The 288,358-nt window shown below is 39.3% G+C and overlaps 1 protein-coding gene and 1 pseudogene across 2 annotated transcripts; one reads left to right on the forward strand and one right to left on the reverse strand.

Annotated features, from left to right (window-relative positions):
- Positions 1-11,865: 11,865 nt before the first annotated feature.
- ADAM7 (ADAM metallopeptidase domain 7) lies at positions 11,866-170,006 on the forward strand (the record flags this gene model as incomplete). Its single annotated transcript, XM_081269674.1, has 21 exons — positions 11,866-12,000; positions 15,932-16,008; positions 18,132-18,210; positions 19,400-19,476; positions 20,877-21,066; positions 22,186-22,239; positions 23,738-23,809; positions 30,617-30,786; positions 33,320-33,404; positions 35,212-35,342; positions 36,843-37,017; positions 38,411-38,500; positions 39,383-39,578; positions 39,981-40,083; positions 40,993-41,179; positions 46,237-46,317; positions 47,591-47,669; positions 48,180-48,285; positions 48,653-48,752; positions 52,825-52,890; positions 169,866-170,006. 21 exons carry the CDS (start codon positions 11,866-11,868, stop codon positions 170,004-170,006), a joined length of 2,394 nt encoding a protein of 797 aa, XP_081125800.1.
- A 21,803-nt stretch (positions 170,007-191,809) lies between these two features.
- On the reverse strand, positions 191,810-196,812 carry LOC308635330 (thyroid receptor-interacting protein 11-like; annotated as a pseudogene). The gene has a single exon. The product of its transcript is annotated as a thyroid receptor-interacting protein 11-like (transcript).
- Between the last annotated feature and the right edge of the window lie 91,546 nt (positions 196,813-288,358).

Genomic DNA, 288,358 nt, shown 5'->3' on the forward strand with positions numbered 1-288,358 from the left:
ATAAAAAAACTTCTTGTTGCATTTATTACATGAGATTTACTGTGCAGGCTAATTAATAAATTCATGATATTCCATTTGCAAAATGGAGACTATGATAGTGATAAAATGCCCTTGATTTTTCATAATCATATTTTATCTTTTATTTTTTTCAAGTGAAAGTTTTTGCTTATAATAGAGAAAGTCTAAGTAAAGGAGGTGGGGAGGAAGTAAAAACATGGAACCGAACACCTTAATATTAAAAAAGACTTTAGACATCAAACATGACAACAATCCCAACCTATAAATAAGGCATCGGGGCCCAAAGAAATCAGTAACTTGCCAAAGGAAGCTGAATTACTTACAGGAGAACACAGAGCTCCTGGTTTTGAATGTGGTGTTCTTTTCAGTGCACTTAAAATGTAATTAGTAGGCTGAGATTGACTTCTGAACCTACCAAGAGAATTACAGGTTGACCTCAACTAATGTGGCTTTGAACTACTGTAGAATATTTCTTTAAAGTCAGACAGAAATATCTAATTTTTAACCCCATGTTAGATGTGCACTTTGCAAATATTTCCTCCATCCTGCAGCTTCTCTCTCCACTCTGGTGATTACTTCCTTCGCTGTACAGAGTTTTTAGATTGACACCATCCCATTAGTCTCTCTTTGCTTCTGTTTTAGGGTCTTATCTAAAAAGACCTAAACATTCTGGAATATTCCCCATTTTCTTCTAGTAGTTTCAGGTCTTACAAATTATGTCTTTTTTTTTAGTTGATTTTATTTTTAATCTGGTGAGAGGGTCTAGTTTCATTCTCTACATACAGATGTGCATCTGCACAGAGGTACAGGCATTCACTTCCTGGCTTTCTGTTCTGTTGCCTTGGTCCACCTACTTAAAATGGTCCACCTATTTTATGCCAATGCTAGGCTGTTACCATTGCTGTAGCTTTCTGGTATATTTTGAAGTCAGGTAGTGCAATGCCTCCAGCTTGCTTGCTTGTTTGCTTTCTTTCTTTCTTTCTTTTATGATTGCTTTGGCTATTCTTTTTTTTGTTTCCATATGAATTTTTGAATTTTTTATTCTAGTTCTGTGAACACTATCTTGAGTGTTTTGATAGGGAACACACTGAATCCCTAGGTCCATTTGGGCAATGTGGACCTTTTCTCGTGATTGATTCTTCCTAACATAAATACGGGAGGTCTTTCTACTTCTAAAAAATCTCTCTTTAACTTCTTTTAACAATGCTTGTAGTTTTCACTATAGAACTCTTTCACGTCTTTGGTCAAATTCATTCCCAGGTATTATTTTGAGAGCTATTATAAATAAAATTGCCTTCTTGACTTTTATTCTAGTATTTCTGTGGGAAGACTTCACCATTACTGTTAGAATTTGCATAAGGTATTTTTCCTTCATTTGTTTCCCTCTCTTCATTCACTTAAACACATTGCAGCTCTTCTTCATGTTTCTCTACAAAGGTGGTTGGTACGAAGATAGCTTTTTGGGTCTATGAAGTGGGCTGCTTTGCATTAGAACACATTCTTTGTCTCTTGTTCTTCCTGAACCTCCACCACTGTGAACCCATCCTTTGACTCATTAATAAGCCTGCAAGAAATATGTGCAAACACTTTGGAAAGCAGTATGGAGATTCTTCTAAAAACTAGGAATGGAACCATGATATGACCCAGCTACTCGACTCCTCAGTGCATACCCAAAGGGCTTAAAATGTGATGCAGCCACATCAATGTTTACAGCAGCACAATTCACAATAGCTAAGCTATGGAGTCAACCAAGGTGCCCTCAACAGGTGAATGGATAAAGAAAATGTGGCATATGTAGACACAATGGAGTGTTACTCAACCATAAAGAAGAATGCTTCATGGCATTTGCTGGTAAATGGATGAATCTGGAGACTATCATGCTAAGTGAAATAAGTCAATTCTCAAAAGTCAAAGGTTGAATGTTTTCTCTGATTTGCAGAAGCTAATCCAAAATAAGGGTGCTGATTTTTTTTTTAAAAAAAGGATAAAATTAAGATTAGATGAGTCAACAAAGGGGAAGGAAAGGAAGAGAGGAGGAATGAGACAGGGAAAGACAGTGGAATGACTCTGACCTGTGTACATATATGAATGTACCACAGTGAATCTCAACATCATGTACAGCCCAAGACACTAATTTGTAAAAAGTAACCATAAGTAAATAACAGAAAGATCAGTACAGTAGAGAGAAGGGGAACAGGGGGTGGGAGGAAGGGAGGAGAAGGGGAAATACTGGGAACTGAGTTAGAACAAATTCTATTCCATACTTTTATAATTATGCCATACTCTATTCTATTGTCACGCAGAACTAAGAAGAATGAATAAAAAAGGGAAAGAAAAGAAGGTTTCAAGAGCTTGTTCTTCAAGTTGCCAGCTAGGAGAGTGGAGTGGGGTGAGGAACAGAGAGGAGAAAGCTGAGGAGGGCAGGCCTGAAGAGGTATCTGGGTGGTGAGAGAGCGAGGAAGAAAGAGGGCAGAATCTGGGCACAGCAGAAAGCCTCCCAGACACGTGCTGTTGAGGATTCTGTAAAGGGTTCACACCAATGGCAATGAGGATCTGCACAAATCAAAGTCTCCCTCCTGGTGGACACCAGGATAGGAGGCCACTGAGCACCTTCTGGGAGAGGTTGCTTTACTAATTCACAGCAGGGGGGTGGAGTGGGGCTGAGTGGATGGGAAGGGAACAAAACACTCTCATAGTTGCTTAATCTTCTCTGAAATCTGCTTTTGTCTGACATTTAGACTCCAGGGAGTTCCTTTGATATGGAAATCTGTTTCAGGGTTCATTGTTTTATTTAAAAAGCTTTGTATGCTTTAGGGGGCCCATTAATTTAAATACAGAAAGCAGGGACCTGAGAATGAGAATAAATTATAGACTTTTATAAAATGTTTTCCACCATCCCAGGGCAATGACCCAGTGGAGTTCAGAATTGAGGGATAATGTTTTTTCAAAAGATTGATCACGCAGCGATTGCGAGAAGGAAGAGTTCTCGTTCAATAAAGAGATGTTCTGATATGTAACTTAAAAGAATATGGAGCTAGGCAGAACTTTTCTGATTCTCACTTATTATGTGGCTCAAATAAGTTATAGAACTTTTTGTGAATTCTGTTAAAGTTACGATTCGCTAAAAAGTTGACCATAACTTGCTCAATGATGTCAGACAAATGGCTGAAAGCCATATCTTTTAACATGAACTATGAATAATTAAGATGCCATGGCCAGTATTCTAAAAATTGATTTATTCTGTTTTCCACGGTTTGAGTGTAATAAGGGAGAACTCAAATGTATTTCCCATCACACAAATTAAAATGTTCAACTGTCACTGTGCATGAAGTTGCTAATTTCCAAGGAGGTTTGTTTAGTGGAGGGACAAATACCTGGGTAGACCCATTGGCCTTCAACTATCTCTTCAACTGAGTTGAAAGATGGTCAAAAATTCTGCTGGTAGAAATGATCATTGGGTTAAAGTGGTTTCATTGGTATATTCTAAACTTCTGGGAAGAGGGGATATAATCAGATAATAATCATGATGCAAATTGGTTTAGTAATCCTTTTTGTTAATTCATAGCAAGTGTCTAGATGCAAGACCCTGATAGCTTCCTGGTGGTGCAATACCAAACACAAGGGTTTCCTGGAGCTTGGATTTCCTAGAGTAGACAAATGCTCAAATAATTGGACAAATCAGTGGTTTACAACCAACTCAACCTTTCAGAAGGAAAAGTATCTTGTTTCACAAAGAAATATGGCTGTAGACTTGGGGGTTAGGGAGGACTTTCTTGAGATAGTGACCCTAGAACTGAGAACTGAAGGATGGGGAGTTAATTTGGCTACAAGGAGGAGAGGAAAAGGCTACAGGTAGAGAGACAACTGTGTCTCGTGTCCCTTTAATGGGGAAAGGGTTGAATTTTAGAGTAAAGAAGACATCCAGGGAGGCTGGAGCTCAGACAGAGAAAGAAAGAATAATAACAGTTGAAGACAGGAAAGTACCCACGCTGAAGATTCATATTTAAATACTCCTTAAAATATTCAACTTTAATCGACTTTTAATATGCAGGAGGCATTGCTTTTAAGTGATGCACATAAATTACTTCATTTATTCTTTACAACCGCTACAAATTAGATACTATTGTTTTCCTCATTTTGGGAAGAAAAAAAAATCTTAGGTGCAGAAAAATAGGATATTGTCTAAAATCTAGAGGTAGGAAGGTTAAGTGCTGGGAATTGAATCCAGGTGAAGGGGCTCTGAGTGGCTATTTTTATCTACTTTATAATCTCCTCATAATAAAATAATAATAGTTTATTTTGATTAAGTGCTTTCTCCATACCAGATATCTTTCCAAGTTTGAAAATGTATTAATGTGGGGCTGGGGATGTGGCTCAAGCGGTAGCGCGCTCGCCTGGCATGCGTGCGACCCGGGTTCGAACCTCAGCACCACATACCAACAAAGATGTTGTGTCCACCGAGAACTAAAATAAATAAATAAATTCTCTCTCTCTCTCTCTCTCTCTCTCTCCCTTTCCTCTCTCTTTAAAAAAAAAAAAAAAAGAAAATGTATTAATGTCTTTACTGAATAAAAATCTATTGGCAACCTGTTGTTCCAGGCACTGATGATATGGTTGTAAACAAAACACAAAACAGACACCATGTTGTCCTCGCAGCGCTTATAAAGAGTGGAGGGGTTTGGGGAGGAAGGGGGAAAGTGCTGGGGAGTGATATTGTGTAACATATCATTAAGTGTCTAACAATAAGTTCCATCAGTATGTGCAACTATAGGGCACCAATAAAAATGTGGGAAGAAAAACAATAAAATAATACAAAAAAAGTAAAAATAAATAAAAAATAAGTAAATGTACATTTCCGATGGTGACTAACGCCAAGCAACAAAGGGCCCACCAGTGCCAGCACAGACATGGAAAGGTCTATTGGGCACAATGTGCTTGGAGTAGACCTCAGTTATGAGTTGATGTTTGTGCAGAGACCTGAAAGGAGAGAGGAAGCAAGCACGTGACTATCTTCAAGGACAGCATCCCTGGCAGAAGGTACAGCAAGCCAAGACCCTTGAAGCGGAATGTGCCTGGCATGCTCCATAAATACGCATGGGCACACAGTAACTGGCTCTGAGTGGAGAGGGAGGGGGATGGTAAGATGTGAAGCCAGGGAGCATCAAGATAAACCATGTAGGTCCTTGGAGGCTATCACAGGACCCTGGCTAGCACTCGGAGAGGGGAAGCCATTGAAAGGGTCAGGACAGAAGAATCACATAAGTGGTGCCTCTGGAAGAGGCACAGAGAACACATGGCGAGGGACCAAGAGTAAAACTGTGAGATAAGTGAAGAGGTGATTTCAATAAACTAGGGTAGAGATGATGGTGTCTTGGATCAGCACAGTAGAAGTTAAGTGTGGGAGGTGGTGAGAACCTTGATGTCATTTCAGGATAGAAGCTACTAGATTTGCTGACGAGGGTGCTGCCAACTGTCAGGAAAAGAAGAGATCAAGGATGATTCCTGAATAACCAAGTATGGAGTTGCCATATCCCAGATAAGAAAGTCTGTGAAAATATCAGGTTTGGAGGATGAGAGCAGGATTCAGACTTCGTGCTTGTGTTTGAGATCTCGACTAGACCTTCAAGTGGAGAGGTTCTGAGTCTGAAATTCAGAGACCAGGTTAGATGGAGAATTTGGAGGTCATCATTTTATACATGAATGTCTAAAGCCAAAAGATGGCAAGAGAACCACCTCCTTTGGTGAGAGAGAAAAGTTTCAAGACTTGAGCCCTGGGAATCTGGAGCATTTAGACACTGTCATGAGGAGGCGAGTCAAAGAAAGAAGACTAAGAAGAGGCAGGAAATAGCATGGAAGAGATGCACTGCCTACAAGGAGCTAAGCTCTTTCCAAAAGATGGAAATGAGCTAGGAGATGTGGTGCTCACCTGTAATCTCAGCTAATTAGGAGGCTGAGGTAGGAGAATCACAAATTCCAGGCCAGCCAAGGAGAATCAGTGAGATATAAAATAAAATAAAGTAAAGTAAAATAAAATAAAATAAAGGGCTGGGTACACAGTTCAATGGCAGAGCACTTGCCTCAAGCCCCAGAACCTCAAACACAAACAAAAAAAGATACAAATATCAGTTCTATCAAATCCTGCTAAAAGGTAAAGTGAGTGAGTATTGAGAATGGGCCACCAAATTTTGCATGGCTCAGATCACTGGTAACATCCACAAGATCTGATTTGTTGAGTAAGATAAACTGTTTGACAGGGACTGGAGACCAACTGTGGGCTCATTCATTGAGAAGTTTAATAATTGTTAAAAGAAGCCAAGAATGGATAGTAGCTGGGTAAAAGGGAGAGTGACATTAAAAATAAATAATTTTATTAAAGGATAGAAAAATGTTCACAGTGATGTATGCATATATTAATTGAAATACAGATGAGTCAGGGAATAACCATTGATTTGGGGCTGGAAGAAGGAATAGAAGTGAATACTTAAGTGGTGCATAAACTTTCCAATAAGGGATGGCACATCCATAGAAAAGAGGAGGCACACAGACCATCAGGGCACAGGTATTGATTGACAGCAAGGTAGGGGGTGGTAATGGAGAAAGTGAGAGCTCTTCTTTTTTTTTTTTTATTTACACAGTTAACACATTTTTTTATTGGTTGTTCAAAACATTACAAAGCTCTTGACATATCATATTTCATACATTAGATTCAAGTGGGTTATGAACTCCCATTTTTACCCCAAATACAGATTGCAGAATCACATCGGTTACACATCCACAATTTTACATAATACCCTATTAGTAACTGTTGTATTCTGCTACCTTTCCTATCCTCTACTATCCCCCCTCCCCTCCCCTCCCATCTTCTCTCTCTACCCCATCTACTGTAATTCATTTCTCTCCTTGTTTATTTTCCCATTCCCCTCACAACCTCTTATATGTAATTTTGTATAGCAATGAGGGTCTCCCTCCATTTCCATGCAATTTCCCTTTTCTCTCCCTTTCCCTCCCACCTCATGTCTCTGTTTAATGTTAATCTTTTCTTCCTGCTCTTCCTCCTTGCTCTGTTCTTAGTTGCTCTCATTATATCAAAGAAGACATTTGGTATTTGTTTTTTAGGGATTGGCTAGCTTCACTAAGCATAATCTGCTCTAGTGCCATACATTTCCCTGCAAATTCCATGATTTTGTCATTTTTTAGTGCTGCATAATAATCCATGGTGTATAAATGCCACATTTTTTTATCCATTCATCTATTGAAGGGCATCTGGGTTGGTTCCACAGTCTAGCTATTGTGAATTGTGCTGCTATGAACATCGATGTGGCAGTATCCCTGTAGCATGCTCTTTTAAGGTCTTCAGGGAATAGTCCGAGAAGGGCAATAGCTGGGTCAAATGGTGGTTCCATTCCCAGATTTCCCAGGAATCTCCATACTGCTTTCCATATTGGCCATACCAATTTGCAGTCCCACCAGCAATATACAAGAGTACCCTTTTCTCCACATCCTCACCAGCACTTGTTGTTGTCTGACTTCATAATGGCTGCCAATCTTACTGGAGTGAGATGGTATCTTAGGGTGGTTTTGATTTGCATTTCCTTGACTGCTAGAGATGGTGAGCATTTTTTCATGTACTTGTTGATTGATTGTATGTCCTCCTCTGAGAAGTGTCTGTTCAGGTCCTTGGCCCATTTGTTGATTGGGTTATTTGTTATCTTATTGTCTAATTTTTTGAGTTCTTTGTTTACTCTGGATATTAGGGCTCTATCTGAAGTGTGAGGAGTAAAAATTTGTTCCCATGATGTAGGGTCCCTGTTTACCTCTCTTATTGTTTCTCTTGCTGAGAAAAAACTTTTTAGTTTAAGTAAGTCCCATTTGTTGATTCTTGTTATTAACTCTTGTGCTATGGGTGTCCTATTAAGGAATTTGGAACCCGACCCCACAATATGTAGATCGGAGCCAACTTTTTCTTCTATCAGACGCAGAGTCTCTGATTTGATATCAAGCTCCTTGATCCATTTTGAGTTAACTTTTGTGCATGGCGAGAGGAGGGGATTCAGTTTCATTTTGTTGCATATGGATTTCCAGTTTTCCCAACACCATTTGTTGAAGATGCTATCCTTCCTCCATTGCATGCTTTTAGCCCCTTTATCAAATATAAGATAGTTGTAACTTTGTGGATTAATCTCTGTGTCCTCTATTCTGTACCATTGGTCCACCCGCCTGTTTTGGTACCAGTACCATGCTGTTTTTGTTACTATTGCTCTGTAATATAGTTTGAAATCTGGTGTCGCTATGCCTCCTGATTCACACTTCCTGCTTAGAATTGCTTTTGCTATTCTGGGTCTTTTATTTTTCCATATGAATTTCATGATTGCTTTATCTCTTTCTACAAGAAATGCCATTGGGATTTTGATTGGCATTGCATTAAACCTGTAAAGAACTTTTGGTAATATCGCCATTTTGTTGATGTTAGTTCTGCCTATCCATGAACAGGGTATATTTTTCCATCTTCTAAGATCTTCTTCTACTTCTCTCTTTAGGGTTCTGTAGTTTTCATTGTATAAATCTTTCACGTCTTTTGTTAGGTTGATTCCCAAGTATTTTTTTTTTTTTTTGAGAATATTGTGAATGGAGTGGTTGTCCTCATTTCTGTTTCAGAAGTTTTGTCGCTGATATACAGAAATGCCTTTGATTTATGCGTGTGAGAGCTCTTCTGATGGCTTGTTTCTCAGTGAACGAGCAAGGCAACTAAATAAGAGCAAAGAAGAGAAGATTTAGAGATTTGAGGACAGAAGAAAGAGTGTAAAATAGCCAACTGAAAGAGTGGACAGTGAATGAACCAGGAAATAGAAGATTGCTTGTCCCACAGATTAATTTACTTCTCACATCAGCCCCATGAGGTAAACATTATTATGCCCATTTTATAAAGGAGAGAACAGAAGTATAGAAATATTTCACGTCTTGCCTGAAACCACAAACTTAGTGACATACAATACAGCTTTGGGAACTTTAAAGTCTACTGGGTCTTTCTGCTAGCATCAATGCAAAACTATTGAAGCATTTTTTAACAGGGACTTGACATAATCAAGTTGGTCATTTGAGAAGATCTCACTTGCTAGACTTTGTCTTAGTCTAAGACAAAGACAGAAAAGATAGAGAGAAGGAGATGGGATTTTTTTTTGTAGGTCAAATAAACAGTCTTAGTGATGGAAGGATTGTGAGAGGTACAAAGATGGTAATGACTTTGAGAATTGTCATGCTAAATGGAGGGGGATCAGTAGCTGAGACAGAGATCCAGTGGTGGGGGTGGGGGGGTAGAACTTTAAGTCCTGCTCATGTGGAGCTTGTGTCTCCCAAATAAGAAAGTTGAATAGAAAGTTGGCTGTAAAAGTTTGTTGTTTAGATGGCTAGAAACATAAAATCTGAGGCATAGAGCAGAAAGATAACCAAACCATATCTGAACATGAGATGGTTTTGGAATGAGCATAATTAGAGGAAAAGAGGGTATAGGATAATCCTGGAGGAACTCCAAACTTAAAGGCTAGATAGAATGGGTATGTTTACCAGTTGCCAGAAAACTAGGAAAAAGGTAAGAAGTCTGTTATGTCAAAGGAGCTAAATATAATATTTTTATATAAAGGGTAGTATAAGGACAAGTAAGATGAGGAACTAAAATGCCCACTGGATATAGACACAATGAAACCACTAGAGACATTAAGCCACTCATTCAGATAATAATAAAGGTAGATGCCATCCTGAAATGTAGCAGCAGGAGTTGGATATAAGAAAAGTGCCTCAAGTCGGGCGCGGTGGTGCAAACCTGTAAACCCAGCAGCTTGGCAGGCTGAGGCAGGAGGATCATGAGTTGAAGCCAGCCTCCACAAAAGTGAGGTGCTAAGCTACTCAGTGAGACTCTGTGTGTAAATAAAATATAAAATAGGGCTGGGGATGTGGCTCAGTGGTCGAGTGCCCTGGAGTTCAATTCCCAGTACTACCTTCACCAAAAAAAAAAAAAAAAAAAAAAAAAAAAAGGTGACTCAGAAAGTCCTGGTAAGACATAATAGCAGGATTGAGAATTAAGGACAGGATTTTTCCAAAAGGGGAGTTTCAAGCTTGTTTAAATCTCAAAAGAACACTTGCAGTTGGCATGGATTGCTTCAGTTGGTGGGAATACTGGGGAGACATTTTGAGTTGCAGGAGGGACAGAATCCTAAATGCAGACCAAGGGCTGGTACTGGCAGGGAAAGATATCCTCTAACACCTCAGGGAAGCCAGACCTTATAAAGAGCTTCACCCCAGTCCTTTGTACACTTGGCTATCTGTATTTTCTTTTTTGTATTAATTTGAAACTACGCTATATTGAAAGGCAATTCACACCTTTTGTTATATATTTTGCATACACATCTGGAGTTTCTGTCTTTTATGTGATTTATGACATATATAATTTTCAATGTTTTTATCTTATTTAGTAAATGTCCCCTTATGGCTTTTACCTGTGGTCATCAACATGGCCGGGCTTCACCTTCTTCAACCAAACTAGATATCATCCTTCAATATGTTTTTTTTTTTTTTCCTAAAACATTCCTGATCTTTTCTCTTTTGAAGTTTTAGTAGATCTAGAATCATATTCTGTTAGGCATGAAGTAGGAATTTATGCCAAGCCACCTCCACCACCACCTCAGGGGTTCTTTAATTAGCACACGCTGTCCAGCCCTCAGGTTTTGGCCTCAAGCATTCTAGCAACTTGTGCAACTTGGTCAGGAACACTTCCTTATGCCAGATCAAAACTGCCCATCTAGCTGTTAGGCTCTGCATCCTTGCGGTAGACCAAGGACGAGGAGCAGGGCACGGCTCTTCTCAGGTGCTGGTGCCCCTCTTCCACCTGGACCGTTCAGAATGCTCCCCAGGTCTATATTTTTGATGATTTTACTCATTTCTCAGGTCAAAGGTATGTCTTACTCTTTTTGTCAGGGTTTTCTGGTTGTACTATGAGGCAATATCTCTTTAGCCACAAAGTTTAAATTGTAAAGAATAAGAACATTAGCTATGCACAGGTGATTTTGCTGAGAACCGTTAGTGTAGAACTTGGACTAGGTTATGGCTAATCCTGAGGTTTGATGATTCTATGAAATTCCATATCACTCTTAAGCACTCTGACCCATAGTGGACATTCACTAAATACCTACAATAACGCGGGACTGTGCTAGCCATTAGTCACATTGTACATTAGAATGTTTCAATTCAATAATATCATTTCCACTTTACAGATAAGGGACATGTGAGTAGTGTTTACAAATCAGAGAGCTACTCATGATCACACAGCTGTTAAACTGGTGAAAACTTGATTTGAATCAGAGCATGTTCCAAAATGTGCATGCCCTCTCCTCTTTATAGCTTTTTAAGGTCCCAGATCACCTCACAGGTGAATATCAAAGTGATAGGACCTGAGTAGAGAAGATTGTATTTATCCTGACATGGGGCTACCTACAGTTCACTAGCAAGTGAAAGCCTTACCCTTCACTATGGGAGTTAAGACCTCAAGTGTAAATGTTCCTCAAAGACAAAATTTGGTAATTTACATAGCAACAGGACCGTCCAGTTCAGACTTTGATAAGAGGCAGAACCAGAGACAGGTCTGAGGAGACTATCGTGACAAAGATGGCCAGTTCAGAACAGGGTGAAACTGTTTAAGAAGACAAGGGACATTTATGTCTTAGACCCTTTTCCAATTTTACTTATATTTTCCTAGTTTGTAAATATCCATCTCAATGTTGTTGTGTATAAAATGAGAAAAATGCACATTCAGACTCTGTGTGGATGAATGTTGATATCAGCTGGATTTCCCCCCTCATGGTTTTTGTTTTGGTTTTTTTTCCTGAAAAAGTGATCCTTGGAGCAGATCTGTACCAACTGGTCCATGTGAAACGGCTTTCTCTGATGCAGAAGCGAGACCTTGACTATGCCCATGATCACCATGACGTGCCGGTATGAGTGTCGTTCAGTAAACACAGTTTATTGCTTTCACAGGAATGTGGAAAGCTTCCTCTGGGTCCAGCCAGAAGCAAATAGAAAGAGAGGAGTCTCAGTTCTTGGGAGGACTCCCATTCAGGTTACAGCCTGCGCTCAGGGGTGCACAACCCCTCAATGGGTTAGGAAACAAACATCAGGTTTTAGGGGGCGCCATTAAACGGGGTGTTCCAGCCACACTTCTCCAAGTTGGTCTAGAGCCACCTCACTTGTTCTGAGCGGGTGCCCATGGAATGTCATCCTGAGAATTTATTTTGTTTTCCCTGAGAACTAGCATGCAGGTTTATTTGCCTTACAGCCAATATATTCTGAAGCAGAATTGGACAATTTTCTTAGGAACAAAAAGTCCTTCTTGCCCTGTACTTAGAAGGATGTTTGTGCAAGTCTTGAACTTTAAAAATATTTAAAATATTATTGTCAAAAGAAATGAATATTTATCATGGAAAATGGATAATAGAAGGGAGCAAGATTCACAATTAGTTTCTTTTCGATCCCACGGTTATGAAAGGTCTTAGATGAATGTTCTTGATGTGTATCATTAAACACTTGCAGTTTGCATTTTAGGTTTTAAATTTGGTGCATGGAAAATATGGACAGGCATTTCACTCCCACAACTGTCCCAAGGCATTGAATTGTTTCTCTCCACCACTGCAGCAGCCTGTTTCCCAGGCTCTCACTTATTAGGTTTCTCAGTCAAAGGAAGATAATTTTCAACTTTCCAAACTGTCCCATTGATACCTCTGTCTCAGGGCTTGAGACAAAAAGTAACTCTCCCTCCAATCTCATTTGGTAATGATGTCTATTTTTCTCCAATAATTATCTTTATAAATAATTTTTCTCTTGATTTCCAACTCCTTTTTCACCTTCCCGTCATTTGTACTGGTCAAAGGCTGGTATCCAATCAAGGATGCACAACCAGTTTTCTACCACAGTGAGCTCTCCTGGAAACTATTGTCTTAAGCCTTCAATATTAATATTAAAATTTCCATTAGGAATATATAGCCTGAATACAGTGGGAAAGATTCAAGATGAGCCTGGTGCATTTTGTAGTATAGAAAGTGCCCAAACAAATGAACAACTCTCTTTCTTCCCCCCCCCCAAAAAAAAAAACACACAAAGCTCCAAACTCACATTGATGAACTCAGGAAATCACTTAAAAAACTCTCAAGGGCCAAAGCTAGGATAATTTGAACAAATAAATAATATGGCTTTGTACTATAACCTGAAGAATAGACTAAGATCCCTGAGCCCATACAGACATAAATAAATCAAGGTGGAAGAATAGGCAAATCTCTCATCTAGAAGAATTAAATAATTTGTGTAGACATTTCTGTTTCCAGGAGGTGGAACATGAGTCCCCACCCCTTAAGTATGGGCTGTGCATTATGGTTTCCTTACAAAGAGTACAGTATGGAGGGAAAGAAAAGAGTCACTTCACAGAGGGGAGAGGTAGCAAACGCCACCTCAGGCCGGTGATGAAGGCCAACCTCATGAATGCAAAGTCCTCCTCATAGCAAGGACTCTGGATGTGACAAAATGGCATTTTCTCTTGTGGCTTTCACCCTCATATCCATAACTACTGTCTAACCATAAGGGAAAAAAACATCAAAAAATTGAGAGGCATTCTACAAAGTACCTGTTGAGTATACCTCAGAACTGTCAGTCATTGAAAATTAGGAAAATCCGAGGGTTGAGGAGGCTGAGGAGACACGACAAATAAACAATGCGGTGCCTGGAAAGGGATTCTGGAAGAGCAAAATGTCATTATGTAAAAACTAAGAGAATAAGTTTGGATTTTAAAATAATGAAAACATATCACTCCTGGTTCATCAGTTGCGACAGAAATACCACAGTAATGTAGGATGTTAACAGTAGGGAAGCCCTTAATGCAGAATGTATCTAAGTATGAGGTAATGTCTTCCCAAGTACTTACAAGTCTCAAAAAAAAAACCCCTAAAATGAAAATCTCATTAATTTCTTAATTAATAAAATTTCACATTCAAATATTCAAATAATACAAAAATCCCCATTGTCCAGTTGTTATGCTCACACACGCGCACATATGTTGAAATATGTGACTCAACCGTTCTGGATGGAGCACATTGCTTCTTGCCTGCCCGCCTGTGAATTCCGTCGTGTCTTTATTATAAGTCCTTTTTTTTTTTTTTTTTTTTCTGGTTAAACTTGCAATCAAAAAAGCCTGAACTGTGCACACCTCACGTCCAACAATTACAAAACTAAGGCCCCCCACCCCTCATCAGATCCTCATCTGGTCATGACAGAGTTAAACAGAATACCCCAAACCCTGGGCTCATTCCTGACCCCTCTAGTTTGCCTACCCTGACAATCAATGACTGGTGCATCCTGAGTCTAGCAGGTGCATATATTTGAGGTTACCTACTCCTCTTTACTCCCCAGCCAAGGTACCTGCTCTGCACCAGCCGCCTTCCAGGGGCTTCCCCCTCCTCAGTGCTGATTTCTCAGACCCAATGTTTGAAATTCCATGCTGGCCTCCCCTTAAACCCTTTGCTTGTCTGCTCTTAGGAGAAGTCTCAGGCCTTCACCTCTGCAGGCTGTTCTTGCTAATCTCCTTCCTCTACCTCTCCCTCCCACTTGTGCTAAAACATGTCCTTGATTCTCTAGCAATCTTGAACTTCTCCTCCATGTTCCTCCAGCCAGCCGGGTTCCTTCCTACCTCAGGACCTTCACAGATGCTGTTTCTTGCCTGTGATGCTAGAATACTTCTTGTGGTTCTCCTGTTACGATGCTTATCACACCTGATTCTGTGGCTATCTGGTCACCTTCTTTGCCAATCTAGAGCTTCTGTGAGGCCAGCGGCCTCCATCTTGTTCACCACTCTGTCTTCATTATCATCACTGTACTTGAAGCTGCAGCTGTCAAATAAATGGACATTGAGCTCAAAGAAATTTGTACAATGAAGACCAACAACTTAAATTATGAAAAAATTATTATCAGTCATAAGAAAATAAAATACTACCAAAGAGAATGGTAAATGGTCTTGAAGCAGAAATTCATATTTTTTAAAAAAACTACAAATAATGAAACACACAAAAGAAAATTACCAATGCCAGTGGCTATCAAACAGAACATCACAACAAGTTATATTGTTTAAAAAAATTTATTAGTAGTAATATCTATGACTGGAACGTTGCCTACCATCTGTTACTGGTAAGCAGTCAACATACCAGTAATAGATATGACTGCTGCAAATAATCACATGAAACCAGTATTAATTTTTGGTGAAGTTCTACATTTAGATTTCCTTTCTTTGGGATATTTATCAGTATTTATCAAAAGCCCTACATTTTTTTCCAAGTTGTCAACATTGCAACTCTAAGTACAGTGAACATCCCAAAGCAAATTTCTGATAATTGATTCAGATTAAATAAATGATGCATGATGTTTCACTCACATTTTGGGGAGGGGCAGCCTTAAAACACATTCTTGCAAGAGAACATTTGTAAGGGAATGGTCATGATTTCTTAACTGAAAATGGAAACTATAAAACAGCATATACAAAACTGCTAAAAGCAAAACCAGAAAACAGAAGATCTATGTGTTTTGGAGGCACTCTGTGTGGACATACAGGAATTTGTGTATGGCTGGATGAGGGGAGAATATTTATTGTATTTTATTATTGTTTCATTTCTAGAGAAAAATGTCCTTTGAAAATTTTAATTAAGAATAACTTGGGTGAAATCTTCCTTCTAATACTAGCTCTCTTTAAGTCAAGCACGCCCAGTGTTTGCTCCCTGTAAGGATGGGTAGGAGCTGGGGATAGGTGACCATTCCTGCCCCACACCATCCACTAGCAGCAGGCTCCTGACCAGCATGTGTGGAAGTCACATGACAGATCTTTTCTTTTCAGGAAGCCTATGAAGAAGAATTGTTGTATGAAATAAAACTCAATAGAAAAACCTTAATCCTTCACCTTCTAAGATCAAGGTAAGTTCTAGTGTGATTCCATCACTTATAGATTTAGTCATCTCTGATATCCCAGTTTTCCTAAAACTGCCAGTAAAGTTAATTCTTCAAGTCACTGTTACCTCTGTATTATGTGAATTCTCCCTCTTCAGATATAAAGTCATTGCCTTTCAACAACTTAGAGACGGCTATGGACACTCTTCTGTGGTTTCTAAATAACTCTTTGTTTGGGGCACTTGGAGTTCCTGAGCTTCATAGAGACACTTTAGAAAAAGAGTTGACACATTAGTGCTTTTTGAATCAGTAGAGCAAAAGAATTTTGAAACCCATGGTTTTGAAATTGACTTTTAAGTTGTTTAAAATAGATAGAGAACCAAGTGTTTTGGAGAGTAAGCTAAGAACTGGGAAGAATTTGAAATCTCTTCTTGAGTCCTTCCCTTTGCTGTTAATTTTCACAGTTTTTCTCTGAACCCTTCCTACTTGGGATAGCTGCATCTCAGAGACCTAAATTATAAAAGCCCAGGTTGTTGTCAATTGTCAGTCACTCAGAATGGTGCCACTATTAGAGAATGGAGACTCAGGTCTGTTAGCTAAAACAAACAAACAAAAAATACAGAAAAACGTCCTTCCCATCCTAAATCTCCCACTAGACAAACATGCAGAAAATTCAAGCCTAATAGCATGATTATATTGATAATATTTTCAGATTGCATATTCTCCACATGAAGGAAGCTAATATTTATTAAGTGATTTCTGTTTATTTTTTATTAAAGTTATTTCTTGAGTCTTACAATATCTATATGAAGTAAGTACATTAAAACAATAGCTTATCATATATAGCATTGAATCCCACTATTAGGTATTATTATAACACACCAATAAAAATATGGAAAAATAATAGCTTACCCAGGGTCACAATGAAGGGGGCTTTATGTTTCTGATTAAAATTTAGAGTCACATTATCAGTTGACTGAAGGTCATTCAGATTCTCTATTTCCCTTTGTGTCAGTTTTGAACTAAAACTTTCATGGAAATATGGGTTTTGCCTAAGTTGCCACACTTGAGGCATAATGTTTCATAATGTCCTCTTGCTCTTTTTTAATGTCTACAGTACCTTCAGTGATAATCTTCTTTTAAATTCTGATATCAGTAGTTTGAGTGTTTTTTCCCCCTAAGAGAGTGTATCAATTATTGAAATTGTTAAATATTAAGTAATGAACATGACATTACTTTATAGATATGCCATTGATGCTATTAAGAAGTTTGTTCCAAGTGTTTTGTTTGCATTCATCTAAACATCAATACTGGGATTTACACTGATTGATTGTACCTGTTAAACTATGCTTGCATTCCTGAGATAAAATTTTATTTGCCTATTATTCATTATTTTAAATTATATTGTGGTATTCAACTTACAACTTGTTTATGGTGTTTGAAATGTGTTGAAGTTGACATTAGATGACATTGGTCATATAAAATTAGTAGGAACCCAGCACTGTGGAGCTTGCCTGTAATTCCAATGGCTGGGTGGGTTGAATCAGAAGAATCCCAGATCTGATGTCAAATCTGGGCAAATTAGGATACCCTTTCCCCCCCCCCAAAAAAAAATGTTTTTAAATGAGAGCTGGGGATGTGGCTTTTACCAGTAAAGAACCCCAGGGTTTAATCCACAGTTTACTCTATTCGTTTTAATAAATAAAATGAGTTGGGTAGTGTTTTCTTATCTTACACTTTCTAAAGATATTATTCTTTTAAAATATTTGATAGTACTCACAAGTTTTTCACATAATATTTGTTACCTGATATTATGTGTAGACTTCCTATGTTTATTATTTACATAATACACTATTTTTCATTCACATTTCGCTATGCTTTTGTCTTTACATTTAAAATGTGCATTTTGTAAGATGGCAGTTAGTCGTCGGCTCTTGATATTTAATGAATTCTGTCAAAAACCTCTGATTTTTAATTGGGATGTTTAGTCTATTCATGATGCACGTTGTCATCGGTAGGGTTGGATTTTAAGTTTTGTTTGTTTGGCTAATATTTGATCGTGGTCTGGAGGCCGCTCATCACATGGTTGCCTTTATCATTTAGGGTTTTAGAGTGAATCATCCTCAATTCCTTTCTGCTCTCATTTTTAGGGAGTTCCTGTCCTCAAATTACAGTGAGACCTTCTACACCTTGAAAAAAAAAATGCTCGTCCATCATCCTTTAATCACGGTAGCTTACAGAACCTTTCCATGTCACTTTTCTGAAACTAATATTTCCTGATGTGATTTCGAAACTCAATTCAAGACTTACCAATTGTCCAAAAGGCGCCATGTCAACACCAAACCCTGAATTGATTCATCTCAACGAATGAGGCCCGAATAGAAACAGGCACCTTTCTCTAACAAATGATCCCCATAATGTGTCTCTCTTTAATAAACTGACTTTTCTAGAGTCAATATTGTGCTAAGCCTGGAGGAAGGGCAAAGCAGGACCCCAAAGAAGGCTAGAGCATCCTAGTGGGATCTACTTAAGCTAGTGATGGTGGTCTCTTCTTATTTTCCAAATGAAACTTTTTTTTAATCACTATTATTCTAGTGGATATAGATTATATTTTTTACTTCACTCTCCTTCCAGAACATACTGTCTGCCACCCTCTAGCCAAGAACAATATAAATCCTTCTTACCAAAAATATGCTTTAAAAAACTTATTTCCTCTATTTAAAACAAATGCCAACCTCTGGGAGATCTCAGTCATCATATCATCTTAAGACACAGAACCAGAGAAAAACTGGGTGACGTTCTTTTTTGCAGGGGCTGATGGTCATCCTGTGAGGGTGTGAGGTCCCCAGAAGGCTATGCACGTTATCCACAGGCAGGAGCTGAACAGGTGGAAATGGTGGGAAGAGTAGCACCGGACAGGCTCCCCATGAGCAAAACACCATGAGGAGTTGGGGGTTGCCAACAGGATTGAAGCAGAGAGGCCGGAAAGAAGGGCATGAGGGGGACTGGGAGGAAGGCAGGGTCTTATTATAGGAAGCATCAAGAGCTTGGCTTGATTTCATAGGCAGCTGGGGAAATTGTGATATTCACACAAGAGGGTCAGCATGGCAAAGATTTTAGGATGAATTAAGAGGATAATATTTATATAGAAAAGGGTTGCATATCTGAAAGTGGTGTCATTACCTAGCAGACTATTAAATGTGTGAGGAAAGAATCCATACTTGGTTTTACACAAAGTAATGATGTAATTAAGGTACAAGATTTCTAAAGCAGACTCAAATGTTTCCAAGAAAAAGAGCATAATTCAGAATGCACAACCTAGGAATGAAATACTAAGTGTCTGAAAGGAAAATGATGAGATGGTATGTTTACACGATGTTGATATTCATACTTACATTAATACACTCTTCTACGTTAGGAACACTGCTTTTACCAAGGATCCATTATACATGAATTTGATTCTGCAGCCAGCATTAGCACGTGTAAAGGTCTAAGGTAAGAGTATCTTCCTCTTCCTTTCTTTATCTCTTTTTCTTTTTCTTTTCTTTTTTTTTTTTTTTTTTTTGGGTTCTAGGAATTTAACCTAGCAGTGCTCTATCCCTGAGCTACACCCCCAACCCTTTTTATTTTTTATTTTGAGACTGGGTCTCATTAAGTTGCTATGGGGCTCACTAAGTTGCTCAGGCTGGACTCAAACTTGTGATCCTCCTGCCTCAGCTTCCCAAGTCACTACAGGCATGCACCACCCCTCACAGCTTCCTATTTCTTTTATAACTTTTCCTATAAATGTTTAAAGACATCTTTTTTACTTGTTTCTTTTTACTAACTCTCTAAATAGAAAACATAATGGATAAAGGGCTATAGTATATTTTTAGCAGTGAGTGTGAGCTCCTGTGATTTATGTTCGTTTTGACAAAAAGATGTCTAACACACAACCTTCGCAAGAAGAGATTTGCAACATATGACCAGAGGATTCAGAGCTGGGGGTGGCCCTGGAAATCTTTTAGTTTGTGCTCTTATGTTAGAGAACAGGACACTACATCAGAGACTTGCTCCTGAACATTTGCTAGCCGTAGAACTGAATCCAAAGTCCAATTCTCTTGCATGCTAGTTCTGAGTTCCCACTATACCATGGCACTTTAGTGAGTTAGCATTTACTCAACTGTGTTTACGATCTCTAAAGGGTTGGGGGGGTGGGTATTGGGAATTGGGAACTCGACCACTGAGCCACATCCCAGCCCTATTTTGTATTTTATTTAGAGACAGGGTCTCACTGAGCTGCTTAGCACCTCACTTTTGCTGAGGCTGGTTTTGAACTCTTGATCCTTCTGCCTCAGCCTCCCAAGTCTCTGGGATTACAGGTGGGCGCCACCACGCCCAGCTGTCTATGATCTCTAAAGAGTAAAATGTCAGAGGTAATTCTCTATAGATCTTGGACTCAAGGACAAAGAAAGGCTCAAGGAAAAGAAGGAAGATGAGGGGACATAGAGGGTAGAACAAGGAGCTTTTCCTTGAGTCGACCCCCATGTTCCAGCCTTTTTAATAAGGAGAACCCCTTTAGTGACAAAATTTCCCCAAAGTAGTTCTGTATCTTCATATATTTATTCTGTACTTAATGCACAGACAAAAGAATGAACAAAATTTCTGCAAAACTCGAAGCCACCAGGGTGGGAATTAGAAATTGGATTGTCAAACTTCTGAAAATCCATGTCAACTGACTTTTAGAAATTCTACCAAAGCCCACATGCTATCTTGCTTCTTTACCACCAGAAAACCTGGTTTCCTGTTCATGAAGTCTTGACTTTGTAATTTCTCATTTTTCAAAAGATGAAGTCAATAAAATAGAATAGGATAGTAATGGATCTTGAATGCATGTGGTGTTCCAATTCCCACAGGGGATTCTTCAGGGTTCGTGATCAAAGGTACCTCATTGAACCAGTGAAATACTCAGATGAGGGGGAGCATTTGGTGTTCAAATACAATGCCAAGGGGCCATATGCTACCAATTTTACGTGTGCGGAGCTCAATTTTACCAAGAACGCTGCTCCAACGGACACCTCACACAAGGGAAACTACAAGATGGAAGTGAGTGCTGTGTTTAAGTCCTCTTACCCCAGGGGAAACACACCCATCCCCCACGTTTCCTGGTTTCCTGTAGGCTCTGGAGATTATGAGTCAAGCCAATGAGCACATTGCAATTTGTTTCATCAGTGTCAAGAAAGGGGATGTCTACAGCCCTCTATATCGAAGACGGAAATTTTCAGTGTCTTGAAACCTGTCTTAGACAATGTCTCTCTCCTTGCCTCCCCTGCCACCTGGGGACTGTCAATGACAAGCCCTATTCTCCCTTCCTTCAGGCCAGATGTCCTGATGGTGAAGGATAACTAAGAACAATAACAGGTCTGTTTCTGATGGGATGGTGGCAGAGTCCTTGGGTTTTAGACTTATATATAACTAGTTGTGTAGAAAACTAGTTCTTATCCCAAAAGAACCAGTTGATATGAACTTGAAAGCTCCATGTTTGTTTATCATCTTCTCAGGTCCAAGGTCCAGTGTCTGAAACTTACTGGATGACTAACAAGAGTCTCCTGATAGAATCACTCAGGGAAGAGACAATTCCTTAGCTCATGAAAGAATGACTGACTTAAATCTCTGAACAAGTCCCTTTCATTTGTCCTCAGAGAACATGCCCACTCCTCATTTATGCTGAAATCATAGAAGAACTTCCTGGTATTGGTGTTTTCTAGAAATAAGAGACCTAGATTTAGCAATATTCATCTGTTTCCTTGGAATTGAGACCACTGCCAATTAGGAGTTTGGGAGGCAGGAAAAAATTAGGAGGGACATGGTCATTTCTGTCATTCAGTCTGGTTGGAGCTCTCACTATATATATATTCATGGGTGCTTCCTACATGAACTTGCTTATGAACCATTTAATCTGTACATGAAAGAAAAAGAAAAGGAACCTTAAGTATTAAACATGGGATTCATGATTATATTATAACTCTTGTCTAACCTTAAAGACTAAACAAAGGGTAGTCAAATATGGAATGTTGCTTCAGGATTATTAGATATACTCATTTAATTCACCTTCCAGTGTCAGCAAGATTAATTTTCTTATCTTAAAAATGTTAGCTTTTCAGAAATTCACTGTTAAGGTTAAAAATGTTAGCATACTTCATTGAATTGTTCATCAATTTCCAGAGCATCCATGAACAAAAGTATATGGAGCTGTTCGTTGTTGCTGATGATTTCGTGGTAAGTTTCCAGAGGAACGTTTTCGCTTTTCATTCATCCTCATGAAACCGCAGATGTGATGGAGCCCAGAGTAGTGGTGCTCTAATCAGAGTGCTATTCTGGTCTCAAACTTCTGTTTTTAACTTCTTCAAAATACATGCATATAAGAGATGATTTAGGTCTTTTGATATTGCAGGGGACTAATCCAAACTAGAACCCTCCTCCCCACTGTGAACATATGGAGATGCTGAGCAGCATATGAAAAGTTGCAGACTTGGCAACACTCTGTTGTTGATCTCAAAAGAAAACATTGAACATTTCCAGATAATAAAAATTAAGAAGAAATTCTCCATCAGAAAAGGAACTCAAACCCAAAGCCTTGGTGACCCGTGACATAGAGAATACAGTTGTGATGAGTGAGGAATTAACCTCCTTACAAGCAAAAGTCTGGCCTTTGGAAAAGAATCCTCCACATAATTCTCAGAGCTAGAAAGGGCTGCCCCATCCCTGAAAACGAAAAAGCTCCACTGAAACCGTAAAAGATAAAGGAAGTCTGGTTTGCCCATAAGCATGGGAAGGGAAAATATCACCCAAGAGAAACCAGAAATTCTAAGCCTGCACCATGCACAGAGAGGGAGCATGGTGGTTGGTGATTTTGTTTTGTTTTGTTTTTCTTCAGCTGCAGACATACCACACAAAGCTTTCAGCATAAAAACTAACTAGATATCTATCTGGTAAACAACTTGAGCTGAAGTAAAAAATGTCCTATAAAGACACTTTAATAATCCAAGACGAAATGAATCCCATGAGGAAGGGTCAGCCAACATAGTGAAGAGGAGACTAAGACTACCAAGAACTATCAGTTATCCAGTGATACCTTCAAATCATTCTTCATCACGAAAGTATAGGTTTACAGTTATCAGAGAATAAAGAAAGTGAATAGAATAGAAATTACAAAACAAGAATTAGATGAGATGGTAAAAAATGGCCAGCTTCCTAGCAAAATGATTCCACATTGATAAAAGGAAAATGCATATATCCTTGAATGAATGAAACAGCAGATTAGACACAGGTGAAGAGAGAATCAGTACACTGGAGGATGGAGGTGACAGGGAAACAACCACTTATGGAGCACAGATAAGTACAGTTGAAAACTATGAGAAAATAGGAGACATTAATGCAGAATAAAAGATTGCAAAGACTGAGTGTGGGTTTCTGGATGACAGACACTCTTTGAGAGGCAATTCTTGAAAATGTTCCAGAAATAAATAGGGCTAAATAAACTAGTTAACAATGTAGAAAAATTACAGAATAGTGAATATGAGGGGGGAACTGTAACAAAATAAACACTTAAATATTAACTAGAACAAAGAGAGGGATTTGCACACTATTTAAGCAAAAAAAGAAGACTTAAGTTTTTTTTTTCTTTATAACAGCTCATGATAGATGAAGCACTTTTACTGAGCTTTTATGAAACTCCTACCAAGAAAGCATGTTGATATGATGTTTTTATTTCCAGTATCGCAGGAATGGTCAACCTCACAATAAACTAAGGAACCGAATTTGGGGAATGGTCAATTTTGTCAACATGGTAAGTTTTGCTGTAGTTTGAGTCAAGCTGAACATACAAAGAACATTCTGGGGTCTGTCTCCATTGGATTCTTATAGTAACCTTGATACAGTGGGAGTTCATATCACAAAAATTCATCAAGTAAAATGACTGACAAAAATCTATTGAAAAAATTGTAGCAACCAATGACAGCTCTGAGATTTTGGTTTTCTACATCAATAAAATTTAATATTCAAATAAGTGTTAATATTTATCTCTAACAAAATTGTGAAGCAATATACAGAAAGTTTGAAATCCAATCACATATAAACTGAGTCTCACGTGTTGTATGACCTTGTATGAAAAAATGTCTCTTCAAGCTAAAACTTATTGCCCAAGATTTGGCACAGAAATTAGGGTAACTATTTCAATAAAATATATTAAGATGACTGCTTTTGGTAGATTTTAATGAATTATAACTTTTAAACAAATTGTGAATTTTATACATCTCTCTTTGCTGCCTCCTCAGACACCCCAGCTCTATTACTAGGATAGAGAGGAACTGTGGGAAGATGCTGGAAGGAATAGCTAGAGGCTGTTCATTCATCAGTTGAGGAAACCTTAACTTAGTTATAGTTTTTGACTGCTATGAAAACAACTGCTCCAAACATTTGAATGCATCAGTGTGGGTGAACATAGAACTTCATTTATTTTATGCAGATAACTAAGAGGTGGGAATGCTGGATTATATGTCATGTGTATGCTTCCTTAATTGTTTCCCATGGGTTTATATTTTATTTTTAATTTTCATTCAGTTGAAAATGTTTGATGTTCTTTATGGATTCTTTTTGTTTCAGTGCTTATAGCCAGGATGTTGCTTCATTTGCCAATATTTGGGGACGTTTATGGTTTTTGTTACTGATCTAATTTTCATTCCATTATAATTAGAGACTGTTTTGTCAATTTCAATTCTTTTACATTTGTTGAGTTGTTTGTTTTTTCTTGACCCAGAATCTGATTGTGTTAGTCAGATATTTTTTTTTTTACCACTCTGACCAAAATACCTGAAAAGAATAACTTATAGAAGGAAAGATTTATTTGGCTCAGGATTCAAGTTTATACTGCTTGAATACTGCTTGAATTCTCTGAGCTTCTTGGATCTATGATTCAGTGTTCTCTTCAAATACTTCTGCTTTATTCTCTCTCAGCTGGCTCCATGTTGGGGGGCCTGAGGTGAGGCAGAACATCATGGCAGAAGAGTATAGTGTAGAAAGCTGCTCGGCTCATGGTAGCAAGAAGGAGAGAGAGAAAAAAATTATGAGAAAGCACTCACAAGGGGCCAAGGACTTTGAGGGTTCATCCCCAGAGACCTACTGCTTCCAACTAGGTTCCATCCCCCAGTAGAGTTCATTCAGCTATCAATGAAATAATCCCCTTGATGGCTTCATCAGAATGGATTAACCCACTGATTAAATGTATTAATCTACTGATGAAGTCGGAGTCTTCATGATCCAGATCCTTCCCAGAGACCTGCCTCTGGACATTGCTGCACTGGGGACAACGTCTTCAGCATGAGATTTTGGGGAACATTCCAGATCTAAACCATAACATTGGGTCTAGCATAGTTAAAGTTCAAGAGTACTTGAAAAAAAAATATTCTGCCGTTGGTGGTTAGAGTTCTCTATAAACACTAGTTATGTCAAGTTGATTGACAGTGTTTGTCAAGTTCTCTCATTTCTCACCACCACACTCTTGTCTCTGGAAGAAAGTTATCATGCACAGTTCACACTTCAGGAGAGGGGAGCCATGTTCCCTTTCCTTCAGAGCAGAGAATCTACATCAATTATTGGAAATTCCACCCAAGAGGTATTCCCTTTCAACCCATGAAGTTATTTCTTCAATTGTTGTTGTATATCAATAAGGGCCACGGGGCAATGCGCTAGTTGATCTGTGTGTCCCTTTGGCATGGCACTATCAAAGTGTGTGAGTATGTGTGTGTGTATGTGTGTGTGTATGTGTGTGTGTATGTGTGTGTGTATGTGTGTGTGTGTGTGTGAGAGAGAGAGAGAGACAGAGACAGAGAGACAGAGAGAGAGAGATGAGGGAACGTGTTAGTTTATACTGTTTGAATACTGCTTGAGTTCTCTGAGCTTCTTGGATCTATGACTCAGGGTTTCCTATTATTTTTGAAAGTTTTTGACCATGTTCTTCTTCTGGTATTTCAGTTATTTATATATTAGAACCTGTGATTTTTCTCTTCTGTTTGCTTCACTTCTTGTCTTTCAATTTGGGTCATTCCTATAGAGTCAATAGAATTCTTTCCTTAATTGTGTCTTGCCTTTTCAAGTGCTTATCAAAGGTATTCTTTATCTTCACTACTATAACTTTTCTATCATTTCTGTTCATTCTTTCTTATAATTTCCACCTCTGTGCTGAAATTCAAATCTGTTCAAGAATGCTTTTCACTTGTTTTTTTTTCAATTTCTGAATAACAAATTACTACAAATTTAGTATCATAAAACAACATCCATTTCTTATCTCAGCTTTATTTTAGGCCAGTCTAGGTACAACATAACTTGGTTCTCTGCTCACATCTCATAATGCTCAAATCAGGGTGGGGAATGGGGGTTCAGCTCATGTATGTTGTTGGCAGAGTTTAACTTGCTTAGTTGTAGAATTGAAGTCCCCCATCTCATGCAAGTGTCACCTGGGCTGTACTTGTTTCTAGAGACCCTCGTCATTCCTTGCTACCCAGTGCTTCCATGGACCATTTCACAGTGTGGCAGCTTCTTTAAGCCAGTGAGGGAATCTCTGCTGCTTCAAGTCGGTGGTCTTTTATAAAGGATTAAGTCAGGTACACCCACAGAAACCCTTTTTGGTTTAATTGCCCTGATTTGGGAATTCAAACTACATCTGCAAAATCCTTTTACCTTTGTCATGTTATAGCCTGATCATAGTAGTGAAACATTCACAGTCCCATTGACATTGAAGGTACTGGGGTGTTTGTATCAGAAGACAGGAGTCCTTGGGGCCCTCTTAAGATTCTGAAACTTCTTTTCCACTAGATCCTTTACATATTCCTGGTGATAAATTTAAATTCCTGTCCATTTCAATATGCAGGTCATCTGTGCGTCCAGTTCTGTCAATGCTTTGCTCTTGAACAGTGGGTGGGATTTCCTCACCTTCGGGTGTATTCTTCAGTGTTCCATTGGATAGTGGCACTATGTGAAGATGGGTAAAAATAAGGAAATGGTCTTTACACCTATTCATGATGCACTTCTTCTTCACTAGGTCCTTCACTGTTCAGTGGAATCCTTCTTGTTAGAAATCCTTTTGTTGCTAGTCTTAATTGCAGTGCACCAACATTTCAAATCCCACTGGCTCACCTCGTGCTTAGCCTGGGGCCGGGGTTGTTGGAAGGTGTTAGTCCATGTTCTTGCTCCAAGTTCACTTTGCACATTGATGGCCAGTACCCAGGTCACTCCTCAGGCTCCCTTCTGTTCTTCGGTGGTGATCTGTTGATGGATACTTGATGCTGCAAGCCTGGGTGTGGCCTCAGAGCATTCCCTTATCCTGTTCTTTTTCACCCTTAGAAAAGCACTGTGCAAGGGTCACTGGGTGGGCAGTTCTAATGACCATTCTCCTCCTCACAGACGGGAGACCTCAGCTGGACTCAGGACATTTCCTGCCTCTTCTCCAAGGGCAGAAGGTTTTTCTATTTACCCTTTCTTCAGTTACATCAGCCTTCGTCCTTCGTTCTAGGCATAAAAAAAAAAATTGCTGTGGTTCCCTCGAAGCTTAAGGCTTTTGCTCCTTGGGAGAAAGAGTCTGATAGATTTGGTTAAATTTTGCAAAGTAGCAGCTGCTGGTACCCTTCAGGCCTCTTCCTCTGAGGGTGTCTCCATTCTCCCTCCTGGCCCTCTCTCTTTTAAAAAACAATTTAAATTAACTAATTAATCAATTTTAATTAGGTACATATAACAGCAGAATGTATTTTGGCTCATTGTACATAATTGCAGCACAACTTTTCATTTCTCTGGTTGTACCTGATGTAGCGTATGTGTAGTCACACATGTACCTAGGGTAATGATGTCCATCTCATTGCACCATCTTTCCTGCCCCCATGGCCCCTCCCCAACTCCTCCTCCTCTTTGCCCCATCAAAGTTCCTCAGTTTTTTCCCATGTCCCTCCCCATTCTGAATCAGCATCCACTTATCAGAGAGAACATTCAGCCTTTGGTTTGTGGGGATTGGCTTACTTCACTTTGCATGATATTCTCCAACCCCATCCATTTACCTGTAAATGCCATAATTTTATCCTCTTTTAATGCTGAGTAATATTCCATTGTGTATCTATACCACAGTTTCTTGATCCATTCATCTATCGAAGGGCATCTAGGTTGGTTCTATAGTTTAGCTATTGTGAATTGAGCTGCTATAAACATTGATGTGGCTGTGTCCCTGTAGTATGCTGATTTTAAGTTCTTTGGGTATAGACCAAGGAGTGGGATAGCTGGGTCAAATGGTGACTCCCTTCCAAGTTTCCTAAGGAATCTCCATACTGCTTTGCAGATTGGTTACACCAATTCACAGTCCCACCAGCAGTGTATGAGTGTGACTCCTGTGAACACCCAGGGGGCCTGTGGAGAGTCTGTTCATGGATGTGGACTCCCTTGCATCTGTGTCCATATTCTGTCCCCTGCTGGTACCTTAGCAGTTCCATAAAAACCTTGTGAATTACTCTTACCTGCTCATAAGGTACTCAGCCTCTTTTTCCCTCATATTCTGCCATCTGTCCTTGAAGGAGACTGTCTTGCCCTGGATTCCAGCCTAGATGTAGGCCCTGTTACCTCAGCTCTGTGATGATTTCAAGAAAAATGTACAATTGGTAAGTTCTCGGGGTAGAAGCAACATTCTTTCCGGTGTTGTACTTCTCAGGCAGGAGAACTCCTTCCACATCTTAACTGTGGCTATCAATTGAGAATCCTCCCCATTACTTTTTATAATTGGTAGGAATTATCATGGCTCTGGCATTGACCCCAATTCAAGACTTTAATTCTCTCCTTGGTTTTCGACCTTACAAGTAAGCATACACACAGAATTATTGCTGAATTCTTACTAAAGTTTTACATTTTATATATGAGGCGGGGGTAGGGGTCACATATTATGTTACAAATAAAGCCAGGAGTCTTAAAAGCCCTTGAGCTTTCCTATCATATCACTTCTTTTTTTGGGGGGGAGGGTGTACCAGGGATTGAACTCAGGGGCAATTAACCACTGAGCCACATCCCCAGCCCTTTTTATTTTTTATTTTGTGACAGGATCTTGCTAAGTTGCTTAGGGACTCACTAAATTACTGAGGCTGGCTTTGAACTTGGGATCCTCTTGCTTCAGCCTCCTGAGCCACTGGGGTTACAGGAGGTTACTGGGGTTACATCACCCCGCCCAGCTTCCATCATTTCACTTCTGATAATTACATTATCTCATAGGATCTCTCTCATTTTATCTTTCTTCATGCCTTCACCTCTTTTATCTCAGAAGTTCCAAGGTTCTTTCTAGATCATGAAGAGAAATTCAACTTTCTAGAACCTTCCAGATATTATTTCAAACCCACCCAAACATCTAAGAGAGAAAACAGGCTTTTGTTGTGTAGGTTCTGTCCTCACCCAACAGGATGCACCTTGGAAGACGAGTGTTTTCCACCGGCCCTTGCATGCGGTTTTATGACGTTAAGCACCCCTGGGAAGGGAAACCTTCCACAAAGCTCAGATTAGAAGATTCCCCCTCTGCAGGACCCAGGTCAAAACATTCATCCCACAGTAAAGAGGAAAATTTGGGTCTCAGGCACGAGTGTCAATTTGAGGTCCTGACTAGATGTCTAAGCTCATGTGAGTTTGAAAGAAGCCTCGTTCCCATGGTTATTATAGGTCATCATGGAGACATGAAATTCAGCATATTCATATCCTACAGGTTAAGAAAAGCAGAAAATCACGCACGGTCATTGTCACCGTCATGATATGACTCTGAAGTGTTTTAATGACTAGTTCCAGTAACACTGCATGAGTGACCTTTCTATTTCGGTTTTTTATTTACTGTTCCTCCTTCATCTTTCATTCTCTCCTTCAACTGGTGCTGTGAACTGGCGGTCCTGGAAGATCAGGCTGATAGAACACTTGTTCCTTTTTCTGAAAAATCTCCATAATAATTGCCTCTCTGTGTCGACTTTTGTACTGCCAGGAGACATCTGTCAGCTAGGTGTTTACAAAGCAGTTTGGAAGAGGAGCGGGAGGACTCCGGGTCTGTGACTGTTTCTGCATGCTTTGAGAAATCCCCAATAAGGTTTCTCAGACAAAAAAAGAGGTAGTTATAAAAATCAAGCATGAAGATCAAGCATATCCCAGCTAAGTTTCTGAATACCAATACGGACATTCAGACCTGCTGCAGAGCCAATCCTGGGCCTAAAGTACAGAGAGAAACAAAGAGTGCTCATACCGCCCTGTGCCACTTGTACTGACCATACATTTTCAGGGGATGTATACCTTAGAACTTTAATAACCTCTTTCTTCTAGATGCATTTTGAGAATGGTGCCTGTGAGGCTTATGATAGTTTAAGGAAAATCAGACCTTGTTGGTCAAGATTCTTTGTTGAGAATGGAAATTTCCCCAGTATCTTGAACAATCAAATATTCATTCTGTTTCAATATATCAATTTGTAAAATAAGAGTTGTCTTATTTTCTTAGGTATCTGACAAGTTTACATTGCTTTTTTTTAAAGTATAAAGGAATACAGTTGATGAAGGATTCTTGTAGCAATTTGAATATGTGAAAAATGATTTCTTCTTTGAACAGATTTATAAAACCTTGAATATTCATGTAACGTTGGCTGGCATTGAAATGTGGACAGCTGGAGACAAAATAGAAATAGATTCAAACATTGAAACTACCTTAATGCGTTTTTCCATTTGGCAAGAAAAAGTCCTTAGAAAAAGGGAGAATTTTGATCATGTTCTGTTACTAAGGTATGTGACCCTTCTTTTCCTACCTACCTTAGGTAGATCATTTAAGAAAAAATAATCAACAAAGAAATCTTTTAGATTAATTGACTTTGGGTAAGATGAAGGGAAAAATACCATTTCTTGCTATATAGAAAATTTCTAAGCAGATTCTTTAATAATCCTTATTTTTTATATTGATCAATACTACAGAAGAAAAATCTGGTATATTTCCTGGAAAGAGTTGAAAATATCATTAGGTGAGCAAATTGCTTTGAGAATCTGTGTATATTATTTACAAAAATCCAGCACCAACTGCTTCACCCTCTCATGCTTTGAAAACCCAGTATTACATCAAAACGTATCGTTCTGGAAAACTCCTTGTTCTCTGGACACTTCTCATCAAAGGGTGGGCATCCAGCCAGTGGCCATTCTGCAAGACCATCTTCTATACTATATAAATTGACAGACAAATAATCTGATACGTTAAACCAGCCACAGCTTCAATATTTCTAAGTAGAAGTTTGAATTCCTCTAGACTACTCAGTCATAAATTCCCTTTATGACGGAGGCACATTTTATCATTACTATTATTCAAAATACCTAGTATGATACTTATTCCAGAGGGAAATGATAAGGAGTTATGAAATAGAACTTAATGCAACCTTATGTTTAGCATAGTGCTGATATACTAAGAAATGTTAAATTGTGAGAAAAATGATTTGAAGTGATGGCATCTTTCAGCACATCTTCGTATGGCCCTACAGTTACAATGTTCGAACAATACCCATTTTACCTTACTTTATCTAACTGTAAAGTCAGTATTTCTCTAAAGTTCTGCAAACAGCCTGCTGATCTTCTTTCTGGTGTTATTCAGATATTAGCTTGCAGGCTGAATTCAGAAACACAAAGCTTCTAGAGCCTACAAGGAGGGGTCAGGTCTAGTTCTTTGGTAGATTGATGGGCATGAGTCAGACCTCCAAGGTAATATCATGGTCGGTTTTCATTCTTGGATGGTCCATAGCATATAGATCCAGGGGCATAGCTGTGCCTGGCTTGGGCTCGAATATTCATGCACTATTGTGCTCCAAATTATGAAAGTTGAAGAATAGTAAAATATCACCATAAACTGCATAGTGGGCAAGAGAAGTCCCTTAGCTCCCTGTTTGTACATGTATTTAAAAATAATTAATAAATAAGTCCAGAAATATTTAAATGGCGATAAGTAAGTAAACTTTTACTTTCACAGAATTTCTTGTTTCTCCAGTAGCTTCTCATATCAACAGGAAGTGTGTAGAAGGGGGACTTAGCATGTTGAGTTTCTCGTGTGTCTTCCCTTCTACCTTCGCATAGATTTAGAGGTGGCCAGACAGCCTGTGTGGCATTGTCACAGTGTCACTGTTCTCTCAGGGACCATGAGAGAGGTCAGTCTCTATAGGTCTTCTCTGGTGCTTCATCTCCATTCATGGAATTCTCCCAAGATCTCCAGAGTTCAGGAAGGCCAGAATTCTAAGGTCCTCCAAGATGCCCAAGTACTGATACTTGGAATGGAGGTGCAGAAGCATTTCATTAGTACAGAAAGAAACGGTGCATCTACTTGACCAAAAAAAATTAAAGTCCCCAGGGGGTCACCTCAACTGGCCACATTCCTTGGATTTGATTCTGTGATAGTCTGAGTGTTGTCTTCCAACCCATGGTAGCTCTCTTTAAAATTTTCCCACTTTAAAAACTGTTCCTAAATAAAATTGAGGCAGAATTCATATAATATACACATCTGACATTATTTATTAAGCAATTCAGGAATAGAACACTTTTTGCGGGGGGTGGGGGGTGACAGGGATAACCAGGGATTAAACTCAGGGACACTCAGCCACTGAGCCACCTCTTCATTTCTATTTTGTATTTTATTTAGAGACAGGGTTTCCATGAGTTGCTTAGCACCTTGCTGTGGCTGAGGCTGGCTTTGAACTCTTGATCCTCCTGCCTCAGCCTCCCAAGCTGCTGGGATTACAGGCATGCGCCACTGTGCCCAGCTAGGAATAGACCTCTTTTTACATGACTGCTCTTCTAAATGTTTGATTATATCTACCAAATCCTTTCTGAGTTTCATGGTTGATTGAAAGTTTTAAGATTTTTCAATCACAGCTAATTGTCCAAGGTGCTACGTGAGTTCACCACATTACATTTCTCTCCGTGAACTGTTTTAAATTTAACTCATTAATTTATTTTTATGTTTTGTAATTTAAGTGGTTTTGTCCATAACTGAATGCACAGTAGACTAGAATCAAGAAAGACTCTGACCTTATTGTCTTTTTTATTGAAAATAACCTATTTTTTTAAAATAACAATTTCAACCTAAAATTGGCTTTTTCAATGCCTCTCATATACCTTATGCTTCAAATGAGCTCAGTATCAACTAAGGTCAATCTCAATGCCAGAACTACAGAAATAAGAGGGCTCATTCATGTGTAAAGGCCTGGACATTGTGCTGGTTCAGTGCAGTTTGCTCTGTTTTAATTACAAATTTAGATTGAAGAATGTCTTTGTCTTCTGTTTGCAGTGGGAAGTGGCTCTATGCACACGAGCAAGGAATTTCTTATCCAGAGGGCATGTGCCAGCCCTACTATTCCTGCAGTATCGTGAAGGTGGGCTGTGTTTTATCTGTTATGTTACCTAATCAAAATGTTCATATTACATTTCTGTAATGTTCTGTGTCCCCTTGAAAGAGACCACATGTGCATTTGTCATATATTCCCACCAAGACTTGACATGATGAGACTCATACTTCTTTATTAAATGAGGAAAGAAATGTTTTATTAAAAGAAAAAACCTATTAATGAATGATAAGGGTAATAATGAAGTGAAGTTCGGAGTTCAAAGGACCATCATGTGCAGGTTAACATACAGGGATTAGTAAAGCTTGTCCGCATGTTAAATACCATTATTTACAAAGACAGGAAACGTTCACAAAACTGGATGGCTGATTCAGCAAGTGAGGATAGTTGATGGAGCACTTAATGTCATACGATGACAGTCTTGCCTTGCATGTTCAGCAGGCACAAGACCTCTGAACGGTGTCTCCCTCATTTGTCTGATCTTTTCCCAAGTCTCAAAGAGTCTAGTTAGTGCTGTTCACGTGACTTTTCTTCTGAGAGATTATCAGAAACATGAGGTTTTGTTTTATTTCCTGCATTCCTTTACCTCCTTATTGCTGTGCCCATGATGGTCTTTAGACCTCAAACTTTGAAGCTAGTACTTATTAAAAAGACTATATGATGGATTTATATTGTAATTCGTAACTACATAGTTAATTGTGATGCCTGTAGATTTGCCTTTGGTATTTCATTCCTGTGAGTATTACATGAGGCTCTGATGGAGAATGTTACTCTTTCAACTACATTTTTACAAATCCGGGAACATTTAAAATTCCATATGAATAAAATGAGCAAATTTAAGGTGCTCCATTAGCTTTATCATAAAATGATAGCCTAGCTCTCTTGGGAAGTTATTTTTTTTCACTAATACAGGGATTAAAACATGAACTAGAACTATGAGCCTAGGTGACGGACAATTCTGCCACGTGGAGTCTATATTTCTGACCTTCAGGTTTTCCTTGTAACACAATCTCCATCTGCAATGTTGCATAGCAATTATTGAACAATGAAAGACTATCGATTAAAAACAAGAACATCACATTTGTTTTTATTTGTATCCTTTTAAAAAATCTGGTATAGAGCAGATGAGCAGTAACATTTAGTTTATTGTATAGGACACTTGTCGTAGTCCATGCAGGCCGCTGGAGATGGCAAACCCCACAAACAGGCTGGCTAATAAACATGGAAATGTATTTCTCACGTTTCTGGAAGATGAGACACCCAAGATCAAGGCACCAGCAGATATGGTATCCAGTGAGGGTCCACTTTCTGCCTCAGAATTGGCGCTTTCTCTCTGTGTTGTCACATGGTGGAAAGGACAAGAGGACTCTCCTGAGCCTCTTTTATAAGGGCACTGATCTCATTCTCGAGGGCTCTGCTGCATGACCTAGTCACCTCCAACCTCTGGGGTGCGGTCTTTTTAAAGTATGGATTTTGGAGGGACACAAGCATTAGGCCATAATGTCAATAGTTTCTAGCTCTTTGTCAGAATAGCGGTGTGTAAATCCATTAGTGAATATTATTGTGCCTCCCCCCACACACATATAAAAAAAAAGAATGCCAAAATTTAGAGCTAGAGATACTTAAAAACTCATTTTCCCAACTTTTTTTTCATATAATTAAAGAAACTGGGGCAGAGGGGAGGGAAGTAATTAAGTCCAAGATCTCTCAAAGACATGCTCATTAACTAGTAGCTAGAAATCAGGTTTTTCCAACAACCATTTCAAAGTGCTATGAACTATTCAGGGTGCTTTCTGTTGGAAATTTCTAATGAACGTTTTTTTTTTTTTCCCGTCAGGATCTCTTACCTGACATAAACACAATTGCCAGCAGAATAGCCCATCAGTTGGGGCATAACCTTGGCTTGCAACATGATGAGTTCCCGTGCACCTGTTCCTTGGGAAAATGTGTGATGGATACTAGCGGAAGGTGAGGCTCAAATAATGTAGAGAACACATTTAAATATTTTGAGAGTAGTTTGGGGTTAATTCCATCACTTTAGGAATATATATGTCTTTTCGGCGTAATTGTCTGGGAGATCTTTCAAAATAATGCACAGGGAAGAATTTCCCTTTTGGAGTTAAATCTAATCAACTGAGACTCTTTCTGGTGATACACCAGAAAAAAAAATGTGACACTTTATTGCACATTGCAAACATATGTCATGGTCAACTAGTACCAATCTCTACCAAGGTCTTAGTGGAGAAATAGTTCCACACACCTTGGTTTGCTTTCCCTGCTAAAAACCAGAGTTTCCTCCTTTACATCTTTCCTCAGGTGTCATTCTCAGCAAAGCCCTTCCTGGCCAACTGCTTCAACTTTTAGTCCTTCTCCATCACATTCATGGTCTGGCATTTACACCCTCTTCCTTATTGTTTTATTTAGTTTTTTCCTTGGTACTTACCACTGTCTAAGGCATTCTACCCCTTGCATATTTAGCTCATTTTCTAGGTTACTCCTGAACTAAATCCAAACTCTGTGAAGTCAGAGGTTTTGACTGGTTTGGTCACTGTTTCATTACTGTTGTCTAGAGAAGTCCCACACACATGTTAAGATCACCTTAAATAGTCACAGAAAGAATGTCCAGCATCCCCTCATTATTCTTGAATCACTTTGTGGTTAGGTGTTCTAGAGCCCCTTCATAGTAATGCACGGTGTACAATAAAAAAGCATTAAAATGATCAGCCACTCCATGCATTGGTTAAATGATGTGAAATGGCTAAAGCACCCAAGCACAGTGGCAGGCATGGTGCAAGAATTCAGTAACTGAGCATCTAATTTTACATAATTATCTGGACATTTAGCAATATTTGCAGGGTCCTGACATCCCCATCTCATGTAATCAAGATTCTAGAAATCCTTCTGTGTTCAATCATTGTGTCAATATTACTGTCAAGGAAATCAGAAAAAAGGAAGATAGAATGGAGGTGAATTTCAGTTTTGAAGAGAGTGTGTTAGACTCCAAAGGATGTGTATGATATTTTTAAATAGTTTGTTTCAACAAACATTTAGAGGAAACTACTCTGCACCAGTCTCTGTATTAACTAATGCTTATTTTCTTTTTAATGAATGTGATGTAGCCTTGAGAAGTTTCTAATCTTTCAGGGATGTTAACATGAATATACAGTTATTATAAGATTGTTTCAAGGACACATTAGAGGGACTATGGTAGCATCACATACAACCAGTCCAAACGGTGGCTTCAGGTAGGATTTGCTTTGGAGGGAATATATAGCCAAGTACTTTCTTGAAATAACATGTGTTAGCAATGTTTCAAGAAGGCATTTTTGGTAATAATGATCCCAATTCCTGCTCTGCTCTCAAACTTAACATTTATATGGATTTGTTCTAAATTCTTTGTAAAACTTTCACAGGTGCTGTACCACAATGATTTGACAAATCTTTATTTTTACCCTACCCTATTTCTAGCATTCCTGCACTAAAATTCAGTAAATGCAACCAGAACGAGTATCAGCAATTCCTGAAGGATCGTAACCCAACGTGCATGCTCAATATTCCATTTCCTGGCCCGTCAAATGATTTTCCATCTTGTGGAAACAAGAAGGTGGATGAGGGAGAAGAGTGTGATTGTGGCCCTTTTGAGGTAATTGGCAATTGATGATGAGCTGAAATTACCAAGTTTATGCTCAGCTAGAATCTAGATAGGGGTGTAGCCCAATCACATCAACCATCATCTTCCTTGTCCAGCTCTGGACTCTGCCTTTTCCGTTTTTCATTTAGATACAAGATGTTGGGGTGCCTCATTTCAAGGGTACTTGGCAGATCATGCATCGTGCATAGTGGTCTTGCTGGAGTACACAGCATTACACTTGTCTGCTTTATGTGTTAATTGGCTTGTCTGTGAGAAGGACCTAAAGGTGTATCATCAGGTCTGACCTCGCATGCACAGTAGGACATAACGTCCTACAAGATCTCACAGAGTCAATCGGGTTTTATTCAGGGCCTTGGGAGATTCATCTGTATCACAGCTGGACAGCTCCCCTTATTAGGACACTTTCTTAATAGAGCAGAAAACTTCAAACATTTCATGTTTTATTTCAGTCTGGAGCATTTAGAAAAAGCCTTTGAGCAAATTTTAAAGTAATTCTTAATCTGCTTTTTCCCAAGATAGAAACTATTTTCTTCAGAAGCACATCCAATAAGTGCATGTCCTAGACTCAAATTATCAAGTGCATATAAACCACTGCGGGGTGTTGTTAAGGTGTGGAGTCTGGTTTAGCAGGTGTGCAGAGGGGCTGAGCTCTGCAAACTTACTGAGCTGCAAGCTTCTGCCCTTGAGCTGGTCTGAGGACTACTTTTACACTGTCTATGCTCAAGGACCGCAGCCAACAGACCCCTTAATCAGAGTGGAGATGGTGACCTGTCTAGAGACATGAACTAATCTTATAATGGCGCATATTAAAGGTGAAGAAGCTCTTAATTTTGGAAATGGATCCTCTTGCCCATGCACATTCTTTGGATGGGTCTTCAGCTTCACCCTACACATGAAGCACTTCACCTGATTAGATGCAGACAATTTCCTTTGCATTTGGTCTGATCAGACAGGTCCAGGTGATCGTCCTGCTGTTGTTACATAGTGATGTGTTTAAAAAAAAAAGGAAGGAAGGAAGGAAGGAAGGTAGGTCAGCCTGAACTGAAATACTTGGCACCTTGAGAAAAAGATCAGAGCTTTAGAAATTATACTACTCACATCAAACTCTAGCATGAGGCAATGGTCGGACCCTTTGAGGAAGAAGGTCCCTGGGAGAATGGCAGGTCACAGACTTGGGACTCTGAGAGTTCATAACAGCTAGGAGGAAAGGAGATGTGATGAAGTCCAAGCAGCAGCTCCAAACCTTTCTTCATGTGCCACACGTGACTAAGGATTACACATCTGGGCGGTGCACACAGAGTCACACAGAAGCACAACCAATGCTCTCTTCACCCAGGAACCGGATCACAACCAGCCTCTGACGTTTCAATTTGGTTTTTGCCAGGAATGCACTAATCCTTGCTGTGATGCACACAAGTGTATACTGAAGCCAGGATTCACGTGTTCAGAAGGATCCTGCTGTGAATCCTGTCAGGTAAGATCCTGTGCTGGGAGAGACAGGGTTTGTTTCTGTTTTCACTTTAAGTCTATGTAGGACCAAAGAGCTCTCCAGCCAGGGATGACTGTCCCCATCACCAGTTTGTACACTGGGCCTTGCTAATTCCCCCCCCCCCCCAGGGCTTGTTCAGGAAGGCTCAGATGAGCATCGTGGAGTGCTAGGGTCTGGGGAGGGACAAGCGAGTAAGCAGACACGGGTGTTTTAGGAGTGAAGTCACTTGCCCAACCCTGTTCTTACTCCTCTGTAAATCATTGTCAAGCTCTTTAACCTCAGCTGGGAGGGAAACTGGTATTCCAACAGCAGGGAACTATAAAAGGAAGGGATTATCCTTGGATTGCAAAGCTGTAGTGGCTAGTGGTTAGAAAAAGTCTTAGGGAAGAGGACCAGAAATCCACATGGTTCTGCCTAAGGATTTATTGACACTTTTTCAACTCCATTGAAAAGAAATTTGTCACAATGAAAAGAAAATTGCCTTTCTCCCACCTGCAAGGGGCTTCAGAATCAGGGCAAATAAATGCAGATTGAACAGCTGAATGAGAGAATCGGGATGTGCTGTCCTCCAGCTGCGAGAGCCAGCCTATTCCAATTCATATGCAGGGGTCTGAGTTGGTCTACTGGAGCAAGAGAGGAAGAAATGACAAGAGAACTCCTGCCAGTTTCTCTATTTTATGTCCATTCCAATTGTACCCAGGGGGAGTCTAACATCAGATTTCAAAATCACTATTTCGTGATGCTTAAAATTACATAAAAATCGAGGCCTTTATAAATTACAATAATGCTCTGTGGGATGAAGAGGGAAGTTAGGTTCCACGCTTAAAGGCATTTTTGCACTTGAGAGTCTCTGTTTTTCTTCAACAGATAAAAAAGGCGGGGTCCACATGCAGACCGGCAAAAGATGAATGTGATTACCCAGAAGTATGTACTGGTCACTCACCCGAGTGTCCGAAGGACCAATTCCAAGTCAATGGTTTTCCTTGCAAGAATTCCGAAGGCTACTGCTTCATGGGGGAATGTCCCACTCGCAACAATCAGTGCTTGGAATTGTTCAGTGATGGTAAGAGACAGTCACGGTGAATGAAGGCTGACAAGGAGAATAGCCTTGTCACCTCCCTGTTACTATCCTGAAGGTCTTGGGGGCAAGCTTAGAGATAATACCGCCTAGCATCTCTTTAGCTATTACCTCCATTATTAGCTGACCTTAACTCCAGTATTAATGGACCTGCTCAGTATTGAGCTGGTGCACGTTTGTTACTGTTTGTATCTCTGTCCTCTTCCTAGAATATTCTCCTGACTCAGTAGAACAGGTTTTGAATGACTTATTTATTTCATTCTCCTGCACCATGACACTATAGGACATGATACAGAAAGTGCAGTTGCATTAGAAAATAAAGTTTTATGATTCACTAATATTCATGCCTTTGTAATTTTACTTTCATCCTATCGTTTTGTATCCCAGGAGCAAAAGAAAGCCACAGTATCTGCTACAAGATGAATAAGAAAGGAAATAAATTTGGTTATTGCAAAAGCAAGGACAACACATTTGTTCCCTGTAAAGAGAAGTAAGTGTCCTGTGGTGGTGGTGGTGGTGGGAGCAGCAGTGTTTCATAACAGTGTTTTGAAAACTCAGGAAGGCTGCTGTTCTGACAGCTGTCAATCTCCTGTGCTCAGAAATCAGGAAGAGAGCGGGCAGAAGAGAGAGTGTGCACTGTTGCTGGTGTGGGCTGGTATTCACATACCCTGTCTACTGCCTGACAGTCATGGATTACACAGAGGAAAGACAAACAGGAGCCAGAGGGAGATTAAGAAGGAAAGGGAACCAAAGCATGCTGCCCCAGAAAGGGAATGGGACAAACTGGACAAGAGAGGGCATAATTCAAAAAAAGGCGGGGAGGAGGAAGGAAGTGAAGGCCAGGAGGAGGAAGTTGAAATTAGGAGAGTGGGAGAATTTGGAATGATTTATTTATTTCATCCTCCTGCATCACGACACTATAAGACATGATACTGAAAGCGCAGTTGCATTAGAAAATAAGGTTTTACGATTCACCAATAGTCATGCCTTTGTAATTTTACTTTTATGTGGACAGACCTGCCCCCTTTCCCTTCCCCTCCCTTGCAGTCTCATGGCTGATGTGTTCAATGCAAGAAAGAATAAGAAGGAAACCTCTTTCTGCTCCTTAGAGTCATGCTAATTCAAATCACAACTAAGGAATAGTCTTCTGTAAACTTGAACGAGTGCTGATTTCTGAGGATCGCAGAGGAATGTTAAAAATGCTTTTTGACACACTGTATCTACTCGTTTCAGTTCCCAGGGTCAGGGCTTAGCTGTCTAAGGGTTTTCTCAGCCTGTCTCGGTCCCTTTGCCCTGCTGGTGCGCCTACAGTGACCAGGCCACTTGGCTGACAGCCTAATCTCTGAAGCTCTGTTTTTGCTCCCAAGTTTGAGAATAACCCCTCACCCCTTCTCTTCAGAGATGTCAGATGTGGGAAGATATACTGTACTGGGGGACAGAAGTCATCTCTTCTTGGAGAAGACAAGATCTATCACATTAAGGCTGCAAAGCAGAACACTACTGTCAAGTGTAAAGCCATCTTTCTATACCACAATTCTGAGGATATTGGCCTGGTGAATACAGGAACAAAATGTGGAGATGGGATGGTAAGATTAAAACCCTTTGTTTATGAAAGCATCTTTGATCAACTGCTCAAAAACATCACTGGGACCTGTAATTGGTTCCGGAGGGCCTTATATATGGGAAAGCAGGCAATTTGTCTTTATTATTGAGGAACAGAATAGCAATAATACAGTCATACTCTTTTATTTAATTTTAGTTATACTAAATGGTATGACATCGTTATAAATATGCTTAATTAGTATATTTCAGCAGACATCTAATGAAATTAGACATAAGATTTTTCTAATTAACGTAACCATAAATAGGCATACATTCATTTCCTTGATCTGTCTAACCACGCTTACGGGTGAAGCCTAGGTTGTCAGTAACTATGCAGGACACAGATGGTTTAAAGATGAGTGTATTTGAAAATTTTATACATTCACTGAAACAGATCATTTCGATTTAACAAAAGTGCTTTCCTAGTGTTGGGATCAGCAGTATGTACTTGGATCTAAAAAGAAGTAGCTGGTTGCTCATAGAATACATGTGGCATCTTGAATTTCAGCTTTGGCTTGATGAACACTTAAAAGAATTTTTTTTAATTTATTCTTTTTAGTTACACATGAGAGTAGAATGTATTTTGACATATTATACATATATGGAGTATAATTTCCTATTCTTGTGGTTGTACATGATGTGGAGTTTGACTGGTGGTGTATTCATATATGAACATAGGAAAGTGATGTCCAGTTCATGCTAATGTCTTTCCTATTCCCATCCTCCCTCCATTCCCTCCATTTCCCTTTGTCTAATCCAATGAACTTCTATTCTTCCTTCCCCCAACCTTATTTGTGTGTTAGCATTAGCCTTTGGTTTGGGGGATATTGGCTCATTTCACTTAGCATGATAGTCTCCAGTTCCATCCATTGACCAGCAAATGCCATAATTTCATTTTTCTTTATGGTTGAGTAGTATTTAATTGTGTGTGTGTGTGTGTGTGTGTGTGTGTATACACACACACACACACACACACACAATGTCTCACATTTTCTTTATCCATTCATGTGTTGAATAGGTTGGGATGAACATTTTTTAACTCAGAGAAAATGGGACATTTTATTTATTTATTTATTATGTATTTATTATTTATCGTTTCACCTTTGACATTATTTTGAATTGATACTAAATAATTGTACATGTCTGTTGGATGCAACATCACATTTTGATACATGGGTTCAACATGTGATGACCAAATGTAGTTTGTTATCTGTCACTTCAAATGTGATTTCTTTGTGTTAGAGACATTCAAAATCTTTGTTCTGTTTTGAAATATAGAGTAAATTGCTGTGAACTGTTGTCACCATACTGTACCATAGAACACAAGAACTGTACCCATCAGCCAAATTCTTCCGGTCCCCTTCCTCTTCCCTCCCTCCCCAGCCTGTGGTGACCACAGTTCTTCTTGTTACTTTCATAAGTAACATTTTTAAAATGAGATCAACATTTTTTGTCTTCCACATATGAATTAGAACATGCAGAATTTAATCTCTTTCTCTACCCTGCCTGTTTCATTTAATATAATATCTCCCAGTTTATCTGTACTGACATAGATGACAGGATTTCATTCTTTCTTATGGCCAAGTAATATTCCATTGGTGTATATATAAAACATTTTTTTATCCATTTATCTGTTGATGGACACTTAGCTCGAGTCCATATCTTGGTGTCATGCAGGGGCTCTGACCCAGAAAAGAGATTCAGGGTGTGGCAGGTACAAGAAGATGCAAGACATAGTTAGGATAGTAGATATGCTTTATTCATTGGTGGCTACAGCCTCCAGCCTCCAGCCTCCAGCCTCAGCTTCAGCCCCCAGCCAGTTCCATTTTAGTCCCATTAGCCTATTTACCCTGGAGTCTTTCCCGTCGGCCTCTTTTCTATGCAGGTCAAATGAAGAAGGCACACTGCCAACAGGTTACATAAGGGGCTGCATGCTCTCAGGTTAATAATGTTCATGACCTTGAGTCTACACACTGAATCAATGTTTCTGGCCTCAACTAAACATAACATGGCTGGTTCTCAGCCCTGGCTACACACAAAAAAACATAACATAGCCCAGTGGAAGTCTTGGTGAGGGAGCCTTACTACAGCCATTTGAGGCCTGCCACAACCCTTGGCTATTATAAATAGTTCTGTAATAAACATGGGGATGCAGAAAAGTCTTTAGGAAGAAATGCCCACATAATATGCAAAGGTGAAGGTACACAGCATATTCAGATAATTGATCATTTCAACGTGGCTTGAGCTTCAGGTACAATGGCCAAAGAAACAGCTGAACAAATAAAATGAGGCCAAATTGGAAAGAGTTTATCATACCACGGTGAAAATGCTAGAATCTGTGCTGTAAACAATAGCCAGCTCATCCAGAATATGTAGAAAGCACAGAATACTTTTTTATAAAAAAAAAATCAACTATTTGAAATTAAATAGTTTCTCTCAGGGCCTTCTTCCTGTCCCTCTTGACACCATTGCCCACAAATGTACAGTGGAATTTGCAAAAGGTAAAGGAGAAATAAAAATTGGACAGCAAAAATTCAAGATGGAAAGAAATAGAGTACAAAAATGTAATGATTTAATGGTGACTGACCCAGTCCACGTGTTTTAGCTGTCCTGTTTCCTGCTAAAGCAATTCAATAAATATCAAAATGGTGAAAATTAAGGTAGGTGTATCAAACCCCAAAACCAGAAAAGTTAAGAAATTCAATGAGATAAAGTGCATAAGAAGCATCAAGTCAAAGAAAATGCCAATTTTCAGTTCACTTCAGATTTGCAAAATCCGCTGAGGTGTGAAGCCAATATCTGGCATCCCTTTTACCAAGGGCAGCAGGGACTGAGATAGGGACACTCAATCCTGCAAGTGCACTGTGTCCATGCCACCAGAGTCCTGTCCCTTCATGAGAAGTTGAGGACAAATCACCAGTCCCGCTCTTGATAGTTCTTCACCAGCTCATGATGGCAGATTCATTGCCCAACAAATGCCAGTCTATGGTGACATCCCAGTGACATCAAAGAGCTTTTCCTATTATTCCCCCCCCCCTAACACTGGAATACAGCTTTTAAGCCCAGTGAACTTCAAATGCAGAAAAAACCTTTGCATTCTCTTTGTATTTGTTTTTAGTGGCAAATTTTAATTTGGTGCAGGAAGATGGGGAAAACATAGCATGTTTCCAGGGTCTTTTCCTTCATTACAGGACAGTACCAGGAACATAGAAAAGGAAACAAAAAGAAAAGAGGGAAGAGAGAGAGAAAAAAAAAAAAGAAGGAACTTAAGTGGTCCATTCTCTGGCACAGATGAGCTAAGGCAAAACTGTCTTCAGAGTCGTCTCCGTATTAGACCCACAGAAAGGACAAAATCAAAACAGCACAGATCTCAGTATCTTCAGTTGGGCTTGAAGTACTTAAGAAAGCTCTGCCTGTGTTTTAAGCACTCGGTCCCCAGGCTACGTGATGCAGGTAGACAGACAGGCCACGAGAACAAGTGGCGGGAGACACAGAAGAATTCCAAAGCTTGGACAGAGGAAGCCCATCTGAGAAGGCACAGATGATAGCTGCCCCCCCCACCACCCCCCACTGTGAAAGGGCTATACGTTGAAAAGAAGTTCTTAAAAAGCTAAATGTTCATAGTTTCGTTTTATAAAAGTTTTATGCTAATAGTCGAAATAAGCAAGGGGTCCAGAGATTGCCCTTCTCCCACCAGAGAGGTACATTTGTTACAAGTGAGAAATCCAGATCAACACACAATTATCACCCTGTATCCTTACTAGAGTTCACTCTAATGAAGGTGAAAATGCTGTACATTCTATAGATTTCAGTGAATTAGTGACGACACGTAACCTCCATTATGGTCTCATACAGTAGTAGTTTTGCTGTCCTAAAAAAAATCCCCTGTGCTCTGCCTTTTCACAATTCCCTCTCTCCCTGCATCTGGAAACCCCAGATCTCTTTTCTTGTTCCCACGGGTTTTGTCTTTCCATAATGCCACACCGCTGGTATCATGCAGTATGTAGCCCCTTCTCCCACTTAGTAATAATCAGTCAAGTTTCCTCCGTGTCCTCTCATGGTTCTGTCTTTTCCCTTAGCTTACCAGGCCCACATAACACACCTCTGTTTGGAAGTCCCACAGTCTACTCATTGACCCCTGCTCAAGAACACCCTGGCTCTCCCCAGGTCTGGGCCCTTAGGAGCAAAGCTGCTGTGACTGTCCATGCACAGATCTCTGCATGGTGCAGGCCTTCACGTCTCCAGGGTAAACACCAAGGAGAGCAACTGTGGGGTCATATGGCAAGAACTGTGCAGTCTGGCTAGAGAATACCAAGTGGCCAACCAAGAGGCTGCGTGACTGCATTCCTAGCAGAAGGAGAGGCACCCTCATGAGTAAGAAAACATAGATATACAGACATCATTGATGTTTCTGAGGGGAAAAAAAGGAAACTATTTTAGCCAGCTGGGAAATAAATTTAAATTAAACAGTTAAAAATAGGGAAATAGGATATTTAAAAATTAGTTACAAGCAAAAAAGTCTATTCAATTGAGAAAATCCTAGTTATTTATACTTAACATATTTAGTATGAGTTAAAATATGCAGTCCATATAATTATTTTTAGAAATCTAGAATCTCAATTTATTCGAACTATTCAACATATGATTAACTAAGACTGATAAAATGCTCCACCAATAAACATGGTTTAACAAGTTTAGATCCTTACAGAAGAAACTCAATGGAAATATAAGAAATCCTAGTAAGTATAATTGTGGTATTTTTGGCAAATTAACATTCAAAGAATAAGGATGTAAACATTTTAATAATTAATGAGCTCATATATAACAATACTTGCACATCTAATGCTTTTATCAATCATTGATACAGGATTGTTCCATCCACCAAAGATTCTACATGTGGAATTTCACAATAGAAAACAATCATACCAATTGCAACTAAATCACAAATAGTGGGATGTATAATCTCCCATGTGATCATGGAGGTTCCAATGTCACATATATTATAAGTCATTCTAATTTGTGTTTGCTACTTCACGTCCAGGTTTGCAGCAACGGAGAATGTGTGAACACTGAAAAGGCCTACAATTCAACCAACTGCCCCTCTCAATGCGAAGAAAATTCGGTAAGAGCGGATTGTTTCTTACGCTAATGTCTTATCAACCAGTTATCTACATAAGCCTTGTTCTTGAGCTTGTGTGTGAGTGTGCTGTGTTTTTTTTTTTTTTAAATCAAATACATATTTGGGATCCATTTTTTAATGGATTATAATTAATACAAAGAGCCAAACCAGGTATTATTACATACAGATATTGCTAGTATTATGAGTAAATGCATTATTATCAGATGGGTAATCTAGAAATCCAGTAACTTATATACATATGAAGTTTAAACCTGAGGTTTAAAATCTGACCTATCACAATGTCACATAATTAAATGACTCCATTGTCAGGATTAACCTAAAGCTTTTGAGAAAAACAACCAAAAATTATTTTAAAATTCAACTCTGTTTAATTCTAGCACGTTATGTGACACTGCTTTCCTAAACCCAGTTAATCAAAACACTTATTAACATTTATTTGAATATGCATCCATACTTTCAAGTATTATATATTTTATGTGGATGGATATATATATATATATATATATATATATATATATATATATATATATATACATACACACACACATACATATATATGAACTGTCATAAGCCACTTGGTAGGCAGTTTGGTATTCTCTAACCAGGCTGAACATGTTCTGCCATATGACTAGCAGTTGCTCCTCTTCGTGTGTTGGGTGTGTGTGTAAGTGTATACACATGTATATCCACTTAAATGTTTAATAATATTTAAATAAACTTAGGACATGAGTAGTATTCCTATGCCCTTTGTTGTAGGTGGAACTAGGCACACTGATGTGTTTTAGGGAAAGCTGGAAAGCCTAGATTTAACTCCGAATGTGTGACTCCTGGGTCTCTTTTACCATTACATGGTGCTCTTTAATGGACTTAACCTTCTGCTACCATTTTTTCCCCATGTCAGTATGATCTCATTATTTCTAAGTTTAGTATCTGGTCTTTGACCACAATGGGTCTAACTCTAGCAGAGACTATTTTTTAAAGATATGAATGCTTTCTGGAAAGACATGGCATGCTGTCCTGTTCACCTGTCTGAATATGTTGATATAATTCTTTTGTGCAAAGATGTTCTACAAAGGTGTTTGCTAGTTGTATTATATTTGCTTACTTTTGTGCAACATTGATTTTGGTATTCAGTTTAATTCATAAATCAATAAGTGTGTGTGCATGAGTGTGTTTGGTGCAGAATTAGTATGAACCAAAATGAGGTTCAAAACATAACTTATGCCAGTCATTTGGTAAAATTATGATTTTCCAGGTGGATAGCAATGAACTTGAGTGCCAGTGTGAGGAAGGACAGATTCTCACCGACTGGGAAGAAACCTTAAACATTACCAGTGAGCATCCTAGAATATAATCTCTTACATATACCAAAAGCTGCGTAGTGAAAAAGCCGTTTCCTTATTTTCTATATTTGCTATATATTTATTATCTTCTACTGGATTTGTATGTTTTTTATGTTTTATGTTTGGGAACTCAAATGGAATTTATTACAGTTACCCTTTAGAATTAATAAGTCCTCTTCTAGCTAATCTGACTCAGTTCTTGTGAAAACCCCAACACAACAAAGCCTTTTCTGTAGTCAGTTAATAACCAAAGACCAAAACTCTTCTTACCATTGTGGTTCTCTTAAATGTGGTGGAATCTTAGGTGAGTGTCAATTGGCAATACAGATGATAATCTGTGTAATGTTTTGGCTTCTTATTCTGTATAAAGTACCTGGGGAAGGGGAATTATAAAGTACCTCAGGAAGGAAGAAGTTGGGTTTCTAACTGCTCCATTAAATGTTAATACTTCCTCGACCTTGGCGACGCCCTGATCAAAACCCATGTTTCTTGACGTTGCAGATATCACGATCATGGTCATTGTGCTTGTCCTGGTGATTATTGGTGCTGGAATTGTCATGTTATTTATTCGTTACCAAAAATGTATCAAGTCGAAGCAAGTTCAGAGGTACATCTACAATTTTTGTGAGAAAGGAACCGTTAACAAGAATATATAAGCCTTGTGGTCTCATGAGATACTCAGTGGAGGAAACTGTCTCTTACTGAAAGCATGTAAGATTCGTAGGAAATCAGACTTTTACATGCTATCTCATGTCCATATGTTTATCCCAGTGGTCCCCAAGCTTTGCTGCACACTGAAATCATCTAGGGGGCTTGGAAAAATTACAGATGTTGATTCCTTCCCAATATATTGTGATTTAATTGTTTTACAGGGCAATCCGAGCATAGCATTTAAAATTCTTTTTCTAGATGATTTAATATTTACAGCAGTCTTTTCCCATGGCTGTGCCAATGTTCAATTTCCCTCCTGACAGCCCGCCTGGAGATACTCGGGGAGTGGAGAACAAAGGATACTTCGGTGATGAGCAGCAGATAAGGACCGAGTCGGTCTTGCCGGACATCCACCCCCTGCACGTAAGGCACTTTCACCTGCCGTAGTTAATGAACTGAGAAGCGGAGCTGACCCTAAGCTAAGTGAGGCGAGGCAGGCAAGGAAGGCATGTAACAAGGTCCCATACAGTGAGGCTGTCTGTCTGTCTGTCTGCATGTGCAGACAGCAGTAACCAAGCCACCATTTCCAAGCAGAATAAGCAGACTAAATATAATGTTTATTTTGTGTTCTAATCATGAACATAAACTATATTCTAAGTCATAAAACAAATCTCAATAAACTTAGAAGAATCAAAGTCATGCAAATGATGTCCTCAAAATAAAACATTAGAAATCACTTACAGGAAGATATTGAAAAAATTCCTAATTAGAAATTAGATAAGAAACCCTAAAGAGGTCATGCATCAACCAAAAGATAATTAGAAAATATATTAAATTAGATGAATATTAAACACATATCAAAATATGTGGGGAATACTTAAATTAGTCATTAGAAGAAAATTTATAGCTCTAAAGGCTTATGTTATAAAAGAAGAAAGATGTCAGATTAATGACCTAAGCCTTTATTTTAAGAAACTGGAAATAGGAAAGCAAATAAGCCTATCAAATGAAGAGAACAAGAGACTTCAGATAAGTCACCAATAAAATAGAAAACAGAAAAATAACAAAGAAAATCAATAAAACCAAGAGTTTTTTAAAAATGTTTTTTCAGTTGTAGATGAGAACAATACCTTTATTTTATTTATTTTTATGTGGTGCTGAGGATAGAACCCAGTGCCTCACATGTGGTAGGCAAGCGCTTTGCCACTGAGCCACAACCCCAGCCCCCTAAGAGTTGTTTTTGGGAAGATTAATAATTTTATAAACCTCCAGCCACACTGTTTAAAAAAAAAGAAAAGTCAGCACCGATTATCAATATCAGGAATCAGAATCAGGAGATTCTATATGTATTAAATTAATAATTATAAAAGATGATGAAAAAGCATTATTTTAGTATATTTACAGATGTAATGAAACTTTAAAATGTTCTAAAAGATACAAATTATCAAACCTTATGAAGAAAGAGATAATCTAAATATTCTTATATCTAATAAAGAAAATTGAATCTGCAGTAAAATAGAAGACATGGTCCTCTACAGAAAAATTTTGTGGAATCTCAATAACAGTGAATTTAGTAAGATTTCAAGATCCACAATTAGTGTACAAAAAATTATTGTGATTCCATAGATGAGCAAGATACAATTCCAAAAACAAAGTGAAATAACAAAATAGCATAAAAATACAAAAAACTACGGTTAAAATGAACAAATTATGTGCAAGAGAAGCTATAAAATATTAACAAAAAAAAATTTAGTGCCAAAATAAACAGAAATACATGATCATGGATCAGAACACTCACTGTTGTTGGGCTGTCAGTTGTCCCATATTGATCTATAGTTTGAAAACAGCCCAATAAAAATATCAACAGCATATTTTTGTAAAACTAATTAATGAATTAACAGAATAACAGTATATGAAAATCAGTAAACATAGCCTGAGATCCAGTAATTTCTGACATGAATTCACCCAACAGAAATTTATACCTCAGAGAGTATTTACAGCAATCTTCCAACAGCATAGTTTGCAAAAGATTAAAAGAGAAGACATCCCAAAGGTCTACCAACAGTAAAAGGAATCCAAAATTGCAATACATGCATCAATGGGCCACTTCAGGAAAAGGATAGTAGTTGATTGACTGATGTATAACACTTGAATAAATCTCTCAACCAGATTCTGAAGCTAAAGAATCCAAATCCAAAAGCAAACTGTTAGATGACAGATGATATCAAGCTCAAAAACTAGCAAAGCAAACCTGTGGTATTAGAAGTCAGCATAGCAGTTACCATAGGGGAGAGAGGATCTGCGGGGGGGGGGGGGGGGATTTTAATTTTCTAATTTTCGAGCTATATGGGGGCTGGTCACAGAGATGGTTCATTTGTGCAAATTCATCTACCTTTACACTTAGTATTTGTGCATTTGTTTGTGTATACTTATACAAAAGCAGAGCATTTGTTAAAATACCAGCCTTAGCAATGCATAAAACCTGAGAAAGAAGCTGTCAAATCCTGCAGAAGTTCCTGCAAGTAGCAGCTTGTTTCACGCCCATAACAGCTGTGTTTTCCAGTGTGTTTGGCTCACTGAAAGCATCATGTGGACAGATTAAGAAGCTATGTGGTCATTCCTTTTTTGAAAACATCAGTAACTGATGTAAAAAGGAACATCGTTCCAAAAATCACACTGATGAAACAGTGAAAAGCATCTTAAAAGAGGAAAAGCCTCAAACCTTGGGGCTGAGTATCAACTGACTGTTGCTGCATGTAAATGCCAGTGAGAACACGACACCAGTACTTTAGAACTGCTGTCCAGTCCTGGTTGCTGTTGCTCTGTATACACAGATCCAGATGCTTTGGAAGCTTTGTCCAGATGCAACGTACCTATAAGCCCTGTATTTTTATTGAAGAACACGCTCCTCTTAACCCCTGTGAGCACACAAATCACATTTTGGCAGAAATGCTTCTGTTGAACTTCCCTGGAGTGTTCAGAGAGGGACAGCTTTCTTTGTTATATGAAGGTTTGCTATCATCTTTATGCACGTGTATGTTTTATCATGGTAACAACAACAACAAAATCTTAGTTTTCTTCTGTTATGTACAGAAAATACATTAGAAAAAAAATGTAAGCCTATGCTGAAAGTTTCTGTTCTGAAACTACATGAAGCTAATATCAATCTTATATGTTGCCCCAGGTTGAAATGTTTAAATGAGAAACTGTATGTCACAGTGTTGGGTGTTAATTATATTAATTATTCTGTGCCTCACATGCTGATATCATTACTTTGCTAATTATGGCTTCCTTAAATTCATATGTAAGTTAGGCACGCTCCCAGAGAAGGGAATCCGTGATGCATAGTTATAGAAGCCAGCCTGAGATTCAAGCAAAGCAGAATCTGGGGTACCTGAACAGGTGACCCCGTGATGCATAGCTATAGAAGCCAGCCTGAGATTTCAAGCAAAGCAGAATCTGGAGGCATATTTGTTACATTTCAAGACTGCAAAGACCTTAAAGAGTTTTGGGGTTAAATGAAAGGCACTGAGAAGAGAAGCTTGATAAATATTTGTTGAAAATCAGGATAAATTCAATTTACTACTAAGGATGCACTGATGATAGACAGGTTTTACCACAGAGTTTGGGCCATCAGATCTCACATTCAGGGCTTTTATGTTACTTGACAAAATTATTTGAATGATGATGATTTAACTCATGCTTGTTTGACACCTTAGCTCCCCATTAAAGGCCAGTCCTCTGCAAAATTGTGCTTGGGGGGAGGGATCTTTGGTGTGACTTCCTTGTTACATTACTGAGGCTTGATTTTCCCCTCTGACATCCAGTGCCTCTCCCAGGTTTTGTCTCCTGGGCTACACCTTCTGGTTGTTTTAATGTCTCCTGGGGACTTAACAGAAAGCACTTTGCAGAGAGTGGCCTCAGTCAAGCCCCGCTGTATTTTATTTTATTTTTTTATGTTTTTGGTACTGGGTATTGAAGCCAAGAGCACTTAACCCACTGAGCTGCATTCCAAACTGTTATTATTATTATTTTTTAAATTTTGAGACAGGGTCTCTCTAGGTTGCTGAAGCTGGCTTTGAACCTGTGATCCTCCTTCCTTAGCCTTCCAAGTTGCTGTATAGGCATACACCATGAAGCCCATCACCCATCTTTTTTAATAGGAAGTTCTGGAGATTCCAAAAGACCGTCAGGTGCTAAGGAATATATCTGGCTGTGGAGCCTCAGGATGCAGACCTACTAAGATTAGAGACTAGCAGACCCACCTGGTGCCATACACAGCATGTAAAGGAAGTCACTCTAATGTGTGTCTTGGCTTTGTAACAGGTCTTGGGCTCTTGGATGCATGACAACCATCCAGGGAAGAATAGTGTTTTTCTGACTTTCAGTATTCATAAATTTACTAGGGATTTATCCCAGGGATGGCCGTGGGCTTGGGAAATAGTCCTGCTTTCGTGAGTACTAATTGCAGGGAAATGGTCTCTCTTTTCTCTAGCGGAGAACTGCAGAAACCTTGGAGAGCCTCCCATCCAGTTTCTCAAGTCCCCATTACATCACCCTGGTATGTCCCTGTCCTTTCTGTTGGTTGTGGTAGCCTGTGTCCATTTCATTAATCATTTTGATGCCAAGTAATCGTCTGTTGAATCTTTGAAAAGGCCAGTCTCACGGCTTTCTAATTCAGGGTGGAACAGGTCAGTCTGGTATAGAGGCAGACTTCTCAGCTGCATGGGGATTAGGGCGAGGAGAGGAGCTGGTAAATCCTGGGCAGCCCTGTATCTGTTTAACATGTTGGCATTTAGATCATCATGAATTCTTGTCAATTAATTTTTACCATATTAACATATTGTTTATTGGGATTATTGATTTTGTTTTTATCCCTTAAATTCTGCTCCTGAGAGGAATGCCTTTCTCACCTCCCCCTAGTCCTGAGACAAAACACAGTGAGGGTTTTCAATGAGGACTTGGCCAGCTTGAGGGCTTTAGAAAGCTTCTTTAACCAAAGTGGTAAAAAAATTAAAAATTAAAAAAAAATCTCAGAGAATCACCCGAACTGCTAACTTGTACATGCAAAGTTGTTATATTAGCTGAACAACTCTCAGAACTGGGCCTGAACACATCAAGACTCTCAAATCTATATTTCAACATGAGCCATGGTCCTTGAGGTTTCTTTAGGGATTGACGACTGTGATCAGAATACTTTTCAGTCTATGGTTTCACAGGATCCTCAGACCATGCCAAAGGATCTCAGAGGGGGCTAGACAGTATTTCTGGAGCTAAAGGGCAAATACCCTTGTATATGTCCAAATACCCGTGGAGCCAGAGCAGGCCTGTCTTTGAAGTAGGTTTAACTAGGATTCTAGTGGCAAAAGTTTCTGAATGAAGGCTCTAACTTAAAAAAAAAAGTTTGAGAATCTCCTTTATTTTTATTTGTTCTTTCTAGTTATACATGACAGTGTGACATTTATACTCCATGTATGTTGATAATATCATACATACATGGAGTATAACTTCCCATTGCTGTGGTTGTACATGATGTGGAGTGACACTGGTCGTGTATTCCTATATGAACATGGGAAAGTTATGTCCGATTCATTCTACTCTATTCCCCATTCCCATACCCTCTCCTTTTCCCTTCATTCCCTTTTGTTTAATCCAGTGAGCTCTTATTCTTCCCTCCCTGCCCTTTATTGTGAGCATCTGCATATCAGAGAGAACATTTGGCCTTTGTTTTGGGGAAGATTGGCTTTTTTCACTTAGCATGATAGTCTCCAGTTTCATCCATTTATCAGGGAATGCCACAATTTAATTCTTCTATATGGCTGAGTAACATTCCATTGTGTATATGCACCGCATTTTCTTTACCCTTTCATCTGTGGAAAGGCTCCTAGATTGGTTATTGTGAATTGAGCTGCCATAAACATTGATAGGGCTGCATCACTGTAGTATGCAGATTTTAAGTCCTCTGGATATTTTAAGTCCTTAGGAGTGGGGTAACTGATTCAAATGGTAGTTCCATTGCTAGTTTTCTAAGGAATCTCCACACTGCTTTTCAGAGTGCTTGCACAATCTGCAATCCCACCAGCAATGTATCAGTGTACCTTTTTCCCACATCCTCGCCAACATGTAACATTACTTATATTCTTGATAATTGTCATTCTGACTGGAGTGAGATGAAATCTCCGTGTAGTTTTAATTTGTGTTTCTTTAATTGCTAGAATGTTGAACATTTTTTATATATTTGTTGGCCAATCATATTTCTCTTCTTTGAAGTGTCTATTCAGTTCTTTTACCCATTTATTGACTGAGATATTTGGTTTCTAGATTTAAGTTTCTTGAGATTTTTATATATTCTGGAGATTAATGCTCTGTCTAAAGTGCAGGTGGCAAAGATTTTCTCCTGTTCTACAGGCTTTCTGTTCATGTTTTTAATTGTTTTGTTTTCTTACTATGAAGATTTTTAGTTTGATTCCATCCCATTTATTGATTCTTGATTTTACTTCCTGAATAGTTGGTTCCTAAACCAACATGATGGAAAGTTGGGCCTAAATTTTCTTCCAGTAGGCACGGGGTTTCTGTCTAAGGCCTACATCTTGATCTACTTTGAGTTTTGTGCAGGGTGAGAGATAGGCGTTCAATTTCATTCTGCTACATATGGATTTCTAGTTTTCCCAGCACCATTTGTTGAAGAGGCTATATTTTCTCTAATGTGTGTTTATGGTGCCTTTGTCTAGTATGAGATAACTGTATTTATGTGGATTTATCTCTGTGTCTTCTATTCTGTTCCATTGGTCTACATGGCTGTTTTTATGCCAATACCATTTCATTTTGGTTACCGTAGCTCTGTAGAATAATTTAAGATCTGGTATTATGATGCCTCTTGCTTTACTTTTCTCACTAAAGAGAAAAATAGATATTCTGGGCCTCTTATTTTTCCAAATTTATTTCATGATTGCTTTTTTTTAATTTCTATGAAGAATGTCACTGGAATTTTAGTAGGAAATGCATTAATCTGGGTAGCACTTTTGGTAGTGTGGCCACTTTGACAATATTAATTCTGCCTATCCACACACATGGGGGAAAATCTCTTACCTAACATATTCTAGGAAAAAGCTGCAAGTTTTTATAAGGACTAATGGTTCCAATAAGACTTTAACTAGTACTATCCACTCCCTCTCCATTCCATAGCAATTTACAAACTGTCTTAGATTTTTCATGGAGCAAGAGGAAGTGTTCTGTATGTGTGTGTATATGCTCATATGTGTGTGTGTCTGTGTGCTCATATCTGGTGCAGTTCCTGATACAACGTAATTTATTGATTACAGAAATCTACAAATAAAGATCCCAAAGGAGTTGCAGATTCCAATCAAAGTGCCAAAGTGGTAGGTTCCTTTAATGGAGCACCTCCCCTTTTATTTTTCAAATGTTGGGATTCTTTTGTGCTTTTTATCTACTTTGGATCAGGGATGCCCTCTGAACTTATCAAAAGAACAGGATGGTTCTTTTCATCAGTATGCTGAAATTTCTAATGTAGAATTCTGCCACGCCTATTTTGTCCAAGGCTATTAAACTTGACCACAGGAGCAAGCTAAAATTCAAGAGTGCCAGGGTCTTGACACATATTACAAATAACAACAACAATGTTTCTCTCTCAGACTCTTGTGGGCCAGAGTGTACATACCTACAGGTTCTCCAAGTACATTAAGGAATAATAAGAGAAAAGGCTGGTTGTTCTGATGATTGCTTGACTAAAGTTGTTTTTTTTTTTTTCTTACTAAATAAAATATTGGCTGTAGGTGAAGGGTGATTGCACATTTGAATTACTATGTCTGTTTAGGAAAAAATTGTAAAAAAAAGTATGATTTTGGTCAAAGAGAGAGGAAATGACTCTTGTTTGAGAACTGTTTTCCTCCACACAGTGTTCTTAGAAGGAATTCCGCCCAATACAGAGACCCTGTCCCTGCTGAGACACAGCAGAACATTTTCTAATGATCATTTCACTCCACAATGACAGGTCTGTAGCCTAGAGAGAAGAGTGGGCCTGGTCCTTAGGGCAAGCAAACTGTTTGACATCTTGCACTGGAGAACACATTGTTTTCTTTCTTTTCTTGATTGGCTTGTTCATTTTACAAGTGAACAGTTAGCCATGGCTGAGGAGATTGAAAAAAGTGTGAATCAATGTAGTACAACAGAACCCAGGAAGGCTCTCCTAGTTAGTAGATAGAAATGACTAACTGAAGTACGTGTCTGTGGATCGCCTGGAAAGCAACTTATCTCTGACCATCTGTTTCTGTTTAGACCTTGAAACTTGACATCCAGAATGGCTGCGCAAGCCTGGGCGGAGGATCCGGAATATAAGATCTTCACCACCATCGCTCCATATTTGTTAAAAGTATTTCAGTACTTTTTCAAATGTTCTTTATCAACCCAGAAAACGTTTTAAGAGAATTTCTTTCTGTTAAAATTTACTTGTAGAATTCACAACGTACAGCATAGGCATATGCTACAGAAAAAAAAAAATGTCTATGGCTTTTTGAATGCTCTTTAGCTTAATATGAAAAGGAGAGTCTCTATGCTCCAGCATTAGCCTGCAAAATGTCAATCTGGTTACTTTTTTAAAAAGCCAAAACTTGGAGGATGCTAAATTACAATCCTGAGTCTAAGAAGCAAAATTGCTCATAAGTGGTTAGTTCTTTGGGGGCATAAAAATACTTTAATTGGAACTAGTGTCCTGACATCCTTATCACTAAATCTGATCTAAATGAAACTGTGGCCTGGGGAAATGCCTAGGAAGGCACAGCAGGGTGGCTGGTTCCAATAATTTATTAAGTGAAGGAGGCAGAAGAATAGTTACCTTGACTGCAGGATAATCCTCAAAATCACAGGGCTGGCAACCGAGGACACAGAAGGCTCCTGGCAGTTCTAAGTTTGTAGATTTGCCTTTCTAGAATTCCTTAAGAGGCTGATGGACAAATTGAGAGGAAACAGCATTTCAGAAAATTAGCTCCGGCCAGCTGGGAAGACATGCCCAGACCACCCGGGAGGGGCCTTCGAGGTCCTTGGGATGACACAGGAGCACCCAGGGTGCAGTTTCTGTACCTGACCTGCAGATGCCAGTCAGTGTTCCAGGGTGCATGCCTCGAATTGGGTTCTCCTCCGTTCTCAACTTTCTCTTTGTGAGCTGTTTGACCTATTGCAGTTGTTTTGTTCATTTGCTAAAATAAAGATCTCAAGTGCGAAGTGAAACTTTTCTGACTCAGTGAAACAAGGCCGTGGGGGAGGATGGCTGTCTCTTGCTGAGCGGACTGGCTTATTTCTCCATCAGGAACAACAGTGACTCAGCACTTGGTCCCTGTCAGCTTTCCATGAGCTTTTATTATCCTCATCAGAACCTCCACTTAAAAAAGGAATTTCCATGAATATGTTCTGAGGGCAAGATGTCAATTTAAATATTTTATATAAATTTTTTTGGGGGGGGGAAACTCTGTATCAGATGCATAGCAGCCTCATTAAAGCCCACAGTGATCCTCTGACGTCACATTTAAGGGACAGCCATGTCTTCACCTTCTCCTGAATATCACCAATGCAGAAGGGCTGTAATTTTGGGAATATCTTCCGCCCTCCATGAAAGGGTCACCCTCCCAATTTTTTTTTTTTTTTTTTTTTTTTTTACTATTCCCTTATGTCTTCTAGGAAATTTAATGACTGTTGTCTACTCTTCTAACTCGGGCTCCACATTCAACTAACTACTAAATGCTGACTCCATTTCCCCTCAAATGTCTTCTTCTTTCTGTAATAATGTCTGGTACCCTGTGAGTCATCCTGTCCCACTGTTTCCTGACTAGAGAATCTTTCTAGATTTCTAATCTGCTTCCCTTTTCTTCAGATAAGGGGCCTTCTGATAGGGCAGCCCCTTTTTGATTTTAGGTCACGTTCCTGAGCTTTGCCATCCTGATCAGCCCAGGTCTCAGGGCTTTACCAGGCTCCTTTCAAATGCTGCCTCTGCTACCTGCTTGATTTCCGAGGAGTCCTCTCCTTCCAGGACTTTGGAGAGATTATGGAGAAGTTCTTCCAGCTTCTCCTTACTAGTTGTCCAGCTAAGACAGAAGTCCTGCCCCTGGTTGTGGAGCCAGTCATGACGTCATAGGAATATGCATCAGGGGTCCCTGCTCCATCCTTTGGGATGGAGGTGTGTAAAGACTTGGAATTAAGTTATTCTGCTGACCAGATCCCATAGTCAAGGGCTGAAGATCTCCATAACCTCCACACCAGCCTCAGGGGGCTCTACTGGATGTCACCTACATACTACAGCTGCATTCCTATATCCAGCCCCAGGATGAGAGCCCTGCATCCCAGGCCTGCACTCCAGATGCATAAATGATCTGATGCTCTCTGGCTCTTGTCGCCTCTGGGGAATTCAGTTCTCTCCCTTGAACCCAGAGTTGCTATAGGAATACTGCTATGCATGGACTAATCCACTCGACCTGTGGTCTAAGACCCTAAGCTTCACACCTGCCCTCGTGGAATTTTTGCTGCCCTGCCCCATACATGGACTTAGAATCCTTCCTGCTGCTGGAACCTGGCTAAACCAAGCTGGTTCTCTTCTGGGATGCTGGGTTTGGGGCTGTAGTGAGTCATGGCTTCTGTGTCCTGGGCAGAGGTAGAATGATCAGGAAATGAAGAAATCTTAAACTTGGGGCCCAGCAGGTTTTAACCTGTTGGCCTCTCCAGCATCTTTTAACTAATAATCTTTTTTAGCACTACATCTTTTTTTTTCAATGTTCTTCAGTGGGACAGATTTAAGTTGAAGAGGAGGAAACCAAATATTTTATAAGCAAAAGTGACAAAGCTTATAAGAAACAAGTGGAATTGGGTGTGGTGGCACACAGTAATCCCAATGATTTAGGAGGCTGAAGCAGGAGGATTGAAAGTTCAAGACCAGCCTCAAAAATTTAGTGAGCCCCTGGGCAACTCAATGAGACTGTATCTCAAAACAAACAAACAGGACTGGGGGTGTAGTACAGGATAAAGCACCCCTGGGTTCAATCATCCCTATTACAAAAAAAGGGGGAGGGGCACAAAGATTCATCTCTGCTAGCTTGAGTTTGTAAACCCTAAGGTGAGGAGTGGATGGCCAGAGATGGAATTGAGAGACAGTGTCCTAAATCAAAGCTTCCAGCTCTTCACGTACTCCTGGGTGGCATGTGCATGGGGCTGGGGACCCAAGAGAGGAGCACAAAAGATAAAATCCATGAGAGATCTGAAAACCAGCTACACCATCCCAAAGGCTGAAGTTCCACACACTCCTGGGGTTTAAGCAAAACATCTGCCCAAATCACTTACCACTATACAGAGCAGGTCCAAGGGCAACTCATAGAAAAGAAGATAAAATATGAACTTGAGAATCAAAATCTGAGCAGGCATATCAGTGGCTACACACTACAGGAAGGGGATTCCTATAGGGAGACATGAGGGGCAATAGATTTTGCAGTATAAGTCAGGCAAGTCACTTAAAAAAGAAAAATCAGAATCCATTTTTGGTAAATGATTAAATGCTGTTCTGCCGACCTTGACACAGTCTCGACTATATTTTGATATAAGTTCTGCCAGGAACACGGCGCTGGTGATCCAAAAAGAAATGAAGACCTTCACCTCCCTGTGGTAATCACCGGCCCTCACAGTTCAGCATCCTTCATTCTCTCATCTCAATCATCTCAGACAGCCACTCTACCTTTTTCTCAAGGCATCTGTCTTGATAATGATTATAGAATTCAAAAACTCACATTGGCGAAAAAAGAGAAGATGGCGGCGGGAAGTGAGCAAGCCGCTCCATGCTCCGCGCTGCCGCGCCTGCAGCGTATGTTGCCGCGTCTTAAAAGAAGAAGTAAAGATCATTAAAGGAGATCTGTCGACAAAGACTCAGCACCGTGTCAAGAAAGGGGCCTAGGTGGAGTGAATCCGCCACGACTCCAGCCAAGGTGGAGTGAGTCCATCACGACTTCAGCGTGAGCAGTAAGGCTGCAGCCCCCGAGCTGCCCGGCTCCCTCGGCCCCTTCTCCTTCTCCTCTCTGCCTTTCCGCTTTGCTTCTCCCCCGCCGTCTCTCCTCCCATGCTCACTCCCTAAATCTAGATCTCAATTTCTTTCCCCCACCCCGCCCGCTCTCCCGCATGTCCAGTACCCGGCCCGCGCGGGCCCCAAGGCGCTGCCTCCCCTCCCCCAGCCCGCACCCCCTCCCCGGGGGTCCCGAAGGCCACAGCTGGGCCGCCGCCGCCACCGCCGCCGCTTCCCGCGGAGCACCATAGAGCAGACTCTTCACCGCGCGAGTGAGCTGCCGAGTAAAATGGAACCACTGATAAGATGAGTGACAATTTAAAATCTAAGTGATCCAACATGGCGGCGGACGTGGAGAGATCAAGTCTCTAACCCCTTCAGCTGCGCGAGCATAGGGAGAAGTAAACTGTCAAAATACTGTTTGCTCAGGACCACTAGGCACTGTTGAGCTGAAGGGGATCCCGGGCGAACAGTCTGCCCTTCTCAGAACACACCGAGCCCGGATTGGGCTGCATTCTAGTTCTGGTTCGCCTGCTTCTCATGACTCAGCACTAATGATCCCGCTGAAATAACTAGTCGGCCCACCTGAACTCACAGAGGTAAAAGCCAACTGAGCACGATAGTCAGACCCAGGGTATCACTCCCACCAGTGCTGACAACAGAGGTCCCTTGCACCACCTACTAGGGGAGTTGCTACCTAAGGGCAAACAAATTCACTGGGGGTCCTCAGCCCCAAGCCCTACAAACTTAGGGTCTGAGGGAGGCAAACAGAAAGGGTGTGCCCAGGCATCCATGGAAACAGGGCTCCCAGGAGCAGCAGACCTGGTGTGTAGCCAATATTGTGGTGAGCATCACAGGTGAGCGGGGCCTGGCTTGAAGAACCACAAGAGAAGGCCCTAGGCACTCAGGATTGGAGACCCGCACAGTCTGGGAAGAAGAGCTGAGGCACAGTGATTGGTTCCCACCCATCAAGAAGAGAAGCCTGGCCCAGTGGGCATAGCTCCACCTACTAGAAGAGAAGTTAATTGAGCTCTATGACTGCATTTATTATTATTTTTTTTAATGATTATTATTGGTATTTTTTTTAATTTTATTTTCAATTTTTGTTGTTGATGTTGTTGTTGTTCTTTAACTTTCTTATTAATGGTTTCAATTTTTTTTAATTCTTTTTATTCTATTATTATTACTATTATTTTTTAAACTTTAATTTCCATTTGTTTATTATCATTATAATTTTTTTTTGGTTTTAAATTTTTATTTTTTCATTTTTTCTTTCTTTCTTTTCACTTTTTTCTTTTGTCTTTTCATTTTTTTAAATTTTCTTATTCCCCCTTTCTTGAATTCTACCTGCCTACACTCACTCTCTTTAGTGACTTCTTCCCTTCCCTTCTAATATCTCTCCTCCCAAGCATCAAATAAATTTATAATAGTAAACAGTAACTCAGCAGTCAAACAGAACAAGAAGTATCATGAGCATAAAAAAGCAAGGAAGAAAAGGAGTACAAACAATGAAGGACAGCCTAAATATCCAGGAGGACCTAGAGTCATCAGAAAAATGGCCATATAAAGAACTCAAGGAACACCTTAGACAGATGGAAAAGAACCTTAAAGATCACTTTGAAAATGAATTACATAAACAGATAAAAGAAGAAGTTAACCATCTTTATCAGAAGATAGAGATTATAAAAAAATCAAACAATAATTCTAGAAATGAAGGAAACGATAAACCAAATTAAAAACTCAATCGAGAGTATCACTAACAGAGTGGAGCAAGTAGAAGCCATAACGTCAGATAATGAAGACAAAATATAACATCTTGAAAAGAGTCTAGCCGACTCAGAAAGGCTGGTAAAAAATCACGAGAAAAACATCCAAGAGATTTGGGATAACTTAAAAAAACCAAACTTACGAGTCATCGGGATAGAGTAAGGCACAGAGATTCATACCAAGGGAATGAGTAACCTGCTGAATGAAATAATTATAGAAAACTTTCCAGAAATAAAAAAGGAAACGGATATACAAATTGTAGATGCATACAGGACACCGAGCACACAAAATCACATTAGACCAACGCCAAGACACATTGTTATGAAGCTATCCAATATACAGAACAAAGAGAAAATATTAAAAGCTACAAGAGAAAAGAGGCAGATTACATTTAGGGGTAAACCAATAAGGTTAACAACGGATTTTTTATCACAGACGCTGAAAGCGAGAAGATCCTGGAACAACGTATTCCAAACACTGAAAGACAATGGATGCCAACCAAGAATTCTGTATCCAGCAAAATTAAGCTTCAGACAACGAAATAAAAATCTTTCATGATAAACAAAAGCTAAAAGAATTTGTAGCCAGAAAACCAGCATTGCAAAGCGTCTTGAGCAAAACACTACATGAGGAAGAAATGAAAAACAATAACCAAAACCATCAGCGGGAAGTGCCTCGGTAAAGACAGAGGACGGGGGGAAAGCTAATCATGGAGAAACAAAATAAATTAGAAAAAAAAAAGAGATAAATAATCAAACATGGCAGGAAGTACAAACCATATATCAATAGTAACTCTAAACGTTAATGGCTTAAACTCTCCAATAAAGCGACATAAGCTGGTAACATGGATTAAAAAAAACAAATCCAACAATATGCTGCCTCCAGGAGACACATCTGATTGGAAAAGACATACAAAGGCTCAAGGTAAAAGGTTGGGAAAAAATATACCATGCAAACGGTCCTCGTAAGCAAGCAGGGGTGGCCATTCTCATATTGAATAAAATCGACTTCAAGACTAAGTTAATCAAAAGGGATAAGGAAGGACATTATATACTGTTAAAAGGAAACATTCACCAACAAGACATAACAATTATCAATATTTATGCACCAAATAATGGTGCTGCGACATTCATAAAACAAACTCTCCTCAAGTTCAAGAATCAAATAGACCACAACACAATAATCACGGGTGACTTCAACACACCTCTCTCACCATTGGACAGATCCTCCAAACAAAAGTTGAATAAATAAACTATAGAACTCAATATCACAATCAATAACCTAGACTTAACTGACATATATAGAATATATCAACCATCATCAAGTGGATATACTTTTTTCTCAGCAGCACATGGATCCTTCTCAAAAATAGACCATATATTATGCCATAGGGCAACCCTTAGTAAATATAAAGGGGTGGAGATAATACCATACATTTTATCAGATCATAATGGAATGAAACTGGAAATCAATGATAAAAGAAGGAAGGAAAAATCCTACATCACATGGACAATGAACAATATGTTACTGAATGATCAATGGGTTACAGAAGACGTAAAGGAGGAAATCAAAAAATTCTTAGAGATAAATGAAAATACAGACACAACATATCGGAATCTATGGGACACAATGAAAGCAGTTTTAAGAGGGAAATTCATTGCCTGGAGGTCATTCCTCAAAAAAAGGAAAAACCAACAAATAAATGAGCTCACACTTCATCTCAAAGCCCTAGAAAAGGAAGAGCAAAACAACAGCAAATGTAGCAGAAGGCAAGAATTAATTAAAATCAGAGCAGAAATCAATGAAATTGAAACAAAAGAAACTATTGAAAAAATTAACAAAACAAAAAGTTGGTTCTTTGAAAAAATAAACAAGATCGACAGACCCTTAGCCATGCTAACGAAGAGAAGAAGAGAGAGAACTCAAATTAGTAACATACGGGATGAAAAAGGCAATATCACAACAGATGCTACAGAAATACAGAAGACAATTAGAAATTATTTTTAAAACCTATATTCCAATAAAATAGAAGATAGTGAAGACATTGATAAATTTCTTAGGTCATATGATTTGCCCAGACTGAGTCAGGAGGATACACACAATTTAAACAGACCCATATCAATGGATGAAATAGAAGAAGCAATCAAAAGACTACCAACCAAGAAAAGCCCAGGACCAGATGGGTACACAGCGGAGTTTTACAAAACCTTTAAAGAAGAATTAATACCAATACTTTTCAAGTTATTTCAGGAAATAGAAAAAGAGGGAGCTCTTCCAAATTCATTCTATGAGGCCAACATCACCCTGATTCTGAAACCAGACAAAGACACCTCAAAGAAAGAAAACTACAGACCAATATCTCTGATGAACCTAGATGCAAAAATTCTCAATAAAATTCTGGCGAATCGTATACAAAGGCACATCAAAAAAATTGTGCACCATGATCAAGTGGGATTCATCCCTGGGATGCAAGGATGGTTCAATATACGGAAATCAATAAATGTTATTCACCACATCAATAGACTTAAAGATAAGAACCATATGATCATCTCGATAGACACAGAGAAAGCATTCGACAAAGTACAGCATCCCTTTATGTTCAAAACATTAGAAAAACTAGGGATAACAGGAACTTACCTTGACATTGTAAAAGCTATCTATGCTAAGCCTCAGGCTAGCATCATTCTGAATGGACAAAAGTTAAAGGCATTCCCTCTAAAATCTGGAACAAGACAGGGATGCCCTCTATCACCACGTCTATTCAATATAGTTCTCAAAACACTGGCCAGAGCAATTAGACAGACGAAAGAAATTAAAGGCACAAAAATAAGAAAAGAAGAACTTAAATTATCACTATTTGCGGATGACATGATTGTATACCTAGAAGACCCAAAAGGGTCTACAAAAAAACTACTAGAACTAATAAATGAATTCAGCAATGTGGCAGGATATAAAATCAACACACATAAATCAAAGGCATTTCTGTATATCAGCGACAAAACTTCTGAAACGGAAATGAGGAAAAATACTCCATTCACAATATCCTCAAAAAAAATAAAATACTTAGGAATCAACCTAACAAAAGAGGTGAAAGACCTATACAATGAAAACTACAGAACCCTAAAGAGAAAAATAGAAGAGGATCTTAGAAGATGGAAAAATATACCTTGTTCATGGATAGGCAGAACTAACATCATCAAAATGGCGATATTACCAAAAGTTCTCTATAGGTTTAATGCAATGCCAATCAAAATCCCAATGGCATTTCTTGTAGAAATAGATAAAGCAATCGTGAAATTCATATGGAAAAATAAAAGACCCAGAATAGCAAAAACAATTCTAAGCAGGAAGTGTGAATCGGGTGGTATAGCGATACCAGATTTCAAACTATATTACAGAGCAATAGTGATAAAAACAGCATGGTACTGGTACCAGAACAGGCAGGTGGACCAATGGTACAGAATAGAGGACACAGAGACTAATCCACAAAGCTAAAACTATCTTATATTTTATAAAGGAGCTAAAAACATGCAATGGAGAAAGGATAGCATCTTCAACAAATGGTGTTGGGAAAACTGGAAATCCATATGCAACCAAATGAAACTGAATCCCTTCCTCTCGCCATGCACAAAAGTCAACTCAAAGTGGATCAAGGAGCTAGATATCAAATCAGAGACTCTCCGTCTGATAGAAGAAAAAGTTGGCTCCGATCTACATATTGTGGGGTCGGGCTCCAAATTCCTTAATAGGACACCCATAGCACAAGAGTTAATAACAAGAATCAACAAATGGGACTTTCTTAAACTAAAAAGTTTTTTCTCAGCAAGAGAAACAATAAGAGAGGTAAATAGGGAGCCTACATCCTGGGAACAAATTTTTACTCCTCACACTTCAGATAGAGCCCTAATATCCAGAGTATACAAAGAACACCAAAAATTAGACAATATGATAACAAATAACCCAATCAACAAATGGGCCAAGGACCTGAACAAACACTTCACAGAGGAGGACATACAATCAATCAACAAGTACATGAAAAAATGCTCACCATCTCTAGCAGTCAAGGAAATGCAAATCAAAACCACCCTAAAAATACCACCTCACCCCAGTAAGATTGGCAGCCATGATGAAGTCAAACAACAATGAGTGCTGGCGAGGATGTGGGGAAAAGGCTACTCTTGTACACTGCTGGTGGGACTGCAAATTGGTGCGGCCAATTTGGAAAGCAGTATGGAGATTCCTGGGAAAGCTGGGAATGGAACCACCATTTGACCCTGCTATTGCCCTTCTCGGACTATTTCCTGAAGACCTTAAAAGAGCACACTACAGGGATACTGCCACATCAATGTTCATAGCAGCACAATTCACAATTGCTAGACTGTGGAATCAACCCAGATGCCCTTCAATAGATGAATGGATAAAAAAATGTGGCATTTATACACCATGGAGTATTATGCAGCACTAAAAAATGACAAAATCACAGAATTTGCAGGGAAATGGATGGCACTAGAGCATATTATGCTTAGTGAAGCTAGCCAATCCCTAAAAAACAAATACCAAATGTCTTCTTTGATATAATGAGAGCAACTAAGAACAGAACAGGGAGGAAGAGCAGAAAGAAAAGATTAACATTAAACAGAGACATGAGGTGGGAGGGAAAGGGAGAAAAAAAGGGAAATTGCATGGAAATGGAGGGAGACCCTCATTGCTATACAAAATTACATATAAGAGGTTGTGAGGGGAATGGGAAAATAAACAAGGAGAGAAATGAATTACAGTAGATGGGGTAGAGAGAGAAGATGGGAGGGGAGGGGAGGGGGGATAGTAGAGGATAGGAAAGGTAGCAGAATACAACAATTACTAATAGGGCATTATGTAAAATTGTGGATGTGTAACCGATGTGATTCTGCAATCTGTATTTGGGGTAAAAATGGGAGTTCATAACCCACTTGATTCTAATGTATGAAATATGATATGTCAAGAGCTTTGTAATGTTGTGAACAACCAATAAAAAAAAGAATAAAAAAGAAAGAAAAAACTCACATTGGTTATGCTAAATTTGGAAAGTTACATTCCAAAGAAAGGTATTAATTTCCTTAATACCATGCAAATGTCTGTGTCCCTGACCGCCCATCAACGAAGTTCACAGACCCACCACTAGGTGGCCACATAGCTAACTAAATTTCATGTTAACTGCAAAAATGCTCAATGATTCTCTCCCTTTTCCAGACATGGCTGGGCCTTCACAACCTTGACTTTAAATAAACTTACTAAGAAATTTGCTAAACTGCATTATTGATTATTAAGGATGAAAATATGGGTGGATTTGACTAGAAACCACTTCATTCTCTGCCGGGAGTGGGGGGGGGGGGTCAAATAAACACCAGGGACCATATGCTTAAATGAAAGGGCGGGGGGGGGGGGGGGGGGGCGTTATCTGCCCTGACACCTTTGAATGGAGATTTTAAATGGGAGAAGCAAATGCTCTTTACTCTCGGTTCTCAAGTCCAATCCTCTTAATTTTGGAAAGCCAACAGACCCAAATAACCCAATCTCTTGAAACCAAATTGGAGCTCTTGTTTTTGTTTCTTGGCGTTTTGGTTATTTGTTTGGTTGGTTGGTTTTGCTTTGTTTTAACTGTATCATTTGTTAATTTATTTTTTCAAAGGCCAGCAAATTGACATGGCCTACTGCTGCCATGTGTGGAAACCTGAAGATCCCTCCCCAGCAACGTGTAATGGATAGTAAATGTCAGGGAAAGGCAGCAGACCCCATGGGTTATCTGACTTTGTGGTGGACCCTGGACGACAATCGATGTCCACCTACCAATCATTGCCAAAGAATGAGAAATATCGATGAGATTCCCCAGGCTTATTGGAAGCTTCCAGATCGCTTTCTAACCGAAGGCCAGCTTTTAGAAAACTCAAGGGCCTTTATCTACGGAAGTGGCTGTCTTGTGGGTTTGACAGACTCCATTAACATCTTTCTCCAGGAAAAGCTGTAATCATGAGCTACATGTAATGGATATTGATTGCTAAGAAAAGATATATATAACTTTAAACCTCTGGGGTTTCCAGGGGCTAAAGGTATAGAAAGGGGGTCTTCTTGAGGATTACAGGAAAGCCATCTGGACAGATACTGTATCAGAGCCGTTGGGAATCTCACATAAGTGAATGCAGAAGACAGTGCATCACGACTTGCTGTAGCCACCCAAGGACAAACACAACTTACTGAGCCTACACTGTTGTCAAGCATCACTCTAAATTCTTCATTTGTATCATTTCATTTAACTGAAAAACAGATCTGTGAACTAACTACTATTATTATTCTCATTTTGCAGCTTGAGAAAATAAAGGTCAATGATTTGCCGAGAGAGAGAGAGAGACAGAGAGTTGATTAAGCCTTGTAGTCAGAATCTCAAACCAGGAAGTCTGCCTGCAAAGGTCGTGCCTTTAATTATTATGTGCTGTCGGTGTCAGCACAGTTTTGATAGGGAAGAAGAACTCACAAAAACAACCACCCCCACTGCCACCGTCACCACCTCATTTAGACGTGTGCAAGTGAGATTAATGTATCTCTCCCCCACTTTCCATCTACCAAGCTTCTCAGCTCTCGCAGCCATAGTCACAGTGCTGTATGGGCTCACAGAGCAAGGAAGAGAAAGCAAAGACAGACAGCTGTCACCACAACCAATGTGCCAACCCCAACTGAGGTGCTGTTGTTGAAGAGAGTGCATTTGTGAAGGGACGCGAGACTCTCAAAATCCACTCACTCCCTGGCAGGCACTTTGCCATCCCGAAATCTTGTTTTACAGAGGCCTCAGGTTCTGAAGGATTCTTTTCCAATGGACAGGCATCGCCCTGGGTGGTGCCTTGATTCTGCTCTGTGTGCCTGGGCAGACCTGTCTCTGCTCCACTGCGTGGCGACAGGAAGGCAACAGAAAATTGATGCTCAGCAGCCAGTGGATCAGGGGACATCAGGTGCCAGTAAGGAGGGCCCTCTGATAGAACCTTCTTCCTTGCTTTTACAAAATAAAAGATGGAGCCTATGAGTGCTCACTTTGGACACCTAGGGAAAAGGAAAGCATCTTTATAGCACATTGGTGGCCCTGGGACCCACTAAGTCATTTCACATCTGTGAAATATGCAGAGCTCTATAGCAAGGATTATTCTAGAGAGGAGGAGACTAGGGATAAGAGGTTCTCAAACACACAGCAGGTAAAAGGAGTAGTAGAAATCGGAATGGACCCCAGACCCAGGCCCTGATTTTAACCATTTCCCACTCCAGTTTTGAGCTGACCCATGTAACTGCAGAGTCACAGGGAACACCTGAGGGACCTGAGTCCAAATGGGAAAAGGCAGCTTTGATCTTAAAACTAGCTGGCCAGCAGAGAACACTTAGTGGCCCTCTCTGACCCTAGTCCACGCTTTCCCCTGAAAGCAGCAAGTTATCAATTCTATTTTTCCATCTTCTCCAGGTTCATCAAAGCCATGACTAGAGGGGAGAAAAATTTAAAAGGTCAATTGTCATTCTTAATTGGACTCGAGAGAAATCACTGCTCACATTTTGGAAACATATGAATGGTCTGAGACACGTCTCCAAGTGTTAAAAACAATGTTCATCCATATTTCAACTATTTTATCCCACATAATCAACGTTGGCCTCTTGTTACTAAAGTTTGTGTCAATAAGCCAAGAATGAGGAATAACAATTTGAGTAATGACCTGAGCTTCCAGGTTGTTCTCTCTTCTCCCAGGGTCCCTACTCTGCAGGTTCATCAGAAAAGTGAGAAAGTGGCCCTGGACTAATTTGATTTTCTCTGAAGTGTCTCTGATGTTCTCTCTGCAGAAGGACATAGCGGGTTCAAGATAGCATTACCTGCTCCAGTTTTGGGGCGGGCTGAGAGGAGGGAGGGATAATCTCATAAGCAACCCACTGAGCAAAATCTTATGACTTGACATCCAGGCGCTGCCACGCAATTCAGAAGAGAAATAAATCAATTTCTTCCATCTCATTAAAGCTGCCCTGGTGGTTTGACAGGTTTCGGTGCTGAAAATATCACCAGCTGGACACTGGGACACTCGATATCCCACCTTCAGAAATGAATTATCAGGTGCAAGCCCAACCAGATGCTGCCCCAGAGTTCACTTCAGTCTTCAAGCGAGAGAACATGGAGGCTCAGAAGCACAAAGGCAGAATCAAATAACAGCATCTCCCATGTCACAGAACAGCCAGTGATAACTTCTCCAAGAGTATCTCTGGGGTCTCTTCTAAAAAGAAACAAATAAAAGTAGGGACAAAAGCCAAGAAGACATGTAGATTTCAGAGGGAAAAAATGGTATGAAAATTTAAAAAAAATGAGAAGAATGCATTGACACCATTTAGGTTCTGTGTACTTATTCATTTATGTACTTATTCATTTAAGACGGAATACTTGTTGTATGTGGGTATTGTTCTAGGGACAGGAGAATATATACAGGTGCATAAAGCTCCACCCTAGAAACCCAAGCCCCTCTTGGGAAAGCAAAACAGGCTTATAAAGAGAGGGACACAAAGTGATGTGAGTGAAGGATATGGAAAATGACATCCCCCAGGATAGAGAAATGACCACCACCCCCCAACACCGTCTGACGGGGAGGAAGAGGGAGGAGGAAGACAATCATTAATCCTCTCCCAGTAAAACCTGTCCCAGTAACAATGGGTGGGAGGGGATGGGAGCAAACTTTCATGCCCTCCTGGTTCCATCCCCAACATCTCCACCAAAAGCAAATCTCCACCCTTCCCAGCCACAGTGGGTCCTGAAGGGAGGAGCTGGATACGGAAACGCTGGGCCCTGGACTTTCACCCTTTCCTGTTGCCGATGAGTCCTGGGAGGAGAAAAGAAAATATGAAGCTCTGGGTGCCAGCTGAGTTCTGAGCTTTTCTCTCTTCCTAGTAACAATAAGTTTCAGACTTTTTACAACTTTTTTCCTGACTGCCCAAACCAACCACTCTGCTTCAGTCCCCAGTGATTAATTCACTCTCATTGTAACCTATAAAAAACTCAGAGCTCTCTGTTACAGGCCACCATCTTTCTACCCAGAAAGTGAGCCCCCAGTGCCTGAGACTGATGGACTTCCCAGTGGAATAAAGGAAAACTTGCTGGTCCACTTGTCTGCTCCTGGGTCATTCGTGCTTACAGTGAGGAATGGCACAGAGAAGGAAATGGCACAGAGGTGGGTGCAATGGCCCAAGGGACAGGAAAGGAGGCATACACTGCTTATTGGGATGGAGAAGGCTTCACATCTGCAGATTCTTATCAGGGTCTTCACAAGTGCCAAAGGTTCCTAAGCCAAGGCTCCACATTCCCAGGAGAGGGAGTGGATCTGAACGATCAGGAATCTGGTAGACTCGCTTGTGGTGGGTAGTTTGGTACCACAGAGGGCGTGAAAGCAGATTGAAGGTGGGCTGTGTAGCTATTCTACGCTGAGGTTGTAGTAAAGGCAGTGGACTTACTAAATGACTTAAATAAGAGCAACGTGTTCAAACTTTTGAGGTTTAAGGAGGAAAGGAACTCAATTTTGAAGGGTGGATTAGAGGAAGGGTAACGTGCTGTCCTGGTTAGAAGATACCAAAACTTCCAGAGACCAGGGAGGTAGACACATAGAAGAAGATGGTTCCAGGCAGATCTTTCCTGATTGCATGAGGGGCAGGGATGAGGAGGGAGAGGTGGCTTGTCTTCTAGGTTTCTGATTTACATGGGTTACATGGTTCCTTCACCAAGAAATTAAATGTGAAAGGAGAAGAAAGTTTGAAGTGAAATGGAGGCTAACTCTAAGGTATTTTTAAACTGAATTTTATGTAAATAAATATAATGAACAAATATAATAATAAAATACATTAGGACATATTATTCATATATATTTTTCCTCCAAAAAAAAATAAGATCACTTAAAAATATATGCTCCATTTTACTCAGTTACTATGCCAACAGCTGACTAACTAAAACCCTGGGCCAAGATCACAGGCATAGCGCAGAGTGAATTTTTCAAATACTATTTTAAATTTAAAAGAAATGTATTCCTTTTAGAAGTAATGAAAATAAAGCCCAGTGAAGTTAAGTAACTTGTGGAAAATAACCAAGATATTGATAATTCTAGATATGGTACCCAATTTCCCTAGCTTCTCAGGCAGGGTATGGTCCCTGCCCATCCTCAGACTAGAGTAGAGTATAAGGATACTCCAGAAATTCACCCCAACTCAAAAGATTCCATAACTCTTCCAATAAGCTCTACTGTAACTGACACTTGAGCCCCAATAAAATCCTTCAAAGGAAAAAGGCATCCTGTTTGAAAAGACAGAGTGACACTTTTATTCAATTCTATCCAACACAATCTTCTTTGTCTCCCTTCCTGGGAACATTAAATCCAACATTAATCTTTAATATCTTTTGTGCCTCTACCTAAAGTGTTGAATGCATTTAATATTATCATAATAACTAGTGTGCTAGTCTGACTTTGTTTGTTCTGAGTCGATTTGGTTACATTTTCTCTTGCCAAAGGTCCATACCTTCCTGCTTGTCTACATGCCTGGTCATTTTTCATTAGATGTCACACTTTGTGAATGTCACTCTTGTTGGCACTGGACATTTTTGTATCCCTATAAATGGTTTTGAACTTGGTTCTGAGAAGCAGTGACATTTTTGGGGAAACAATTTGATCCTCTGGGGCCGTGCTATCAGGCAGGACTGGAGCAGGGTTAGTTCAGAGCTGTTTATCCTCCTACAGAGTCAAGACCCTTCTCAGTACTTCATTGAGTGCCCCAGAAATCATGAGGCTCCCCATCTTGCTTTGGGGAGCAGATACTATTCACTCCTGGGAACCAGGCACATTTTCCCAGAAGCCTTTGACGTGTTCTCCTCCCAGTCCTAGGTGGTTTCCCCACATGTATACACTGACCAGTCCACATCGCAGGTTCCACGTCTGCAGACGTGCAGTTCCACGTCTTTTCAGGTGCTGTTTCCTGTGCAATATGACTTCAGTCCCCTACCTGGGCTCTTGGTTCCTTCTTCTTGGGGACTCCATGGGGTTATGCCTGGGTTCTTCTCCTTGGTGCTGTAGCCTGGAAACTCTCCAGGGAGTGAGTTGGGAAAGCCATAGTTCAGCTCCTCATTCACAGTATCTAGGATCACCGACCTTCATCGTCCTTCACGTTTTCTTCCATGCTCTATGTCCTGTGTGATTTCGCAATTGTTCCAAGTGTGAGGGTAAATCTGGCCTCTGTCATTTAAACTAGTGCCTGGTTGGGTACAAAAGAGGAATAAAGCCAAATTGTAACTTGTAACGTCACTCTGTCAAATGGTAAACTAGAAAGCTGAAGACATACCTTCAAAAAATTATGGTGACTTTTTTTTTTAACCCTGAATTTTAAAACTTCATTTTTGCTCTGGTACACAAGCAAAGGGAATCCTCAGAGTCCTGGAACAATGAGAAACATGGGCCCAGAGATGTGAGGAAACAGAGCTCACTTTTTCATAATTCTAATTTTTTCACAATGATGTTCTCATGAACATGAGGCCACCTTTTAGAAATTGCAAAATAAAATTGGAATTAAGCCATCAAGAGCAAGAATCCATAGAAAAGTAAATAGTAGCCATGTTAAGATTCACAAATATAATCAAATTGGAATTAAAAGGTGCAAAATATAAAATAAGGGCATTTCTTACATTTACAGAGTCACAAGATGACCACAAAGTGGAAATAATAAACAAAAATAACCTGTATAATTAAAAATGGATACAATGTCTTAAGCAAGTTATTGGAGGATATGCACCAAGGTTTAAGAAATTAAAAAAGAAAAGAAAAGATTTGAGAAACAAGGATTCACCATAGTAGAAAAGCAAAGGAAATTCTCCCGATATGGGTGGAGGGAGACCCAAGGTGACTATCACTGAGGGTGCTCTAGGGAGGCTACTTGTATTGCAGCGGGAGGATGTGGAAGTCTGGAAGAGGTTTCTCCAAGAGGAGAAAAACCAAAAGGGAATTGTTGGGTACAAAGTAGTCCCTGGTGTTCTGAGATGCAGTTTCTACTCCCAAGGGAATAGTGGTTCTCAGCAGGGGTGACTTTACCCCTCACAACAATTTGGTGATGTCTGGAGACATTTTTGGTTGTTGCAACTGGATGACAAGGGATACTGCTGGGATCTAGCAGGATGACATCAGAGATGCTGCTGAACATCCGACAATGCACAGACCACCTCTAGGCCCTGCACCCTTCCCATCAAATCATCATCAGACCCAAGCATCAACAGTGCCAAGATGAAAAAACTAGAGAGTCTAAAACAAAAATTGTAAATGGGTTAACTTCAAGGAAAAAGAATGTATATGGAAAGACATGTAAATCACATGTGGTATGCAGTTCAAATATGAGCAATATTTAAAGCAACTGCTATAACTTTTTTAAAGGTGGTGAGAGAAAAGATGAAAAAAGAATCTTTTTCTTAGTTGGAAAACAGTATGTATTCTTTAAACTTAAAATGCACCAATGAAAGTATAAACAACTTATTTAGAAATATGGAGATAGCTGGTATAGAAACAATGGAAACTGTTGAATGTGTAATATGTAACAGTGGGAACCAGGAATGGGAGAGTATGGGGCACAGGTTCCTGCATTACAAACCTTTTAACATTATTTGATATTTAAAACTATATATAATTGGTATTAAAATAATAAAACCCCCAAACTAATTAAAAATTAGAGTCTGTTCAGGTAAATGGGTAACTTGGACAATTTTGATGACAATTTACTATCTCTGTTCCCCAGTTGAAACACCAAAAGATGCAGTTTTTCTAGCCTTCTTCATAGTTTTTCCAATTATTTTAAGTTGGTTTCCCCTAATGGAAAATTGAGACTGGGAAGGTTGAGGGGGGATGCTTTGTCCCCTTGTCATTGCTTCATAGTGCCAGAATCAACTTGTGATGGGTTCAGGATGAGCCAGAGAGGATAGGCATAAGGTGCCCTTAAAACTGGACAGAGGGAGCATCAAGAGCCCACATACTGAAATCAATGGGAACTGAAGAGCTAGGCAATTTGGAGAGAATCAGCTATAATCTGTACATTCTTTTTCCTTGAAGTTAACCCATTTACAATTTTTGTTTTAGACTCTCTAGTTTTTTCATCTTGGCACTGTTGATACTTGGGTCTGATGATGATTTGATGGGAAGGGTGCAGGGCCTAGAGGTGGTCCTGTGCATTGTCGGATGTTCAGCAGCATCTCTGATGTCATCCTGCTAGATCCCAGCAGTATCCCTTGTCATCCAGTTACAACAACCAAAAATGTCTCCAGACATCACCAAATTGTGAGGGGTAAAGTCAATGTCTGCCATTAGGTTTGTATGAAATTTCCACATATTTATTTGCATGTGTGTGTGCATCCAGTTTTAGGGGATAGGATAAAAAAAGAACTTAAATCAATCATGTGGTAAGAGGGCTCAGAAGTTGAACAAATATACATACACAGCACACAGTTTGCACAAAGGGTAAACTCTTACTCTGAAAGTCAACTCATGGCCTCTGTAAGCCAACCAACTAAACTGAACAGATTAGATGAGCAGTCTACAGTGATTAAAGCAAAAACATCATTTGTGCAATGATGAGATGGCATTGCTGGATGATAGCATCACTCATTTTCCATTCACTGGATGAAATATCAGCATCTGGCTTTCAATTAAAGAGTGGAGCAGCCAGGGCTGATTCTTCTGGTAAGGTGAAATTCTTTGCTCTAAGTAACACTTTTCAAATAAGATTACTAAAGTCAAGGCTTCAATAATAACCCAAGGATTCTTTAAATGATTTACTCTTTTAATTAGATGCAGTGGCTAGAATATCTTGTCTACATTACAGAACTTGGAGGGTGACAATGCAATTTCCCTTTCTTCACTAACATAATAATTTTTATTAATTTGGGACTCACAGGATGTCCTTATGTTCAAGAGAATTTGGAAATACTTTTTAGAATAGTTATGTTGCAATAAGAATTTCAAACTCTACTAAGCTAATGATATTAATATTTGCTTCCATTTGGTTAAAAATATTTCCTTTTTCAACTCAACTATCTCAATGATACATGTTAATGTATTATTTTTTATCCTTAATCACAAAAGGTACAAAATGGTTCATTATGGTGGTGGCTTCTTTATAAGATATTAGAAGTGGAAGGAGTAGGCATTTTGTTTCACTTTTTGTTTTGTTTATAAAGTCAATGATAGCCAAGGAAATTCTAACCTTTTCAGTGGGTCACCAGAGTGTGGTGGGATAGGCCCAATGCCCAAAGGTCACCTTGGTGCTGATGAGTTGGGGTTGGCTTGGGAGGTGGGAAACACAGGTGTGCTAAGTTGGGAGAAATACATGCAGAGAAAAGGAAATAATCCCATGATAAGCAGCTTGCACACAGACTAGAAGCATGAAGTGAACTCTCTAGTGAGTGTATGAGTTTGAATATGAAGAGCCTTGAGAAATTATTTTCCTGAATCTAAACATTGACTAGTGCAAGGAAGGGAAAATAAAGGAGGTAGGGAGATTATTAAATTCCTCTGTATAATTTTACAATTATTCACTGGTTAAACAGTGGGGATTAGTTTTTGAAAATGAGTGATCCTTGATCTGCTGTTTTCCCTTCTCAGAAAATCCTGTGACCTCTGTGAGGCCCTAGAACAGTCAGAACCACAATAAATGATCTTGTACCCCCAAGGATGTCCCCTGCTCATCCTCCCACACACAGCAGGTGAATCTTTAACCATTCCACTGCCATCTTTTTATGGCATTTCTCAGAAGTTTTATGTGGATAAAATAGCCAGAAGCAGACATGTGCTTCTATTTACATATGACTGAGTTTTATAAAATTCTAGTTTTCAAAGGTGGGTAAGTCATCAAGAAATATTTAGTTAGAACCTACTATGTGCTCAGCTCTTAAAAGCATTAAATTTCTATGATAACTATTTTTAAAAAAGTAATTCTTAGGATCCAACATGGCAGCGGGCGCGGAGAGATCAAGTCTCTGACCTCTTCAGCTGTGCGGGCATAGGGAGTCGTAAACTGGCTAAATGCTGTTTGCTCAAGATCACTAGGCAATGCTGAGCTGACATGGATCTGGGGTGAACAGTCTGGGCCTCTCAGAACACACACCGAGCCCGGATCGGCTGCATTCAAGCTCCCGTTCGCCTGCTGTGACACATTTTCCCAGAAGCCTTTGACGTGTTCTCCTCCCAGTCCTAGGTGGTTTCCCCACATATATACACTGACCAGTCCACATCGCAGGTTCCACGTCTGCAGACGTGCAGTTCCACGTCTTTTCAGGTGCTGTTTCCTGTCACTGCTGTGACTCAGCACTAACTATCCCACCGAAACAACTGGTCGGCCCTTCTGATCCTACGGAGGTAAATGCCAACCCAGCCTTCATAGGCAGTGGCCACAGGATTGAAACGGGGCTTGGGAGAGACAGTCAGGACCCACCCGTTGCATTGGTTACCCGGCAAAGGGAGCGAACTGTCACCATTTGCATGGGATACCACCATGGCAGAGAACTGACTTCACCAAAACGCAGTGGAGGAGATAAATTCATTGAAACCAGTGGCAACAGGTGTGTAATCCCCTAGTCATCCCTCTCCACACAGTGGGGAAAACTTAAGGGCCCCTCCCAGCTCTCCCGTGAGTGCGACAGCCAGACCGAGGGAATCAGGAGTGGCACGGGACTCACGATGCGGAACTCCCGGCTACCGCTCCCACAAGTGCTGACAACTGAGGTCCCTTGCACCAGCTGCCGGGGACGTGGCTACCGGAGGGCAAGCAAATTCGCTGGGGGTTCTCAGCCCTAAGCTCTACAAACATAGGGTCTGAGGGAGGCAAACAGGGAGAGTACGCCCAGGCGTTCATGAAAACAGAGCTCCCAGGAGCAACAGACCTGGCGTGTAGCCAGTATTCTGGTGAGCGTCATCAGTGAGCGTGGGGCCTGCCTTGAGGAAAAGTGGGGAAGTGACTAGACAGAAGAGAAGGCCCTAGGCACTCAGGATTGGAGACCTGCCCAGTCTGGGAGGGAGAGCTGCTGCACAGTGATTAGTTCCTGCCTATTGAGAGGAGAAGCTTGGCCCAGTGGGCACAGCTCCACTTACTGGAAGAGAAGTTAATCAAACTCTAAGGCTGCATTTATTAATTTTTTTAATTTGTTTTTTTCTTTTCATTCTCATTTTTTGTTGTTGTTATTTAAATTTTTTTAATTTTTTTTAAATTTTTTTATTCTATTTCTTTATTTTATTTTATTTTTTTAAGAGAGACTGAGAGAGGGGAGAGAGAGAGAGAGAGAGAGAGAGAGAGAGAGAGAGAGAATGAGAGAATTTTTAATATTTATTTTTTAGTTTTCGGCGTACACAAAATATTTGTTGGTATGTGGCGCTGAGGATCGAACCCGGGCCGCACGCATGCCAGGGGAGCGCGCTACCGCTTGAGCCACATCCCCAGTCCCCTATTTTTTTATCTTAATTTTCATTTTTTTTATTATTATTTTTAAATTTTTTTTCCTTTTTTATTTTCTATTTTTTTCTTTTGTCTTTTCATTTCTTTTCAATTCTCTTATTCCCCCTTCCTTGAATTCAACCTGCTTACTCTCATTCTCTTTAGTGACTTCTTCCCTTCCCTTCTAATACCTTTCCTCCCAAGCATCAAATAAATTTATAGGAGTAAACAGTAACTCAGCAGTCAAGCAGAACAAGAAGTAACATGAGCAACATGAAAAAGCAAGGAATAAAAGGAGTACAAACAATGCAGGACAGCCTAAATATTCAGGAGGACCTAGAGTCATCAGGAAAATGGTCATATAAAGAACTCAAGGAACACCTTAGACAGATGGAATGGAACCTTAAAGAGGATACGAGACAGCAAATTCAAACAGTGAAAGAATACATTGAAAATGAATTACATAAACAGATAAAAGAAGAAGTTAAGCATCTTTATCAGGAGATAGAGATTATAAAAAAATCAAACAATAATTCTAGAAATGAAAGAAACTATATACCAAATTAAAAGTCAAATGAGAGTATCACTAACAGAGTGGAGCAAGTAGAAGCCAGAACGTCAGATAATGAAGACAAAATATATCATCTTGAAAAGAGTCTAGCCAACTCAGAAAGGCTGGTTAAAAATCATGAGAAAAACATTCAAGAGATATGGGATAACATAAAAAAACAAATTTAAGAGTCATCAGGATAGAGGAAGGTATAGAGATTCAAACCAAGGGAATGAGTAACCTGCTGAATGAAATAATTACAGAAAACTTTCCAGAAATAAAAAAGGAAACGGATATACAAATTGTAGATGCATACAGGACACCGAGCACACAAAATCACAGTAGACCAACGCCAAGACACATTGTTATGAAGATATCCAATATACAAAACAAAGAGAAAATATTAAAAGCTACAAGAGAAAGGAGGCAGATTACATTCAGGGGTAAACCAATAAGGTTAACAACGGATTTTTTATCACAGACGCTGAAAGCAAGAAGATCCTGGAACAACGTATTTAAAACACTGAAAAGACAATGGATGCCAACCAAGAATTCTGTATCCAGCAAAATTAAGCTTCAGGTACGACAACAAAATAAAAATCTTTCATGACAAACAAAAGCTAAAAGAATTTGCAGCCAGAAAACCAGCATTGCAAAGCGTCTTGAGCAAAACACTACACGAGGAAGAAATGAAAAACAATAACCAAAACCATCAGTGGGAAGTGCCTTGCTAAAGACAGAGGGCAGGGGGAAAGCTAATCATGGAGAAACAAACTAAATTTAAAAAAAAAGAAGATAAATAATCAAACATGGCAGGAAGTACAAACCATATATCAATAGTAACTCTAAACGTTAATGGCTTAAACTCTCCAATAAAGCGACATAGGCTGGTAACATGGATTTAAAAAACAAATCCAACAATATGCTGCCTCCAGGAGACACATCTGATTGGAAAAGACATACACAGGCTGAAGGTGAAAGGTTGGGAAAAAATATACCATGCACACGGTCCTCGTAAGCAAGCAGGGGTGGCTATCCTCATATCGAATAAAATCGACTTCAAGACTAAGTTAATCAAAAGGGATAAGGAAGGACATTATATACTGTTAAAAGGAACCATTCAGCAACAAGACATAACAATTATCAATATATATGCACCAAATAATGGTGCTGCGACGTTCATAAAACAAATTCTCCTCAAGTTCAAGAATCAAATAGACCACAACACAATAATTATGGGTGACTTCAACACACCTCTCTCACCATTGGACAGATCCTCCAAACAAAAGTTGAATAAATAAACTATAGAACTCAATATCACAATCAATAACCTAGACTAAACTGACATATATAGAATATATCAACCATCATCAAGTGGATATACTTTTTTCTCAGCAGCACATGGATCCTTCTCAAAAATAGAATATATATTATGCCATAGGGCAACCCTCAGTAAATATAAAGGGGTGGAGATAATACCATGCATTTTATCTGATCATAATGGAATGAAACTGGAAATCAATGATAAAAGAAGGAAGGAAAAATCCTACATCACATGGACAATGAACAATATGTTACTGAATGATCAATGGGTTACAGAAGACATAAAGGAGGAAATCAAAAAATTCTTAGAGATAAATGAAAATACAGGGGCTGGGGATGTGGCTCAAGCGGTAGCGCGCTCGCCTGGCATGCGTGCGGCCTGGGTTCGATCCTCAGCACCACATACCAACAAAGATGTTGTGTCAGCCGAGAAATAAAAAAATAAATATTAAAAAACTCTCTCTCTCTCTCTCTCTCTCTCTCTCTCTCTCTCTCCCTCCCTCCCTCCCTCCCTCTATCACTCTCTCTTTAAAAAAAAAATGAAAATACAGACACAACATATCGGAATCTATGGACACAATGAAAGCAGTTTTAAGAGGGAAATTCATTGCCTGGAGGTCATTCCTCAAAAAAAGAAAAAACCAACAAATAAATGAGCTCACATTTCATCTCAAAGCCCTAGAAAAGGAAGAGCAAAACAACAGCAAATGTAGCAGAAGGCAAAAAAATAATTAAAATCAGAGCGGAAATCAATGAAATTGAAACAAAAGAAACTATTGAAAAAATTAACAAAACAAAAAGTTGGTTCTTCGAAAAAATAAATAAGATCGACAGACCCTTAGCCATGCTAACGAAGAGAAGAAGAGAGAGAACTCAAATTACTAACATACGGGATGAAAAAGGCAATATCACAACAGATGCTACAGAAATACAGAAGACAATTAGAAACTATTTTGAAAACCTATATTCCAATAAAATAGAAGATAGTGAAGACATCGATAAATTTCTTACGTCATATGATTTGCCCAGACTGAGTCAGGAGGATACTCACAACTTAAACAGACCAATATCAATAGATGAAATTGAAAAAGCCATCAAAATACTACCAACCAAGAAAAGCCCAGGACCGGATGGGTATACAGCGGAGTTTTACAAAACCTTTAAAGAAGAATTAATACCAATACTTTTCAAGTTATTTCAGGAAATAGAAAAAGAGGGAGCTCTTCCAAATTCATTCTATGAGGCCAACATCACCCTGATTCCGAAACCAGACAAAGACACCTCAAAGAAAGAAAACTACAGACCAATATCTCTGATGAACCTAGATGAAAAATCCTCAATAAAATTCTGGCAAATGGGATAAAAAGGCACATCAAAAAAATTGTGCACCATGATCAAGTGGGATTCATCCCTGGGATGCAAGGATGGTTCAACATATGGAAATCAATAAATGTTATTCACCACATCAATAGACTTAAAGATAAGAACCATATGATCATCTCGATAGACGCAAAAAAGCATTCAACAAAGTACAGCATCCCTTTATGTTCAAAACATTAGAAAAACTAGGGATAACAGGAACTTACCTCGACATTGTAAAAGCTATATATGCTAAACCTCAGGCTAGCATCATCCTAAATGGAGAAAAACTGAAGGCATTCTCTCTAAAATTTGGAACAAGACAGGGATGCCCTCTCTCACCACTTCTATTCAATATAGTTCTCGAAACACTGGCCAGAGCAATTAGACAGATGAAAGAAATTAAAGACATAAAAATAGGAAAAGAAGAACTTAAATTATCACTATTTGCGGACAACATGATTCTATACCTAGAAGACCCTAAAGGGTCTACAAAAAAACTACTAGAACTAATAAATGAATTCAGCAAAGTGGCAGGATATAAAATCAGCACGCATAAATCAAAGGCATTTCTGTATATCAGCGACAAAACTTCTGAAACGGAAATGAGGAAAAACACTCCATTCACAATATCCTCAAAAAAAAAATAAAATAAAATACTTGGGAATCAACCTAACAAAAGAGGTGAAAGATTTATACAATGAAAACTACAGAACCCTAAAGAGAGAAGTAGAAGAAGATCTTAGAAGATGGAAAAATATACCCTGTTCATGGATAGGCAGAACTAACATCATCAAAATGGCCATATTACCAAAAGTTCTCTATGGGTTTAATGCAATGCCAATCAAAATCCGAACGGCATTTCTTATAGAAAGAGATAAAGCAATCGTGAAATTCATATGGAAAAATAAAAGACCCAGAATAGCAAAAGCAATTCTAAGCAGGAAGTGTGAATCCGGCGGTATAGCAATACCAGATTTCAAACTGTATTACAGAGCAATAGTAACAAAAACAGCATGGTACTGGTACCAAAACAGGCGGGTGGAACAATGGTACAGAATAGAGGACACAGAGATTAATCCACAAAGTTACAACTATCTTATATTTGATAAAGGGGCTAAAAGCATGCAATGGAGGAAGGATAGCATCTTCAACAAATGGTGTTGGGAAAACTGGAAATCCATATGCAACAAAATGAAACTGAATCCCCTCCTCTTGCCATGCACAAAAGTCAACTCAAAATGGATCAAGGAGCTTGATATCAAATCAGAGACTCTGCATCTGATAGAAGAAAAAGTTGGCTCCGATCTACATATTGTGGGGTCGGGCTCCAAATTCCTTAATAGGACACCCATAGCACAAGAGTTAATAACAAGAATCAACAAATGGGACTTAATTAAACTAAAAAGTTTTTTTACAGCAAGAGAAACAATAAGAGAGGTAAATAGGGAGCCTACATCCTGGGAACAAATTTTTACTCCTCACACTTCAGATAGAGCCCTAATATCCAGAGTATACAAAGAACTCAAAAAATTAGACAATAAGATAACAAATAACCCAATCAACAAATGGGCCAAGGACCTGAACAGACACTTCACAGAGGAGGATATACAATCAATCAACAAGTACATGAAAAAATGCTCACCATCTCTAGCAATCAGAGAAATGCAAATCAAACCCACCCTAAGATACCATCTCACTCCAGTAAGATTGGCAGCCATTATGAAGTCAAACAACAACAAGTGCTGGCGAGGATGTGGAGAAAAGGGTACTCTTGTACATTGCTGGTGGGACTGCAAATTGGTGTGGCCAATTTGGAAACCAGTATGGAGATTCCTGGGAAATCTGGGAATGGAACCACCATTCGACCCAGCTATTGCCCTTCTCGGACTATTCCCTGAAGACCTTAAACGATTGTACTACAGGTATACTGCCACATCGATGTACATAGTAGCATAATTCACAATAGCTAGACTGTGGAACCAACCCAGGTGCCCTTCAATAGATGAATGGATAAAAAAATGTGGCATTTATACACCATGGAGTATTATGCAGCACTAAAGAATGACAAAATCATGGAATTTGCAGGGAAATGGATGGCACTAGAGCAGATTATGTTTAGTGAAGCTAGCCAATCCCTAAAAAACAAATACCAAGTGTCTTCTTTGATATAATGAGAGCAACTAAGAACAGAGCAAGGAGGAAGAACAGGAAGAAAAGATTAACATTAAACAGAGACATGAGGTGGGAGGGAAAGGGAGAGAAAAAGGGAAATTGCATGGAAATGGAGGGAGACCCTCATTGCTATGCAAAATTACATATAAGAGGTTGTGAGGGGAATGGGAAAATAAACAAGGAGAGAAATGAATTACAGTAGATGGGGTAGAGAGAGAAGATGGGAGGGGAGAGGAAGGGGATAGTAGAGGATAGGAAAGGTAGCAGAATACAACAATTACTAATAGGGCATTATGTAAAATTGTGGATGTGTAACCGATGTGATTCTGCAATCTGTATTTGGGGTAAAAATGGGAGTTCATTACCCACTTTAATCTAATGTATGAAGTATGATATGTCAAGAGCTTTGTAATGTTGTGAACAACCAATAAAATAAATAAATAAATAAATAAAAACTAAAAAAAATTAATTTTTAGCTCTCTACTTAGACTGTGAAAAAAATCTACCAATACGTAACAGAAAAGAGTACGTCACTCAAAACTGGAGTTTAGGGCGCATTCAATAAAGTGCTGTGCCATTCAATATTCCAAGTCTCCACATATTGTGACTTCAGAATAGAAGCAGAAAAGTGAAACCATTGAAAATGCAGGCTCTGCAGTAAAACCACCCAAGTAGACGCTCCGACTCTGATGCATACTGGAGGGTGTCCTTGGTCATTGCTTGACTTCTCGGGGTCACCCGCAAACATTAGATGGGTGCATGGGTGACATCCCTCATGTCACCTGCAGAGATTATTTTCTTTTCTAAATTCCCTTCTTTTATTTCTGAGGGCCCACAGGGGTTCTCATGTGTGTCCATAAATCACAGATTGGCTGCAGTCACCACAATAGGAGCACCTGTCTGTCCACCAGGCTTGGGCTTGCTCACGTCTGCCGCCTCATCCTTCCCTCAGCCCTGTCCACACCCTCTCTGGCTCAATCCTCACTCCCAGTCCCTGGGAGGCCTCTGCAGGAAGCCTCTGTGTGGCCCCCAGATCCACTTTCCGCCTCGTCTATGAACTGCAGCCGGGCACCGTGTCCCGTGTCCCCCTCTGGCTTCCTTTTGAGTGTGTTCCCCAGGAGCAGCCAGCAGCAGGTAGGGAGGCCGGGGTGCCGTTGGGCTTCTACTCCTCCCTCCCTTCCTACAGGGCTGCGGGTGGGAGTGGCTCTGCTTCTCACTTCACAGCCACCCCCTCCCCATCATCTCTCTCTCCAGTTGAGTCCCTTCCTTCGCCTACTTCGGGGTCATGGCAATAAGGGCCAGCTGCCATTGATAGCATGGGGTTCTTTGATGTCCTTTTTGAGTTTCTTAAAACCAGAAACAGAAATTTTTATAAATTAGCAAATCTTCCTCCTCTTTTCAGGATTACCCCCATCTGTGACCCTCCAGGACCCTGACTGCCACAACGTCAAAACTCTACCATGAGTGAGCATATCCATGCTCTTCTATTGGGTGCCACGCCAATATAGGAGCCCCAAACAGACCAGCTTATATCCAGCTACGTCTCCTCACAGCAGCTTCACAGAGTCTCATAAGACTCAATTCCCTACAATCGGGAAACAGACCAAGTAAGTGGATCAGTGCAATCAAATCAGTCTCCCTGTCCTCCTCACAGGCCCTGGGCCCATTCATGACACCCCTCCCATGCAGGAAACAAACTGGCTTTGCGTGACTACAGATACAGAGGGACATGGCTGGTGATTGTGAGAGGAGGAGAGCCTGGCTTCAGGGCATTAATTCATCCGAACACAATGTTCTCAACTCCACTAAGAGCAAGAGGCGATCCAGAAACTCCATGTACAAAGCTTGAACAATCAGAACAGGCTTCATGGAGAAGATAAGAATGACCTGACCTTGATGGATAAAAGGAGTAAGGGGTTTCAGAGAGTGTCTCAGGGAAGCTTCACATGTGCCCAACAGGCAGATGTAGGCCCATAAGAGATGGTGGGGTGTGAGTCCCAGGAACTGGATGCAGATGAGGTTGAAAGGCCACTTGATTCAAAAAAAGTCTTAAACATCACATGGAGATATTTACACTCTAAGTGGTCATCAGTGGGTAAACATTGAAATTATAAAATCAACTTGAAGAGGCAAGCCCAGGGCCCCTGGAAGCAATTCTGCTCTGGCAATTTCGGTGAATTGAGCGGGACCAGGAATTCTGATAGCACTTTTTTCAGAACAACCTTATTTGACTTTCAGGATCATGGAGAAACCAAGCCAAGCCAACATTCCATAATAGCACAACTGAGCAACCTTTAAATCTTTAGTTAAGGGAGGCTTACAAAGAATTATGGCCCTTTGCTAAAACTCTGCTCACTAGAGGCCATATGACAGATAGATGGGCCTTGGACACAGTTCTGCACTTGGAGACTGCAAAGCTGTCAAAGTCTTCAGAAACTCAACCAAAAGTGGTTGCTACACAGGAAAATTTCCTAATTTCCATTTCTTGAAAAATGAGTAGATAATAATTCTTTAGGCCCATGCTACATCTATAATGGGGCATGGTATGATTTGCAGTCTTAAAAAAAAGCAAAATACAGAAAAAGGGCAAAGAATTGAAAATGATCAAAAATAGCTATAAAAGAAGTCACTCTCTCATGAAATCCAGTGAGATTAGAAGTTGTAAAGTGGTCTATGCCATCTGATCACCTGAAAAGTCTGCATATGACTTTTTCTTTTTATCTCCATAAAGAAGCATAAAAAAATACAAAATTTAAAGGAAAAAAAAACTAACAGGTTTTGAATACTTAAAAAATGACCCAAGTTCTGGATTATGTTCTTTGCCCTTCTTGGTTTACTAAGAGCATTATCAAGTCCTTGAATGTTACATAGTTTGCTCAGGATCACACAGAATAAGTTTTAACTCAGAACACTTAGTCCAACAATCTATGCCATTTATATGCTACCCACTTGGTATAACTGAGCAAAAGTAGTTTCCTTAAATTTATGTGTGCCGTATTAGTCTATTTTCTGTTGCTATAACAAAATGTTTGAGGTTGGATATTTTATAAAGGAAAGTGGTTTATTTAGCTCACAGTTTAAGAGATTCAGGGACATGAAGCTAGAATCTACTTGGCTCTGGTGAGGGCCTTCTGGCTACATCACACCATGGGGGATGGCATTTTGGGGAGAGCACATGATGAAACAGAAAGCTAGAGAGGTTCAAGGACAAGGCTTGCTTTTTTTGGTGGGGGGGTACTGGGGATTGAACTCAGGGGCATTCAACCACTGAGCCACATCCCCAACCCTCTTTTGTATTTTATTTAGAGACAGGGTCTTATCATGTTGTTTAGGGCCTTGGCATTGCTGAAGCTGGCTTTGAACTTGCAATCCTCCTGTCTCAGCCTCCCAGGCCACTGGGATTACAAGTGCGCACCACGGCACCTGGCAGGCTTGCTCTTTTTTTAATAACTTTCCCTGAAGGTTCACAAAAATTCCATTAATTCCTTCCAAAGACTGCATCCTAACCACCCTATGTTAGATCCCACTTCTTAAAGGTTTTGCCCCTCAACCTTCCATATGAGGAGCTAAGCTTCCCATGCATTAAGCTTTGGGGATATATTCAAATGTTATTCAAACCACTATGTGTGTTCAACTCAATAGATCAGAGACTCATCAGCAGGGATACTCTACAGCTGGGCTCCTGCAGGACTATAAAAAATTCTGTACCTTTCTGATCTAAACTGGATATCTAGCTAAAATAAATATACTCTATATCCCTTCCTGACTCTACTAGATTTCCTTATTTTAAAAAATTCCATGATTGTGTGTATTTGAAAGAAACTCAGATTTGGAGACCATTTATTCACTCGTATTTTATCATCTATTCAATGCAATTTGTTAGTTAAAATTAAAAGAAAAATATAGTGACAATGCTTTATTTAAGAAGTTGAGTGAGAAAATGGGTAAGTGTGCTAAAAATGCTATTGCTCCTCTAAAGTTATACATTATATATTTAATATTATGTTTCAATGGTGACCCTGAAAAATATAACACGTTGAAAGTGGTAAATTACCTTCTGTGAAGGATTTGAACAACCAAGTTTAAAGAACTGGAAATTTATCTAGTCATTGGAGAGTCATTTTATATATTTGAGCAGGAAAATTATTTTAGTGTTCTTAAATTTGTGTAGTTTCTGAGTACAACTTTGAGGTTATCTATACTCCCCATGTAGCGTAGAATTAAAGCACAGAATTCAGAATACAGAATTACCTACTTCTGTCCTCTCATTGGATAAGGAAGATGTTCTGGCCCAGAGAGGTGAAAATCACTTATCTGGCTGTGATAGGGCCTGAACAAGGCTTCTTTTTAAACTTAAATTTCTTGATAAATTGACAGTGAACTGAATGTCTGCTAAGAAATGGATACTTCATATAATCTATGCATATTGACTGTATAAATGATAAGTTGAACATGCATGCTACACACTGAGCATAATGAGCAAAACACACATGGTCCCGGCCCTAGTCGACCTTCATGAGATGGAGAAGGCCAAAATGCAAAGCAGTACATTCATTAATATATTTGAATTCCCATTCAGGAAACAGTGGAGGGGGTTCGCTGCCTCCTTTAAACATTTCTGACTGTTTTGTAGCAACAGGCCAATTTGCTGAGCTGTGGAAATCTCTCTTCTATAAAGAGATTTTACCTCCCTGGTGCAGAGGGGTTCAGGCGGTAAAGGCCACCAGGCCACTTTCCTCGTGTTCCGGTGGGGACACTGGCGCCAGAGAGGCTGATCCCTTGTTAGCTTGCAGTCAGATGCAACCAGACACCTGAACAGCCAGCCCCTGTCCCATGTTGTTTCCATGACAACACACTTTGTTGATATGTTCTAATGCAACTCCCCCATGGCCCATGAGGTCACAATGGCCCCATTATGGAGCAGGTTTCAAGAAGACGTCCACCTAGTCATTCAGCACTATTCTAATGTCCCTATGAACATTTATCCCGAACAGAGGAACAAGCATAAAAATACCCAACCATAAAACCACTGAAATAGGTTTCCTCTTTCTGGCACTTTGACTGGAATGAACCAATTATTTGTTTTTTATGTTGAACAATGATTCCTTCAATGATTTACATATAAAACCTTATGAAAACTTGAAGACATTCTGCTGAGCACCTTGCACCTTGCTTAGGTCATCTCGTTCAGCCCTCACAAGTGTGTGTGTGTGTGTGTATGTGTGTGCACATGCACACATGGGTGGGTGGGATATCTTTATTTTGCAGATTAGTACCCAAGGCTCTGACAGATCATGTCTCTTTTTTTTTTAATTTTTTTATTGGTTGTTCAAAACATTACATAGTTCTTGATATATCATATTTCACACTTTGATTCAAGTGGGTTATGAACTCCCATTTTTACAAGTGCTAAAGCTGAATGTAAACTCCCGTCTTTCTGAATCCAAATCCATGCTCTTTACCCTGCTGCAGGTTACTCATCAAACACTCTTCCTAAATTAAAAAAAGCAATATTTGTTTTCCTGCAAGATAATCATGTGTGTATGGTTCTAGGTTTACAACTCACAGAGCCATGTATAAATCGATATGGCATTTTGAATTTTGCCAAGTAGTTTGCATTCCTTTTTATTGTTTGTTCAATAAGGAAAATCTTTACAGTGAATTTTGCAAGTCATAGTGGTTTAGGGAAAAAAAAAAACAAAGCAAAGTATCGATGGGCTCTGCCATTCTATGTCCTCAGACAGGGACCAGTTGCAACTTTTAAAGTTTCCTGGATGTTATTAATGCCTTGCATTGACACACCCATTCATATGACTTGAGAATCAGCATAGAATTGTCAGGGCCCTGGAGAACTATTCTCTGAAATATCTGTTCCCTCTGTTAAGGAGTAAAATGAAAAATATTATAAGGGGAGACCTGGGAGTCGCAGAAACTAATGCTTGTGATTTGTGGATGCCTCATTACCATCACTGAAATATCAGTGTCTCCATGCAACCTGTAAGGAACCAGGTGGCCTTAAGGCACCTGGTGCATGTAATATCACAGTACTCCACAGGTTGAAGGGGAGGGAGATTGAAATTGCAGCGGCCAACATACAACTGCTTTTACACTCATTTCCTTGGCTTCATTGATTATGCCACGTGAATATACAACAGCATGGCTGTCAGTCTGGTTCATACAGAATGACTTCTAGTTAGCACCATCAATTTTCCTGCAACCCCAGCTTCACAGTTCCCAGAACTGAATGCTTGGGAATGTATATTAAGCAAAATTGAGGTACTGCAGGGTTGATCCAAAATGTGGGAGTTAGTCTTCTCATCTACCTCCAGCTACAGAAATAGAGAGGCCGTGGAAACCTATTTTGATCATGAGCAGAATAAAAACAAGAAATGGAACTGTGGCAAAGGAATTGAACCAGCAGGTATGAAAAAGTTGCTAGAACAAATTCTTCTGTACAGCACTGCAGCTGAAATCCAGGGGCCTCCAATCACAGTTGAAGCCGGGTACCCAAAGAACTTGAAATTGCTCCTAGCTCTGCTCTGACTCTGAATAACCTTGGACTGAAAGTTTGAACTTGGGAATTTATTTCCACTTCTGTAGTTGGGGCATTTATTTATCTACCTTCTGTCAATATATCTAAGTCCTATTTATTACAACCAGAACACAGAAGTATGTACTTCGTAGAAGTGACTGAGATTAGGTTCATTGAATAAATTAGCATTTGGACTGTTATAACCTTTGTTGTTCACACATTATTAAGAGGCAGCAGAGTGTGGTAGATAGTTTGGTACAGAAAAACCTGTGATTGACTCGACGACACTACTTACACAGATGAAGTCAAGTTCGGGGAACTTTGTGCATTATTTGCCTCAAAAGCAAGTCATAATAACAGTTCCCAGCTCCTGAGGTTGTTATACTGATTAAATGAGCTAATGTAGGTATAGAAGTTAGGGAAGAGCCTTGCACATGGAAAACATTAGTATGTTAGAAAACATTATGATGTTAGTAGAAGCATCCTTGACTCTACAGGGAACTGTTTTATTATCTTCCTGGAATATTCTGTTAAAGATATGCATGAATGCTGAAAACATCCATGGAAAAGCCGGATGGCAAAGATGAGGAACCCAGAGAAATAATGAACATTTCGTACATTGTTAGAGTCTGTAAACAAGTCTGGATGGCGCCTGGCATTTTGCCAGAGGGAGTGGTTTATGAAGTAACTCCAGCGAGCCATTAACTGTGGAGATTCCTTATTGGTTGACTGCTGTATTGAGTTTATGTTAATTAAGATAAGCTGTGTGGAATGTATAAATACCCCTCCCGTCCTACAATAAATGGCTCCTACTCCTGCTGTATCAATCTACACAAGTTGCTCGTCACCCCCCCCCCCCCCCGGTTATTTTGCTGCCTCTGGCCTGCGGCAGATGGTGGCCCGTACGGGGATCGCCGGGACACTCGGGGGTAAGTGACGAAAAACAAAGCTGCCCGTCCGAAGATAGGATGGGAGCAAATCTGCTCGTCCCTAGGCAGATAGGGAGAGAGGAAAAATGGCCATTTTGAGAAAATGGAGAAGATTGATACAGTATGTTTGTGTGTCTTGTTTTGTCTTGGTGTTTTGTATTGTCTTTGTGATGAAAATATGGAAGGGGTGAGAAGTAAATTACTAAGGGAAGGAGGCACCCCAGTGGAACCAAGAATAGTTAGGGCATGTGTTGATGGAAGCCCAGGAACTCTATTCAGAAAGAAGAAAGTTCAGAGGAGGAAGGATTATCAGGAAAAAAGTTGCAGCAAAAGGCTATTACTGAATACTTTTCGTTACCGGAGGGTATATGAATGGGAGCAGTGGCTGCCATGTGCGCAAGCCGGTCATGGCGCAGCAAGGACTTTCCAAGCAACAGCAGCGGGCTCTTCCCCGCCCCCCCACCCGGGGAGCGGAACGCCACTGTGAGAACCCAAATCCAAACCTGACCCGGAGGCACAGTCTCGCAGGCTCTTGCTCCCTGTGCCCGGTGGCAGTTTGAGTCCGGGACGCTTCCCAGACTCTCCCCGGGGCCATCTGTGGCTGCCCAGGATGCTGCAGGCAGAAGATGGCCCTCGTCCCTGAAGTTTGATCATTTCCAAGGCCAATAACTAAGCTACAATGGTTCTCCCACACCTGGAAGCTAATGAGTAATGAACACTATTAAGGCTTATTTCAAATGTAAAAAACCTTGAGATAATGTGCTAAATTGTTCAGAAGGTTGTTTTCTTAGCGCCCGCCCGCTGGAATACTACAGGATTTTCTTTAGCCTGCATTGCCGGAGTTCCTGCTTTGTCCCAGTGCCAGTGAGGACCAGGGTGGAAAAATTTCCAGTGCTGCTGAGAACCAGACGAGACTTCGTATCAAGCTAGCTGCCTGCAGAACTTACCTGGACTGTGATTTAATCTAGCTGCCTGCAGAACTTACCTGGACTGTGATTTACCTGGACTGTGAGTTAATCTATTGAGACACTGCTTTACCTGGACTGAGACAAACTGTAATCTACAACAAATTGTAACTCGATATCTTTGCTAACAGTGTCATTGCTGGTATAATTTTTCCAAGGGCTTCTTGCATGGAGCCATCAATTGGCTTGGTATTGCGGCATTTTGTATCCACCCCTTCTGCTTGTAGCAGATTATTTATGGTGTTTGTGTAAAAACCACTATGGTCGTTATTTAAATTAAACAAAAGGGGGAAATGTTAGAGTCTGTAAACAAGTCTGGATGGCGCCTGGCATTTTGCCAGAGGGAGTGGTCTGTGAAGTAACGCCAGCGAGCCATTAAGTGTGGAGATTTCTTATTGGTTGACTGCTGTATCGAGTTTATGTTAATTAGATAAGCTGTGTGGAATGTATAAATACCCCTCCTGTCCTACAATAAATGGCTCCCACTCCTGCTGTATCAATGTACACAAGTTGCTCGTCACCCCCCCCCCCCGTTATTTTGCTGCAGCCGGACTGCGGCAGTCCATGTGCATGTCCCCCACAGCGAGCTCATGTTCGGGGAGTCTCCTTCATAAAACACGAGTTATTAGTACTTGTTAACTCAGGAATTTGAAAGTGAGAGGCATATTCTTACATTTGTGCAAGGTAAGGGGCAGGCAGGTCACCCGGGCTCCTGTTTGAATTCAGGATTACAATCGGCTTTCTTTTTTATCACTGTGCTCTAGCAGAGCATCCGTTGTGAGCTTCCCTTTGAGGCAATCATTGCACACTCCCTCCCCACGCGTTCTCACTGCAGATGCACTGGGGAAGCATCTTTCAGATCCTTTGTTTCACATACAGCTGAGAGGTTTACCTGTCTTCATTTCACATTCCACCGAGTAAAGGAAATTGTTTCCAATGGAATAAAGCAGTAACAGTCTTAAGTTGGTCTTTTAAACCCATGGACATGGGGCCAAAGCACTTGACAATAGAGCAGCTGAGTCCGTTTCTACCCTTGCCATCCAGGTCTGAAGGTAGCTCTCGATCTATTATTTGAAGTCTTAGCTTTAAAGAGTATACAATAGATAACTTGTGCTCCTAAAAAAAGGGCAAAACTAGATGGGAATAGAGGTTATCTCTGGGCAGAAGTAGAAGGGACGGAGAGGAGCCCTGAAAGTGTCTTCCAGGACCCAAGGAAGATGATATTATCCTGCAGGCCCTCGGGAAAGCGACACTCTCACATTTGATATCTGGGCACTTTTCTGAATATATATTGTATTTTAATTAAAACATTAAAAATAAAACCAAAGTCTCTGTCATTAAGGTCCTTGCTACTTAATTCGGGGGCTTCAGGTTAATAAATAATACACATTATTTCCTGTGGTCATCATGCACCTTCGTTCTAGTAATGCTCTCCAGTGTCCGGATGATGCCAAAATCTACAGCTGGGTCCCCACCATCACTATCCTCCTGTCAACCAGAGTTGGTGCAGGCAATGACCTGGGCGCCTTCTCACCTGTGAAGGCGTCACCCACCATACCGTTCCTCCTGTCTCTGAAATCTCTGGAATCCACGGGCCCCTCTCCTCCCTGACGACCCTGGCTCCGCCTGCCACTTTGGGACTTTCTGACCGTGATCGCAGCAATCGCCTGACTGGCCTTCTGACTGAAGTTTATACCCATCATAAATAAACCTTCTCAAGCCCATAAAGGTGACCATGCCATTCTTTTGCTCAGAAATGTTTATATCTGTTAATTGCCAACGGAATGAAACCAAAGCACCTGACCCTGACCCTGCCCTTCATAGCCGGCTCCGAATGTCTCACTGGTGACTTTTGCTGTTCTGTTTCTTACGTCCCGTTCTCTAACAAGACTGGTTGTCCCAACATTTGCTGTGTGATGTTTTCCATAATGTAATTTATAATGTTTCCTTCCCATGTTCAAAGTAGTCCCTCCACATTATAAAGGTCCCTCTCTTCCGTCCAGGGCTTCAAGCTCCTGGAAGATGGTGTTTGTGGCTATCCATGGTTCCTCCTGAGCACCAGCATGTGCCTGCCATGCTGCTCACGCTAGAGGTATTTGTTCTTTAAGTAAACCCTGCAAAAGTACCACGCATTGGCAGGGTGGCATCTTTCACAGAAAAATGAGGTAAGCAAGGAATTTGACCAGGGATGGACAAAGATGCCGTGTTCCATAATAAATCAGGAGCTGCTCCCAGGTGCCACATCTCAGAGTCCAAGATTCTAACAGCATGATGGTTCCGTCAGTCATAGCTGAGACAGTGACAGGAACTCTAGTGACCACATGGCCACACACAGCATTAGGTAGGCAAGTTTCCCCAAGTGCTGAACATGTTCCACCCGGACGACAGCAGGCAGGCTACAGCTCCAGCAAAGGCCAGGTTTCCGCTCTTCCCTGGAGACTTCTTCAGACTGTCACATTGCTTACCTCGGAAGGCGCCTTTGCTAGGCAACCACGAGCTCTTTCAACCACTTAAGTTTTAAGTGCGTTTTATGAAATTTCTCTGCTTGACATCCTTGAATGATGGTGGGGTTTACTAACGAGAAAAAAACAAGCCTGGAAATGGCGAGTTCATGCACCTGGGGCCCTTAACTCAATCAGCTTCTCGAGGTGGAAATGGGGTAGTCCGGCCCGAGGGGAATAAGGAGTAAGCAAGGAAAAGCCACCCACGCAGTGCCAGGCCCTGGTCCCGGCAGGCTGGGATCCTCAGGGAAGCTTCACAATCGCCTTCAAATGTAGTGACTAGTAATCTCATTAGGCTCTTTTAAAACACAGGTTTTCACCAAAAAACAAACAAACAAAAACAACATTTTTTACCATTTTATTTTAACAGGGTTTTCAATTGGAGATTTCTGCATTTAATCTGATTTGTATGGCAATTTAAAGCAGTACAGAGACCTTTTTCTTCCATCTGATTTATGATCTTCCTCTGGAAAACTGCTCTGGGGACCCCCACCCCACCCCGGCCCACTGATGAACTCCTGTGCTCTGGGTGTCTTTGGCTCCTTCGCTGGGGGTGGAAGGGGAATTGGAATTGACTTCTATAACTGGATTCAGCACCGCTGTTCCCGTTTCTCTGCAATGCACCACAGAAGCCTCCTCCAAGCAAACCTAGCTCCCCCTGCACTGCGTTCATAATCTGGAATACTTTTCAACATTGGAACTTGGATCATGCATGGAGAAGGGTTCTGTTTTGTTTTGTTTTTTTTTTTTTTTTTTTATTCTCAAATGTTTGGAGATGATGAAAGGTTTGTAACTAATTGCCCTCTGAACAACTCTTCTGCCCCATAGGCAAACTCTGAAATCACGTGATGTGCCACAGAACATTCTGCGGAGGATCTGGGACGTCACCTAAGACTCATAACTTCAAACCCATCATTTTGTTACTAATGATACTCCAAGTGTCAGAAAATCATTTTCAATGATTTAATGCTAACACCCAAAGTAGCTAATACATTTAGAAGAAATGTTTCATTACATAGGTGCTATTACTTCCCCCTTTTCACTGATGAGGAGACTCAGGCAATGACAGGTTACACAACTTGCCAAACATCATGTGCCTAAGAGAGGGATATGGATCAGTCCTGGGGCATCGGTGACTTTGAAACACCACTACAACAAATGTAGCAGATTTAGGGTCATGAGTAGAAGCAACTACAGCGCTGAGAAAGCAAGTTCACAAGTTCTTTGGGGACCCATCTTGTGGCCCCAAATTCATTAACACAGAACTAGCCTGCTACAGGCTTCCAGGTTTGGTTTGTGAAGGAAAAGTACTGTAGGCTGTCAGCACTCTGCAGGTGAAGACCATCAGGCTCAAGCCAAGCTAGAAGGTAGCCTCTTCTAGCTCAACTAGAAGAGGGTGCAACCTCTTCTGGGGCGCTGATTGGGATACTTGCTTTCGATCCTGCTATAAATTCCTAATACATCTTTCTGTTTTTCCCCAGTGAGAAAGTTTAAATAAATTTCAATACATGTGATGATCATGATTCCCTGTTTGCTCTGGTCAGCTGTTTTATGTCTGCTGTCCCAGAGTAACTGTTAAAAGTATCCTTTTCACCTTCAAAAACCTTCCCAGAATGGATAGTAGATTACATGGTAAGGAGATTAGAGTTTCTGATCTATCAAAGTTTTTAAGTGAAAAAAAAAACCCTAAATTTTGACATATAATTAACTTGATCATAAATTCTGGTTAATTTTACATTGATTAGATTATCAGTTATCTTGGTTTTTATATCTTTCACCTGCAAAATGTTGATGCCAATACAAATCATGCACGCTGATCCTGAGGATTAAATGATGCACCTTCACAGTGTGGCTCAGTAAATGTTTGCTGCATTCCTCATTTCCAGTATCATTTCTTCAACATTTAAATGCATGCTGACAGTTGCATTTTTCCATACATGCTATGTAAAATCAGATCCTTTCCAAATTAGATGCATTCCTCAGCAAGCATGATCAGATGTTAAATCATTGCTTGTCTCCAAATACTCAAAATGCTTCCTTGCAGTGGTTGTTAGTGTAATAAATGTCTGTTGATAGTAGATTTGCCTATTAATTGATCATGTTGAAATATTTAAGCATTAAATGATACAATCATCTCATGGAATCAATGTTAATGCTAGAAAGCCACCCAGCTCAACCCAGTCATTTAATAGGAGAGAAAACTGACGCTCAAAGAAGAATAGATCTTACTCTCCTGGGTATAAGCAAGTCCCTCTTGGCAGTTAAAATGCTTCTTTCATGCTCCTTAGCAAGCAACTCTAATAGTTTATATGCATACTGTGCATTACAGGAAGAAGTTTTTGCATGTGTTATCTCTTTTTGATTCTTATATATATTAATTTTTACATAAAAAATAATAATTCCTTCATCAAAGTGTGAATAGTACTGCAGTGGCCTTGAAGTGGACCACGTGTTCTATAAGAGGGTATGAGCTCTGTATGCAAACACTGCATTGAGTATTAAGAAGGCATTGACTCAGTTTAGCTATACAGAAAGTCAGTTCAAGTTCAGGTTTGCAGATATGCTTGCAGATGAGGAACTGAGATATGGGGAGGGGTCTCTGCAGCTTGTAGACTGATCTGCATAGGATCTCAGGCCTGTCATCACACACAGGGAGGCCAGACAGTAAGACACAGAAGTTAATCTGAGGCATACACCAGAGTCCTGCTGGAAGAGACTGGCCTTGCAAAAAAGGGTAGTTGTAGAATTGACCAGGCAGCCATAGCAGAGTGAAACAGGTGTCAATTAAGAATTTTGAAGTGGTCAGTGTTGAGGAATAGAATCCGGTGGGGAAAGAATGGTGTAGGGAAATGCAGGGAGAAGGGGAAGGATTCTTGGCCATCAGATAAACTGTTGCCATGATTTTATGAAATGTCCTAATTGATCAGAACTCAGGGTTTGGCCTCTCCAGGACATATGATGTGTACTGTCCTGATTAACACCCATCACATTTTATAGTAATTCCTTATTAAACATTAGTCACCTCACTAGACTGAAATCTATGTGGAGGTAGGAGGATCTCAACCTTGCTCCTCCTCTAACCTAACCTGAACAAGCACACTGTTATTGTTCAATGAATACTTGTTGTCACTAATAGAATAATTGACAAACTGCATAGAATAGGACCTTATTCATGAGTCTAGATGGGATAATAATAAAAATATTCATAAGGGAGGTAATGAATGGGGCAGAGAAAGCTCTAAGGTGGACATCAAGGTGAGATCCTACAAACAAGGCTGAACTCTGGCTGTAATGTGGACTCACTTCCATATATAAAACCCAAGTCAACCTGGCAGAGAAAGAGACTCCATAGGACCCTTGAAACTCAGGCTGGAGTATATGGCTTAACCACAATTCTACCCAGAGAGGAGCCACTACCACTAATATTCCCTGTGCTTGCTCAAATTAGCTCAGAGGACCCAAGTCGGACCACCAGTGGGGTAAGCAGTGAGTGGTCATTAAAGCATTGGAGTCCTTGCAGTTTTTCACTTAAAGCAAACAGTTCTGGAAGATTCTGCAAAGTCTACATATTGGTTTCATATTTAATTGTCATTCAGTGGACAGCACATATTGATTTTTTTAAAGTAAAAGCAAGAAATACTTGGAAAGGTTTTGCTCATTTCCATTAACTTTATTAGAACTAATAACAAATCAGCCATCTATTAAGACTAAAGCTTTTTTGCAGAGGAGACCGAGTCCTGCATTAAATTTATTTTGCTGCATTCTCTGCCCTTCTCTAAGAAAGAACAGTATGTGACTTAACTAAACTTCCCAGTATGTTTTCCTTTCCAATCTATCCTTTTGTTAATCTCTTTACTTTTATTGTAAATGATTTCACTTAGAAAAGGTAACTTGCTTGTTTGTTTGGTGACCAATGAAAGACTTCTGGAAATATCTAAATTATTCAACATGCATTAGGATCTGTTAAGATTTTCTTCATTTTCTCATTTTCTCTAAACAGTTTAAGTTAGATTTTAAGGATGATTCAGGCTCAGCTATGAGTCATACTGGGATAAGTGCAGTGTGAGGTGAAGTTGAGATATGGCCAGATCAAAACCAATGGAACTCACTCCAGTTATTTCACTCTGTATCCTAGGGCTTAGGCCAGGGTACAAAGTAGGATGTGAGCTCAGACAGATGAAAACGTGGAAGAGTGAATGAATTAACCAGCCAAGAAGGGTGTGTATATTAACTGCAGTAATGAAAAGTAATATCCAAAAAGGTCAAAGCTTACGGCTCATTATTGGTAGGGATAACATAGACCCAGGCCAGTCTGTGGCTCATGACAGGAGATTCCCTGCTAGACAAAGATGGCCCAGCTCTGTCTTAAAGATAGGAAGGTGGCAAAGAACAATGTCTAGATCCTAGTAATGTGAACTACAGTTGAGTTTGACACTCTCTTAACATCATGGAATCAAAAAGTTGAGTAGAAAAAAAAAGTCAGAGAGAACCTGGAGCCTGCACTTAGGGGAAAAGGTGAAGGATGCAGACTTGGAATTCAGAGGCTCACGATTCATTAGACTGCAGCAGATGGATGACAGCAAATGTAATTCAAGACCCCTTAATTCACAAGTTGGATGCTCTCAATACACTTACTGCTGGGGACTGACTACAGGCGATGAGGGAAGTCAAGACAGAAATAAAGCTTTTCAGAATCTCATGGCAGGAATGAGTCAAGTAGGGGGTGATGCTAGAAATTTCCTCCTAATGCAACATTTTCTTGCTCAATATCCAAGATGAATGAGTCCTGCCCAGCGTGAAGGAGAGACAGTAAAGAGGACAGAAAGAAAGGTGGGTCTGCACATCTGTCTAAAATCCCTAGGATCATTTTTGGAAGTAGGCTCCGTTTCCCCCCATTTTACAGACAAGGAAAGTGAAGCCTCTGGAAATCCAATAATGTATTAAAACTTTCCACACAGATAGAGACAGAGATAGGCATCAAGTCTAGCTCTTTTCCAAGCTCACTGCATAACGACTCAAGAAACTAAGTCTGTGAATTATGAAGGAGAAAAAAGACCCAGCTCTTCTCTTCTGGAATGGATGGTGCTTGTCCTCTTAGGAAGTATGGTCATCTTCTGGCCTTTATTCTGGAGTCTGACTCAAATCATCTTAATATCAGCCAATTTCTGGGTGTTTATTATTTAGTTTCTGAGTGCTGTTAAAAAAAAGTGACACTTAATTTTTGTCCTTACAGGATTTACAAGCTAATTGGTAAAACGGAATAAAAAATATTACCTAACAATATAATCAGGTCACAACTTCAGCACAGAATTGTCATGTAACAGTAGAAAAGAACAAATGGGCCGGGGGTGGGGGGAGAGTCGGCAGGTGGCACCAGAATAATGGGAACTGCTATAAATAGAAGAGAAAGGATTTTACTTCTGCCTAGAGGATTAGTGGGACTGGGAAGAAGGGTATTGGAGAAGGTGTTCCTATACTGTAGAAGGACATGATTAACTACAGGAGTCTTCTAATCCCTGGATCCCTCTAGTGCTGGTCTAATCCTTTATCTGTCTTCATCATTTTTCCACATGTGTAGATTTCTATTTAACTTTCCAACACCTAAACTCAACACTAAGCCCCAGCTTGCTGAACACAGATGGGTAAGGAGATAGATACCATGGAGAAAGGGGCTATTTCAGAAGACAGAAGGTTTGGTACACACAGCAAGGCATCACTAGGATTGTCTTTGCTCTTTTTTCTTGTTTGGACTAATATTTTTATAGCATTCTAGCATGAAAATTGAGTCATTATGAGTCAGCAAAAAAAAGAAAATTGATTTTTTTAATGTCAAATTGACCACTAGTATTGCTTGTACATTTTGAATGAAAATAAGTGGCATTTGCTTATTTAATCTAAACAGCTTTATTATCAAGAGTTAGCTACAATGCTGTACTATATAGATTTATACACACAGGGTTAAAGTATTAGAAACTTATATTAAAGCTACTTGGAAAGTGAACAGCCAATGAAAACCTCTTTTGATGAGGTAATGTTGTTTGCTTGAACTTCATTGGTTGTGTCTAAAATTCCTGTTTCCAGGAGTTGGGGGACAAGTTTCTCTGCAACCAGAAAGAACTGGATATTCTCCAATTGCTTATGTAAGATATTTTATGACCACTCAATAAAAGCAAATCCATCCTTCATTTGCCAATAGCCTTCTTGAATTATTTCCCAACAACCCTTTAACATAAACTAGACTGCAGGGGTTTCTGTTTGTTCCAAAAGAAAACCTACAGAAGAGATTAAGGAATGCACAGATAAATTTTCTCTAATTATGTTTGTGTGCTTTGCTGGGAAGAATACTGAACTCAGAGTTAACACACCTTGTTCCTCATCCAGACTTGGATACAATCACCTCTGCGACCCTGTGCTGCTACTCAGTACTTCCAATTTAGTTTTTTTCTCTCTTTCCCTAAAACTTTAAATTTCTTAGCTGACAATGATAATAATTGTCAGTCCCACCCACCTCATAGAGTCTCTGCATGCAAGGGCTTAAATACTTAAATATGAAGTGCACAAGAGTTCTGAAAGATATAAATGTCTACCTCAACTTCCAGGGTTGCCTATAATTTTAAGGAAAGATGACATTAATAATGTCTTATTTTTGAGGCAATGTTAGCACCCTTTGCAAGCCTCTTAGCTAGAAGTGATACCTCCATATGTTAAAAATCCCAGGAGCTGAGAAGGCAGTCTGTGCTTCAGAGCTCAGGAGAAAAATCCAGGCTCTCTGTAGGTAGAGTTCTATCTAAGCCAAAATGCCATGAGGCTTAATTATCTAATTAGAATAGTGCTCTTATCTTGGTGGAACATAATAAGGCTGTCCTTAACATTGAAGACTTGAACAACCATCTTCCAGCCCACTAGGCTTTGAAACGAGCTGCGCACATCGCTTTCCAATGTCCAGTCATCTCAGCCCACAAGCCACCGCATGGGCACAGCTGCAGCTCTGAGTCGGCTGCTCTCTTGGCAAGAAGAGAGATGCAGCTTATTCCTTTTCTAGGAGACTGTGCTAGTTATAGATTGTAACATATTTAAAGGCAAAGCTTTTGATATTCTTACTACCCAACTTCCACTTCCCAAATCACTATCCCTCCCAGCCTAGGACATGGCAATTTCATTTGTCACGTAGCTCAGACAAAACACCTTGGGGTCATTCTTGACTCCTCTTTCTCTGCCCTCAAATCCTGCAGACCTGCCTTCAAAATGCTTCCACAGTCCATTCCACTGCTCATCATTTCTTCTCTCACCACTTTGGCCAAAACTGCTATCATTTTCCCGCTGGGGCATTACAATAACCTCCTAATTACTCTCCTTGCTTATGTCCCTAGCCCTAATGGCCTGTGCTTCACACAGCAACCTGAGTGATTCTCCAAGAAAGTAATGAGCTCTGCCACTCATCTGCTGCAGACTCTCAGGTGGCCCAGTCTTACTCAAAGTAAAAGCCAGAGGCTGACAGTGATCCAGCCCAACACCCATCTCTTGCTCACATACTATTGCCCATTTCAAATACTTCAAGCTCAAAAACATCAAGTACACTTTCCCCTGACCAGAACCCCCTAGCTCCAGTTCTCAGGTCGTTGGCCTTGGATTGACCATTGCACTATTGGTCGTTCTGGTTCTCAGATAGAATTATACCATCAGTTTTCCTGATTCTCCATCTTGGGACTTCAAAGCTTCCATAATCACTCCCATAATTTGAGCCAAATCCCATAGTAAATCTCTTATCTGGATCTCTATCTATGCTATTTTGATTCTGTTTCTCTGAGGAAACTTGACTAATAATTTAGATATACATATCCTTATATCCTTACATTCATTATAAACCAAAGCCTCACATATATATGTATGAGCACAAAAGTACTAATGAGACACTAAAAGTGTTGTCTATTATCCTGGCTATAGACACTCAAATGCTAACACATGAATACGTCATTCTCTGAGAACAAATTAAAAAAAAAAACAGTTTCATAGGTTGCAATAATAATGAAATATGTTCATTAGCTTCAGATATGTAGAAGTTTAAAAAAAAGATCTGGAAGAATCAGCTTCCTCTCAAAGTTTTCATTTATGTGCAAAAGGGACATAAAAGAACAATGTGGCAGTCAGTGTTAATGAAAAAAATTATTCTGATATTTGTTATAATCATAAGGAAGATTTTTTCAGGACTATTGCAATAAGTGTCAAGACTATTGACATCAGGGAGAGAGATAACCTACAAATATAAAACAAAAAAGACATTTGAGGATTGATAGCTAAGAAGCAGAGTGAGGGAATTGGAGGATAGAAAATCACTAAGAGGAGGTATCCAGGGGAGGGTGATTCTTGCTAAACTGACGTAGCAGGATTCTTGCCGCTACTCGACTGGATAAGCCTAGGACAAGGCCCAAGGACCAGGTCTTGCCTGAAAGAGGACTCAGGGGAGCCTGACTAAAGCTTGGCAAAGGTGAGAAACTTTGTGACATAAAAGAGGTCAAGAGCTTGTCTGAAGCCCGTTTGTCTCCAAACATCAATAAATATGTGTCAGCCATCATTTAATTCAATGGCAGGCATTTAGTTAGAATCCTGCTCTAGACACCGCACTGCAGATGAAGGGTAGAAATTCCAACGCGATTCAATCCTGACTTGGGAACTTGCACTCTCAATGGGGAGACTAAGGTTTAAATTGCTAATTGTGATGTGATACAGCTAGGCTCTAACAGAGGGCTGAAGAGCAGCTAGACAACAGGACGGAGAGGGCATTGAGGCTAAGCAGAAAGGGACACAGGCCAAGGAAGGCTGCACAGGGAAAATTCTTCTGGTTTAGATTTTGATGGAAGGTGACAGGTTTTCTGGTTAGAATGAAACATTGGAATGAAAGATTGGACAGCGTCTTTCAAGGCAAAAGTAATAACATTTAGACAGGTACAGAAATATAAAAACAAAAAATGTAATAAAGCTCACTGAAAAAGGTGGGAAGGAACCGGACCCCACATTGGGTTCCTGGAGGGACTTGGAAATGGGTAAGGCTGGTGGCCACCTGAAGCCAGACTGTGAAGGACTTTACTCCAGGCCCTTGTCCTTGGGCTTGACCTTACAGAAGGAGCAGAAAAGGGAATGTCAGATTTATGGTACAGAAAGATTTTTCTGGCACAAGTGGAATAACAATGTACTAGAAGTTTAATAGATCAAAGGCAAAAGGGCAGTTTCTAAAGTCTAGGGAGAACAAAATAGGGTTTCAAGGAGGGCTAATGCAGTTGGAAAGGAAAGACTGAGAGAATTCAGATGTCCATTAGCAATCACACGTTCCTATAAGGAAACAGTGGGATTTCATAATGGCTCCCAGATAACTGAGTATTTGTGAAGATAGTGGTGGTATTAGAAAGTCTGTAGAGTATAGACAAAACAAAGTAAAGTAGGTTCCTTTGGGATATATAGTGATTTGCTTTGAACATGTTGAGCTCAAGGTACTTGAGAGGCTTCCAAGTCTATATACCCATAAAGCTGATCTGCACATGTGGTTGCGGCATATAGAGAGGTAGAAACTGAGAAGGAATTTAGAGTCACTATACAAGGAACAGGAGCTGGAAGCCCTAGAGAAGAAAAGGGTATACAGCAAGAAGATCATGTGAGAAGACAATGAAGGATGGTACCCAGGGTACTCACACGTAAGAGGAAGCATTATGTGTCCAATAAAACAAAAACAAAAACAAAAACCCTCATGATTTATGCTAAGCAGCTCCAACTGTTTCTAAGGAAGGTATATCAAGTTAATGAGAAAAGCCTTGTTCAGAAAATATACCAATAAGTTTAGATGAGCAAATTTAATATGTGCAAATCTATTGAATTATTTTGCAAATTGGAGACTTGAAATGTTTTTAGATTAAAAAATAGGGGGAAGAGAGTCAAAAGGGAAGGTCAGATGCTTTTTAGCCTACTGTTCAAAGAAACCTTGGTGGGAACTTTTTAGAAAAAGCACAGGCCAAAGAGAGATTTGGAGTAAGTTCAATGTTGCGATTTAAATTCTTCTCCCCAAATGAAAACTTTCAGAAGTCTTCAATTCATCCATGTTTTGTCTGTGGGTTCATTGGTTTGGGGGGGGGGGCGGGGGCAGGAGTGGTCAGTTATCAAAGAGCAGTGGTTTCCATTTTTGGCTATTTAGTGCAGGTAGAAGACAACTTATAAGACAGAGAAGGCTATGAGAGAAGAGGCCTCAAGAACTGACACAAAAATTAGTGGGGGGCTTCCTATGACCCCCAGGGACAGGAGAGTTCCCACTGACTGGTGTGTTACTTGGTGTAGACATTCATAAATGATGCATATGAACAAAACATATTCGTATAATGAGCTTAGCTATCTAGCTGTGTGATCCTAGGCAAGTTGCCAGCATTTACCCATATATTGATTCACATATGCCTCTGTATCCGTATATCAAATTCAAATTCAAAATGATTGCCTCATTGAGATGCTTAGCATGAACCATCATGTCTGGCTATATATTTAATTGTCTTTTTACATTCATTGCCATGTGAATATGCAAAATGTTGCTTTACTGTATGCCCCCAAATAATACAGGAGCAGTATATATGTAGTTTTTAAAGCTTTCTATCTCTCTCTGATTTTAGAAAATGTCAATTTTAATTTTATAAATATTTTGAGATAACCCAGTCATGTAAAACAGTTAATGGAAGCTTTAAAATATTTCCATGATACAAAAAAGCAAATCAGAAAGGATTTCCTATAAAAAGCAACACAGGAAAGCAGATCTTATGTGCATTCTGCAGGCAGCTGGTGTCAAATTTTCATGTTGCCCTGTGAATCCCAGAGGACACCTTTATTCATGCCGCAGAGACTGCAGAGATGTGGGTGTGGTTTCTAATACAGAAGCAACTGTCTATGAATATTCATAGACACACGCTAGATAAAGCCCTCTAATGGTTTTCTGGGAACAGTTAAAATAGCAACAGTAAATTTTGAGCTAACCAGATATAAGTAGTTCAGACAAGATGCTGAACCCTGAAAATGAATGTAAACAGCTCTCTTCTCTCGAAGCCTTCATGCCTAAGGGAGTCACCTCTGAATCAGTCTCCTCTGAGATAAGGAGCACATTACTTGAAATGAATTAGTAAGAAACAAGAAGCACAATTCACAGCTGCAAACAATAGAATCACATTTTCTTAAGACAATGCCTTATAATTGGATATTTCTGGATGTCAGAAAAAATACTCTAAAACTCAGATAACCTCAAACTTTCCTTACATAGTTTTTATTTTAACAAAATTGTGCATTTAATTGGTGTAATGTTTTTCCTATTCATGAGCTGATCTTTGCCCAAATAGGGAAAAATATAAAATTGCATAAAGTCAAAATACATTTAACTTCCCAATCCAAAAATTATAAACACTGTAAAATGAGATAATTACTATCACATAGATAAATTGCTTTATACAAATTTATCTGTGTGTACATCTATCTGCCATCTATTTGTATGCACATACACATATACATAATATTTTACATATTTAAAGACATTAGTAGATTAACTACATATTGTTTTATCTCTTTCTTCTCAAGTTACATCAAGATAATTTTTTTAAATTTATGAAGGATCTCAAAATTCCACAGTATGGATATACTAACACATATTTAAATGTTTAATTATTTTATACTCAGTGATTTCTAGTTTTTGCTATCATACATAAGAATATAATAAATACTATTTTACATAACTCTTTGTGGGGCATCTCTGAGGATTTCTTATAAATAAATCTGTTTATTAATACTAGTCAAAAATGCCTTCAAAAACTTGGCAAATTAAAGTGTTCATGGGCATGGTGCCAGGCTGGGGTGACTAGCAGCCATGTCTCCCACCAGAAGAGAAGGACAACTTCCAGAAAAGGGACTAAAGCCAACAAACAAGAAGCAGAGGTGAGCAGGTAAGAGAGAGAAATGGAGATCGGTTAGGGAGAAATTAAAGAAGACATATTTCAAGTTTGGGTTGGAACACCAGAGAGATACAATGTGTGAAAGCAGAATTCTAGATCAAGAAGCCACAAAAGTAAATATCTTCACTCTTCCCCACCATGCCTTATAAATTGTGGGTGCATGAGGAAGACTTCATACTTTCAAAGTCCACGGGCTCATCTGGAGTGGAAGTGCAGTGAATGAGTGTTCCTGTGGCTCCACATCATCACCAACGTTTGGTGATGTCAGTGTTCTGGATTTGGTTATTCTAATAGGCATATTGGGATCCTGAGCATAAAGGGATTTGATAGTGGTCAGACTCTTTCAGAATGATTTCACAAACAAATAATTTATCTAGAAAAGGAATTTGGGAATCCGTTGTAGTGATCTAGAAGAGATGTTGCATAACCCTTTAGAAGAAAAAAAATCTTCCAACTCCCTTTTCTTGGGTACTAGACTGATCCCCAAGATGATTCCTTTTAGTCAGCATTTCTGCAAACCATTTGTAAAATTGGGCAAAATTTAAAAAAATAAGAATTAAATCTTTAAAGTAGATGATGAAAATAACCAAAATAGCATAACATAAGATGGTAAGATAAAGTGGTATAAAATAGGCACTGAAGAAACCAAGATGTGATAAAAATCAGATAATGAAAAGTGGAAACAAAGATTAAAGAAAATCTTAGATTTAAAACACAAATCTTAGCTAGCAGAATAAACTAAATAAAGTCATAAAATATAATGTATAAATAGCTAAGAGAAGGTAATAAAAATAGCCAGAGTAATAGGGAGGACAGAAATGAGGGGTTAGCCGCGGCTGCTGTGGCCTGTTCCTAAGCTTCATACTGGGTTCTTCTTCCTGGCCGGGGAGTCTGTTGGCTGGGATTTCTAGCCTTTGAGGTTCTCTGATAGGTGATTTCAGGGGAGCAGAACCTTGAGGTTTGGGCCATAGAAGTCTCTTCTTGCGTTTCCCCTAATAGACCTCCCCTATCATTTCCAAAGTTGACCTCAGCACTCTGCACCTCTCCAAACATGATTGATGCAACCTTCAACATATATTTAAATACCTGATTTTTAAAATACCAGTTTATTTGGGAAAAGGGAAAGATTAAAATGAAACTTAGCAAAAAGCCCTTGTGTTTACTTTTAGCCATTACTGACTTTTTCAAAGGAAGAACTATTCCACACACGATACCTTCCCAATTTGTAAAACTGGTTTAAATTACTGCTGTGCCAGTACATTACAAATCTTACTGTTTATTTCATTTCACATACATGACATTCTTAGAAAGCTGATATTTCTTCTATTATCTATTCTATAAAGTAAGTGGCTCAGACTGGTTTGACTCTCAAAACCTATGAACAGTTTTATGAAGGTTTCTTTTCATTTTTCTAAATAAATGCAAACATTTCTTAAATGAAATTGATAACATGGACATACAAATAATGAACAAACTTTTTCTTACTTGGACTAGTTTGCATTCATTTTATTTGATCAAACTGCAAGGATTATGCCATAAGCATGATTTAAATTGAGCAAATGTCCTTGAATAAAATTTCACCTTGACTTGAAAAAAATTGAGGAATTTCTGCTCACAAATTTATATTCATTATTTCTCATCATATTCAACACAATTAATAAACCTGATAATATTATAATCATGATTACAAAAAAAGTTAATCTGCAATATTTGATTATTAGAAAAGTCAAGTTTTTATGATTATGCATTTTCTTCCCTTTTTTTCCTCAGTGCTGAAACAGCTTTTTAAGGGCCCAAATCAGTTTTTATAGTATTTAGTTTATGTATCCTTAAATAATAGTCTCTCTCTCTTTCTCACTCTGTGTTTCTATCATCATCAGGCATAGATTTTAGGAGTAGATAAATTTTTCACTGAATGAATTAGGAAGCTTTTCATCTTTTTTTCTTTTAACATAACTTAATTTATTTGTTATAGATATCAAATCTTTTTGGATGTTCAAAATAAAAATGGAGATGAAATTAGAAGTTGGGACAGCAGTATTTTTCTCTTTTTTGACAAAAAAAAAGAGTCACATTTCTTCATATCTATGGTCAAATCATATCTTCTATTTTTAAACAAAAGAAATCATTAAATTGCATATGTATCTTCTGTCAAGATTTCAAATTAAATAACATTTATTGGTAGAAAGTTATGCATAAATATTATTTATTAAAAATTCATTTGATTTAATTTATTCAGAAGTTTATTGTGTGTTTTTTTCCCCTCTCTTTTTAAAAGAGATCACAAAAGTTTCCTCCAATTGTGAGTCTTTTCAAAAACCAATACTTCATTTTGAGGAGACTTGAGATTAATTTATAAATGATCTTCTCTTACTATTTAAAACTTTTGTTCTAGAATTCTTTCTACTTGATGTGTATACTTTGCTTCAGTATTTTTTAAATCATTCATGGTCTAAAACATTCTCTCCATCATTACGCTGGGCAATTCTCTATCTCGTCTCCCTTTAGGAGAGTATGTGTTGGATTTGTGTTGTACAAGTTGAGAATGGAGGAACTAATTTTCTGTTGTCTGAATTTCTAGCCATTCACCCAAATATCAATCATTGGTTAATCAATCCTTGCCTATTTGGGAAAGCCACCCAAATATACTTGTATTAGAGATGTCTTCCATCACAGTATTTTATAAAATTAATTTTACAATGCACTTATACATCTTTCACAGATGAGGAAACCGTAGGTAAGACAGATAGCTGTGTCTTCCCCAATGACTCAGATTATTTAAAAGCATCTGTCTACAGCTCTCTGGAATGCAGCCAAAAACCTGTCGGAGGGGAAAAAGGCCTTGGAACATATCAGTGAGAACAAGCCTGGAACCTTAGCTTCCTTCTTAGAATCCATGTATTCTCTGCTGAGGTTCCACTCAGGCGACCTTCATTGTAGAGCTCCTGCATCACTAAGATTAGAAAGTGGGGAGGGAAACAAGAAATGGTGCCCATCTGTGGTGGTAGATATGTCTATTACCTGCTCTGATCATTGCACACCCCGTACCTCTCTTGAAATGCCACGCTGCACCCCAGGAATGTGCGCAATTTTACTGTGTATCAATAAAAAATAAAAATGTGCTTTAAAATGCAGAAAGGGAGTTAAATCTAGAAGACTTATTGGGAGCAGTGAGAAATGTCACTGAACTCTGACACTAATGGAAAAAAACAAACAGAGCAAGGTACAGACATGGGACAAGAAAGGCAAGAGCTAAAGACCCTTCAATACAGTGGCAGATGATTTTACTCACCTCGAAATGCTATAAAAAATTTATTTTTGTGTCATTGGTGATAAGCCAAAAGCAAACAATATTTTATGTGTCAGTTTAAAGTGGCAGGAAATAAAATGTTTCACCTCAACAAGGTGACTTCGATGGAATGCGAAACAATGGTCAGAGCTTTATGCATCCATATACCAAAATGGACTTTTGTCAAATACATCTGGAAGAGGCTGGACTAAAAGCTTTCTACTGGTTGGAACAGAGTCAGTTCTGTTGCTGGGCAGTGGGGAGTTAACTCAGTGTGGGCTTGGGCATGTAAACCCCGAATGTAGAGAGGAAAGACTGGCCTTGACCAGCTCCTGAGAGATGACCTCTAAGCCCTTAAAACTTCTTGATGAGGGTTCCTTGTATACCTGGAGCCTGGATGCCAACCACACAATGGACTAGCAGTGTGACCCATGAGGAGCACCTGTTTCCGTTCATGTGGGTCCCTAAGCCATGTTGTATCAGTTGTCCCTGGGGCAGGGGGAGGCAGCTAGAGACTGAATGGTTAAGGTTGGTCATGGAGGCCCTCCATGCCTAAGAGACTGAGCTCCAATAAAAACCCTGGACTCCAAGGCACAGGTGAGCTTCCCTGGTGGCAATACTTCAGACATGGCATCACCACTAGAGAACTGGTGCCGTCTACCTAACCCATTGGGAGAGCACGGTTGGATGCTCAGGGCTGGTTTCTTTTAGACACAGCCTGTGCACATCTTTCCTTTGCATATATTCATCTGTAACATTAATAATAAACCTGAATTGTGCACATGATGGCTTTACTGAGTTCCATGAATTTTTCTAGCAAATCATCAAACCTGAAGGTGGCCTTGGGACCCCTGGAAATTACAGAGAATGTGGAAAATCTTCAATAGATGCTTGGTTAATGCTGAGAGAGTAACTGGTACTTAAGCTCTGAAAAGGCTACCAATGAAGTCTGGGATACAGGCAGAGCAATAGCTTGGACACTGGATCTCATGTCTAATACTGTGTGGTCATAGGGGGAGCTGGATGCCAGAATTCTTATACCCAGGAGACAGAACTCGTCCAGCTATGAAAAACCAGGGGACCCAGAGTGGAGTTCGGGGCTGGAAGTAAGAGTGCAGATATTTGGATTTTGCACCTACTGCCTCTTATCTCCGAAATACATGTGCAAATGAATTAACGTAAGTGAGCCCTAGCTATGTCTCCTGTAATGTGGATGTCATAGTAGGTTGTATGAATGTTGTTTTAATGTATGTAAATAGCTAAAAGCAGTATGTAATATTAGTTAAACAAATATGGGTGATCATTATTACCCCGATTACATTGTTTTATGGGTAAAATTCCAAGGAAGCTATCACAGAATTAATGATGGAGTTATTTAGCTCATCTAGGAAAGGAAAGTTCCTCCATGATTAATAAAACTAGCCTCGTCTTATAAAATACTTCAAATATATTAAAGCAATATTTTAAAACAAATATAGAAAAATTTTAAAAGTAACTGTGAACAATATTAGCATACAGAGATATGAAGTCTTATCCCACAAGCCTTTCCTCATTCTTCCTTTTGAATATGCACATTGATAATTCATTATTATGTCCTTGTATTGTGGCTTTCTTTCTTTGGTTGAATTATTCTCATAGGATATACTGCCAGGGGTGATATTACTGCTATAAAGAATAATAACATTTTTTATGATTGTGCTATTTATAATCATATTGTTTTATAACAAATAAATGCCACAATTCAGCACTAGCTAGACAGTGCGTGCAGTGGTTAGGCCGTAGGGTCCTGAAATCACTTGTAAGCAGCACCTCTGCTGCTTACAGGTTTGTGACACATCCTTCTCCACTTATGTCCTGAGCATTACTTACTCCTTTTTAGCGTTCCAAGGATGAAAATATTTGGATTATTTGGATATTGGGAGGATTAAATGGGAAATTTACAAGAAGGTGGTTAGAATCATCCTGGCAATTGATACTCCCCAAAATATGAGTAACTTTTGTTAATGTTAATGTCAGTCATGCAGGATTATGCTCCACGTGCTTCTATTAGGCTAAGCATGAGAATACAAGGATCTAACGCATTTTAAGATATGGCTAAGTATAGATTCATAACCATGAAAATAAGTGTGTGCCAGAGTTCATGATTTAGGAAGGAAACAGATCTAACCAAGCAGCTTAGGCAGAGGAAATTAATCCTGCCCAGAGGAGTCCAGAGATGGGTATCTGTGGGTTGGGGAATGACATGGCAAGTAGACCCCACCGTCAATCCTCGGGTATGTATAGGTTTCAGGAACAAAGAGACAGTGAGAATTATGAATCCCAGTAGCAGGAAACTAGACAGTGGGTAGAAGTGAGGAGGGTCAGCATGGCAGCTGGATGCAGGCAGTGCACTATTTCAGAGCCTCTGTCTTGAAGCTGTGGTACCCCTCAGACTGTGCAGTGTCTTCCTTCAGGAGCTAAGTGACTTGCCCTTTTGGGCGTGTGGCTGAGACTCCTGCAGAACAGGCTGTCTGCAAGGCCTGCATTTCCAATGAAATCCTCCTGATTTATTTCCTCTGCAGTAATTAAACTTGCCTTCCTTTGCAGCAATGACTTAAAATGCCAGGCGCTCTGGGCCACAGTGAAGGTGTTTGTTCTTGTCACTGTTGGGTGACTCAGGGACAAGTTTAGATGTCTCTTAACCCCTGCTGAGGCCATTTAACAATTTTCCTGCAAAAACCAAGGGGAAAGAGCCCCTCCACTACAATACTGAGGCACACCGCCCAGCCATCCTGTCTATTGAATTGAAGACTGGTGACAGTGCTTTCCATCTATTAGTGTCCAGACAGGAGATGGCCCCACCCTCTCAGGGTGTGCTTGTCCACCTCTGCTCCCCAGGGCAGCCACAGGGGAGCAGGCCTCTGCCAAGCTGTGGGGAAAATAACAATTAGTGGGACATTTTGTGTAAGAAAGTACACAAAACATAGAGACTTCAAGCCGAAAAAGATACACAATAAGCTTTTTAAATATTTTTTTGTTTTAAAGAATGCTATTAAAGCGAGCATTCCACTTAAGAAATCCAGGGACATTTGAAGTAAGATTCTGTCTCCCATCTGCAAAGGCGTGAACTCATTCTCGCTGAAGAGTGTGCTGGCAAGTTTGAATCAATGCAGAGAAAGATAAGGGTATCAGCTCTTTTGTCACTGTGATCGAAATATCCATGAAGAGCGATTTAGAGGAAGAAAAGTTTTATTTTGGCCCATGATTTCAAAGGTTTAGCCCATGGTGGGCCAATGCCATGGCCCCAAGATGAGGCAGAACATCATGGCAGAATGGATTGGTGCAGGAGGCTGCCAGGAAGTGGAGAGAGGAGGAAAGGGGTCACAGGGAAGATGCACCCTTCCAAAGCACACCCCCAGTGACCCACCGCCTCCAGCCACGCCCCACCTGCCCAATTCGTCCATTCAAACCAGGTGGACTGATGAGGTGACGGCCTGACAATCTAATCATTTCACCTCTGAATATTTCTCCATGGATGCAGGAGATTTGCGGGCCACCTTACATCCAAGCCATCACAGAATGAAAGGAAAGACAGACAGTGGAGTCAGTCTTTGTAAATCATCTCCCAGTCAAGTTCAAAGCCAGGTAAATAGGCCCTGGGGAAGTGGATGTGGTGGAGCAAGACCAGAAGGAGACTGTGAGCAGGAAGGTGTCAGAGATCAGAGCATCAACACTAATAGAGCCCCATCCCTCCCACACTCCCCCATGCTGGGGACTAAGCTAAGCCTGTCATATGCTTTACCTTATTTAAACTTTATGATGGCTGGCCCTGCTAGGTAGGAACTTCCTCATCCCAGGTTTGCCATGGAGGGGCCTGAGGTTCACAGAGTGGACGGGTCAAGGTCATTCACATCGGGAACTGGGTAAAGGCCAGTGAATCACGGCTATAAGTTAACCACTCAGACTTCCAGGTTCCCTCCGAAAGCAGTGAGGAGATGCACGATCAGTTCTACATAAAGACAGGCCTGGAGATGGAGATAGGAGAGGAGAGAGGGAGACATGAGGGAAGGCAAGCAAAGTAGCACCATTTAGAGAGCTTTAAGTGACATCTGGGGTTAGAGAGAAGTTGTTTCTCTGCTGAGAGGGGAATCCACTTGGGGGAGAGAAGGAAACTCTAGTGGCCCATCCTAGGCAGTTCAAGAGTTAAAGCAAGGAACAAAAGCAGATATTAAAGACAATTCATTATTTTATATTCCTCAAAGGATGATAGGAATCTGCATAATTATGCAGGATTTATAATCTATAAATATTTACTTGGCAATCTGGAAAATCTAATTAGTGATTAATAGACTGGGTTATTTTAAATTCATGGGCCATGGTCATTAAGAAAGAAGAAATTGCCTCCCTTCATGCATTATGTTTTAATTCCAAACAGGGAGATTTATTTAGCAGCCTTTGTTACAAAGCTTATCAACACAGTTGGAAAATGAGATAGCATGAACAAGTGTCACCCCAACACTGCTTGAGCCAGCTCTACAAAATAGGACAGATGTATTTCTACAGTCCAAACTTCTAGTCAGAGCTTCCAGAGAAGATACCGAAATGGCTCATGCCTCTTTGAGAAAAACAAACAAGAGGTTGCAAACTGATCTATGAGGACTTCAGTTAGAACAAACAAACAACAACAACAAAAATCATCAACTTAGCAGTCCCAGGAACAGTTACCTTCAATTTCTCTCTGATATTATCATTTTATGTCCATAAAATCTGGCCAAGGATTATTACAGTTATGGTTTTCATTTTTTTAAAGGAAAGCAAACACAGTAGCTATTTACAGTTTTCCATGGTAAATGGGACCAGAGAACTGTGACTATGAGAACACAGCTTGCCTGGCTTCAGGATATTTACACACACACACACACACACACACACACACACACACACACAAAAGCATTATGGGGTTTCAGGTCATAAAATAAAGTAATTTGATGTGTTTCACAAAGGTCAAGTGGATGTTCAGTTCCTTCTAAATCCTATTTTTGAAAATTGTAACCTATAAACAGATTCATCATTCGTGTTGAGTTTTCTCATAAATCATATTCAAAATAAAACTACACATTTGGAAAGCTTGAGAGCTTTTTGAGATATGGCATATAAGCTGATTTTAAGGTAGGAAAACTGATCGAAGTTGATATAGATAATTGTTTAGGTATATTTCTTAAGTATAAAAAGAAACAAGACAACTAAAAAAAAAGAAACAAGAAGGCATGAAGTTAGATATTAGAAGAGTATCATGTAGAATGTTTTGAGCAATTTGATTTTTTTGAACATACACCAAAATGTGCACAGATCTTAAAGTGTACAACTCAATGTGCCTTTACATGATGTGTGTGTCCACGGTACCAGTGACCAGATCAAGAAAGCCAACTTGGCCAACTCACTTTTGACGCCTTCCAAGAACTATTTTCTCCTGAACAATGATGGTATGAACTGAATAATTTTGTCCTACCTCCCAGTTGGTGTGTTGATGCTATCACCCCCAATGTGATGGTCTTTGGATGTGAGGCGGTTGGGAGAGAACCTGGGTTAGGGTGGGGCCCTCATGATATAAATAGTACCCTTCTAAGATGAGACACAAAAGTACCTGCTCTCTCTCTAAAAATGCACCAAGCGTTCATGAAGACAGAGAAAAATGGTAGCCACCTACAAGTGGGGAGAAGAGGACTAGAAATGAACACACCTTGCTGTTACCCTGACCTTGGACTTCTCAGCCTGTGGCACTGTGAGAAATGAATGTCTGTTGGTGAAGCCACCCAGTCTAAGACATTCTGACTTCTAACAGCATAGATTCCTTTTCCTTGGTTTTAAATTTTATATAATTGGAACTATACCAAAGAAATTCTTTGTTTGGCTTCTTTTCTTTCCTGAAATGAAGAATTCATTCATATTAACCAGAGTAAGGAAAGGCTTTTTCTATTTCTAATTTGTGGAAGGATGTTTTTCTTATGTTTTGCTTTTCTTTTTGTTTGTTTTCCCGTGAATAGTATTAAAATTTCTCAAATTTTCTTGAAACTAAGAAAAAGGCGATGTGATTCCCCATTCCCACTAACAATTTCCTGCTAATATGGAGAATGACATCAGTTGAGTTTCAAATGTTAGCTGACTCTTACATTCCTAGAATAAGACTAGTTTACACAAGACGTAGTCTCTTTTTTCTACATTTTGCTAAATTCGCTCTGCTAAAATTTTGTTAGAATTTTTGCCTCTGTATTTGTAAGATATACTGGATTATAATGTTCTTACTAAATTTGGGGATCAAGGATATCACAAAGTAGTCTATGGCTGCCTTTATTTCAATAACTTGAGTGAATTTTTAAGTATTGGAATCATTTTTTTTATTTTGGAAGAATTTACTGGTAATGCTATATGAGTGTGCCTTTGTTATTGTTTTGTGTAGGTGGAATATATTTAGCAATGAGTTCAATTTATTTACCAAATATCAGGCTATAGAAAATTTCCTGAGGCTTTCAGTTTACATAAGTTGTTCTCTGAAGGACTTCATCTATTTCATCCAAATAATTTTTTTGGCAAAATTTCTTCCTAATATCCTTTTATCACTTCAAAGTTTATAGGATATGAGGTAATTCTCATTCTTTTTATTGGTAATTCGTGTTTCCTTTCCCTTCCTTTCTTCCAGGCTTCATCCTTTCTAGTTATTTATCAATGCTATTAAATTTTTTAAGGGTCAACTTTTGAAAGTTGAAAATTAAAAATTTGCCCCAGAACTGCAATTAAATTTCATAAATTCTTCTTTTTTTAATATTGTATCTTCCCTAGAATTGAATTGAGAATATGCTTTAATTTCAATACTCGTTTCTTCTTTGACCCACAAACTACTTATTGTTCAATATCCAAAAAGTTGAAGATTTTTAAAATATTATTTTCCTGAGATCAGACATCATACTCTGAAATGATGTTAATTCTTTGAGATTTGATAAAGCTTTCTTTATGGTCTGGCATATGGTGATTTTTAGTAAATGCTTTATGTGTACTTGAAAACCATGTGGATCCTATTGTAATTGGGTGGAGCATTCTCTATAGGTCAACCACTACAAGTTTATTCCTGGTGCTGCTCAGATCTTTTGTATCTTTACTGAGTTTTGTCTGTTCGATATGAAGTTTTTAACAGCTTCTGTCTATCACTTTGGATTTGCCTATTTCTTCTTTAAATTATGTTGTTGTTATCATTATTATTTTGCTTTACAGATCATGAAGATCCATTATTGAGGACAAACATTTAAAATGTTAATATAGTTTTGACAGATGCAGCCCTTTATCACTTTGAAATGGACCTCTTCATTCCTAGCAGTTTCTTACCTTATGGGCTATTTTGTTTGATATTTACAAAGCTACTACACCTTTCTTTTACTGTTTGCATGTCAAACACTTGTTTATTTTGATCCATTTATTGCCTTTATATTTAATATGTTTAAATATACATATTTATTCCATTAATATTTAATTTCTTATAGATCTATGCTCATATATAACATTTTAACTTGCTTCCTATTTGATTTACATGTTTTATTTTCCCCTTTTCTCATTACTATATGTTACATTATTGAAACATTATTTTATTCCATTTTCCCTCTGTTAGCTTAGTTATTCACTATTATGACTCTTGTGTTACTACATAACAGGACAGCAGGCATTTCATTTTCTATTTAGTTTAATACAGCATAAATAACCCCTTCTCTACTTCCCAGTAATGCTCAAACTTACAACATTTTGACCCTATTTACCCCTGTGGTATTCATGGTTTTTTGTGTGTGTGACACATTTTAATTCTACAGGTTGATTTAAATCCAGAAAACATTTCCAGTCTGTAGTCAATATTTCTTCATAGTTATCTACATAAATCCTCCTTTTTGATGCTCTTCAGTCTTTCTCTTATTTCCATATTTTCATTTGATTCACTGATTCTTTTAAACATTTCCCTGCATTGTTCTTTAGATACAGACCTGCTGGTGATAAATTTACTGAGTTTTATTTTAAATATGTCTTAATTTTTATTCTCATCTTTGAAGGACATATTTTCTGGGTATAAAAGTCTCTGTTGGCAGGTGTTTGTTTATGTTTCAAAGGTTGTCCTTGTACTTCTGACTTCCCTTGGTTCTGTAGAAAAGTCAATGGATCCGTTATTTCCTCTGATGACTCAGGATTTTCCCTTTCCCTTTGATTTTCATTAATTTAACTACGATGTACCCACCAAGTAGCACTTAATTTACATTTATCAATATGACTTTCTCTGAGCTGTCAGAAGCCGTGAGCTGATGTCTTTCTCACACTAGTTTTAGAAACAATTCAGGTATCTTTTCCTTTAAAATATGTCTATTTTCCATCTCAAATACCAGTAGCCAGGAACATGAGTCATATGTCTCTTGCCTATTTTATTTAACTCATTCTTCTTTCTGTGTGCTCATTTTGGATATTTCTGTTTACTGTTTTTCCTACTCCTTATTCTGTCTTCTGGTTTATTTTATTTGGTATTGAGGTCTTCATTCAGAGATTTTACTTTTTCAGTTAAAAAAAATATCTATTTGATTTTCTACATGCATATTCACTTCATGTTGAAATTCTGCATGTTTCTATTTTTCTTCTTTTTTTCTCATTTTGTTGAATATAAATAAATATTTTATATATATATATATATATATACATATATATATATATATATAATATTTATATATTTATTTATTTATTTATTGGTACTGTGGATTGAACTCAGGGCCACTTGACCACTGAGTCCCATCCCCAGCCCTTTCTTGTATTTTATTAAAGACAGGGTCTCACTGAGTTTCTTAGAACCTTGCCATTGCTGAAGCTGACTTTGAACTTGCAATCCTCCTGCCTCAGCCTCCTGAGCCACTGAGATTACAGGCACATACCACTGTTCCCAGCTTTGTTGGACATTTTAATCCTAGTTACTTTGAATACCTTGTCTTCTAACTCTGATAATTTGGATTACTGTTTTCTTTGTTTCTAGGGCCTCTTTTGTGGCTTTAGGCTTGCGCCAATAATTCTCTCTGTTCACATGCATAGCAACTTTTTATTGATTGTCCTATGATGAGTTAAAAAATTGTGGAGACATCAAGTGATGTTATCTTAAGCAGGGAGAAACCCTTCATTTGTGGTATAACATCACTTGTGGTAAGATAAGGGTAGCAGCAGGGCTACCACTTTAATCTGGTCAGACTGCTCTGGGCCAGCCTGGTGCTGCTGTTTTGTTAAGACTGTCAACTTCTTCTCTGTGCCTGTTCCTAGGGGATGTCCCTTCAGGGCATTAAGTTGAGATCCTTATGATTCATTGCCTCTTCCACAATCAGAAACTACTGGAACTTCTGCTCTGATTTTCAGAGGTTTTCAGCTTGGCTCTTTAACCTCCCGTCTCATACCACAATGAATGTTGACAGTGGCTTTCAGGAGGAGACCAGCTGTGGGGAAAGGCCCTCCACTTTCCAGTTGTATCACGCTGGCTCCCAGCACGTGCCAAATACTCTGCTGATTTCTTTGCCTACCTTGGTGGTCCTCTTACCAGGTCACTGGATTCTTGGCCTGGAGCTCTACCCAGATCCACAGATATCTCTAGGGGAAAAAGTTGGAACTATGTATCTCTTTGCTCCATCTCATCTCTTCTCTTCAGCTGACTTGTTTTCAGTTCTCATCTCTTGTTTTTAGGTGTAAGTAGTAAGCATTCATTTTCCTGGATAAGAGGAGAGCATGGAAAATTCCACTCAGCTTTTCTGAGATTTGGGCTTATTCTTTAGCCTCCTGTCCTATGCAGATTTGCAGCTCTGCAGATATATTAAAAGGGAAACTAGCTATCTGTTCAAGGTCTTTACATCTCAAAATCTGTCACTCAAACCCGTCATGACTCCTGAGATCACTGTTGCTTGTTTGGCACCCAGAAGCAGTTCACAGACTCTGAGCCCAGATTCGTTCCTGGTCTGTGCCCAGAATCAGATGATATCCATGGAGAAAGCAAAAGATCCTGACTTCATCTGCTAGGTGTTCCTGTTCCTCTCCCTAGGATTTTTCCCTGTGTTCCTCATATTTCTGTGGTTCTCTGACACTATTAAATCTATAAAAATTGTATTTTGTGTGACTTCTCTAGTAGGTCTCAATGGGAGCATTGATCTGTTGTGAAATTCTTCATCTTATTCCAAAGTTGAAAATCCTTGTAAAATAAATGTCATTCTTCATTTTTTTTTTACTTCTTCAAATCCAGTGGATTTATTTAGGGCATCTCTTCACAAAGATAAAGATGGGAAAAGTAATTTTATTTCAAAGGAAAGGAAGATTCATACACCACAATTTATTGTATCATTTACAAAAAGTTTGGGGTGCTTTTAATATAGAACCAAAGGTAAAAGAGACCATTAAAACTCATTTTTCTATAAATGTTGGTACTTGTTCAATGGGGTATCTCTATTTATGACTTCTACATAGGAGGTTTTTTTTTAACTCTTAAATTTTGTGGATGTGTTTTCTAACTGTGCATCAAAGGGTTGGTAAAATCAACTGTCCTGACTTCTCTGTCCCCTACTGCCTCTTCAGTATCAGTCTATATAGGTTAGCCCTGCTCCTGCCCCAGGCTTGTGTCCAAACATTCCCTATTCCCTTCTTCTCCAGTGTAATCCATTAAAAAATGTTGATGGTTTTCTGTTTCATAATGTAATTTGAGTCTTAGAGAGGTGTTGGCAGAGGGATTTGACTTTAAATACACACAGGCTTTTGAGAACAATAGCATGATATCATGACTTAAGTAATTTGATGCCTCTTTACCTCTATAGAACAACACGGCAATAGTGTAGCAGTTTACACTCACAAAGTGGTTTTACATGACCTCCCATTTGCATCTCATCAATTTCATAACAAAGTTGCTATTATTATTCCCATTTGAAAATAATAATCTGAATTTAATTTAACCTGAATATAATTTGAAAATAATAATAATAATCTGAGAGGTTAATTGATTTTCCCAAAGGATGACAGCTGGAAGAAATGATACTAGACTGAGTGGGACTCAACCTCAGGTCTTCCAATTATAAATTCTGTGCATTTTCATTGACTTCAGTGATTTAGATTGGATAACTAATATACTAGATATGTGCTAAGAACTTGAAAAACATAACCATTTAAAGTCCTGCTATTATATCTGTGGAGTCCATGAACAGTCAGACAATAACTTCCAATTTCCAAAATGTAATAGTAACATGCCATGTGAGTGATGATAAGTGAACATAAAGCATTCACTTTTAAACAACAAAAAAGATGAGTCAGTAAACACTTATCTAAAGAATAACACTTGTGCTGAGTTTTATAGGTTACAAAGATTGTGTGTAGAATAGAGGAGGAACAGAAGCAGTAAGGGGTAAGAGAGGTAGCAGTAAGGGGAAAGACGCAGAGGTGTATATCACAAACGTTTGAATATTCTAAATATAATCTATTTGGGGAATCATTCAGAAAGCAATCATTAACCTATATTCTATTAAAGATTCCTAGAGCTAGAAGGGTTCCCCAGGGTCTGCAGAGTCAATCCACCTGTCAGCTGCCCCACAGCATCTTAATGAGACCAGCCAAGTGGGTCATTTGTTCATTAAATAAAACTTCAAAGTCTTTTCAATACTATTTTCCACTAACTAACAATGTTTCTATTATTTCTTAGTTATTTTAAGAAATGTTCTTTAGAACTTTCATTCTACTTATTTCTGCTTTGGTGTGATTTCTTTTTTCTTTATATCATCACCGACAAGTGAGAACACAAAGAATAATGTGCAATTGCTCCAATTTTTAAACTCACTGTATATTTTACCAGCTATTCTTGAAAAAGTCACTGTAACCTTTGAAGACATCAATTTCTCTCCAGGTGGTCGTCACAGATTCTCACCTAAATTGTTATGTTAAATGGAAGAACATTTATAAGCTTTTGTTCTGCAGATTTTTCATTCATTTGGCAACAGTTTTCTAGTATAAAAAAAAATAAAACAATGCAATTGCCATTTCTGTATCACAGGTACTATGTTGAATTGGAATGATTCATCAATCCTAACTGACAAATGTTTATAAAATGTATGCTTCCCAAAGGTAAGTTGTATATCTTATCTCCTTTCATTGTATTATCACTTTTTTTTGACAGATTCTGGGTCACAAGCAGACACTGGGTCTGGGTCTGCCTTGCCCTTAGTCACCAGCACTGAGCCATAATTAAACCTGGTTTTTAAGGCAGTGATATTCCCATTACTCATGCTCTCTGACTGCTAGCTATCTCTCTCCTCTTTTTATTTTATTATTATTTTTTATTTTACTGACTACACTCCAAAAAAATCTCATTATACCTTGCAAGTGCTACAGTGAACAGGCAGGTGTTGCCTTCCCGGGAGTTTATGCTGCTGATTAGAGTTCCTGAATCCAGGACCAAATGACAAATGACTTTGATTTCAGGGAGCTCTCCCTTTGTGTTAGTTACCAAATATTCCCTTTTAGAATCTTAGATGCATATTTTTGTCCCTGACACAGAAGTAGGACCTGACCTACTTTCTAAATTTATATTACATTGCACTTTACCCTCACTTCTAACGACCCAATTTATTTCACTGCTTGCAAGAGGGAAAAAAAATGATTTGAACATATATCTGGGTGATTTTTAAGTTAATCTGTTAACAATTCCATCAGTTCAAGGTAAGTCATATAAAACTACTGAAAGAAGAACTGGAGGAAAAAAATTAAAACATTGTAACTTATCATTTAGTTGGAAGGGTAAGTATGTTAGAATAGTCCCTGATGTGAAGCTTATTAAAACCACTATCCTCATAGGCTAGTTTGGGAAATAGCTTTCTAGTAAATCATTTCAATCATTGTAGCGAGAATATGGTAGAATGGAAATTGGAATTAAAAATATAAAAAAAAACCTCAGGGTTCAATTAAGAGGAATTTAAGAACAAAGAAAAGAGAAAGACACCCGAAAAGCAATAATACAGAAAAATTCCCAGAGTTGAGCAAATGGGTTTCCAGACTTAAATAGATGGAGTTACGATATGGTACAGGAAGAAAATCCTCAAAACATCCAACAGGAAAAAAAAAAAATTCATGCAGAGCATCTGGAGTTTGAAGGTCATCAAATTTCTAAACCAAAATTTTTTCAAAGAGAAATGGCATATTTGATTTATGATCTTATAAAAAGACTCTGGATGCTGTGTTAATAATGGATTGGAATAAAAACAGGATGATTGGGAAACTGTCACACTCACCCAACAAATATGCAGATGACAGTGAGATTGGAGGCTTGTCTGCAGACATGAGATAGAGTCAATAGGACGGTGAAAATAAGGTACCACAAAGACCAAGAGACTTCCCAGGTCCCAAAATCCCTTGGAAAGTCCCTATGCAGTCTCTTTGTGACTCTGAGTGATACACAGATTTTATTTGCAATAAGCATAGTCTGAAGACTTGGAATTCTGTTCATAACAAAGAAAGCTTGACTTTTCTATCCCTGCATCCCATACATTGTTCACTGAGTATACAGAAGATCTTTAGCACCGGTGGATTTCCACTCTCTTTCCTTTTCTCATCCCACATTACCCAACTGCTTTAGTCAGCTTCGTGTTGCTGTGACCAAAAGACCTGACAAGAACAACATGGAGGTCTCAGTCCATGGATGGCCAAGTCCATAGCTTAAGCCCAAGATGAGGCAGAACATCATGGTGGAAAGGTATGGCAGAGGACAGCAGCATTCAGCAAGAGAACTAACTTAAAAATGTCTTTTCTAAAGGGCTTCCTGAATCCCCAAAGCTTGGTATTATGTAAATCTTAAGTGTTGCTGCCATTTTCTTTAGTGTCTAACAATGGTTCCTGAAACAATTTTGATTTCCTTCAAATCCTTTTCATGAGGTTACTGTATCCCAAACTGCAGGAAATCCTATTAATCTGTTTTTAGACTTCAAGAAATTTGGGCATGAAGGTACTAAGCCGAATTACTTAGGTCAGGTTGCTCTGTCTCTCCTAGCAATGCCAAAGTTACAATTAGGAACATTAGTGCAATGGAATATTAATCCAAAAATTTGGGATGCTTTTGTAATATGGTTATATTGGACTGAAGTGTATGTGTGTGTGTATATATATATATATATATATATATATATATATATAAAATATAACAATATATATTTATAATATATATTTTATATAATATATTATTTATAATATATTATATAAAATATATATATTACTACTGAAGATAAAAGAATTTGCTTTATATTTTAGTCACCAAAAAATCTAAAAATTTAACTTAATTTAGGAAGAGGAAAAAAGGATAACTTGGTTAGAATTCTGGGATCAGAAAAAACAGAAGCATGTTCTGCCTCACATCAGGCCTAGAGCAAGGGAGTTGAGTAATAATGAACTGAAACTCTGAAACTTGGAGCCCCAAATAAGCTTTTCTTCCTCTAAGTCATTCTTGCCAGGTATTTTTCTTAACAGCAAAGAAAAGCTGACTAACACAATGTCTTAACCAGAAAAGTCATGGAATTGGAATCAGCTGAAAAGCAATGGATGACTTCTCTATCACTGGGTGTTTGCTGAAACCCACTGAATAGCCACATTGTCCATTTTAAATCGAAAGAAAGAAAGAAAGAAAGAAAGAAAGAAAGAAAGAAAGAAAGAAAGAAAGAAAGAAAGAAAGAAAGAAAGAAAGAAAGAAAGAGAAAGAAAGAAAGAAAGAAAGAAAGAAAGAAAGAAAGAAAGAAAGAAAGAGAAAGAAAGAAATTAAGCCTTAAATTTTTATAAATTATTTATCCCTGGCCTTGTATAATTTCAACAGAAGCTAGAGGTTTACTTAAAAGGGTGATCTTGAAAGACATGTTATAATGGAAAATATCAGGGGAACGAAGTTTACATTAACATGCTAATAGTAAAAAAAAAAAAAATATTGTCCTAAAGATCATGACCTCTCTTTAAATATCAGCATAGCAAAAATCAAGAATAAAATTGGTTTTATTAGAGTCCAACATTCTGGGAAATATCCAAGCTTTTATTGAATACCAGAATCAGATGGGATAATTCCTTTAGTTTTGGTTTACCTTAGGTAAAAAGTGTTTGTTCTGTTAGCCTGAGTGTGCAGTAAGAAGTGTTCAGATGCAGAGCAAGAGGCTGACTTGGTTTCTTGAGGGCTGAACAACTTGCCCTAAGTCATACATGCTTAGAACAAAAGCTGGAAACCCAACTCTCTTCTCTCCTCCATGCTATCTTGGATGTGTCCCTGTCCATCTTGTCTGTGACCCTAAAACTGAAGGACCAAGTTCTCCCAAAATTAGAATTGAGGTTCTATTTGATTGGATTCATAGACTTTTCTTAGATCTTCCACTCTGGTCCTCTAATGAGAAATCTAGTTTGTCTGTTTTGGTACTAGGGATCAAACTCAGGGCACTCAGCCACTGAGCCACATCCCCAGCCCTATTTTGTATTTTATTTAGAGACAGGGTCTCACTGAGTTGCTTAGTGCCTTGTGTTTGCTGAGGCTGGCTTTTGAAATCACGATCCTCCTGCCTCAGCCTTCGGAGCCACTAGGATTATAGGCTCACACCACTGCACCTAGCTTGTTTTTTTGTTTTTAACCCCAAGATACTATTAGTGATGGTTTCAAAGAAAGCCCCAGCCCATGACATTGGGGGGCTCTGTATTTCAGAGCAGAATTCCAGAGCCCCTATGAGCTGAGCCCACCGCTGGGCTGTGACCACTCAAGGGCTCCTTGTCTCTCCCATCCCTAGTCTTGGTCAGAGATAGAGACCTCTTTGGTTTCCATCATTTCTTCATTTCCCACACAGAAATTTAAGACTTGTTTTCACATCATTCAAAAAAATTCAAAATTTGTTCTGTCAACCTCTTGGGAATAGAGAGGTACTCCTTATTATCCAGAGTCATTAACATGAAAATAATATTCAAACCACTTTAACATAATAAAATTACTCTCACATCCTCAGTGTTTTCTAAATCTTTGTATTGTTACCTACTCTGATCTTCAAAACTCTTGGGATAGATATCATCCTCATTTTAAAGAGGGAAATATGGGCCAGGGAGGTAATTTAGAAAATGGCTTACAAAGAAATTTTCCAAATGGCTCAGCTAATAAGTAGCAGAACCAAAATCCAATCTCTTTAATGCAAAGTCAAGGTCTCCTTTATGCAACATAACCTGGGAACAAAGACATCAGCATAGCCCGCCATGCACCCAGACTCAGAAGTTGTTACTGACCCAGAGGCAACATTACATCATTCTCTTCCTAGTCTCCAGTGGCATGGTTGTTTTTTTACCCTTGCATTATACCTAAATTATCCCATCTGTTTTCAAAGCCCTATTGTAGCTGAGCCTAAAGTTCTTTTCAATTGTAAGAATGACTCAAAGCAGAGCTGTTCTGTGTGCTGAGTACTATGAAAAAGCATTTTAACCCCATCCTCCATGACTCTCTTACAACCATATCATTGTAGTCTTCACGCAGAAAATAGAAAAGACTTAAGCTAAGAGACTGACAGACCAAGATAGACTTCCCTCTGCAATTTCCTGCAATGATTAATATTTGTCTTTATGCAAAACATATTTGCTGAGAAACTTTCTTTCATTTGAAGGCATTCCTAAGTATGTGGTAGACATGGCTAGAGAATCGCGATGTCCTACTGCACCTCCTCTAGCACAAATCCACATCTCAGTTTAGACAGTGTCATTTATTATGACATTATGAAGGTCTTCATTATGACTGACCTCAAACTTCTACCCCACTTCTTGTGATTTATTAGATCCCCAAGTCCAGGAACTTCTTGTTCTAGCTCTCATGCACAAAGAGCCTAGAGTTTCCATTCCCAACCCTACCATGAGAAAAACTGAGATAATCTAAAAAAGCAATGGCTTTTCTTGGGCACATCAAAGAATTCAAGATACAGGTCTAAACACCAACCTCAAACCTGGAAAGACAAAGACGTCCATCGAGAGACAGAAACACCTGGAGCCATGAATTGGTAGGAAAACTCATAATTTTGATGAATTGCTGAAAGTTAAATGTGGACTCACATGAGAGAGAGAAACCCGTGGAGCTGCAGGATTAGGGGGCAGGGTCCCACATTTTCCCGGGCTTTTCCATCTGAAACCACATCAGGCTTTCACAGTGAGAATCCAAGAAAGATCTTCTCTTTGACTCCATCAGAGTAAGATAGGCATCAATATCCCTAGAATATTATCCATAAAAATGCCTACCCTCCAAAGCAGAAACCTTAAACTCAATTCTGAAACCAAATTCCTGCTGGGAGAAGGAAATTTCTCACCATTATTTTCGGTCTCACCTCAAGGAGGAAAAACATTTGAAAGGAGTCAGGATTTCAGGGAAATGTATTGGGAACTCTGTGGCCAGGAAAGAAAGTTTTGCAGGGGCAAAATGTCATACAACTGGAAAAAGACTCGTGAATGTCACAGACGTGGGCACACGTCTACTAGACGACTGAGATTCAATCATATCATGGAACGTTCCTCCTAACCAGTGCTTTCCTGTTTAACCAACAGAATTCCAGCAGAAAGAGATGCTAGACCCAGAGACTGAGAAAATGGGATCCCACAGTTAATAGTGAAGAAAAAAATAAGGTCGCCAGAGACCTTTGAAGCCTTTGGCACCTAGAATAATAGCAAGTATTAAACAACCAAATTTCTAGTTGGATTAACATAACGTAAATCTTAAAGGTCCATACCTCAGCCCTTTTCACCCAAGACAACAAATCTGACATCCAGCTGTTACAAGCTGGGGCTTCCAGGAAACTGAGGCAGTTGAAGACCCCTACCCCATCAAACACCAATTATTGTGATCAACTCAGAAATATTTCAGACATGTCACTCAGAATAAGAGGCATGAGTTTATCGAAGTGATAGGAAAAGGGAAAGGGGATACTCTCAAGGGAGAGTGGATCTTCTCAGAAAGGAGAGGGCCAGCATGCCTCTCCTGCACTCCAGTTTTATTGGGGATCCCAGAGAAGATTCCAGAGAGTCCTGCCCAGGTTCACCTCTAGACATTTGACTGACAGCAAGATGATATCAGACTTTCAAATCCCCACTGCCATGACAACTCCAAGTCATTTTGGCCCATGCTCACCCTTTCTAACTGGATTCATAACCATTATTATTTTTTTTTTTTTACAGATTTTATGGTTAAGAGGAATTATCCTTATCTCCCAGAGTTTCAGGATCTGATCTGTGAAAAGAGTAATGAAAATCTTCTCCTTCAGGGTAACGTAGGTTCCTCCTCTTGACATTATTTGGGGCCTGCATTTCTCCTGCAAGTAACAGGTAGTTTGCTGAGGAATGTGACATATCCTGTCCACTTCAGCTTGTCAGGGCTGCTGATAGATTGCTTCTTGGAAGAGAAAGCATTTAGGGGTCAGCACGGTGGGCCCAATTTATAGAATTATTCCCTTAATCCTGTGTTCTCAGTACTCCCATCTGTCTGTCCCCATCACAACTAAAAATGACAAGGAGCACCGAAGGGCAAGAAAAAACACCAAAGAGAAAAAACAGTCATCAGAACCAGACTCCTTTATGACGCCAACGTTGGAATGATCAGGAAAGGCACTTAAAATAACTATGATTTGTACTGAAGGGTTCATCCTTATCCTAAGGGTTTTCTGTTGTAACAAAATACCTTGGGCTGGGAAATTTACAAAAAAGTCAAATCTAACAAAACTCCTGTCTCCAAATATAATGCTGAAGTAAATCAAGATGTTGTCACCTACGCTGGCGGGTAGGAAGACAGAGACACAGAATGATCTGAGTAGAGAAGATTGCCTTCTGTTACAATTATGATCAAATATCTCTATCTGTGATCACACAATCCAGGAAGCATTTCTATTACAGGATGCTCCTGTGTTGAAGAAAGGCACGAGAGCACAGTGGGGTTGGCATCACTGTTGCCTGCCATGTTGGACCCTGCAAAAGTGCCACTGCAGAAATCGCCTGCATTATTCATCTGTTTGATGGTAGCTTCACCATGTGCCACAGATACAGTTTCACAAATTTAATGTTAAGAAATAAAGAAGTCTTAAAAATGGGGCTGGGGATGTGGCTCAAGCAGTAATGCGCTCGTCTGGCATGCGCGGGGCGCTGGGTTCCATCCTCAGCACCACATACAAATAAAATAAAGATGTTGTGTCCACTGAAAACTGAAAAATAAATATTAAAAAATTCTCTCTCTCTCTTCTCTCTTCTCTCTCTCTCTCTCTCTCTCTCTCTCTCTCTCTCTCTCTCTCTCTTTTTTAAAAAAAAGTCTTAGAAAATCCACATAATGTTTGCCACTGTCCTATTCATAGGGCGGTAAGAAATTGTTACAACTAGTGGTAAGATTGAAAGAAGAGTCCGATTCCAAGTCAAAATGGATTTATTTTTCAAGCTTTCATCTAAAAATATGTTAAAGGGAAAAATGGTAAGAAGCCAAAAGTGATGATTTACACATTTTACATTAGCAATTTTATATTTGGCATTACCTCTATCAGATAAAAAAATACATTTAGGTTTGATATAATGCCTTTGGTATTGATGGCCTATAAAATTACATTGAAAAATGAGCATGTTGTGGTACATACATAAGTGACGGTGAGAGGAACAGGGAAGTCACTATCATTTTACACTGCCTTTTACTTTCTCAGTTCTAAAATCCCTGTTGTAATACATCCATGATTTACATCCATTTTATGTCTATCTTGGAATAAGAACTCCCACCTTACCAACTCAGAATTTTTTCATGCAAACCCAATAATGTTCACAGGTAAATTATATTAGATATGGATCTATAAGAAAATCATTTCTTTGATTTTTTAAAAATATATGGCCATTGGAGAGATTAGTAGTGTTGAAGATACGGAAATATTTTGCTTAAAAATTGAAGAAATTCACCCTGGCCTTAACAGAAAAAGTAAAAAAATTGTGAGAGATTTTCACTATTCTTTCTTGAAATGGAGTTTGATTTAGAAATATTCTGTGCTCAAAGAACTCTGCCTTCTGATGTGGACTGTAAGCCAACAGAACCCTATCTCCTGGAATGCCGTCATCCTGGGTGAACCATGCATACACAAGAGCGATGAATCTACAAAGACAGAGAGGTTACGGAACAGGTCGCAGGAATATTTTGTACTAATTTCAAATGAGTCCTTGAATCAAAGGAGAATTAGGTCTGAGGTTTACTTTCCATATAACATGGTAGTGAGGGTGTGGTAGAGAGACCTAACTTACCCAGCTGAAATGTCTGTAATATTTCAAATATGTATATTTGAATATATTAATAATAAATATTTTGAGATATATAATATTTTGAGGTATATGTTAATATTTTGAGAGATATATTGATAATTAATATTATGCATACCCATATTGGTTTCAGACTATAATCATCTCCTATTTCAGATCAGTCCATGCATATTAGTTCTCTCAGGCTGCCATAATAAAAGACCACAGACTGTAGGTTTCAACAATAGAAATGTATGTCCCCAGAGTTTTGGAAATCCAATATTGAAGTGCCGGCAGGGCTGGTTTGTTCTCAGACCTCCCTCCTTAGCTTGTGGACAGTGATAGTCCCTATGCCTTTACGAGGTCTTCCCTCTGCGTTCTCACATGTCTTCCTAAGGACACCAGGCATACTGAACCAGACCAATACCAATGACCTCATTTTAACTGAGTACCTCTTTGAAGATCTTATCTTCAAATGCAGCCACATTCTGAAGTACTGAGGAGTTAGGACTTTTAACAGATGACCGCGGGTGGGGTGCACATAAGCCACCCTAGGCTGAGTGTGTAGGAAACAGTATATAATTAAAAGTCACGAGGACTGTGCTCACCAGCTGCCCGCCCGCCCTCTCTGTTTGTCTACCTCTTTATCTTTTCAGTCTCCCCATCCTATGCTTTTCCTGGAGACGGGTTGGAAAACTTTTTGTTTCCCTAAGTAACGACCTAATGGTCACCAATTTTCTTTCCCTTCACCCTTGTCATTTCCTCTGAAGAGCGGGGACTTCTTGCTGAGTTCTGACAGCCACAGGATGCCTCTGTTACCCTTGAGGAGGTGTAGCACAGACCTGGACTCAGGGTTCCTGAAGGCACAGGGATCTCTCCCTTGCGGCTGCCCCTTGCCCCACCCCCATTCCTTTTCTCCAGTGGTCAGTGGGAACCTGGAAATCCCCACCATAAGAATGAGCCTTGTCTCCTGGGGAAGTTGATGACAGAGAATTGTGTCCTTCTGCCGGTGCCATCTACTCAGATTTTTAAAATCATGTTTTGGTGGCACCAGGAGTGTCACCATGCTGGGCCTGGAGAAAGAGATCCCAGTCATGCTTCACCCAAATTTCTTGTTCGGCTGTGTGGGGGTGGAGTGAGGAGGACCAGGATACCTTTTCCCCCAAATGAGAATAAAAGGTGGGAACGTGAGTCAACAATGTTTAACAAATGCTTTCTGAATTCCAAGACCCACCTTTACTGTCCTAGCTCTTTTTCTGTGCCAACATGTGGGCTTTGAGTTGTGAAAATCTAGTGAGAGAAGTCAGCAATCTCAACCTTAAAGTGAGGTAGCCCTAACACAGAAGTTAATCACAGAAGTTAAGGGAACATTAAATCTTCACTAGAGACTTAAGATATGAGTGTTCACCTGTCCACCTATTTCAGTTTTCTTTACTCATAAAAATAATGAATATTTTCAATAAAACCTGCCAGTCATTTGGTACATTGGGTTCCTTAGGCTAAGATGCATGATAGACTGGAAGGGAACTGGTTTCTATTGTTCTCTCTCTTCCCGCACCAGATTAAGGAACCCAGGAGAAGAGATTTCACACAGTGGAAACACAAAGTACCGAGTACAAGGAGACCTGGATTCCAGACCTGTCCCTGATGCCAACAATCTCTATTTTGAGAAAAATGGCTTCATCTTTAATGCCTGTGTTCCCACATCTAAAATGATAGATTGAATGAAATAAACTCTAAGTTCCCTACTGCTTTTATTCACTGATGGGAGAATAAGCCATCTTCTAAAGCAGAGACAAGAACAAGGGTAATGGAAGCCTGTAGGTTAAGTGCTCTGCCCTGCCGTGTTTTTAAAAAGCAAGCTAAACATCTGCAGTGCCAAAGCTCTATGGTAGTTTATAAATAAAACATTGTTCCACCATGTGATTAAGATACAAGTCATCTAAAATTGGCAAGTTAATTTCTCTGTATTGACTCTTCATTTCACACTCTAAATGGAAATATGTTTATAAAGTTGATACTGAAAATAAAGCCAACCATGATTTCACAGGTCTCACTGTCCAAAGAGGGCAAATAACCATGTCATATGTTGGTGAACCCATCTTTAGGCAATGGAGTGAACTCTGTGGGGCTCAACCCATTCTGAGTTCTGGGGATCAATAGGAATGTTTTAAATAGAAGAGAATAATAAAGAGGAGAATATAAGTAGAAATAAGTAGAAAAAGAAAGCACATAATCCACAGTAAGAAGCATCATTCTGTGAAACTATTTTCATATGTAGCATGTATGCATACACAACATGCATTACTGCATGCACAGATAGATGTGTGTATAACATAGATGACATTTCTGGGTATATGAAACTATTGGGTCATTCTATAAACTTATTTATTCCAAATCCAGGTTTTAAAAATATCATAAAAGTCACTGCTTCAGGGAATCTCAAGTCTTTCCCAGTCTCACATCTACCCTAAACTGCGGACAAGAAGAGTTCTGACATTGTATGCTTTCTTGCCACAGCCCTCTCATCTCTAAGTTGTGGCCATTAATTAAGGGGTACTGGATACAGGGGTGATGGGAGATAAAGAAAAGACAAACAGACACAAATAGGGAGAAAAAGCTGGGTGCAGGTGGGTAGCCAAGCCCTGGTGAAGCTTGACTGACTCTAGAGCTAGCTCAGCAAGTTTATTATACAGGTTTCATCAAAAGGTTATTTTTGAGAAAGGTTCAGCAAAGCAAACAATATGAAGGACACAGGACTGGCAAGAAATTAGGGTCCTTTTGTTATGCCCAGAATTCTCTATCCCTGGGAGAAGGTGCTAAACTCAAGGCCTTGACTGATAGAGCCACATGCCTTTGCATGTAGCTCCCTGGCCAGCATTACCATAGCAACTGGGGCATCTTAAGCAGCACCTTCCCACAGGCAGCTCCCCACACAAACACAGCCACAAGAGTCAGACAGGCCATAATTTAGATTACCACTCACTACACTTTCTGGAGAGAACTTATTATGTGATGGAACACAGCATTTGTGTTATGAAATATTCTAACTTTCATGATACCTCTTGATCTTTGGATTTGTGTCTTTCTGTGAGTTCCTGTTGGATTATACACACACACACACACACACACACACACACACACACACACACATGTATATATAAATAGTATATATTTAGTTGAAGATGGATGCATGATTTCATACAGAAATAGTGGTCATGGGCTATTTTGCTTCTTGGGGAATGATACTGTCCTCTGCTCCTTAAAGAGTCAAGAATGAAGGGTGAGGCAGGGGCAGACCTATTGTTGATACCTTCTAGGGCCTGGGGACATGGGCACTGAGCAGTGAAAGACAGAGAAGGCTAGAGAATTAAGCTAGGGACAGACACGGGAGTACCCTGTATGACATGCTGTGGAATTTGGAAATGATGCTTTGGAAGATGAGAATACAGGGCTCGGGGTCACAAAGAGAGGACACAAGGTGTTTAAGAAACACACAGCTGTTAACTAGGGTACCAGCAGTGTGGAGGGAGAGGAGGATGGGTGTACCCAAGACTTTCTTAAGAGATTGAAGGCTTGGCCCCAGATCTCCAATGTATTTTTTTTCCATTTTTATTATTTTGCCGCACACTCAAAGTATCTAAAACTAATTTATTTTTATTTTACGTTTTTAGAGAAAGGAAAAAAAAGGCTTTTCTTTCCTGCCTTGACTTATTGCTAATGTAAGCATTATCTGGTTGCTCAGAGTAAAAAAAAAAAAAAAAAAATCGCAGTCATTGTCCTGCATACAGTGTCCTCTGACCTTCTCTTTGATCAGTTGCCTAGAAATTCAAATCTATTTCTCTTTGTCCTTCATCAGAAGACTCCCTTTCTGCTTGCACTACTCTCCAGCTGGGGAGTTTACTGAGAGAACTTTTCTATTGAATGTCTTGCACCTTCTCACCCTTATCTCTCCCATTTATGCTCTGCCCCTAAATTAATTCTTCTATAACTCCTTTTTTTCTATACCTCCTTAGTTGTAGACACATGATAGGGTCCCAGTGACAAAGAGAATAAAGTTCAAATGCTTTCTGCTGAAAAACCACTACGGTTGATTCCCACCTTATCCCTCCTACTTTATTTCTCAAATTTTCTTGAGCAGTTTCATTCATTCAACAAATAATCTCTGAACACCTCCTATATCCCACATATTACTTAAATTGTAGGCAGGAGCCTTTGTAAAAATAATTGAATTTGTTTCAAAGTGTGGCTGGAATCCATCAGAGGTATAGAGGTATTCGCTGTGTTTTCAAATTTTGTCCATTTGTGCTTTTTAAACAGAAATGGCATGATCTGCCTCTGCTTCAAGTTTTTAAGGACTCACTCTGGAGACTGCGGAGAATGGATTCCCAAGAAACAAGATAGAAGCAGGAGAGCCATCACAGTGTTGGGGAAGTTCCTGTGTTTTGGACTAAGGTGACAGTGGAGATGGAGAGAAGTTGGTGGGTTCAGGATGTTAACAGTATCTAGCTGATTGGCTACACAGGGAAATGAATAGAAGTGATATGGTAACAACTTTGGAGTCAAACATAACTGTCTGCCCCTGAGCAACTGTTGATTTCTTCTGAGACTAAATTTATCTATTTAATAAGGCTAATAACATTTGATGAGACCAAACATAGCTGCCCATTTTGACTCTTAGCAGTCTTAAAAATCATATACTTATATGTTCAGTGTAATATCAAACTCAGAGAATTATCGGAAGTATTAAATGGGATCAAGTATGCAAAGATGCCAGATAATACGGACCTTAGTAGACGTCAGTTTCTCCCCCTTTTTTTCCTTCCTTCTACTTCAAGATCCAAATTAAAAAATATATATATTGTAGTCTTCTTAAAATAACCAGTGCACAATGATCTCCCTATCCTCAGAACTCTACCTTTATATACCAGATTCTCTAGTGCAACCGTCTTCCACATCTGCTTGTTTGCACAAGTGAAGACTGATCAAAAGATTCCATTGGTGTCACAAGGTAACTTGATGATCGACTCGGGACCAACATGATTTCCTGAGTTCTGGGATTCACCACATTGATACTGCTTTGCTACATATTGATTAAGGTAGGTATTTTATCTCTTCAAGTAGATTGTAAGCTCCTAGGTGACAATGAAGGAATCAGTTGTTTCCAACTCAACATTGGCTTGCATCTACTGTGTATTCAGTAAGTATTTCCTAATGTAATTCAAACCATATATCACCAACCATTTATAGTAATGAAAGAGAGAAAAAGTAACACTTGGAAAAGAACATGAAGTTTACCATCAAACTCATGCAAAGAAAATGACTAAACACTCTCGAACTGAAGAAGCGATAAGGGAATTATCAGAAAATTTGGGTTAATTAAGGAAAATTTCTCAAAGTGAAAGTTCTCACCATTGCTACTAATGCTACTAGTTCTCTCAAGGCCTTAGGAACAAATGTTATTTATTAAAAATACAATAAAACAGCAAATAGGACATTGATTCAGAACCAATTACAAGCACTGGCTCCAACTGGCTATAAGCCTCTGTTAGAGCAGAGGAGGATAACAATGGACCTGAAAGAACCTGTCCAACTGCTTAGTGCGAGGTCTTAATTAGCATCACAGAACTGGAGAAGTCTCATGTTTCAGTTTATTAAGCAATTTGTTTTTACACAACAATGCTTTTTCATCAAAGCTGCCTGTAATTCTACACACAAACAGTTCGACCAATTTAACCCAAGTTAGTAATCCAATCAGATGAGATGCCCATGAAATTTATTTGAGTAAATGGATTAGTTTTAGTTTAAAAGCCATGTAACCTTAAGAAGGCAGTTAAATGACCAGTATGCAAATACTGTGGGATCATTTGCTTCACCACTTTAAGGAATTTGAAGAGAAGGATCATGAAAAGGGGGTAGCTAACAACTGTTCTTGAATTTTTCAGTTTATGAAACATTTGGGGTTCCACTGGCTTCCATCAACTTTAGCATAGCTACTATATTTTTCCACTTTGCAAAAGAGTAAATTAAAATTCAGAGAACATAGGCAATTTTCTCAAAACCTCAATTCTAGTACATTAGGAAGCTTGGTTTCAGAACTGAGTCTTTTCTGTACAAATACCTTTGCACCCCCCGTGCGGTGGTTTATGAACAACGCTGGTGTTGGAGTCACCTGGAGTTTTGTTAAATGCATGTACCTGCACAAACAAGAGGAACACACCTGGTGGCAGGTGATCTGAGCATGATACTTTTTTTTAAATTTTAATATTTATTTTTTAGTTTTCGGCAGACACAACATCTTTGTTTGTATGTGGTGCTGAGGATCGAACCCGGGCCGCACGCATGCCAGGCGAGCGCGCTACCGCTTGAGCCACATCCCCAGGCCCCGAGCATGATACTTTGAGATACATTATCCTGTGTACTATCCTGAAATCCATAATGGCCTAACCACAACCAGATGCATCCCTTCAATAAACAAACAAACAAACAAACAAACAACACTTAAGATGTGTTTGAGAAAATGCCTCCAGAATACACCCAAGCACAGATTGAAACCAGCTTTTCAAGAATGGACATGCACAAAAGAAGCCAGTTTGTTCACTCAAAGAGCTTTTGATGTCACAAGCTCAACATGCACAGAACACGATAACTCCCCCCCAAAAGACATGTGCAGCCTGTGAAGAGGCATGATGACATCTGCACCTGCTCAGAGGAACCCCCTAAGGTCCCCTCCTCGACACCCAATCAACAAGCAGCTTCTCCCTCTTCCTACCTATAAATCCCTCCACTGCATATCTATTGCTTTGAGCTTTGTTTTCCAGCCGCTTGTTTCCTGGCCTATTAACTTTACAGTAAAGGTCTTTGTTGCAAAAACTAGTGCCATTGTATGTGGATTAATAGGAGTTGGGTAGGTGCCAAGTTTTAGGTGTGAAGCCATCTTTTAAGTAAATGTACAAGAAATGATGTATTTGTAGGCATTTTACTCAGTGCAAAGACACCGACATGAACATGACTCCACTTAGAATAAGATAAAGATTAGCAGGGATGTGGAGCCAGATGCAAGGTAGCTGCATCACTGTGGTCATGCCGTGTATCTTTCTGACTCCCAAAAGCAAGCTGTGTTTCACCACTTCAATGACACTTACACAAAAGTCCCTTCAATCACACTTGAGGAGGAAACCAAAGCACCATCAATAGGGAGCCAGTTTTTAGGAATATGTCAAACTTTATCAGATTTCACTGAATGGGTTTATAAGATAAATGACAGTAGTCACTATAGTGGATAACACAATCAAGTTATTAGTGTCAGGTGTATGTGAAGTAAATATGAAAAACAGATTGATCTCCACCTCCTTTTAAAAATATTGGGTATTTGTTTTAGTCAGTTTTGCATTGCTGAGACCAAAAGACCCAACTAGAACAATGCAGAGGAGGAAAAGTTTATTTTGACTCATAGTTTCAGAGGTTTAGTCCATGATTTACCAACTCCACAGCCCTGGGCTCCAGGTGAGGCAGAACATCATGGCAGAAGGGTATATTAAAATAAAGCTTCTCAATTCATGACAGTCAGGAAGAGAGAGAGCTCCTCCAGCAACAAATATAGACCCCAAAAGAACACCCACAGTGAATACTGCCTCCAGCCACACCCACCAGCCTACAGTTACCACCCAGCTAATACATTCAAGTGGATCGTTTCACCTCTGAACTTTCTGGCATTATCTCATCCATGAACTTTTGGGGGATACCACATCCTTGAACCATAACAGAGTTCCAAGGTTAGGGTGAATAGTCTGCTGATTTTCCCAGGACTGGGTGGGTTGCTGGGATGTAAGATTTATAGTGTTAAAATAGGGATCCTCCCAGACAAATCAGGACACACTGGTCATTCTATTCAAGACATTTCAAGGAATGCTTTAATCAATTTAAAATTTTAAAAGAGTATGTTCCCCACAAATCATTTCTGGGTAATAGCAGTTAGATTGAAGTATGTGGTGCAAAAACAGCTGATAACCATACGGCGCGATGACCCCCAAAGGAGTGGGAATTAGACATTCAGAAATCCAGTTGCATCCAATGAATTTGTGGTTCTGCTAGCTCTGTGATCGGTGCTAGAGCTTGCAGATTAAAAGATGACCGGGGATGGTCCTATGCTGCAATAATTAACAAGATGAAGCATAGCTGCTAGGAGAAAACATGTTTCCCAAATAATTTCAAGCAGCAGTAGTTCCCGACATGCCCAATGCAGCAATAGGGAAAGAACAGAATGGTGTATAATGAATTTGGGCATAACCCAGCAGGAAGAACCCCTGTGCAGAGCTAAAAATGCACAGGTGATTCCACATCCCAGGAAAGACTAAGCCATGTAATGTTAGAGAAACCCCACAGAAGCATTTCTAATAAAACTAACTGATTGAGAGCATCTTTTTGGATAACAGACCTGCTTCCATTTACTCAGGTAAAGTTACCTATTATCGTCTTTATTTTTTTTTCTGTTTTCTTTTTTCATTCTTCTTTTTTGAGAACCAGTTTTCTAGTTATTACAAAATTACTGACTGAGAATCTGACAGAGTGGGCATAACAAACAGATCACACACACACACACGCACACACACACACACACACACACACACAGAACACTAACTAGCCTCTTTGCTTCATTGTCATTACCATGGCCTTTTATGAACGTGCAACTCCATAAATTCTAGGAAAAAGTCACCTTTGTAATTGAACACATTCTATTTGAATCATATTCTTTGCTTACTTAGATACCAATTTTCTATCCCTTATTTTAAAAACTTAATTTTCTTAACAGCAAACACTGTTATCAGTAACATGTTACAGCTGAAGCTTTTTGAAGTATAATAAAATATTGTGAGAAAAAATATTTTGTAAAGAGGACTGGTGTTCATCCTAGGTTTGGCTCCTCCCTGTGATGATCTGTATTTGGGGGAAGGATGGTGGACCCAGGGCAACATGGCATCAGGTCCTGTCATGTGGGGGCCTGTCCTCTTCTCAAGGAGGGTCCAAGTGGTCAAAGCCACTGTGAGCTCTGTTGTCTGTCTGACAAGAATTATCACTGAAGTTTCTAAACAAGTGAGCAAACTGCTGGAAATGCAGACATTAACAAACCCAAATCACTCCGTGCTAGCAAATCTCAGAGAAGCACATTTCCCAAGAGAGGTATTTACTTAGCTCAAGTTGAAATACCAAGCACAGTTTTAAAAAGATGGTTGGCTGTAGAAGGAAATAAGAAGACAATGTTTAAAATGGAATTAGGGAAGATTTGCTTAATTCCCTTTGTTTTTTTTCTTTACAGAAAGGACAAGCTTGAACAGACAGAGGATCCAGAATCAAAGCAGGTGCTGGAAACACACAGGCAGAAAGCAGAGATGGAACTGAGATCCCTGATTAGGCTGCAGGAAGGATCGTGGAGCCTCAGGCACGGGCAACCCTGAGGGAACAAGGTGGTGGGTTGTAGAGATGGGCACAGGGAGGTCAAGAACATTCCCATCAATGACTTGAATATTTTATTTTCAAAATGAAACAAGGTGGCATCTAAGAACTAGAGAGAGACTTTGGGAGGATTATTAAAAATGGGAGTTCATAACCCACTTGAATCAAATGTATGGAAGATGATATGTCATGAGCTTTGTAATGTTTTGAACAACCAATAAAAAAAAAAAAGATTGCTTGAAATAACTTCTGAGAAGAAGGGAATTAAAGGCAGAGTGGGCACGCCCAGGCAACTGCTGAAGTCACCGACCACAATTTCCTGAAAGTATCAATTCGCGTGGTTCAGAGTTGAACAATCCCCACATGTGGACCCACAGAGTAATTCTTGGTTTGCACTTTATTAAATGCATAGAGGAGAAGAAGAATGAGAAAAATCAGTTGGTATTTTAAGTGAGAAGCTCTGAGTGCAAAGTTGACTGAAGTGAGATAAAAGACAGGAAGGCACTGATAGGAAGAGAATGGAGGGTCCCCGAACCAGAGCTGTAAGCATCACAGAAGAAATGGTTAGTACCCATTCACTAAGTATTTAAGCTGAATGCTCCAATTTAAAATTTAGATTTGACTCAGTTGTAGTCCAAGTCAAGGGGATCATCAGGGCTGGGAACCTGTGAAGAGCGGCCAATCTGGACTGAAGGAAGAGCCCGTGATAATTAAAGTGTTCGTGCAGCCGAATAATCACAGGGCAGAGAGGGGAGAGCGGAGCTTGGTGTCTGTAGCAGTTTTCAGCACTGAAGAGCCCTCGAGCAGCCAGTGACAGGAGAGAGGACACCAGCTCGGAGGCAGGGAGGGTCCATTAGGAGGAGGGGACAGGGCTTTGAAGTTGAGCTCAGTGGAACAGGCTGGAGAAAAGGGGGAGGCCTTGGTGTCAGGAAAGAGAACAAATAGAGTGAGGTCTGAGCAACAGGGGCCAGGGGAGTGAAGGGTGATGCATACAACAGGCACTTGTTTGTGCAGCGACTGAGAATCAGGTGGACTGTGCTTCTGAAGGGAAGTTATGCAGGGCAAAGCTATGGTTGATTGGACTTGACAGCCGATCCCCTCTGATTCTGTGTGCGGGACTGTATCCCAGGGGCTGAACGTCTAAAACAACTCCCAGACGCTGTCAGAGCTTAAGATCTGAGTTCCGACAGTGAAATGGACTTGAGGAAGTGAGACCACGACCCTGCGTCAGTGACATGGGAGGCAGAGTCTCCTAGACACCCATGCTTGGACCAACTGGTCACCATGTTCTACTGCTGGACACTTTCTACTGGCACCACAAACCGCAGAACAGCAAAGCATCGATATTTTCCTAATATTTGCATCCAAACGTTCCGTTAAAACCCCTTATTTCTGCTTATTCAGTCCTTTCCATGATCTTATAGGTACCCAATTCCCTGTAGAGAATCCTGTCCATTTAAAATCCTGGAGTGATTCCTACTTCCCATGGTCGCAGGTACCACAGAAGTGCACAAGAACAGTCCCCTCTCAGGGTCCTCATGGGTTGTTGAAACTGAACGGAAGGGCTCTGGCTTGTAAAAGTTCACTTACCCTTAGTTTCGTTCCAAATCATCTCTTGATCCAGCTACAGGAATTTGGCTGTTTATGCTCACTCATGCACAAGTTAGAAATGGCAGCAGTTCTGTTGGAAGGCAGCAGAGAGGAACATAAAGGAACAAAAGGAACCAGACCCTTCTTTAAATGGACTCCTCCATTTAATTCATCTGTTAATTATGAGTTCTGAGTGGACTCTTGTTGTGTTTTTTCCTCTGAATCATTTCAATGTTTTTAACTTTTTATATTTATAGAGAGTCATAGGAGGCTGCAAAATACACAAGAATTTCCAGGCACTCAACCCTCAGCCAAAGTTATCCTCTCACATACCACGGCATGTCAAAATCGGCATGTTGATGTTGGTGCAATTTCCAGAGCTCGTGGGCTTACTCAGATCATCAGTGGATTTCGCCGTTCATGAACCCATGTTCATGAATGCTGTGTCTTTGTGGTATTTCTACAAGTGTATCATCCTAACCAGCACCCAAATCAAGATACTCAACTGTGTCATCATGGAAGACCTTCCCTGTGTTCCCTCTCTCCTACCCCATCCCTAACCCTGGCAACTACTGTTCTGTTCTCCAGCTTCATTTATTTATTTATTTTGGCATACTGAGGTTTAAACCCTAGTTCAAGAAAGCTAGGCAAGCATTCTACCACTGAGCTCCATCCTTAACCCAATAAATTGCTCAGCCTGTCCTGAAAATTAACAGCCTCCTGCCTCAGTCTCTCAAGTAGCTGAGATTATAGACATGTGCCACCATGCCCATATAGTTCAACTTTATCATCATGTTATCTCACAGTGTTACATACATAGAAACATATCACATGTATCCTTTGAAACCGTCTTTTGTTAATGAAAAATGCTATTATTTTTGCATATGTTAGGTAGCAAATAGTGTGTAAAGAGAATGATCTTTTTAAAAAAATTATTTTTTTGTAGTTGTAGATGGACAGAATGCCTTTATTTTATTTGTTTATTTTTATGTGGTGCTGAGGATTAAATTCAGTGCCTCACACATGCTAGGCAAGAGCTCTACCACTGAGCCACAGACCCTTATTTGCTTACTTTTATGTGGTGTGAAGAATCAAACCCAGTGCTTCACACATGCTAGGCAAGTGCTCTACCACTGAGCCACACCCCTGGCCCCAAGAGAATGATCTTTAGGACAGCTTTAATGTCTTGCTATAAAAATACCTCCACTAGAAAATATTTTGTCATTTGTAGCTACAGATTTATTTAAAGTTCAGAAATGACTTCAATAGCTCAGCAGATTCTAAAAATGAAAAGATGATCAAAATAATTTTCAAAAAGAAGGTAATCCTGCAGTCAATAAGTGTACAGATCTCTCTGAAGAGACAGGAAGCATGCTCACTCATGTGCTCAGTGTCCACACTTTGAAGCAAATGAAGTTCTCTCAGTTATTAACCCAGCCTTCACATTTATGAACCTTGACAGTACTTCTTTTAGAAGACAATTTATTCCACCTACTTTGCTTTTTTAAAAAAAAAAATGGTCTAACCCCAATAGAATTCAGCAAATTTTCTATGCATGTGGGCAGAGTGGAAATTAAAATAGAAACCTCAAGGAGGACTCCTGTAACACTAATTTGATTCAGAAAGAGCGATTGGGGGAATACCACTGTGAATTCCCTTATTAGCAGGGGCATTCAAAGGCCAGGGCCTCATCTTTAAAACTCTTTTTCTTCTGTTTAAGCCCTGTATTTTGGGGCAGATCACAAACTCTTTACCCCAACTCTGGAGTCTAAAAGCCCCCCTTGAAATAAATGACTCCATGTTACTACAAAAGAATTTTAGGCCACTTTCAACTAGGTACAACAGGATGTATAGTTTAGATGATGAGATATGAATTTTCAAGTACTGAAGAGTTTTGGGGAGGGTGGGAATAGGAAAGATGGTAGAATGGATCGGACATCACTCTCCTATGTTCAATATGAAGACATGATCTGCACCACAGGGTCTAACTCCACATCATGTACAATCACAAGAAGAGGAAGTTATACTCCATGCATGTATGATATGTCAAAATAATTCTTCTGTAAAGTATATCTAAAAAGAACAAGGGAAAAATAGAAAAATAAAGAATTTCAGGAGTATTACATAAAACTTCAGGACAGATGTAAGTCCTCAGAGTCCTTCTGTGTTCAAGAGCTCTGTATAACTTTTCTAGAATACCCAAAGCAAAGTGTGGCAAAGTGACTCAAATAGCAAAAATGTGCTTTCTCGCGGTTCTGGAGGCTGGAAGTCAAGAGATCAAGTGCTGGCAGGGCTATGAGAGGGGATTAGTTCAGACCTCTGTCCTTGCCTTGTGGACGTCCTCTCCATGTTCTCACGGAGTCCCTCTGCACGCACTCCTGGGTCCTACCTCTCCCTTCTATAAGGACATCGGTGGTATTAGGTTGGAGCCCAGTCTACTCCAATATGACCTCACCTTAAGAAATAATAATGACCCAATTTCTATTGAGTGCCGCGCGCGTTCGGCGAAATGGACCGAGTCCGGCGGGAGACGTCGGGATTAAAAAAGACACAGGAGTCCGAGGTCCTTCATCCAGGGGGAAAAAATCAAATCTTTATTCGCTCAGCACATACTTATATTATTCTTGCCCAAGGCCGGGAAAGTCACTAGTAGGCGGGAGCAAAGGGGAAGGAAAAACAGGTGGTTCATGTCGACTCATAATGAGCCCTCAACCAGGAACCTTATCAGACCCAAGCAGGTCAGGGCGTCCCCACATGACCATTACAGGCTGAAATAACACGAAAACAGACACCACAAGTCCTTCAAGGCCTGGTGAGCTGCCTCAAGGCCTTATGAGCTGGCCTCTTTGACGTGCACAACAAGAAACCAGGGCTGGATCCAAGCCCTGGGGGCCGGGGGGAGTCCGTGCCAGCAATTGAGGACACCTTCTGATGTCCTGGTGTTAGGATTTGAACATATGACTTAGGGGATTGTATGACTCAACCCACAGCAGTGTGAAGGAGATCTGGTTTTAACAAATCAAAAAGTTACTGGGAAGAAGATTTGCTGGTCATACTACAAATCTACTCCATACTCTACTTCATAGCAGAAGTGTTACCTCTTCTTCTTTATATTGTCACCATTAATAATAAATTTCATTAAGTAGGAAGTGAGCCTTTTAAGACTTGTAGTATAAACTCTTATCTTCTGTGCCTATGTATAGGGCTGGCCCTGGGATCAAATCTTGAAGAATGTTCCTGAAAGAAATAGCTCAGAAGAGAGACCTGGTGTTTGAAAATCAAATGTGTGCTGGGCTTGATGGAGCATGCCTTTAATCTCAGTGGCAGGCTGGGGAGGCTGAGGCAGGAAGATCCCAAGTTAAAAGCCAGCCTCAGCGAAAGCAAAGCACTAAGCAACTCAGTGAAACCTTGTCTCTGAATAAAATACAAAATAGGGATGAGGATGTGGCTCAGTGGTTGAGTGCCCCTGAGTTCAATCCCTGGTTCCCACTCCCTGAAACAAAAGAGAAAGAAAGAAAGAAAAGAAAATGTGGTAAATCACAGTGGGCTCAGCAAGTAAAAAGACCCAGAATGGTGTCTCTTCATCCCAGCCATCAAATGGCCAACAGGGGGGTGGAGGAAGAGAGGGAGGAATAAACTGGAGTAAAAAGCAAAAAGAATCTCTGCATGCCTAGGAACCACCCCAGAAAAAGTAAAAGAATTCCTATTTCTACCAAGTGTAGAATTTGCTCTAAGAGGTTATCTGTTTATATCAGAATCAAAAATTTCAGAATTTCTCTAGTGAACATGTTAGTAGAATCGTCTTTCTACATTAAAAAAAAAAAACATACGAAAAGAAGCTCTGATCTGGCAAAAAGATGCTTCCATAACAAGAACTGCAACATTTAAGTTCAATAAATTCAGCAATCACCTACTTGCAGCTTAGAAATATTGATTCTCATATTTGACTCACAGTGGGGAGGACCACTACAGAATCCTGCTATAGTAGAAACTGAATTTCTGGATCTCAAAAGAAAGCCAGGTGTGGTCAAGGGCAGTTCACAGGTCCACCCTGTGGTGCAGTTCCTACATCCAGCACCAGCTGGAAGGAGGGTTTACCTTGCATAGGGACGTTCTAAACTTTTTACCTGATATACTTAGCAAAATAAATATGTTATCTTCTTCCCTCGATCATGACAGGACACCCAAAACCAAATCACCCTTTCTGATGAATTAAATATTTAAGAAAACAGAGGGCCTCTTTTTTTTTTCTTTCAGCAGGCAGAGCTACCACAAATAAACAATAGAATTCTTAACATTCATTTAATTTGTGCCTTTCTTACTTTTGGAGAACAAATAGTAGAATGAATTTACTCACCACTAATATCAGTAATTTCCGAGGTTTTTTTGTGTGTTTGTTTGTTTGGTTTTTTAAAGCATGTGAGAATGGCAAGAGTAGTGAATAAAAAGTTAATATAAACAGTAGGATCTTTTATTAGGTCCAGACCTAGCTTCATTTAGCAAGTATTAACATAACAATTGCTCATATTTGCCGAATGTGATCCCAAAGATTATATTCTTCTGCAGAAGTCATTAGTGGAGAAAAATCATCAGCAGTGTAATGAATATCTGGAATTTACTTAATTACCCATCCAGTTAAAGTATATTAGCACATCTTTAGATACTATCTAAAGCATTTATAATGCATGAGGCAAAGTTAGGCTAGCTTGTCACCAACTTTTATTATTAACTGTAGAGAAGTTGACTAGTGTAAAAATAAGTCAAGAATAAAATTACAAATATATTTTAAAGAAATTCCAATTTTTTTATACTCAACAGCCCTGTTTTATGGTTAGAAACGCATAATTTGAGAAACATAAAATTCTTAGAAATAAACATGAACCTTTTGACCTGCAAATTACATGTAAATTTTACTTGATAAAGCTTTTTGTGCCTTGTGGAAACAGAACAAGATGGTGAATGGCTGCGGGTGATCCCTTATTAAAGCAACTGCACATCCATGTGTGTTCCCAGCCTCTGATCTGTCCCACTGGACTGTTATCTGTATTTGTGCCAGTCTCACACCATCGGACTGAATTTACTCATCGTCAATCTTCAATCTGATAATGGAATTTTACCCAGGGTGTGATTTTTCAAAATTGCTGTGGCTGTCCATACCCATTGAATATTCATACAAATTTTATAACTAGGCTGTCAATTTCACCACCGAGATTTTAATTAGAATTCCATCTATTTTATAGATCAGGTTGGGGGACTGGATATCTTTAAGGCATTCTAGTCTATGAAAATGGTTATAATCCATCATTTCATTTAAATATTTTAAAATCTCCAGTGAAGATATCTTCAACTGGTTTCATTAGATGTACTTATGAATATTTGGTACTTTTGAAATCACTATACATTTTGTCACTAAAATGTAATTTTTTTTATTATTTACATGTAAACATTTTAAAACATTTTACATGGATTCAGATGTAGTGACTTTGATGAATTTACTTGTGAATTCTGTCTTATCAGTGTGTTTTTTCTACATACTAACATCATCTGTAAGTAGAAGTTTATATCATTCTGTTCAAGACTTAATTTTTGCTTCTTTCCCTTGCTGTGTAACAATGAGCAAGACTGCTATACAATGTTGAATGAAAGTAGAACTGGACGTCTGAACTCCATCCCAGCCCAGGGGGAATCTTTCAATCACTCACTTCAATTACCCTATTTTATAGGGCTTTGGTTGGTTGCTATTGTTTTATAAATTAGTTTAAGGATGTATATTTTGGTTTTAATGTATCAATGATTTAAATTGAACCATTAGATTTTTCTTTAGCTACTGAGATGCACCTATGATATTTCTGTTTGCTTTCTATTTAACTTGTTGAAGTACATTGATAAATTTTAAGGATGAATTAATCTTTTTTGTATATTACTAAAGAAAGAATTATTTTCATGAGGGGTATTATACTGTAAGTTTACATGGAAATCAACAAGCTACAGGGTAGTTCATTGAGAAATCTAAACACAATTGATGGATCTCTAGCCAAGATGATCAGGAAGGGAAAGGAGACAAAGTTGTCCACATCAGGTTAAAGGGGGCCATTGCTACAAATTGGTCCAAAAAAAAAGTTAAAGGAAGTAATTTATAAAAATTTAAGACAATAATTTTGAAATTTTGGTGAGAGAGAAAAACTCCTGTAAATATATAACTTACCAAATTGAAACAGGAATATGTGGACTGTCTAAATGATCTTGTACCTAGCAAATAAATAATCTATAATTTAAAACCTTCCAACAAAAATCCCTAAGCCCACACTTCAGTAAATATTTAAGAGAAAGGAATTTAAGGGGAAAGTAAAATGCCAACCTGACCAATGCTTCTAGGGATCAGACAAAGGATTTCCTTCCCTGCTTATTCAATGATGCCATTGTAATTTCAATAGTAAGATACCAGAGAAGCATTGAAAATAAATAGATGGAAATTTCAGGCTAAGCTCTATGTACTTATTTCTACCTCCTCCACTCTCACACACACACACACACACACACACACACACACACACACATATTTTTTATAAAGTGGTAAAGTGGTAAAGTTTGAAATGATTGCCATTGAAGGGATAAAGTGAGTATTTCTGGAAAATATGGGGTAATTGGCATGACATTAAATTTCCAACTCAAGGAAGAGGTTTGAGTGTCTAGATGAATCAATCTCCACCTGTTTTTGCTTTGTCACTCCTTGTAGCATGTGGCAACCTAGGAAGCTGAAGACGGCAGAGTTTTGGGTTGATTCAGGGTTGAGGTAATGCCATATATAACTAGGGTGAGGACAGAGGAATGAAGGAAGGAAACATGGGAAGGAGGGAGAGAAGGAAAGAGGGAGGAAAAGAAAGAAGGAGGCAGGTAGGGAGAAATGAAAGACAGGAGCCCAGAGGACCCAGGAGAGATAGGAAAAATAAGTATATAGATCAGGTACTGGGGGTATTAGGAGAAAAAGTTATAATGTAGCAATAAGAAGACTGGTAATGAAATCAGAGATTGTCATCCCCCATAGAATGCAATGTTTAAAATATCAGAAGTGAAAAAATTGCAGTTGACCCATAGCTATGCACATGGGTAGGTGGAGAAAAGTAAAGGTGAAGTTACTAGAATTGAGACGTCATGCAAATTAGTGGCCAGTGTGTGGGATGGGGCATCCACAGAGCTGTTAGGTACCTGATGGTGGGCTGGAGTAAGGAGAACTACCCGTCCATCAGTCCACTGTAATATGGGAGTATATGGGGGTCTGGACATATGCTGGAAGAAGCATGGAGGACAAGTGGTGGCCTCTGGGAGGATTCTTGCTTCTGCCATGGGAGGTGTAGAGAGGGTTTCATATAGAAAATTATTAGACTTTCTCTATGTGATCCTAGGCAATTGAATTAGCTCTAAAACAAAGGTGAAGTTTGAAAACATATCCTTGGACTCACCTAGACCTATTGTCTCAGAACCTCCAGGGGAAGAATATAGGAAAACATACCTTTAAAACAAATGTCTCAGTTGATTCTTATGATCAGATATAAGTAGGAATTATTGAGAAAAATGGATACACAGGGGGAAAATTTTTTTTGCGCAGAGAGGAACAAAAGGATTCTCCAGATGGATTGGACTGATCAGGGCATGGTGACCCCCCACGTGAGTGCTCACTCATTCCCAACATTTGTAGCACTTTTGCTGTGTTCCCAGCTCTGTGCTCAGGGTATTGTCCCTGCTCTGGAAGGGCTGGCAGCCTAGATGAGCAGCAGCAGCAGAAAGTGAGGTGCTAGGGTCATGGTAGTTGTTTAAACAACAAGAGTCTTACAGGAGCTCGGAAGGACCAAGTAGCTCTGCACTGGGAGCCAAGAGGAGGCATCTCATAAAGAAGGCATTTAATTTGAATGTTATAGAATCAGTATCAATTTGGTACACAGGAATGAGAAGGAAATCACTTCAGGTTGAACTAATGGGAGGATAAGAATGTAATTAGAGTTGGAAGATGCTTTTTAGTCTTTTAATCCAAATTTCATTCTTTTATGGATTGAATTGTCCCTATGCTAATGAAAAAAAAATATGTTGGCGTCCTTTCAACCTGTCCCTCGGAATGTGAGCTCATTAGGAGACGGAGTTTACAGAAGCAATGAAGTTAAAATACGGTCATTAGTGTGGGCCCTGAACCAATATGGCGGGTGTCCTTAGGAAAATGAGAAATTTGGACAGAGACAAACATGCACGGAGGGGTGACAATGTGGGGACAGGCAGGGAGAAGAGGCACATCTTCAAGCCAAGGAGACAGTCCTGAAGAGTTTCCCTCCCCAACCCTCCCAAAAAGTGGACCCTGATGACTCCTTGATCTCAGACTCCAGCCTCCAAAACTGTGAGAATATTTAAGAGAATAATTTTGAGGTAATAATTTCCAGCCCTTAAAGCCACTTGGTTTGTGGTATTTTATGTTGGAAGCCCCAGTAAGCTGGTACACATTCTGTTAAAACTAAATAAAATAAAATAAAAACACATAATGGAGTTAGAAAAGGCTTCTACTTCTTGGCCTGTCAACTTCAGTGCCCAGAATCGTAGGTGGTTTCACTTAGCACTGTGTTGTTACATTTCCTTAATAATGCTGGAAGACCAATGGCGTGTTTTAATTTTAAATAAATAAAATGAAAAGAATCACATGACAATTACGAGGCCCACACTGTAACATTACTTGCAGAGACTAAGTAAGGTATAAACCAAAGTGCATACACATGGCAACCATGTCCCATACACACCCACATTGGTTGTGCAATGCTCAGTGCTGCTATTGCTGAATTTAGGAAGATTCACACTGCTCAACTTTCCAATATGTGCTCTGCAAAAGTGCTTGCCTCAGCTGCCTACTAATGTGCAGACAGCCTCTGATCTCTGGCACTGCAACGGGTGGGCTTTACAGCATGTCTTGGCCTTTGGCAGAAATTAAGCAGAACTCAAGTACTTCCTTTTAATTTTAAGCAAGTGAGAAATTAAGAACAACAATAAAGAAATAAACTCCTTCATGCTTTTCCCCCTATATTACACTATAAAATATCTCCTTTTTGCTTTTCTCCAAGAAGCTACAGCATTCCAGCGTTATTTGCTATTTCATAATTCCTTAAGCATGAACTCCAAAATACCTTAAGAGTAGACATACATGCTTTGCTCAGGAAGGGGCAAGAAGATGGTGAAAGTGTGCTCAGAGTGGGAGACGGTTTTAATGCTCTTATAAAAAGTGGCAGGAAATGTTGATTCAAGGTAAAAAAAGAAAAGCTGTAGTTAGATTGTAAAGAATACTGTTGTGAGGCTGAAGGGTTTGGATGGTGTTATTTTATGAGGTATGCGGTTGACTTGGATTGAAGAAGTTGAAGCAAAGGAGGAACATGACCAGATTCCTATTTCATGGTTTTGTAAAGATCCCTCTAATGGCAGGTAACCCGTGGGCACTTCAACCTGCAGGAGACTCACAGGAACCCAGGACATGGATGAAGGTCTGTGTTATAAGGGTCTCCATGATAAATGGCAAAGGTGAACGAATGAGAAGCACCCTGGAGGAAGAGCTCATGGGATTTGATCATTGGTTGGCACAGAGCAAAAGGGGGCCTCCTCAGGTGCCCAGAAGCTCGAATTGTAGAGTCATACAGACCCAGGTTGAAAGGTTGGTCTCCCTATCCCTGACATATGTGAATTTGGATATATCACTTAAACCCTTGGCCTCCGTTTCTTAATCTGGAAAATAACAGCAAGTGAAATTGTCTTAAAGACAAAATAAGACAATACATTAAAGCAGACCACACAGAGCCAAGTACAGAAGTAAAAGTCTGCGAGCGCGCTACTGCTTCAGCCACATCCCCAGCCCCGACTCTGAAATTTTTGACTGGGCATTCTTTCAGCAATATTCTAGAGGGGATTAACACACTGAGCATGATGAAAATTCATGATTTGGTGGTTAGAACCAAATGTAATTTCTAAGACAGATAAATATAATTTACAGAGCATTTTTTTTTATTGCTTTTAGTGTCAGTGAACTACAGCAGACTCTCTGGTTGATGATCTCACTCTGGGCAATGTGTCTTGCTTCCTTTGATGAATTGATCCTTGCAGAATTCTAGGAGTAGGCGTTTGACTCTGCAGCCTTGTAAGGGATCCCTTATTAGACTGGCTGGTCACTGTGGGCTCAGGTCAAGCCCTTGTCAGAGCATCCCAGCTGCTCCACAGCAGGAGGCCCTTGGCTCTCCATTAAAGGGATCTTGGGAAGCTCTGGTAACCATGGTAATAATTATCAGAAGATGCAGCCCATCCCCGCAGTGACCTTCTGACCATCCCTAGTGAAAAACACAACTCCTTCCTCTCTGAATGTTTTGAATTAGACACTCATAAGATCTTTCAGTCAAGGGAGAATACCAGGTGCCCATGATAACAGCCGGGGGGATATCAATCACAGCAAGACACAAATGATAAAACGCTGTTCTAACATCATTTGGAGCAAAATGCGGGCCTTTATCTCAAAAGGGCAGCCAACATTTTTCAATGTCTGCATTATTCTGAGATTTGGGATGTCTACTTACAATTTTAAAACGTTTTCTGTATGAAGGAAATACATTTAGTGCTTCTATAAGAGGAAGATGAGAAATAGAGAAAACAAAAATGGCACCATAATGAAAATTAATGGGTCTTCCAGTTCTTCTGCCTAATTCTAAAAAGAAAGAAACTGTTTTGAAAAGAAAAGATCCAAAGCTCCCCAAATTAGAAATGACTTAACCACCATAGCAAGACTTTAGGCAGCCATGTGGATAATTTAAACCTATATTTTGATTTTTTTTCTACTGGCCATTTTCTGCTGTGTCCTTCTGCTTGCTGGAAGCCAATACAGCAGTAAAACTGATGAGATTGCCATAACTGCAGCTACTTTTTTGAAATGTTTAAGACCAACAACAAACCAGCTCCATTGTAGCAAAAAGAACAGTCTTTAAGTTCAGAGAGCTGTATTCAAATTCAGCTTCTGCTGCTATCTCCAAACCAGTTGAAATCTTTCTAGTTTTCAATTTCCTCCTTTATGCCTTTATGAAAAGGCGCAATAGTTATGTGTGTTCAGGTCTAGTGTTACCACTAATTAAAACTATCTAGATAAAATGCCTGGCATTAAGGCAAGTACACAACAAATACTTTTCTCTTTCTCTCTAATTCTGTATCCAAATTCCAGAAATTAATGAACAGCATATATTTAAAGGTAACATGGAGGAATATGAAAACAGGATGGATTCACTTCATTTTTTTCCCTCCCCTTAAGAGAATAAAAAGTTGCCCTTGAGGTTGCATAAAGAAATCCAGTATAAAGAAGCTAGAAGATGACCAAAGTGGGTTTTTTTTAATCCACTGTGTAGACAGCATGCATCCTCCTTTGGTATGAGATTAGCAAATTTCAGGGAGAACTTGACCTTGGGGGACACTGAGCCCACTGCTGCTGCTCACAGGCCACACAGGAAGTACCTGGGGGTGAATGAAAGTCAAACACAACTCATTTTCCTTTTACACAAGTATTTCTGAAGAACCCAGTAAGAGAGTCCTTATGAAAAGAAAGAAACTGAAGCTCCAAAAATTAGAAGTGACTGAACAAACACAGCAAGTCATGAAGGGGCCATATGAATAATTTTAAAATTTTCATCTAATTCTCTACTGTGTCCTGCTTTTTGCTGGGTGCCAGAAGAGTGGTAACAGACTTACTAGGTTGTCATATTTGCAACTAGGTTTTTGAGGTTTTAAAGATCTTATATTTCTTCTCACATACAAAGGAGAATGACAAAAAAAATTCAAGTTTGCTAGTAAGAAAAAAAATGATAAATATGAACACAACCTAAAACCAAGATGAAGATACATCCAAAATCAGAGTCAAGATGAAATCTAACTATGAGTCAACAAGACAGAGTAACTCATATTGAGAGGGAACCCTCCTCAGGACAGAGTAAAAACAAGTACCTCAACATAAAATAAAGATATATACAAAAATGTAAGAGGGCCCCTGCGCTCTGTCTTCCATTGTCTCCAAATACAGGGCACCCAGTACAAGTTCATGAGACAGTACCATCACCTCACTCCACTTGCCATACCTCGAGTCTCTTGCCATTCTTATCAGCGGGATGTTCTTAGAGAGAGTCAAAATTACATTCTCTCATATAACCTGTGTTTGCTGAGTTTCTAACCCAAACGGTGCTGTGTTGGTAAATATTTAGCAACTATTGTGGGAAAAAAATATGGCTGGATATGTGCAAATAACAATTTTAAATACATTTTGACTGTCATAAAGGTGAGTAGCATCATTTTTCAAATAATAATAAAATACGTAATATTCTTTATTATAGCCAGAATGCCACTGATGATCCAGAAGACTCTCCCTGCTTTTCCTTGAACCATTTTCATACCCATATCAATCCACGTTTGCAACGAACAGGAGAAATCGTGACTTAAATATATGTCCCTGGTTTTCTTTATATTAATAAAGAGAAAAGCGAAATGTGATGGCTGTGGACAGTAAGTTTAACATCCTCTGCCTTCTTAACATTTTGTCCAACATTTCTCAAGTGTAGTCAGTCAACAAATAGATAAATGCCAAGGGCTGGGGATTCTTCTGGTGTGAGTGTTCCCACCCAGCCTCGTGGTGATGCCGTTTTTAAGGTGTCCTCACGATGTCACTGAGAGCAGAGTGGGCAAGCCATCATGTAGTATTTGAATCTTGCAGGCAAGATTTCACATAGGTGTCTGAATCCTAGTGACTTCAAGTGCACAGGAAATAGGACAGTGCACTAAAAAAATTACCAATGATAATTACCAATAATAATAATGTGTTTTGAAAATTCGATTTTTAATATAATTTTATTTATGGTTACATAAATTAATATTTAATGAGAGCTGCACTTAACAACTTGTAAAACTCCTGAAAATTGGATGGTCTGACTTTTAGATAAATGTGAACTGGCTCCAGGTCACCCACTGGATGTGCAAAACACCTCAGTGTTAGCATGGCCACCGTCTCTAGGGCACATATGTGCTTGCCGGGAGGACCGATGCAAACCTGGATGACACTATGCTAAGTGAAATAAGCTGGGAAGAGGAAGATGAAAACCACAGGATCCCACCTATTGCAGAATCTAAATAAAGTCACACTTACAGAAGTAGAATAAGATATATGTTTGGAGGGTATATTGGGGAAATGTTGATCAAAGGATACAAAATTTCAGTTAGGAGGAATAAATATAAGAGTCATCAACATAAATTAATATCACTGTTTTGTATATTTGAAAAGGGTAGATTTCTTTTTTTTTTCTATTTTCAATATATTTTTTTTTAAATTTTTTTTATTGATTATTTATCGCATTACATAGTTCATGATATATCATCTTTCATACATTAGACTCAAATTGTGCTTTGAACTCCCATTTTCACCCCAAATACAGATTGCAGAATCACATCTGTTACATATTCACATTTTTACATAATGCCATATTAGTGACTGTTGTATTCTGCTACCTTTCCTATCCCCTACTATCCCCCCTCCCCTCCCCTCCCCTTCCATCTTCCCTCTCTACCTCCCCTGCTGTTGTTCAATTCTCTCCCTTTTTTTTTCCCTCCCCCTTGCCCCTCATAACCTCTTATAATTTTATGTATCCTTGAAGGTCTCCTACCATTTCCATATGCTTTCCCTTCTCTCTCCGTTTCTCTCCCCCCATTCGTCTTTGTTTACTGTAGTCTTTCCTCATGCTCTTCCTCCCTGCTCTGTTCATAGTTGCTCTCATTATATCAAAGCAGACATTTGGCATTTGTTTTTTAGGGCTTGGCTAGCTTCGCTTAGCATAATCTGCTCTAATGCCATCCATTTCCCTGCAAATTCTATGATTTTGTCATTTCTTAGTGCTGCATAATACTCCATTGTGTATAGATGCCACATTTTTTTTATCCATTCATCAATTGAAGGGCATCTAGGTTAGTTCCACAGTCTAGCTATTGTGAATTGTGCCGCTATAATCATTGATGCAGCCGTATCCCTATAGTGCGCTCTTTTAAGGTCCTCAGGGAATAGTCCGAGAAGTGCGATAGCTGGGTCAAATGGTGGTTCCATTCCCAGCTTTCCCAGGAATCTCCATACTGCTTTCCAAATTGGCCTCACCATTTTGCAGTCCCACCAGCAGTGTACAAGTGTACCCTTTTCCCCACATCCCCGCCAACACTTGTTGTTGTTTGACTTCATAATGGCTGCCAATCTTACTGGAGTGAGATGGTATCTTAGGGTGGTTTTGATTTGCATTTCTCTGATTGCTAGAGATGGTGAGCATTTTTTCATGTACTTGTTGATTGATTGTATGTCCTCCTCTGAGAAGTGTCTGTTGAGGTCCTTGGCCCATTTGTTAATTGGGTTATTTGTTATCTTATTGTTTAATTTTTTGAGTTCTTTGTACATTCTGGATATTAGGGCTCTATCGGAGGTGTGGGGGGTAAAGATTTGTTCCCAGGATGTAGGCTCTCTATTTACCTCTTTTATTGTTTCTCTTGCTGAGAAAAAACTTTTTAGTTTAAGTAAGTCCCATTTGTTTATTCTTGTTGTTAACTCTTGGGCTATGGGTGTCCTATTAAGGAATTTGGAGCCTGGCCCCACAATTTGTAGATCGTAGCCAACTTTTTCTTCTATCAGATGCAGTGTCTCTGATTTGATACCTAGCTCCCTGATCCATTTTGAGTTAATTTTTGTGTATGGCGAGAGAAAGGGATTCAATTTCATTTTGTTGCATATGGATTTCCAATTTTCCCAGCACCATTTGTTGAAAATGCTATCCTTCCTCCATTGCATGCTTTTAGCCCCTTTATCAAATATAAGATAGTTGTAACTTTGTGGATTAGTCTCTGTGTCTTCTATTCTGTACCATTGGTCTACCCACCTGTTTTGGTACCAGTACCATGCTGTTTTTGTTACTATTGCTTTGTAGTACAGTTTGACCTCTGGTATCGCTATGCCTCCAGATTCACACTTCCTGCTTAGAATTGCTTTTGCTATTCTGGGTCTTTTGTTTTTCCATATGAATTTCATGATTGCTTTGTCTATTTCTACAAGAAATGCCATTGGGATTTTGATTGGCATCGCATTAAACCTGTAGAGAAGTTTGGGTAATATCGCCATTTTGACGATGTTAGTTCTGCCTATCCATGAACAGGGTACATTTTTCCATCTTCTGAGATCTTCTTCTATCTCTCTCTTTATGGTTCTGTAGTTTTCATTGTATAAATCTTTCACCTCTTTTGTTAGGTTGATTCCCAAGTATCTTATTTTCTTTGAGGATATTGTGAATGGAGTGGTTTTCCTTATTTCCATTTCAGAGGTTTTGTTGCTGATATACAGGAATGCCTTTGATTTATGCGTGTTGATTTTATACCCTGCCACTTTGCTGAATTCATTTATTAACTCTAGCAGCTTCTTTGTAGACTCTTTTGGGTCTGTTAAGTATATTATCATGTCATCCCCAAATAGCGATAGTTTAATTTCTTCTTTTCCTATTTTTATGCCTTTAATTTCTTTTGTCTGTCTAATTGCTCTGGCTAGTACTTCGAGAACTAAATTGAATAGAAGTGGTGATAGAGGGCATCCTTGTCTTGTTCCAGATTTTAGAGGAAATGCCTTCAGTTTTTCTCCGTTTAGGATGATGCTAGCCTGAGGTTTAGCATATATAGCTTTTACAATGTTGAGGTAAGTTCCTGTTATCCCTAGTTTTTCTAGTGTTTTGAACATAAAGGGATGCTGTACTTTGTCAAATGCTTTTTCTGCATCCATCGAGATGATCATGTGGTTCTTGTCTTTAAGTCTATTGATGTGGTGAATAGCATTTATTGATTTCCGTATATTGAACCATCCTTGCATCCCAGGAATGAATCCTACTTGATCATGGTGCACAAGTTTTCTGATATGTTTTTGTATTCGATTCGCCAGAATTTTATTGAGAATTTTTGCATCCAAGTTCATTAGAGATATTGGTCTGTGGTTTTCTTTCTTTGAAGTATCTTTGTCTGGTTTTGGGATCAAAGTGATGTTGGCCTCATAGAATGAATTTGGAAGAGCTCCTTCTTTTTCTATTTCTTGAAATAGCTTGAAAAGTATTGGTATTAATTCTTCTTTGAAGGTTTTGTAGAACTCCGCTGTATAGCCATCTGGTCCAGGGCTTTTCTTAGTTGGTAGTCTTTTGATGGCTTCTTCTATTTCTTCTTTTGTTATTGGTCTGTTTAAATTGTGTGTGTCTTCCTGTCTCAATCTGGGCAAATCATATGCCTTAAGAAATTTATCGATATCTTCATTATCTTCTATTTTATTGGAATATAGGGTTTCAAAATACTTTCTAATTATCTTCTGTATTTCTGTAGTGTCTGTTGTGATATTGCCTTTTTCATCCCGTATGTTAGTAATTTGAGTTCTCTCTCTTCTTCTTTTCGTTAGCATGGCTAAGGGCTTGTCTATCTTATTTATTTTTTCAAAGAACCAACTTTTAGTTTTATCTATCTTTTCAATGGTTTCTTTTGTTTCAATTTCGTTGATTTCTGCTCTAATTTTAATTATTTCTTGTCTTCTACTACATTTGCTGTTGTTTTGCTCTTCCTTTTCTAGGTTTTTGAGGTGTTGTGTGAGTTCATTTATTTGTTGGTTTTTTCTTTTTTTGAGGTAAGAACTCCAAGAAATGAATTTCCCTCTTAAAACTGCTTTCATTGTGTCCCATAGATTCTGGTATGTTGTGTCTGTGTTGTCATTTGTCTCTAAGAATTTTTTCATCTCCTCCTTTATGTCTTCTACAACCCATTGATCATTCAATAACATATTGTTCATTTTCCATGTGATGTAGGATTTTTCCTTCCTTCTTTTATCATTGATTTCCAATTTCATTCCATTATGGTCAGATATGGTGCATGGTATTATCTCCACGCCCTTATAATTACTAAGAGTTGCCTTATGGCATAATATATGGTCTATCTTTGAGTAGGATCCATGTGCTGCTGAGAAGAACGTGTATCCACTTGATGATGGTTGATATATTCTATATATGTCGGTTAAGTCTAGGTTATTGATTGTGCTGTTGAGTTCTATAGTTTCTTTATTCAGCTTTTGTCTAGAGGATCTGTCTAATGGCGAGAGCGGTGTGTTGAAGTCACCCATAATTATTGTGTTGTGGTCTATTTGACTCTTGAACTTGAGGAGAATTTGTTTTATGAACGTTGCAGCTCCATTGTTTGGTGCATACAAATTGATGATTGTTATGTCTTGTTGGTGGATGGTTCCTTTTAACAGTATATAGTGACCTTCTTTATCCTTCTTGATTAACTTAGGTTTGAAGTTGATTTTATTCGATATGAGTATGGCCACTCCTGCTTGCTTCCGAGGGCCATATGAGTGGTATGATTTTTCCCAACCTTTTACCTTCAGCCTGTGTATGTCTTTTCCTATCATATGAGTCTCCTGAAGGCAGCATATTGTTGGATTTGTTTTTTTGATCCAGGTTACTAGCCTATGTCTCTTGATTGGTGAATTTAGGCCATTAACATTTAAGGTTACAATTGAGATATGATTTGTATTTCCAGTCATGCTTCTTTATTTATTTATTTTAGTTTGGCTAGTTTTGCTTTTTGGTTGTTTTCCTCCCCCTTTACTGAGATACCTCCTGCTGTTAGTTTTGGGCACTATTTATCAAATCCTCTTCTTGTAGTGTTTTGTTCAAAATGCTTTGCAGAGCTGGTTTTCTTGCTGCAAATTCTTTTAGCTTTTGTTTATCATGAAAGATTTTAATTTCATTGTCAAATTTGAAGCTCAATTTTGCTGGATATAGTATTCTTGGTTGGAATCCATTATTTTTCAGCGTTTGAAATACATTATTCCAGGATCTTCTCGCTTTCAAAGTTTGTGATGAGAAATCGGTCGTTAACCTAATTGGTTTACCCCTGAAAGTAATCTGCCTCTTTTCTCTCGTAGCTTTTAATATTCTCTCCTTGTTCTGTATGTTGGCTATCTTCATAATTATATGTCTTGGAGTTGGTCTATTACGGTTTTGAATGTTTGGGGTCCTGTAGGCTTCCAGGATTTGGCAATCCATTCCATCTTTCATCTCTGGGAAGTTTTCTAGAATTATTTCATTTAATATGCTGTCCATTCCTTTGGTTTGAAACTCTGTGCCTTCTTCTATCCCTATGACTCTCAGATTTGGTTTTTTTATGACATCCCATAACTCTTGAATAGATTGTTCGTGGGATTTAAGCATCTTTTCTGTGTTGACTATATTCTTTTCAAGTTGATAAACCTTGTCTTCATTATCTGATGTTCTGACTTCTACTTGATCAAGTCTATTTGTAATATTCTCATTTGAGTTTTTAATTTGGTTTATAGTTTCCTGCAATTCTAGGATTATTGTTTGATTTTTTTTAAAGATCTCTATCTCCTGGTAGATCTCGTTCTTTGCCATTTGAATTTGTTTGTTTAATTCATTTTCAAAATATACTTTTATTTCTTGGACTTGCTGTCTCATGTCTTCTCTAATATTCCTTTCCATTCGAGTTAGGTATCCCTTGAGTTCTTTCCATATCCCTGTTTCTGAAGTTTCTATGTCCTCCTGTAGAATTGAGTTGTCTTGCATTGTTTGAAATCCTTTTTTCCCTTGTTTTCTCATGTTGTCCACGTTACTTTCCGGCTCTTTTTGATTGTCGTGTTTCTGCTCTCTTCTATAGATTTGTTTTGTTTCTGTATTACTCTGATGTCTCTCCTTTGTGTTGTTGAACTATGCCTGCTAACGTGGATTCTGCTGGGAAGGAATTCCGACGTCCGAGCTCCAGTGACGACACTACTCTGCTATGCCGTGCCCCAGTCTCCTTGCCGGGGTGCCCTAATGGGGGGGGTGTGACTGGACTATCTCTGTTTGGTGTTAGCACCCGGTCGTGGCAGGCGGGCAGACTCCCGCCGCCCAGTATCTCAGGCCGTGGGCAGGTGATCCATCGCCAGCGGGAGGGCGTTCTCCTACCGCCCAGTTACGCTGGCAGTGGATGAACTGTCGCCAGCGGGCCTGCAGTTTACAGCTGCCCAGTCACGAGAGCCTTGCCTCTAGTCTCCTGTTCTCTCCTGCTAGGCTTGGGTTCTCCTGCTAGACCAGATTTCCCCTCAGTGATGGTTCTCGGCAGTTCAAACTGTACTCTGGGCCTGTTTTGTTGCAATCTGTGGGAGAGTGGCGGTGGATACTTCAGCTCTCTAAGATGGTGGCCACTGTTTGCCTTAGCGGAGTGTCCCTTGTGGGGGGCGGGGCCTTACCGGCTTCCTTCCCCGACTGCAATCCCGAACTCAGCCCGGGGGTCAGTGCGGGCTTGGGCTTGGCTGGTGGGATACCACCGTGTCGCAGCCACTTAATTCCCTGCTGACTGGTTAACCCCTTCTCTGCGGCGCCACGCCTTCTGTAGCCTCGGGGCAGGCCACGCGTATCAGACAGCCTGGATCTCCGGGGTCACACCGTTGGCTTTTGGGATCCCCGGCACTCTATGGTTTTGATTTTTTCTGCTTGCCCCTCCCCCAGCGCTGGCTAGACAGGTTTTGTTTTGGCCGCTGATGGGAGGGGGGGGTTGGGGGTCAGGTGCCTCTAGCTCTCCTTTAGTCTTTATGCAGGCTCACTCTGATACTGCCTCCCCCTGAAAGTCTAGGAGAGATTTTATGCGAACTCCCCCTATGTATGGGGGCTGGGCTGGGTCACACACACCTGTTTTGTTGCTGTAATCTGTCGGAGAGTGGCGGTGGATACTTCAGCTCTCTAAGATGGTGGCCGCTGTTTGCCTTAGCAGAGTGTCCCTTGTGGGGGGCGGGGCCTTACCGGCTTCCTTCCCCGACTGCAATCCCGAACTCAGCCCGGGGGTCAGTGCGGGCTTGGGCTTGGCTGGTGGGATACCACCGTGTCGCAGCCACTTAATTTCCTGCTGACTGGTTAACCCCTTCTCTGCGGCGCCACGCCTTCTGTAGCCTCGGGGCAGGCCGCGCGTATCAGACAGCCTAAGGGTAGATTTCAAGTATTCTCATCACCAAAAAAACTAAGTGCATGAGCTAATATGTATGTTGATTAGCCTATAATAAGTCTTACAATATCTCATTAAATATTCACATAAATTCCATAATATTGATGTTTCCAGTTTAAAGAAACACAGAGAGGGTGACTATATAGTCACCAGTATCTTAGTCTATTTTGTGTGGCTGTAACAAAATACCTGAGGCTGGGTACTTTATAAAGGAAGAGTTTTATTGGTTCATAATTCTAGAGGCCTAGGAGCCTGACGCCACCAGCATTTGCCTGCTCTGATGAGGTGCTCTTGGTGAAAATCGTGTATGAGAAAGAGAGGTCACATGGTCAGACAGCAGGCAAGGGAACATGGAGAGGGCCCGGCTCACTGCTTCATAACAACTCAGGAGACCCAACCTCCTCCATGACACTAGCTCTAATCCCTTCCAGGGCAGTTCCCCCTCAACCTAATTACCTTCCAGTAGGCCCCACCTCTTAAAGGTCCACCACTCACACCACCAAACATGGCACATATGTGTGCTTCTGGCCCATGTACCTTTGAACAAGCCATATCGAAATTGTAGCACCCAATATTTTAATTGTGGTTATTTTTGTTTTGAAGAACTGGGGATTGAGCCCAGGGCCTAGTGCATGCTGGGCAAGTGCTCTACCCTAGGGCACCTGGTTTTTAAGATGCAGAGACAACATTTCCCTCAGGCTTGCCTGACTCCAAGATTTGTTTTTGCAACAAGTTAGAGAAAACTCTAACTTATCGGTTCCATGTGACAAAAACTCTACTCTTGATTATTATGGCCCAATTTAAACAAAAATAAATAGATAGATAAATAGATAAAACAACTTTGGGTGAGGGAGAATAAAAACAACTGTCCACAAAGAAGCTATTGTGCAACTCACATCATGGTGATGCAGGGGAAGACCCCACAGGCAAACAGTGAGTGTATTAGAAAACAAGTTAACCGTGTGCAAAGGTGGCTTTCCCTGTGCTGGTCTCTGCTTCTCTAAATGGGATGCCTGTCTCCAACCTGTGACACTGTAAAATGGTGCCTGAGCCAATAAAGATAGCTCAACTCATGGGTTGAGGCAGTAGCTCAGTGGTAGAGCACTTGCCTAGCATGTATGAGGCACTGAGTTCAAACCTCAGCACCATGTAAAAATAAAGACATAAAATTAAGGTGTGCTGTCCATCTTCAACTACAAAAAAATATTAAAGAAAAAAGATAGCTCATCTCCATAGACTGACAATTTTATTTAAATACATCTAGGGGGCAATAAAAATAAACTAATGTGGGTCTGATTATGGATTGCAATGCACAATTCATATGGCAGAGGAAAACGGGGAATTCTAAACAATTGTTAATTTTTGGTAGACCTGGTTAAGCTTCTATACCAACACTTTCAAAGTTAGTTATTTCCCTTGGTTGCTATTATCAATAAATTTAAGAAGAAAAATGTGAAAAACTCTATGTCAACAGAAAACAAGTGCATATACCAGTATATACAACATAATCTCTGGTTTAATGAAAGTGCAAATTTGTACATGATATGTAGAGAGATATACACATATAAAAAGACTTGCTAGCAAAAAAAAAAAAAAAAAAAAACAAAGAAACAAACAAAAACCTTCAGCAATACACCAAAATGCTAACGGTGGTTGTCTTTTTTGTTGCATATGGCAAGTGCTTATTTTCCTCCCTATGATCCTTCACACTTGAATAAAGTTTCTTAAGCATATAGAGTTTTGAATTAAATACCTACTATTTTTGAATGAAGATTATTTATATATGGACTCCCTTCTATTATTCAGAACTGTAGAGAAACTAGTTTCATTAAGTAATAGCTTGGTTATATTAAATAATAAAAAAATCATCATTAGATTATATGAGATTTCTCAGGTTTATTTGTCTTCCTTGAAATAAATTATTTAATTTTCCTGAAGCAGTTGAAGTTTGGAGACTGGAAAACTTTTTAATTCTGATTTTTGCTTGCGTGGCTCTATTAAATCCTGCAACTGAATAGTACATCTTCCTTCTGTGGGAAAAATCAGAGAAACAGCAGACTAGCCTCCAATCAGGTGGAGGCCTCAAGTGCTCCACAGCTGTATTTGTTATTAGCTACAAAAGTCTTTTGGCATGTACTTTGTGCCTCTCCCATTGAGAAACAACTTGAGCTTTATTCACAGGCCATACTCATCAGCATTCAACAACAAAGACTATTTTAATAAATACCAAGGAACCCAATTTGCTATGGGAGTGCATTAGTACATTAGAGAAAAGAGGGCTCTTTTGAACTTCTGGTTCTGAATCTGTGGTCCAGCAAGGCAGCAGACTGTTTGGATTCCACCATGCACATTGCTCTGGAGAGGGAGGATCCAGCAGGGGAGACTGGAGCCAGTCAGTGTGAGGTACAATCTGCAGAGCACCCTTCTAGGCTGCAAAATACCACAACGGCTTTTCTCCAAATCCTCTCAGCCGGCCTAAGATTTGAAGGCCCCCTTTCACTGCTATATCTTTAAATATTAAAATTATGTAATTCATCTTTTAAAAAATGTCTTAAAATATTTTTGGGTGGGGCTGGGGATGTGGCTCAAGCAGTAGCGTGCTCGCCTGGCATGCGTTCGGCCCGGGTTCGATCCTCAGCACCACATACCAACAAAGATGTTGTGTCCGCCAAGAACTAAAAAATAAATATTAAAAAAAATTCTCTCTCTCTCTCTCTCTCTCTCTCCCCCCCCCTCTTATTCTCTCTTAAAAAAAATATTTTGGGGTATGGTGGAGATCAAAAAGTTTAAAGCTGAGCATCAAGAGGCTTGGATCCTATGCCAACTGTATTTGTTTATGTGACCTTGAAGAAAGTCATTTGATCTTTAGATGCTTCATTTTCATCAGCAATAAAATGAGGCTAATCATGCTTTCACAACATCATAAGACTCTTGAAAGACTCAATTTACAGGAGATATACTTTGAAGAATGTGAGAGAACAATGCAGCTACAAGTTAACATGGTTTTTTTTTAAACTGCAAATATCACTTACTTATAGACCAAAGTTTTGCTCTTTTGAAAGAAAAAACAAAGTAGTTTTCTTGTTTTTGTTTTTTATTTTCTGGTTTTTTAAAAATGTATAGCCTCTCCTAGGAAGAAATGAAGCAACAGAATAAATTTATTATTTGCCTTTGGACAATTTTTTTTTTTTAATTTCAGGTCCTACTGTGTCAAATAGGGTATTTCAACTCTATGAAAGTGTCAAAGTAGAAGACAAATATTTTCTACTTTTTTTGCCTTTATGCAATTAGAGTTGGAAGGTGACCCCTCATGGTCTAAGCAGCCATCTGTTTCCAGATCCCAGTAAAAATGATGCTATTAACAACTCCTTGGGATATAATTTCAAAACAAACAGACTTCAAACTGATACCATGAGGTTGTTCATTGTCAGAGCTTACTCAGCTTTTCCTCCTGTATCTGCTTAATCTTCCCCAATTGAAGATTCTTTGGGAGCACAGAAAAAAACTTATTTATCTTTTTATCCCTCTTTGTTTTATAACATAGAGCTTTATAAGTTGTAGATACCAATGATTGTTAAATAAATACATAATTACTATTTCTATGCCTGTAGCCATATCAATAACTAGTGCTTATTGAGTATCGTGTGCTTTGTCACAATGCTAAACACTTCACAAGACAAGTCTCACTTGATCTCAAGAAGGATGTCATAAGCAAAGTTTAGGATATAGAAAGCACTTAGCAAATGTTGGCTGATCATTCTAATTGTGATTATTCCTCTTTAATAGATGAAGAAACTAAGTTTGACAGATGACAAACTACCAAAGCCACATGTCCCATATATGGTGAAACAATGACTTAAACCAGACCTCTCTGATGGTGGACCTTGTACTCAGCCCCTGGACTCTACTGCTTCTTCATGCAAGAGGCAGAGGTGATGGAAATGTTGCTTCAGGACAAAAGCAGCATCGTGGACTATGTTACAAGATCGCCTGTCCTTCCCTGTGCTTGGACACATCTTTTGAAGAGTCTGTGGATGGTTTGGATATTTAACTTTGTGCATCCCCATGATCTGACCCAGTTTTCACTGCCATCTTCTCTCCCAGCCACTTCCATATCTTGGTCTTCATAATATGTGCTTCAGGATTTCTCACTGAAAACATTGAAATTTCTATATGAGCTTGTAATACCAATTAATGTGCTATAATCTTTCTTTGTTCAGTTGAAGAGAGTGCTTTGATATTTTATGAAATATTATTTAATTTTAAGCTTTATGGAACAAATACCATGGGCTATTTTTTGTTAACTTAATGCAGAGAAACCACAAGGAGAAAGACTCTCTATAGTTACACTATTGACTGCTGTCCACAATTTATAGATGTCCTTTTATATGCATGATACATATGTGTGTAAATAACGTATGAGTGCTGTATGTATATAAACCATATGCACACTATAGTCAGGACTCACAAGCCATGTGTATCAGATGAATCCTACTTTTCAGGATTCACTATATGAAATATTATGCTTTTAAATATCTCATGGAAGTGGTTCTGTAATAACTCTTTGCTTACACATATGATAGTTTACTTATGCAATCCTCCACTGTTAAATTTAGCTTCTGTTCAATCATAAACACAATGCTACAAGGAATATCACTGTAGCTAAATATTTACCCATATCATTAACTAGTTCCTTAAAATAACTTGCAGATTTTTGTCTCCTCCAATTTCAGTTTGTCACAGAAGGAAAAGGGTACCCATTTGTTTTACTCTGTGGATGAGTATACCAAGCCCACATAGCTGATACATGGAGTGGCTTCGATTCCATTCCCAGTCCTTGTGACTTAAGGGTTCCTTCACTTTCCACCATACCATGGGATGCCCTGTCCTATACCAGAATACTAGACAAAAAGCTCTGTACAGTATGCATGCCCAAGATGCATAAGAGAATTTTTCAAATGAGAAATAGGAGTGGTTATCGTAGTAAAGTTGTAATTTTGATGACGTGGAATTTCCTTTGTAATTACCTTGCACTTCATCTTTTAATTTGCAAAGGAGCTCCACAGGCAGTCTCTGTGTTGCAGAGGTCTAGCCACGAAGCATACGGGCCTTTCTAATGGTCTCTGCAATTTTAAGGTGAAGAAAAATACATCCATCGATTTGGCTCAGCTGCCTCAATTTGGGAGCTATCCCAATAATCTCATTATCGTGGTACGTATGCCTTTATTCCCTCTGCTCCGGAGCTCAGTCTACATAGAGGCAGCAGCTGCATGCTCAGCAAGACCCCAGGTATCAGCTGCTCCTGGGAGCTCTCAACTACCCACTTTCATTAACACAGGCACAGATGACAGATCACTTTTTCTTGACCCACACATTATTTCCAGTCCGTAGATTTTAATTTTTTACTGCCTTATATATCTTTGTCTACACTAACACATAATATTTTATCATTTCCAAATTTAGGCTTTATACCCTTTGATTTTGGCAGAGATTAGAATATATCCAAGCAAAACTGTCTTTTGATCTGACTAATCAAGTCACCAGATTGGCCCTCCGAATATTTCATGGATCCAATACAAAGAAAACTGTAATATGAGAAAGAAGGAAAAAGATTGTACATCTTAATGTCCTTTTTATCACAGCAATTAATTTTTAAATAAGTATAAAATGCTTTTTTGCTTACCGAGAACCTCTTTTTGAGGCTATTCCCTTACATTTTTCTCTTTTCTGCAAGGAAAAATATGCTTATGTACAGAAATTCTGGCTTGCTGGAGTCTCCAATTCACCCTCACTTGCCATATGCAATGCATAAATTTATAATGTGTTAAGCTTCAAGAACAGCTGACGATGAATTTCAGCTTGCCGACCTAGGTTGAATTCCACCTAGACTCACTGTCCCCTTATATCAGCTCTGCGTGTTGTGAAATGCTTTTATGACTAATCAAATATCTTCTGCTACAAAGATTTTAAGGGCTCTGAGGGAAAATGAAAACCTGTACTAATAAGAACTTGAGAAGTGCTAATGAATTGTTTGTCTCCATGCCCCTTTCTTTCTTCCTTATCCTTGAAAGGTCACGAGCTTTCAGAGTGGAGGCTCCCCCCATGCCCAAATTCCATGGCATTCCAGGGACATTGAGCTACAGAGGACTTCCTCAAACAGCAAGATTAGTCCTGACATCGTGGTCTTTTGCTTTCTTCCTTCCTAAGCAGACACTGTGTTCAATTTATTTCCATTTGTTTGAGGCAAAATCAAGTATATTTACTCTCTTGCAACTAAAAATTAGGCAATTTTAAAGGGGGAAGAGATTATCAGATTCAATAACCTCCTTGTATAGAATAAACCAAAGGGAAGCCACACCATACAACTAGATCAAGACAAAGCTGAGGCTAAAGTCAAGGTCACCAAAGTACCTTCTACAGTGGCACCCAGGTCACAATGATCTTCCTCAAATGCCAAAGGATAGGTAGAAAACCTATTGGCCTATTTAAATTACCTTGATGTCTTAAAAAAAGGAGGGGACACTGAAAATATCACGATTAGCAGCCCAGTGGAGAAAGTGTTTTGCTAATTCATTCAAAAATCTCTTACTTCCAAGTATGTGACATTCTGGAAAAGACAAGTCCATGAAGGCAGAGATCAGGAGCTGCCAGGGCCTGGAGAGATGGAGGAGTAGGGGGAGCCCAGAGAATTTTTACGGCAGTGAAACTGTTCTGTATGATACTGTAATGGTGGATACAAGTCATTTTACATTTGTCCAAATCCACAAAATATACAACACCAAGAGTGAGTCTTAAGGTGGACTGTGGGCTTTGAGTGATGGCAGTGTATCAGTGCAGGTCCATCAGGTGTAACTAATGTGCCACTCTGGCGGGAATGTTGGTACTGAGGGTGGGGGGAGGCAAAGGGGGGGGATGTGGGATGTCTCTGTATCTTCCTGTGAATTGTGCTGGGAACCCAAAACTGCTCTAAACACATCTTTTTAAAAATCCCTTAATAACTAACATGTCAAATCCCATAAAAACCTACTAATCCAAATAAAGATGAAAGGAATCAACCTGACAACAGCTGGCTAATGATATAAATGATAACATAAAAAGACAAGATTCAAGATGATCCTAAACAAACAACCCTTGTGGATTTGAGAGTTTGCCATAAATGATGGAAATGGTTAAGAGTTCACTAAGAAGCCAAAAAAGGGTTTTATTTTCTAAAAAAAAAAAAAAGAAAAGAAAAAGATTAAAGGAACTTCTTAAAATTATGGCATCATGAACAGGAACATTTCAGGCACTCAAGTAACCAGATGAATAAATAATGTGGGGAGAAAATATGTATCAGCACTGGAAACTAAAAATAAGACTGTCCACATACCATAAAACAAGAAGTCACATTTTGCTAAACACAGTACAAACAGGAGTATTTTGAGCAGAGACATCAAGGACCAACTAGAGCTGCTCTTCTCAGCAAAGCAATAGAATTTCAAATGTACTAACACAGATATACCAGCAGAACACCGCTAACAAATCCCAATCTGTGAGGGCAAAAGTAGACTTTCAATGTAAAACAGAACACTCAACTGTGGAGCCAAACTAGATGCCCTTCAGTGGATGAATGGATAAAAAAAAATGTGGCATATATACACAATGGAATATTACTCAGCAATAAAAGAGAATAAAATCATGGCATTTGCAGGTAAATGGATGGTGTTGGAGGAGATAATGCTAAGTGAAGTTAGCCAGTCCCCAAAAAACAAAGGCCAAATGTTTTCTCTGATATAAGGAGGATGACTCATAGTGGGGTAGGGAGGGGGAGCATGGGAGAAATAGATAAACTCTAGATAGGGCAGAGGGGTGGGAGGGGAAGGGAGGAGGCAGGGGATTAGCCAGGATGGTGGAATGTGATGGACATCATTATCCAAAGTACATGTATGAAGACACGAATTGGGTGTCAACATACTTTATATACAAACAGAGATATGAAAAATTGTGCTCTATATGCGTAATAAGAATTGTGATGCATTCTGCTGTCATTTATTTATTTTTTTAAAATCAATTAAAAAAAAAAAAAAACAGAACATTCGGAACCAGTGGTGCCAGAGGCCCTCAGGTCAGGTTTGCTCTAGCAGACTGCAAGTGAAGCCTGGCCTCAGCTCCACCTCTTCCTCTCCATCTTACCCCAGGCTTCTGTGCCTTTCACTTCCTCACATGCAAATAGTGATGATAACCATATTTACTTCGTAGGTTTGTGGGAAGGAAAGCAGCGACGATTTGCATAAAGCTTTTAATCATCGTGAATACATATATGTTGGCCACTGTTGTCATTGTCACATCATTCTCACCATCATCACCATCACCATCACCATCATGATCTTCACCACCTGAAGGGGCAAGAACAGTGCTTTTTGACAACAGGGAAAGAAAGGAAGCTGGCTAAGGCCTCCTGAAAGCTGGCTTCCCATGGCACAGTGATTCAGCAGAGTGGGATGCCAACTGCATTTCCCACGCCATACATGCACATCAGGTGCCTTGGCACTTTTCTCAGAAAGTTGGTAACAAAGAAATCGTGATACAGCCAGGCGCAGTGGTGCATGCCTGTAATCCCAGCGGCTTGGGAGTCTGAGGCAGGAGGATCAAGAGTTCAAAGCCAGCCTCAGCAATGGCAAGGTGCTAAGCAACTCAGTGAGACTCTGTCTCTAAATAAAATACAAAAGAAAAAAAAATAGGGCTCAGTGGCCAAGTGCCCTGAGTTCATTCCGCTGTCCCCCTCCAAAAAAAAAAAAAAAAAAAAAAAATCATGATAATATAAATACATATCTACCAGTCCTTCCATCTAAGATCTGAGTCAAGATTCTGAAAGCAACTCCAGACAGTCCATCTTAGGGCACAGTACCAGACAAGAATGCTCCTCATCCTCTCTAAATATCAAAGATCAGAAACACAAAACCAACAGGGAGCCTGAGGAAGGCTGTTCAACCACTACCCAAAGGTGTCAACCTAATCCTCAGAACTTTTAAATGGGTTTCTGTACATAGCAAAAAAGAAATCTGCCATGTGTGAGTTAAGGATCGGGAGATGAGATTTCCTTGGTCATCAGGTGGACTCCATGCAAGCACCCAAGGCCTGAAGGAGGGAGGCAGGAGGGTTGGAATTAGTAGCAGGAGATGTGATAAAAGAAAGGAGAAAATAAAATGCACAAAGGGGTCACATGTCACTGAATCCGTGTGGTCTTCAGAAGCTGGCAAAGACAAGCAGAAGGATTTTTCCCCTTATATCTGTCAAAAGGAACCAGCCCTCCTAAGTTTATTGTCAATTTAAGCAATGTTTTCAACTTTTGGGAGGTTTATCCGGACAGAATCCCATTGTCACTCAAGACACATCTTGCAAAAATTGCTGAACTTTAACCTATCCTGTAGCCCTAGATTTCAGATTACCCACTAATACGGTAGAAAGAAAAACAACAATCAACTATCAGAGACTTATAGAATGTAGATCACTCTGCAAGACAGTGGGTCTCATAACTTCCAATGTAAATGTTATTAAATTAGAAAAGAGGGAACTCTGGCAAAGTACAGAGTCAGGAAAGTCTTCTATAATGTCTAAATTTTAATTGTACTGGGTTTGAAAAATGTAACTATAGAGTTGTTATTGTGGGACAACTGGAGAGTTTTGAATAGGAACAGAGATAGAATGATATTATGTAATTTATTATGTAATTTGTTTTATTTTCAAAGGGAGATAGTTATATCATGGTGATGTGTAAAATGCTTTTATTTTAAAAATATGCATGCAGATGTCTAGGTGGTAAAGTCTGCAACTTCTCTGAAATGATTCAGCCTACACATATACACACACAATTGTTTTTGCAAACAGATACAACACACAGTAATATATCTGGTCTTGAGAATTGAGTTTATGGTTGGTCCATGTGCTGTTCTTCTATTCAGATTCTAGAAGGCTGTCAGTTTTGAGTTGATATTCTACTGGAGATTCACATATTTCTGCCGTCATGGGTATTTTAGTGAGAAATTGGGGGACATCCACCAGAGGCTCATGGCCAGATTTCATTTGAAATGTAAGACTCTGAATCAATGATTTTTAATTAGGGGACATGAACAATGTGCAGCCAAGCTTATTAGAACTCATTAAAACACAATTTTCTTAAACATTACACCATGTTTCTACTTTACTCTGAGCCTCTTCTTGCGTTATCACAGGCCATCAGACATGCCAGGAGACAACTCTTACTTCCAGAATTAAGACTAATGCCACTCTACTGCAATTCTCCAAAACTGGGCTTCACAACTGATTTTGACCTATCCTGCGTAGGTCCTCTTCCACTTCTAGAGATAATATCTTGTGTTTCTTAATACCTCTGATTTACATTTTAGAATTCTGATTTAATCAAAGACTCTGAGAAATATAATACATAGTCATGTAAAAGTTATTCCCAGATAGAAAATAGAAGTCAAATGAGTTTTATATGTTTGTTTCTTCTGAGAGTTTTCCTTCAGCAACATAAGCATGATCAATATTAAAAATGCCCCATTTGAACCTTGTGGGCTATCCAAACTCATGAATACATGGACACAGTTTAGTGAAATTTGCATCAGTTTAGTTAAAATGGGGGCATTTTTTATAAGCAAATGCTTATAACTCCATCAATGCACAGGATCACTTAAATTTTCTTCTTTGTCATGGAAGGTAAGTCAAAACCCATCATCTCTCTGATACTGAATCCCCCACTCTCATGTGTGCTGGTGTGGGCTGGGCATGTATGAAATTCCATTGTGTGTGCAAGAGATTAGAAAATCATTATCTTTTCTCTTCTATTCACTCATTCAGTTTTCTTAAAATCTTTAAGAGCTACATCCAACTCAGTTTAATAGATCTTCAGAAGGGTAATGTGACGGGCCAAGGTGCCTGATGGGAGGGAAAATGCAAAAGAGGAGTGACAGAGGCACACATTTGAATCACAGTGCCCGCTCCAATGCAGGAAGGGATTCTTACTTAAAACCACTTTTTATCAGTTAAATAAACGAACACTTTGTACGTGGTATCATTGAAGTCAATATGAACCTAGGAAAGTTTGCCTTTATGTGTTTTTCCTAAGTGAAGGAAATTTTTGACATTTTTATGCATGTTCCTTTCTTTATATGACTCACATTTTTAAGTATTTAATAAGTGTTAGTAATGTGAGTGGCAAATCCACATGTTTTGTCTCATTTTGTTCTTATAATATCTTTGTAAAATAGAAATTTTACTTCTCCATTTTACAAATGAAGAACCTGAGACTCAATGTCCTTCGGGAATTGAATGACAGAGCTGTAATCCATTCTTCCAAGGGTGGCCTGGTGCTCAGTGTCAGAAACCCATGAATCCAGACAGTTAAAAACACAGATGTTTGGAACCTCTATGATGTCCAGTGCACTATGACAGAGCGAGGAAACCTCAGTTTTCCACCAATAAATTTTCTCATTATAGGCTTCATTGTGCAATAATTTTCTACCTTTTCAATTCTACTTAGGCTGTTTACTTTTTTTCCCCCAATGTTAGCAGTTTTCACAGATTCATGCAAATGAATGAAATTCAGAGTCATGAATTTTGCTATTGCTTTTTTCTCCAGTGATTCTCTTGCTTTTACATCTTGCTGATATTCTCTGCAAATATGCCTTTATAAAGACATGCTGTCTGACTGAATGTTATAGACCTTGTCAACTTTGAAAAAGAAAATTCACACCTAGCAGATTGGCTTCTATTTACTTTGGTGTAGCTTTGTTTTCTGTTATAAAATAACCTCCTATCTGCTCCTGGATGAGTGTTCAGGCAGCTCTTAGATTCACATCCATTTTCATGGGACTTACCTCATTTAACATGTCTAGGGTGTGTCAGTGACTAATCAAACATGGGATATATTAGTAAGTAAATGGATAAAACTCCTTGTGTTCAGGGAGCTTGCATTCTGGTGGAAAAAACTAAAAGTGACAGCTCAATAAGCCTTATAATAGAAAGAAAATGGTAAGTGCTAAAAAATCAAAAAGCAAGAAAGGAGCACCCAAAGGGAGTAAAAAAAAAGTCCCCCAAAAGCTTGTGTATGAAACAATGAAGGTGCAGAGAAAAAATGATTGGGTTACCAAAGCCTTAAACTAGTCAGTGAACTAATCCCCCAGTGGGATTAACTGGGGTGTGGCTGGAGGAGGTGAGGCATTGGGGATGTGGCTTTGGGGTATATATCTTACATCTGGCAAGTAAAGTCTCTCTCTCTCTCTCTCTGCTTCCTCATCATCACGTGATCTGCTTCCCTTCGCCACATTCTTCCGTCATGTTGTTCTTTTCTTATCTGGAGACCTGAGGAATAAAGCCAGCTGTCAATGGACTGAGACCTCTGAAGCTGTGGGCCCTCAAATAAACTTTTCCTCCTCTAAAGTCATTCTGTCTAGTTTTTTTAGTCAAAACTGTGAAAAAGCTGACAAAAAAAGGTAGCGTGGCTAGAAGCTCTGACTTGGGCAGCTGAAGACCTAAAGGAAGGAGGAATTAGGAATTGATAGCTACCTTCACCACCTGGAGAGCCGGCAGCCCCAGGAGCCAATGGCCCCACACTTATAACATCATGAGTCCGTGTTCCCCAGGAGGGATCAAACCCACAGCCTTGGCCTTACCTGTTCCGTGGGTTGAGGGAGCTCACCTTCCAGGAATGCCCAAGGGACAGGTGCCAACAAGCCTCATGGGTGTGCTAAGGCTATCTGTGCCTTGGAATAGCACCTCTCTGATGAAACACAAATTCACTCCAGAATTCCATATTTAATTGTTCATTGACTGCTCCCAGTATATCCAGTTCTCCCCTAAATATTACAGCTGAAAGTTTCATGGCTCTAATAAACAATAATCAGGGTCTTTCTTGCTTCACTTTACACACATCATCTTACATAATCCTCACGATTACTCTCCAAAGTAATTATCTTCTTTTCATTAATGAGTAAAGAGCTCAGATAGATTAAGGAAGCTCCCCAAGTTAAAGTGGCCAGAAAATGCTCAAAAATGGTTTCCCACACAAACTCAGCTTGACTCTAGAGCCTACTGTTCTTCAATGTCAGGGTTTATTCAAAAAAGTTGACTGCATTAGATATGGAGGAAAACTTCAGATTAATCTAGTCCATACTTGGGCCCAGACACTGGAATTATTTTTCTGTTGACTTAAAGTCAAGAGCAGTTTGGATTAAATCACATGTACCCATGGCTAGCCTGGCCATCTTTCAACTACATCATGCAAAGTTTAAAAGAGCTACAGTATAAAGCCCTAGGAAGAATAACAACATGTCCCATGTCCCATTATTCCTTGGCTGGGAAGACCATGGCCTTCTGGCAAATATAATATTTTTTCTTTAAAATCCAATGAGGTGTTATTTCATTTGGAAAGCCATCGGTGACAAGGTAACATACTGTTACTATCTCCTTCCTCCAACTATTGCTGCCTTATCATGACACTTAAATCACACAATAACTTATAAATCACACATCTCTGTTCCTCTAAGATTGAGCCTCTTAGGGGAAATCACCATTTCATTCATCTCAGCATCTTAAGTATCTAAAATTAGACATATAGCTAACAAACATTTCTGATATATTTAATTCCCATTACCATAGGCAAATTATGATTAACACAGCCTGCAAAGTTCTATACTAACAGAGGCATACATAGCACTTTAAAGAAGACATGTCCACCTGGGCACAGTGGCACACAATTATAATCCCAGCAGCTCTGAAGGCTGAGGCAGGAGGATCCCAAGTTCAAATCCATCCTCAGAACTTAGGGAGGCTCTAAGCAACTTAGGAAGACCCTGTCTCAAAATAAAAAATAAAAAGGGATAGGGATGTAGCTCAGTAGTTAAGAGCCCCTGGATTCAATCCTCTGCCCAAACAAAAAGAAATGAAAGAAAAAGAAAACAAAAGATGTTCATTGCTTTTATTCAATTATTTATTAAGTCAATAATTCAAAAAGCACTCTATAGGGATACGGCTGCATCAATGATTATAGCGGCACAATTCACAATAGCTAGACTGTGGAACCAATCTAGATGCCCCTCAATAGATGAATGGATTAAAAAAATGTGGCATCTATACACAATGGAGTATTATGCAGCACTAAGAAATGACAAAATCATAGAATTTGCAGGGAAATGGATGGCATTAGAGCAGATTATGCTAAGCGAAGCTAGCCAAGCCCTAAAAAACAAATGCCAAATGTCTGCTTTGATATAAAGAGAACAACTAAGAACAGAACAGGAAGGAAGAGCATGAGGAAAAGACTACAGTAAACAAAGACAAATGGGGGGAGAGAAACGGAGAGAGAAGGGAAAGCACATGGAAATAGTAGGAGACCTTCAATGATACATAAAATTATAAGAGGTTATGAGGGGCAAGGGGGAGGGAAAAAAAGGGAGAGAATTGAACAACAGCAGGGGAGGTAGAGAGGGAAGATGGAAGGGGAGGGGAGGGGAGGGGGGATAGTAGGGTATAGGAAAGGTAGCAGAATACAACAGTCACTAATATGGCATTATGTAAAAATGTGAATATGTAACAGATGTGATTCTGCAATCTGTATTTGGGGTGAAAATGGGAGTTCAAAACACAATTTGAGTCAAATGTATGAAAGATGATATATCATGAGCTATGTAATGCTTTAAATAATCAATAAAAAAATAATTCAAATGTTTATAATAGAGTCACAACAAACTAAAGTTATTTTTAGTGAAACTCAAGTTTTTCTTGAAATTAATTTTGTAGAAGCTTCTTTACTTTTCTTAGGTGGGACCCCCTCTTTGTAGCCCTATCTAGTAGCCCTAGAGGTGACAAACCATTAGAGCTGTGCTCCTAGGCAAAGATGCTGCCTATCAGAAGGCAGAAATTCTCCTTCTTCAGCCTGCTATGTCTGTCCACGAAAGCTATGTCTCTCCCTGCTGCAGAATAGGGTATTTAAAAAACAGAAAAAATAAAGATCTATGATCAGAAAATTTGCTTTCAGATCCCAATAAATGAATGTGTACAGACCTCTGCTTTTTTCTTTTACAACATAAAAAGACATGGGTAATGGCTGCTCAGTTGACTTCCTGGCAAGATTGCAAATCAACTGAGCAGGGCTTATAAAAGTGCTGAGTCAGCTGCTAAATACTGGACTGGTCCTAGTTATTGTTATGAAGCCATATTTTATTCCCATGCATGGCATCTCTCATTCTAACATCAATATCAGTCTTCATTTCGGTATTTCAAAGGATAATAAAAATAAATGCAAACGAAACTTGTTTCATCTCAAACCTTAGAAGAAGTTCCCACATTCATAAACCTTTCACAGAATTTTATCAGTCCATGACATGGAGAGAAATTATTCTGCATGATCAGACATTGGATGAAACAGGAACTTTACAACGGTTGACTTCAGTGACATTCAGTCATGGGACACGGAGTTCTCCTGAGTCCCTGCCTAGGTTATGTCATTTTGGTGAGTGCCCTTGGAGCCGACCATTTCCTTCGAGGGTGTCTGCAGGAAGTTAACAAGTTAAAAGACCCTGGAACTGCAGCACTACTAGTGACCCCTGTCACCCCTTCCCCCCATGATCAGCACAGAGGACATCCCACCGGTTCCTCACAAAGACAAGGAAGGCCTAGCAAGCAACTCACATGGCTCGTGCTTACAGAAAGTTCTCCTCCCAGGTCAGTGAAGCATGTTCCTACAGGCAATCACAAAAACAGAAAAGGGACCTCTGTGGTGGCAAAGACCTTCTTCATTTTATATTAAATGAGGTCTAATTTTTACATGCTTTAGCTACCAGTATAGAAATAACCATAATTGGGAATTGGAATGTTTACTGTAGATTTTGTCTAAGGCACTTAGAGCACAAAGCTTTTAAAAAATTATTCAATTTTCTAAATTGCACCCTGCATTTATGAGATCCCTCCAGGACAAGAAGATTGAATTTTGGACTTCCCATTAGAATACATAAAACCCCAAACAAATAAATCAAGATGGCACTAAAGATGTTAATCCCCCAGAGTGATTTATAAAGATAGATGTTCAACTCTTTTCCTGAATGTTAACAGAATGAGAGTTGCATTAAAAATTCTCCATCTACAATTCCCAAACCATGGATTTGGGAACATATTGATAAAATTCACTTTTATTATGGCATCTTAAGATACCTTATTCATGTTTGGATGGTCTGGAGCAAACAGAAAATTAACACTTTGTGTATCCGTGTGTCACAATTTTTCCCTTCTCTTCAACCCCTGCTTAAGAGCTGTCTGTCTTCACTTAAGTCTTTAAACAAGTTTTTAACTTTGTTTTTATTAAGAAAAAGGTATTAAGAATAGCATCCACTGTACATAAGAAGTTAACGTAAGATTCAGGATTAGTGATAGGATATTATAGAATGTCAAATGACATTTATTTTATGAAAATAAGAATAACAATAAAGAGTAGGACAGTTCAGTGAAAGTGTGAATGTCCACATACTATAATGTCTTAAAATTTTCATTTGATAAAATGTCTTACTAGACAGGACACATTCTTGTGGACACCAATATTTGCAAATATTTGAAATGCCATGGTGAATCACCAAGGTCAGAAAGATAAAGAAGAACTGATGTAGAAAAACAGAATGAGAAGCAGGAAGACCATAGTTTGCTTGAATGTTTGAAGTCATTTGATGGATACAGCAATAATAGAGTTGAAGTCCCATCAAGGTCGACGTCCTGATAAGGACTAAATGATGCCCACATTCTCCTAGAAACCCAGGGACAGGGTTATTGATCATTTCAATGATATTATAATTAAATACATAGATAGATGATAGATGTCAGACAGATACAAGACATTGATATTTGAATGAAGCAAAAAAATACACTCTATTAAGAAGTATCATATAGTTTGGTATTTCCATTTTAGATGAACGACCATGGTTGGCATACTGCTGGGATGGGTTTTGAAAAAATGATACAGCTACCACTAATAGTAAGCATCTTCTTTGATCTTGCTATCTGCAAGGAGGAATGGTAAAAATGGAATTTTATTTCTATTATTATCAACTAATATTTACCAAGAGTCTACTGGTAGATGCCGTCATGAGCAATGTTTCATTTTATCCTCACAAGATCCTTGTGAGAGGGATCATTATCTCTTTCCTCCACCTTATGAATGAGTAAACAGCTCAGACATGATAAATAATTCAGTCCAAGAAAGTGTTAGAGCTCCACTTAGAACTGAAGTATAGCTCTTAGCCTTCCACTTCCTCTCGGCAGCACACACTAACCATTTTTATTCATTTAACTGGCACTTATTAAGTTAGGTGTTGTGGAGAAAGTGATATAGTCCTAGTTAATGGCACGGGTTTAGAGCCAGATGGTCTAGTCTAAAATCCTCGCTTTGTCATTTAGGAGCTCTTTAGCCTTGGTAAAGTTACTTATCCTCTCTAAGCATTAACTGCCTCATCTATAAAATGAGAATTACAAATAAAGCCTATTCCAGAAGTTTTGATAATTAAAGAAGGTTTTGTATATAAATCACTTGGCTCCACGCCTAAATCAAAGCAGACATTTAGTAAATGGTAGCTGCTGTAATTGTGACAAATGCACCATGGCTTCTGCCCTCAGAAACCATGGACTGAGGAGGGTCGATTAGATGGGCACTGAGTGACTCTTATACATAATGCAAAATGGCATGGTAAGAGTTGAAAGAGTGATACATTCTTGGGCATCATTTTGGAGGAGGCCACATTCTATTAAGTCCCTGAGGAACTGGCTTCTGTAGACTCAGTGGTAAGGCCAGGAAGTGCTTGATTGATAAGCAAAGAGAACAGCCATGGCTCCTGCATGTGCTTAGGAGCCCAGCAGGAGGCAAGACTAGGAAACCTCACTGGAGACTTGAATGCACAGCCACAGAATCTGCCATTTATTTACAGGAAGTGGTGAAACCTCTGGAGACTGTTAAGAGAGGAGTGGCAGGAATGTGCTAGAACCCTTAAGTAAGGTGTAGGTGCGAAATGTACCCCTGATTGAAAAGGAAAATATGACGATCATGTAGGCCAGCTGAAGAGATATGGAAATAAAAGGAGCAGTAATTGTGTAATCCTGACTGGTGGAAGGTAATGCAGAGGAAAGAAAGATGGATGAGAACAACAGACACATAAAACAGACAGTATTTAAAAAAAACCTGGGCACAAGGAGCAAGGGAGAGGAAAAAATCAAAACATGACTGAAATTTCAAATCTGAGTTGAGAGGAGAGCAGAGGGAGAGAGAGAGAAAGAGAGAGAGAGAGAGAGAGAGAGAGAGAGAGAGAGAGAGAGAATAGACCACCTTTGCAGAGCAGATGGTGAGCCCTCTTGTGAATGTACTTTTTTTTTTATTTGTTAATTATTTTTTTTAATTATTTTATTGTTGGTTGTTCAAAACATTACATAGTTCTTATTATACCATATTTCACAGATTGATTCAAGTGGGTTATGAACTCCCATTTTTACCCCGTATACAGATTGCTGTGTCACATCAGTTACATTTCCATTGATTTACAAATTGCCTTTCTAGTAACTGATGTATTCTGCTGTCTATCCCATTCTCCACTGTCCCCTCACCCCTCCCCTCCCCTCCCCTCCCCTACTCTCTCTCCATCCCCTCTACTATAAATCGTTTCTTCCACTTATATAATTTTTCTCCTACTCCTCCTTCCTCTTATATGTAATTGTGTATAACCCTGAGGCTCACCTTCCAGTTCCATGCAATTTCCCTTAACTCTCACTTTCCCTCCCACCTATCATCCCTGTTTAATGTTATTCTTCTTCTCCAGCTCTTCGTCTCTACCCTGTCCTTGGTTACTCCCCTTATATCAAAGAAGACATTTGACATTTGTTTTTTAAGGATTGGCTAGCTTCACTTAGCATAATCTGCTCTAATGCCATCCATTTCCCTCCAAATTCTATGATTTTGTCATTTCTTATTGCAGAGTAATACTCCATTGTGTATAAATGTGAATGTACTTTTTAAAAGCAGACATTTGCAACTGGACTGTTACATATAGGAGTTAAGAGGACAATCAGATCTGTGGGACTGCAGCTCAGGAGAACCTTTCAGTCATGGTGGAACCTGATTTAAGAGCAATCTCCACAAGACTGAGAAGTGGAATGTATTCTGATAAATGAAATTGCTGAGGCAGAAAAAACAAAAATTGTATACAGAGAGGGGGAAAGGGTCATAGAAAAGAGAAAGGAGGAAGGGTCCAGAATGTTAATAAGCATCACAAAGCCAAGAAAGAGGAAGCTGTAAGTAAAATATAAGGTCACCAGTGCAAAACAGAACAGGGCAGCCAATGATAGAAAGACTCATAAAAGCCTGATACTAACCTTGGAAAATAAGAACTCATGGGTGCAACCACTTTGGTTATTTTTGACAGTTTCTTATGTCGAATGTGGAGATACTATGTGAACCAGCAATTCCTCCAGGTGTGTACCAAGAAGTGAAAATGCATGTCCACACACGGCATTATTCGTGATGCTCAAGGTCACACACAACTCAAATGCCCATCAAATGATGAACGGAGGAACAAAACATGCATCACTTCACATTATTATATTATTTGTCAATTCAAAGGAATGAAGTACTCATATGAGCTAAGGCATGCATCAACCTTGAAAATATTGTGCTAAATGAAAGATAACAATCCCATAAGACCACAGCTTGTGACTCCATTTACATAGACGTGAGTCATTCAGTGAGGCACATTCTGAGAAACGCATTGCACAGGCAACACAGCAGACACTTGGGCAAACCTAGCTGATAGAAGTGGGATAACATAGGGTAGCCTTTGCTCCTAGGCTACAACCTTGTACAGAATGTTACTGTGCTGAATGTTGTATGCCGCTGTAACTCAATGGTCAGTACCTAAACCTATCTAAACATAAGAGAGGTACAGTACAAATAAACACCAGGCAGTAGGAGTTTTTTAGCTCCATTATAATCACATGGAATAAGAATTCTTATGTGTATAGTTATTAAACAAAACAATATATTCTTGTAACTTCTTTGAACCAAGTGGTTTAGGCAATTATTGCTTCAAAACTCATTAGTGAACTAATTAATGGTTGTGGGAAATCCTATCATCCCACCCTCATGAGCTTTTGCAAAAGGAATTGATACTTCTGAAATTATAGGACATATACCTCAGTACCTCAGAAAACTTCCTTCCAAGGTTCCTTCCACCTTCCTTCTCACACTAGAATTTGTCACTCAGAGAAAATAGGATTTTTCAAGCAAATGGTTCAATACCATTCATTTACAATCCTCTGAGCTACCTCATTAGTGTTATAGAACTGAGACACCATAGCTTCAGGGCCCACATTACATAAGATTCTGAGAGAGAGAAAGATAGAGATAGATAGATAGATAGAGAGAGAGAGAGAGAGAGAGAGAGAGAGAGAGAGAGAGAGAGAGAAGAAAGACCCCATAGAGAAAGAGAATTAGAACCAGACTTCATGGGCATTATATATAAAATAAAATACGTAACTCATATTCCGTGAGCAGTCGGAGTCACTAGAGATTAAGCAGTGGGGTAGGGGTATGAAAATTCAGTTTTCAGGATGGTAATTTGGTTCTGAGGAAAAGAATAAATTTGTATGAGAGTCTCTGTTCAGACCAACCAGGGGAGAAATCTACTGGAGTGAAAGAAAAAGATCTAAAGATGAGGAGTTGTCAAGAGTGTCAAAAGAGCAAAATTCGTGTTCAGGTTCCATCTAAGGGTCCCACAGATTACACTGTAGCCAGGTGTGGTGGCACACACCTGTAATCCCAGCAGTTTGGGAGCTGAGGTAGGAGGATCACAAGTTCAGGCCAGCCTCAGCAATTTAATGAGACTCTGTCTCAGAATTTTAAAAAGGGCAAAGGGCTTGGGGTACTCAATGGTAGAATACCCCTGGGTTCAATTCTCAATAGCAAAACAAAAAGTTAAAAATATTGTAAATTTAAGTAAATATTTTATTCTCTTTGACATTTAATCTTTTCATTTGTAAAGAGAGAGGATTGGACAAAAATGGTTTTTAAGTGGGTCATTCTTACCTAGTTATCATTTTATTTAAAAATTATAGAGATTATATTCTTGTTGATATTCCCAGCCAGAAAATAAAGTCTTTGTGATTGCAATAGTTCCTTTATGAAGTACTAGACCCCTAAGTGATGTGTCTATTAAGTGATAGATTACTGAGCAGTTTGCCTTTTATTAATCTCTAGAATTTTTGATGTGCTAAGTAGATCTTTTTGTAACTTACCTGAGAAAAAAGCATGTGCACAGACAAAATCTACTAGTCCTTCTTCAAATTATTAAACTTTAAGATTTTGATAATCTGAATGAATCTATCATAAAAATGTATAGCTCAAAAGACCTGAAAACACTCAAGGCAAGTGTGGGTTAATGATGACTCTATCTTCTTGATAGTGTGTAAGAACGATTCCTTGCTAAGATACTGCAGAAACTAATCCAATAGTGTTTTGTGGGCTATTATTTTGCTCAATTCACTCAATGAACTGGAGTCGAAGGTGGCCAACAGAACACTACTTTATTTCTTCTCCAAGCATCCCCTTTCAACCCACCCTATTCCAATCTAGTAAAAACCAATCAATTTCAGTCATTAAAAAGGCAAGCCATTTAACAAAATCATCTTCTTCTTGAAAAGTCAGTATATCCTGGTGGGTGCAGTGTAGCACGTCTCTAATCCCCCAAACTTGTCATGCCGAAACAGGAGGATTGCAAGTTCAAGGCCAGCCTCAGCAACTTGTGAGGCCCTAAACAACTTAGCAAGATCCTGTCTCAGGATAAAAAATAAAAAGGGTGACAAAGTAGCCCTGGGTTCAATATCTAGTACCAGAAACAAAAGCAAAAAAAAAAAAAAAGTAAGAAAATAAGTCAGTATCCTGATTAGTATTGCAACAATAATGTGTAATGTAGAGAACATATAACTAAAGGAATACTAAACTTTTAATGTTTAATAATTTAAGAAATTGAAATATACATAATATTTGTAAACATTTCTCATTAATAAATAGCAGAATTATATAAGAATATAACACATAAAATGTTTTAAATTCTAATTTTTCAGCAAAATGAGAAAATATTATAATAACACCCCCACTAATAATGTCTTTCATTTTGGCCACCAATTATATGACCATTCTGATTCTGCCAAATTTTTTATAAATCATCATAGGGACCCTGAAAAGTCACTATTGTAGAAACAAAGGAAACTGACATTCATGGAAAATAATTAACTATTCCCAAAGTAGTGCTAGATATCTAATTATTTCAAAACCATTTAAGTTTAGCAGAGAGACAAAAAATAACCACAAACTATTACTAGATCAAATTACTATTTTCTGAGGTCTTTCTGTGCTTTGTCATCTATCTGGCTACTGGCAAATATAATCAGCAAATGGGCCGCTCAGCCCCTTTCCATTGTAGAACAAGAAATAAAAATATTATACAATCTTTAAAAATATCTAGTTTTCAAACTTTGACAGAAGTGTGAGGTGTGCAAATGTAAAATTTGAATGAGCAAAGTGATCAGCAATATCATACTCATCTCTCTGAAAAATTGTGTGTGAGCACACACACACAAAGACACAGGCGTACACTTTCCGGGGAATGAAACCCCAGAGCCTTAAGCTGATAAGCAAGTGCTCTACCCCTGAGCTACATCCCCAACCCTTTGGATTTTCAAAATTTTGAGTTTAATAGTCCCTAAATAGTCCAGGCTGTGCTCTACCTTACAGTCCTACCTCAGGCCTCCAAGTCCCTGGGACTACAATGTGCCACCATATCCAGCTTCTCTGAAGAACTTTTTTTTTTTTTAATGAAATCTCAAATGAATAGTATTTGGGGGATTTCTTTTTTCTCTTATAGGTAGATTAGAGAGAAATTTTGTTTTAATGAGAGTGTACTTGTTTTCAGTGGTATAAGTACATATTTTATACCATTTGCAGATGGCAACATTTAAATGAGACCTATCGACTTTAAAAATGTGAACTGTGACAGGTGAGAACATAGTGAATTCATTTGGACTTTCAAAAAGGAAGAAGACCATTCTCTATTTTAAAAGCCAGAGATACACATGCATAATCAAAATGTAATGTGCAAACAGCTGTAGGTATGAGATGTTCAGGGAACAAGTAGGGAAATCTAAACACAGGCTTGGTAAAGATGTCAAGAGGATTTGTAATTGAGTGCAGACTAGACAGCAGCATCCTGAGAAATTGACTTCCCAGAGCAGACATGCCTTGCAGTGTCTCTGTGGGTTAATATCAGCAAGGGTCCTAGTGGACACTCAAAGGGTGCATCTGAAGCCCCCTGTCAGTTTCACAAGCAGCATCCAGTATGTGACCATAATATTCATTTAATCTACACATGATTTTTTCCACTAGAAAATCCCAAAACTTATCTTAATTCAGCAGGTCACACCACTGAATAAGTGATCGAGCTCAAATAGCTGTATGTCTTGGGAATATAAAGAACAACCTGAAGAGCTCAGAAACAGAACCAAATACACATGAAGACATTGCTCCTGATGTAGAACTCGGGGTAACAATTCACTACAGCAGTGACGCTGATGACACAGCATTCTTTCCAAGTGAAGTAATAAAACCATCTCACCCCATATTCAAAAAGAGATTCTACATTTTTACTACATAAATGTGAATAAGCAAAGATCAAGATTTTACATGATATGGTAAGAGAAAACCTTTACTACATAACTAGATAGGAGGAATTTCTTATGACAAAAAAAGTTAAAATTTTTAAAAATTTATATGTGAAAGTCTTGACATCCACTGACTCCAAAAAACATTTTCATAACCGACTGCCTACAATTTTTAAATTATCTATCCATGTTCCCTATAGTATGTCATTCCAAGTTAACACCTATTCAAATTACAATGCTGTGGTTTCTGATAAAGTTTAGTGATTTAATAAAATCAAATACCCATATACTGAGCATGCACTAATGGTCTCTCAGAAAGTGTGTGTTTGCTATAGAATACTGAAGATCAAAACAGAGGGGCAAAGAAGAAAGAAGGAGAACAAAAAAAAAAAACATAAATTATTTTCTCTCTTGCTCTCTCCTCCCTGTCTATGGTGTCTCCTTGAGAGTTCCAGGATGAGATCACTCTTCACATGGGTTCCTACTTACTGGTTGGCCTTCGGTGGGTCTATCTGTTTCTAAGTCATTAGCTGGAATGCTGGGGTGATATTGAGGGATGTCAGACCTGTCAGTCAGAGCAGCCATGTGGGAGGTCCTTAAAGGGCTCCTACAATGTCAGGGTGCCTTTTTTGTTGTTTTTTTTTTTTTATAAGAAAGAAATGTTTTACAAAAAAGATGCTCTTTGATCCTCTTTAAAAATCATCAAACTGCAGTATGACTCCATGGTTTTCCTGGATTTGTTTGGAACTGTCATAAGGGGAAAGAGATTTCACCTGGGGAATTGTTTTTGATGCTTCTATATAATAAGGCATACACATAAGTTAAACATTGAACACAGGAACACAGATGAGTCTGTAGCAACACCCCCACCCTCACACATGCTCACTCAGAAAAGCATACTGCCATCTGTATTAGTCATTTTGTAACTTTGTATTTTAAAGTTTGTTTGTAATGTTTTCCTAAAGCTATGCAAGTAGGAACTGCATAATTTTTGACTGCCCAGTGAAGAACTTTCAGTAATTATTGATCCAAAGGATGTATTTCTGCTATAGATTTTTATAGTTTTACAGTTAAGTTTTCTGCATCAGCACAACAAGAAATCCCAAGAATCTGACAAGGATCTCAAATATCAGAACAATTCGTTGGCACCAGCAAAGGGTAATATTTCTGGTATGGTTTAGCTATTAGGTATCCCCAAAAGCTTATGTGTGAGACAGTGGAAGAAAGCTTAAAGGTAAAATGAATGGGGAAAATGAATTTAACCGACTCAATCCATTCATCCTCTGACAGGGTCTAACTGTGGACAGGTAGGATGTGGCTGGAGAAGGGTTCCTAATCGAGAGAGAAATAGGAAAGAGTGTGCATTGATCACATTGATCACTTTGCGAATGGTACCATTTGCTAATGATCATCTATCAACTAACTTTTTAAAATCACTAACTTCAAATCAAAACATGAAAAAAAGGAAAAATAACTTTTGGACTAAAAACTTGAGTGTTGAAGAATAGCAGAGATGAAGAAGTGATTTAAGAAATGTGAGAAAATACTTAGAAACTGGACAGATTGACTGGGGCACGGTGGGAAGAATGAGTCCAGTCATATTTCAGGCCCATGGAATGCCACAAGCAAAAGTGAATGAATTGCAAAGAGAGCTAGGCTAAGCAGGAGAGAGTTCAGAGCATCACATGGACTCGCTGTTCTAATTTAGCACACCTGATGCATGCACCACTAGAATATCCCAGTCGTTATAAGTTTGATTATATCCAGAGACAGACTCTCCCCAGAGAAGATTGATGAACCAAGTCACCATCAGGCACAAACATTCACAAACAGTCGTTGAAAAGTTGTTTATCAATAATAGCAACATGACATCTGCTCTGCCTCTTACAATAGGGGGAAGAAGGGTAGAAGGTTTTAAGTCTCATTTCTTTCCCTCTGTGCTTTGTGGATTTGTCTCTTGGGCTTGTTTATAATAGCTAACCAAGAGAGAAATGGGAAAGAGAGAGTGCACTGATCACACTGGAAATGGTGCCCAGAGGAAGAAAAGAGGTCAATAGGATCAGAGGGAGGTAAAGAAAAGGAGACAGAAATGGTATTGGTGTTAGCACATACATGATACTCTGTTTCAATAATTATAGTATATGTAATTAATATGCAATATTAGTATGTCATATATATGTATATAGTAACATTAGTATGTATAAAAATCATAAATAGCATATATATGTGTGTGTGTGTGAGAGAGAGAGATAATTGTATATTACAGTATTGGTCATGTTGCTTAGATTTTGGGAAAATTTGTCAGGAACAAAGAGAGAACATGCAGGGAAACGTCTTTATATGCAGGAGTTTGAAAGGCCGGAAAGAGGAGTCTGAACTATGTGTTGTAGAGACAACCTGCTTTGACCATTTCCTCACTTATTGTGCCTGCTGGACTTCCATTTCTCCGGCTGGAAAACCTGCAGAAACTGTGCTCAGGTTCAGGTTCTTCGATCAGCCTTTCTCTAGAGGCTTTTGCCTCTTCCAAAGTAGCCCTGAGCCCTCTCCCCTTCTCTATTTGATGTCCCTGTCCTCTAAAACTCATGTTGAGATTCCCAACTTCTAGTAACTCAGGATGTGGCTGTATTTAGAAATGGGATTCCTAAAACATTAAGGGAAGGGAGCCAGAATCCAGAATGACTGGTGTTCTTTTAAGAAGCAGTGACTAGGAATCAGACATGCAAAGAGGAAAGACTACATGGAGACACCAGAAGGCAGCCACATACAAAGCAGGAAGAGAAGCCCAGGACAAACCAGCCTGCCCACCCTGACGTGGGCTCACAGCCTCCAGGACTGTGAGAATAAATCCTGTGGTTTAGGCCACCCACCCCTGGTAATTTGTTATGGTAGTCCTGCAAGCTCACCCCCAACTGAAAGTCGACTTGTGTTTACTCCAGCTTTTTCAGTTTCAACCTCCCTTTTTCTCACCTCAACTGCTCAAAACAACCAAGGTTCACCACACCAATGCTTCTCACAATAGGGCCACAGACTTCCCATCTCTGAACTCAATGAGGGCAGGTCACCAAGATAAGACAGTGATCCTCAACCACAAAATGATTCCATATTTTATAATCCTTTCTACCCTGTCCCCAAGTAACATCAAATGGGTTTGGGGGGATATTCCCACTAAGTGTCCACCAGCTGACCATGTTGGTGCCCTCATCCATAGACCAAATTCCAACATACACACTGTGTGCACTCATCAGACATGTGCTCAGAGATACCTACCGAGGCCCAGACATGTCTGGGGCATCTGATAGCAATGGCACTCTTCACCAGGCAAAATGTGCCTTCGTAACAAAAAAATCTAGTGAACTAAGCTCTGATATGTGCTTAAAAGTCATTAAGACCAAAGGATCTCATTTCCAAAGGAATTGGTTGGACAACTTAAATATTTGCTTTGGTGACTAAAATAGGCAAGTTTAATCCAAAGGAAGTTCAGATAAGAAAACTTGGCAATAGACCACAAGTTCACAATATTCTCCAGTTCTGAGTATTTCAGCCCGAACTCTTCAATAACCACTTTTGCTCTGCTCTGGTTCCTGCAAACTGATGTTGATTAAATACATTTTCTGCATATGTGAATAAGTTTTTTTCAGGCTGTTTATGAATTCGAAGACTTTACTGGGATCTAGAAGCCCCAGCCCCAGACACTCCAAGGGCAGGGCTCATACATCAAATGACTGAACATTTCCCACATCTTCCAGAGGTAGCTACAAAGTTTCAGTTGACACCATAGCAAAAATGAGAAAGAGACTTTAAGATACTCACATCCCCGTTTTAAATGCCATCATTAAATATATTGGGAACATGAGTATGGACTATGTCTAAAACTAGACTGGAGTATCTCCTATTCTCAACTGCTTCTTGGGTCATGTAATTTAAAGCCATAATTGCTTGGGTTAAATGATTAATTAAGAACAAAGTAGCTGTAGAACAAGGAAAATTTTATTTTTCAGCAACATTTTTAAATCTGTTAATCTATATTTACAAAGTAAGATGCCATATAAATTATTTCCAATCATATTCTATTGCTTGTCTCAGTTTTCAAAACAATAGTATTTTCTTTTTGGATGTTAAAATAGTTACATTATTACAAAGATAATTAAAACTTGATGAATAGGGTAAAAGTTTCACATAAGAACTAAAGGATGGAATAAAGACTATTTAGCCAATACACATTAAGTTTCATCATGTGATTATGGAAATTCCAATTTGTTTATAATTCTGGAAATGCTCTGTGTGAATCCGGTTCTCAGTCGTTACAAAGACCATCTTTTTACAGTGTTTCACGAATACAAACTTTAAAATAGTATATATTTTAGCGATGACTTTTAAATGTGAATTGTTATTCACTACCATGGATTAGTTCTGTTACTAGAATTTACTCAAAACAGATTCAATTAAGCGTCAAGTTAGGATTTTTTATAATGGACTTATAAAAATTAAAGACTCTTCTTCAATTGTAAGCAGCTGGTGCTGGTGCAAGGCAGTGATTTCACCGATGTGTAGCCTGCAGGTGTGTCTCACGGCTGTGGTGGTGGTGGTCACATCAACCTATGGGCAGGATGAAGTCTCAGAGAACCACATTCGCAGAGTCGTAGGGGACTGTCCACCTCTCAGGGCAAATTTAAAGCCATAAGTGTCCTGGGTTAAATAATTTTCAGCCTTTTTATACAAAGTCTTCTAAAGATGGTTAATGTTAGTTTCAGGTCCCATTTTTGGCACTACAATAAAAAGCCAAAACTAGTACTTTCTTTTCTTTTCCGATTGCTTGAGACTTGAAAGGTAAATCCCATGTCCCTATCCTAAAAGAGCTTGAAAATCAAATGAATAAAAAGTTGAAACTGAGAAAAAATTAAAAGAAAGAAAAGTAAAAGCTTATATATAGAGCTACTAGATATCTTGTCTTCCCTTTTTTATTTTTGTAAATTAAGATCAAAGATAAATCAAAAGTTTCTAGCTTAAGTTAGATGAAATCAGAGAAGAGAAAAAAGTAGATTATATAAGAAACACTTCTCTGACACCTGTAATTTCTAAAACCATTAAGAACATTTCTATTAAAATTAATTTTATTTTATTAAAATTTATTTAGTAAATTATATCATTAATATGAAATAATTTGATTTATATTAAATTCTATGTAAATTACACTAATATTATTAAATTGTATTAAATTCATTAAAATAAAATTTAATAAATTTTAAATATAAATTAGATCTTGGTTTAATATAAATTAACTTTATTAAATTGATTAATAATGTTAATAAAGTAAATTCAAATTAAATATTCATTAAAAATAAATTTAAATTAAATCAATTTTACTGAATTATTTAATTTTTATTAAATTTTATTAAAATTAATTTTAATAAAAATGTTCTTAATGGTTTTAGAAATTACAGGTGTCAGAGAAGTGTTTCTTATATAATCTGCTTTTTCTCTTCTCTGTATTCTCTTCAGCTAAAAACTTTTGATTTATCTTTTATCTTAATTTACAAAAATGAAAAATGTTTTTCCAAGTATTTCAGCTTTTAAAACATTATATGATTTTATTTCTCCTGATTTCTCCTCCCTGCTATTTTTTGATCAAATGGTTTTAAAAATGTATTTATAAGCCTTATTTTAGAGCCAAAAAGTACGTAGATGAACAGTCCTGATATTTAATGATACATTCTTGCAAATTAACTTTTCCATTGAAAATACGTTTGGTTTGACTTATAAAAATGGTCTTCTTTCTGGACATTAACATCTAGAAAGGTGAGAAATGAAAATAAGTAAAATGGATGGGTGCCATAGTATTTGCATTAAAAGAATCTCAGAATTTATCCACGAAACTTCATGTTCAGGCCTTCCCACTGTCACTTTCTTTTAGTAGTTTCACAAGGTTTTTTTTTTTTTTTTTTTTTTTTTTATAAACTCAAGAAGTCACAACTTTGGTTATGTTTTTTTTTTATAGACTCTGAATTCTGAGCTATATAGATCTTTTTCTCATGAGTTGGATTTTTCTTCCTTTCTGTTAATTAAATGTGCCATTTTATCTTCATAAAATTAAATGTAACAAATACAATCATAAAAAAAGAGGTTGGAGCTAATGGCTCACTACTGGTGCACTGTACAGTTGCTCACAAAGTACATTAGAATTGATTATTGTTGAGGATTACGTCATAACATCAAAACAAAATTTTATACACAAAAAGTGCTACATCAAACAAAACAAAATAAATTTTTTAAGCACTACAGCAAAAAAAACAAAAAAGAAAGAAAGAGAAAGAGGGAAGACAAAATACCTAGTAGCTACATACATCAGCTTTTTTCTTTCTCTTTTTGTCCACAAATACATGACACTTTTTCCAAAAGGTCACTCTCAAAAAGTACTGAGTTATGGCTTCATTAAAGTGCTACATCATCTCTGGCTTGAGAGTCACTTATGGCTTTAAAAGGTCCTTTAGTACAACCCTAGCAGGATGGTCTGGGGACAGTGGCAATGGTGTAAAGGTGGGCATGACATCTGCAAAGGGTTCCAGAGAAGATGCCCAGGTCCACTAGGTCCCAGTCCAGCTAGGTGAGTAAGTGGCTCTGAATTCTGCTGCCTCTTTACCACTTCCCGGCACCTTTGCACCTTGCTTTCTTCTTCTTGGTGAATCTAGAGTTCCATGGCACGAGCAGAAAGTTTGGGTGGTGGAACAGCTGGATGAGATTCCGTTTCCAGAAACTTAACAAAAAGTTCTGAAAAAGAACTCTTCCGCACAGATTGCTGACTTGGTATCAAAGGTGTGCTGGGGACAGATTTGGGTTCTCCTCCAAGCCAACCAGGCATCCACGTGGTAACACCCGGTAATCTTCATTCAACAACTGCTCCATTTCCCCCTTTTCAATGTCCAGGATCCTTCCGATTAACCGTAGCACTTCACGACGCTTACTTTTGGGTGTGCGGAAATGACCGATAGAAAGGTTTCTCAGGAGGCCTTTGTCCACTTTTCCTTCTGTGCTGCTTGTCCTGTTCGTCAATTTCTTTGGTGTACCGTCCAGCATTTCTTGCAGGAGCTCACTTTGTTTCGTGAGTTCTCCAGTCTGTTCCTCCTTGAGATCTAACTGTCTGGGTGCTGAATCCCACACAACATTTGCTTCATCCTGTAGTAATAATAATGCTTCTCCTTCGACTTTTTCTGCCTTTGCCTTCTGTTCTTTCTTGAACTCAGCAGGACACATAGCTTTTTCTTCTTGTTGGAAATGCTCTCCAACCATCTGCAGGTTACTTAATGACAGGGCAGACTGCGTTCCTCCTTCCTGGGAGAGTGGAAACTGCAGTGCCTTCTCATCCCTCTGTTGGGATTCCATCCTCAACTGTTCCTGCAGGGACTCTATCTGCACGTTGGCTAGATGACTTGTAGTCGAAGATGAAACTAGCTTTTCCTCCAACAGCGTGACTTTCTTTTTCAGTTCAATCTCCCTTTTTTCCACAGCCAAAATTTCCCGGGTGTGGGAATCCTCTGATTCCAAAAGATGGCTGCGTAGTCTCTCTAGCTCCCAGTGTAAGCGTAATTCTTTGTCATGCAAGTGTTGAACCTCGTGCTGGAGGGTCCTGTTCTCCATCTGTTTTTGCTTCAGACACAAGATGACTTGATCTGTCTCTTGCTGAAACATAATGGTCTTCTCCTGCATTGATTCAACAGCAGTGACAAGATGACTGAACTCCCCACACTTGTCCTCTTCTTTTTCTTATAACAGCTGCTCAAAGGCAAGAGCTTTCTCCTTCATAGTCTCCAGCTGCAAGTCTTTTTCTTGCAGCATCACAGAGAACCTCATGTTGGTCTCCTGTAATGCTTGACACTCCATTTCCTTTCCTTTGGATGTTTCTATTATGTTTTCATTTTCCTCTTTGAGTTTAGAAATGTCCATTTCTAAAATGAATATTCGCTCCTTGAGGATCTTGGCTGCTTGCCTCCATACTTGGTTTTCATTCACTTTGTTAGTGAACTCTTCATTTGAAGAAAGTAACTGATCCCTTTGGGCTCAGATTAAGAGATCTTTTTCTTTAAGTGAATTCAGTAACACATCTTGCTTTGCCTTTAGCTGTTTAATTTCCGAATCCGTTTGTTCATGTCCTTTGCTCTCTATCTCCGACAAAGCAGCCATGGACTCACACAACCTGTGGTTGTTTTCTTGAAGAGTCTTAATTGTAGCATCTTTTTCTTGCAGTGACTGTCTCAGCTCTTGGACCTCTGCTGACTGGGAGCTAAGTGATGAAGCAGACAAGGGCTGGGGTGAAGTACTATCAAGTTTTCCTACAGAAAGTGCCTTGGCATTGCAAAGCTGCCTCGTGCACTGCTGATCCTGGCCTAATTTGGTGTCACTCAGCTCATCACTTTGGATGAGGCCGGTGTGGTCTGCTTCTAGCTTAGAATGATTTTCATCATCACCCACAACTTGGGCTTGAAGTGGAAGAAGCTCCTTCTGATGTTTCCATTCCTCCATTTGTTTAACTTGCTGTTTTAATTGATTACGTTCCTCTAGGAGCCCCTCGAACTGATGACAATTAACACTAAAACCTCCCCTCTCATTACCAGTGCCGAACGTTTGGAAAATTTCCAGTAAAGCGTGACATTTCTGACTTAGCGCATCTGTCTCAATGTCGTTTTCTCTGATGATACAAGATAGATTCTGCAGAGTTTCTCTGAACATATCTTGATCACTGCTTACAAATCGGGTGGACAATTTTCTATATTCTTCCTGAAGCTGGATGAGGGCTGCTTCTTCCACAGCAACTAGATCCTTCATTTTGGGATGTTCTGCTTTTAAAGGCTGTTTTCCTTCGCCTTCTCGTTCAAAGCGGCTAAGACTTGTTCTCTTTCCGTGGTGAAGGTCTGCAGCTGCTGCTGAAGGTAAAGGACATCCTGGGGGTGGGAAACTGGAGACAGTCTAGCCTGAAGAGCTGGTGTCTCCACATCCTTCTACTGGACAATTTGAGTGAGTTTACCAACTTCATCTGTGGACAGCTGATGAATCCCTTTGGTTAAAGATACATTCTGTTCTTTTAGAAGTTTAATCTCAAGTTCTCCATCTTGGATTCCTTTCACTGACGTCTCATTTTCAGATTTCAATAGGTTGTGTTTTTCACCTCCATTTTCTATAGTAAGGCTTTCTTTAACTTTCGGTTCTCGAAGAACATCGGAATTCTCTGTTTGAGTGTCATGTCTGTCTCCAGGCAACTGGGCTTTTATTTGTCCAATGGTTTTCCGCAAATTCTTAATTTCCTCATCTTTTACTAAAAATAACTGGGTATGCGCAGCATTCATCTGCTCATATTGGTATTTCAATTCATTCATTTCCTTCTTCTGCTCCTGTAAAGAATGAAGTAGGCGCATTTTACCCTGTGTCTGATCTTCAATTATCTTCTGATGATGTTTAATTTCCTCTTCCAGATGATTACTGACGATATTCAGTTGAGATACCTCAGATTCTAGTTCTGTGATACTATCGAGGGTTTCAGGCTCAGCCACAAGGACAGCTCTGTGCTGCTGTTCCCTAAGTCTTTCCAATTCTTCTTGCAGATGATTTCCTTCTTCTTTCATGGATCCAATCCTTCTGTCCTTTTCTTCTATAGTTTGCCTTAAAGTTTCATTTTCTCTTAAGACCTGAGAACACTTATCTAAATCCTTTTGGAATTCTGAACTTTGTTCTTTGAGTTTGTCAATAAAAACTTTTTTCTCACTTATACGTTGTATCAATTGCTCCTGTTCTTCTAACTGAGATGCCAAAAGTTCCTTAGTTTCTTTTTGGTCAGCAGCCATTTGCTCAATATTCTTTTTGAGGCTTGTGATTTCAAAATCCTTCTCTTGATTGAGTTGTTTCAATTTCTTGATTACAAGGTCTCCTTCATATCGTTGTTTGGATAGCTCGTCTTTTATCAAAATTATGTGCTTTGTCACTTCCTGGTTCTGAGTGTCTAGTTCTTCCAACTCAGCTATCAGCATTTTCTTTTCATTAATACTTTGATTCAGTTCTTGCTCCTTCAACTCCAAGTTAAGTTTTAAGTTATGGAATTGCACACACAAATTCACGTCTGTTGAAGCTGTACTTTTAATTACTTCATATTCACAGCTCAATGTTGACAGTGATATCTGAAGTTCTTCCATCTCTTGACTCAATAATGACTTCTCTTTTTCTAAAACTTGAACACGCAGATTCAGTTTCAGATTGTCTTCAGCCAGACGGTTATCCCAGTTTAAACCATTCAGTCTCATTATTTCCTTTTCAGCATCGGACAGGGCTCATTGCAGCCTGAGCACTTCTTCCACCAATGAACTCAGTGGAAGAATTTTTCCCTTTTTGGCCACAGTATCACTCTGCTCCATCACAGAAGGCTGCAATTTACTACATTCCAGTTGCAACTTCTCACACTGCTCAATTATTTGTCCCTTTTCCACACTGAGCTGCTCTTGTTCTCCGTTCCAGACGTTTCTGTCATTTTCTGCAGAAGATAATTTTTTATTGTTGTCTTTTATTTTGATCCTCAAGTTCTTCTATCTCTTTCATCGACTCGGCGTTTTCAGTTTGTAGAACCTGAATAGTTTTTTTGCATCTCACAGGCTGTAACCCCTGAGTCACCTTGTTGTGACTGATTTTCAAGTTCTTCAATTCGTTCTTCATAGTCACATAATTTCTCTCGATGCTGGGAACTTTCCTCTGCCAGTTTCTCTTGATGTTCCTTCTGCAAAACTCGCATTTCATGTTGATGATTATTTATGTCCTGACTTTGGTTTTCTTCAAGTACCTTAATAGTATTTTGGAGTTTGCAGATTTCCCTTGGATCAGAATTAAGTGTTCCTTGTGCTTGACCAATATGCTTCCAGGGGCTGACTTCAGATTCAAGTCTCGAAAATTCAATTGACAAGCTCTTTATTTCATGTTGTGATGAAATGATGTCACTAAAGTGCATATCTCCATCAGGAAGAGATGAAAACTGACGACTGATTCCACAGCTGGATGGAGCCGGTGCAGTGGTTATTGGTATATCACCAGCTCCGGAGTGTACTGATTGGGCAGGTGACTGCCGTCTCCACAGGTGATCCTGCAGCACCATCTGTCTTGCTTTAGGTTGGCTGGCTTTTGTCCCTCTCTGTTGCAGTTGATGTCGGTAACGTGCAGAGGGAAGCTTTATGGGAAGCCCTGATGCTTCTTCCTGCTTTTCTTCCGGATCAGTACAGTCCTTTGTAAGTCTTCCAAACATTGATGTGAATGGAGATTGGGGAGCTTCAATTTCCTTTCTCCCACAATGAGGTAAACCTGCTTCTGCCTCTTCTAAATCGTCCAGAAACGCGTCCCTGGCGAAGCTGGAGATATGGCCGGTGAGGGAAGCCAAGCTGTCCCCCACCTGACCCAAGGAGTGGCCCCAGCAGGAGCTTAGGCCTCCAAACCAGGACGACATCGCTGCAACCTCTGAGCCGCTGCAAAACCCTCTCCTCTCACCATCCACCTCTCTCCACGGAACGGCCTCGAGCGCTGCGGGGTCGATGGTGACCTAAGCCTCGGAATTCGGGGCGCTGCGGGGCTCGGGCCAACGTCGCCTTCTGCCTGGTAACGCAGAGCCCTGGCCTGGGCTTCCACCAGGGACTCGCTGCCAGTGGCGCAGTCACCTCTGGGGGCCTCTGCTCCTTGCCTGGACTTTCCGCTGTCCCCCTGGGGTGACTCCGCCCTCAGCGTTGGTGACGTGCCCCTGCAGGGCGGGCTGCTCCTGCACCTGGACTGGCCGCCCTAACTCCCTAGGATTTTCAATATTCATGAAGAAGCCTTTTAGAGCACTGTGACCTGCAAAAAGCACCACTGAAATCATGGTTTCCTACAAATGATTCCAATTCGCTGTCACAAAGAAAGTTGTATTGATCATTCTGACTACAGTTGCCAATTCATTCCATACCTTAACATCCCCAATGTTATTGAAAGTCTGTCCTCCATGTGCTCACTCACTCTCGTGGCTGTTATCAAAATACTGTGACTCCTTTGGCTCTTGAATGACTTGATTCTGGTTTTTTTTTCCCCTACTTTGAAAACATGTTCTATACCCCCGATGGGTTTAATGCTTTAATGGTATTATGCCCAGACATGAATCAAGGTAGCTATAGCAGTTTATAGATTACAGTAATTAAAAACTTGCAACTTTGTGGGTAAAAAGGTAATATAACTAATATTATCCCAACATTTTGCTCCTGAAATACATTTTTCATAGTATCCTTTTAGTAAAATTTTTTGGAAAAGGGATCATCTCATTTGTAACTACAAAAAAACTTTTCAGTGTTTGGAGGAATTTCCAGATTAATGATCAAAAGAAAATCAAAGAAGGAAGAGTATCCCAGCCCAGCAGCTTCTACAGACACCAATAGGCTTTGTACCTCAAGCTAGAGTGAAATACATCCAAGGAAGTTTATGTTGATGAACAGATAAACTCATATAAATATGTTTTCTCATCTTGGAAAGGCAGGTGACAGCGGCGGTCTAGGATTCCAGAAAACTGCTGACAACCCACAAGCCAAAGGAACAAGTTGGTGTCAGTGTTCTTTAATAAAAATATAAAAAGATTTGCCAAACATGTAACCATTTATTTGTACCATACATTAAATGTCTCAGTGCTAAGAAATATTCCAGAGCACATACAACTTGCTATTTCTTTTTTTGTTGTTGCTGTTTGTTTTTTGTTGTTAATAGACCTTTATTTATATATTTATATGCAGTTCTCAGAATGAACCCAGTGCCTCACATATGCCAGGCAAGTGTGCTACCACTAAGCTACAATCCTAGCCCCATTGCTATTTCAATACAGGAACTTCTATTGAAAGTATTACCTAGTTCTTATTTAAACTTCTAGAAAAAGGATAAAAATTGATCCTATAATTCAAAACTTGTTTTAAAATTCCCCAATTTGATATTACTTTATTATGGATTAATGGACCTCCTAATTCTGGATCAGTTTTAGCAACAATCTGAAGAACCATTGTGAACATCTTCAAGAGTTCTGTATTTGCCATTTTATCAAAGTCTTGATGTCCTCCAGGAATGCCCACCAAATTTCCAGATTGCACAACCAATCTTCTCATCCCAATATCAAGAACTCTGTGTGTTACCTACTTCGTGCCTTGAAGTAAGCAACCTTGAAAACACAAAGAGTTTAATCACGCTAAATGATATTACTCATGTGATGGGATATAAGAGGCACATAGAGAGCTCATCCTCAATAAGATGCTGCCTACAGGAGACTCGTCTGTTAGGAAAAGACATACACAGACTGAAGGTGAAAGGTTGGGAAAAATCATACCACTCACATGGACTACAGAAGTAAGCAGGCGTTTCCATACTCATATCACATAAAGTAAACTTCAAGCCAAAACTAATCAAAAGGGATAAAGATGGAATTCACATACTGCCCAAGGGAACCAGACACCAACAAGACATAACAATCATCAATAGATATGCCCCCAAACAATGGTGCAGCTGTGTTCATCAATCAAAATCTTCTCAAGTTCAAGAGTCAAATTGACCACAACACAATAATCATGGGTGACCTTAACACACCTCTCTCACCACTGGATAGATCTTCCAAACAAAAGTTGAATAAAGAAACTACAGATCGCAATATCACAAATAATAACTTGGACTTAACTGACATATATAGACTATTTCAACTGGATACACTTTCTTGTCAGCAGCACATGGATCCTTCTCTAAAATAGACCATATACTATGCCACAAAGCAACTCTTAGCAAATACAAAAACGTAGAGGTACTACTATATATTTTATCAGATCATATGGAATGAAATTGGAAATCAACGACATAATAAAAAATAAAAAAGTTTTCATCACATGGAGACTGAACAATATGCTATTGAATGAAAAATGTGTTACAGAAGACATCAAGGAGGAGATTAAAAAATTCTCAGAGGTAAATGAGAAACACAGACACAACTTATCAAAATCTCTGGGACACTATGAAAGCCATACTAAGAGGAAAACTCATTGCAGGGAGTTCATTCCTTAAAAGAAGAAAACTCAACAAATGAATGACCTCACACTACAGCTCAAAGCCCAAGAAACAGAAGAACAAAACAGTAGAAGGCAAGAAATAATTAAAAACAGAATAAATCAATGAAATCGAAACAATTTAAAAAAATTTGACAAAGCCAAAAGTTGGTTCTCTGACAAAATAAATAAAATTGACAGATGCTTAACCACACTAACGAAGAGAAGGAGAGAGCAAACTCAAATTACTGACATACGTGATAAAAAAGGCAATATCACAACAGACACTACATAAATACAGAAGATAATTAGAAATTATTTGGAAACATTATACTCCAATAAATAGAAGACATTGAAGACATCAAAAATTTCTTAAATCATATGATCTGCCCAGATTGAGTCAGAAAGATATACACAACGTAAACAGACCAATATCAAGTGAGGAAACAGAAGAAGCCATCAAAAGACTACCAACTAAGAAAAGGCCAGGACCGGATGGATACACAGCTGAGTTCTACAAGACCTTTAAAGAAGAACTAATACCAATACTCTTCAATTTATTGCAGGAAAGAGAAAATGAGGGAGCACTTCCAAACTCATTCTATGAGGCCAATATCACCCTGCTTCCAAAACCAGACAAAGACACTTCAAAGAAAGAAAATTTCAGACCAATTCTCTAATGAACATAGATGCAAAAATTCTCAATGAAATTCTAGCAAATCGAATACAAAAACATCACAAAGATCGTGCACCATGATCAAATGGGATTCATCCTAGGGATACAAGGTTGGTTCAACATACGGAAATCAATAAATGCAATTCACCACATCAGTGGACTCAGAGATAAGAATCCTGTGATCATCACAATAGACGCAGAAAAAGTATTTGACAAAATGCAGCACCCCTTAAGGTTTGAAACACCAGAAAAACTGGGGATAACAGGAACAGATCTCCACATCTTAAAGGCTATCTACGCAAAGCCCCAGGCCAACGCCATTCTAAAAGGAGAAAAAATGAAGGCATTCCCTCTAAAATCTTGAACAAGACAGGGATGCCCTCTTTCACCACTTCTGTTCAGCATAGTTCTTGAAACACTGGCCAGAGCAATTAGACGAAAAAAATTAAGGGGATATGTATAGGAAAAGAAGAACTTAAATTAGCACTATTTGTTGACAACATGATTCTATACCTAGAAGACCCAAAAAGGTCCACTAGAAAAATTCTAGAACTAGTAAATGAATTCAGCAAAGTAGCAGGATATAAAATCAACACCCATAAATCAATGGCATTTCTATATATCCGTGACAAATCCTCTGAGAAGGAAATGAGGAAAACTACCCCATTAACAATATCCTCAAAAAAAAAAACAATAAAAAATAAGATACTTGGGAATCAACTTAATGAAAGAGGTGAAAGATCTATACAATGAAAACTGCAGAACCCTAAAGAAAGAAAGAAGACCTTAGTAGATGGAAGGATCTACCTTGTTCTTGGATAGGAAGAATTAATATTATCAAAATGACCATACTTCCAAAAGCACTATACAGATTTAATGCAATTCCCATCAAAATCCCAATGGCATTCCTCATAGAAATAGAAAAAGCAATCATGAAGTTCATCTGAAAAAAATAAGAGACCCAGAATAGCTAAAGCAATCCTAAGCAGGAAGAGTGAAGCAGGTGGTATCGCTATACCAGACCTTCAACTATACTACAGAGCAACAGTAACAAACACAGCCTGGTATTGGCACCAAAACAGGCAGGTTGACCAATAGAAAAGAGGACACAGAGACTAACCCACAAAGTTACAATTATCTTATATTAGACAAAGGCTCCAAAAACATGCATTGGAGAAAAGATAGCCTCTTCAACATATGGTGCTGGGAAAACTGGAAATCCCTATGCAACAAAATGAAATAAACCCCTATCTCTCACCATGCACAAAACTTAACTCAAAATGGATCAAGGACCTAGGAATTAAACCAGAGACTCTGTGTCTAACAGAAGAAAAAGTAGGCCCTAATCTCCATCATGTGGGATTCGGTCCCAACTTCCTTAATAAGACTCCTATAGCTCAAGAATTAAAACCAAGAATCAATAAATGGGATGGAATCCAACTAAAAAGTTTCCTTTCAACAAAAGAAACAATCTGTGAGGTGAACAGAGAGCCTACATCCTGGGAGCAAACTTTTACCTCCCACACATCAGATAGAGCACTAATCTCTAAGTTATACAAAGAACTCAAAAAGCTAAGCACCAAAAACACAAATAACCCAATCAACAAATGGGCCAAGGACCTGAACAGACACTTCTCAGAAGAGGATCTACAATCAATCAACAAATATATGAAAAAATGCTCATCATCTCTAGCAATCGGAGAAATGCAAATCAAAACCACTCTAATGTATCATCTCACTTCAGTCAGAATGGCAGCTATTATGAAGACAAACAACACTAAGTGTGGGCAGGGATGTGGGGAAAAAGGCACACTCATACATTGCTGGTGGGAGTACAAATTGGTGTGGCCAATATGGAAAGCAGTATGGAGATTCCTTGGAAAACTGGATATGGAACCACCGTTTGACCCAGCTATTCCTCTCCTTGGGCTGTACCCAAAGGACTTCAAAACAGCATACTACAGGGACACAGCCACATCCATGTTTATAGTAGCACAATTCTCAATAGCTAAACTGTGGAGCCAACCTAGATGCCCTTCAGTGGATGAATGGATAAAAAAAATGTGGCATATATACACAATGGAATATTACTCAGAATTAAAAAAGAACAAAACCATGGCATTTGCAGGTAAATGGATGGTGTTGGAGAAGATAATGCTAAGTGAAATTAGCCAATCCCCAAAAAACAAATTCCCAATTTTTTCTCTGATATAAGGAGGTTGACTCAAGGTGGGAGGAAAGCATGGGAGGAATAGATGAATTCTAGATAGGGCAGAGGGGCGGGAGGGAAAGGGAGGGGGCAGGGGATTAGCAAGGATGGTGGAATGTGATGGACATCATTATACAAAGTACATGTATGAAGACATGAACTGGTTGTCAACATACTTTATATACAAAGATATAAAAATTGTGTTATATATGTATATTAAGAATAGTAATGCAAAAAAAAAGAGTACTGTTACCTTATGGTAGGTAGGGGGAAGTGAAAGGAGGGGAAGGCAGGGGATGTGGGGATAAGAAAGATAGTAGAATGAAACAGACATTATTACTTCATGTATGTATGTGATTGTATGACCGATGTGATTCTACGATATGTATAATCAGAAAAATGAGAAACTTTATCCCATCTATGTATGATATATCAAAGTATATGTGTGCATTCTACTGTCATGTATGACTAATTAAAACAAACAAAAAATTAAAAGAAAAACTATAAACCTCTGGACGCAGTCTGTCTTGTCTATACTCATCCATGTGTCTACACATGTATCCGTATTGAGCTTATGGGACCCAAATGTTTCTATCTACTCACACAGATACTTTTTCTTCCCCAAGAGTTGATGTTTGGGAGAAGGACAGAAACATGTTTTTTTTCTTTCCATAGTTCTATGGACACCTTGTACATTCTTCCCAGATTGTGGATCTATTATATATGTTTTCCTCATTTCTTCCTAATTCATTATTTATTGAACACATTTCAGATTAGGCACTGTGCTGGGCCTTGGAGGTAAAAACAAAAAATAACCTAAGTTCCACAGCATGCCATACACATTGCAATGAATCATGCCAATATGTATCCTAGAAAAATAAATGTATTATATATATATGTGTGTGTGTGTGTGTGTGTGTGTGTGTGTGTGTGTGTGTATGAATATATATATTTATATGTCATAGAAGCATATGTAAATCCGGATCTCATTGTAAGCATTCTGAATATTTGGGGGCAGACAAAAAGAAATGTCAGTAGTTGGCTGCTGAGATCTGGAAGCTGAAGCCTAAGCAGGGAGGGAGCCCATGGGTCAGCTACAGCTCCCAGCCCCTGTCTCCTGCGACTGGAGAAATAAGGACAGAAAGTCACTCTAATAGTATTGATGATGTACTATTTCCACATATTAATACTTAGATCCAGTGACTATTTCCATAATTGGGAAAAAGGCTTTTGCAGATATAATTACGTTGTACTTAAATTAAGGATCTTGAGGTCATCCTGGATTATTCAGGCGTATGCTATATACAGTGGTGATTGTCCTCATAACAGACAAACAAAATTCACAGAGGAGAAGTCCTTGAAATGGAGGCTGAGATGAGAACATTGCTGCCTGAGCTCAGGAAGGCCCAGAATCCCGAGGAGCTGGAAAAGGCAGGGAAGGATTGTCCCCTACAGCTGTTGGAGGGAATGTGGCCCCGCTGAGACCTCGATTTCAGACTTCTGCCACCTGAACTGGGTGAGAATAGATCTCTGTCATTTTAATCCCCAAGTTGTGGCTATTTGGTACAGCAGCCCCAGGAATTAATGTCCTGGTATTACCTGAGCTGGAACCTGAGCACACATGTCCAGGGGGAGACAGTCGTGGCTAGGAAAGTCATCCAGTGCAGAGAGAAGGGACACCATGGCTCTTGACTGCTATCCCTAAGTCTCTTATTGACTGACATCACAGATCCGCTGCCTTAGGAACCTGGGGCACGGGGTGTGCAGAGGCCAGTCCCTGCCATACAGAGCAGAACCACAAAGGATAAGGAACGTGTCGGAGGGCCACAGGCTCAGGATGGGCACACTGGGCTCATGCTGGGTAAACACAACATAGACCACTAGGATGTTTTCATAGAGAAGACAACAATTATGCTTGATCTAGATGAATGAGTAGAATCCATCAGGAAGTAGAAGAAAGGGCTTGAGTGGGAGGGAAAACCATGAGCAAAGTCAAGTTCAGAGCCCTGTGCAACCTTGCTTCCCTAGCATTGGTGCTTCTGGTCTCCTTATGGAAAACAAATATGAACAGGGAACAATTGCTAGGGGCAGACACTCAATCTCCTTCAGGGTAGTTGGCCTAATAATTGATGCAGGGTCTAAGGTGATGAATTTGCCATCTTGGGCTCAGGACAGAGAGGAAGGAGGAAATCTCACCAGGGAAGTCAAGCCTTCAACTACACTCTTCAAATCAGTTTAACAGAGAGGGCCATGTTGAGGCTGTATTAGGTGGTGGCTAATCCATGACCAAGGGGTGCTATGATTCTATTTGGCTTTTCACACTGAGTGTATGTGTATTTCACACCTTGTGTTTAAGGAGCCCAGTGGAGGTGAAACGAGAAGTAAGGTTGCCAATCCGTTGCCTGATTCCCCCTAAAGAATTTATTTCTTAGTTCATTTGAGACATTTACAGCTAAATGTCCATCGCCCAGTTGAAGAATGTTTCTGAAATTCAAATGAAATATCTAGGCATGTGATAGGTCATGATAAGTCATGAGGTGGTAATTTTAAACATGGGATTGGATGAGCTCATCCATGGAGATAATGGATGATGAGGATGGAGGACAGAGTGCTTCAGGGAACCACCAGCAAGAGACATGCTGCCATTGCTCTAGGACCTTCCACTTTGTCCATGATTCATTGATCTCCTGCAACAACAGGGGTCCTCCCACCTTACCTTAGGCTGAGCCAAAGTTATCAAGAGAGGCTTCATTTAAAAACTTTAGATAGCCTTTACTGCAATGCCTATTCTACCAAGCATTAGAGTGGGTCAGAAATTACACTGCAAATTCATCAGAGCTGTGTAACACTTTTTCTTTTTTAAATCCAACAATTCCACCTGGATTTCAATAGACACAAAAGGAAAAGGTGCTCTCACCTCACTTGGCTTGCACCTCCTGCAAATATAACTCGATCTTCAAAAGCTCTACTTTATGTTTCTTGTCTATTTTTATCCTTCAAATCCTCGCTCAAACAAAAAATACAGGGATATTTTCTTATTTTAGCTCTTTTTTGAAATGACCTTGAAAGGCTCAAAGAAGATCGTACAATCATTTCTTTACTTGGGGTCTGGGTAGGAGAGGAGGAAAGTGCTGGCCTGTCAACCAAACAGCACTGGATGGTTACAGATGAGTGCAGCCCTCCCCAGGGGACACTGTATCCAGGCAGACGCTGGCAGTCCTACTGCCAGAGCACAGAGGAAGGATGTGCTGCAGATAAAATGCAAATCAACTGGCTTCCGGGCTGCAAGCCTTTTACTGGAAGCACACCATCCTCCTCTCCAGCTCTCCAAAGCCTGTCGTTTCTTCAAGAAAAGACCAAATATAGGGCTGGTTTCGGTAAAGGAACACTGTCCTACAGGGGGCCTTTGACCTTTCAAAGCACTGATCAAATTCCACTTCTGAAGATAGAATCAGCTTTAAGGATTTAAAGGTGATAGGATTATTTTTCCCTTCACTGATTTATTTTAAATGATGCTTGTAAAGCATCTCAAGTAAATTTGACTGAGAACACTCCCCCCACCCCCTGGCATTTGGAATGATGAATTTAGCTTCAATATCTAAAATTCTGTAATAACTATGATCTTAAAAGACAAAAAGGACTTTATGGAGCATCTAGTCTAATGTCATCCTCTCCCCCTAGCAGGAAAGTTCTCTTGCAACATTCCTGGAAACTGCAGCCTGAGTACAACGGGAAAGGAAGCCCATTAACTATCAAGATAGAAGACAGCTCATCTCTGTCAAAGCTCTAGTTGTCAGAAAATTCATGGCCTGTCTCCCACGCCAGCCCCAGCGTTATCAGATCCCACTTGTTCTTTCACAAAAGATCTTTTCATCTATTCTAAGAACACTTCTGGTTTTAGAGAAGCATGGCATCTGTAGTTGCTCAAGGATTATTCAGGATATGCCATGTTGTGGAATTAACCGAAATCATCCTACAGTATTGCCCTTGTTCAGTAAATGTGAGCATTTCTTTAATAATGAAATAATAATAAAAAAAATAATCTCTGAAATTAGAGTATGGATTTCAACTTTAAAGGGACTTTAAAAATTCTCCAGGAGTGTCCATTAAGAGAGGAAGAGAGCAGCCCTGGAGGCCCAGGCAGCAGGATCATGAGTTCAAAGCCAGATTCAGCAAAAGTTAGATGCTAAGCAGCTCAGTGAGACCCTGTCTCTAAATGAAATACCAAATAGGGTTGGGGATGGGGCTCAGTGGTCAAGTGCCCCTGAGATCAATCCCTGGTATCCCATCCCTCCCCCAAAAGAGGAGAATATTGTGATCTACACTTCTCATATGAAGATATTTTCTCATTCAACAAATGGCAATCGCATAGTGGACATGTAGGCGCTGTTCTAGCCATCCTGGTGGACGCCAAGAGGCTGGGTAAGACTTCTGCTCAATTGCCCTCCCTCTGAGAGGGAGGCTCAGGACATCATATACACATCTTCAGACAGCAGATCCTATGTCTTCCATCTACATTACTTACCCGGACTCTCCAGAAATAGAGGGTAATAGCTCCAAGTAGCTGGAGTGTCACGGTTCTGGGCAGTGTGAGGCTAAGTGAGAGACAAAAACCTCCACCTCCACCAGTCCGGTTTTCAGGGACTCACTCTTAAGTAGAAATTTGCAGTCAATAATTACCCCCATATATAAGGAAATTTTCACTATAAAAGATAGTAACCAAGGGCTGGGATGTAGCTGAGAGGTGGAGTGCTTGCCTAGCATGCACAAGGCCCCGGGTTCTATCCCAGGCCAGGGCAAAAAAAAAAAAAAAAGACAGAAACCAAACACAAAAAAAATATTCAACAGGAAGGACACAGATAAAATAGAATAGATTTTAAGAATCCAACATTATATTAGAAAAATTAAAAATCTATTGCATCAATAGCCTCAGAGATAAAAACATATTACCTATATGAGGTAAAATATGGGCTGCTCTAAAAATGACTACTAAGATAACAACCATAAGAGATGTTAAGAATTAAAAATGAGAAAAAAATGTAAACTTGAAGAAATCTCCCAGAAAATACAACCAAAATATAACGAAATAGAGAAAATCATAAAATTAGGAAACATTTCTAGAGCATTCAATGCAAACAGTGGCAGGTGTGAAGTCAGCCACGGATTAAGTGAGGGGTTTTCCAAACTGTAGGATGAGCTTCCAGGAAGGGCCCGTTTCGTGCTCGGCACAGGCTGAGCAGTAGCATCACTGTAAAATTCCAGAACACCAAAGACAGGACAGGATTCTAAAGTTTCCCTAGAGGATACAAGTTTCATGCAAAGGACCAAAGAGCAGGTGGTATGCCACACTGAAGTCACCTTCTTCACCCTGACCTTGGAGAATCACTGATGGAACCGAAATGACAATGCCTATGGTAGAGCGGGTGACCAGCTGTACACAAGATGGGATGCCCAGAGGGGAAATCCAGTAAGGATTGCTTAAGACAAACAAATAACTATCACAATGAAGAAACACAGAGAAGAGGAGAACATTTAGGTAACATGCATGTTGAGTATTACGAATTTTGATATTGGCCAGGAGAAGGAGCGGGTTCCAGCTATCCAGCTGCTTTGGAGGGATCATCCCCACACACCCTGGAATGGGATCATAAGATGCAGAAAAGTGAGTGTGATAAGACCCTTTTTGTTGTTGTTGTCGTTTTCCTGCCATTTGCTGAGCCATTGAGTTATTGGCTTTGTTAGTCAACTTTACATTACTGTAACAAATACTTGAGATAAATCAACTTATAAAGAGAAAAAAAATTAAGAAATAAATTTGGAGCATCATGTTTAGAGATATGGTGGCTGGGGGAATTCAGAATTCATGGAGAGAATTCGTTGTAGCACTGCTTGGGCACAGGGCTGGGTGAGAGAACAGGAATGCTGCTCTAAGTCTCATTTATTAAGTCTTGTAGGACAACCAGGCTCTGAAATATGATGACATTTCCATTGAGCAAAATTAAAAACTAAATTATAAAAAAGAGCACTGACCTGCTTTATCAGTCTGACCTTGTGTCCCAGGTCACCAAAATTAAGAATAATTCCCTTTGGGGATTATTAAAAGAGCACTTGATACATAAAAGGAGCCTCGCTTAAAGTTATTGAAGATATTTAAATTATTTTCATACACCTTCCTTTAAAATCATTTTAATGTCATAAACATGGATCTCATGTCTCAAAATATTTGGTTAAAAATTAGTGTTAATATCTTATTCTTGTAGGTGAGGTTTTAGCAGAATGTCAACATTTGGGGAAGTTTAAATGAAGAAGCAGGGTCCCGTGACTGCAGGGACTGAGCCTGGTGTGTGGTACATACACACTAAGGCATTATCCATGTACACACATGTAAGCCTACACTCATATACACACATATCTATCACACTGGATTCTCACCGTGGTCTTAGGAAAGCAGTTGCCTTCAGTTTAAAGATGAGGAGTGCCTGGCAAAGGAAGTTATTGAATTCTTGAACATTGCACAGCTGGTTCATCGATGCTCCATGACCCCGTGTTAAACTAGATTCCAAGTCTAATTATTTCCATTTAAATTCATCAGATTTGTGCAACCTTAATTACAGAATGCACAAGACCCATCTTTCTGCTTTGAAGAGCTCAGTGGAGTAAAATAAGCAAGCAGCTCTGTAATTTGCTATATAAAAATAAGTAAACTAAATAACCTGTTAATCACCAAAATGTCAAAGTCAGTTTATCAGCCAGTGGAGAGATCTTCTTTAAAAAAGAAAAAAAAATTAGGCCCAATACTGTATTCATGAAGTGACGGTAGGAAGGGAATGGGGGGACATCTGTTTGTAACTCGTTTTCCTGCTTAGAATTTTGCTGCAGGTTCCTCCTGGAACAACACTCTCCCTGACTCATTACAAAGCCCCTGCTTTACTTAGCACACAGGCCTGACTCTCAATAATGCAACGTCGTGGTCAGAGATTGGACTGGTGGTCAGAATTGATTAACTAGAGAAGCTGAGGGTGCTGTGTAGATTCTCAATCTGATGGCTGGATTTCTCTCCTAAAAATTAGTATCACTGGAGTCTGTTCAATCCTCATTCAGGACCTCACTACAAATGTCATGTGTTCCCTGAGTCAAGAAGCCCAGGACCTGGGCTTTCGGACTGCCTCCGGGCCTGGTGTGTAGGGCTTCCTAGTCCAGCTTGACTCTCTGCCCTTCACCGCAGCCACCCTGGCTGTTGTCATCTATTCCCCTTTCTGAGTGCTTTCTTTCGACCTGGGTGGCCTGTCCTCAAGCCACTCATCCCAGGCTCCTATCCACTCTGATACCTTATAAGGGGAAGTGGGGCAGACGGGCCTGGTTTCCTGGATGAGCAGGTAAACTGAGCCACAGCGCCAGGCCAGGATGAACGATGATGTCATGGGAATAGCGTGGGTTGAAGAATGAGACTGACGTGACGTCTCGGGCTCACGGGGAATAAGGACATTTTACTTATCTAGCTTCAGTTTAGTTCCCTCTATGGATGTGAAAGAGAAATTGTAGAACTCTGAGAGACAAATTATCTAACATCTTTCACTGTCCCTTTATTCCTTCATTAATGTAACTATCATTCATTAACGTAACTATCCACATCATTCCCAGGTCTCCAAACTTCACATGAGGGAAAGATCCAGTTGTCTGCCCGGCAGCCAGCCCAGGCCCCATAACTGGTTCCACTTGTTACATGTGGGGACACATAGCAGGAAGCCCTGCTGCCACATGCCCTGCTGTGAGGGGAGAGAGTAAAAGGTGGGGGACTAGACAGGCATTCTGACCCCTGCCGCTACTCTTCCCACTAAAGAAGCATCTTAGAAGGACAAGTTCTATCCTTTTTTAACCCTTTTAATTATAAAATATGACATGCATACAGAAAAGTGCATAAATTGTAAATCCACAATTTAATAAGTTATTTATTGTAAAATAAACCGGTAAAACCACCTCCAATGACAGAAAGAGAACCTGGCCTCTGAAGGGCGCTCCACACACTCTCTCAATCAACATTCTTGCTTATGTCCTGGAGTGGCCCCGACCCGACTTGGAAAGTAATCATCTTGCATTTTGCAATAACTCTAATACTTGCGTGTGCATCTCTAAATAATGCCACTTAGCACTGCCTCTTTTTGACCTTTATGTAAATGGAATTATACAGTGTGTATTTTTGGTCTAGCTTCCTTTGTTCGTGATTATATTTTTGAGATTCCTATACAAGCTCGTGTGATAGATGGTTAGCAGACATTCATTCATTTTCATTAGTACATCATGTTTCCTTAGATAAAATATTAAAATACACTCATTCCTATTAATGAAAATGTGCTACTGGGTTTTTTTTTCTAATTTGGGCCATTGTGAATAATGCTGCTGAAAATATTTTTACCCATATCTCAGCTCATCCTAACATTCATTAATAGACACACCACACAAAATAAGGAAGTGTGACTCAAAGCTGAAAGAGACTTTGGAAAGGGAGTTTTCAGGTGCTGTAAATCGTTGTCTCGTGTTGCAAATGCATCCTCAGTTCCCAGGAGAACACAAAGGTTCTTCTTGCCTTACTGGCCTGCTTTTCCCTTCTGATCTTGTGATCTGGAAAAACCTTTTCATGAGAGCTGAGGTCCCTAAAAGCCTTTTTTCCATGGGGTAGCTCATCATTCGTGAGTTCTAGAACAGTCGTGCCTCTGCCTGTCAGGAAGAAGACCTTGAGAAAGGATCTTGACCTCGACAAGCTTCTGTTTCCTTTCATGTCAAGTTCAAAAGAGAATAAATCACTATTATTATGTATAAATCATATCATTTGCAAGTCATTTTGCTATCCACGTAGTTAACCAGCTTACCAAGCACTCAAAAATACTCATCCGAAGTTTCTGCTTGATCCCCACTATCACTTTAATTTTTCTACTTCCCAATGTTGTTTGGGGGAAATAAGTGAAACAATATGTGCAAAGTGCTTAAACGAGTTGGAATCTAACACACATTCATTATAATTGACCCTGCTTCATTTGTGAGTGCTTTTCAAATATTTTTGGATGCCAAGTGTGTTTGATGCATATCTGGTTAAAGTAAGTGTCTTCTTGAAGACAATAAGAGACACAATTAATATGGGATCTAAAATAAGTTTGCACTCAAACATAATAACTCTCTCTAAAATGTCTTCAATCCCCTGATTAAAACACAGTGAATTTTAAAAGTAGCTCTTATTTAAATAAGCCCCATGTCCCTGAAAGGAGCTGCTTGGAGCTAAGTGCTACATTGGATCTACATTTAGATTACTAAGAAAAAGAGAAAAAGAAGGGGGGAAAAAAGAAAAAGAAAAAGAAAGATGTGGGGATTTGGGAGGCTACATATAAGATCTATTTTTTTCTTCCTATTTCAGGTTTGGAGCTTTAAGCACATTGTGTTACTTTGACAGGAAAATTAAGTATCTTCTGCAACCCTACTTTACAGGGCTTGTCTTGCTGCGGGATTAGGAAGGCACTTGGTTGCATTGATTCCAGCATTTACAATAGGAGGAAGCTATCATGGAGGAGTGAGAAGTAAGGGCACAGGTGGCTGAGAATAATTAGAGAGCAGCCTTTGCTCCCCCCGCCAGCCCTGCTGCCTCCCAGCCATTGATGGCCAACAGGATAATGCATCTTGCTAACAAGACGAGAACTCCTTGGGTATCATGGCAGTTGACTTAAACCCAGAGGAAAAAGATAAGCATGAGGGTCACTGTGTAGGGAAGATATTTATGGAGTATAAACTGCACATAATGCATTGTGCAAGACAGAAGATCAGCAAGCACAGACTACCTGCAAAGTCATGGAGGATTTTGCCTTTTTCACTCTATAATGTGCAATATGATGCGTATTATAGATCAGGCATCATCATTATTTTTAAAAAGAGGATTAAGAACATCTAGACTCCACTGATGGCTTTTCCTACCCATGCTACAGTTTCTTAAATCTGGTTTACTTTGCAATCTATCTCCACCGCCACCCCCCATCTCGTGCAAATTCAGTGCCTTGAAGGCAGTCCCCTGGGCAGCTATGTCAGTATCTTTAGCTCACCGCTGTCTGCAAGACTGATTCCTGAGGGTTCTGAAACATCACATGACGAGAGGTGGGAGTCTGCATTGGAGACGGGAGCCAGGAGGGGCAGAGGGGATGCTGTTCCCCAATCTGAGGGAAAAGAGCTCATCAGCAGAATCCATCACTAGGTTGCAGCCATTTCCACCTGGCTGTGTCCCAAGACTGTCCTGGAGTCATCACTTCAAGGCCACTTCTAAACCCTGGAACTAGATGCAATATAATACAATCCCTGGCGGAGGACTGGTCTATGGAGCAGGGCCCATAAGTAATGGGGCTGAGCAGATGAGATGTCTCATCTCCTTCTGCCTGTGCTGTGCTTCAGTCATCCAGAGTAAAGCTTAAGGTTGGTCAGAGAATGCTACTAAATCTTCAGTATTTCACTAACAAAAACCATGACAATCTGAACTTTATGAAATTAACTATGATACCAATGAAATTTGCTTTTAAATGGAAGGTGTAAAAGAATGATCTAGATGGCCTTATTTTACCAACAGGCAGTGTGCCCTTTCTTAAATTCTTTATAGACTCAAGAATCAAAACATATGGACTTTAACAGGGAAAGACAATTCCCAACAGAAAATAACCACTGGAAAAAAAAACTGCTGATCAATTTAAGGGAAAACAATCCTGTGTTAGCAGACACTGAACAATCTCAGTACTACAGCTGTGTCCAGAGGCCAAAAATACACCATTGACTCTGAAGAAATGCCTCATGAGTGATAGCCTGTTTGGAACTAAGAAATATTAGTTTTGTCAAGAGCTACAAGTGCTTAAGTACTTACTATTTGTCAAACAAGATACCATCGGATTTCTATGTCCAACAGCTAAGCCTCTCTGCAAGTTTTCAAGGCAAGTATCATCATGCCCATTTTCTAGAGAGCCATCTGAGGCCCAGAGAGGTTGTATCCCTTGACCTGAAGTCACACAGCTGAGAGGTGACAGAACTTCATGAAAATCAAATTCTGCCTCACTCCAAATCCAACTTTAATTATGTCCATCAGGCTACTTCCATTTCTCTTTCTCTAGAGGAGAATCCATTCCTTCACTCAGAAATTGCTCAGCATCTGCTCTAGATGCTAAGATTATAGCAATGAGTGAGACAAAGTTCCTACTCAACCGGATCTCACATTTCACACCATCAGTCCACAAAGTGTAGAGGAGGGTAGCGGGTGAGATTCATGGATCACTACTTGGAATAAGGTGGTTAGGAAAGTCTTCTCCAGGGATATGGCCTTGAGCTGGGTACCAGAATAAGGAGGGAGCCAGACAGGTGGACACTAGGGAGGAGAGTCATCCAGGCAAAGGAGGAAGGAAGTGCAAACCTTAACAGACGGGAACTGGGTGCGCAGGAAGAGAGGGGCGGAAAACCAGGTCAGAGTGGGCAGTGGAAACCAGCCTTGCAGAATCGTTAACTACAGAAACAATTGTAGACTCTTTTAAGTGTGGTGGGAAAACAATCCCGTATTAGCAGACACTGAACAATCTCAGTACTTGCAGCTTATTATCACCAGAGGGTTGAAAGCCCAGGAATGGCATAATCTTATCTGCATTCAAATTGTTCATTTTTGGTGGATAAAAACACAAGTAATTTTGGGGTATTGACCTTAGATCTTAAAATCTGCTGAACTTGTTTTTAGTTTTAGTAGTTTTATTGCACTTTTTTTTTCTTTTGGTAATTTTCTGTATTAGTATTATGTCATCTTTAAATGAAATAGTTTTACTTCTTTCTTTGCGATTTGGATGCTTTTTATTTCTTTTTGTAGTCTAATTGGTTTGGCTAAGACTTCCAGTTGGAAAGGAGAGATTATAGAGGGTTCCTGATCTTAAGGAAAACGTTTTCAAAATTTATCATTGGATATGATGATAATTGTGGGTTTTGTTTATATGATGATGTCTTAACTTCTCTATCATTTTTGAGGGATAGTGTTTCCATATATAATTCTTATTTGCCAGGATTTTTTTCAGCATTTAAAAATGTCATTTATACATGTCAATACCTACTAGCATTTATAGTTATTGATGAGAAATTAGCTATTAAGCTTATTGAGGATCCCTTATATGCAAAAATCTGCCTCTCTTTTTTGAAATATCTCTCTATGCAACCAGTTTGCGACAGTTTAATTAATGTGTCTTGTGTATCTCTGTCTAGACTTATGAGGAGTTCATTGAGTTTCTTGTATGTGTGGATTCATAGCTTTCATCAATTTGGGAGTTTTTAACCTTTACTTCTTGTAATATTCATTGCTCTTATTTCTCTCTTCTTATCACCTGGAAATTCAAAAATACATGAAGAAACTTTGCTTTGTGTAGAAGGGAGTGAGGGGAGGGGTGGGGCTGTGGGGATGGGAAGGATGGTAGAATAAGACAGACATTATTACCCTATGCACATGTATGATTAAACTATTGGAGTGACTCTGCACCACGTACAGACAGAGGAAAGAGGAGTTGTGCTCTTTTTGTGTACAATATGTGAAAATGCATTCTTCTGTAAAGTTAATTAATTAATGTTGTGGTCCACTTTATGTGTTCTACACTTTAGTTAAGCTTTGTTCTTTATTTCTTTGTCTTTGTTTTTTCTTTCTGCTCTTCAGACTGGATTTTTTTTTCAAGTTTTCTGATTCTTTATTCTTCATGCTCCAGTATGCTCTTGAACACCTAGAGTAGATTTTTTGTGTGTGTATATGTGTGTGTGTGTGAGTGTGTGTGTGTGTGTTGCTGGGGATGGAACCCAGGGCCTTGTGCATTTGAGGCAAGCACTTCCAATTGAGCTACATTCCAGCCTCCTATAGTAGATTTTTAAAAAATTATTTATTGTACTTTTGGGCTCCAGAATGTTTATTTTCTTTTTGTAATTTCTATATTTTAAGTTACAGTCTCACCTTGCTCATACATAGTTTTCATTCAGTTATGTTTTCATGGTTTATTTTATCTCTTTGAGCATTTTTAAATCAGTCTACTTTAAGGCTTTGTCTAATAAGTTCAATGTCTGGGCTTCCTTAGAAGTAGTGTAAGTCAATTAATTTTTATCTTTTAATGAACTATAATTTCCTGATTCTTTGTATTTTTCATGATTTAATTTTTTAAAAACTAAACACTTGAGGATTATAATGTGATAACTCTGGAAGTCTGACTTCTCTTCCCTTTTCTTTGTACTTATTGTTCTTGATTGTTGAAGGTTTACTTTTTTTGTTGTTTAGTGTGTTTTACAAATTATTTTTTTAAAGACTGTATTACTCATCTTGGGCAGATGCTGAAGTCACTGATCTTTTAGTTTAATTCAGCTAGTGTTTTGACAGGAATTTCTTTGAATGACAGGAACATTTTAAAAACCAGCATCGCTTAGTTTTTTATTTTAATACTTTGACTATATCCCATATTTCTGAAAAAAATGGTCCCGACACTTTTTGCATTAAAAAAAATTTCTGTGGAAACATAATTTTGAGGCTGCCTGCTCAACCATTTTGTTATTGTCACATGGCAGTGTATTTTGTCTTCGATTTTATTGTTTCGTCACTTAGTAGTTGAAAGACATTAGTTTTTTGTGCCTCAATTTCTGTTTCTTAAAATCAGATAATAATAGTAACTTCCATTAAGATGTGTGGTAAGAATAAAGAAAATCATGCGTTTTAAATATTTATGTCTGACTTGTAACCTGTGCTTAATATATGGTAGCAATTATTAATATTAATATATCGAGTGAATAATAAAAGGATGTTGAATAATTCAAGATAGCATGTATCAAATGATTATAAAAAGTGATGTTTTGAAATCATTCATTGAAGTAGATAATTCTACCCTCCCATCACCCTGGACTCTATATTCCTGTGTCTGCCTTTTTATTGGTCATATCCAGATTGACATCTAAGAGGATCCTCCTGTTTAACAACTTCAAATCTGAACTCTTGTTACCACACCTCTCCCTGTGAGATTCACTCTTACTGCAGCCTCTTAGTATCAGTAATGGCATCTAGTCCCAACCCCTTGGGGTCCTTCTGGACATTTCTTTTTCTGTACATCTGCCAACCAATTTCTCATGGTTACAAGTGGCCTGGACTACTGGGGCAGCCACCTTGTTCTTTTCCTTCTTCCATTCTTAACCTATACTCCTAAAGTTCAGCAGATTTTAAGATCTAAGATCAATACCCCAAAATTACTTGTGTTTTTATCCACCAAAAATGAACAATTTGAAACAGAAAAAAATTTAAATTACAATAACATTTAAAAGAACAAAATATGCAGTAATACTTTTAAATAAGAAGATAGATATATATACATAATGTCTGAATATTGTAAAGCATTGCTGACAGAAATTAAATAAGACTTAAATAAATGGAAAGACATCTCATGTTAATGAATCACAAAATTTAATATTGTCAAGATGTCATAAAACAAAAAGTGATTTATGGATTCAATACAACCTATATCAAAATTTCTATGGCATTTTGTACAGAAATAGAAACATCTTTATAACAGATTTCAAGCCAAAACAATCTTGAAAAAGAACAAAATTGGAAGACTCACACTTCTTGATTTCAAAATTTATTATATTGCATAGCATGCACAGTACCCTGGATTTAATCCCTAGCACTGCAAAATAAGGAGGAGGAAAAGGAAGAGGAGGAGAAAGAAGAAAAGAAAATGTATGTATTACAAAGCTAAAGTAATAAAACTGGTATAAAGATAGACACACAGACCAACAGAATAAAACTGAAAATATAGAAATAAACTCATATCTTCAACAAACTGAATTTTAGCAATATATTAAGACCATTCAATGAAGAAATAATAAATAGTCCCTTAAACAATGGTGCTAGAACACCACATAGTCACATGCAAACAACTGAATTTGTGCTCTTACCTCATACTAAACACAAAAATCATCTCAGAATGGAACCATCCAATATGAGATCCCAAACCACAAAACTCTTAGAAGAAAATAGAGGGAAAATTTTCATGATTCTGGATTTGGCAACTAACTCTTAGGTATAACACCAAAAATACAAGCAAAAAAAGAAAATAACAATTAGACTTCATCAGAATTTATACATCGAAGGATTTTATCAGGAAAGTTTAAAGTAAGTGTGGGAATATGAAGACAGTAAGAAGAGCAATAAACAAAGGATCTAAATGGAGTTTGGACCCAAACATAATAACTTTCTTTAAAATATCTTCTGTCCCCTGATGAAAGCACAGTAAATTTTAAAAATAGCTCTTATTTAAATACATAAAAAGTGAAAAGACATTTGAAAATATGGAAGAAAATAAGTTAACATCATATAGCTAAAGAGGGTCTAATATCCAGAACATATAAAAAAAATTCCTACGACTTTACAAGAAAAGAGAACCAAATTTTTTAAACGGACAAAGGATTTGAGTGGACATTTCTCCAAATGACACACAAGCACATGAAAAGACGTTCAACGTAATTGGTCACTATGGAAATGAAAACCAGTCACAGTGAGGTGACATTTCATATCACCAAAGCTAGCTATAACTAAATAAACAGAAAATAGCAAGTATTGATCAAATGCAAAATGGTTTGTTCACTATGGAAAAGAGTTTGGACATTCCCAAAAAAATATAAACATAGAATTATATTTAGAGTCCCACAGTTCTACTCCTAAGTATTTACCCACAACAACTGAAAACAGATACTTAAAATAAGCACAGGTGCATTCGTGCACACAACAGCAGTACTAACAATAAGTGAAAGGAGTCCAAATGTTCGTGACTGTCAAACTGATAGACAAATTGTGTATGTGCACATAAAGGACTACTAGCCAGCTGTAGAAAAGAATGGGGTGCTTGCTAGTAGGATAAGAAACTCCAAAACATTACACTAAGTGAAATGTGGAGAATGGAGGAACCCACATCATTGGCTGATCCTGTGGCATCAGCAATAGACAAGCCTGAGAAATATTCCTTGTCAATGTTATCAGCCTTGACTCTACTCTGGTGTTAACAGTTATCAGACATCCTGGGTCAATGGGTTTCCTGAGTGCAGCAGTATATCCCTAGTGCTGCAACAGTAGGATAGCTGCAAAAAAAAAATGGTTCTAGCTCTGTAACTTCTTAGTGCTTTACTTGAGTCTATGAAGGAATTTTTTTCTAGATCTTTCTAGTGTTCTCTAAACCATCACCATTCTACCCTCCCCCAGCTCCCACAATTTCCCACCCACCCTTCACTCTCTCACACAGACATATACACACTTGGTCCTTCTCATCTCCCCTCCCCATTGTGGAGTCCATCCTTTTAGAAGGAAAAAATAAATAAACTGACAAGAAAACAGCAAGACAGAATGTTCTCCTAAGAGGCCATCCCACTGGCCCCCTTCATTGGCCTAAGATCCCACCCATGTGTTAAAAACTTCCATGCATGAAGCCTTTCTGGATTGCTCAACATGTATTGGGCTCTCTTTTCCTTGAACCCTGGCAACAGTATGATCTCTAATCTGCCCATCTCTGAACATGCAATGTCTTCCATGATATCCAAAGCAACCTTCTTTTTGTTGTTGCTGTTTCTGGTACTAGGGATTGAACGCAGGAGCACTTAACCACTGAGCCACATCCAGCCCTTTTTAAAATTTTATTTAGGGACTGGATCTCACTAAGTTGCTTAGGGTCTCTGCTGAGGCTGGCTTTGAACTCGAGATCCTCCTGCCTCAGCCTCCCCAGCTTCTGGGATTACAGGCTTGTGCCACTGTACCTGGCTAACATGCACCTTCTTTTATGCACTACTGTTCTATCTTCTGAGTGATTTTTTCATCTGTAAAATCTTCACTTGTAAAATCCCTACCTTGCAGAATACTGTAAAAATTAAAGGTAAGGTTCTGTTTTGAAAATAAACACAGCATCTGCCAATCTGCCACAGAGAAGGTGCTAAATAAATAACTCCTCTTCCTTCCTTCTGCTGGATTTCCAGTGATCAGCAGCTCTCCTGGAGAAATGCAAATGTGTCCACAAATAAGTAGGTATTGATTGATTCTGCCCATCTCCTATTCCACCTTTTTCCATTCCCTTTGGAATTACGGCATTTTTCAAAGCTGTGGTGAAAGAACCCATTACTTTTTTTTTTTTTTTTTTTTTTTTTTAAGTTTGAGATTTTTAATTTTTAAAAGACATTCTCATCTTTTCTCCTAGAACCACAGGAGATGGTCTACTTTGGAGGTCAAGATCAAAAGAGAAGAAGAGAAAAGGGAACCCATTACTTTTTATGCTGCTACCCTTGATTAATTTCCTCTCAGCTATTGTCCTACCTAATTACATCAGGCCCCTTTAGGCCCATCTCGTTATTAGCTGATTCAAAGGCATGTTTGTTTGCAGAGCCCATTTAAATTTTGACATTACAGGGCTAATTGCTGATGATGTTATTAAAGTAAACAGTTCAGGAAAGCTGCCAATGTGTGTGCTATGAATTCATCACTGGTGAGAGCTCTTACTCCATCAAGCATGTACAGCGTGCATGAAATATTCAGAATGGAAGCCGACTTGCTCACATAGCAGAAAATATCCCAGCAGATCTGCAGCTCAGCATGGAACTGAGGCTGATGACGGGAGCCCAGAAGAATCTATTACAAGGGCCTACAATTTCTATTTGTGGAAAAAGAAGAGAAGAAACTCTCGGCTGGGATTGGAGTGTGACCTCAAATCTAGGAACAGTGAGGCCACTACAGGGGATGTGTCTTGCTCATTACTGGGGCGGCAAGAATATAATTTGCACATGCACTTCCTGTGTCTCACACCCTTGATAAGTCTGCAATCGGCGCCAAGAAATCAGTTACCCCATTCACCCTCCAATCTCATGAAAAATTGCCAATGTCACTTTGTTCATGGCCAAGCCATATCAATCATAAGCACCACACACGGAAGATTCCGCCAGTGGTCCCCCCTCTGCAAGTCCATCTCTCCAGGAATGCAGTACTGACTACTAAGAGAGTGGCACTTTCAAGCACCAAGAGCCATTTTAAAGGTCATACACACACACACACACACACACACACGCACGCACGCACACACACGCATATATATGTGTATATACACACATATATGGTGTGTGTGTGTGTCTGTTTGCGTGTGTGTGTGTGTGTGTGTGACAAAGGTACCCACTGCATAAAATCAACTGACATAGCCAGTTAGACCCGTGAGTTGTGATTTCTGCCTTGCTGGAAGCTTTTCCTGCCTTCAACATTGCAATTCCTTACCTGAAGCTTCTGAAAGTTGCAAATGAGAATTTTGCTTCTGAAAGTTTTATTATTTAACTAGAAATAAGGATCTGGTTACAAACTCACCTGAAATAGGTGATCCAGTGACTTATATCAACACCAGAGTTGCAAAGCTACCTGATTTGTGTGTCTTCTGCAATCGAGAATCTGCAATGAAAGAGCCGGCATGGAGTTCTCCTCTGCTAGGCAGAGAGAGTGCCATAAATTACATTAGAGCACAGCATAGAGCTGCAACAGAAAACAACCCAGACAAAGGCAGATGAGGCTCTAGAAACAACCATTCAATTCTCTTGTTTTAATTTCCACTTTTAACTCTCTAAGACACAGAGGATAACCAACAAATAACTGACTTTAAAGAATTCTGGGTCAAGGTAAAGATGGAGGCCAATATATATTCAACTTTCCCTGCCTCTCAAATTCCATGAACAAGGATACAATGAATGAAAAAGGATATTGAAATCTGCACCTATGTCAAAACCAGAAAAAAAAAGTGCTATTTACATGTGCTCCATTTCAAGAAATTTCTGCAAGAAATACTGCTGATAAGGCCCAAGGTGCAGGGTCATCTGACCAGCGCTTGGCTTTCTGCTTCATCTCACTTGGATGAAAGGAGGGTCCTGTTTGCAGGAGAAGCAGGAGCTTCAATTGGAGCCCACTATCAGGATTGAACCGGGGGACATGGAGAGCAGATTGAATCGTGATATTGTGACTATCTCTGGAAAACATGTCAGTGCTGACCTCAGAGCAATGGCTGTTCTATCCCTTCTCAGCCTTGATTTGGGCTGAGCCTTGGGCTAAGGGCGAGTGTGGAGGCAGGGAGAGGGTCAGCCAAGGGCAAAACACAGTCAAGTTGCAAGGAAGAAACAGAGATCAAAATCCATCACTTCACCATATGCAATAACCACCAGAAGAGGCAATGAAAACAGAAAAGACCTCATTTATCATAGCAATGCAGATCCCAGCAAATTCAAGACTTAAAAGTAGAGAATTGACGAGGATAATTAACTAGACGTACGGATTTCCCCCATATATAAGCTAGAGCAAAGAAAAGGAAAAAGGGTAGGGGGGTCAGATTTCAAGAAGGCAGAGGGAAGACCTGTGGAGGAGAGGAAAGAGATTGAGAGGGAGAGGGGAGGAAGGGGAAAGGGGAGGAACTGTGGAATGAATTTGACAAAATTATGTTATGTGCACATGTAAATACACCACGGCGAATCCCAACTTCATGTATATCTATAAAATTATAATTAAATGAATAAAGATAAGGAAGGCCAAGAGAGTAGAGGAAGGAGAATAGGAGGAGGGAGGAGGGAGGGAGGAGGGAGGGAGGGAGGAGACCCAATGGAATTAAATGGAGCAGGTTAAACCCCATGCATGTATGATTATGTCAAAATGAACCCCACTATTATAATATAGCCATAATTCACTAATAAAAGCTTTTTTAAAAAAAGTAGAGAATGGAGACTTCAAACAAAAATAATTCACTGAAGATATAAAATGACTTTTTATGAAGTTCAGTAGAAGAAAATAGAAGTACTTCTATATAATTAATATAATAACAGTTCTTCCAAAATGTCACCCCAAAGGAAGTTTTCTTCACAAGCAAGAGTCATGAATTTGAAAAACAAATACAGTTACACACACACACAAACACACATACACACATACAACACACATGTACAGATTCAAACAGTAAATTAATATAATTGTTACAAGTAGATAATTAAAATTTAAAACTTAATACAAAATTACAATACTAAGATATTGGGAGCTACTAAAATCTATAAGGCCTCTCTCTGGCAGATGAAGAATAATACTGACTTGGCCGGGAATGGTGGTGCATGTCGGTAATCCCAGCAGCTCAGGAGGCTAAGGAAGGAGAATCAAAGTTCAGCCCAGCCCAGCAACTTAGCAAGACCCTAAGCAACTTAGCAAGACCCTGTCTCAAAATAAAACATTAAAAAGGGGACTGGGGATGTAGCTCAGTGGTAAAGCACCCCGGGATTCCATCCCCTGGTACCAAAAAGAAGGAAGGAATGAAAGAAGGGAGAAAGGGAGGGAGGGAGGGAGGGAGGACGGAAAGAAAGAAAGATACTGACTTCATATGAAAAAAATAAGGTCATCCAAACCCTCCAAAAAACCCACTAATTATCCCTAAATATATTAATAAAATATTTAAGCATACTATTAGCAAATAATATTAAATCCCACTTTTTAAAATATCAAACAGATTACATGAAAATTTTAATTCATTGGCAAGAATCTGACAAATGGGCACTGTCCTCTGCCGTCTGTGATAATTTCAATGGGAACACCATTTTCACCACCATTTGAAAGCATGCATCAAGATCTTCAAAATGGGTATTCCGTTTCTACACTATCCCATGTCTAGGAAATGGTTATAATATAATAATCATGGAGACACCCAAAAATGTAACTAAAGGATGTTAATTGTAGCACTGCTTGTTATTGCAAAAGAATTGAAATAATCTAAATTTTCAACTTTGGGAGCTGATGAAAATCAAATACTTATTTGGAGTCTTTAAAATGTGTGTCATTAAAAAATACGTTAAAATGTATCATATGAGAAAACAACATTTTAAAATTGTATGTACATTGTGATTTAGTCCTATTAAATATGCTTTTGTTCATACAGTCACTCACTCATGGCCTCATGAAATTTATGGTTTAGATGAAATTCATATTTCTGAATACACACACACACACACACACACACACACACACATTGGAGGGCTAGATCTCAAAATATTAATGGTGATTATCTCAAACTGGATGTTTATCTCAGTTTCCTATTTTTCTATGGTAAATTTGTAAAAATGAAAAAGTTATTTAAATGACACTTAAAAGTAATAGTGAAATGATTAAATTTAGTCAAAATCCCAGTTTCAAAATAGATTCCTAAACAGCACTGTTGAATCCAAACCTTTGCTTTAAAACAAGTTTTCATGGACAGCTCATAACTAAATTAACAAGTTATTTCACTTAATTATTCTGATTAAGACTGTAATTAAAAACTTTGCCTCTTCAAATGAGTATGAATTAAAGGAAGGAGAAATTGATCAAAAAGGACCCTAAGAAATAAATCCTTTCAGGAGCTTATTATTTTCACCATGTCTCTCTTCTCTGTAGTGTGATTGCTCAATACATTAACCAAATGCAAATGTATTTTCCACAAATTTAATGGAGATTCAAGGAATACTTCCCAGGGATATATGCAAATCACAAAAAAAGCTTCCTTTCTAAAATAAAAGCAAGTTGTAGTCACATTTTAAGGAGGGGCAGACTATGCCACTGTCAGAGCACTTATTCGAAGATGCTAAAAAGAAGAGAAAATGGCAATCTGTATAATGATCTTTATGTATAAACATTGCTTATGGGCTGAGGTTGTGGCTCAGTGGTAGAGCGCTTGCCAAGCATGTGTGAGGCACTGGGTTTGATTCTCAGACCACATTTAAATTAATAAATAAATAAAGGTCCATCAGCAACTAAAAAAAAAATTTTTTTTGCTTATTCTAGATTACTGTCTCTTGCATTTTCTCCCAAACTACTTAAGTCCTTGTATTTTAAATCATTTCCAACACCCTTCCTGCAATCATTTATCTTGCTGTAGTTGGAATACATTTCAAGGAATTCCAAGCACTAGGTTCTAGTTCAGCTCCACCAGAGTTAGGTTCACCCTTGAGCAACTCACTTATCCTTTCTGGAGAGAGTGTATATACCTGAGAATTCTTTGAGTGATATTAAATACCATGTGTCATTTCCATGTAGGGTAACGGACTAATTTTCACTCAGGGAATAAATATGAATATGTCTACCAAAACACTGAAACATTTTTTAAAAAAATTTAATCTGAAAAAGAAAGTTAACAGTACCCCTTTTTAGATAAGAATGTTTCAAAAGAGTAAATGAACATATCCCATATTGCCTATTTCCAAAGCTGTGTGTATACCTATGTGCAACATGAGGAATACATAGCAGCAATAAGCATCATCCTTGACTTGAAAAGTTGGAGAGAGAAAATAAAGCATAAAAGACTGCTAATATATACTCACATGTTACTATATTTTTTGTGAGACATAGCATACCAATACTCCTGAAGGCATATGTTAGCTCCTGTTTTGCAGATTAGGAAACAAAAATGCAAAAAGTGGTACCTGGCATGTGTAAGAACCCAAAATAAAACATCCCCAGGAATAAGGAGACAGAAAATAATTTTCCCATATTTTTATTAGTGCCTTATAATTGTAATAATGGTGGGATTCCTTGTTGCATATTTGTACATGCAGAAAATATTTTAAAATGTAGAATTAATGTGTACCTTTTCCCAATCAGATGGTTACCATTGGATATTCCAGTATGACATTCTAAGATGCTTCTTCCATTCTCTGATTTTCCTTAAATCTACACTATTGGACATTTGTATCTATGCTGGCCACTCATCTAATCCTTTTATTGGTAGAAAGCTGAGTCACATAAGGATATATATTATATATCCTTCATCTCCGTTATCATTCCTTGTCCCTTGCATTTCAAAGATTTTGCAGGAAACCTTGAGAAAAAAAAAATCTCTATCTGGTCATTCTTTATTCAACCTTGACAGGCTTCTAAGAAATCAATAAAATGTAAAGAGCATTTCTTTATTCATGCATTAGCTATATTGGAAATAGAAAACTGCTTGTTCAATTGTTTTTATACTCATATAAATGTATGTATGCATTGGAGTATTTTATGAGAAATCAGCATCCCAGCTTTTCTCCACAGAGGCCAATGCCATCTGAGTTGGGATGGGTCTCTCCCTCTGTGAGCTTCCGTGTACCATCCCAAGTTTTATAGTGTTTGTATTCACTCTAGGAAAACATATCTGACACCAGGTAGCATTTGCATATAGGACTTGATTTCTTGAACACCTGCCCTTTTATCAAACCCTCTCCTATATTGTTTTACATACATGATCAGCTTTCTCCACCTTGGATCTATCTAATAATCATGACGTATTCCATTTCACTTTCTCCTACAGATGTGCCCCAGCCCTGCCCACTCATGGCCCCACGTTCTACACAGGAGTTCCATGATGGAGGCGTCTGCATTCACTGTTAAGCTGGCTCCCTGTTTATGCTATAATTCACCAAAGAGCCTGAAAGAAACCTCCTTTGTTCCATTTCCTTTCCCCCTTTCTCCCAATTTCATCTTCAAATTGCCCACCTCTATTGCTTTGTTCCCATTAACACTTAATTCTCTCTCCTCTCCTCTTCTCAGCCATGCTTCAAAAAAAAAAAAAGGATTCAATTCCATTTCCTCAGATTCTGTTCACCTCTCAATCCATGATAAACCCCAACGCAACCCTGGGCACCATTCTTGACCATGTTGCCATAGCAACCTGGTCATCAATAAATTAAGCAAGCTCACCTTAATCCTTTTCATGACTAATTTATCATCAGTTATCTAAATCTTCAACCATGTCACTGATCTTCAAAAATACATGTAATGTGACTATTTTTAATCACTAAAAACCAGCAATTAACAAAAAATTAATTAACAAAAATTAAAATTAGCAAAATTTAATTTAATTAACCGCAATTAACAAAAAAATCTAAATTTTATCACTGTTGTTCTATTGCTAAGTGGAAAAGTCAGTGAATGTTTGGTTGAGTAACCGAACAAAGGTATGCGTATTTCATAAATTATTTCATAATATTTATTTTTGTCCCATTATTTCAACAAAACACATTGTTGATATTGCGTCCATCTTGATTTTGACATATTTTGTGTTCACTGAGGGTAATGATAAACTAGATAACTTGGAGTCACTGTAGTCTCTCTTTTTTCATGTATTAATTTCAATCTGGGAAAATCTTGCTCTTCTAAGGCAATTAAAAATGTGCCTATTAATAAAATCCTGAAATAACTTCAGATTCAAATGAGTTTTGCATGTCACATTCCTGTAACTTGGGTCTGGATTGTTTCCAGAGGCCCATGCATCCCCAGCTGGGCACCCCAGCTTGGCACTACTGCAGTGGGAGTAGAAGCTTTAAGAGGTCGGGCTTAACAGGAGGTTTGGAGTCATTGGAGGAAGACCCTCCAAGCAGAATGTGGGACCCCAGTACTTTTCTCACTTTCCCATGTCCTGGCCACAAGGTGAGTGGGCACTTCTTCCCTGATGTTCTCCATCACCACAGGCCAAGGCAATGGGGCCAACCAGTCATGAACTACAACCTCCAAAACTGTGAGCAAAACCAACCTTTCCTCTTTAGAAGTTAATTACCTCAAACATTTGTTTTAGTGATGGGAAGCAGACTACTATACACATTCAGACATTATAATGAAAAATTGGGAAAATTATCATTAACACAGAATAGTTTTCAAAATATTTTAATTTCATCATATAAACTCCCACATACCATATTTAGTATTTCTTAAAATAATATCTACATTTATTTTCTAAGTTATTCTTGGTAAAAACTCTTAATCCTAAGAAATCACATGAAAACAAAACTATCAATATGTTGTTCAGTTTGTTCACATCCCTATTTAAGTGACACAAAACCTTGATCTATAATTTATAGAAAATAGTATCTGTAAAATTTACGTCCAGGATTTTGTATTCAGGAATACATCCTTTATAGACAAGCAAGTGTGTGTTTTATTGGAATATCATATAGTATTACATATTTGACAATCTAAGACAAAAAAAGTTCTCTGAAGTTAAATATAACATGTGCTTGACCAAGAAATTCTCTATTTAGGTAAATCCAGAAATACAATCTCAGAAATGTTGCAAATAATTGAAACTGGAATCGCTGAGGCCATGTCTCGCTAACAAGAAAATTAAGGCATGGGTCATACATGGCACAAACTATGCTTCTGGATTATGAACCAAAACTCTGATAGGTGGACTTTTTCCTACCGGCCTTGATAGTGTTGTCATAAAATGGGAGGGTGACATAAGCAAGATGATCAAACAGGAGGCCCCCCTGCTTCACCACACAGAAAGTTCAACCAGCAACCATCCATAGACAAGAATATCTTGGTGAAAACTTCCAAGCCTGGAAATGAGCCTGAGACACCTGTGTGAGCCATAGAACTGAACAAAAACTGAATTATAAGGGTAAGAGGAAAAGTCTCACTTAGCTCATGCCACTATTCTTCCACTCCAAGGTGGCACAATGCCACAGAGGCAGAACTCCTCTAGGACCCTAAATTCTATAGTGGAGAAAAAGAACTGGAGGCAGACATCTAACTGCACTACCATTCCAGGACACCTCCCAGGAAGCCCACTCTGAGTCATCTCAGAGGAAACACGGAGGACAACTACCTGATTAGGGATCACAAAGGAAGGAGGCTGAGCTCATAGTGACCATCATGTGGATCTCGGTAGTAGCTCTGTTTTCCTGCTAGAGTGGTACCTGGTTAGAGGGACCAGCCAATGGTATAGCCCACTTACAAAGTCAAGCTAGCTACTCCCAGATGCAAAGTGAAAATTTCAACCTGACCTGAATCCCTAATTGGCCAATCTCCATGGCAGGTCACAGAGCTCATTCCAAGGTCCGCCCAGAGAAGCAGACACTTGCCACAGTGTATTTATGCAGAGCATAAGGGCTGGATATATCAAACTGGTGACCCAAAGAATGGTTCAGCTCAGCTTATAGCTCATCCCAAAGTGCCCACCCAGGAAGGGAGATATTTAGCACTGTACACTTCTGCAGGTCATAGTGACTGTGCCTGTCCAACATGGCAGTCCAAACAGTGGTTGGTTCCAGTTTCATAGTCCACCTGAAGTTCCGACATAAGCAGAGGTAAGCCTCAATCATGCATTTATATAGAATATAATATCTGAACCTATTTGTCCCAAGCATGAGTCTACCTATCCTTAGATCAGCTTGTAACTCCAGAACCCAAATAGTAGTACCATCTGGGCAGCGAACACACCCTGTGACTCAAAATGATGAGAAGATGGCACTACCCAGAGGTAACAATTCTTGATTGCAAGGCCTAGCCAGTGGTCTCACCAGATGGCAGAGTCCTGCCAGCAGCCCCACCCAACCTCAGAACAAAGGGGACAACCCAACAACCCAGCCAACTAGAGAAGCTTGAGAGCAAGCTCTGCCTGCCCAGTGCCATTCCCAGTTGATCCTGCCAGAACCACAGTCTAGATTAAATAGCAAAGGTTTATCCCTGCCAAAGAATACCTATAAAGACCAGAAAAGGTACTCACTCATCTTCTTAAATGTGAAAGTGCTGAGAGCCACAGCCGAGTTGGTATGGCCCCTGGCATTTTGCCAACAGTATTGGTTGACAGGTGAGGCATTACTATCCACCTCAGCCGCTACTTTTGAGTTCTTGCGATACTTTGGAGTTCCCCCGCTACTTTTGAGTTCTCATGCTACTTTGGAGTTCTCCTGGGGATTCCCCGAGAGTTCCCATTGGTTGGGGAAGTGCAGGAGGAGGGATTTCCGGAGGAGATATTTCCGGTGGCTGGTTTCTGGACGAACCGTGTGTATTCGGGAGAATTCCCGGGGAGCGTGTGTAAAGTGTTTTGTTGTAGTTCAAAAATAAAGTTTGTTCCTGCTTCAGTGGCTCCTGGTTTGTGCCCAGCCAGACTGTGTCATGAAAGGAGTAAAGATTGTGAAGAATCAGGGAATCATGACATGTCCAAAAGAAATTTTTAAAACTCCAGTAATGGACAATAAAGAATGTAGATCTATGAAATGACTGACAAAGAATTCAGAAAAATCATTTTGAGTATCAGTGAACTATAAGAATTTATGGTAGAAAATGAAATAAAATCTAGAATATGTGCAGGAACTAAAGGGGAAGTTTGATGGCAAAATAGAAATAGTTTTTTAAAAAACAGATAAAAATCCTGCAGTTGAACAATATAATGACTGTATTGAAAAATGTGGTAGAAATATTCAATAGCAGGGTGTTTTTTTTTTGTTTTGTTTTGAGATGATATGGAAGACAAAACATTTGAAATTACCCAGTCAGAGAAGCAAAAAGAAAAAAAAAAACAATGCAAAAAAATCAATGAAGCCTATGGAAATTATGGGAAACTCTCAAGAAACCTAACTTTTGCATATAAGAATTCAAGAAAATGAAAGAAAAAAGAGGCTGGAAAGTATGTTTAAAGACATAATGGCTGAAAACTTTCTAAAGATGCCAACATTCAGGTACAGGAAATACAGAAATTTCCAGTGACATTTAACCCAAGGAGAAGTTTACCAATGCACATAATAATCAAACTATCAAAAAGTAAAATTCAAAGAAAAATTTACTGAGAGTAAGAGATAAGAAATTTTCACATACAAGGGAAGACTGATATAATTATCAACAGATTTCGCAGCAAAAACCCCATTGTCCAGGAGAAAATAGGATGATACACTCAAAGTGCTGTTGTGATAAACTTGCCAACTAGGAACACTTAGCCCAGGACAGCTGTCCTTCAGAAATTATCAAGGAATACAAATTCCAAAATGTTATAAATTTGACATTGAAAAATAAAATGTAGAGTTTTTATATGCAATCAAAGCAAGCTGTTATGAGCTAGAAATAGCATTTTATAGGATGCTTTATGTGATCTATAGTAGATGCACAAAACATAGAGAGGTTTTTTTCAAATTCAAAGCATACTAATACAGAAAACTATCAAACCATAAGGAAAGAGAATGAGAGAGAGAGAGAGAGAGAGAGAGAGAGAGACTACACATCCACCAGAAAATAAATTTCAATATGACAATAGTAATCCCTCACCTATTAATAATTGCATTGGATATTACTGTATTAAATTATCCAATAAAAAGACATAGAGTGCACGAATAGATTTTAAAAAAAATGAGACCCAACGATATATTGCATACAGGAGACTCACTTTACCTTCAAGGACACACGTAGATTGAGAGTAAAGGAATTGAAAAGATATTCCAAGCAACTGGAAACCAAGAGGGAGCACAGGTAGCAATACTTACTAAAAAAAAAAATCTTCAAGTAAAAAGAGACACAGAAGGACATTATTCAATAGTAAAGAGGTCATTTCCACACATGTGTACAAGTTGCAATGTTTAAATCAGGTTAAACATTTATTTGTGATAAAAACATTAAAACTTCCTTCTTCTAGCTTTTTGAAACATAGAGTCCCTTATCATTATTGATAATAATCTCACGTTCTTCTTAATGCACACAGAACATTCCCCAGGATAATTCATATGTGAGCCCACAAAACAAGTCTGAGCAAATTTATAAGGACTGAAATCACATCAAGTAACTTTTCCGATCACAATGGTATAAAACTAGAAATAAATAAGAGGAGACATATTGGACAATTCATAAAATGTGTGGAAATTACACATACTCCTACATAACCAAAAGATCAAAGAAGAAATCATACAGGAAATAAAATAAATAGCTTGAGACAAGTTAAAATGGAAGCAAGACATTTCAAAATATATGAGATGCAACAAACACAGTTCTAGAGGAGAAATTATAGTAACAAACACCTATACTAAAAAAGAGAAAAGAGCTCAAATAAACCTCCTAACATCATACTTCAAGGAAGCAAAGAAGGACCAACTTCAACTAAGTGAAGAGTGTAGTATTCAGATGTGCTCACCACAAAAAACTGTAAGCATTTGATGTGATGAATATGTTAATTAGCTTGTTTAATTATTCCACTTTGTATACATATGTCACAATATCATTGTGTACCCCATAAATACATACAAATATAATCTGTCAACTTATGGTTTTTTTTTTTTGATACTAAGCATTGAACCCAGGGGTGCCTAACCACATCCCCAGCCCCTTATATATTTTATTTTGAGATAGGGTCTTACTAAGTTGTTTAGAGCCTTACTAAGTTGCTGAGGCTGGCCTCAATCTTGAGATCCTTCTGCCTCAGCCTCCTAACAGAGTCTCTGGGATTACAGGTATACACCACCAGGCCCATGATATTGTATCCACACAACACACATACTTAACAGGTTTGTCCTGAGTGATCAAGAAGCCCCGAGTGTCCTGAGAGAGCAAGAAGGTATCATTTATAGATTTATGATGTGGGATTCTATAAAGTAGGGGAAATAGGTCAGGTTGCTTTTTGCCCAGGCTGAAGGGCAGTATTCCCAGATGAAATATTGTTATCATCCTCCCCACTTTGCAGATGAGGAAAGCTAGCCATAAAGAAGTGAAACATTGGGCTCAAGATCCCAGATCTGATCAAGGACAGAGCTGAGACATGTCCAGGCAGTCTCACTCCAAATATGTCCTCTTCTATGTGTTTACTCTCTCCAAGAGTATCCATCTAGGTTTCAGGAGGATAAAATGTCAGGATGCCCAATACAATCCAGTAACTCAGAAAAAGTCAAACTAAAATGTAACTGTTACCTTTAGAGATAGATGTTGCACTAACTCTACTCTGAAAATCAGTAATTTAAGAGAAATGATTATGCCTTTATCTTGTCTTTTCCCTTAGAACCTCTTCTTCTGAGTAAACAGTGGCCCTAATCAAGGAAGGGAAGTGAAAATAAAAGAAAATAAACAAATGTACTCTTTCTTGTAACTAACCATGTTTTAAATACCTGGTTAAAGCAACAGATTGTGGCTTAATCCCCAAAGATGCTTCTTTTCCTTTTTGCTTTGTTTTTCTCTTCTTTCCCTTTTTCTTTTTTGCCACTTCAGAATTTCTCCTTTGCAGATGCTGCATAATATAATAGCAGTGAAATCTCTCTAGAGGGAGTCACTCACCTACTTTCCTCAGAAAACCAAAGTACTCAAGTTGCAAGAAATTAATTTATGCTAATGTCTTAAAACTCTGCCAAAATGTTTCTTCCGATCTCCATTAACATTTAACAATTGGGCCACAATTCAGAGTAATATATCCTGGCTGCATTAATGTAAATTTTAGTATTTATATCATCATTGAAGGTTCTGCAAGATTTTTTTTAAAAGATTGCTTTTATATCAATCTGCTAATGAAAAGCAAGGTGACCAGAGTGTTATTGGACTGAGCAATGTCTGCTACACAATGAATGTTCACAAGGAGAAAAATGTGTGGGAACTGAAATTGCTGCCATGGTTTTGGTCAAGTTTTCAGACCTGGATAGACATTATTGCTTCAAGACAATTATCCTGAGAGAGCAATTGAGATATTTGGTAAATTATTTCCACAGGCAGGGTTGGGGTGTCATACAGCATCCCCGTCACTGTATTTTTCTCCACTCTTGGTACCCTAGCACAGCATTCTCTCAACATGCATTCTAGAAGCATCTATTCCATTTCCATTCCTATTCAGCTGACGTAACTCATATGATTTAACAAACTCCTGTTAAGGATGACAAATCGTAAAAGAATATTCCACTGCTGTTATTTGAAAGGTTGCACAGAATGTTTCAATTCCCTCAAAGCCAAAAGTTTTGAATAGTGCAATTTCAGACATTGTAGCAAATTAAAAGTGGAAGACAGAGAAGAAGGAAAAAAGGGGTGCTGCAGTCTCCTCCACATCACCCCCCTGGGAGTGCCTGCCCAGCAGCAGCGTGTGGGGCCAGCCCGTTCTCCATGGGTAGAAAGAAGTAGGGGCAGCTCAGTGTGTTTAACAACCTGCATCCACGGCAGCCATTTCTCCTTGTTCCCCTGAATGCTGCAGGGCACAAGCTCATGGATGACCTATGCACCTGGGGAGTTCTCGAGGGCAATGCTGCAAACAATACCAGCCGAATCTTTGTTTTAAAGATCCTTTCATTGATACAAGATGTTTGGAATAAACCCATCATTTCATTAAGGCTTAAATAGTGACAGTATCTCTTTCTCTTGAAGAAGGGACACCTACAGTCACTGAGTAGCATTCGTGGGCTCACAGATGGTTGCATCTGGACAACTTGGAGCAGCTTGTCTAGTTGACCACATTTTTCCAAATTCTCTCTATCTTCCTCCTTTATTTTTCTGATGAGAAAACTGAGAGAAGATAGTGAAGTAAGTCACAGTGACCTAGGAACTCTTATCCACTGCTAGAAAATGAGTGGGAGAAATGATCTCCTTGGTAAGGAAAGGAACTAGAGATGAATGGCTTCAGACCCCTCTGGAGGAGCCAAAGGACTTTGGAAACCAATTCGGAAAATCCAGGGAGATGGTCCCAAGTTCAAGAGCTAAAGGTTCAGAGGATCTGTGAGAAGGTTACAGGAGGAGGCTCCAGGGCCTGGATGAGATAAAGGAATAGAGGGAGCCAACAAGTCTCCCTGTCCCTGTTCCAGACTTGTGCATTCAAAGTTCATCTGGGTCATCCTGGAGACAGGGAAAAAAAGACTTTTTTTCTCTCACTACAATTAGCAAAACAGACCAACACCATACTGGCCATGGCCAAGGCTCCAGGACACCTCCCAGTAGGAAAGCAGTCTCCTTCGGTCATGGCAGGGCTTAGAGGAAGGTCTTTAAACTTGCCTGGTCCTAGAATTATCAGGGACCTATTTCAAATATAGACTCCCAGGCTCGTCTCTTGGAGATTCTGGTTTGGCTGACTGGAGGGGCTCCAGGATCTGCAATTTCCACTCTAAGCAATTCTAATGATGAGAGAGGTTGGGGGTGGATAATAAAGTGTGGGCTGTGCTGTGATAAAGTGCTACTCACTGGGCACCTTGGGCAGAGATTTGAGCATTTCAGAAACTCAGTTGCCCTCTTTATAAATCAGATAAGAATTACAGGACTGAACATGAAATTGGATCCTATCAGTAGTCACTAGTCATGTGTATGACTCAATAACTATTAACATCTCTTTCCTATCTGCTGATTTAAACTTGAGGTTAAATGCACAAGAGAAAGTCCCCAATTATTTAGACGTATGACAAGCTTACTTTAAAACAAACAATATTGAAAATGTCTACTGGATGATAAACAAGAATTTCTGAGAGTCCAGATGTCAGACTATTTGCTGAGCACAGCTAGCAAAAGGTGAACTAGAAGTGACCCCCCTTCTAAGTGCACAGAATTTTTAATATAAACAATCTTTCTCTGCCCCTGGACTGTGATCTGCGTATGTGGGTGTCATTTCCTGGCTATATTCTTATTCCACTTGCTGATCACCACAGAGAGGTCTAGCATTCTTCTGGCTGAGGTCTAGCATTCAGGGGTTGTGCATTTATTATGCTCCACCTAGTCCTGGGCTGTGGACTCCTCCAGCATGCAATCCACCACCATGACTCTATGCCTTCCATTCCAGGCTTTCATCCTAAGCAACCATCTCCTGAGGGCGACTTCGGGGTACAGATACTGAGAATTGGGTTGAGTCTAAAACGGTGCTTCACATGCTATGGGCTTTCAATCTCTTATTCCCAAAAGGAGTTACATGGGGCATCTTCCAGATGGGAGATGCTAACTTAAACATAAAATGGGAATTTTCTTCCTCCTCCTCCTCCTCCTCTTCTTCCCTTCTTCCTCCTCCTCCTCCTCTCCTTCTTCTCCTTCTTCTCCTTCTTCTCCTTCTTCCTTCTTCCTTCTTCCTTCTTCCTTCTTCCTTCTTCCTTCTTCCTTCTTCCTTCTTCTTCTTCTTCTTCTTCTTCTTCTTCTTCTTCTTCTTCTTCTTCTTCTTCTTCTTCTTCATACTAGGGATTGAACTCAGGGGCACTCAACCACTGAGCCACATCCCCAGCCCTATTTTGTGTTTTATTTAGAGACAGGGCCTCACTGAGTTACTTAGAGCCTCACTTTTGCTAAGGCTGGCTTTGAACTCGTGATCCTTCTGCCTCAGCCTCCTGAGTAGCTGGGATTACAGATGTGCGCCACCAGGCCCACCTAAAATGAGAATTTCTACAAGAACAAATTTTTCATATCTCTGTATATAAAGTATATTCATGCCAATTTATGCCTTTATACATTTACTTTTTACATTTCCAGTAAATGGTAAACATGATATTTTCTCCCCTGGTTGGATTCTGAAGACCATGACCAGAGGGGAACAGAGAACAAGGAGAACCAGAAACAGGATGTGCTCAGAACAAGGAATCGAGGAGGGCAGAGGAAGATTTGAAAATGCCCTGCTTTACTGTCTTTCTTTGCAGAGCAGTTGTGTACTCTTAAACATCTCTTGGAGCTTGGGGACTGATTTTTAGTGACTGTCTGAAGGTAATGGTTGGATGAGATTCACAGAAACAAGACATTAGCAGTCTGTAGTGTGTGTCTCAGCTGAATTTACCTCCTGTGAGAAGATCAGGATGGGAGGGAATTACATGAGATTCTAATCCCTTGAGATTAAGCTCCAAAGAATTCCAGGCTTGTTCTCTTCTGCAGTTGCCCAAGGACTGAGAAGTGTGTGCATGCAAAAGAAAACACAGTTAATCCTTTAAATGCATTTGCAGAGATCCCATAGGAAATAGGCCCCTCTGCTGAATCTCGCTCCATGGTTACCACGCGTTAGAACACATTGGCCTTTGAAGCATTCATTTCTCAAAATCTTTCTTCGATGATGGTCCATTTTCTTAAGTTATCGAGTAAAATATAATAAACCTTGACAGGAAACAGCAGGTCAAAGAAGTCCCATGTACTTTTTAAAGAGCTAAAAAACAAACTCTGATAGGTGAACTCTCCCAGGGAAAGTGAGAAAAGGTGGTGAGATGAGGTGGGGATTTTTTTTTTTTTTTTTTTTTTTTTTGCAGGTTGGTTTGTTTTTATCAGAGAGCCCTAGCCCTGAGATATGATCTATTATATCTTTGCAATTTTCTTCTCATCAAGTTTCTCCCCTGTTTCTCAACACCTTTTCTAGAATTTTCTGCTATTTATAGACTTCCTATTTACTGTGCTACGTAACTGGGAGTTTAACTTAAAATCTGGACAAAAGGAGAGAGAAGCAAGAAAGAATGTAGAAGCAATGAGGAGGAAGGGAGGGTGTCAACATCTGTGATATGCCCAGGACTTTGGGGTATTGTCTGAGGTTTCCGGGCACCGTGATTCTGACATGCTCAGCTGCCCTGACCTATAGGTACCATGGCTATCACTTCACAGTTGAGGAAACTGAGGTTCAGAGAGACTGTGACTTAGCCAAAGTCACAAAATACAGTAAGGACAAGTGCTGAGATTTTCCTGCTAGATCCAAGTTCTGCTCCTATTTCATTAGGCATGATTGGCTTGTTAACAAGGAGCCTCTGCTCTGTCTTCCAGGCCCAACAGTGACCTTCAGGAGGTCACTCCTCAGGAAAAATGATTGCATCCCAGCCAGGGCATCACTTTGGAAGATTTGAAACCAATCGAGGAAATCCATCTCCTTCCAATATTCATTTACAGTGTTGGGTTTATGATCCAACCCAGGCCAGTAAAGTATTTAAAAATTTGCTGAGATTTCTGGGAAAGAAATTTCTGTTTTTTTAAAAAAAATGAACAAAGACAATATTGTTATTTGATAAGATATTGCTAGCTGGGTGCAGTGGCACACGCCTGTAATCCCAGTGGCTCAGGAGGCTGAGGCAGGAGGACCCCCAAATGCAGAGCCAACCTCAGCAACTTAGAGAGAGGCCCTGTGCAACTTAGTGATACCCTGTCTCAAAATAAAGTGAAGAATAAAAAGGGGCTAAAAATATATTTTTAATAAAAAATAAAAATGGCTCAGTGGTTAAGTGCTGCTGGGTTCAATATCCCCAGTACCAAAAAAAAAAAAAAAAAAAAAAAAAAACACTGTAATGCCTGAAACGGTGGGAATTATATTTTGACCATGAAGCCTCAAGACTGAGAACAAACACATGCAAGCACCTGGGGCCTTGATGATGTCATTAAAGTACTGAACAGACCAACCACAAGGCTGCCTTACCCTGGACTCTTATTAAATAGCATGATAAACGCCCAAGACATTTTGAGTTGTGTTATCTATTCCCTGCAAATGAAAGCCTCCTACCAGAAAATAAGCTGCATTGGGAGAGAGAGAACAGATGAAGCACAACTCGGGGGCCGGGGGGGAGGCAGAGAACACCCTGCCAGTTTATGTGCAATTAAAATGATATGCAGATGAAGAAGCCACCTGTAGAAGCATGTGTGCAAACACGGAGGGCACCAGAGCAGCATCTGAACAGCATCCTGGAGCCAAATACTCTACAGATCTTACCGGCTCAGCTCTCTCAAGTCTTCGTTCTGAAAATCTCACAAGGCTTATTAAATCTGGCTGCTCACTGGAATCACAGGAAAGGTCTGGGCCACCTCGGATTCTGATTTAATAGGTCCTGGGATGATCTTGGGCATTGACAATTTTAAAAATTCCTAAGGAGGCTCTGATAGGCAGGCAAAGTTGAGAGTCACTATTCCATAAACTTCAGCAGAAAACAAGCAAATGGCATTGTTTCAAGTGACTGATTACCCGGGAGATGGCCTGGGCTTGGCCACATCATGCTGTATACATTTGTATCTCCTTTCCCCAAGAACATTCCAATTTTTTTTTTAAAGAGTAGCAATGCAGTGGAAGCAGAAGCAAAGTCACAAAAGATGAGGGCACTTGGAGCCTGAGAAATGGGCTTCTGGGTGGTAAGGAAGGGCCAGAACATCTGCTTCAGTGAGCGGCCTTGTTGGTTACTCGGGGTAGTTGTGGTGTGTCAACAGCTGGCTCTGGGAAACCCTGTGCTTGTGGATAAGACAGAGGTCATTAGTTCTCTACTTTCCTCTTCAGTGCTGTGGGAATCAAATTCAATGGTGCATGCAAGATGTTTTGCAAATGCCAATGCATCACTCAGGTGGGAGGGTGGCACTTTGTGAATGAACAGGTACCATTTAGTGGCTTGCAGACTGTCTCCCATTCATTATTCTTGGCCTGACTCACTTTGCAAAATCTCCAGGTCTCTCAGTCATTTCCATTCATTAACATCCCTTGGAGAGTTTCTGAGAGGCACCAATTTGCTAAACCTGTCCTCTAGAAACTGACCATCTGGTATGGGGACTGACCATTAGGACTTTTAAAAGGTCCTCTATGGTGTCTAACGGAAGACTGATCATCTCCAAATCCAAGTGCATCTACTTAGCAGTGTTCTGCCAACTTTTTTTCCTCCTTAGTATTCCAAGAGCCCTTAGGTCCGACCCCTGTTGGAGACTGTGAGTCAGAGGCTGGCGCAGCTTGGATCCTCAGTTGTCCTGCAGAGAACAGCTCTGGGAGCCAGCCCCAGCCGGCTTGCGGCCTTTCTGACTTCAGCCTCTGAGTCGAAGGAGCTTTCTACTCTGAGTCATCACCCCCTCTAAACGTCCCTGGAGTCAGGTTGCTGCTCACCCTGACCCAGCCTGAGATGCGTCCTGCTCAGTGTATTCCATTCCCAAGCTCTGCTGAGGCAGCTCTCACCCGGGCCACTCAGCCATGTGGATCCTACCCACTCGCCACCTGCACATCACTTGGACACCATGCAGCTGGGGTGAGGGTAGGCATCTCTTTCCCTGTGCCCTTTAGTCCTACATTCACTGACATTTACTTCCTGAAGAAACACCCCAGGCTCATCAGTTCACAGAGTTAGAGTAAAGAAGGGCCTGAAGGCTGATTCTTACCAATGCAGGGCACTCCAGCCAGCCCCGGGGTACCACCTCTTCATGTGCACTTGATATAGAAGGGACACAGGATGGACAAGTCTTGAAAGTTCTGATGACCCAAGAAATTCTAAGACTGTGGATCCTCTTGTAGGGAAGATGCATCCCAGAGAACCCCGGGGGGCTTAGGGAAAGACAGAGGACCCTTAACCCACACCACTGAGAGGGGACTCCCGAAAGTCCCCTCATGACTGTGGGCCACCTGTTCTCACTATACTCAGGCACCCTGTGTCTGCCTTGTCATTGTATTTATCAATAGTTTTCTTTTCAATGTAACTATTGATATTCAAATCATTAACTCACTCACTGGAGTGTGAACTTGTAAAAGGAAGAATCTCCAATGGGGCTGTGTCAGTCACTGGCTCTCAGTGAAATTTTGTGAATGGGTGGATGGCAAATAAATACAAGAGGATTTGGAAGAGTGACTGGGTTTCAGAAAGCCACCCCAGCAGCCTCTGGCTGAGCAGTCTCTCTGACCACCGCATGCTGTGTTCTCAGACAGCTGGGCCTCTGCTCGCTCTTACCCTGAAGTGACTGGACTTTGCTCAGCCCTGGGCTTCCCCTTGACTCCCCCTGGGATGCCATGACAGCGCTAGCCACTGTCCCCGTGCAGTCTGTCACGGTAACTCCAGCCTCAGGGAAAAGACCTTTTGGGAGTTGTTTTGTTTGCTGTTTTATATTTTCCTTCTGTTCACTTGTAGCATAATTTGGCTGTAGCTGGTAAAATCACTTTAAGGCTTTGCCATTTCAAGACTAAATCTGGGCATGACATTCAGATCTCCACTGTCATTGCACAGTGGCTGGGAAAACCAGAGCCCTGGGGTGACAAGTGGCACATTTAGACATGCTCTCAACAAGCATTATAAGGTAGGATTTCCTAAAATACAGCAATGTTCTATGGTTACCAGTAATTCCTTTGGCAGAGTAAAAAGTCATGTACAATAAACAATCAGCTTTACTAACAGCCCTTTGATTAAGGGTGGCCTTTTCCCGTAAGCTGCCCAAACTGCAGTGTTTAAATCTCAAGGAAATCTAGTGACCAAGAGGAGCTAATGCCCTCATTCCCCCCCCCCACCACCATCACATTTGATTAGTCAAGAAATGGGTCCTGGATGTCCTTGTCCAAGATGTTTCCCAGGATGTATTTTTACTCCGCTCACTTAGTTCACAATCTTAGTATAAAGAGGCCTCTAAATGGGTCAAAGCAGAAAATGCAGTTCCAAGGTCAAACGTTGATTCAAGTCAAAATTAATTAACATTTGTTCAGCACTTTACTAGGCTTCCAGCTGCTTCTATCCCCATATTTCATTTTAATCCTCAGACAAGTTTAAGAGAATATCTATTAGCATATCCTATTGATGAATGAAAACCCTGAGGCTCCATATGATAAAATATTACACCCTTATTTTTAAGAGCAGTCAAAAATTGTATAGGTGGTGAAATCCTAAGTATGTATGATGAGAAGGAGACATGGTGTTTACAGGGTTTCTACAGAATTGTGGAATCCTAGTAATCATGCTTCACATTTTCTTCCCCCCCACAAATATCTGCCGTGTCATGTACTATGTTTATAATTGCTAAACAGTGTGTGTTTTACAGAAGGTTTTTTTTTAAAAGTACTCTAAGTTGGGGATGTATTTTAGTGGTGGGGCACCTTCCTAGCATATGTGAGGCTCTGGCTTCCACCCCCAGTACTAACACACACACACACACACACACACACACACATACACACACACACCTCAGAGGCTGCAACTGTTCACGAGGGCATTGTTGGTGGGCTTCTGTGGCAGGATGTTAGATTTTTTTCTACTCAGAAACTCTCTTCTCTGTTCACAAGGACTCTAAATGTGAAGCAGGTTGTGAAGAAACAAAGCAAAGTTATAGAGAAGAAAGAAATGAGAGAGGAAGCATGGCCACATGGGCAGGGAAGGACTTTTACAGAGGAAATGATTGAAGCCATCACTGGGGTTTCATAGCTGTTCTCCAACTTTCTGCACTAGTTCAGATATGTCCTCAAAGCCCATGCACTGGGGGACTGGGGATGTGGCTCAAGCAGTAGCGCGCTCGCCTGGCATGCGTGCGGCCCAGGTTCGATCCTCAGCACCACATACCAACAAAGGTGTTGTATCTGCCAAAAACTAAAAAATAAATATCAAAAATTTTAAAAAAATGCATTGAAACTTAACCCCAAATTCATATGTTGGCAGTATTTGGAGGTGGGGCTTTGGGGAAGTTGTTGGGGTTAAATAAGGTCCAAAGAGTGGGGGGGCCCCTTATGGCTGGCATGCCTCTCACCAGAAGCCCTTCCCCATGTTGTGACACAGCAAGGAACCCTCGCCAGAGGCTGGCACCTTGAATTTAGACTTCCCAGCCTCCAGAACTGTGAAAAAATAAATTTCTTTTCTTCATAAATTACCCAGTCTGTGGTATTCTGTGATAGTACAGAAAACAGACTAAGACACCTTCCTTAAGTCTCCTCATGCTCTCACTGCTAGATACAAATGACCATCATTGTCAGACTTCCAAATGGAAGCCGTCTTCATTTTCATTCAGGGTCATTGAGTCGCAGTGTTAGTATGTGTCACTCCAAGTGCAAATTCATTTCCAGAGTATATTATGGAATGAAATCTGAGCTCAGAAATGAGGACTGAGCTGAAGAACGTTTGAGGCAATAGCCTCATGTCGGTGGCTGCTGTTGCAGTAATAACTGAATGCTGTTGATTTTTGTGCAGTATGTTTGTTGGGTTTTCCAAAAGGCACTCATTTGCATGACCTGATTTTTGTCAGCCTTCTAAAGTAGACAGGGCATTTTTCGGGTAAGGAAACAGAGACTTTGACGATCTATGTGACATTTTGACTTAATTCAGATGGCTCATCCATTCAAAAAGAATTCAAGATGGCTTACGATAAGACCTTTATTTTTTAATCGCAGACATACAAAAAGGAGGAAATAGATAATCCAAAGAGTCAAGCTGACTTCCTTGCTATGAAGTTCAATTATTACCCTGTGTTTCTCCACAGCTGGGACAGAAAGAGAACCAAACTGGGGAAATTAGCACATTTATATTAGTGGAGCGGAGTGGGGGAGGGGAGAAAACACCTCTTTCCCAGAGAAGCAGTGTTTTAACCTGGTTGTAAAACCTAAATGGAACTCTTTATAGGAGACATTGAAAATTGGCAATGACCTTGACAACAGATTTTATAGCAGATTTCACTGCAAATACACCAAAATGAATTCCACATGGCTTTTTGTTTTTAAGCTACAAATTATTTTTTTAAGATACAGGAACTTCTAGTTTCTTTGCATGAACTACATCATTACAGTTTTACAAAAACTCTATGAAGTAGCTTTCCATTACACTTTTGGAAGTTAGACATAATGGAAGCTTCATTAAAGTGGTTAAATAGATCTCCCAACATCACAGTCAATAATTGACAAGTCTTTGGCCTGAAGCTAGGCTGACATCTTAAGTTATGACTGTAAGATAGGAAAATCTAATTACATTAAGACAATTTGGTAAAAATGTAATCTTCCAGAGTTCAGTTGTCTGGCATAAGCCAACAGTGACACTTAGGTCACAGGAGTATATAGGCAGTATGTTATTATGGACAGTTTGTTATTATGTTCTTGAATAATCATTTCATTATTTCTCTTAGCTGGACTCTTTTTTTTTTTTCTTTTTTTGTACTGGGGATTGAACCCTGGGGTGCTCTACCTCTGAACTACATCCCCAGTCTTTTTTTAATTTTTATTTTGAAATAGGGTCTTGCTGAGTTACTGAGGGTATTGCTAAAGTGCTGAAGCTGGCCTCAAACTTGGGATCCTCCTGCCTCAGCCTCCCAAGTCACCACCACCATGCCTGGCTCTATATCACAAATGCTTACAGGTTGTGCACTAGCAAAGGCCGCTGGCTGACCACACTTTAAAAATGTACTGAAGATCCTAGACCTGTCTTGTGGTCCAGCCAGGTGCGATCTCCACACATTTTACTACATCGCAGGTCTTTCCCTGTGGTCAGATCAATCTCCTCCCATCCAGACTCACTCCCCCTGAAGTCAAGGAAAGTGTACCCTGTGTACACCACATGCATATTCCTGGAGGTCAAGGTAGAATGATACTTTAATCTGAGATAAAGTATTCCCCCTGTGTCTCCTCGTGATTTTCAGGGGACAAGGATTATTAAACATGGGAGAAGCAGCCTCAGAAAGAACAGGCTTATGTAACAAGTCTTCCAGGGCACCATGCTCTGCTAGAAGTGAGCTGAGGACATGCTCCTCAGGAGAACACCAAGAGGCAAGTTCACAGGGAGATAAATGTCCATTGCCTCAGTGTTCTCTGTTTTTATGTTCCACACAATGGTTTACATCCTCTAAACCCCGCCATTCAGTCCTCAGCTGCACCCCAGAGGCACTAAGGCTTAATGAGCTCAGCTATGACTCATGCAAATAGTTCCCAGAGCTAAAGGTTTGGCTGAAAAATGCTAGATTCCTTCCACAAAGGTAATATCTTTTGAAAAAAAAATATGTAGAATGTAATCAACTGATTCACAGTTGCTTATGATAGGCAAATGCATTCATAATAGCAATATATTCAATTTAGAAGGATTGTTGTAGGGATTAAAAATGCACACTTGGAAGCTAGATAGCCTTTGGCTTAAATATCTTTCCTATCAGTGACCATGAAGTTGGCAGATATTTCTAGCCCTCAGTTTTCTTATCTGTACAATGGGTATAATAGAACTCACAATGTTGAGTTGTTCTGAGGATTCACTGAATTGTTACATTTAAAACAACTAGTAAGCACCTCACACATAGTAAGTATAAAATAAATTATAATGATTATAATGCATAAGAAACTGAAGAAAGAACTCATAGCTATAAAATCAATATAACACTTAATTCTAATTCTCAAGGAGTGAGATTAAACAATATCCAAATTACAGAGTAGTTACCTCTTAGTGGCACTCTATCAATTGCTTTTTGCTGTATATAAAAGTATCCCCAAAATTTAATGGTTTAAAGTAACAACCATTTTTTTTTTAGTACAACTTTTTACATATTGGAAATTTAAGTTGCACTCTGCTGGGTAGTTCTTCTGGGCTGGGTCAACTGACTTCAGCTAGCTTGCTTCTGTGTTATAATCAGCTAAGGAGTTGCCTAGGATGGATAGTCACCACTGTCTCTCCTGGGCCAGAGAGGATTCCTGAGGCCTTTCTCGCCATGGTCTCTAACAGTCTAGCAGGAAGCCCAGGCTTATAACAAAAATAGGGGGGAACTTCATCAATGAGTTGAATTGGGCTGAACATATATCGACTGAGGGACACTGATTGGAAATTCCCAAGGGGAAAGATGTGCGATATAAGATTTATGGTCACCTCTAGCACCAAGCTCTACTATCCAATAGATAAGTTCAGTGGGTGGGGTGCCTCCTCACCTCCATATATGACCCCTGTTCCACAGTGCATCAGGGTAGACACAGTAGTCAGCCACTTCCTCGCTTGGTATTTTCAACAGAACCAAACAACCCTTTAAAAACTAGCTGACATTAGCAAAAAAATGAGACTCTTCCAACAAAGCAATGAAAACCCTGGAAAAACTCTCAGAATCAACGTTTTCTGAACTCTGGAAACAAATCAAAAACTTGGGAACAATCCAGAGTATATTGTTCAAAAAGCATGTTAAATCTTGGTAAAAATGTTGTTTTGTGGCTTTTTAGTTTATGACAATCCCATCTCTCATTCACCAAATCAGAGGTAACATTGAAAAATCTGAATTTCTATTACCTTTCAGAGATACACTAGAATGAACTTTATGTGAAAAGAATTAAAATTATTTGTTTTGACCTTTTAGATGGCCCCCTGGGAGACACATCAAAAGGATTATCTTCATCTTGCCTAACTCAGAACTCACCTAGTGCTAAAGCCACTACCTGGGGTGTATTTATAGAAAATATTTATAAGGGATCAGTTTAGTGGCTGCTGCCTCAGGAAATGAATAATACCTAAAGGAAAGAAGACTAACCAAAACACTTTGAAGGAAAGACTTGAGAAAGAGATGTTTTGGGAAAAAGGATGTTAATGAATCCAGCAGATTTTTGGAAATCATGAAAGCAATGTGCACAGATCTGGATCTGTGTGCATGCTCCAGGAAGATCTAAGGACTCCTAGTCAATCATTTATGTCTGACTAGGTTAATAAACAGACACTACTTGCCATACATGACGAAACACAAATGTTATAAAACTCGTTCTGAGAAGACACTAAACAAATGTAAAAGTCATCAAGCAAGCAACTACAACAGGCAGTATCAAAATGCCCTGGGGGAGGAGAGAATCTGATTTCCAGAACTGCTATGCTACAATATCTAAAATATAGCTGGGCATGGTAGTGCATGCCTGTAATACCAACAGCCTGGGAGGCTGAGGCAGGAGGATTGCAAGTTCAAAGCCAGCCTCAGCAATGTAGTGAGACCCTGAGCAGCTTTGTGAGACCCTATCTCAAAATAAAAACTAAAAAGTCTGGGGGTGTGGCTTAGTGGTTGAACTATCCTGGGTTATAACCCTTGTTACCAAAAAAATTTTTTAAAAATTATATATATATATATATATATATATATATATATACACACACACACACACACACACACACACACACACACAATTTGTGACAATAACAGTACAAAAATGTAAAGAAATAAAACTATAGCATAAAAGATTTTGTTACTGAAGTTAAGTTGGTGTTAATTCATAAAAGGAACTAAAATTAATATTAAATGTAAATGGAATAAACGCTCCATCTATAAGGCAAAGACTGGCAGAATGGATTGTGGGAGGAAAAAAAAACATGATCCATATAAACTACATGTTGTCTATGAGACTCATTTTAGATCCAAAAACATAAACAGATGAAAGTAAAAAGGTGAGAAAAGATGTCCATGTAATTAAAAAAGAACATGAAAAGTAGGTTTTGAGACAAAAAGAGAAAAAGAAAAACAGTATGTAAGAATAAAAGTCAATTTATCAAGAAGCTTTTAAAAACAATAAAATAGGGGCTAGGGTTGTGGCTCAGTGGTAGAGCTCTTGCCTTGCACATGTGAGGCACTGGTTTCAATCCTCAGCACCAAGTTTAAAAAAATAAACAAAATAAAGGTATTGTGTCCATCTACAACTAAAAAAAATTAAATTAAAAAAAAAACTATACACACACACACACACACACACACCTAACAACAGAGCTCCAAAACACATAAATCAAACCTGACCAAATGAAGGGAAAAAAAAAAAGTCAGATCATAAAAATAGTTGGAGACCTCAATATCCCATGTTCAGTAATGGGTAATAACTAAAATAGAAAATCAAGGAAATAAGAGTAGAGAAGCACAAAACCCCATATAAACCTACAGTACATTTCAGCTCGTAGTAGAAGAAATCACTTTCTTCTCAAATGAACCCGAGGGCTGGGATGCAGCTCAGTTGGTAGAGTGTTTGCCTCTCAAATGAATCTGAAATGTTTTCCAATATACACCATGTTAATTTATAAAACACATTTCATAAATTAAAAAAAGTTTTAAATATACAAAATATTCCACAATGGAATGAAATAGAAGTCAATAACCAAGGCAATTTTAAAAACTCATAATAATGGAATTATGCCTCTTTCTCTTTCTCTGTTTTTTGTTTGTTTGTATTTCTTTTTCAGTCCTGAGGCTTGAACCCAAGATGCTTTACCACTGAGTTACATGCCATAACTCCAGTCCATTTTATTTTTTGAGACAGGGTTTTGCTAAGTTGCTGAGGGTCTCTCTAAGCTGCTAAGGCCAGCCTCCACTCCTGATCCTCTTTGCTTCAGTCTCCCAAGTTGCTGGGATTTGAGGCATGTGCCACCACACTCAGAAGAAAAGTTGTTCTTACAAAGCGAGTGAGTTAAAGATATTACAACAGAATTAGAAAATACTTTTAAATAAATAAAAGCACAAAACCTGGCATACTAAAGCTTATGGAATATAGTAAAAGCAGTGTTCAAATCTATGGTTCCTAAAGGTCTAATTTTTAAGAAATGAAGGTTGCAAACAAGCAATCTAATCTTCTACTTTAAGAAAGAGTAAAAAAAAAAACTAAAGAAGAATGAGCAAAACCCAAAATGAAGTGATAGAAATGAATAAATAATAGAGAAGACATAAATGAAATAGAATAAAAAGCAATAGAAAAAAGATTAACGGTTGGTTCTTTGGAAAGAATCACAAACTTTTAGCTAAAATGGTTTTCCACAAAAAAGAAAGATGACTCAAATTTCTAAAATTATTAATGAAAGTAGAGACAGTCCAATCTGCTTGTCAGAAATAAAAACAATTATGAGCTAATAAACAATCAGATTATCTTGTTCTTTTTGAAAATTGCCGAACTATTCAAAACTATAGAAAGGCAATTTCCTAAAATCTGAAAAGTCCTCCTTTTTAGTCTAAATAAGTAAAATTAAAATTACCCTGTCCTAAATGCCCCGTAAAAGCCCTAACATAATAGACCATGAGACCAGTGAGGTCCCTCTGTCCTCTCTTCAAAAATTGGGCACTTGGATAACAGTTCAAACAGATGAAAATCTGCAAGGTCAGAGGGACCTCAATACACACATTCATCTTTATGACATTCCTAGGAAAATATTAATAAATGAAAATCTGAGTAGTTGACTCCTCTGGCATTTTTCATGATAAATCTTCAATACTGGTTTGGAGGTATTGATTGACCTCCAGAAAGATGACTCATCATTGTTATTTGTAAGTATTTTGTTAAAGCATGGGGCAGGCTGTGACTGTTGTCTAAGACACCCCTGGAATAAAACTGTGACTGATTGGGATGCCAGGCAGGACCAACCACCCCTTTAGTATTAGAAAATCTTTTCTTTATCCTGAGTCATGTTTTTATATCTCACAACATGGAGACTTAAACAACTTCTCGTGATTGAAGCCAATTGGGTGGAATTCACAATGCATTGAGACAGGCATTAATTTTTCCTAAATTTTTATTTATTAAAAATGCTGAAACATTCAGCAATCAATAAAGGTAGGATCAATTATCTTTTTATTTCCTTTTATGTTCAGGAAATGAATCAGCCAGCACTGCAATGCAAAGCTGTTCCGCTGTTTTATGAGTTGACTAGGCAAGCAGTAAAACATCTCAGAGGTAAGTAGAGATGTAAGGTGCCAAACTCTCATTTAAAATGTAGTAGACAAACATCATCACAGTGATTAGCATTTGGACAGCACCTTACCTTCACCAGCCACTTCCAGGAGCATGGTCTCATCTCATCATAGGACACCATCTTAGACAGGTCTTTCTGTTTGAAAAATCTAAGGGACAGACAGATTGAATGGCTTTAAAAAACATGGAACTCAGAAAGAAGCAAACACTTGTTTCCAAGCCCAAACCCCTTCCCCATTCTACTGTTCTCACAAATAATTATCATAAATTAGGGTTCCTTGCAAAACATTATCTTTCTTGATGGTTTTTAGTTCTTAGTCATCTAACTTGAGATACTCATACAATTAATTTTGCCACCGGATTATGAATAGCTGGATTTAACTGGACATTTCAAAATCATAAACTTTAGACAACTATAAGGTTCATTAATTCTCTGTTATACCAATTCTCCCAAATGCATGAAACCAGTTCTAAATTACTCTTACTCAGATCATCAATTTTTCTAAAATACTAAAATTTTCTTCCTTTCTCTGAACACAGTTCAGATTATATTATCCTAATCAGAATATGAATGAGTATATGTGTGGGCTTTAAGGAAAATATGAAAGATGTGATATGTCTCATATATGTATATATATCTTTTGTTACTTTCTTCCAACTACACGGATAAGCAAAAGTTCAGGGACAGAAATAAATGATTTATTTAAATGACAACCATAGAAACACATATACAGGTGCAGAATGTTACATATATGTGAGTATGCATATATATACACACATATATATGAACACATCATATGTACTCATGCACACACTTAGTTCATAGTGAAACTTCCAATGGCAAAAGAATAACAGATACCATTCCAGCCTCCCTCCTGACCCTAACTTCTTTCTCCAACAGTGAGAAATTTGGCTCACATGATACTCAGTATATTTACCCATTGCCCAGTCATGAAATACACAGAATGTAATTTTAGTATTGCTAACCCATGGCATTTCAAACAAACAAAGCCAGTGAGAGCTCAGTATTTGCTTATAGATGTTTCCTCTTTAAGCTAAAGACACAGATTCTAAATACTGCATTTAAAAGCTAATAGAGTTAAATTTCCTCTCCATTCAGTGTGATAACATTATTCATTTGAAACAGAGCTATATTCGATTTATTTGGCTCATATTTCATGGTTCTTTTGAGTGTGTACTACATTATCATGGCTGTAAAAAAATAAAATTGTCCAAAAAGTATACTTAGAAGTGGGTCCTCCATGCTACCCCTCACACCCCACTCCATCCATACCTGTCAGTTGCCAACCTCTAGTGATCCTTCCTGCCATTCATTTTACAAAAATAATCAGGTACGTGAATAATATTTATATTTTCCTTTTTAAATTTTTTATTCTGATTTGTCACAGAAGACAGCAGAGTGCCTTACAATATTATACACATGGAGCACAATTTTTCATATCTCTGCTTGCACACAAAGCAGAGTCACACCATTCGTGTCTTCATACATGCACTCAGGGTAATGAGGTCCATCTCATTCTATTTTCCCTTTTTTATTAACCCACGATTGGTGTGCTGTAGAAGCTCCTGCACTTGCTTCCCTAGAGGTCATTCTATAGCTCATAAAGCTCTTCCCCTTGGTCATCAGAGTTTCCAAGTAGTCTTCTGGGCAGACATACCATGGCCTATTCAACGGCCCCTCCATGTGTGATGATGAAGGAAGTCCCAATACAGGAAATTAACAACAATCAAAAAATATTGCAATAAATGTTGTTGTGCAAATGTATTTTTGCACGGTGAGAGACATGTCTTCAGAACAGACTCCTAGAAGCGGCCTTGCTGGGTCAAGTGTGAATGCATACATGCTTTCTCAAACATTCCCCTCCACAAGGTGTACCACTTCCCTTTCCCACCAGCCAGGTATGACTGTGCCTCGTTTCCACATCCTCACTAACAGTCTTAGTTCATCTTACAGTTTTGCAGGTCAGAAGTCTGATACTGGGCCTCACCACGCTAAAATCAAGGTGTTGCCAGGATCCAAATAACTGGACGGGACAGCCTGTGCCGTTGCTTTCTCCTGTGCTAAAGGTCTCTTGCTTTGCTTGGCCCTCTTCCCCCACCTTCCAAGCCAACAATATTACATCTTTCTTTCCTTTCTTCTGCCCTCCTAATTCTCTAACTGGAGCCAGAAAGAAATAAGATTCTTCACTTTTCAGACTCACATGGGGTCCACCCAATCCAGGATAATCTCAGTGTCTTAAATCAACCACACTGCAAAGCCCCTCTCGCCATGCACAGATTCTTGGAGGTTAGAATAGGAACATCTTTGGGGGTCATTGATTTTTCCAGCACACATATTTAGCATTCGGCACTGAAGTTTCTCTTTCTGGGGGTTATTTTGACTGTATTTCATCTGTTTTCTCTCTCTGCTCCTTCTTTTAATGGAATCTCTTAAGGTTCCTATTTCCTTCTTCCCATATCCCTGGGCTCGGAAGGCCAGGGTACCTCTGCTGCAATTTGGAGTTTATTTTCCTCAAAAGTTATTTGCAGTTCATGGTTTTTCTCTGTCTCCTATTAACGCAATGCTGAAATCATGAGTCATGTGTGATTTTATTGTACTTTTTGTTGAATTTTATGTTTTGGAGCGAGTATGTGTAGAGAGATTTGGCTTCAGTTGGCTGCAAAGGTTGCAGGTTTTATGACTATTAATATATGATTTGTGATATTTCTTGGACCTCTTCTAGGTCTTGGATGCTGTTACTGCAAATACATTTGGAAAATGAGAATACTGTATTAACACTGATCACCAAAGTCATCAGTGAAGGGTAAAGTTCCAGAGGTATTTTGAAAATTGAAAGGGATAAACTTCTCTTGCATCTAAGCAATGAAAACTAGTAACAATGTGCCACAGACCCATAGTAAAAAGTCTAGTAGAAGACGAGGACTTCTATTTAATTATATTTGAAATTTAATACCTACTTCTACAAACTAGCTTTTACCTGCAGCATTATAATCAATAGTGCTTTGTTGCTGGCAAGCATGACTCTTTTAGCTAGTAAAATGGAAATATAAATCTTTAAAATCTCTCATTATCTATGTTTGAACATCTTACTCTCTATTTCTATTTTCAAACACTAGTCCAGATCTCTCTAATCACTTTATCTCCTAGAGAGATTTCACTGTCTTATCTAAGTCAAGAAGTGGTCTGTGGGCCAATTTTCATTAGCCAAATGGACACACTATACAAAAAAGGCGAGTTGGGTTTTATAATTTTTTATTAATTGTGTTTTTTAAGTGATGGGTTAAAAATCAAATGACACAAAGGGTTCACCATGAAGAGGTCTCCACCCAACTTTAAGCCCTGAGTTTCTCAATTCTCTGTAATTCACAAGCAATTCCCATGACTATCTTATTACCTTTTCAGAACAAGTTCATTCAATGACAATAACATATGCACACATTCCACGTTAGAAGACCCAAATATGAGTGAGTTATTCTAATTTTCATCTTTTCACTTAATTGTATTCCTTATGGTCTTTTTGCATCTGTATGGGCAAACTCATCTCATGTATTCTCACAGCTGCATGGTATTACTCTATATTAATACCCCATGATTTATTTAATGCTCTCTTAATTGATGGATTTAGGTAATTAAATATTTTATTTAAATTTTCAGTTATTATGCACATGTATTCCAAACCAAGTGTTTTATTTTCAAGAAGTAATAGTGAAGACTTAGAGCACAAAATGGAATTGGATTGGCAGATGAATAATAAAAACACGGGGCCTGTTTCCGACATCCGAAGGGTCTGGAAGTCAGCACACCAACCCTTCGACAAGAGAAGCAGCTAAACAAGCTCATCAAAGGCAAAATCACAGGGCAAACTGCAACCCGGGAGCCAGGAGAGAGATGGGCAAAGAGCAGCTTAACCCTAGCAGAGGCGGCCAGAGCCGGGATCTGATGGAAGAAGTCAAAGGTGACAAATTGGCAGAGCTTGAAAATGGACCAGCTTGAGTGTTAGAAATCCTGGAGGTTACAATTTTAGGGGAAACTCCATGTTTTCATGGGTTTTACCTCCAGAAATATGGTAGATTCTCACTCCCAACAGCAAATAAAAGTTCTCCCTTGTCTCTGGAAGGGGAAGGGAAAAGCAGCTGTTTCAAAATACTCCACGATCGTTTTCCATGAGGAAGACCCACTGCACGGGTTTCTCACCTGCCTGGAGATGGTTACCCAAGCCCAGGCACCTCTGGCCTTCCTGTCCCACTTGAAGGTGGGAGGGAGGAGCTCAGAAAGCTTGTGAAGGTCACAGCCCAGGACAGGCCCAGGGGAAGACCAAGATGAAATCACAGGTGTCTAGACTGCAGTAGCCCGAAGCTGAAAAGCTTCAAGACACAAGCTCTACTCAAGAAAGAGTCCTTAGGGAAACTCAAAGACAAAAGAGGAAATAAGCAAAAAAGACCTCAGGGAAAACTGAAATCTCTGTCACCTACAGTGACATCAAACTTTAAATATGGCTTCACTCTTAGATTAATATACAAGAACTCTTGACCTCTGCTCTTGCCTCCCACTACATCAGGTCTGTCAATTTTTTTTTTTTTAAAGTACAAGGCATGTTAAAGAAACTGAATCAATAGTTAATAATGTTTCAAAAATACTTGAGATGGCTTCATTAGTGAGTCTGAGTGAACATTTAGGGAATGAATGATACCAACTCTCCACAATATATTCCATAAAACAGAGACAGAAGGAACACGTCTTAACTCATTCTGGGATGCCACCATTGCCCTCTTACCCAAATCAGACAAGAAAGGAAAACTATCTATAGACTAATGTGGCTCATGAGCATCCACGCAGAAATCCTCAATAATATATTAGCAAGTTCAATACAACAACGTTTAGAAAGAACTGTATATCAAGACCCAGTGGGATTTATTCCAAATATGCAACAATGGTTCAACATTTGAAAGTCAATCAATGCTATTCTATTAACAGACTAAAAAAGAAGAAAAAAACATATATCCATAGATGCAGAAAAGGCATTTGACAAAATCCAACACACACATAAACTCTCAGTGCACCAGGAATTTAGAATAATTTCCTTACCTGATAAAGAAGATTCCTGAGATTCGAATGTTGGTGTCCCCCTCAAATCTGTGCTGAAACTCGATTTCCCAAAGAAACAGTATTAAGAGATATGACTTTGGTGAGGTGATTAGGAATGAAGTTAGCAAGGCTTGAGATCAAAGAGGGAATTCCTTTGCTCTTCTGTCCCTTCTGCCTCGTGAGGACACAGTGACTCTCCCTTCTAGAGGACACAGTAGCAAGGTGCCGTCTTGAAAGTGGAGAGTAGCTGTCACCAGACAACAATGCCAGTGTCTTGACCTTGGCCTCCTTGGCCCCTAGAATTGTAGAAAATAAATTTCTGTTCTATATAAATTAGAACTTTATGGGGTATTTTGTTATAGCATCAAAACTGAACTAAGACACACGACTACAAAAATCCTACACCTAACATCCTATTTCACATCATACTCAAGATAAAGGCAAGGTTCCTGATGTGCTGAGAGTTTCACTCCCCACCCAAAGCTCCTCTGCCTGGGAGCTTTGTGATGGTTCTAGGAGAGTCCATGCACTCCTGGCCACTGGACGATCCAAAACTGCCAGGATTTGATGATCCAAGGGCAGCCTCTAATGAATGAGGGATATTAAAAAAATGGAAAATACTCAGCTTTTTATCCCTCCTGGGACAATTCTCAGGTGTATTCAATTCTTTGAGTTCCTCAAAGGAATTAAATCCCAGTTTATGGAATGCTAAGCCAGACGTCAACATATTCTTTATGGCAATGTACAATAAATGTCTGGTGAACTTTAGAAAAACACTGCTAAACTATTTTCCCAGGTGATTTTATCACTTTATATTTTCTCCAGGTTTGTAGGAGAATTCTAGTGGCTCTGTATACTTGCTGACAAGACTTGGTACTGAGTCTTTTAAATTTTAGTCATTTTAATAGTCATGTAGGGTTTCCTTCCTAGTCTGATGGAGTTAAGTACCTAACTGTCTAACCTTCCCGGAGTGACTATAAACTCTGAACAAAACACCTCTCCCTCCCTACCTTCCCCCCCCACCTCCCTCTCCCTCTCTCTCTCTCTCTCTCTCTCTCTCTCTCTCTCTCACACACACACACACACACACACACACACAGAGTACCTGGGGGCTCTACAGAGTGAATAAGAGTGGAAATGTGTTGAAGAAATTCTGTGTCAGAGAAGGGGCCTGCGTGAGTTGAGTTTCCCAGGTTTCTCAGTTTTCCAGTCGGGGATGGAGTTGCTAAAACTCCGAACACGCACCATATTTCTGACCTGAGCAAGGGAGGGTGAAACCTAGGGACTGCAATCACTACAGTGTGGGCAGAGGGCTCAAGGGGAGAGATCCTGAGAGGGGACTTCTCAAATTCTGACTCCTAAACCACGCCATCTAAGTCGCTTGAAATTGATACTTAAACAATGGAACTGAGACTTGAATTTTCTTCCACCACAAGTAACAGTGGATTTGCAGTTCGAATCTAAACCCAGTTAATAGGCAACTAAGTACAACATGAACTCTCTTCAGAGCAATACAACAGTATCCAGAGTTTTCACAGCTTGGCATTTGCAATGCCCAAAGTCACTCAACCTGAGAGGAGCCAGACCAACAGGATCCATTTATCTAGATGTTGTATTCAACAGACGAGGCCTTTCAAAGCAGCCATTGTAATGTTGCTAATGAGGAAAACACACTTGTAATGGATGAAAATGATAATAGAAACACTCAGTAGAGAAATAGAAAAGAATTGGGTCTAATTTTTCATAACTGAAAATAAATGAAAATTTCAACAGAATAAACTTAAGAGTATAATGAAGCAGAAATCATCAGCTCTGTAACCCCATTCGGGGCTCCGGGCTCCCGGAGTAGAACGCCTGGGTTGGAGCAGGACCCAAAGCCTGAAGTTCCAGTCCACACAAGACTCGGCAAGCACCTGAGCAGAGTCACCTATCAACACATCTGCAGGTCGCCAAGACTTCGCTCTGCTCCCAGGCAGGTCACTCCGCTGCCACCTAGCCACAGCACAACGCCATTGCCCACTCCCCCACCTCCCCAGGCCCCCCCACCTCCCCAGGCCCCCCCACCTCCCCAGGCCCCCCCACCTCCCCAGGCCCCCCCACCTCCCCAGGCCCCCCCCACCTCCCCACGCTCCCCCCCCACCTCCCCACGCTCCCCCCCACCTCCCCACGCTCCCCCCCCACCTCCCCACGCTCCCCCCCCACCTCCCCACGCTCCCCCCCCACCTCCCCACGCTCCCCACCTCCTCCCCACGCTCCCCCCCCACCTCCTCCCCACGCTCCCCCCCCACCTCCTCCCCACGCTCCCCCCACCTCCTCCCCACGCCCCCCCCACCTCCTCCCCACGCCCCCCCCACCTCCTCCCCACGCCCCCCCACCTCCTCCCCACGCCCCCCCACCTCCTCCCCACGCTCCCCCCCCACCTCCCCACGCTCCCCCCCCACCTCCCCACGCTCCCCCCCACCTCCTCCCCACGCTCCCCCCCACCTCCTCCCCACGCTCCCCCCCACCTCCTCCCCACGCTCCCCCCCACCTCCTCCCCACGCTCCCCCCCACCTCCTCCCCACGCTCCCCCCCACCTCCTACCCACGCTCCCCCCCACCTCCTACCCACGCTCCCCCCCACCTCCTACCCACGCTCCCCCCCCACCTACCCACGCTCCCACCCCCACCTCCCCCCACCCCCCACCTCCCCAGGCTCCCCCCACCTCACCAGACACCCCGGTGCTGAAAGCAGACTGCCACCATCTTGACAACATCTCACCATTTAGCTCGGGCAGTTCCCAGATGGGATCCCAGCGGCCAGGTACCAGGTTGCTGACCTTCCCCCCTCCCCAGTGACTGTAACCCAACACAGTAGCTGCCCAGCACAGGTGTGCAGTGTGACCAGGGAGCCACCCATGGGAGCCCACGGGTGAGAGTTTCGTCAATTGGGAACTGACTGCTAGGGGAGAGGGAGACCAGGAACATGTCCCCAACATATGTTCCAGGCCAGAAAGGCGCTCAAGTCATAGGAGCAAGCAGTCCCAAAAGAGACCCGTGAGGTGCAGTCTTTCTGCAGGGACTGGTGAGTGGGTGCCACTCCCCACATCCAGTTGCCCTGTGCCAGGACCAGTCTTCCCACCCTGGTTACCTCCACCATCCTGAGGGCAGAGACACCAGCTTACAACAGACAACCCCACCTACTGGGTGAGAAGAGAATCAGGAAAGATACGGATCTCCAAAGCGAGCTACAACCCTGGCTTCTTCCTTCAAATGTTTTGTTTGTTGGTTGGTTGGTTTTTTCTCTTCTACCCTCCCCCCCATCCTCCGGCCCTCACATCCCCAACATATGTGAAACCAAGAACTTTGCATGAAATAGGACTTTGAGGACTGAGTCATCTGAATAATATAATATAGAGATGTTGTATATGCCCTTTTTCTCTCTTTTTTTAATTATTTCATTTGTCTTTCCCCCTCCAAATTTTACTGTTTTGACATCTATATTTTTCTAAATACACATGTGTGCTTGTTTTATGTACTCTACTGTCATTCCATGTACTTGCCTACCCTAAATTACTTCCTATCTATTTTCTTGCTACTAACCCTCTTCACTAGGTTTCTCCTTCACACTGCCTCAGATATATTGACTCTACATCCTCACATCCTACCTCCTCTGCATATCGTCCTACACCTGACCCCCAGGTTATTGTCCACTGTCAGAAACTGTAAACCTTTTTACAAAACTACTGATTATATTTTAGATAATAATTGAATCCAACATTTCTGTACATCAAGACTAAACTGTAAACGTCTTAATAACAACAAAGTGTTCATAGGTGGTATATTGTTGATATTGGGATCTGTTAACATTGTCCTTCCCCACAAAGGAGAGGTCTTGGAACCCTACAAGAGCACTAAAAACCTACAGGGTAAGAACAATAACAATCTAGACCCACAGAGCTGGAAAGGAAGACACAGGAGCAACATGAAAAGACAAGGGAAGAAAGTGCCCCAAACAAATGAAGACATCACATCATTAGAATAATTGGCAGCCACAGCAAGAGGAATGACAGAGAAGGAGTTTAGGATGTACATGGTTAAAGTGTTCTGGGAACTCAAGGAAGACATAAGAGAGGAAATACAGGAATAGAGAGATCACTTTGACAAGGAGCTACATAAACAAATACAGGAAGCAAAAGATCGCCTCAACAGGGAAAAGAAAAGAAAAAGAAAAAACCAAACAGAAATCCTTGAAATGAAAGAAATAATAAACAAAATTAAAAGCTTAAATGAAAGCATGACCAACAGAGTAGACCACTTGGAAGACAGACATCAGACAATGAAGACAAAATATATAATCTTGAAAATAACATAGACCACACAGTGATAATGGAAAGAAACCATGAGCAGAAAATTTAAGACATATGGGATAGCATAAAAAGACCAAATTTAAGAGTTATTGGGATAGAGGATGGCATAAAAGTCTAAACCAAAGGAACAAATAATCTATTCAATGAAATAATATCAGAAAATGTTTCCAAATATAAAGAATGAATTGGAAATCCAAATTCAAGAAGCCCACAGGACACAACAGGTCCACACCAAGGCACATTATAATGAAAATGCCCAACATACAGAATAAGGAGAGAATTTTAAAAGCCACAAGAGAAAGGAATCAGATTACAAATAGGGAAAAACCAATTAGGATAAAGGCAGAATTTTCAACACAGACCCTGAAAGCTAGAAAATCTTGGAACAGCATATATCAAGCTCTGAAAGAAAATGGGTGCCAACCAAGAATATTGTATCCAGAAAAATTAAGCTTTAGATTTGAAGATGAAATAAAAACCTTCCATGACAAGCAAAAGTTAAAAGAATTTATAGCTAAAAACACTGACACTACAAAACATCCTTGGAAAAATATTCCATGAAGAGGAAACAAAAAACAACAACAAAAATCAGCAGAGGGAGGTAGTATCCTAAAGGAAAAACTAATCAAGGAAGAAAATCAAGTCAAGTTAAATAACAAAAATAAGCAAATATGGCTGGGAATAAAAACCATGTCTCAATAGTAACCCTGAATATTAATGGATTAAACTCACTAATCAAAAGACATAGACTAGCAGATTGGATTTAAAAAAAGACCCAACAATATGCTGCCTCCAGGAGACTCAACTGATAGGAAAAGACATACACAGACTGAAGGTGAAAGGTTGGGACAAATCATACCACTCACATGGACTGCGGAAGCAAGCAGAGGTTTCCATCCTCATATCACATAAAGCAGACTTCAAGCCAAAGTTAATCAAAAGGAATAAAGATGAACACTACATACTGCTCAAGGGAACCATACACCAACATGACATAACAATCATCAATAGATATGCCCCAAACAATGGTGCAGCTGTGTTCATTAAACAAATTCTTCCCAGTTACAAGAGTCAAATTGACCACAACACAATAATCATGGGTGACTTTAACACACCTCTCTCATCACTGAATAGATCTTCAAAACAAAAGTTGAATAAAGAAACTATAGAACTCAATAAAAAAATCAATAACTTAGACTTAACTGACATATATAGAATATTGCATCAAGCACATACACTTTCTTGTCAGCAGCACATGGATCCTTCTCTAAAATAGACCATATACTATGCCACAAAGCAACTCTTAGCAAATACAAAAATGTACAGATATTACCATGTATATTTTCAGATCATAATGGAATGAAACTGGAAATAAATGACAAATAAAAAATAAAAATTACCCCAACATCTGGAGACTGAACAATATGCTAATAAATGAACAATGCATTGCAGAAGACATCAAAGAGGAGATTAAAAAATTCTTAGAGATAAATGAGAACATAGACACAACATATCAAAATCTCTGGGACACTATAAAAGCAGTTCTAAGAGGAAATTTCATTGCATGGAGTTCATTCCTTAAATGAGGAAAAGGTCAAGAAATAAATGACATTATACTACATCTGAAAGCCCTAGAAAAAGAAGAACAAATCAATAACAAAAGCAGTAGAAGACAAGAAATAATTAAAATTAGAGCTGAAATCAATGAAGTCAAAACAAAAGAAACAATTGAAAATATTGACAAAACAAAAAGTTTGTTCTTTGATAAAATAAATAAAATTGACAGACCCTTAGCTATGCTAATGAAGAGAAGGAGAGAGAGAGAACTCAAATCACCAACATATATGATGAAAAAGGCAATATCACAACAGACACTACAGAAATACAGAAGATACTTAGAAATTATTTTGAAAACTTATACTCCAATAAACTAGAAGATAGTGAAGGCATAAACAAATTTCTTAAATCATACAACTTGTCCAGACTAAATCAGGAAGATATACATAATTTAAACAGACCAATATCAAGTGATGAAATAGAAGATGCCATCATTAGCCTACCAACCAAGAAAAGCCCAGGACTGGATGGATACACAGCTGAGTTCTATAAGACCTTTAAAGAAGAACTAATACCAATATTCTTCAATTTATTCCATGAAAAAGAGGCAGTATTTCCAAATTCATTCTATGAGGCCAATATCACCCTGATTCCAAAACCAGGCAAAGACATATCAAAGAAAGAAAACTTTAGACTAATATCTCTAATGAACATAGATGCAAAAATTCTCAATAAAATTCTGGCAAATTGAATACAAACACATATCAAAAAGATCATGCACCATGATCAAGTGGGATTCATCCCAGGGATGCAAGGTTGTTTCAACATAAGGAAATCAATAAATGTAATTCATTACACATCAATAGACTCAGAGATAAGAATCATATGATCATTGTAAAAGATTCAGAAAAAGCATTTGACAAAATACAGCACCCCTTCATGTTCAAAATACTAGAAAAACTAGGGATAACAGGAACATATCTCAACATTGTAAAGGCTATCTATGCTAAGCCCCAGGCCAACATCATTCTAAATGGAGAAAAATTGAAGGCATTCCCTCTAAAAACTGGAACAAGACAGGGATGCCCTCTTTCACCACTTCTATTTAACATACTCCTTGAAACACTGACCATAGCAATTAGACAAAAGAAATTATAGAAAAAGAAGAACGTAAATTAGCACTATTTGCTGATAATATGATTCTATACCAAGAAGACCAAAAAGCTCCATCAGAAAACTTCTAGAACTAGTAAATGAATTCAGCAAAGTAGAAGGATATAAAATCAACACCCATAAATCAATGGCATTTCTATATATCTGTGACAAATCCTCTGAGAAGAAAATGAGGAAAACTACCCCATTCACAATATCCTCAAAAAAAAAAAGAATAAAAAATAAGATACTTGGGAATCACCTTAATGAAAGAGGTGAAAGATCTATACAATGAAAACTACAGAACCCTAAAGAAAGAAATCAAAGAGGACCTTAGTAGATGGAAGGATCTACCTTGTTCTTGGATAGGAAGAATTAATATTATCAAAATGACCATACTTCCAAAAGCACTCTACAGATTTAATCCAATTCCCATCAAAATCCCAAAGGCATTCCTCATAGAAATAGAAAAAGCAATCATGAAATTCATCTGGAAAAATAAGAGACCCAAGATAGCCAAAGCAATCTTAAGCAGGAAGAGTGAAGCAGGTGGCATCGCTATACCAGACCTTCAACTATACTACAGAGCAACAGTAACAAAAACAGCCCGGGATTGGCACCAAAACAGGCAGGTTGACCAATAGAAAAGAGGACACAGAGACTAACCCACAAAATTACAATTATCTTATATTAGACAAAGGTGCCAAAAACATGCACTGGAGAAAAGATAGCATCTTCAACAAATGGTGCTGGGAAACCTGGAAATCCCTATGCAACAAAATGAAGTTAAACCCCTATCTCTCACCATGCACAAACTTAACTCAAAATGGATCAAAGACTTAACTAGAGACCCTGTGTCTAATAGAAGAAAAAGTAGGCCCTAATCTCCATCATGTGGGATTAGGCCCCAACTTCCTTAATAAGTCTCCTATGTCACAAGAATTAAAACCAAGAATCAATAAATGGGATAGACTCAAACTAAAAAGTTTCTTCTCAGCAAAAGGAACAATCTGTGAGGTGAAGAGAGCCAACATCCTGGGAGCAAATCTTTACCCCTCACACATCAGATAGAGCACTAATCTCTAGGGTAAATAAAGAACTCAAAGAGCTAAACACTGAAAAAACAAATAACCCAATCAATAAATGGGTTAAGGACAATAACAGACACTTCTCAGAAGAAGATATTCAATCAATCAACAAATATATGAAAAAATGCTCATTATCTCTAGCAATTAGAAAAATGCAAATGAAAACCACTCTAAGGTATCATCTCACTCCAGTCAGAATGGCAGCTATTATGGAGACAAACAACAATAAGTGTGGGTGGGATGTGGGGAAAAAGGCACACTCATACATTACTGGTGGGACTGCAAATTGGTGCAGCCAATTTAGAAAGCAGTATGGAGATTCCTTGAAAATGTGGGAATGGAACCACCATTTGACCCAGCTATTCCTCTCCACGGACTATACCAAAAGGACTTAAAAACAGCATACTACAGGGACATGGCCACATCCACGTTTATAGCAGCACAATTCACAATAGCTAAACTGTGGAACCAACCTAGATGCTCTTCAGTGGATGAATGGATAAAAAAAATGTGGCATTTATACACAATGGAATATTACTCAGCAATAAAAGAGAATAAAATCATGGCATTTGCAGGTAAATGGATGGCGTTGGAGAAGATAATGCTAAGTGAAGTTAGCCAATCCCAAAGAAACAAATTCCCAATGTTTTCTCTGATATAAGGAGGCTGACTCATAGTGGGGTAGGGAGGGAGAGCATAGAGGAATAGATAAATTCTAGATAGGGAAGAGGGGTGGGAGGGAAAGGGAAGGGGCAGGGGATTAGCAAGGATGGAAGAATGTGATGGATATCATTATACAAAGTACATGTATGAAGACATTAATTGGTGTGAACATACTTTATGTACAAACAGAGGTATGAAAAATTGTTCTATATGTGTAATAAGAATTGTAATGCATTCCACTGTCATGTATTTAAAAAATAAAACCAATTAAAAAAAAGAGCAGGATGAAATGACAGAAGAGACAGTGATCGTAAAGGCCAGTCAGCAAAAACTATTAATTTGAAGGGGAACTGTGAGATAATATTAATGTTTATTATGCATATTGTATTAATGATTATTTGGTATCAAACTGGAGTTCCAAGAAGAGAGAACAGGACAACAGGAGAGTGATATGTTTGGCAAAATTCATAAATTTATAGATTTGAGTGAGGTCAGCACACCCCAAACTGAATAAAGACAAACAAAACAAACAGAGTACATTATAATCCAAGTTCATAAAACTAAAGATAGAGTGAATTTTAAAATAGAGAAAAAGAACACATTATACACATGGGAACACAAATACAAAAAACACTATGGATTTACCAAAACAAATTAAATGGTTGTGTAGTGTTGTTTCAGTATAGATTTAACTTAATTTACATTCCCTAATGACTGGTATTAATGGACATGTAGTTGTAGGTTTCTTACCTGTTCACATGTTGTTTTCTATAAATTCTGTGAATCTTTTTTCCCATTATTATTGAGCTGATGCTCCTATTTTGAGAATTAAGAATTCTTTGTAGATTCTGAACACAAGTCCTTTGTCAATCATATGTGTTAAAATAGTTTCTTCGGGTGCATGGCTTGCCTTTTCATTTTGTTATGTCTTTTGCAAAAGAAGTTTATAGTTTTTTTACATCAAATTTATCAATTTTTTTTCTTATGGTTTTTATATTTTGCACCCTAAAAAAGAAATTTGGGCATTGCAAGTGGCATTCCTAATGTCAAGATTTTCTTCTGTTTCTTCTGGAATTGTAATATTAATGTTTATGATGAATTATAGGCCGTTAGACTAATAATCCATTGAAAGGAAACTTTTGAATGACATTGAAGAAGGGCCAAGGCTCATTTTATCATTTTTATCATTGTTGAAAAGACTCTTCTTTCTCATTGGATCATTTTGCCCTTTTAGTAAAAAGCAACTAGTCTTATGATAAGGATTTCATTTTAGATTATTATGTTCCTTTGATCACCATGTCAATCCTTGTGCCAATATCACTGTCTTAATTCCTTTATATGTATAGTAAGGATTAAAATTAAGTAGTGAAATTCCCCAGGATTGTTCTTTTTCAGAATTGTTTTGGGGGTATTGTAGAGTTTTAAGATTCAGCTTCAATTTCTACAAAACAAAATATATAAAAGATCAATATTTAAAAGCCTGATAGTGATGATACTGAAACCATAGGTAAATTTGGGGAGAATTAAAATGATAATGATATTGAATGTTCTGATTCAAAAACATGATATCTTTGTCCATTTATTTATATGTTTAAACTTTTACATCTTACAGAGATGTTATTATGTTTATCCCTGATTCATGATTTGTATGCTGTCATTAAGTTGTACTTTTTTTTCTTTTTTTTTTTATTTATTGGATGTTCACAACATTACAAAGCTCTTGACAAATCATATTTCATACATTAGAATCAAGTGTGTTATGAACTGCCATTTTTACCCCAAATACAGATTGCAGAATCACATCGGTTACACATCACATTTTTACATACTGCCATATTAGTGACTGTTGTATTCTGCTACCTTTCCTATCCTCTACTATCCCCCCTCCCCTCCCCTCCCATCTTCTCTCTCTACCCCATCTACTGTAATTCATTTCCCTTCATATTTGTTATCCCATTCCCCTCATAATCTCTTATATATAATTTTGTATAACAATGAGGGTCTCCCTCCATTTCCATGTGATTTCCCTTTTTTCTCCCTTTCCCTCCCGCCTCATGTCTCTGTTTAATGTTAAACTTTTCTTCCTGCTCTTCCTCCCTGTTCTGTTCTTAGTTGCTCTCATTATATCAAAGAAGACATTTGGTATTTGTTTTTTAGGGATTAATGTTTTGTTTTTTAGGATTAATGTTATTCACCACATCAATAGACTTAAAGATAAGAACCATATGATCATCTCGATAGATGCAGAAAAAGCATTTGACAAAGTACAGCATCCCTTTATGTTCAAAACATTAGAAAAACTAGGGATAACAGGAACTTACCTCGACATTGTAAAAGCTATCTATGCTAAGCCTCAGGCTAGCATCATTCTGAATGGAGAAAAATTGAAGGCATTCCCTCTAAAATCTGGAACAAGACAGGGATGCCCCCTATCACCACTTCTATTCAATATAGTTCTCGAAACACTGGCCAGAGCAATTAGACAGACGAAAGAAATTAAAGGCATAAAAATAGGAAAAGAAGAACTTAAATTATCACTATTTGCAGATGACATGATTCTATACCTAGAAGACCCAAAAGGGTCTACAAAAAAACTACTAGAACTAATAAATGAATTCAGCAAAGTGGCAGGATATAAAATCAACACACATAAATCAAAGGCATTTCTGTATATCAGCGACAAAACTTCTGAAATGGAAATGAGGAAAAACACTCCATTCACAATAAGTTGTACTTTTTCATATAGAATACAATTTTTATATTGAATTTCTATGCTACAACATTTCCAAACCCACTGCTAAGTTTTAATATCTATTTTTATAGATTCCTTAAATTTTTTTCATCATGCATATTTTGACATTTTCAAAAAGATAACAGTTCATTTTCTAACTTCATGCCAGTTGTTACTCATTCTGCTTCATTGCAGTATCTCGGGTTTTCCTTTGGCTCCTTTGCCATATGGAGCATATGCATCATGGCTCTTTTATGTCTTTGTCTGTTGATTTCATATCTGTCATTTTAAGTCTGTTCCCTTTGACTTATTTTTCTCCTGGGTATGGGTCATGTTCTCCCTCATCATAGGGCACCTTATTCCATGTGGGGACTAGAACAGAAGAGCATAGAATGAGTGGCTTGCACACAACGGATATTTACTCCTCACAGTTGTGGAAGCTGGAAGGTCAGATCAAGGCACCAGTGAGCTCAGAGTCTGGTGAGGGCCACGTCCTGATTCCTAGACAGCATCTCACTGTTCCCACCTCCCTCCCTGGGCAGGAGGGGTGAGCATCTCTCATAAAGGCACAAATTCCATTTATGAGGCTCTTCCTTCATGCCTTGCTCACATCCCAAAGGTCTCACCTCCTGATCCCACCACACCAGTAGGGAAGGGTCTCAACATGTGAATCTGGACAGACCCAACATTCAGCCAATATACAGCACATAGTTAGAAATTCTGTGTTGGATGTTGAGTACTATGACCTTCATGTTGTTAGGTGCCAGATGTTATTGCATTCTTCAGGAGTGTTAAGAGTTTTCCAGGAGGCAATTAGGCCCTGTGCAGATTAGGTAGAGGATTTCAAGTTTTATCTCTAATCTGCTTTGAGACAGAGCTAGAGTAGACTTTTTCCTGGGGTTGCTTTAGTCCCATTTCAATGCATCATCAATCTAAGGTCCTGTCCAGTGTCCTGTGCTTTAAATATGAGGGCCTCCCACTTGCCTGGAGGAGCTCGAGTGCTCCCACCTCCATGTGAGCTCAGAAGTGAGTCATCTTACACTTTTCCAGTAAGTTTTCTCTCTCTCAGAAGTTGCTCTTGAATGACCTCTTGGGTTTCACCCTAGACACTTGCAAAGTCTTCAGTCAAAGACCCATGAGGACCTTGTCCACACTCCTGGGGTTCTTCCTATGTATCTTCCCTTATCTCATAAATTCCCTTTTCCAGAAACTCTAGCCACTTCCCTCTCCCTGGATGCGGTCTCTGTGTTTCCTACTGCATGACTAGACACAGTTCAGAAATGACCTCCAGGAAGGAGTCCTGGTGGGTTTGCCTCATTTGTTCCCCTTGTTTCTTCTTCTCAGGGGTCACCATCCTGTGCTGTCTGCGGACCCATCTTTAAGAGCATTGTTTTGCAGTAACTGCAGTTTTCAGGCTGTTGACCTCAGGAGATCAATTCTGTACCAGTTATGGTAGGAACAGAAGGTCACTTTTACCACCTTGGATTATATGAATTGACGTCTTGATTTTAGTAAGTTTGACAGTGTTCCTCTTTAATATATTGAAGTCAGATAATATTTATATACATCTCAAAGTATTTCAGAATAATTAAAAATATTGAAATTATGATCATGGCTGGTCTAAAAAAAGTGCCTTCTTGCAATGAACAATATTAACTTTAAAAAAATCACAGCTTGAAATTTCACAGAGCTGTAATGTCTATCCAAATTTATTAGAATCTGAGGCCTGACAGGTGATTTACTTCTCTTTCCACACTCACATGCTGGGTTGGATGCACCACCTTCTGCAATAAGCTGTACATTTTCTACTTTCCCTGAGGACAGTATCCGCCTACCATCTGCCCCCACGCAGTCATGCAATCTAATGATGGGCTTTTAAATATCCTGAAAACCATTAGCATCACCCACCTTGTCAAACGTCATTATAGAAAAACCATCTATGAAGAATTCTTATCCCAGAAATTATTTGGCTTATCTTTATATATCAGGAGATCCTGCAGCTGTTTTCAGCCAAGTGCTGAAAAAAAAGTTATGAGTAAAACCAGAGTCCCTGTTTTTATGGAAATTACAGTCTGATATGATCATCAGATAATGAAGTGGGTATCTGGTAGTTAAAATTGATAAAGAGAAAGAAAACTGTGGTATAAGGCAACATAACAAAGAGACTCAGCTCAGGCTTAGAAGCTTGGAGAAATCTCAGTGAAGTTGCTGGGATGGGAAATTTAAACCCAGAGTAGGAATTATCTTGACCAAGGAAGGAGGGGTGAGAGGCTCGTTCAGGTAAAGGGGACACCGTGAACCCAGTGCCTACATTAACCAGGATCATGACACATTGAAACAACAGGGACAAGGCCAACATGGCTGAGCCAGAGCCTAAGGTTTTGCTGCTGAGATGGCAGAGACCTGGGCCTTTACGTTAAAGACATTGGCTTTTATCTTTAAAGAACCAGAAAATTATTTCAGGTTTTTAAGCAAGAGAGTGACTTGATCAATTAAAGTTATAAAAAGATTGCCATAATATTGATATTAGGAAAAGATTGGGGGGAAAATGCAAGAGTCATGGAAAAAGACTAATTAAAATGTGACTGCAGTAGTACAGAGATGAAATCGGCATCACCCAAACTCAAGATTTTAAAATGAAAAGAGAAATCCGTGGTTGGATTCAAAAGGTTTTAGAGATTAAAAGCATCAGGAAGGGGTTGGGGATGTGGCTCAAGCGGTAGCGCGCTCGCCTGGCATGCGCGCGGCCCGGGTTCGATCCTCAGCACCACATACCAACAAAGATGTTGTGTCCGCCGAGAACTAAAAAATAAATATTAAAATTCTCTCTCTTTCTTTCTCTCCCTCTCTCACTCTCTCTTTAAAAAAAAAAGCATCAGGAAGGGAGTTATTAATAGATATGAGGATTGAAAACAGAGCAAGGAAAAGAGAATGGCAGCTTGTGGCATTGACCAGGTAATGATGGCATCCATTGGGAGGGAAAGGATATCAGGGTTTGTGGCATTAGAGGAAAAGAGTGAGTGGGTAGAGCTACGGGGTCCAGTGTGGATGTGCTGAGTCTGGGTCATGCTTGGTACACTGGTTGTAAATGCTGGGTAGATAGTTGGGTATATGAAGCTGGACTCACAGTAAATCAATAAAATGATCGTTGTGGATGATTTTGTCAATGGAGCAGGCAGAGGATGCCACAAGGAGAACCCATATCCCCTAGTAGACCCTCTTGGCCCTGTTGCTGGGAGTGCCATTGGCAGACTTTTTAGCTGTCAGCCAGTGCAAGAATTACTTTATCTACAAAGATTGTCTCACCCAAGTTCCTGCCTCTCGTGTTGGCTTTTAATAAGCAATGAGATGAGGGAATACGAAGGCCAGGGCATCAAACCCCAGCCCAGAAGGCCTCTGAGGGGCCACGCCAGCTCCAGAGCTCCCCTGGTTGTTGGCTGAGGCTGTAGTTGGGCTTCCTTCAGTTCAACTTGCCCCATTTCATACCTGGCTTCCTTTCCTTCCCTTTCTCGGTCATCTATCCCAGTGGCATTCACAAGACAGACCGCATGCTGACTTGGCGGAAACCAACCTCAATCAGAGTGGAAGTGGAAAGTGATCTAGTACTGAAACCTAGTCCAAGGTTTTAGGCCCAGATAAAGGAAAATGAATTGAAGAAAATAGAGGCAATATGACCAGAGTAACAGAAATAAAAGTAGGCCTGAATGGATGTCAGAAGACTTGGTAGAGCATGAACTAAACAATAATACTGAGATGCTGATTAGAGTTTTGTTGAAGCAATGAGAGCAGTAGAAAGCCAAATTACAGGAGGGTGAGGAGGGAACAGGATGTCCAGGGAAGGAGACAGAAAGAGAAGATGGCTCCCTGGAGAAGTTCATCTGTGAGCGGAAGGGGAGAGAAAACACTGGTGGAAGTTGTTGGAGTTCAGTAAGATGGTTCCTGTTCTTAGGACGGTGATTCATGTTTATTTGTTCATAGAAAGCAGCTAGTTGAAAGGGAGTTCAATTTTTAGAAAACACAGAGAATTGGTTGTTACATTTGGGGAGCTTGAGAACAAGTCAAGGCAGTGAATTAAAACCAAGAGGGTAAATGGAATAGAAGGGGCTCACTGAAGTCAGGCGGTGAGGGATAGAGGAAGAATAGGTTAGGACTCTCCAAAGTCAGTTTGGTTTGTTACCTAACTTCAGTGTGTATAATAATGATTAAAGGTCCTGATAAAAATGAAGAATTCAGAACAATTCCCAAAGACTTGGGATGCGGTAGAGCTCAAAGGTTAATTAATCTGCATTAATAGGACTTTCAAATGATTCTGGCACAGATGGCCGTGGACTATTTAAGGAGCACACTTAGGCATTGGAGGTGCAACTAGGGAGCTCTGCAGTGGCTCCCCACACTGAAAACCGCCTTTGCTTGGGAAACAATCTCCCTGGGAAAGAGAATGTGAGGCCCAGAGGCCTTGAGGACTGGAAATGGAACACAGTGAGGAGATGAAGGAAAAGGTACCTTGATCTGCCAAAGAAGTAAACAGGGAGTGTGTAGGGAGGAAACGGGTGACTTTTCATAAGTTTATCATTTAATGTCAAGATGACCTCTGAAAAGTCAAAAACGGCGATGGAGTGACTTTTAAGATCTAAATTGTTTGTCAATTCTAACTTATTTTGTGGAAGATGATCCCTGACTCTGCAGACCATCTCTAAAACCTGACTTGTCCACAACTGACATAATGGGGAGGGAGAGGGTAATCTGCTCTCTGTAGGTTTCTCTGTTGAGATCAGGACCTCCAGGTGGTCCAAGTCCTGATGTGTGTGGGCAGACAGTCGATGCAGTAGGAAGAAGTGCAACCACCAGTTACTCCATGGAGCCAACCAGGTGTGACAGAACAACCTTCCTCTCCAACACTGTTAGAAAATTGATGACCAGGTGACATGGTTATCTGTCTACTCAGCAAACATGTCTATAAGTCAATGGTGTCCTGTACAGCCCCGATCCTTGTCCTCCTGGCAGATAGTGAAGAAGATTAGAGTAAAATGAATAATTCTATGAATGTAATTACAGTGCGGTCCTAGAGCAATGAGAGGCACGCCACGGGCGGGCGGTGTTAATAAGAGAAAATGATCTAATGCAGAGAATCAGATCAATTTTCCAGATAATTGAACTGAGGGCTGGAAGACGAGAGTTAAATGGGGTTAATAATGTCCTGTCCTTAGTTGCTCTCATTATATCAAAGAAGACATTTGGTATTTGTTTTTTAGGGATTGGCTAGCTTCACTAAGCATAATCTGCTCTATATGATATGTCAAGAGCTTTGTAATGTTGTGAACAACCAATAAAAAAAATAATAATAATGTCCTGTCACAGTGACCTTGAGGGGATTAACTGAAGCATTGTGCAAAAGGCCTCAGGCCATGGCAAATTTCCTTGGTGCTAAAAGGGTGTGAATGAAAAGACACACTGCTTTACCCATGTGTCTTGGAAGATAAGGGAACAGGATCACTGGGTTAGGATGTAGCTAGGTGGTAGAGCCCTTGGTGAGCCTGCACAAGGCTTTCAGCTGGGTCTCCAGCACAAAAAAAAAAAAAAAAAAAAAAAAAAAAACAGAAAGGAAGGCAAGATGGAAGGAAGACAGAGGGAGGGAGGAATGGGAAGCGTCCACTCTCTATATACACATTTCATGTAAGGTACCCCTTCTCAAGCAGTCACCCAATAAGGACCAAGGCACAGAATTCTTTATACTCAAGCCTTGCACAGTTCATGCCACAGAACAGGTCCTCAGTAAACCTTTGTGTAATAAATGAACATCTGCCACTCTTCTCTCATTCATCCTTCCTTTACTCTCAGCTGACTTCTCTTGTGGAGCACAAATGTGTAAGTGAGTTCCCACTGATACTTTGAGAATTTTTAAATTCCTCTTCACAGAACATTTTCAGCTTAAAAAGATGCAAAGGTAGAAGTATACTCACTTGGGAAATTAATTCATAATTGTAGAATTTGCAGCATTCCTTCTAAAATGGTTTTGAAATGAGGACTTATTTGGAGGATTTTTTCTTTATTTAGGAGATTTCAAAATAAGCTTGTATTGGAGTATCAGTGACTCAACAGTTCATTTTTTTTGTGACGTCACTTTCAAACACAGGTAGAGTACCGCTGTATTTCATGCAGTCATTCAGGGAACTGGATCCTCCTATCTGTGGATCTTTCTTGAAATCTTCTCTCTTAAATAACAGGATAGAAAAAAAAGAGATTGTAGAATTTACAATGGAGATATTTTTAGACACATATTGATTATGTTCCTATTCCATGAGCCAGAACATTGGTTTGATGGTGGTGTGTAACTGCAAAGGGTATTGAAAACAAGTCTAAGTAACTACCCAATACAGAGAAAGGAACAGATAAATCATAGAACTCTGGGCTACACTTATACCACCTGCATGTGGCAGCCACTATCATCAGAACACAGGTTTATTGGCTCTGTTTTTATAAATTTTTTCTTATCACAGTGACAAAAATGAGAGATTAGCCATAAAATAGCTTAAAGAAGTTTCTGGTTTTTTGTTTGTTTTTGATTTTGGTTTTGTTGGGTTTTGTTTGGTTTGGTTTTTTATGTACATTTCTTCCCAGGTCCAGTGAAGAGTCCTGATCTAATAAAATTGACTTTCCAAGGCAAGATATCGTCCCAGGCAAGATCCCTATCAGAAAATAATATCAGGAAGGGGAGTAAGGAAGCCTAACAATCATAGGGCACATGGTATGTGAATAGGCCTCTCCCTAGATTACTTCATCTTTGCAATAGTCCTAGTAAGCATACAACCCAGCTGTCCATGTGGCTCTAAGGGATGGACAAGCAAGAAGGTGCCATGTTTAAAACCAAGGGCCAGGACAAGAGCAGGCCATTCTATTAGGAGACATGGAAGGAGGTGTGAGATGAACCTGAGCCAAAACCTTTTAATGTATAAATCGACATCAGTTAAGAAACTGAACATAGAAAAAAAAAAAAAGAAACTGAACATAGAAAATGAAGGTTGAGAGTAAGAGATAAAGCCAATTATGAGCACTAGAAAGTACAGAAAGTAAGAGCAATTCAGTGGCAAAGAGCTGAAGGCCCTGGACCATTGCTGCTAATAAGGAAGGTGACTGTCAGGCTTGGGACTATATTTTCTAGAGTAATATATCTGAGATTGTCAGGCAGATAGTCACCCACCATTTTGCAAATATAGAAATGAAACATCAGAGAGATTGAATAACTTCTCATTATCACCCAAGATTCAAACCCAATACTAACCATTTGAGAACAGATTATAGAAGAGGGACCATGGGGACAGACTCTAGAGTGGCTCCCTGACCCCCATCTCCTAAAGTTTACTACCTCAATCTAATTTCCTTCCCTAGAATATAGGTGGAATCTTGGACTTGCTTCTGGTTGATCCAAGGTGGCAAAATGAAGGGATGCCACAACAGTGATTGTGTCACTTATGTGGAACTGTCTGATGGAAGAATGGTCCCCTTTAACCTGTGTAACTTTTAAAAAGAAAGAACCAAGTTGTAGGAGCTCCTCTGTAGAAGTCTACATAGTGAGGAATTGTTGGTGGTCACAGGAGCTGAGAAAAGACAGCAAGAAATCAGTGGACTTACCCCTGTAAAACAGATATTGGTGAATCATAGAAGATAAAAATTTTACCATCCACCTGAGTGATCTTGGAAGCAGACTCTTCCCCAATCCAGCCTTCAGTTGAAAACACAGCCCAGCTGCACCATGACTGTAGCCTGGTGAGACCCTGAGCTGAGGACCCAGAGTCCAAACCACAGAGACAGTAGGATAACAAATGTGTGTTTCTCTTTTTAAGCTGTCAAAGTGTGGCAATTTACTATGCATTGATTAAAAAAAAAATTGACACAGAGACCTCATTTGTTCCTCTGCCTGGATTATGCAGACCAAGGGCAAGAACTTAAAACACTTAAAATTTAACTGTTCAAGATGAATTTTAAAATGGGCAGCACACACACCAGCTTCAGTGTCAACTCTTGTTTCCCAGCTCTGCAGAAAGGGCCCTTCCTGGGTCTGCTATGCTAACCATCTTTCCACACTGATGCTGTTTTCTTCTTGCCAGACTTATTAGATAAGCTCTCAACTTTATTATCTGTGCAATTTGCTGAAATTCCATCCTGCACTAACTTCATGCCTGATTGGGTTTTAAATGTATAAACATCCTTCTGAACTCCACACAGATGGATCACGAAAAAGAAGACGGTAAAATGAACAGAAATAAGCACAGCGGTCTGATTCAAATTCCTAAGGAGCAGCACAGCAGGGCGCCTTCTGGCTGCCAACCCCAAACACCCCAAGTTACTGAGCTGAGGAGCAATTGGCTCCACTCCTCTCCCTGTGACCAGAAATATCAGGCCCTTGGAGAGTGAAGATAGGCTCAGAACCAGCCCAGAGCAGAGCTTTGAACTGCTGGACTCTGCAGCCACCCGGAACCCTTGACAGATGGAGCCGGTGAGGGAGCCAGGTGGGGAGGCCGATCTGCCATCGAGCTCCCCGCCCATCCTCCTTCCTTCTGTTTCTGTGCCACGTCCCACAGGACCCTGGGCAGCAGGGACTGAAAGCAGGGGAATCACCTTAGGAATCGCATCTGAATCAGAAAGTACAGCCAGCCTTTGGGCATGGGAGCCAACTGTCCTCTTTGCTTTTCAAAAAAAGAATCAGGTACTTTCCTACAATAGGAGGGGGAGGCCCTAGAGTGTGGAGGAGTGGGCCATATGTTGGCTTTATCCTATAGACAGGATTAAATAGACTCTATGGAAATCTCCATTCCATCCTCACAATAGGGAACTTAAAAAAAATTCATATTGCATGTACTTTTCATTTTCTTTTATTTTGTTAAAAACCCTCTTTAAGAAATTTTAAGGGCAAAACACATTTTTTGACTATAGTGTAATGTGGCACAACAGAACACGATCTTTAGAGCTTATTCATCTTGCTCAATTGAAACTGTGTACTCATTGACTGTGAACTTGCCGTCTCCCCTCCTCTGCCTCCAGTCCTTAGCAACCACTACTCCTTTTCTTTGCTCAGAAAAGAAAAGGGGTTTTGGACTAGTCAGTACCATATCATCCACCTGAACCCTCCAATCCCCCACCTCAGCTTTTCTCCTATTTTACGAGGCATTCCTCTCCCACCCAAATACAAATCTTTATACTTTATTTTTTCCCATGCTTTATACTTTATTCTTGCATCACATCTTTATATTTGCAACAAATGGAAATTCACACACACACACACACACACACACACTCACACCTGCCATTTGAAACTACATATTCTTCTAATGAAAGGGAAAATGAAAAGAGAAGAAAGCACAGAAAAGTTAAAAGAAAAAAATTCCTAACAACACAAAGAATATATAAAGAACTGAAGATAGTTCGGGGGCGGGGGATCACCATCATCTGCAAAGCCAATCAGCGAATGTTAATTGAATACACACTATATTCAGGACACTAAGCTAGATGTTAAGAAAATGTAAGTGTGTTTACATTACAGTTTTTTTTTAAGAAGTTTATAATTTGATTGGGAAGCTCAGACAAAGAGATTAGGATAATCACAGTACAGTATACATGGAATAGTGCATTACTATTTATTCTGTATGTCGTTTCATAAACCATTTTTACATTTGTGATCTTATCATTAGATAAAGCTGATGGTGAACCTTTTCCTTATTAAAACTGACAAGATAAATGGGAATGTCAGAGGTGGTGAGATCTGTGGAAGCTCACACAGCAAATAAGTGTTCGGGGTGAATTGTAAGCACAGTTCCTCTGACTCCAAATTCAGTATCCTTTGCACTTTACGGTCTATTTCTAAATGAGACCAACTATGAGAATGAAAGATGTTGGTAGACAGGAAAAGTCACTGAATCTGCTCTGAAAAACAGGAAGCTCTGGTGGTCAGGAGAGCAGGAGAAGAGTTACTCTGGGTCAGAAAAATGTTGAGGGCAAAAACTTTGAAGCAAGAGTAAGTATTAATACATTTAAGGCCCTGTGAAATTTATAAGTTACTATCAACTTAAAAAAATAAAGGAATTTAGAAAGTTGGGCCCTCTAGAGCAAATGACGTTTGGAATAACAAAAGAACTCAATGCAAACTGCGCATACGGTGAAAATCATACACACCTCCAAGGGGTCGGGACATAGGAGAACCTTCTAAAGACCAAGGAAGGAAGTCCATGCATGCACGCTGCCTGGTCATTGGTTGCAGAAGTCCACTGCAGGAGTTGGCGTTGTTCAATGTTGGACATTGTCCACCTGTTTGAAATACTCTAAGCCCACAGCACTTCCTGTGATGAGCCCTTACAGGTGGCATATGGAACTGGGGGGCGTGTGGAGTGCCCAGGGACGACCTGGGATAAGTATGTGCTCTGGTCAGGATGTTGGGTGTCCTCTGAAGGCCCATAGGTTGAAGGCTTGGTCTCTTGGGAGGTCGTGGAACCTTTAGGAGCTAGAGCCTTGTAGAAGGTCATTAGGTTATTGGGGCTTGGACATAAGAGGGATTGTAGAACACCTCCTTCTGCTTCTGGCTCTCTTTTGCTCCCAGAAAAGAGGTGAACAGTTTTGCTCCATCACATGCTCCGAAAAAGAGAGGCTGCCTTGCCACAGGCCCAAAACAATGGGCCCGTAGATCATGGTCTGGAACCTACAGAACTGTGAGCCAAAATAAACCTTTTCACTTTTTTAGGTATTTCATTACAGTGATCGAAGCACTGAATAAGCCGTTATGCGACTGGCATGTACAGTGAGGGCTTCTTTACGGCCCCGGCTACATTTCGTCAGGATTTGACATAGACAAATCCGTTTTGATATTGACAACTTTCACATTACTGAATGTCACCCTCATTTCACACTTGTATTTTCTGTGTCTATAAAATGAGAAAACAACTTTTCACTGGGCTCAGGAGGAATAGGAATAGTTTTTCTCCTTGGAGGGAGAGGAGTGGGGGAGGAGGGGTAGATTGGTAGTAGCCATTATATATGTAGGAGTTGGCAGGTGAGTGTGTTAGCTTGCTGTAAACTGCCTGAGTTGGATCCCATTTCCATAATTAACTAGCTGTGTAATTGCACACAGGTGCCCTGGTTTCCTTAGCTATCCAATGGAGAGTCTAAGAGTATCTGACTCACATGACTTGTGAGAATCAAATGGGTTATCTCCACTACCGTGCTTACACTGAGAAAGTGCTGAATAAATACTGAGTTGGAATTCACATAAACATCTATATTTTCCTGCAATAACATGTCAAACAATCCAACCTAGAACTATCAAAGCAAGAAGGAGTGAGAGGCAGCCTGAGGGCCCAGATCTGGGCGGGTAGGCAAGTAGTTCTAATAACAGCACCGGGTGCTGGAAACCTCCAGCTGCAGCAGATGAGCTGCTTCACAGTCAAAATGGGTTCTGAGCAAACCAAGTTTTATAGATCTAATTAGAGAGCACAGTTTTATGGCCCCAAAGAGCCTGAGAGATTCCTGTATATGTGCTTTTCACGGCAGTCATAAAAATTGACAGTTTTTCTTCAGCATCCAAAGCAGTATTTGGTTCTTCATTTCACTGACACAGTTAGTATCTAGTTTTAAGGGACTAGGTTCTGAACACTTCTAATTCACATGTGACAAAATCAAGAGCACTTTCATGGATTTTGCCATTATCTTAGATCATTTTCTGTTGCTATAACAGAATACCTGAGGCTAGGTAATTGATAATGAAAAGAGGTTTATTTTGGCCAGTTATGCAGGCTGGGAATTCTAAGTACATTGCTCCAATATCTGCTGAACTTCTGATGAAGGCCTCATACTACTTTAGCTCACCATGGAAAGGTAAGCAGGTGCATGTAGAAGAGATAAAACCAGAGGGATAATCACACTTTAAAACAACCTGCTCTCAGGGTTGTTACAAATCCACTCCCAGGAAAGGAAGAGCTCCCTTACTCCCAAGGGCTCCTCTGCACCCAGGACTGAAACACCTCCTACTAGGACCCCACACCTCCCATTAGGACCCACCTGCCCAACACTACTGCACTGAGGAACCAGGAAAACACATGAATTTTGGAGGACACCTTCAAAGCATAGAACCCCTATATGACCTCATTATGACTTATGAACTTAGTGGGATTCTGGAGATTTTTCAACTTCGCTCTCATTTCCTGAATAAAATTCAGAGAAGAAAAGTATTTATGCCTGTATGTACGATCATATAAACATGCGAATAAAACGTCATAGTCTGAAGTCTATGCAGTTATTTTTTTCTCTATCTGACTGAAAGATAACTCCAAAAGTCACTACTGCAAATATAAAAGTGGACATACGTTATGGTTTGGATGTGAGGTATCCCCCCAGAGATCATGTGTGAGAAAATGCAAGAAGGATCAGAGAAGAAATGATTAGGGTATGAGGCGCTTAACCCAATCAGTGAATCAATCTCCTGATAGGGATTAACTGAGTGCTAACTGAAGGCAGGTGGGGTGTGGCTGGAGGAGGTGGGCATTAGGGGCGTGGCTTTGGGGTATATATTTGTATCTGGAGAGGGGAGTCTCTCTTTGCTTCCTGATCATCATGTGAGCTGCTTCCCTCTGCCACACTCTTCCACTGTGATGTCCTGCTTCACCTTGAGCCCTGAGGAATGGAGTCAGCTGTCTATGGACTGAGACCTCTGAAACCATGAGCCCCCAAATAAAATTTTCCCTTTTTACAATTGTTCTGGATGGGTCTTTTAGTCATAGCAGGAAAAAAAAAAAGCTGGCTAAAACAACATATTTATCTTAATCGCATAGGGGTGATAATCATAAGAAATTCAATTTGAAAACCCAAAAGTTTCTTAGCTCCATGTCAGACTTTGAAAATCTGAAGTTTTTATAATTCAGTTCCTAAGGACCAATTACTACATTTCAGGCCCTTTTGGATTGGATGAGAAGAAGATGTGATTATTTATAGTGAGATTTTTTTCACAATTATTTATTTTGAAGTAAAATTTTAATGCCCAGAAAATAATCAAATCACTATTTTGTTGACAAACAAGAACACCTGAATGACATATTTAAATAATAAAAAGTGTCATGGAGAATTTCAGGTAAAATAGAGTGGTATAAGAAAAAATAGATAGTTCTAAGTAAGGAGAATAAAACAGGGCTTTTTTTAATCAATGTTCCAGATTTCTTGACAGTTTTTCAACAGTCAATAATACCCAAGTTAATGAAGTGAGACCACTTTTCAGTATTTGAAAACATCTTGACAGGGTCTAACTTTAGTCCTATTTTTCAAAATTCCCTTGACTTTTCCAGAAATGTAAATCTGGAAACAAGAGAGCAAGAACCCAGTCCTGAGTGGGAATCAAGAAAACTATCAATCATGGTGCAGAAGTTTGGGAGACTTTATGGTTGATCTTAAAATTTGTGCAGCTTTTTCATATTGATATGTGTGAAAACAGTATGATATATCTATTTGCTCTAAAGTTTTAAACAGGTCTAAAACATGCTTTTAGTTAAAGTCTTTTCTTTCTTTCATACACATACATGTAGGTACACACACACACATACACACACTCCAAATAAAATCAATACTTTTGAAACAACTTGTTTATCTTGTGATTTATAAACTACCTGGCCTTCTATAAATTCTCAAGATTAAGAACTGAGACCTTAGATTTTCCTAGGCTAAGATCAAATCCTTCTCTTTACAACTTCCAACTTTTGGCTTAATGGAACTAATAATGTCCTTAGCAAGGGAGGGATGGTGATACTTCATCTGAAGATTTAGAAATGCTGGTTCAATTCCCATCCCACTCTGGATGGAGACAACTCACATCTTAATGCCCATCCAACACTCAGGTAGTACATACTAGCTGCATTACCTTTCCCAACTCTGATATATACTTAACCACGCCTGATTCCAGGTCCAGTTGGCCTGAGTTCTGGGAGGATGAGAACGTCACCCTGACTTGGGGTCCACCTTCAACAAGGCTGCTCTAGGAGGACCACCTTATGGGGCAGAATCACACCAATTCAATTAGCCTCATACTCAAGAAAATGTGAGTAGGTGGTAATCAGAATATGAAACGAAGAAGATTATTCCATTCAAGTAGCATCAATAAGAATAAAACACTTAAAAATAAAAATCTTAAAAGGAATTTACAACTAACACATTGAAAAGTACAAAACAGTGCTGAAAGAAAATTTTAAATATCTAAATGAATGGAAAGATGTTCCATATTCATGGATTGAAATTGTTAATATTAAGGTGACAATATCCACAAAATTGATCAACAAATTAAACTCAATTTCTATCAAAATCCCAGCTATCTTCTTGAAACTCATCCTAAAATTGATGTGGGTATTTAAGGTACCCAGGATAGTCAAATAATACTGAAAAAGGATCAAATTGGAGAACTCATGTTTCCTGATTTCAAAACTTACAATAAAACAGCAGTTATCAAGATGTAACACAGATACAAAGGTAGATATATAGATTATTGCAACAAAATTGAAAATCTAAAAATAAATAGATTTTTACCTAGGGGGCCACAACAATTCATTGGAAGAAAGAATAGTTCTTTCAATAAATAGTAGTAAAATAACCATAAGAGAATGAAGTTAACCCTTAAGCCTATATCATGTACAAAAATTAACTGGAAAAGGTCATACAGATCTAAACGTAGGAAACAAAATTATTAAATTGTTCTGGAAAACAGAAGAAAATATTTGAGGCTTTTGGCTAAGCAATAGTTTCTTAGATATCAAAGCATGAACCATAAAAGAAAAAATAAATTTGACTTTATGAAAAAATAAAATCTTTTGTGCTTCAAAAAACTTCAAAAACATGAATGCACTCTTGAGAGAAAGTATTCGCAAACCATATATTCTATAGGGAACTGCATCCAGACCGTAAAAAGAACTTTTGTAACTCAACAATAAAAGGACAAATAACCTAATTTTAAAATCACAAAGAAATTAAATACACATTTCTTTGAAGAAGATATATGAATGACTAATAAGCATATAGAATGTTGCTCAGAAACATTAGTCATTAGGGAAATGCAAATCAAAACCACAATGAGATGTCACTTCACACCCTCTAAGAATTCTAAACTAAGATTACCAACTGTTGATGAGGATATGGAGAAATCACAACCTTCCAACACTTCGTGTGTGACCATACAACGATAGAGACACTGCAAACTCTTGCATTATTCAAAACGTAGATCCCAGAGTCACCTACGGCGCAGAAACTCCACTCTTGATATATACTCAAAAGAAATGAAAGTACACGTACACACAAGAGCTTGAATGCTCTTAATTGATTGACTTTTTTTCCCTAAGTCAAATATTTGAGATATTAAATAAAAAGCTTTGCATAGTCCTGAAAAAAAAACTTGCATGCTCATAGCAGTATTATTCAAAATAGTAAAAAAAAAAAAAAAATAAAAACAACCTTCAAAAACCTATAAGTGATGAATGAGTAAATAAAATCCAGCATAACTCCACAGGGCATATTACTCAGCAATAAGAGGAAATGAAGGGCTGGTGTGGGCTGCAACTTGGAAGAATCTTGTAAATGTTGTGCTAAGAAAAAGAATCCAAATGCCAACGGCTGTGATGACACAATTCCATTTATATGAATGCCCAGGAGAGGCGCATTCACAGAAACAGATTAGTGGTTGTGTTGCCAGGTGATAAGAGGAAAAAAGGCATCGGAAGTGGCTGGTTCTTGGATATGGGCTTTCTTGGGGGTGAGGGACTTATTCTAAAATTGAATGATGGTGACAGGTGCACAGCTCTGTGACTAAACAAAAACTGGTGAATTGTGCACTTTCAAAGGGTGCAATTATATCTCATTAAGTGTGAGTTATATTTTGTGAAAGCTTTTATTTTATGAAAAGCATAAAACATCAAAAGAAAGAATATAACTGAGGATATTATATCTAAAATCTTTAGAAGAGCACTTCCACAAGAATGAAGAGCAAGCCACAGAATAGAAGGGAGTGCTGAATCATGCTTATCTAAAAAATGTCTCCCCTCCAGCACAAAGAATTCTTAGAAATTAAAGAGGTCACCCGGTAAAACAGGGCCTGATGATACACATACTTCACAGATAGAGGATGCTAAATGAAAAATAAACATAATGAAAGATGCTCAGCTTCTTTGCTCATTGGGAAAGTAAAAAATTAAATTCACAAGGTGATTCTCCTATACGCTCATCAGAATAGCCAAGATGAAGAAGACAGAAACCATTCAAAGGTCAGGATTGGGAGCCGCTAAAATTGACATACTGCTAGAGGGTTAAAAACCATCAAAGAAAACCACAATGGTGTACTAAAAGTGAAATACACACGCACCAGGACATAGCAATTCTTCTGTTAGGTATATATACAACAGATATTGCACCAAAAAAGAAATGTAAGATATATATATATATATATATAAATGGAATGCTATATATCATATAATAGCCAGAAATAACATGCTAAATCTATCAACATAAATAAATTATGGAATATTTATTTAGTAGGATGTAAATGAATAAACTGCTACAATGTACAACAACCTGGATAATTCTCACAAACAACGTGTTGAAAGAAGAAGCCCAGTTACCAAAAAGAATATATTCTGTTATTTCCTATCCAAATCAAGTTCAAAATCAGGCAGAACTTTTCAATAGCAATAAAAAAATGGAATAGTGTTTACCTTTATGGAAAAGAGCTGTTACTGGAGAGACAGGGAGGGCTTCCTGGGTACATGGGATGCTGTTGGTCTCTGAAGATATGCTGCATACACTTTATAAAAATTAACCAGGATGTACACCAAAACCTCTGAATTTAACATACATGTTACACTTCAACAAAATATTTGCCTTAAAAATTGTGCAATCATGACCGAATTTATCATGTATCACACATATTTTTAGAAAGCTATAGAAAATTTTGTCAAACATTTCTAAATACAGAAATCATTTAGGTCAGTCTCTGAATATATAATAAGAATAATTACTTAATAATATGTTAACCATTTGAATTAACAATACAAGTCTTCTAAAATCTCTATCCGCCTAGAAATTGAAATTCACTAGAATAAACAACTCTTAGAAATAGTGTAGAAATTAAATTGGCTTTTACAGAAAGTATAGAAAATAACAGAGATCACCCTAAACAGGAAATTCCATGGAAATGGGACCAAAATCGTTATGACAGTAGAATTCATAATTTTGACTTATCTTGTAATTATGAAAGAAAGGACAAAAAGAAATAAACTTTTACTCAAGAATCTATATGAACAGTAAAGAAAGCCGAGCAATCAATAGGTGAGCAACATTTAAAAGAAAAGTAGAAATCATGGAATTTGGAAATTGAACAAAATCAATAAATTAGCCCCCAATCTTTTAAAACTAATAACAACATTTAAAGAGAAAAAAAAAGAAAGCCCAGAGAGATAAAGAGAGCGGTTATATGTTCCCTGCCGCCCCTCTTCCCCTGCTGCTCCTTCCCAAGGTGAAGGGCAGCGGTCAGTGATTCAAGCAAGGTTGAGCCACGTCTGCAGAAGTGGTCTCGGGTGGGCATGGGGTCAATTCTTATTTACAGAGTGATCTGCTGTTTTCTCATAAATGATTCTGCACTGGGTATCTAACAGGGGAAACAGGCCTGCTCTGAATCTTGTTTACGTCTGTTAGAATTCAAGCCTACGGATTTGAGTCAAAGGTCTCTGAGAGCAGGAATTCATCCAGCTACTGTGGAGGTACTGTCTCTCAGGAGCAGGCCTTCGGCACTATTTATCTCTGATTTGGACAAACCACTGTGCCTCCACCCTAGGTTCACCTTAGCTGTGTTCGATGCCTCTCCTCCATGGAAAAATGGGTGACTCCTCACTAGAAACAAAGTCTGAACCATCACAATGGAACAGTTTACCATCTGCTCGTTGGACAACCTGAGCTCATCAGGTTTCCCTGCCCAAATCTGTGGAATTTCACCAGTGAGGGACTTTGTTGGAGGCTGTTAATACCTGTTTACAAAGTCCAGCTTGGACAAAATAATCTGCAAAGAGAGAGTACTAAGGACATGCTATTTATAGAGTTCTCTGAGCATTTTAACTATAAAATAGCCCTAAATAGTTCATAAAAATATGGCTGATTTCCCACTGAAGGATCTTTGTCACCATATCATTTCAACCAATGTGGGGACTCTGGCAAATGTCTTGGTTTCAAATGGGACATGACTCTATGAAATAGCTCTTCATTCACTTAAGGCTCTTTAGGGGACATTTTCCATCATGATATTCTATGTCTTCTTCATGAAGTGCCACGTGGAAAGTTTCTTTTGCAACTTCGCAAAACTCTGTCTTCATTGAGGAAAGGATAGCTGTCTTGTAGGTCTGCCCATTGGATGTTAAGAATTGTGCACCACGGATATTTATCTATGGAATCACTCTGACTGCACTAGACTCAAAAGTTCCACCACTTACAGCTTCAGTACCTTAACAAATTATGCAGCTGCTCTGACCCTCTATTTCCTTCTCTATAAAATGGGGTTAACAATAAATACCTAACTTAGGGGGGTTTGTGAGGTTTCAATAAGGAAAATTACATAGACCCTCTAGTCTCAAAACCTGGCACATTGTACTAAACATTTTCATATACTTTATTTTAATAATCTCATTTCATATCTGCCTTTTTATTATAAGCTACTTCTAATCTTTAAAATACCACATATAATAAGCTGACATTTCTTGAATTAACACTAATCACCAAACACCTCAAACTCTTCACATCTTAATCACTTCACTACACTGAATCTCTACAAAATAATTTTATTGGCTGTGAGACATGTAGCAAAAGATTACCTAAAAAAGAAGACCCAAAATGTGAAATCATGTGGGCTATATAATTCTCAACATCTGATAGACAGAAATCACAAAATCTACCTTAAGTTTGTAGTTAATACAAACCAAAAGACATTATCCACATATGTAAAAAAAAAAATCAGAAACATTTTCATTCTCTGGTTTTATATGAATGATAATATTATAAAATATGGACATGAATTCAATCATTCTGTGTAAATAAAGACAATCATATGTACACAAAGATACAAAATAAAGTGACAAGGAATTAGAGGAGTTCAGCCAAATTGGAAGATAAAAGCCTAGAAAAAGACATTTCCCAGCCTCTGTAGAGAGCACAACATGCAAAAGCAGGACCAAGGTGAACCGTTTTCATATTTTTGTGAACCTGAAGCCAAGGCATCAATACTCATGGATGCTGACTCCATGTCTAGTAAGGGTTCTATAGTCAGGGTATGGAAATATAATATCTTAGAACTAAATGACTTATACAATAAATATAGCCCCGTGGCATCCATGTTCATGATTTCTTAAAAGACAATACAATTTGTAGTCTTCCGTCTTATTTTTATCAGCTTGATGGCCTTGGCAGATATACTAGGCACTACATAAGACCTAATTCCATTAAGTGGACAGCCATAGTAAAAATAATTTAATCAAACAATCAAAATTACATTGCATTTCCATATACTGCAGAATGATTTTATTATCTAAACTCTTTGAGCTTACAGTGTGTCAAGCACCACTTCTAAGTCCTTTACATCTATTTACATATATTCACTATTAACTATAGCAGACATAATCCTATGAAATAGTTACCATAACCATCTTTTATGGATCAGGAGGAACACAGAAAAGTTAAATAACCTTCCCAACCTGCACTCCTATCCCGAGTGGAGCTGGCTTTTGGAGCCAGGCAAAGAGGCTAAGTCCACACTCCTTGCTCCCTACTGCCTCGTACACACGAGTGTGCGAGGGAAAATGAGAGCCCGAACAAATGTGAAACCTCACAGCTTCTCCCTCAGTTTTGCATCTGGTGTGTCCTGTTTCCCTTGTTTAGTCCTGAGACTAGCTCACGTCTTAAAGCTTATGCAGCGTATGCACTGCTTTACCCTCAACTAGAAAGAATCATCCTCTCCTCTGAGTCCCCACATGGTTTCTATGTTCCTCTCCCTTCAGCCCTTTCCACGACCCATCATAATTTGGATTTGGCTTTTTCTCTCCTAATTGAACATAAGTTTCTTTATTGCAGAATCTGACTTCCTGTTCCCAATGCTTAGCACAGAGGAATAGCACGAGGAGGAAAGAAGGAAGGACTTGATGCTTCTCTTCTCCCTCTTAAGCACAATTAGTGTTTAATATACACTGTGTTCAGAAGCTTTCTCCATTTCGATGATTTACACATAAAGAGGCCAACTCAGGGCAGTAAATTTAGAACCCATGAATAAAAACATTTTTAAAGTTTTAAACAAATCTGGAGGGAAGAAGAGAACTTAATAAAAGCAAAGAAGTTTTGAGGATACTTAGAAATTGCTCAGACACAGGAAAGAAAGCCAGCTCCCTCCCTCCTCATCCTTGTCCAAAGGAGACACTTAGCTGATTAAAACAGGGCTGGTTCACTTCCAAAGTCTGCACTTTCTATTTATGAACTTTCCTTCTCTCTACAGATTTGAGGTATGGAGATGTTTCATTGCTTCCAACGCCTTGTGTCTTGCAGACAGGCTTCAATTGCAATTAATTTCACCTTTTTGCTGACTACAGCTGTGATCCCTGTACCCTTCACTTGTCTTCCTCTTTTCTTCCAATTGCAGTTTTTACTGACTTGATCAACAAAACCATACAAGATCGCCTCAAGTTGATATTTTCTCTCACCTCACCAACATTGACTATTCTACAAAAATTCTGATGACCTCTACTTCTGAAAATCTTAACCAATGGTGCCGGGAAATGATTTGACTTTTCTCCATGTAAAACGTAGTCATTGCACAATCCCCCAGCTCCCTCCCTCTGGATATTTTTTATGCATCTTCTTAACTTGTTCCCAGCTTTCCCTGTAACTGTATGTTCAAGCAACATTCTCTACTTTGAGAGTTTTTTCAACCGGGTCAAAGGTTTGTTTAGCTTTCCTATAAATGTCATCCAGTTCCTGAGATGAATTGGTTTGGAGGCACCCAGATCCATTACCAGGCTGACCCAGGAGACCCAAGATCCTAGCAACCGAGCCCGTGCCGGGGAGGCAATACGTAGCCTCTATGTGTTTTATGTAATGAAATGATGAAAGCTATTTAGTTCTGCAGTAGATTTCATCCATTAATCTAATAGTCTTTTTAAAAGGCAGTCCCCAGCTCTGGTCTCCCTGGAATAGAAAAGCTATTTGTACCAACTCAAAATAATTTATTAAAGACTCAAAAAAAATGGAAGTAGATACTCTCTCCTTTATGATGTCCTTTGTTTCCATTCTTCAGGTCCATTTTTACCCCCGCTTTTTCTGTTTCACTTTTTTTATATATAAAATAAGGGTTTGTTGCAATTTATTTATAAAAAGTATTCACTCTCAGTTTAAATGTGTCCTTAACATGACTTTAAAATAAAGTCTAATGTTTTTCTCATTGCCATACTTAATATTCAAAGGAATTTTAAAAATCTTGGTTTTAGATTTAGGCAGCCTGACATCAGAGTCTAGACAGGCCACCAAGTTTCTTAATGAACTTGATCAAGTACCTTAACCTTACTTTTCTCATCTGTAAAATGGGCACAATAAATGCCTGTTTTTGCAGGCTGTATGAGGACTAAGTTAAATAATGAACACAGAGTCTCTGGTGTAGGGCATTTGCAATGCTCTATAAATGAAAACTGCCAAGGTAGGACATGTGGTTCCTCAGATAATTTTTAAAGCTCTCTCTTCTCACCAAATGCTGCTTTACCATTTCTAAGGGTCATTAGGAAAGAGAGTAGAGAGGATGTGGGGCACTGAATATCAGAGCAACTTGCATATCTGATAGGTACCCAGGTTGCTTTGTTCTAGGATCTGTCCAGGGTGGTCCACGGGGCTGCACAGGAGGGCCTCAGGATGAAGAGAGTGGATGGGGAAAGGCAGGCATATGCTTTAGCCCTCTCAACACCCTTTTTTTGGAGGGAGAGGGGTAGAAAATTTTTATTTTTGCCTTAATATGAAGCTAGCCTTAAATGCATGACAATCTCAGTTTCTTAACTTCATTTTCAGCATATTTGGAGTGTTAGAATTATCAACAGCATAGCCATCAAAGTGCTATCCTCTCCCATCTCTGTTGCATATGTTTCTGATACATAGACAGTCTTTTTATCCTGTATGTTCTAAAAACAAAAAAAAAATATATAGTGAAGTGGACCCTCGCCTGGTCTTACACTCAGGGACAGAGTGGGCAGATGCGCTTAGAAGGATTGAGTTTGTGCCTCCCCCTTACTGCACTCTGCTTATGTGCTTGTTTGTGCCTGAATCCCCTGCTACATGGAAAGTGCCTTGAAAGCAAGGTTTATTTTTCATTTCTTTGGCCAGCCTGCCAAAGTCCCTTTACAATATCCTGCATAAACTGGGAATGAATTTTAATAGCTCAGAACCTGGAAGTGAGATGTCAGGCGTGACCAAATTTACATACACTTATAACCATGTTTTCCATTTCTGCTTCACTTAGGGGAAATTGCAGGAGCTCTGAGGTTGCCCTTGTTTTTTCCACTGAATTCCCTTACTTCTACTATGAGAAAAAAAAATGAGTTAACCTCTTTAACATTCTAGCACATCTAGGTCAGACGAGCCAGATTATCAAGGGAGCTGTGCATGAACTTAGACTGGTGACACACATCATCTACATCTTGACTTTCTCATCAGAAATAAAAGAATCGCAATGATACCTCCATCACACATTGATAGGAAACTAATAGATAAAACACACACACACACATAAGGGATGCAAGAAATGTGACAGCTTGGGCAGGTCAGAAGGGGAAGGAACGTTCAAATTCTCTAGTAAAGAGAGACGTAAAATGAAACAACACTTTGGGTACATTATATAAAGTCATGCATTGGCAAGGAGTGTTGAGACAGGAATCTTGTACTTAACCAAGGAGAGGACAAACTGGAGCAGCCAACTGGGGAAACACAGTCAATCCTGTGAAATTGAGTACACACATACATAAATAAGAGTCATCCCAACCCTGGGGACGTATCTAAGTGATGTGAAATTTTCAGTCAAGTTCACAAAGAAATTGAAATGAGAATTGTTGCAATGCTGCTTCTTATCGTAGGGAGAGGAAGATAAGCTGAGCTATCATCATTAAATAAATTGCAGTGTATCCCTTCTGTAAAATTATTAAGCAACTCTTAAAAGGAATGAGCTAGCTGTGCATGTAGCCCATGGTTTATTGTAAGAAAAAGATACTGACAGGAGCACTTTCCATAGGCTAAAAACACATTCAGAACAATACTGAGTATTTTTACAAGGGTGCATACAAGTTCAAGGCCAGGTCAGAGACT

The sequence above is a fragment of the Spermophilus citellus genome (assembly GCF_964194105.1).
Source record: "Spermophilus citellus genome assembly, chromosome: 16".
Classification (NCBI taxonomy): Eukaryota; Metazoa; Chordata; class Mammalia; order Rodentia; family Sciuridae; genus Spermophilus; species Spermophilus citellus.